This window comes from Cupressus sempervirens, chromosome 1, assembly GCF_028749045.1.
Source record: "Cupressus sempervirens isolate cs-2001-9-10 chromosome 1, ASM2874904v1, whole genome shotgun sequence".
NCBI classification, from domain to species: domain Eukaryota; kingdom Viridiplantae; phylum Streptophyta; class Pinopsida; order Cupressales; family Cupressaceae; genus Cupressus; species Cupressus sempervirens.
This window is the reverse complement of record NC_143118.1, coordinates 266,311,192-266,599,549: the sequence shown is the minus strand read 5'-3', so window position 1 is coordinate 266,599,549 and position 288,358 is coordinate 266,311,192.

Here is a 288,358-nt window from a genome sequence, read left to right as displayed (position 1 = left end):
CAAGAATCCCGAGGAGAAAAAGTAGATTGAAGACATTCTCTTGTTAAAGTTGGGTAAGTGGATGTACTCACTTGATGAGCTTACACAATAAGTTCTTGATGCTCTTTTGGATGCAATAAAACCCAAGTGGGATGGAGTAATGAAAAATTGCAAAAGACATCAGTAAACAAAATTTGAGACAAATTATGCCAAGTCTCAGTGAGAAAGAGGTGAAAGAAGTATTGAAAAAGAATAATAAGAAGCTTACACCCAAATTTAATACATGTATGATATTGATGAAATACATTGAATCTATAGTGAAGTCAGCTACTGCCGCCTAGAAAAAACTATTTCAACTACACAAGCCCAATGACTTTGTCATACAAGTTGAAGACACAGGTGATGAAGAAGAGGTAGAAATAAAGGATGATGTCAATCTTGATGATGAAGAGGAAGAATAGTAAGCCACTAGAGGAAGCCTTCTAGAAATATAGAGTGTATAGGAAATAGATGCAAAGAAAATTGTAGAAAAAGTTATGACTTCATTTCCTCACTCTCTACGCAAAGCCTTAGTGCAATTAGGCTTAGAAAGAGCTTCGACCAAGTTGGTTGTGGTCACCACTAAATCACCAAGCACCCAAACAATATCTAGATCCATACTATCATGTATTTCATTGACTAAAGTGCCCAAAACTTTATCTGCCATGCAGTTAGTTCTTCCAATATCAGGCTTGACCAAGCAACATCAAGGTATTCCTACTATTAGTACTATTTCTACTATTTGTGCATTTAATGGTGTTCCTATTTTCTCCACTATTATCTCACCATAGCTAGTACAATTATAGTTGAGACTCAGTCTCAACCAAGTGCTAAAGTTTTAAATAAAGGTAAACAAATTGTTTCATCAATTATTTCATCAGAAAAGGGTAATGAGGAAGAAATCAATCTAGATGGGGATATTGTTATTCCAAATTGTGATATCTCTAACCTCACTCCTCATCAAATGAACACCCTAGGTGAACTTCTGAAGAAAAGGGCTAAGAAACAAAAGCTTAAAGAAGAGCTGAAAAAGAATAAACAAGTTCTTAAGGACATAAAGAGCATATTTCTTGATTCTATGTATTAGATACAATTGTTCAATTGTGTGTTTTCTTTGATGTTACACAAATTTCATATCAGTTATCAAACAAAGTATACCAAGCTCAGTTGGTTAGCAATGCAAAACATAGAGTCTACAGAGCTCAGATGGTCAACAAAGTGAATTATAGAGTCTACTGAGCATTTTTGGAAATTACATTATGGAGACAATTTCTACCGAGCTCACTTAGGCATTGAAGGTTTTTTATAGAAGAAGTTAGTTTCTACCAAGCTCACAAGGTTAGTGAAGGAATGTTAGTTTTTATTGAGTTCACTTGGTCTCCAAAGGATTTTGTAGAGATTGTAGTGTTTACCAAGCTTTAGTTGGTTAACACTGGAAATCATTTCTGGAGTAGTGTTTACTAAGCAAGGTCAGCCGATGAAGGATTTCATTATTTTGGGAAATAAAGTTTAATTATTTCATGTAAAGTTTGTAGCTGACTTATGTAATGATTATTGGTGATTGTAACTTGTAAATGAGCTGACTAGATAATTTGTATGGTATAAATAAAAGGTCAAGCTGAAAATTCTAATGTATGTTGAATGGATGATGAATGAGCTAGCATGCAAATGAGTTGATTGTGTGAAGAGGAAAGTGTGAGCAAATTTTGAAGAAGGATTAGATATCCTTGAGGAGTAGCAAAGGTGTACTCAATCAGAGAGGATCTAGTGAAGTAGAACAGAGATATGTAACAACAAAGATCAGTTGCATATCATATAGGTCACTTCATTGTTATTTTTTCATCATTGTAGTAGCGATTCCTAAATCTCTTAATAGAGTTGGTTTAACAACCATTTTTAGTAAATCATCTAACAAGGTGGACAGTGCTATTGAATTGTTCTTAAGTCCTCTAGCAAGGCCACTCCTAGCAGGGTGATTAAATCCTTCAACAAGGTCACACCTCACCATGTGTTTTGTAACCTTTAACAAGGTTGGCTCCTAACAAGGCTTACTTGAGAAGAGTGAAAATTGGTAGGTAATTACTTGGTGATTTTTTCCATATTGGGTTTCCACGTTAAATCTTGTGTCTCTTGTGTTGATTTTATTTTATTTTATGCATGCATGCTAAATCTTTATGAAAGCTTAATAAGTTAACATACATCTACTAAGTTACAACATATTTTTGTGTGGCTACCAAGTGATAGCAATTTATAAGACATTTAAGGAATCTATGGATTTGTTTTTGTGGTAACTGATTCACCCCCCCCTCTTAGTTACTCCATCTATATTTCTAACAATTGGTATCAGAGCTTTTGGTGTTTGCAGGAAGGATTTCAAGGATCTAAGCTAAAGATTAGGATGTCTTACAAGACGAAAATTCTAAGGCTTAACATGGATAAATTTTTAGCATGGCAAGGTGTCATGAGACTCCATTTGGCTTCCATTGGAGATACAAGATTGAAATATCTTGATGAAGAATATGTGACTCCTTCTGGTACACTATCTGTTAATGACAATGCTAAGAAGAAGAATCAGAACACCATGATGATACACATTGCATCTGCCCTAAGGTATGAAGAATTTGATGATGTCAAGAACTAAAAATTGCGTTTGAAATGTGGAACAAGCTAAAAGATATCTATGGAGGTGATGATAATGTGAGGAGAGCCAAAGCAGAAAGTCTAAGAGGATAATTTGATTAGATGAGGATGAGAGAGGATGAAAACATTGCCAAATATGTTGAAAGAGTCATAGTAGTCATCAGTGCAATCAAGGCTTCTAGAGGAGACATTGAGGAGGAAACAGTTGTAAGTAAAGTTCTTAGAACATTACTTACCATTTATGCAATTAGAGTTTCTGTAATTCAAGAAATAAGATGTGAAGCAAATCATAAGATAAATTTAGAAGCAATAGTAGGAAGATTGACTGCATTTGAGCTAGATAACTATGAAAACTATGTTCTAACTTTCAAGAACATTGAATCAGCATTTGAAGCCAAGCTTTCACTCAAAGAGGTATCCCTAGTATAAAAAAACCTAATGTTGGTCTATGCACAAATTTTCAAATTGGTAAGATGGGAAAGACTAGCTTTAAAAGTAAGAACTATCAGTTTGAAGAAGTTTTGGAAATTGTGCATACTAATTTGTGTGGACCTATTGGAATTGAAAGCTATACTAGAGAAAAGTTTTTCATTCTTTTTGTTGATGACTATCATGTATTTGAGAGAGGAATCAAAAGTATTTGAGAAGTTCAAATGGTATTTGGCTAGAGTAGAGAAGAAAACAGGGAAAAGACTAAAATGCTTGAGGTCAGACAAAGGTGGTGAATTCATTTCCTATGAGTTCAATAACTTTTGCATTGAAAGAGGAATCAAAAGATAGGTATCAGCACCTAGAACTCCTAAGAAAAATGGAATATCTAAAAGGAGGAATAGATCTATCATGGACTATGCAAGAACTTTAATGATTGAAAAGAAAATTGCTATCAAATACTAGAAGGAAGCTATCAACAATGCAGTTCATACCTTGAACCGAGTACAGCTGAAGGACTCATTCAAAACCCCCTATTAGTTATGGTATGGCTATAAACATAATGTAAGTTATCTATAAGTATTTGGAAGTAAATGTTATATTTTGAAAGAATCTAAAAAAGGTAAATTTGATGTGAAGGGTGATGAAAGAATATTTTTGGGTTATTCTTGCAAGAGTAAGGCATATAGATTTTTGAATTTGTCTACTCATAAAGTCGTAGGAAGTGCACATGTGGAAGTTGATGAGTTTTCAAAAAGGACTAAAGAAGAAAGCAAAAAGGAATCAAAAGATTACAAGAGATTTGTTTTCATTGAACCTGATATAGTGCCAGATACATCTGTCAATCAGGAAACTTTTACTCCCAAGTCTTTAGTCATCGAGTTACAAGAAGTTCAAACTATGCTACAGGAACCCGAGTCACATTCAGATGCTACCAAGCCAATGCCTACCAAGTCTAAAGGAACTGAGAAATAGTTAGATCAGCCAAAACCTGAAGTTGAAATACAAGAGGATGACAATGCAGTTCGTTCAAAAGGCAATGAACCTAGATTAACCAAGTATGTCAGGAGACATCATGCACCAGATCAGATCATTGGAGACAAATATGAAGGTACTATGGAAAGAAGTAATGTAAAAGGTACTTGTTTACTTGTTGATTTTGAACCTAGAAATGTCAAAGATGCATTAGAAATTGAAAGTTGGATTACAGCTATGAATGAAGAAATAGAGAAAATAGAGAAAAAAAAACATGGACTCTTGTACCTAGGCCTAAAGATAAAAATGTGATTGGAACTAAGTGGGTATTCAAAAATAAGTTGAATGAAGATGGTAATGTATCAAGAAACAAAGCTAGACTGGTATGCAAATGATACTCTCAAGAAGAAGGAATAGACTATGGAGAGACTTTTTCTCCTATTGCAAGATTGGAAGGTGTCAGGACCCTACTTGCATATGTTACACACAAATGATTTAAGGTTTATCAAATGGATGTCAAATCTACATTTTTCAAAGGAATACTGGATGAAGAAGTATACATTAAACAACCTAAAGGTTTTGTTGATCCAAACAAGAAGGACATGGTATGTAAATTACACAAAGCATTGTATGGTTTGAAACAAGCCCCTAGAGCATGGCATGAAATATTTTATAACTATCTTATTCATATTGGTTTTCAAAGAACTAATGATAATAGTAGCTTGAATATCAAGGAAGGACCAAATAACAAGATTATTTTGGTAGAAATATTTGTGGATGACACTTTGTTTACAGGGAATGTTGATTTATGCAAAGAATTTTTAGAGCAAATGAACAAGGAATTTGAGATGTCAATGTTTGGTGAGATTAAATTCTTTATTGGTCTTCAAATTAAGTAGAGTAAGAATGGTATCTACATCACTCAGTCTAAATACATTAAGGAGATACTAAAAAAGTTTGGCATGGAGGATTGTAAACCAGTTGGAACTCCTATGTGCACTGGACTAAAGCTTACCAAGGATGATGAATCAAAGGAGGTAGATCAGACATTATATAGATCAATGATTGAAAAGTTGTAGTATGTAGTTCATACAAGGGTATATATTACTCTTGCCGTTGGTATTGTAACAAGATTTTCAGCAAAATCAAGAGAAAATAACATGATGGCAATCAAAAGGATCATGAGATACTTGAAAGGCACTGAAGATTATGGATTATGGTATAAATTTGGAGGTATTCTAGATTTGAAAGCATTTACTAATGTAGATTGGGCAGGAAACATTGATGATAGAAAGAGTACAAGTGGAGGAGTTTTCTTTCTTGGAAAGAGGTTGGTTTTTTGGACAAGTAAAAAGAAAAATTGCACATCTCAATCTATAGAAGAAGTAGAGTATGTTGCAGTGGTACTAAACTGTTCTAATATTGTTTGGTTCAAACAATTATTGGAAGGCATGAAGATGGAAATCAAAGAACCAGTTGTTATGTTCTGTGACAATACAAGTGCAATCAACATATCTAAAAATCCAGCAATGCATTCAACAACCAAGCAGATTGCAATAAAGTATCACTTTGTCAGAGAATTGGTGCAGGATAATGAGATTAGATTGGAATATGTCCATACAAAAGAACAAATTGCTGACATATTCACCAAGCCATTACCTAAGGATGCATTCTTGTATTTGAGAGGTAAGTTAGGGATCATTCCCCTATCTGAAGCTCACTAAAATGAAGTTTTAGAGATGCATCAACAGTTACCAAGTTGAAGATCTATCAATTGATGCAACATAATCAAGGGAACATTACATATGAATTACTACTCAAGGTACATTGTTACTCATTTGGCTTATGTTTTCTTTGGCATGTGTTGTCAAAGAGGGAGAGTATACTGTCATATCCTTCTAAAATTTGAATTGATTGTGGAGAATTTGCTATTTGATAAGAAGCTTTATAATTCCTTCATAGAGGGAGATTACTATATTTGAGAAGTTTATAGAATAAAATCTAAGAGGGAGAAGTATTCTGTCAGAAAAATATTTCTTCTCAAATTTCATTCTGCTATGACATGTTGTGTTCCCATCAATGCCAAAGAGGGATATTGTTGGATACAACTATTCAATTATGTGTTGTTTTTGATGTTACACAAGTTTTATATCAGTTATTAGACAGAGTCTACCAAGCTCAGTTGGTCAGCAAAGCAAAAGATAGAGTCTACCAAGCTCAGATGGTCAAAAAAGTGAATTACAGAGCCTACAAAGTGTTTTTGGAAGTTACACTATGGAGGCAATTTCTACCAAGCTCACTCGGGCGTTGAAGTTTTTTATAGCAGAAGTCAGTTTCTTCCAAATTCACAAGGTCAGGAAAGGAAAGTTAGTGTTTACTGAGTTCACTCGGTCTCCAAAGGATTTTGCAAAGTTCACAGTGTTTACTAAGCTTCAGTTGGTTAACACTGGAAATCATTTCTAGAGCAGTATTTACTGAGCAAGGTCGGCCAATGAAGGATTTCATTATTTTGGGAAATAGAGTTTAATTGTTTCATGTAAAATTTGTAGCTGACTGATGTAATGATTATTGGTAATTGTAACTTGTAAATGAGCCGACTAAATAATTTGTATGGTATAAATAAAAGATCAAGTTGAAAATTCTAATGTATGTATGAATAGATGATGAATGAACCAACATGCAAGTGAGTTGATTGTGTGCAGAGGAAAGTGTGAGAAAATTTTGAAGAAGGATCAGATATCCTTGAGGAGCAGCAAAGGTGTACTCGATTAGAAAGGATCTAGGGAAGCAAAATAGAGATTTGTAATAGCAAAGATCAGTTGCATCTCATTCAAGTTACTTCATTGTTACTTTTTCATCATTATAGCTATGATTCCTAAATCTCTTAACAGAGTTGGTTTAACAACTATTTTTTGTAAATTCTCTAACAAGTGGACAGTTCTATTGGATTGTTCTTACATCCTCTAGCAAGGCCACTCCTAGTAGGGTGATTAAATCTTTTAACAAGGTCACACCTCATAGTGTGTTTTGTAACCTTTAACAAGGTTGGCTCCTAATAGGGCTCACTTTAGAAGAGTGAAAATTGATAGCTAGTTACTTGGTAGTTTTTCCCATATTGGGGTTCCATGTTAAATTTGGTGTCTCTTGTGTTGATATTATTTTCTTTTATGCATGTATGCTAAATCTTTGTGAATGCTTAATAAGTTAACATACATCTACTAAGTTACACCATATTTCTATGTGGCTACCGAGTGATAGTAGTTTATAAGACATTTAAGGGATCTATGGATTTGTTTTTTATGGTAATTGATTCACCCCCCCCCCCCGCTCTCAGTTACTCATTCTATATTTCCAATAGCTCTGAGTATTGAGGTTGATGAGAGACAACCCATTCTGGATCAATTAGCTAAGATTGTCCACAAGTGCAATGATAAATTGAATGGACAAGAGAAACTATTGTTAAGAGCTGAAAGGAAATTTGAGATTATAATGTTGGAGCAGGTTGCACAAAAAATTTCTATAGATCAAGTATAACTATCTAATATTCTTGCTACACTAGAAACATCTGCCAATAATGTTGTTTCTCTATTTGTCAAACTAAGTGACACATCTATCTTCTCAAATAAAATCAAGGATAAATTATCCAAGATAGATGAGGATATAAAGGGAAGTGCACACTAGCTATCATTTGATCCAAGTTATAGTTCTGCACATTTCACAAAGATTAGATATTTGACAAATCTACAGGAAGAATTATTAAAGGAAGAAGCTATAATTAGGACCACACTCATAGAAATACAGGGCATGATTCTTGCAAATAAAGATGCACTAAAAAAACACATTGCACATGGAAAAACTCTTATCCATGATAACAACTTCTATATAGCTAACCACATGATGGAATCATCAGTAGAAGTATAGATAGCCTTGCATGCAAGTAAGGTATTGCAAGAGAATTGGGACAAGACAATGACACTAATTTTGAAGGTACATTCTAATTACTTGTCACATATTGGTATTAACTTGTAGATATCATACACCTTTGAAATTAATGTCAAAAAGGGGGAGAAGTAAATATGTTAGGAGAATACTTTTGGCAAAGGGAGAGAAGTGTATATAGATTTACAGAGAAGATTATCTTTATAGAATGCTATTGATAAAGGGGAGAAGATCACTATACTCTAGATGTATGTATATAGGAGAGATATATGTATGGGGGATTAGTGTAGTACATAGACAGACACATTTACAAATAAATAGAAAACATCTTTACAAAAGAAATTTTGAAGAATAAAAAAAACAAAGTATTTTATAGATCTATAGCATTAGGAAGTAAAAACTGAGTCAAAGACTTGAAATGGTGATAAAGGAATTTTTTGACTTATCAATTTGAGTATTCAGATTTTTTGGTATGATACTTGTTTTTGTCACTAATGCCAAAGGGAGAGATTATTGATATTAAGGTCAATTTATTTATCAACAACTCAACACTTAGTCAATTGGTTACATTGCTAACGAGCTCTACAGTTGCTACTGAGTTTATCATTCACTTAGTAGTGTTAACCAAGTGTTTTAGTTCCCCTTGAGCCATGTAGTCAGAATGTAGTTCATGTCGAGATTCACAGTGTCTACCGAGCATCTAAGACAATTTACAATAAATGCCAAGTTCCACATTGTTTACCAAGTTTTAGAGGCAATGCACAATGTAAACTAAGTGTTGCAGTAGCTACCGAGCTATCCAAAAAAAGTGATGAAGATTCTAGTGTTAACCAAGCTCTGTAGTGTTAACCAAGTTCTATAGTGTCTATCGAGCTTGCAATGTTAACGATGTGAATCTAGTGTTGACTGAGTCATGCAGTGTCAATCGAGTGATTCAGAGTTTCTCAGTGTTCATCAAGTCACACAATACTAACCTAGTTTGAGCTACTTGAAGTGATTAGTATGGGTTGAGCCTCAATGTCAATTGAGTACTAGATTTTTCTGAGCATTGATAATGGATGCTGAGTGTTAGAACATCACCAAGTTTTTCTTCAGAACCTGAGTTACAATAGTTGGGTTTACTTTGTGAATTATGATTAATTTGGTATTGTAGCTGACTCCAGTGATGAGTTAATAGGATTGATATATATGTAATGTATTGTATCACATCCAAAAGAAGAAGATGAGAAATGATAAGAAGTGTATGAGTGTGAATTGAAGGTCACAAGAAATATATGGTACAACAAATATTTATCTATCACAACAAGGTGATCATTGCAATTCAAAGAATCTCAATTAGAAAATCAAAGTTACAGATCAGAGATCAACCATTGATTCATCCTAACAGGTGTATCAGTCAAATACTTTAATAGGGTAGTCTTAATAGTATTTTACTAAATCTCTTAACTGAGTGCATACTTAATTGTATGTTTGTAAATTCTTTAACAAGGTGGACCTCACAGTCCTTATTGATCCTAATAGGGTAGATCAACAAAAGTGGTCAATTGTAAGCCTTAATAGGTTAACTTTATACTATAGTATTAAAGTTTGTGGGTATCATCCCCACCCCTAGTTTTACTTTCTAATTGGGAGGTTTTTGGGTTGCCATATCTTGTGTCAAAGTGTTATGAATGTTTTATTTCTTTCATGCATGCAATTAGATCATAATAGTATATGAAGGATTAATTAGTGAATTAAGTTAAAGTTTTATAGTTCTTGATCCACCCCTCCCCTCTTAGTAACCTAGCCTACCTTATATTTCCAACAATGTGATCACATGTTTGTTTGGTGAGGCATCTGAGGAGATTACCTAGACTTCTATTAACAACTTTAGTCTGTCCATTTGTTTGTGGGTGATAAGCAAACCCAAAATACAACTTAATACCCAACTTCTACCAGAGTGTCTTCCAAAAATGACTCATGAATTTAGAGTCTCTATCTAAAATAATACTAATAGGTAGTCCATGAATCCTCACCACCTCTTTTAAGAAAAGATTTTCTATTTGGCAAGTATCATGTGTTGATTTACATGGGACAAAGTGTGCCATTTTACTAAATCTATCCACTATGATAACGATGCTATCAAATCATCATTTTTTTTTGGGGAACCCTACTACAAAATCCACACTTAAACATTCCCAAGGCCTATTAGGAATTGGTAGAGGTTGATACAAACCAACACTAGAAGAGGTACCCTTATCTTTTTGACAAATAATATATGTCTCAACATACCTTTTCACATCTTCTAGCATAGTAGGCCAATAGAAGAATCTCTGCACCTAATCTAATATCTTGTGAATGAAAAAATGTCTACTTGATGCTCCATTATATTTTTATAGAATAAGGTTCTCTCTCATTGAACCCCTTGGAACACAGAGTTGTCCTCTTCTAAACAATAAACCTTCTTGTAGAGTGTAGTCATCATATTCATGATTGAAATGACTTGACACCTCTAAACATACCTTGTATGGTGCTCCAAAATCTTCATCATCTACATACAAGTATTTAAAAATGTCAATGTCAATGCTTTTAAGCCAAATCTCTTGTGTTGTTAGGAGTCTTCTACTTAGGACATATACAACTTTATTTTGACGTCCTTTCTTGTGCTTGATGGTGAAAGTATATGATTGGATATACTCCACCCATTTCATATGCTTATGAATCAAATTTTCCTATGAACTCAAAAAACTCAAAGCTTGATTGTTAGTATAAACTACAAATTCTTTAAGAAATAAGTAATGCCTCCACTTTCTTAAGGCTTGAACAAGGACATAGAGTTCAAGGTCATATGAGGAGTACTACTTTTTAGCCTCATTTAATTTCTCACTATGAAAAGCTACTAGTCTTCCCTCCTAAATAAGTATTGCTCCTATGGCTACATTGCTAGCATCACACTCTACTGTGAACAATTTTTCAAAACTAGGAAAAACAAGGATAGGTTGAGTAGCTAAATTTTCCTTGAGGGTTTCAAAACCTTTATTGGCCTAGTCATTCCACTTGAACTTTTTTTTTCAAGCCACCCTTAATGTTGTCTAACAAAGGTGTACAAATGTCACTAAATTGTCTTATGAATTTCCTATAGAACTAAGCTAGACCATGAAAAGTCCTCACCTCAATGAAAAATGTAGGATTTTGCCACTTCAAAATAACCTCTACTTTTCTAGGATCCATTCTTAAGTTTCCTTGTGAGATGGAAAATCCCAAGTACACCAGTTCCTCTTTCATCAAGTCACATTTTTCAATTTTGATGGTTAACTTCTCATCATGTAGTCTTTACAAAACCAATTATAGGTCTTTAAGGTGTTCCTCCTTGGTTTTACTAAAAATTAAGATATCATCAAGATAAACCACAAAAAACTTACCCATAAAATCGTGTAGGATCTCATCATCAATCTCTTGAATGTGGAGAGTGCATTGGTTAAGAAAAATGACATGACAAGCCATTCATGTAGGCCCTCAATGGTTTTGAAAGTTGTCTTCTTCTCATATTCCTCCTTTATCATGATTTGGTGGTATCCTCTCTTAAGATCAATTTTAATGAAATGCCTTGCTCCCCCTAAGCAATCCATTAGGTTTTCAATTCTAGGCATAGGGAACATGTTCCTACTAGTGATCTTATTTATTGCTCTAAAGTCTATACATAACCTCCATGTACCTCCCTTCTTTGAAACCAAGAATGTTAGGACTGCATAGGGACTCAAACTCTTATCAAACCATGACCAAGCAATTCTTAGACTTGTTTAGCAATTTCTTCATTCTTTTGTGGACTCATTTTTTATGCTTCCTTGTTTGGTAGAGAAGCTCAAGGGACAAAGTCAATTTGATGACTTATAGCTCTCTTGGGTGGTAAAGTAGCCAGTTGACCATCACTAATAATGTCCTTAAACTGATCCAAAATATTATGTATCTCCTTTGGAAAGAGAACTTTCTTATCTATCTTTTCTTCCATAGGTTTGACTACTATGAAATATCCTATCCTATCTCCTTCTTGCAAGGTGTTTAGAAACTCCTTTTCTCCTACCAATAACACATTTGGTCCTGCACTTTATTCCTCTTCCTCGCTCAACAAGGACCAAATCTTGTAAGTGATACCATCCTTCTTGAAAGTGTAAGAGTTATTCTTACCATCATGAAATGCCTCTATCAAATTGCCAAGGTCTTCCAAAAAGGATATGGCATGTATCCATATGTAGCACATCACATAACACCTTGTATTTTCCTATATTAAACTCCACTAATACTTGGTTACTCACAAATACATGATGAACTTTCTTTAATTAGGTCCTCTATAAATTAAAATTTTTTACTACTTCATCAGAAATGATATTATCAGTGGAGCAAAAATCTATAATTACCTTACATACCTTATTTTGAATCTTGCATTTGACTCTAGATAGAGTTCTCCTTTGACTAGTTGCCTCCTTTACATGTTTTTTGATCAATGTTCTCCTAAGCATCATATTTTCAACCATCTATAAATCCAATGGCACTTCACCTTTTTTGCTAGTACTTGTTTCCCCTTGTGAGCTTGATCCTTTTTCAGGACACCTATAGGTTGGATGCCCATATTGGTTGCATGTGTAATACTTCATAGTAGAAAAGTAAGATGGACCCCTTCCTTGGCTATTTGGCCTGCCTCTTGAATTGTAAGTTCATCCTCTACCCCTTCCATAGCCTCCTCTCTAATTAGACTTTCCACTTTTAGTGTGTTTAGTTTCCCCTTGTGGTCTTTATTCCACATTTGTACCTCTGAAATTGCCTCTATGTCCTCTACCATCTCTCCCTCTACCTCTACCTCTTGAATAAGATTCACTCTTCCTCCTAAGCTTATCTTTAATCTTCAAGGCCATCTAGTAACACTTCTAAAAATTTTTGGGGCTCCATAAGTTAAACTCTTCTTGTATGCTTCACTTCAGCCATTCAAGTACCTAGCCTTTTTTACACTCTCCTTCTCTTGCACTTTAGACCTCGAGAAAAGTCTTTGAAATTCTTCAGTATAAGAAGTCACATCTCCATATTTTTTCCTTAAACTATGTCTCTTTTTATGGAATTGGATTTCATAATCTTCAAGAAGGTAGGTCTCCTTAACTTTGGATACTCCTCCATTCCAAGTAGCTATTGGGCTCTTCCTTTCTTTCTCTCTCAACTTGGAAACATTTCCACTAGGTCAATGCTAGTCCTCTCATTCTTGCCATTGCAAACTTTACTCTTTGTGATTCTATGATACCTTCACATTCAAAATGGGTTTCCATGGCTTCAATCCACTCTCATTTGTTCAAATTCCATCTTTCCAAGAAATAATGGCAGTCCTAGTGCCTTACCACTCAGTGCCTTGATAACCTTGAGGAAAGTTTCCTCATGTATCTTAGGATCAAATTCTGATACCTCATCTTCCAAAGATTCCTTCTTGATATTTTCTTGCTCCTCCTTTTTCTTGATGACCTTACTAGCCACCTCTCCTAGCTTAGCTTCTTACTCTACAAGCTTATCTCTCAACTGTTAGTTCTCATCCTCCTAGTCATGCACCTTTTTAGCTAACTCTGCATTAATCACCATATTGGTCTCTCCAATATACTCAATTTATAACATTCACTCCCACACCATGTGACATAAGGAGAAATATGAAAAGCTAGGGCTAGAGGCACACCTAACTATCCAAACACCTTGTTGAGTAAAAATAATGGAAGTAAAGACACAAACACACACATAGAACAACACCAAGAAGGGAGAGAGAGAGAGAGGGAGGGAGAGAGAGAGAGAGAGAGAGAGAGAGAGAGAGAGAGAGAGAGAGAGAGAGAGAGAGAGAGAGAGAGAGAGAGAGAGAGAGAGAGAACTTTTATTAATTCATCCAATTATCAACATATGTGCCCAACTATAAGGCCTTCTAGGTTACTACTAGATACAAATACAACTTCAAGTTCCATAGTCTAGCTTTAGATCTCTATTTGAGGAACATATGCTCTCAACTCTCTAAGTGAATATTAGCCTAAACCTAAACACCCCTATTTATACTTGCCAAAAATGGCTTATAGAAGACTCTATATCATTACATAATAGAAAGGCCAACCTAAAATGGTATACACACATCCCAAGACAAGATCCTAACATTAAATTTTTGATCCAAATTAAATACATAAGTTGGGTCAAACTAAGAACTAATCATAGACAAACTTTTTCAAAGAAGGAATTGAGCATCAAAAAAATCAAGCTCACTCGGCAAAAGAAGGAACACTCGACCATTTGACCAATATTGGGCATCTCGATCAACATTGGATAACTCAGTTAGCACTAAAGATTAGTCAACACTATAGCCTAGTTAACACTAGGCCTTGGTCAACACTAGAACTTGGTAGTAACTAGTAGAATGAACCAAAAAGAGAAGGATAACAAGGTAATCCAAGATGCTCTTGCATCACCATGCACTATCCCAAATCTTTAGGCTCTAATAACACTATGATGGAAAAAACTCCTTGTTTCAAGGCAAGATTCTTTTAAAACACTCAACTAGAGTGTAGGAATAACCTTATTACGCCTTTCTAAATGCTCTAACACCATCTATAATCTTTCTTGTGACAAACTAAATCGCAACATTTACTATATTGTATTTCCATGCAAAATAAAACCTTTAACAAACTCCACACTAGAGTGATTCTTGATCCACCTCTAGACTTGGAATCTCCAAGCCTCAATTTTGTACTCAAGTAGGTTCAATAGGTTTTTTAGATCACCTCCTATGCTTCCCTTCTTTAGTAGTTTCAATATACTTCACAAAACTCCTAGTAGTCCTATGAACCCCAAATTAGGCCTAGAATTTTTTTAGGGCCTTTTCTCCGAATACTTGCAAATGACCTCCCAAAAAAATCCCATATCCTGATACCTTTTTGGAATTACTAAAGGGTTTTTGAGGTTTCATCTTCTAGAATTATTTGTACAATACCTTTCTTATATCATAGGGTTTGTGAGGGTTTTAAGGGCTTAAAGACTAGTTTGTGTTGTAGGATTTCTTTTCTCCACCAAATGAATTGGTGAGAACTCCATATTACTCTAAGGGATTCTCCTCTAAGTCTCCTTTCTTCCTCTATGAGATTTCCTAAATCTACCAATCCTGTTTTCTAGCCTTTTTTCAATTCTTATGCTTTGTAACCTAAACAAGTTGAGCCTGAACTTGCCTAGGGCTGTATAGAAAAAATAGTAAACTTGCATATCCAAAATCAAACCTTTTGCATGATATATCACAAATATTAAAGCTTCATTCCCCCAAGTTTCATAGAATCTCAACCATGGGAATGAAAGCTAGACTCCATTCTTGGGTCTCTATTTGGTATGGGATAGTAACTGGCAGAGTCACAAGGAATTTTATTTCTACCTACAAGACTTAATAAAAAATGCTCAAATGAAAAAAGAAAAAGAAAAAAAACTCCATTTAACTAAGAAACCCAAAACAATGCCTATTCAATCCAATTTAATTATGTTAACTCTACTGGTAAGGCTCTATGATGTTTTTCTCATTAAACCAAACTACAATGCTTATTAGATCCGTCTACCAATCATGGCATGGTCATGCTTTGACCTTAAAAATACCATTTCTAACTTCCCTAACTATTTCCAAATTGGGACCAACCATTAGGAGGTTTTTTGCAGGCGTAGGCAAAAGGTTGCTAAAATGCTGCAACAATTACAAAGTTGTCAAAGTGACAACTTTGGCAACTTTTTGCATCTTGAGCAATTTTTTCTCTCATTGATTTCAATTAACTCTAAATGAGTCCAATATGTTAACTAAGGAAATTTGAAGCCTCTTTAAACTCATTTTTGGATTCTACCTCATATTTTGACTTTTGGTCAACTCTTGGTTGACTTGACCAGCTTTGGCTTATACATGACAAAACTTAACAAACCACACCTCTTAAGTGGAAAAACTTGGAAACTAACTTCAAAAAGATACTAAGCACAATAAATTGACTCTTAAACACAATAATTTTACTCTCTCCTAGATCCACACATCAAAATTTGGATTTCTCATCAAAATTTGACTTGTCTTTGGGGTGCTTCTGCACTAGATGGTTGTTTATCCAAGACCAAATTTTTAAAAATTGATTTCCATCCATCTTGGAAAACTAAATTTTGAGTTGATCCCACCCTCACATAGAGGTGGTCACATGCCTAAGAATGTCCCTTATCCATAGGTATATCATATACCCTAATTCAAATCAACATTCCACCAGTTCAATTCAATTCTATATTTTCCAATATACAACATACAATATAAAAGATTCACATTAACACCCATCATGAAATTCTCCTTTCAACCAAATCAATCATAATAAAATTACTAATAGTACCATCATGATGTAAGCATCAAAACATAGGGTAAATATCCATAACATCCAATATGTCAGCCAATCAGGATGCTTGGATAATAATGTTATCCTAAGTGAAACAACCAATCATGATGTAAAATAATTACATCCTATGATATCAATTCATGTCATTATAGTCCAATTACTCAACCTAATATATTAAGAAAATAGATCTAATATGAAAATGTGTCACATGCTATAATGGGCTCAAGGTGGGGCCTCACACCACATAACAACCTTTCAGACTAATTAGCCATTATGAAATCACTTAAAATATTCAATCATCATTAAGAGGTAAATAATAATAGAATTGGGTGCATAATTCATAGAAATAATTAAGTTACCTAGTCAAAATGCATACACAATGATGTCAATATAAGTTTGATAATCAACCATTGGGTGAAAATACTACATCCAGTGTTTCCAATATAGTCTGAATCATAAACTCTGGTGTTTGATTACCATATCTATATCAATGATTCATAACTCCTACAAAGAACTAAATTAATATCTTCCTAAGGAACTTAGACATGGACTTACATGTACATAAAAATAACTTTTGAGCATCTAAAATCTAATTTACATTATTGTAATAATCACATAAATTAACAAATCACCATGTAGGTGATAGAGTATTATAACATCATCATCATAAGTACATGAATTCACATAACCACAATATCAATTCCTTGGCATAAAGAGTCTAAACATATTGATTTAATACTATCCAAATGGTAGAGTTAATAATCGAAATAAATGAACAATTATATCATTCTCAATTAGGTCCTAACAAATTTCTAATCGATGGGGAGAATAACATACAAGAATTCTAGAAAATGACATCCTTATGAAAATTTACCACCTAAAGGACAATATATAATTCATCACAATATTCTAAAGAAAAGCCTTCACTTATCTCTTATATGAAGCATCTCATCTCACAATCCCTCCATCAAGGATACATAAAAAAATTAAGGCTTTATTAAGTGCATATGAGGAGGTGTCTTAAATTGAAAAACCACCCTGCCTATTTTGGCTTGGCAACATGACATCCTCTATAAGCAAAACCTATTTCCTCACAAAACAAAATATGTTATGTGAATCTTCCAAAATAGATTGTATGTTAGATTTACCCACAAGATAAAATGAGCTATCCCTAACAAAAACTTAGATCAAACCAAAATATTTGTCATGCCCAAAATACAAGGGCAAAAACACACACACAATTTTTTTTCCTAAATTAAGTTCACCAAGTTTGATAAGTTCATTTACACAAGTTAAGATACATGAATAAGGTAAGATAGAACATGCTCTACTATGGATAACTTTACATTCCATTACAAGTTTAAAGTCAATGTAAGAGTAGACCGATAAATTTGAACATTCATTATTAGATTGATTTTGATGTTAGCTTTATTACTACCATATTTTGAGTCAACATTTTTTGCCCTTAAAGCAGACTAATTAATTCTAGTCTATACTTAACATTTAAAGTTTACTCCAATAGACTATCTCAATTTGAAACTTGTACTAATCGAAGACATAATAACCCTATCTTTCAATTTAAGAACGATATAACTACTACATTAAAATAGCCAAATTAACTAACCTCTACAATTAACTTTACTTAGTGCTGAAATTCAACTTAACATCCACTAATTACTAACACAATGGTTATAAGTTAATTCTTTAAATGAATCAAATAATTCAACTAACTTAATTTAAACAACATACATACTCGTAATGGAAACTAACTCTTCTAATTTCTATCCAATATTAAAATTGATTCTAACATTAAATTATTCAATCATTAAAGCAATTATAAGTCAATTACTTTCCTAATTAACACTTAAAAATAATTTCTAATATTAACTAATATTAATGACCACTTAATTAGAAGCTAACACTATACAACAACTATATTTAATTAAAACCAACTATAATTGCCAATAAGAAAAAATATAATTAACTAAAATTTAAAATACTATTACCAAAATCTGATAAAACAATTACTAAATCACAATCTTAATAGTAACTTTCTAACCTAAACATAACACTCACTTCATACAGATTCAACCCAATTGAGATCGTACATCCTTAGAACAAAGTAACATGAAATGCTAGACAACTATCAAGTTATGAATTCAATACTTTAAGTTAAACCTAATGGTCAAACTCTACCTATAACCTACATTACTCCAAGTCAAATTTAAGATACAATAATGCTATCTATAATTAAAGACAATATGATCACTAATATTAAAAAGAACTAATTTACAAATCTACTATTCAACTTTAATTTACACTAAATTTCATCTTAACAGACACTAATAATTATCTCTTTAAGAAAATTAAATAAATTGACTAACCTTAGACAATATGTTAAACTAATAATTAAAAAATTGACTTTCTCTGATTATAAGTCAATAGCAAAAGATACCAACAACCATATACTAACTTAATAACATAATAACTAAAACTATATCTATTCAATCGCTAATTAGAGTGATAACTAAATCAAATTACACTAATTGAAACACAACTTAAAACTAATAAGTTATTCTCATTATTAAAGTATTCAAACAAAATATTTTAACTTAACTACTTATCTATCCACAATTACTAATATTTAAAAACATTACAAATACAAACATAAAACTAATTAACTTTAAAACTTTAATAATATAAAACAACTAGAATCTAAGTAACCAATTAAAATTTCTAAACATTAGAATATTAAATAACCAATATTCAAACAACATATACTACACATTATTAACACATAAACTTAACTATATTTAAAACTAACCTAACATTTAACAATTAACATTATCATTAATACTACTATTACTAACTTACTTTTCCTAACATCTAATTCATATCTAACATTTAAAATACACAAATTAATTAACTTTATTACAACCTTATTAAACTAAACCTAAATTAACAAATGCTAACACTACTTACTCTCTTACTGACTTAAACAACTAAACACTAATTTAAAACTTTTAACTATACCATCCTTCCTACTGCCCAAAGGGGCCATGCGCATTCCAAGGATAGTGAAAACTACCCGAGTACTGACCACGTAGACCCAAGGAATGCTGACCCTCTCCAGCTTACGCACGCCTACCAAGTAGTGCAAGGAAAAAAAAGGTACTCGCCTGATTAAAAAGAAAAGGTAGCCAATGAACACGCTAGACACTTGCCCTAAGACATACATTTACTCCAACTTCTTCCAAGGCATCAGGTGTACTCTAGGAGTAGAAAAGTTGGAGGAGAATTTCACGTGATCCCAAATATTTAATCTTAGTGTATTGGGAGGTGAGCAAAGGCATGGAAAGGGGAGGTAAGAAAATTGAATGATAACCCTATTTGGCTCACAGAAGAGAGAAATCATCCATGGGATAGAATATCCGAAGATGCTAAAGGCTGCAATCATTTTGGGGAAGAATTGTGTGGCACATTTGATCTAATAATCTGTAATGGTTTGGCTAGATGGGCTAAGTCGGGCAATTTCACTTGCAACACATACAACGGGGCAAGTGTGGTAGACTATGTAATTTGTTCGCAGCATTTGTATAACAATATTGAAGAAGTTGAAATTGGAGAGCACATTTGGGATCTCAAATCAGATCATAGACCACTGTACGTAAATTTGTATTGGGCAAAGGATAGACGGATTGGGGCAAAAATCCAAGGCCCTCAACACCCACCTTCTCAGGGCAGAATTTTGTTAACTTCAGAAAATAGTAACACTTTCAGGGCTGCTCTTGAGGAACTTTGTATGGGACACCCTATGTATAAGCATGGTGTTAATAGTCATGATTTATCAAATCTGATTCACAAGGCTCTTTCAAAATGCAAGAGAGCAAAAAATAGAAAATTTGAAACTAATTGTTTTCCAGCCAATGCATGGTTTGATAAGGAATGCAAGAGGGCTAGGAGAAATCTAAGGGAGTCAAATAAAACTAACCTTGACATTAAGACCTACAAACAGATCCTAAAGAAGAAAAAAATCGATTTTATGTCCACAAGGAGAGAGGAGCTAATTTTCTTGGGCAGAAATAACCCCAAACGTTTTTGGAAAGAACTCCAACCAAGGAGGAAGCAAACTGAAAATAATATTACTGCCACCCAATAGTTTGATTATGCTAAGAAACTTTATGAACAAGAGGGTGGAGTGGGACAGCCACCTTTGGTCAATGATACCACAAATATTTTTACTGTGCAAGAGATAGAGACAGGGATTAAGAAGTTGGGTGGAGGCAAAGCAAAAGACCTTGTTGCGCTTCAAGCTGAATATTTGAAGTGGGGTATGAAAACTCTTGCACCGCACATCACTGAAATCTTCAACAAAATCTGCCAGGAAGGGTTTCCGAAAGATTGGACAATCAGCCTTGCAATACCACTTTTTAAGAGTGGTGATGTTAACAATCCCTCCAACTACAGGACTATAATGATCAATCCCCTCTTTGCTAAACTTTTTGGCAGTATGATAGAAACTAGGATCAGCAAATGGGCAGAAGAAAATCATAAACGTGCTAAAGGGCAAGCTGGTTTTAGGCCAAAGCACTCGACAGTGGATCACTGTGTCACTCTGAGACACATTATTGAAAAAGAGTGGGAGAAAAAAGAAGAGGTTTTTTGTTGCTTTGTTGACTTCAAAAAGGCTTTTGATACCGTTCCGAGAGACAAGCTTTGGTTGAGGATGGAAGAATTGGGGATTCCTAGGCATCTCAGAGCTGCTGCTCATAGAATGTACGAAGAGGTGAAAGTCAAAATCAGAACTTCAGATGGCATTTCAGAATGTTTTAGGAGCGATATCGGGGTCAAACAGGGCTGCCCTTTATCCCCTACTTTATTTGGTTTATATATTGACAAACTGGAAGAGTGGTTAAACACGCAAGAGCGTGAAGGCATTCAACTAGGAGAATTTGTTATAAAGCTACTCCTATATGCGGACGACCTCATTTTAATTGCCAAATCTACTTGTGGTTTGCAAGACCATCTATCTTCTCTTGAGCGCTTTTGTAGAATGGTGGGGATGCAAGTCAATATCAGCAAAACCAAGGTTATGATTTTCTCTAATAATAAAAAATAGCATCAACATGAATTTTATTACAATGGAAGTGTTCTCGAAGAATTTGCGGAATATAAATACCTTGGCATCGATTTCAACAAAAAACTAAGCTGGTCTAGCTGCAGGTATAAAAGGACATTAGGTGGATGGAAGGCTTTCTATGCTCTTCAGAATAGGTGCCGTGAAGCGGAGTTGTGGGATTGGAAAACTATTCAAACCTTGTTTGGTCTTCTTGTGCTGCCAGTTTTTCTTTATGGGTGTGAATTATGGGCCAGCAGCACTACTATAGCACAATGGAAACAAATCGAAGGAATCCAAAAGCGCTTGATTACAAGCAAGTTTAAAATTAAAAGCACTGTTCCATATGACATCATGCTAAGTGAAATGGGGGCTGCGCCTATTGAGGCACTTGCTATGGTTCGCCTTTTAAGCTATCTAAAAAGAACTGAAAAAATGGAAGAGGATAGATGGCCGAAAGTTGTCTTTAGTGACACACTATGTAAGCGAAAAAGGACATGGATGCAACAAAACATCAAGTGGATGAGTAAATGGAATATTCATTTCAATATGTGCCCCACAAGTAATAAATAAATAAAGGTCTTTGTTATGGAGAAATTCTACAAGAGAAATTGGGGAAGCGAGATTGGGAGGAAGAAACTATATTATATAAATGAGTTCAACCCCACTTGTGATCAACTCGAAAAAGTGTACATAGGAGCCAACATTTCTTGGAGAGCTAAAATTCTTATTGCTCAGCTGAGAACCAACTCTCACCAACTTCGTTGTGAGATCGGGCGTTGGAAGAGGCCAAAGGAGGCTTGGGAAGAGAGAATTTGCAGATTTTGCAATTCTGGGAAAGTGGAAACTGAACAACACTTTATTCTAGAATGTGAGGCCTACAAGGATAGCAGGGATAAGTTTGCGGATACTATATGTGACAGCTCTTGGCATAACCTATTCAACGAAGAGTACATTGAGCAATTGGGGGGGCTCATCATTAGTCTACACAAGAGGCGAACAACGCTACTTAAGTCTGCTTGAGTTGTCTTGCTGTCCCATAGGCTATTTTTGGCCTCGTGGACGTTAAAATTTTATCTATCTATCTATCTATCAAGGGACTGCGCCTAGGGAGAAATAGAGGCTAAGGGAAGCCTTTACAATGATATTTTGTCTAGACATCATCATCAACCCACCCCCCCCCCCCACCATCATAAATTTTCATGTTGGTCCTTTTTTTTGGATTTTATCTTTTTCCCTCCAAACATACTGCGCAAGGAAGGTGACATTAAGGAGGAATTAAGTTTAAAAGTTCAGTTGTTGGATAGGGAGATATTAGTACGAGGTATTGATTATATATTTATTTAAAATTTAACTTTCATTATATTCATTTATTTCAATAAAGTTTATTTAAGAGAATATAGAAGAATATTCTTTGTTAGCATAAGTGAAATATTTCATTGGCCCATACAAAAGAGCCATTTTTTCGCTGTAGGATGCCATTTTTATTTTTATTTTCTTCTCATGGCCATATTTATCTAAGTATGAATTTTTGAATAAAGTTTATGTTTTCAAGTTTAGAAAAATGATAATTCTTTCTACTAGGTGATGAATTCCTAATCACATATCTCTCTAACCAAGGGAGAATATAATTTTACTCTCTAATGTTTGATTATAACATCAAATTTGGACTTTTTTTTAACCATAAATGTAAGATTGTTATAACACTTAATAATTAGGAACATAAATTGAGAGCTCCAAATCACAACAATAGACTCTCTTCAATCCTATTTTGAATCTCAACTTGCATGATTGTTTATCAGCATCTTATCTAATTAATCCAAATTGAATGAATGTGATTACGAATCATAGGAATGCCACAGAAAGAGTGAACAACATTACATCTGACTGAGGAGTAATCATATAAATAAAATTGAAAAAGCTATAAGACTCACATGCAAGAATGCTACTATATCTTTTCTCTTCTATTAATCAACCTGGTTCAAGGCTCCATCAAGAAAGAACCAGTAAGAAAACTCGACGTCTTTTCCAAATACATCATAATTTAAAATACATCTTTACAAAATGTTACAATTCAAATGAAATCTCTTCTAGGTCCTTCACAAGAGGTCTTTTTCCAATATCTTCAATGCACCAAGGAAACCATGGAGAGACAAGAACCAACATGGAGGTAAAACAACATAATATGATGAACAATTCAAGCATGCATTTCCAACTTGGTTTTGCACAATCGGTTCAACATTGAACCAAAATAGGGGAGAGGTGGATTTTCTCAATAGGAGATGTCAATCACCATACCATAACATAGCCCTTTCGGGGCCACATTCAAGAACTTCTATTCTTCTACAAATGCCCTTTTGGGGCCAATATAACAAGGGTATTCATTCCTTCCCTTCTTCAAGAATTAAAATTTTCATACAAGGTATGGGATGACAAGTAGGGGCCCATACACCCTACCCTCTTTCCCTCCTCTCACCATGAGAGGAGACTCTACACTATTGAGGTCTAACTAAGGCCCTTCTCCCATACATGGCCACTTCTTCCCTATCCAAGGGTGAGTGATGCTAAAAAAATCCCCATGAAATTCCCTCAAAACAAAACATCAAGGCAAGCATGAGAATAATATCAAAAGAAAAACAAGTCAAGATCCCTCCAAATCAACCCCAACACACAAACAAGCAATACAAAAAACAACACAATGCCTTATGCATGATTTAAGCAAGATTCAAGCATGAACTACATGAAGAAACAATTCAAAAAGAGTGAAGAACTCCTACCTTCACAAAAAGTTATGGCAAAAATGGTGGGTTGAGAAGAGCTTTTCCTTTCCTTCATTCAATCTTCAAACTTTCTCCAAAACTAGAGGTTGGGTAACCCCCCAAAACTTCTCCAAAATGCAACTAAATATGACCCTAACTCAACTAGACTTTAGGTAACCCCAAGGTGGAGTTCGAGTCACCAACTCATGAAGGAGACAATTTAATTTTCCCAATCAACCAAAAGTAGGATTTTTTGAGTGACTCTAAAAGTCAACCAAAGAGGCTAAGGGGGTGGAAAGTACTCCAAACCCATACCCTTACCCCTAGGATACTTAAATTTAATGTTTTTAGGCCTTAAAGACTTAATAGAACTCAAACAAAAGCTAGGAGAATTTTAAGACTATATAACAACCTTCAAAGAAAGATATTGCAAAAAAAGCACAAATTAACAAGGGGTTCCATCTCATTTTCACATTAGATTTCTCAGCTAAATACCCTGCACACTAATTGCACACATCAGTAGTTCAAGAAATCACATGCATATATGTAAATTACATATCAGGTAAATCATCTAAATTTAAAAAATCCATCTTTCTAATAAGCAATTGGTTATCTCATTCTACTTATATTTTGACCATTAAAATTGCATAATCAAAGTGTTAGTTCTACATTCATTCAAAACTTATCTTTATAGTTACATAAATCAAAACATGAATCTTTCATATAATTAACTGTTTAATTCATTTCTTCTCACATTTAATCATCAGTAAACACAAAATTAATATAACATAATTAATTTAGATTAACATACTAGAATAATCATTATTAGGCATGCATATACCTAACATCCTAACATCACCAATTAAGGAATACTGAACTATTTGAAGCATACAACTTAATCATGGGGGTACCAAAATCAATGCCCTTATCATTAGGTGAAAAATGCATTGTATCTTCACTAGAAAAATCTTAATATTTAAATAGTCGAGATAAAGTAGTGGTTCTCGAATCACTGAGCATTTAAAACTTGGATGGATTAACTGATCTCAATCACATTAGGGCATTTTCCCATTTAAATCTCTTATAACAGTTTTAACAAAGCATTTGTATTTAATGATTACATACAAGGAGGGGCCTCACAATATTGTAGGCCAAATTGTTCTTGTTGTTCTTAAAACTACAAAATATGGTTGGATATAATTGATCTTACATGTTCTTATAACTACAAAATGTGCTTGGATATATTTTAATGACAAACTATACAATTCAATTGTAGAAGGTGGGTGAATTCCAAGGAAACTATGTAAAACCAAATGAAATTACACATTTTTTTTTGAAGGAAAATTATTTATTTTGTCTTGTACCTACTTTCATCTAAATACACATATGCATTAGATTCAAATGATAACAAAGGCTCTAAAGAAGCCTTGTTCCGTATCATAAATTGAAAATGAAAAACTCCAATTTAGCATTTATCATCTTGTAATTGTCTATGAAAAATATATACATCATTGATATCCCAAATGGTCCCAATAATTGACACACAAAAGACATGTGATGCACCAAGAAATGGCCATGTTCAAAAAGATATGCATCTACACTTTGTCCAACTAGATTGCCACATGAAGACAAGTTATCAATTTTGTTGTGGTTCCACAACACACACCCCATTGTTTACTTTGGAAATGGGGACCCCATATTTTTTGGCTCATAGAAGCTCATTCATTAGAATAGGGTATCTTCCAAGGTGCCTCAAGGAGTGAAACTTTTTAGTTTGGGTTTAAAAGTCTGGTCAGTTAGCATCTGTTAGAGTAAAGAGTTAATCTAATTTAATTTATTAAATTACCTCTACTCCCTTCTTAAGATTTCTCTTTATGCACTTAAATTTCAATTTAATAATTAATTAGTAATTATTAAATGTCATTTACCTCTTAGGGTTTCTATTTTAGGTTTTACAATCTCCTATAAGGATTGATCAATTGTAAATTTCATTCATCTTTTCAGTCATATAATATAATTTTTCATATTTTCAAAGAAAAACCCTTGCCTCTTCTTTGTCTTTTCTTCTCTGTAATAGGTTCTTGCATGTGTTGGGTAAAACTGATGTTTAATTGGATGGCCTTTATACAGATATAGTTGAATTAAAATTACCCTAAGAATGTTAATCCAGGAATAGTAGACTTGCGAGAGATATCATGACTGTTTGCTCAAGGGATGAAGATAATGAATCAAGAGATTTATGAATGTAAATTACTACTTGCTAATAAATTGAACTTGTCTAAATTACCACACATCTAGGATTATTTCTCCAAATGAATTGTAATCTAAATTTCACAACCTTACACAATACATTTATGAATGCTATGAATTCTATTAACACACCTTTAAACAATTGATCACGCTCTTCTAAACAATTAATCTCAATGAATTCTTATTGCAAAGTTTTTGTCTAATGTAATCTACTTAGACTGCACAGGAAGTTGTTTTCAATAGGCTAGTTCAAAATACAAGATGCGGCAGGAAGTATGATAAGGGGTGACAAGGATAATTATAGATGGTGACAAAAAGTTGTGAGTATGGGGAGTATTATGACTCAATGATTGAAAGGATACGGTAGGAGGAATACAAAAAATGATATTATGAGTACCAAGACTGAATGAAGGCAGTAATGGACAATATTATGTAACAAATTTATGTATTAACAAAATAATGATGTATATCAAGAAATTCTTTTATAAGACTATCACAACCGATGATTCCATTAAATAATTGAATTCATGATCAATTAACAAGCTCCGTATGGATTCGATTAGCCAACATATACATATAGAAAAATTCTTATAAATGCACACAATCAAATCTGAAAGGAACACATGAAATCAATAATGCTAAAATAATTACAAAGCAAACTACAGTAATCTCACCAAGTTTCTCGAGAGGGGGCTCTCCTCTAGTCTACTAGGTGAGAGATATTCTAAAAACTAGTTGCTACTGAAAAATTGTGCTTTAAGACTTCAGAGATAATATAGAATAGAGTATTTTCATATATTATACATATTGATAACTAACTAGAATGGTCATTGGTCTATTTCCTGAACATGGATAATAGTTTGTTTTGGCCACTGGCCATACATAACAATTTACAAAATAGTCTAGCTAAAATAACATATGGCCAAAATTGAGCCATTCAAAACTATTTTCTTAATGTAACAAAATGACAACTTCAAAACTGTTCTTCCAACTAAATAGCTAACTCCGTATTCTCGCACTTTTAGTTCCTGTAGCAAAATAGATCACAATATATTAATATTTATGCATTAAACATCCACTCTTTCAAGAAATATTTCAAACCTTAAGACTTTATTAAATGCATTATATTCCTTAATAATTAATGGCATAATAGGGGTTTAGATAGGCTTAAGACAAGGAAAAAGTTATAAAGAATATACAAAAGCAAAAGCAATTTGTACACCCATCAACGTGTAGGTATTCTTTGAGTTTTGTGGATTTGTAAAATTTTCAAATCCTTCATGGTATCAAAGCTTGACTTGTTGTAGCTTGTTCTTATTTGGAGAAAAAGAAGAACGAGGATTTGACATAATTGATCTGACTGTTTTTGGGTATTTTTCTTGAAAATAGGGGGTCTCTAATTTTTGGAGCACTTTGAGGCCAAACAGACCTCACGTGGGCTTAAGAAGACATTAAAACCCCTATTTTAATATAAAATTTAATAGTTTTGGACACTAGGAAAATCTAAGGCAAATATTTTCTGCCTACTAGGGCCGTATGACCCTTGACATGCATTCTAAGGTGGAAAATATATATATTTTTAAAGAATTTATAAAAAATGCATTGCCAAGCGGCTGCCCCTACAACACCCTCTGCATTGCCCTATGGCCACCACTGCTGGTGATCTCCATTCGCATGCCATTGTGCCTGCCTCTATCCACACACTACTCTAGTGCTGCTAGCTCACCACCACCATCGGTTGCACACTGTATGAGCCCTGCCTGACCTCCATTTCCTAGCTTGCAGTCACATGGGGGGCCAAGGGTTAATCTTTTAGCACTTTTTCAATTCTTGTGGGTGTTTGAATTTTTTTTGCTATATAGAGGCCCTAGCAATTTTTTGGCTCTAACTTGAGTATACAGAGGTATTTTTTTGGATCCAAAAAAATTGTCGAAAAGATGATTCCAAGATAGACATGACGATGAAGGTATTTTTTGGAGTTTTTTATAGTTTGGTACCTAATTTTTTCTCAAATTTAGGTGATGCTTTCTATCTTTTGTGAGCATAACTTCCTCATTTTAGCTATGCTTTCTAATCTAAAAGAAGCATTGAAAAGATCTTCTTGATTACTATCCAAATTCTCTGTTATATTCATTAATATTTTACAAAGGTACTTGTGATTCTAAAACTAAATATTTTTGTTCTTTTCTTGTATATGCATTCCTTCTAGCATCTGGGGTTTGGTTTTTGCAATGTGAGGGGTGTTTTATATTATTGTTTTTGTTATTTACATCAGTAAACTAGAACATTTTCAAAAAAAATCCAACACCTTCTAAAATAATGGCCAAGACCTCTCCTTTTCTAGAACTCTAACCCCTCATAACTATCACACATGGATGTTCCTAATGACATGTCTTCTCCAGTAAAAAGGTTTGTGGTCTTGTTTATATGAAATGTAGCCAATTTTATAGAGGCCTTTTCAGGTCATGCATTAGAGGAAGAAAATGGATGAGGTAATGGGGATGATTTCTTTATAGATATCTGATAGTCTACAATTTCATCTTGATGGGTGCAATACCCCTTTAGCTATGTGGACCAAGCTTGATGGCTTGTTTGGTATAGTGAATGAGTTCAGGGCACTTCAGATTGAAGCAGATCTTACGTCTCTTGACCAAATTATTTTCCTTCCATTGAGGACTTCTTGATGAAGTTCAAATAATAGAGATCTTTATTGGAGGTTGTGGGAAAACCAAGAATGACACTAAGTGCATTTATTTAATTCTTTATAAGCTTCATGGAATCTTTTAGATTTTTGCTTCTACCTTCCATTCTACCATGGATGCTTTGGGTACTAGATTTACCATGCCATCCTTTGAGTTTTTTTATCATCATTTGACTTGAGATAAAGCTAAGATATCTTAGTTGGATTCTCTCATAGACTCACAAACTCATGCATTGGTAGCTCAAACATCTTTTCGAAAGAAGGAGAAGAAATGAAAGTCACATCCTATAGAGTCTCAGATTGATTCTAGCCCTCACATCACATCAAGCTCACCTCCTCCTAAGGGGGATAAACCAAAGCCATATAGACCAAAGTGTGCTTATTGTAATAAGCCCAATCATGATGAGTCACATTGATATGAGAATAAGTTAGATGGAAATGCCAAACATGTTTTAGATTTGATAGCTCTCCTTTAGAAGAGAAACATTGATATTCCTTCTACTTCTCACAAACCTTATTCTTCATCATCATTTTAGTCAAATGGTAAATACATAAGTAAGGGTCATGCACTATGTGCAATGAATACTTCACATTCTTCTACATGGTTACTAGATTCAAGTGCTTCACACCATATGGTATCTTTTTAGGATTTGCACTCTTCTTTTGAGGCTTCTCCTACTCCAAACATTTTGCTAGGGAATAAAACTATTATGACTGTATGTGGGAAAGTTTCTATTGACATTGATGATGGTACATTTCATGATGTAATGTATGTTCCACATTTTTACTATAGCATTCTCTCTATTTATCAGATTACACATAGTGGGACATGGAAGACAATTAAGTTTGCACAAGATTCAATGCATATCAGAGATAGTGAGACAAACAATATTTTTCTATAGGGATTGTTGATCATTCTTCCCACTTATAATTTTTCTCTCATCTTGGTCCACCATCTCTGCTATCAAAGACTTGCCCCCTTTCTTCATGAGAGACTACTGAGGTGAGGTTGAGTCACTTAAACTTATGTGTTCCTCTTGAGACCATTTTTGTGACTTTTACACCTCCACCTCCTATTCAGATTATATCTATTGCACATGATTGCTCTTTAGAATTGCCTGCCATTGCAACTCTAATAATCAATCCACCTAGTGTAGTTATTAAGGATATATCAGAGGACACATATCTCCTCTTAGATAATAGATTCAATAGACCTATTATCCCACCTCCATTGGAGATAACATTTCAAGATTCTTATGCATTCTCTTTGAGCATCAACTTACATTTAGGGATTTCATCCTCCTTGTTCACTACCTTTGTTGCTTCCAAATACATTAGTCTATTCATCAACATAAGGGTCCTACCATTCCAGGGGGGCTATGGAGTCTCAAGCCTCTATCATGGAGGGTTTCATTGTACTTATGGTTTTTAAAGAGTCTCTTGAGACATATCATTTGTACTATTTCTTTCTATCTCTTTTTGGAGTAGAATCTTTTCCACATGGTTTTCCCTATTTCTTTTTTTCATAAAGATTTGGTTGTGATTGGGTACCTTATTAGACCTAATTGGTGGGACCCAAGTTTGCTTTTAGCATTATACTTTCCTTTCTTTTTCATGCATTGTTTATAGCTGCATTTTTTCTCATCTTAAAGGGGGGTTCTTGAGTAAAGGGTTAATTTAATTTAATTTATTAAATTATTTTACCCACTTCTTAAGATTTTCCTTTATGCACTTTCATTTCCATTTAATAATTAATTAGTAATTATTAAATGCCATTTACCTCTTAGGGTTTCCCTTTTAGGTTTTACAGTTTCCTTCTATAAAGATTGATCAATTGTAAATTCCATTCATCTTTTTAGTCCAATAATATAATTTTCCATATTTTCAAAGAAAAACCCTTGCCTCTTCTTTGTCTTTTCTTCTATGTGATAGATTCTTGCATGCATGTGTTCTTCGAGTTTTGTGGATTTATATTGCTCAAATCCTTCAGCATCATTTTTACCCCTAACACCAATGTACTAATGTTTTTTTTTTGTGTAGGTCATCATGACATCCTCATCATCCATAGCACAAAAAATTACCATGGTATTGTATGTGCATATTCAACATAAGTGCCTTGGGATTTTAGATAGAAGAAGCAAGAGTTTAAGTCTATGACAATGTTGGACTATAAAGACAACATAAATCATTAAAAAGATCATGAATAAGTACACTAGAGTGCTCCTAGGCCCTATTTGAGAAAACCCTAAAAACTATTTTCAAAATTGGGAACTTTAATTTTTGGGTGAATTGAGCACCTCACACTTTTCTCTTAAGGTGGACTTTTTCTCAAGATGAACTTTTCGTAAGGTGTATTTTTCTTGAAGTTCAATTTTTATAAGGTGCACAAGTGCGCATTGGAATTTTGAATATGCATAAGTTGTAGGACTTTAGAAGGTGTGCATGTGCAAAGGTGTACAATTCTAAAGTATTGAAGATGCCTAAGGTCCAAAAGATGCTAAGGTGTGTAGGTGTGTAACTTTAGAAGTTTTGAAGAACAAAGTGGATAAGTGCACAAATAGGCCTAAGTCATCAAAAAGAGAAAAATAAGAACACAAGAATGGTCCTAGACCTCATTTGAGAAAAACCTAGAAATCATTTTCAAAATTGAGAAATTTTATTTTTGGTTGAATTGAGCACATTGTGCACTTCCTTGAAGGTGCAGAAGTGTGAAGGTGCGTAGGTGTGTAATTTGAAGGTTTGGTGGATGAATTGTCTAGATAAAGGTGCATGGTGTGAATATCTAAAACATCTAGAGGCCCCTGAGGTGCCCAACATTACCATGGTTTCATTGTCTTCTGCATTAGCTAAGATCATACTCAAACCCATGAGTTTCAAGTTCCAAGGAATGTTCAAGAAGTCACACTTCATGATTTCCACAAGGAAGTGAGGGTAAAGAATAAAGCTTCAAACTTGTTAGCTCCTCAAGAAATCACCTCCATCATCCAAAATTTCAATGTGGAATGTCCACACATCAATTTGGTTGAAGGTCAACAAGACCCAAATAATGGAAATTGAAAATTGTGGAGTTAGAAAAATTCTACTTTTGAAAAATTGTAGAGATAGAAAAATTCTCACTTTGGAAAATTGTGGAGTTAGAAAAAATTCTCACCTTGAAAAATTGTGGAGTTAGAGAAATTCTCACCTTGGAAAATTGTGGAGTTATAAAAATTCTCACTTTGAAAAATTGTGGAGTTAGAAAAATTCTCACTCTTGGAAAATTGTGGAGTTAGAAAAATTCTCACTTCAAAAAATTATGGAGTTAGAAAATTTCTTACTTTGAAAAATTGTGGTGTTAGAAAAATTCTCACCTTGGAAAATTGTGAAGTTAGAAAAAATTTCACCAAGTTAGAAAAAAATTCACATTGGAAAATTGTTGAGTTAGAAAAGTTCTCACTTTCTGTCAATTGTGGTCCTATCATCAAGGTGCACTTTTCAGAGGTGCACTTTTCAAAGGTCCATTTTTTCAAAGATGAATCAAATCAAGAGGTGCACTAATAATTTTGAAGAAGTATTGCACTGATAGTTAACTACTAGTTGTTATTTTTGAGCATTCCATGTACTAGAAAAATGTTTTGATGATAGTTCAACTCCCATAAACACCTAGAGAAGGCCAAGCTTGCATTTTTAGAAGTCCTAGTGACTCCCAAATCATCTCATGGCTTCTCTCTTCTTGTTTTCTTCTTCTTTTATTGCTTTAAGTCATGTAAAGGCTCATGCACCCATTAATTGATATAAACAAGGGTAGAGACCTACACAACACCATTTAGAGAGTCAATTTGTATGTAATTAATTTTATTTTGCTAGTTTTTAAGCATGATCAAGTTTGCGATAGAAGAGCTCTCACTCCTAATAGAAAAGGAGGAGCGAATTTCTTTTAAATACATGGATGTAAAATTTACTCCAAACCAATATTTTGATGCAATAATAAATGGTATCGGTGCTCTCATTTTGAGTGTAGTAAATCTTGTCCAAATGTGTTATTTTGTGAATGAATGCTCGTGAATAATAATTAAGCTAATGATTTTATTGCATTGTTGTAATTTTGTTATCTTTAATTCTAGTGTTTGCCTTATATTAAAAAAAATTGTTGTTGGGACAAATTGGACAAAGTATCACTATAATTATTACATAGCATTTTTTCTCATGTGAGTGCACTTTTTGTGGCCTCATGATTTGATGAAATGTGAAACATCTTTCAGTTTTTATTGAAGTTCTCATCGACAATTGCATCACTAGAGTTGAGGAAGAATTGCTCCTAATTTCGTTGGTTTCCTAATAGATCCTTTTGATAATTTAATTCACAGACGTTTTGTTACTTTGGCTTATGTCTATTAGGAATTTCCCTTTTAGTAATTTGTTTTAATATCTTGTTACTATATCTTTGTTATTTTCTTTTCAAAATGTGGTTAAAATAGGAATTCATATAGTTGGATTGATAAATTACATTCATCATAAAATACAAAATACAAAAATATATCATTTTATGCTTAGATTTCAGAAAAATTGTGCATAATTGGTAGGTACCAGCAAAGGTCCTTTTTGAACATTCACATTCATCTTCAATTGAGTTACCCAACAAGTTGAAAGATAGCCATCTAGAACTTGGAGTTGGTCATTGATCAAAATTTCAAGAGAGATATTTGGAAGGATTTCTATTGTTAAACATCATCCAAAATAACAACTCAACAAGTTTCTATCTAATATTGAACACAATAAGGAAATAAATCCCCTTTACTCATCAAAATAAGCATATCTTAACAACTCTAGTGAATAGAGAGGAAATTGTGACTCATTTTAGGTCAGCAACAATTGCATGAAATAGTAGTTTTCCCTTTATCTTACACAAAATGACCTATAAATAAAAAAAGTGTAGGGATTCTTTTTCATAAAGGAAAAAAGTGAGGGGTTGTGGATACCTTCTTTAAACATTCCACAAGAAAATTTATAAGCCTATAGCCCCCCCTTCAACAATAGAGAGGTAAAGAAGAGATTGTTTGAGTTGAAGTGAATGCATGTCTTTGTAGTGAGCCTTTTTGCACAATTTTCAAAATTTCACATGTAGATAATTATATTTTACTATTAATAAATGGCCCTCGGTCATATGCTATCCTAAAACTATGCACAAAATAATTTTATAGTTCTCTATGGAATGGGAAATATGTTGTTTGAAAATTCATCCTTTCATAATAAGTTGTTTATGGAAGAAATATAAAATAGATGTGCTTCTAGCCCAACGAAATTGATGTTTTGCAAAATTTGAACAATAAAAAACTATATTGTAGTAATATATTACACCTACATTGCCAATTAAAGGGAAGCTATTTCCATCCCATACCACAAGGGCTTGGTAATTTCTCATAACTAGCAAGGAACTCACTACTACTCTTGTAGCTTATTTTGTATAGACCTTTGCCCACATATGGGTAGATCACATTAAAGCGTGATGATATCTTCAAGAATAGCCTTGGATAATTTGTTATGGATAGAATTCTAAGGTCATCCCTCAGGATCAATAGTAGTAGCTTATATGATCTACACAAGAAAAATAAAATAAAAATACTCCAACTCCTACCTCTTGAACAAGAAAAGTAGTTATATACTTGCACATAGAAAAGCTAGTTGTTAAAGGTGATTTGTGTATTGTTCTTCTCCAAATCAAAACAAAAGACTATGAAAATATCAAAACAAATTGGGAATTACAGGATATCATTAAAAAACTAATAAATTGGCTTCCCTTACTTTTTGCAATGCATTTACAAAGAATTATACAATAACATATTTTTTGAGCACCTATTCTTCAATTAAAAAGAGGAGTTCACACTGTAATTGTCAATTAGCGTAAAAATTGGAGATTGAACATTTAGACCAAAAATAGGGAAAATGTTTTCTTGGCATAAACGTATTTATCAATTTTGAATACCCGGTCACTGAATAATGCCCCCAGAAAATATGGGCATCATCTGAATAACATATCTAGCATTCATATTATAGATGATGGATTGCTTAATGTGATCCTTAATGTTAATTAAAAACTATGCACAATTGATTCTACCATTGATTTTCCACTGGAAATTTCTTCTATCACTAAATACACCCAAATATATTATTTTTCAAAAATCTTGCATTAAATTCATGTTTTTAGAATATCCCAAAAAAATTGGTTTAAATCTTTTTATCAAAGGCAAGCCACTATCTCATGTCTCCTCAATTAGCCCCTTCCACAACCAAAAAAAATTGTGGAATACAAAGCTTATATATAAATTATAATTGAAATTTTTTTATATTTCATAAATAATAACTATCACTACCATACTTTTAACATTAAAGAACAAGAGGGCAAGAACCTACAACACAATGGTAAATTGTGAGCCTCTTATCTGAGAGGTCCTTGGTTCCAATCCACTTAAGTTTAAATAATGATTATAATTAATCACAAAAAGTAATGATAATTAACCATAGCGTTGGTCTATTACCAATCAATTTATAATAAAAATGAATAAAAAAAAATTCAAGAAAAAGACACAAATAAAATTTTCAAAGCTTTTTGATAGGCATAATATGTAATGTTCCAACTTTAACTAAGATCAAGATATGTAGCCTTCCCACATCCTTTATGCTATTTCATCTCGAAAAATCCTCCAATTATCTCTACTTTACTTAGTCATCCCATATGTATTAAGTATTCATACATTTATCTTGTCATGATCATTATCCTCTTCAATTTCAACTTTAAGTGCAACATTGTCCTCTATCATAATGAAGTTTTGCAATATGCAACATCCTAAAACATTTTTTTTGTGTCATGATTTCATAAGATGTTGCATGCCTCAACATAGAAAAATGTTGCTTCAAAATCCCAAATGTAATCTCTATTGCATTCCTAAGTGAGGAGTGTTAGTTTTATATAAATCTTGTGGAGGTTTATCAAATTAATTGTTGAAAACTCCTTTAGGTAGTAACATGTACACCAAAAAGTGACGAGAAATCCTAGTACATTTGGATATCCAACATCAACTAAATAATATTTTTCTACATAAGCACCCAAAAAGTATATTGTTATAACCTTGACACATTTCTCATAAACTTCACTATATAATCATTTACAAGATGATTTGACATACTAAGGGGAACTATCAATGGATCTAATCTTGAGAGTGAGTGTAGAAGAAAGAAAATGATTATCAATAGAAGAGCCTTTCCAACTAGCAAGAAAGTTTTGGAACTTATATTCAAATTAACACACACCCATAACATTATGCAATAAGTTGTCTTTTCTATCGCGAAATTTATCTTCTATGTCTACATCGATTGCAACTAGTATATGAGATCCATCAATTAATCTAATATGATAATGTAGAAAATGAATTTCTAACCAAATGTGCCCTACTAGGATTTATAATAAACAAACAAATATTTTCCACTAGGAGAGTTACCTTTAAGTACGGATCAAAATAATCCTTCCCAATAATTTTAGGAGTGCTTACAATATAAAGTATAAAATAATCAACATGGATTGCTAAGATAGCTCTCACGACCTTGTGGACATATTGGCTTACTATCTCTCCTTAGTGACCAAAGTTATCATAAATCTTATGATTCCTCAAACTGTGCCCAAGGGTATGGAGCAACATCACTAGTAGTTCTTCTAACATTATGTTTTTTGTATGTTCAATGCTTCCTTTTTGCCTAAGAATATTAGCTACATAAAAGAAAACTCTTCTACTCATGCTTATTTGGCCATGAAAATTTATCTCATTTGAGTGGATAAAAATGCTTATGAAATGGAATTTCATCTCTTTTTGTGCTTACATCTCTCTCTTCTAGCTTCTTGTGTAGATGTTACAATGGATATCATATGGGTGACAGGAGCAAGAATGACCGGCCTTCCTAGAAATGAGTCTTTGAATGTTTATATCATTAGCAAGATACATCAATGACCTAAAACTACATCATAGACACATATTTCAAAATGTATATGATACAAAATTGCAAAACACTCTAAATATCACAATATAGAAAATTTAAAATATATTCTACTTATCAAAGTGTATATGATACAAAATTGCAAAAATGATCACAAATTTTTTAGGTAGTTGCAAGTCCCTGAGTAAATTTAAGGGACAAACTTCTCAAAGGGAGAAAAATAGCATCACAATGAATGGTTAGCATTTGCATCCCCATTGTCTGCTCCATCTGTTGTTGTTGTGCTCCAGATTACTTTATTGGGTCTATGCTATTGTTTATTTCCACTAACAAAGTTACTTAATATAAGCTTTCAATTAAACTATCATGAAGGGCATGCATTTTTTCATAACTGACTTATATAATGGATGATATTACTCACAATAGAAAAGATTGATTTCTAAAATGCTAATTCAAATTGTAGAATAACTACCTAAGAAAATAATTTTGTTCTTTTATGAATTTGTACCTCCTTTGGGAGAAAAAAATGGAAGTTTAAAAGTGGTTATATTACTTTGTTAATACAAGAAACAATATTGAGAACAACTATAAAGAATATGATTTTTATGGATTATCCACATCAAATACACTTGACTCATATGAAACTCAATTATTTGTGTGTTTGAGAGGCACAACATGGTCACCATAACCATAAATAGTAGCAATTCAAGTGGTGGTATTAGTAATACATTCACCCTAATTCATTAAAATTTGGTCCACCCTTAAACATCACTCTAAAAAAAAAATTAAGCTTGAAAAAAATAAAGTAATACATTCACCCTAATACACTAAAATTTGGTCCACCCTTAAACATTACTCTAAGGAAAAAAATAAGCTTGAAAAAAAGTCAACTTTGACTATTTGACACTTTTAGCCTAGAAATGAAGGTTTAATGTATGATGTTTAAGTCATTCATACAATTAGATCACTTTCTCTCTTCAAGGAAAAATTCCTTGGTATTTTGAAATCACACTTTGTAGTCTAGCCCCATAGAAAAAAATTGAGGGCAACAATATTTTGTATAAGCAATGGATGGTCTGATTATAACTGACGAGATTTAATTTTGAAAAAAAGAGAGGCAACTAACAAACCCTTACAAAGATTATCCAATAGAGAGCAAGGACATGAATTGTGAAACTAGTAAGAAAGTAGGCAAATAAAATTGATATTAATATTGATCTATAGCATCACCCAACAAATGAACCCATACATCCTATGACTTTGATAAAAGAGCTAACCCAACACATATTCAAATCCACAGCGCAAGTGCCAAAATGGATGATCTCACATATGAATTTACCCTATGGCCATTTTGACTGGGGGAAACCAACAATGGCATTCAAATCTTTCTAACACAAAGGCAACAGGATGAAAATCCTTGGGAAAATTGATAGAAGACATACACCAGAGTAGCATATGAATCCTAATGACATATATCAAATAATAAAGTTTGATAAAATATCAATCTGTAGATGCAAACTAACCGAAAAACCTAGATGCTCAATCTGTGGTGACTATGATAGATAATAAAATCCCATACTAGAGTCTTATGCCTCACCACAATGTTGTGATTTGATAAAAAACTAATTTACAAGACTGCAACTGACTAAACCAAAAGTATAAGAAAATCAAACAACTAAACAACCTTTTTTTGTAAATGATTATGTTTTAGGTAGGGCTACTAAAATTGTTTTTTATTTATTCACAAAAACATGTTATTAGGTAATGGTTTTTTTGCATTTTCAACTCATATCCATCCAAATTCTTAAGACACAAAGAATTTGAGCTAACATACAAGGTGGGTTTTCCCCCAAATAGTCTAATAGTTTGATAATAACAATAAGATTACTTCAAGAGGACCCATTAAAAAGGAATGAAAATTCTATGGCATACATCTAAGATTCTAATGGATGATCTTCTACCTAAAGGCCTACAATAACTCATTGTCAACCTTGTGGGTGGAATGTTGGTTGAACCCATGGCTTTTAATCGATGGTTTAAAGGCACTCAAAATTGTCCTACTCAAAAATCAATTTCTTTTTACAAATTGAAGTCTTCAATGTTTTTTTCATATTATAATTGATTGTTTAAGTTCCTAGAACTTTGATAGAACATGTACCAGGCAGTAGTAACATCTAAACAAGAGAAGAAGAGTTGGATATGAGATTCCAATCACAAAAATGCAAAAAACAATATGGAGGAAAAGTATATGCTCGTTAAGGTAAGAACAAGATCCAATCCCTCAAAAAAGTAGAGGGGTAGCATTAATGACATCTCTTAAAATGTCCATATTAGCATGAGCACCCTTAAACATCACATAGCAAGGGAAAATTTAAGCTTTGACTATTTAGCACTTTTATTTTAGGAATCAAGCCTTAGTGTGTGATGTTTAAGTAGTTTGAATCAACACTAAATAAAAAGGTTACATCCATGTTTGGAACATATGCATATAGAATTACTTGAGATAACGACAAAAAAAAGATGAACAATATGGTGATAGTTGACAATGTACCTTTAAAAACAAATTGAAAAGGATTTTTCTCTTGGCTTCTACTCAATAGATGGGTTTTTCTCTTGGCTTATGCTCGAATAATGTGTTTCCAATTAAAAATGTTTTTTCTTCAGATGAAAAATAAGGATAACATGACAAACTGGACTTGATAATTGATAAAATTTTGTTTAGGAAAAGGTGGAAAACCTTTTGACATGGAAGATTTGTATGCCCATTTTGGGCTAAAATTAGAATTTGTAGATATTGATACTATTTTTATTTTTTGCAAACAAACTTCAAATTTTGGAATTTGGGTATTTACATTTTCCAATTCCACCTTGATTCCTACTATCTAATGGGCCCTGGAGGTATTAAGAATAATGGTTGAGTTTAGTCTTCGTTATGGGACAACACCTTAAAATTGACAATTTATCAAGGTCGCCTTGCACTAAAAGTTTTCAAGCCTTAAGATATTATCATTGTGGATGTTAAGCCATATCACCAATGCTTGTTTTGGTTTGCATCATTTTTTTCCATATGGTCAACACACATTTTGTAAAATAATGTCTTGTAATAGATTAATCAAATCAATAAGGCATGTACATTTTAGATGGATGCATTGCCTCATATGGAAAACTAAGGTTTGCTTATTGTCAAAATCTTATAGAAGAGTCTAAATGACTATTTAGATGATAAGCTATCTACTGAATATTAAAAATTTGGTTTATCCTTTGTAGAAAGTCATGTTGTACTTGTTTACCCATGATCCAAATGATGTTGTCAATCTAGATAATTATGGGATTAGCATTGCAGATCCTATGATACATGGAGACTGAGCATCTATGTTTTTTTTAGGCAAATTGCTACCATGGGGTTAGCACCCTTTTTGTTAATAAATAATATCAATGTTGAATTAATGTGAGAGGTACCAAAGAGGCCAAAAGACCAAAAAGATCACAATACCTAACCCTAACACATGGGAAGAAGGAGCCAGTTAAGCCCTCACCTTGCCCACAAATTCATCTAGGTGTAGCCATTGGTAAGGGTCACAGTTGTGCCCTTGGACCTTGTGAGATATGACTTAATAGAGATAATCTCCACTTCATGTACAAATTCTTCTCACTTCTGCTTGTTTGATTTTGTTGATGTTATTAATTCTAACTCAATGTTTTAAGCAGTGAGCTCTAGTTTGAACGGTGATAGTCTTCTTGGCATGTTTAAACTCAAAGACAACTGGGTTAATTTTATCATAATTGCTCCTTCAAATAGTTGAGCGCTAGTTTCAGATTCCTAAGTTCATGCATTGATTTGTTATATAAAACATGCAATAGTGTAATGATTTTTTATGGAGAATATAATGTAATCAATACTTTTTTAAATTCTTGGTAGCTTTGTATTTCTTCAGTAATTTTTTCCTGCATGTTTGTTTGAATTCCTAACTAGATCTATAGTAGAAATTTTACATGGTATCAAAGCTAAGGCTACTAGGAAAAGAAATGTATTTTTTTGTTTGTAAGTATTCAAGATCAAGTTTTCCAAGATGAAATTTTTAGCGTCTGTTTTTATTATGTCATTCAATTATTTTGAGCAGATGCCACCAATTCTACCTAGGCCCACAAGTAGAGGCTTACATCAAAATGTTACAACACCAAAGGTTGGACCTGATTCAGAGATAGATCAAGGTCATGCTCTCTTTGCATGGATCTTGCCATTATTTTCTTTCTAGTGATGCACTATTTTTGTGGATCTATCATGCCTCTTGGTGTGAATTCTTCCTTTACTTCCATAGTTGATTAGATTTATAAACAATTGACACCAATGTTTTCAATCAACAACTTGTTCATGCATGATTGAGTAGTATCATTAGGGTCACTCGTATAGACTCATGTGTTAGCTGCATAATTGAATGGTAGATTTTTTGTCTATGTTTTCCATCTATCCATTGTTTGGGGAGCTATGCAAATTATTTCTACTATAGCTTCAATTTGATTAACAAATGTTTTTCCTTTATTTTCCATCTATTCATTGTTCGAGTATTGTTGTTGGGGGCACTCATGTAGATTGATCTTGATCTTGATCTTTGTTTTAAAGGAGGTGCTTCATTCAACACTTTTCCTATTATGATTTGATAGATATCCATAATATTTTTCATGTCACAGAAGAATTTCCTTCTATAAATTTTAAAGGGGGGTTTGTAGATTTTCCCTCTTATCTCATTTCTTTCAATTTTCATCTATATTCTTTAGTTAGAATTAAGGGAGGCTATTGATGTTATTAATCCTAGCTCAATGTTTTAAGCGGTGAGCTCTAGTTTGAACAGTGATACCATCGCATCCAGTCTTCTTTGCATGTTTAAACTCAAAGACAACTGGGTTAATTTTATCATAATTTTTCCTTCAAATAGTTGAGTGCTAGTTTCAGATTCCTAAGTTCATGCATTGATTTTTTATATAAATAATGCAATAGTGTAATGATTTTTAATGGAGAATACAATGTAATCAATACATTTTTTAATTCTTGGTAGCTCTGTATTTCTTCAGTATCTTTTCCCTGCATGTTTATTTCAATTCATAACTAGATCTATAGCAAAAAAATTATAGATTTATACCCAATTTTCTTCTTGGGGGGTTTTGACTTGATCACCATGGCAGCCAATTATGAAATTAATTTGGGCTCAACAATCATCATCATCATAAGCAGTTGACTAAGTGGTCAATCTAGGTTTGACAATGCCTAGTTCATCATGAATTTGATAGGGATCAACATCTGGGCTGTTGTGGACAATGAATTCATCATTAGTAGTTTGGTTGATAATGGCATGAGATGGGTTATCCACCAATGAGCCATTGTTGGTGTCATCACCATCTACCTGTGAACCTTTTTTGATGTTATCAGCATCTACCTGTAAGCCATATTTAATGTCACCAACATCCTCCTATAAACAAAGTTTATGTCCACCAAAGCCTAACATGGGGTAATGGTCTTATCGATCACATTTAGTTTAGTCCTAGGGTTATTATCTGCTAGAGGAATCTGAGGCAACTATGTTTTCACTATTTTATTTTAGTTCATTGTGTATCACATAAGTCTTAATCTTGATTACAGATTACTCTTATTTTTAAAATAGATTGTAGTTCACCTAAGTTTTTCATACAATAGACTTCATATCTAAAATCTTCATCTTTAGATTTATTTTAACTCATTGATGGATCTTATTAATGATATAAATATTTAAATAAATATTATTAGGAAGATCAAAGTCATTCGTGTTCTTGTAATTACTCTTGTCATCATTTCAATGATCATAGCAAGTTTTGTACAAGAAGGTAAAAAAAATGTATAAGTGCAAAAGAAATGAAATTCCTTTTTATAGGCATTTTATCCATTTCAATAATACATATTTTCATGGCTAAAATTTTATTAGTAAAGGAGTTTTCTTTCATCTAGCTAATTTTTAAAAGCAAAAAGGAAACTTACAAATATGATACGCATAAATTTAGAAGAATAATTAGTTGTGTTCCTTCATATCCTTGGCCATAATTTGAGGAATCATAATATTTTCCATAACTTTGGTCACTTAGAAGGGAGAGTAAGTCGATAATTCCACAAATTTTTGACAATTATCTTAGTGCTCCATGTAGATTATTTTTTACCTCTAGTCCAAACACTCATCCCAAAAATTAGTGGAAAGGATTGTTTCAATGCTTAACTTAAGGTAAATATCCTAGTGGTACAATTTTGTTTGCTTGATTCCTAATCATGTATTTATTTGATTATAAATTTTTTTACTATAGGATTATGTTGGAACAATTTATGGATCTTATTTATCAATCGTTATTGATATTGACATACAAGCTAAATATCAAAATAGAAAAGACAACTTGTCATAGAATGTTATGGGCATGTGCTCATTTGATTATAAGTTTCAATACATTGTTGCTAGTTAAGAAGGGTCTATTGTAGATAGTTGAGTTTAATCTTTGGCCCTCTCGATATTAGGTCCACAACTAGCTCTGGTTGATATGTTAATTAACTATGCAGATGATTATATAGTGAAGCATAGGATAAATGTTATATAATGAAGCATATAATAAATGTTACATGTTATATTATCATATTTTTTAATGTAGGAACCTATTATTTACGTGACATTAGATATCCAAATGTACTATGATTTCTCACCCCTATTGGTGTGCACATTACCACTTAAAGAATTTTTCAAGAGAAAATTTGATAAACACTCTACACATGTTGTTGAAACACCAACACTATTTTTCTCATGAATGCAACAAAATGTACATTTGGAATTTTGAAGTAGTATTTTCCTATCATGAGGCATGCAACTTTGTACCTAATCATGAACAAACAAATATTGTTTTAACATGTTGTATAGTACACAAGTTCATTGGACAACATTCCAATCAATGTAGGAATTGAAGAGGAAGATGATTGTGATGGGGTAAATTTATTAGTACTTGAGTCATATAGGTTGAGTCAACATGATATAGATGATTAGGGGAAGTTTCAAGATGAAATAGAAAGAAGGAGGTAAGAATGCTAAAGATGTCCAACTTAATTGTACTTGAAGTTTTGTATTTATAGTATCCACTTGTGTGTATTTCAACATATTATGACTCCTTTGTATTTATAGTTTCATCATGATGTTTTTTTAAATAAAATTTTAGCTTCTTGGAAACATAGTGATCTAAACCATTATGTTCTTCTTAGAAATTGTTATGTTAGTTTGCATCATTAATTTTCCATGTACTTAGATGGAAATATCTCTTGTTGGCTAGTATGCTTTGGCCATATTTGATTTCTTTTTGCTATATATAAGAACTTATATAATTTTCCTATTGATCTCATTGTGCTTTCACTATGTTGTAACAAAATTATCCTTGAGCTTCTTATTAGACTATCTTATCATTGTTGCTACATATTTGATCACTAATTGATCTTTATCAGTGGATAACAAATTGAATGATGACATTTTGTAATATAAATAATTCTACTACCTTGTGGTAGTGTGTTATGATATTCTTGATCAATTTTATGGTTGTTCACAATATGATATTTCTTTTCATTCTTAGTATTGTTGCTCTCAGTTTAAGGATAAGTTTTCATATTAACGCCCATGGTCCTTTTTTTTTTTAGGATAGTGTACAATTGTGTTATATACCTTGTATTAATGCACAATGAAGATCTTTCTCTTTGAATCATAACAATTGAATTAGACCATTGTCATAGTGGTGTAGGGGCACCTTGAAACATAAGGCCCTCACCATTTCAATTTTGTTGTCTAGTTCTCTAAGAGATATTTTTTAAGTATTAATAAGGGTCATTGGGCCTAGGTGTGATAGCTAAGGTGTAGGAAGTCAAAATGTCATAGGAAGAGTCATAAATGGCCTAAAAATCAAGATATACCTTACCATAGGGTAATGAGCAACCTAAGGAATAAGCCACTAGCTTAGGGAAGGGTCCCTAGCATGGAATTTATAAGGGATGACCTAAGTAACAAGTTAGGAGTGTTAAAATTAACAAGCAAGCAAAATTAGAAAAGTTGTTATGTGGCAATTTTGCAATTTTTGCGAAAATGCTAATTTTGCAAGAAATTGTGGATTCTCCTTTTAAAACACTAAGGAGGCCAATGAAAACCCTAAGGATAGAGTAAAAATACCTAGAAGGGGATATAAAAGACCTCCCAAACCCTAAAATGGTAGAAGTTCATATTAGTTACATGGCTAGCATGTTGTAGCATGATATTTGAAGGCAAAAATACTAATTTTCTGAGTTTTAAGGCATTTTGACATTGTTTTTGAAGATTGTACTAGTTTACATGGTAGATTGGGTTGTTTAGAACAATTTTTATTTAGAAATTTTTCTTTGAGAGTGTTTTTTTTGTTATTTTTAAAAATCTTTTTGTTTTCAAGCAATTTGTTGTCCAATTTTTAGCAACTTGCATAAGAAATGAGATAAATCACTATCCCACTATAGGAATCATATGGCCTCTTGGGGATAGTTAGTACACTCAATGTACTATATTATGGCAAAAGGAGAGCCCTTCAAAATTCTAGCAAGCAATTTTAAGCTCTTTCCCTAGGTGAGCTAGAGCATGCCCGGGTAGGGAAGAAATACATAAAAAAGCTTGTCTTCTTGCAGGGTGATGGAGAACTCTTGAAAGTTTAATATGGAGATTATAAGAGAGTAATACAAGACCCCTTGGATGGAAGGGGAAGGTTCTGCCAATACATTAAGACACCCTAAAAGACCAAACAATAGGTCATCCTTGTAAACCCTCTAAAACCCTCAAAACCAGCACAAGGACTATACAACCTTTCTAGAGCCTAAAACCTAGAAAATATGAAAGCCCTCACAAAATTAATAAATGTTGATGAAGACATATTGGAAGGTTTAGTGGAAGAAAAGTGAGAAAATCCCTATTTTTAAAGTGAAATAGTGCTAATTGGGGCTTTTCCTTGCAGCCTTGTTTTGAGGAAAAAGGGTGAAATTGGGTGGAAACTTAATCAAAGGAAGTTGTTTTGGCATAATAAAGAAATGAATTACAAGGTTTAATGAATTATCCATGATCCTATAAGTGGTTGTGAAGAAATGGTCAAGAAGACCTAGCTTAGTGGAAGATCTTGAATACTCTTCATTTAGAATGGTAGCATGGTAGACAACAAGAAGTGAAACCTTATCAAGGTAGTGGAGTAGGGTTTAGGATTTGGGGATATTTACATGAAAAAGGTCCTATATTTTCATGTGGTGATCTAGCAAGACACCCTAAGTCTTAGAGGTAGAGAAGAAGCATGAATTAATGATTGATTCATCCCTACTTCTCCCTATCAAGTGGTATTAGAGCCTACAAAAGGTGCAGGAAAAGAAATGTGAATATTATCACCTAGTGAATCTAATGGTTCTAGCACAATGGTGACCAATGCTGAATTGGCCAAGAAGGTAGAATAAAAAGAGAAGAAAGTAGAAGAGCAAGAGGAAGACAACATGTCTTTGAGAGAAATATTGGCACAACTTGAATAGTTGTTGAGTGAGGTCCAAGCCACAATAGATAAAGTCAAGGACAAGATAGATTAGAAACAAGAGAAAGAAGCCAAAGAGAAAGAGATTGACTTGGAAGAAGAAATTGCAACACTAGACCTTGTTCTACCAGAAGAGCCTTTCTTCAAGGCAATAAAGGCAATAAATAGTAAAGCCTTGGAAGGCATTCCTCTATTTAGTGGCAAGATGGATCCATACCTCATCATGGAATGGATTGAAGGAATGGAGAACCATTTTGAATGTGATGGTGCCTCTAATGCTTAAAAAGTCAAGGTGGAAAAATCAAGGTTAATAGGTACTACTCTAACCCAGTTGAAGTTTTTTCAAATAGATAGGGAAAAAGAAGGAAAAAGTCCCATTGTCACATGGAAAGGAATGGTGACTAAAATAAAAACAAGCTTACATTCCTAAGGATTATGAAATAAAACTACATAGGAGAAGATAAAATATGAGGCAAAAAGATATGGATGTGCACTCTTATACTAAAGAGTTTGAAAAGTTAAGCTTAAGGTCCAAGGTGGTAGAAGATGAAAACATCAGATTGGCAAGAAATTTGAATGGACTCAAGTGGTATATCCAAGAAGACATGAGCCTTGTCACTACTAAAATAGTCCATCAATGCTATCAAATGGCTTTAACAGTGGAAGAGAAATGGAAAAGAAAGCAAGATCATACCTCATAGAACATAGGAAGAGGTAGAGATGGAAGAGGACAAAGAGGAAGCTATGGAGGTAGGAGCAATGAAGGAAGATCCCAAGGTGAGTCCAAGCTGACTGAACAAAGTGGAGAAACCAATCAAAGAGGTGGTCCAAGTAGAGGTAGAGGCCAAGGTAGATCACCAAGAGGAAGGGGACCATCCTAATTTGCTACAATGAAGTGTTATCATTTTCAACAACATCAATATCCTACCTATAGGTGTCCTAAAAAGGGATCAATGTCACAAGGAGAAAAGAAGATAGTCTACATCCATGAAGATGCTTCAAGTGTGAAGTCACTTGCTGTCCAGTTGGATTCTAAAAGTCAGGATAACATGATGATAAAGAGGATCCTAATTAAAAAACCAGTCAAAGGAGAGCTAAAGCAAAGAAGATCACTCTTTAGAGTGAGATGCAAGATTATGGGAAAGGTATGCAAAGTTATCATAGAATCAAGGTCTACTAATACCATCATTTTAGAGGAAGACATAGCAAAACTCAAGATTCCAAAAATACCTTATAGCACTCCCTACGAGGTCACCTAGCTAAATAAGGAGTAGCATGTTTTGGTGAATGAGCAAGCATGGATTGATTTTTCCATAGGAGGATACAAGGGCAAGATCCTATATATGCAAAATTGAGGGACTCTAATCATCAAATACACTTCAACATGGTCATTACCTGTGAGATCATCACAAAATAAATATTGTATTGTTTATTCAAAAATTCTAACAGAGTGACCTATTGCCTTCTAACTAGAAGGATTATGCCTTTTCTCTCAGAATGAGAAGCGAACAACTAGCCCTCTAGAATGAAGGATTTATGTAGCTAAATGGAAGTGCAATTAATCTAGATGAGAGATGCAATTATTAATCTAAGAAATGAAGAAGCATAGTATGCTAAATGGATGCATATTTAAAATATAAATGATATTACAATGAAAAAAATAAAGCTATGCAAATGTGAGCAAAGTGAGTAAGAAATTCAGTATAAATTCGATGCAAATTCCAAAAATTCATCCTCTGCAATGACAAATGGAGAGCTTCTTTTATAGAATCCAAGAGGTGTTCAATGGTCGAGATTAACTAAAATAGATGATCAAGATCAAAGAGGATAACCAATCATAAAGGTAACTTCCTCATGAAAAGGGAGTTAGCTGGTTGACTTTGAGTGATAAAAGGAGTTAACTGGGTCCTTTTTGAGTGATAAAAGGAGTTAACTGGTTCCTTTTTTAGTGATAATTTGAGTTAATCCCTTTTCAAGAATATTTAATTTAATAAAATAGAAAGTGACCTCATAATTGAATAACTTTAATTAATTGAATAATTAAATTTGATAATTAAAAAGAGGAAGTATCTTATTAAATTAAATGTATTTAATTCCTTTGTACATTAGCTAAAGAGGTGATTTTAATTTAATTAAAGTAGAACACTTATAATGAAATTAAATTAAATCAATAGGTTTATGTAGCTAATTTGAGTTGATACTTAAGAATTAAATAAATAGTGTGATTAATGCAAATTATAGTTTTCTGCATTTGACACCTAGGTCAAGCAACAATTATTAGAATTAGAATTGCCTAGTAAAATAGGACTTAGGAATAGTTGAATAAACCAAAGTTGGTTATCATGGCAATGAGCCAATTTTGGGGTATTATAGATCCTATATGATGTTTTTCCCATGGATGCCTGTCACCAATATAACACCTTTTTGGTTGTAGGATTAGACATCCTTTACTACCAAAGTACTATGCTGATCTTCATTAAATATCAATCCAAGAGTGTAAACTTGAGATGGTGTCTGCAAAGTATATGCTCTATTTTTTGCTAAAAGTCACTACTACCTTGAATAAAATAACTATTAAGGAAATCTAGTTTATCAAAAGGAAAGAAAACTATTAAATGCTTGGAAGGAAATTCTTATTACTTAACCATACATATATGCACCTACGGATGCAGGAACAATAACTAGTTCTATTTCCAGTGGCTGCAAGAATAGCAATTCTAAACTTAACTTAGAAAATTGAGTCTAACTCCTAATTGCTAAAGTAAACTCCACCTTTTGCCTGGGCCCCCATGAAAGAATGAAGAAAAGATCAACTCAAACAGAAGTGTAGAAACTCAGCTAAGTCATGTATTCATTCAAATATGTAGTATTACATTTGCTTAGAAAACAAGATGTCTATCAACTCTACCAATCTGCTTACTACTCGACCTCATAGATATAGACAAGGTCTTATTTAAAAGGAAGGAAATAATAGAATCTTACAATTATGACTTCCTCATGAAGGGTAGTTTGTAATAGCTCAAGATTTATATAAGCATGCAATCATAAAAACATTAGTTATCTCCTTAAATTCCCATAAATATAGAGCATAGCGGATGCTAGATCTGCTCTATTATATGACTTAAACAACTTCTAGGAATCCCAATATCATGTAACAATTCCTTGCATGTTCAACTGATCGCATTGATGCTTGCTTTGCCACTCAGCCACTTTATCAAGTCCTGCTTATTATTTCATTAAAACAAGTCCCTTCAAGTTTTTTCACCCATAATATTTCTCTTTAATACCCATGATTCCTCAACACTAGTCCTTCACAATTGTTTGATTAATTCCAGCTTGACTTGGATACCTATGGAAATTAAATGCACACAAAACTTCCTACAAAAATTTATTTATATTTATTAATTTATAAAGAAAAAGCATTAATATTCAAGTAACAATGTTTGTAATCCCTTTGGCTATAGGAAGATCTACCCATGCCAAATATTCATGAAGAAATATTTTTACCAATAAAATGAACCCTTTTTAAACATAATTTCAATTATCATTATTATGCCATATATTCATACCTTATACATCAAAAGTACAAAATACTATACTTAAAGGATGATAAAGTTTAGTATGTTATAGACAAATGTTCACAAAAAGGGTCAAAAAGACATCTATTTCTTCATGCCATTATTTTTCCCCCCAACCATCCTAGTGTTGGTCCCTTCAACATTTATAAATTTTTGATCCTTATCCACAACCTAAGATCATTAGCAATCTTCTCACCTAATTCATGAGCTTGGTAGTCAAAATATCCATGATTTTGTTTTAACCTTTCCCATTTCTACTCTTCAATGGCCATTTTATATCCAACAAAGGAATCATACTTTCCAAGCATAGGATGCAAGAGTATTGGTGGTTGAAAATGAAGAGGAACCCAATAACTATTTTGATTTCTGCCTAGCATCATATACCTGGGCATCCTATTGATAGCCAACTCCAAATTTTGAGGAGTGAAATTCTCTTATTTTTAGATCTTTTGATAATCAGATCCATCTTTGAGTAAAGGCTCATATGGCATTAGGAGCAATTGTAGAACAATGTTGTTCCCAATCTAGAAATGTCTATTCTCGGACAGGGTGAATTTTAGTAGCACCACTTTTTTTTATTATTAACAGAGAGCCAATCAAAGAACACCCAGTGAGTATTTTATACCTCAGGCTGAATGTACAATGGTTCCAACATTTCTTTTTCTCTATGAGGAGTGGCTTGATCCTCTCAACTAATCTCATTTTGTATCCATAACATAATTTCTCTAAATTGTACACCTCCCACATATAATAGTGAATTCCAATCCCTATCATCTATAATAGCAAGGTTATGAACATATAACTCATAGAGGAGATTCTACAAAGCCATTGGAACTAATTTGAATGCTGCATAAAATTCCTGGGGAGTATGCAAAGAAGGGTTCAACCCCCAAGTAATTCGAGACAATTGAAAATTAATAATTTGCTCTTTTAGGAACAATGTATAAACTGGAGACAGTGACCTACAATTCACAAGCTCTGGAATGAGCTTTGTTACCTCCATGACACGTTGCTACAGGTCCATAATTTCACTATCTTTTTCTTTGATTTGCTATGCCTATTCCCTTATAGTTTTGAGCAATTATTTCCTCTCTAGGTCCTAGTTTACTTTTTCCCATTGAAACTATTGGTACAAACTAAAGTTGGCTATTAATGGAGTAGAAATGTCCGATGGTGTATGGTGATAGACAATAGGGCTATTATCTTCAAGGTGCTTAGGATGATGATGGGTAGCAGGGTTGATACTTGGACTAGTAGCAATGTTGTCATCCTTAGAATGGTGATGATCAACAAAGCCATCATTTTGACGAGCAACAATGCTATCATCTTCAGGAGGATGATGAGCAACAAGACTATCAACCTTCTCTAAAGACACAATAGTTGCAGGATAGGGCATAGTAGCCATATTAATTTGAAATGTTTCAACAATTTCCTAAATATTTCTTATGCAAATGATGTGTTGGTGTTTGAAAATGTTATTGGGTTTTCAATTATCCCCATGAGAATATGACATATCTAGGGGCATCTAACTCTCATTCTCAACGTATCATTTCAGACACTGGGCCAACTATAAGGCATGACCCTTCTTCTACTTCAGGCTTTTCTAAACCTAGGCCGGTAGACCTCAGATTCAAATGATATTGTACCAGTGCAAAAACATATCCTTGAATCTATTAAGTAGATGAAAACCCTTATTTCTCCTAATGACTCATGAAATGACATAGACCTACAGTAGCTAAATGCAAATTTATGAATCTCATAAGCTGAGTGAGGGTTAAACATTTAGGTCCTCCAACATGAAAGGGAAATAACATTTGATTAATAATGTTGAATTCAGAAAAACCTCAGATATGCAACAATAAGACCTAATGATCCTGTAAACTAATCAGTTCCTTATCCATTGGGAAAATCCATGAATCACAAACATACATATGAACATCTAAGACATATGTGTATCTTTAGATATCTGATCTATCTATTCAACTTGTAAATAGACATCTATGTTCAATTTAAATCTCATTATTACCTAATATCCTCCTCAATAAATCTGTAACCCTGTTGATTTCTATGAAGCATTTACACAATTCCTTGAATCATCAACAACAATGAAACAACATAGAGCCTTAAGGGACTACAACTATGACCTAGGCTTTTTGTTCAAAGGTCATAAAACATTACAACTCACTAAGAATGGAGACAAGATTCAACTGAAACTCAATCATCTGTTGCTCTTTGCATTTATTTCCTTGAAATTAATATAGTCATATGCATGAAAATCAAAACATGGAAATACCTAACAGATCTAAACTATCTATATTAACCTATTGATGTTCATACAAGAGAGAATATGCTAAAGAATGAGGGTGGAATCATAGTTCTAGATCCAAAGAAGTGGTATCATAAAATGACTAAGAATTTCCTACCAACAATGGTCTCACAGTGAAAAATTGGAACCCTTACAATCAGAAAAAATGAGAAAGATGTAGGTTGAAGGAATTCCCAGATTGAATCTACAATCGACAAGTGTCCCCTTAGAATTCTCCCTCAAGAAGTTGAAAATAATCTTTCTTCCTTCTCTCCTTAACTGCTAGAATCAAATCTCCATCATTTGGTTTCCAAAAGAAATAAATATCTGAGATATTTGATTCACTATTATAATTGATTTTGATGCCAAGTTGAATTCACGGTAAAAAGTGAAAAACAAGTTGAATATGGCCTTTAGAAACCAAGAAAACATCACAGAATTGATTTTATTCACTTTCACATCTTACCAAGCCTTAATATCTATCCTTTAACCAATTATGCTAATCAATGATGAGTTTTGCCTATTCTGCTGAGAATGCCCTAAATTTTAAAATTTGGCTTATAGCTCAAACTAGTGAGCACCTGTGCACACACTGACTTCAAAAATGGATAGTTCATTTATTGCTGATTCCAATGGTATATTGGAGTGCATATTTTGCCTATAGGAAACCCCCTAAAAGTCAATTTGAAAAATAGTCCCCTGCTATAACGATCAGGTCTGCAATATCTTTGATTTTAAATTTCAAAAAATTTAAAATGTCCCTAAAGTCAAAACTTTATAAAATGACCCCCTTTTTGGTTTAAAATGAAACTGAATGTGCATTTTTAGAAAATATATTAAAAAATTTATCTTTTAAAATACTTCATATTTTCCCTCTCCTTCAATCTAGGTCAACAAGCTTTGACTGACTTTTGTCACGTGGCAGCCTCTGATTGGTTGACCTACCACCTCATTGCCACATGGTGCACACCCACTTGCTCGCATTATTTAACAACCTTGCAGCTCTATTTTGTGGGCAAGCGCCAGCCATCGGATCTTGCCACATCGCAAGATCTAGCAGCTCTTGTCAATTCATTTTGGTTGTGCCATGTGGCACACTACCAATGGCTATCCAAACTACCACATCATCCACTGACAAGGTTGCCACCTCATCTCCTGACCCAGGCCCACTAGGCACCACCCGTGCTGCCATGTGGTAGCCCCTGATTGACTGGCCAATGCCACATATTCCACCGCATGGTCTCGCACATAACTATGCTTATTGAGCCCACTACCACGTGGTGCTTGGGAACATTCCTACATTACTTATCTGGGGTGCAACTTTGAAATGCAGGATTGCACTGACTATTTGATCTGGACACATGGCGCAATCTCGTGCATCTCACCACATCAGCTTGCATGAATCTTGGTTCAAAATTTGCCTTATGTCTCACGTTAGCTGCCATCAACTAGGTCGGAGATGGGGTCCTCATACGCGGAAAAACTTTCAAAAGGAACTTCTTCTTAGACATTAGTCATGTTGAGTCCATTAGTATTTAAAGATTTGAAAAGGCCTGCCCACGATGAATGTGGGATTAAACTACTTCATGGTTTTCCCTCTATCTGCATTCTTCCTCGCCTTTGCCTTTGGTGTGATCAATTATCACTAGTTTTTTTCTTTTCATTTGGAGGATCATTGGAATTAGAGCATTCATAGACTTTCTTCTTGATGGTTGGATGAGAATCTTCGCATTCCCCTTGACACTCACTCAATTGTAGTGAGCCTCTATTATGAACTTTGATGTCCCCTGCTGGTGCATTTCATAGGCCCCCTCCTTTCTTTTGAAAAAAATGTGGACCCCTATTCCTTTTTTAAAAAAAATTCTATGGTGATAGGCGACATTTCTTGTTTGGCTATGGTTTTTTATATGCCAACCTCATCCAAACAACTCCCTTTCTTTGATGTGAGGCTACGTTCTTTACCTATGCACCTAGTTTCTCTTTTAATATGCCAGCATGGGGATCTCTACTTTCACGCAAGGCTAGACCTACTATGAGTTTGTCTTCATGCATCTGTGAATCCTCTACATTGACCTCTATTCACTTAGCATGGGAAAATGCTCTGCTTTTATAAGTCACTTGCTCCCAAACACATGGCGTGAATGGCATCTTTTTGTGCTCTAACAACTCTCTATTGGTGGCTTTGATTGCATTTTCCAGACGTGTTCCATATGCAGGACTCCTTTGCTAATGGCGGTGGTCTCCTATATGTTTGTTGGCGTGAGTTCCTTTTAAAAGGTGCAGGCTTGCTTTTTTGGCATGGTGGATTTTAAGCTATTGGCTCCAAATACACTGTTGCCACCCCTTCCTTTGTGCAAATGCCTATTCATTTTTAACTGTGGATTCTCCCCCATTCACGCGCTGATTCCATTGTTCATATTGGGCGCCTTTACTTTGACTACGTGTGGGAGCTCTGTTTTTATCATGAGTTGTTTTCATTGTTTCCATGCTGACTATTTCCTAGTCCAGCTCACGCCTTTCTCTCCTTTGGTAGATATATTTACCTTTTAATATGTTAACTGCCTCGATGTGCATTCTTGTCTCCATAGCTAGAAAGAAGTGCAGCTAGAAAGAGTGCATTCACTATAGTTCAATGCCACTACCCATCTACTTGAGTTTGAACTCGAGTGTATAGGTACAACTATATACATGTATGCCCACTCTTAATGGTTTAGAACCATTTTCTCATAAAAACACCATCCCAGCCAAGTGGTACAATAGAAATGGCTATTTTTTAAAAGTTGTATCTTTATAATCACAAAAGATTTGTCAAATACATAAAACTTGCAAATCTGTTGATGGATGTCAAATATTACACTTCTTAATCACAATGCTGGAATGAAAACACCAAACCATTCATATACATACAATGATGAAATGTTAATATCCCACGAGCATATCCAACTATGATTAATTATTCGTCATGACATCTGAGATGAAAGTAGGGATTTTTCCAAGCCTCAACAACATTAAATAACAACACAGATCACAATGAATGTTTTGGAATATCATGTTAGTCCCTGAAGATCTTCAATTTGACATCTTATCAATTTTATCAATTTGGTATAATTAGTCAGGCCCCAAAGTGGGTCCGGCTAAAAAAAAATTTTGTTTCCAAACAATTGAACTGCAAAATTGACTCATTCACCCTCTGGCATTGATTTGAAGAAAATTTGACCACTGAAAACAAATTTGAAACTCATTTTACATCTTTTTACAAACTGTCACTTTTGCACCAGGAGGTCCGTTGACTGGCCTTAAAAACTGACCAAATCACCTGATCGTGCTCTGAAAAATGGCACATTAATTCTTTGCTCTGCACTCTTTCATCCTGTCAAAACTTGTCTCATGATGAATTTGATGTCAAAAGATATTTTTTGTCAAAATTGACCTCTCAGAACTACCTGCAACAAAACATGTGAGAAAACACTAAATTGGGTTCAGAATCGGCTTCAAAAATTGGGCAAACTAACACTTGGGAGAACAAAAATTGGGGCATAGTTTCTTATCATGAGGAAATTATAAATTTGTGATTTGGGCTCATGATGAATAACATGACACATTTGGCGAGTGGTCAAAGTGGGCTACTTGGATTTTGCAAACTGGAAACACTGACAAAAAGTGATTTTAGCAAATGGAATTGGCCTAGAAAAGTGTGCAGACGGATTCGTCATGATTTAAAAATTGGCACACTTAGAGTATTTTTAGAATACAAAATAGTGGTACAATCCATTTGATCTAACCTATCATGGATCAGGAGTTATAACATCACGAACAGGGGTCCTGACAAATCTGCAAATGCTGACACCAATAAAAAGATAAAAATTGTGTTTGGAATCGCATTTGAAAACTGATCAAACGGATTCATCATAAGTTGAAACTGTAAACATAATAAGTTTCTAACATCTGTAATGCAATACAAAAGGAAATTTAGCATTTTAGTCAACTAGGTCAAAGATATAACTCATCAAACAAGGCTTCCCAGAATTATGAATTAATGTGCATCAACATCAAAATAGCAAATGACCAACTTTGAGGGATTCAAAACCTAGTCAAATGAACTCAAAATGACTCAAAATTTAAAACATAGGTTCTTGGGTATGGACACTAGATAATCCCAAAGTGGCAGGTCATGACACATTTCTAGTTGCGAGATATTCTGGTGCAAACATAGCCTCCTGTCGCTTTTTGACATAGGTGAAAATGCAAATTTGACAAATGCTTAGAATAAGACCTCACGAGATGGCTCAGAATGATAATTTAACTTCATGGAACATGCAAATGCATTGAGTGAAAGGTGCTAGAAGCATTAAACACCTCTTAGGCCTCAAAAGTACAACCGGGTACAAACTCATCAAAAAGTGTTTATAGGGCTCAAATTCTCAAAATTACTCAAAATTCAGGCTACAATTTTGAGCGCCAACATGATGGATATTCCTCTGGCGGTAAATTATCAATTTCTTTCACTTATTGTTCAAACCCAAACACTATTTTCTTTGAGGAATCTGTGTCACTATCAATGTTAATAGGGCTATTTAGTTTTGGGGAATTTCCTCAAGATCACTTTCATGTTCAAGAGTATGGATTGTATGCTTTGGGGACTGCACAGGGATATCTACTGGAGCTTCTAAATCAATAGGTGGAATGGGAGGTTCAGTTTTCAAGTCCACCCTAGATAGTCTAGTAACTCTTCATGGGGTAGAGATTGTTTGCTTGCCCTTATCAACAAATTTTCCTTTATTAAGGTCGGGTGTAGCTTCTTGTGGCACTAGAGATACTTCTTCTGAACCTTCCTCTACAATAGTTGTGTGTGATTTTCTCTTTTTAGAGGTCGAGGATTCTAAGGGCAAAATTTTTCTTTTCACAATTTTGGGTGCGGACACAGAAGCCAAAGCTTCTTGAGCTATTTTATATACTACTTTCATTATTTCTACAATAGTTTTCTCCATTGTCCTCATTCCCTACCCTTTAGGTCCACCCCTTTGGGGTCCCACTGTTTTGAGTTTTACAAAATCCTCCCATGTCCCTAAGTGCTACCTAGTCAATTCCCTTTCAATTATGGCCTTGATTAGGCAATGGTGGGATACTGATTGGGTTTTTCCTTGCTATACATAGGTAGCTTTCCTTTTGATAATATTATAAAGGAAACTCAGAAGATTTATAGGACAATCATCATGCCACAAACCACTCAAAATTTTGAAATGAACAACATGCAAATAGGAATACCTCCCCTCATAGGTAAAATACCTTATGATAAATTTAGTAGGGTGGATAAATTGAAGGGGGAGAGATAACCATAATGTACCTTTCTTTTTGTTTTCCTCTAGTCGAGGATCTCCATGCATTAAAAATTACTCCTATGCTGCCCGTGCATCCATGTCTTCTATCCATCATTCCCCATTTGTAGGCAAACCAATAACTTCTACCTCCACCTCCTCTATAAACTCTATCTAGATACCTTTAACAGTTGCATATCCATCCCTTAGTGTATTATGAAATTGGAGTGCAATTTCTTGATCAAACTACTTCAGACTAAGATAGTAAGCCAACCAACCTCATTGTTGAAACAAGTTGCATGTTGCTAGGTTTGCCAGAAAGACTCTATGATCTATTGGTTCATGCCACTAAGGTTCTCCACCCATGTTCTCTTTTGCAAAAAAATACTATAACTAGTAAATTCACTGTAAGTGATTGAAAGTGTGGGTAGAGATGGCTATAGGGGTTTTAACAATGGCATTTGGGAAAAGAAACAAGAGTTTTCAGCACTTCCAAACATCACATCCTCTAGTACTTCATGACGGTATAATAAAAAAATATAGATCATGCTCAATCACCATATTAATGAGGATTTATGTACTTGTGAAATCATAGTTTAATGGTTGGCTTTTTTTAATTATTTCACACACACTTCAGAAGTACAAAGGGGTGCCAGCTCATTACTGAGATGACCCTACCCTGTACATCCTACATGCCAACTTAAGATTCACCTTGATTTTTATTTATAATTTCAATTTTCCCTCCCCAAACCTATCAGAAATTGGGTTCCACCAAACCTTAAAGATTGAAAATTCTAAAAATTGAAATAACATGCTTTTCTAAATAAATAATAAATTAAATAAATGTAGAGGGGCCAAGTGTAACTAACCTCAGACATGATAGGAAGGGTGCTCCAAGTAGTACTATACTATAGAAAGAAGATGAAATGGAGCCATGATGGAAAGACAAGAAGATGAGATGGAATGAGGTGGAAGAGAAATGAATTTCACATAAAATGAAAAAAAATTATTATGAAGGCCTTGAAATAAATTCAAGGTGTTGTAGGTGTCTAAGTGGAAGACTCAAATGGAGTGGGTGCAGGAAGAGATGCATCTGTTGTGTTGAACTGTTGAATAAATCCCTCTCGAGTTGCTAGTTTGTGATATAACTTTAGGTGATGTCCATTAACTAGGAGTTTGAATTTCACTAGATCAATTGTTGACAGTTGAACTATTCCATTGTTAAAAATTACAACAATTTCATATGGACCAAGCCATCTGGTCTAAAATTTTCCTTGGTGGTGTTGATATCGGGAGTCATACAGGACTGCCCAATCACCAAAAGAGAATTCTTTATCTTTAATGAATCTATCATGCCATTGCTTCCTCTGACTCTGAATTAATTTTGTGTTATGAAGAGTTGACTTCTATCATTTGTCCAACTCATTGAGATGTAAAATGCAGTCCTGTTGTGCTGTAGGAAGAGTAATATCAAGTTCCAAGGTTGTCTGTAGAGTCTTATGTTCAAATTCAATGGGCATGATAGTTGTCTTCCCATATAGGATCTCAAAAGGTGCAAACCTAGTAGTGGATTTCCATGTTGTTCTGTATGCCCATAAGGCTTTAGCAAGTTGAGCTGCCCAATCTTTTCTATGCAAGGACACTATTTTAGTGTGCATATTTTCCAACTCGCTATTTGTCACTTCAACCTATCCATTGGCCTATGGATGATATGGGGAAGATTTGCCATGCTGAATTTTGTATTCCTCCATGAGTGTAGCTATCAAATTAGATGTAAACTAAGGGCCTTGACTTGATTGTAATTCTCTTGGAATGTTGAACCTAGTAAAGATAAATTCATATAGAAACTTTGCAACATTATTATTACAAGGATGCTTCATTGGCTTTGCTTCTACCCATTTAGTATCATAATTAGTGCAAACTAGGATGTAACTCTTCCCTTCTAACGGTGCCTCTATAGGGCCAAAAAAATCAATCCCCCATTTATCAAATGGTTCTACTACTATCTATGGCTATAGGGGAATTTCATTTGTTTTTGTTGGTTGACCCATTCTCTAACATTTGTCACATTTTTTTGTATATTGAGTTGCATCCTTGTGAAGTGTGAGCCAATAATAACCTGTATTTAAAATCTTCAATGCAGTCCTTTTGTTAGCAAAGTGGCTACCATAAGGCTCATCATGACAAGCACGAAGAACATCATAAGTTTCATCCTCTCTGAGACATCTTCGTGTCACCTGATCTGGTCCAATATAAAACATGAACCCAAAGATCCATGAAAAGTTAAAATTCTTTTCTGCCAACAACCAATTTTCCCTTGTAGAGAAATCTGGAGGTGTTTTACTAGTGGTTAGGTAGTTGTTAATGTCAGCATACCAAGGGTTTTGTGCTAACAAAAGAAAGAGATTTTCATCGGGAAAGCTATCTTCTATGGCTACAGGATTGTCAAATGTTTGAAGATGAGACAAGAAATTAGCTACAACATTTTCCTTACCTGGTTTGTTGATAATGGTAATGTCAAATTCTTGCCATCGAGCCAATCGTCTAGAGATTGCTAGTTTGTTCATCAGATATTTGATAGTGGAATGGTCTATACATACAAATATTTGGTAACCTGTAATATAATGTCTAAATTTATTCAGAGCATAAATTATAGCAAGCAATTCTTTCTCCATTACAGTGTAGTTATACTCGGCTCCTTGAAGATTTTTGTTGATATAGTAAATTGCATGTTCTATTGAATCCATCTTTTGGCCAAGTACTGCTCCAATGGCATGGTCTGAGGCATCAGTATGTATGTGAAAAGGTAGTTCCCAATTTGGTCCTCAGAGAATTGGTGCTATTGAGAGGACTTCCTTAAGCTATAGGAAGGCCTTTGTACAATTAGAATCCCATACGAACTCTACATCTTTTCGAAGCAATTTATATAGAGGGACTGATATTTGACTTAAATCTTTAATAAAGCACTAATAGTACCCTACATGCCCTAGAAAAATCCTAACTTCTTTCAATTTAGTTGGTATAGACAATGTGCGTATAACCTCTATCTTTGCTGGATCTACTTCAATTCCTTTGGGGGAAATAAAGTGCCCCAACACCACTCCTTCTTGCATCATTATGAAACACTTTTAATTGTTTAAGGACAAGTTGTAGTCTTTTCATCTTTGAAAAACCTTGTCCAAGTTTTGTTTGGCTTCTTCAAACGTCTGCCCATATGTGGTGAAGTCATCCATATACATGTCCAAACAATCTGCAGATATGTTAGAAAAAATGCTAATAACAACTCTTTGGAAAGTTGCAGGTGCATTGCACAAACCAAATGGTAGGACATAATAAGAAAATATTTCCCATGGACATGTGAATGTAGTCTTGTCCTGATCCTCTAGTGCTATCTGGATTTGATTGCAGCTACTAAACCCATCCAAGAAGGAAAAGTACTTCTTTCCTACAAGATTGTCAAGAACTTGATTAACAAATGGCAGTGGAAAATGATTCCTTTTGGTAGCTAAGTTAAGTTCTCTATAATCTATGCAAAGTCACCATTTTCCCCCTTCTTTGGAAAAATAACCAGTGGTGAAACCAATTGACTATCTAAAATATGATATATAAAGCTAGCATTGAGTAACTTTTGTATTTCATTTTTGACAATATCCTGTAATGTTGGGTTTATCCTACGTTGAGGTTGTCTCACAGGTTTGCAATCAGGACTTATATAGATCCTATGAGTACAAAGTGTAAGGTCCAAACCTTTGATATCTATATACTCCCAAGAAAAAGCATCTTGGTACTTTTGTAATAGCTGTAGGATATCGTATTTTGTGCCTAAGATAAGTATTTTCTTAAGTTTAGTTCTCTCCCTGGAACAATTGCTGTTTTGACTACCTTTTTAGCCATTAAAATCTTAAGTATTTGTTGCTTACAAATACTTCTTTAATGCTTAAAAATTAATCCCTTGAGATCATCATCAATTTTCTAATAGAATCTATGTCCATGTCAAAATCACCCATATTTGGCTAGACAACTTGGTCATCCTGCAGCAAAGGCAGAGCAGGAGAATACAAGGTTAAGTTTTTAGTATTCATTCCATTTCAAATGGTCATTTTCCCTGATCAACATGGAATATAAGCACCTGTTGTTGCTAACCATGGTTTTCCTAGAATGATAGGGTACATCCTAGTACTTGTTTTTGGAGAGAGTACCACAAAGTCAACTGGATAATCCCATGAATGTAATGTGACAGTGACATCTTCTAACATACCATCAAGAATGATGGTAGAACTATCTGCCAATTGCAAAATTGTTGGTGTTTGTCTGAGACCAATGATGTTTAATTTGGACATTACTTCCTTGGTCATTACATTAATGGATGCTCCTAGGTCTATTAAGACATTCTGTACTTGTATTCCTTGAATGGCAAGAGTTACTAGTAGACTTCCAGGGTTTGCATACTTGGGTATCTTAAGGTTATCAAGCATAAGATCAGAAAGTTAACGAAGGACATGGATAGTCTTTGGGTCCTTCCTTTTCCTTCCTAAATTTTTAATACAAGCTTCTTTGATGGCTTTTGAATATATGGGTACTTCTTTTATTGCATCAAGAAAGGGTATTTTTATTGTCATTGGCTTGAGTTGTTCAAGCAAATCTAGTGCAGCTTGATTTTCATTTGGCATAATTTTTTTTGTTAACCTACTAGGAAATGGTGGTTTCTTGGCTACAAGAGAGATAGTGGTTGTAGGCTCTTGAACTAACTCAGTAGTTGTATCATCTACTTCTATTATAATGGGCTGCTAAGGTGATGCAAGTGTTGTTCCAGATCATAGATGAATATCATTCAAGGTGATGGAATAGCTTTATTGCTAGGTTGAAGGTTTTCCATTAGTGGAATTAGGTGTAAGTTGTGTAGGTAACTGTCACTATTTTGGAGGGGTTGTATTGGCTGCAGGAGGCATTAAGGCTTTTTGTTGAGGAGGTTGTGTCAAGGTTAGTTGATGTTGTTGTTGCTACCAATTCTAGGGTTGTTGCCATCTTTGATGAGGTTGCTACCAACCCTACTGGGGTTGCTTCCAACCTTGGTTAGGTTACTACCACCCTTGGTTAGGCTACTACTACCAACCTTGGTTAGGTTGTTGCCAATTATTGAAACTACCATGCTACTATTGCCATTGACTATTACCACCATAATTATGGAGTGGGTCTTGAGGAATACCTGATCTTGGAGCCCATGGCCTTCATTGAGCATTATAGAGGACTTCTCTGTCTTCATCAATTGCCTTGAATTTAGTAGGCACATGTTGTGATTACAAACTAGCAATAGGTTTGCATCAATAGTTGCATTTCTTCTCCCTGTAGTGAGGGAAATATTCTATTAAAATAATATCAACATCCTCTTTCTTCCTTCATGCTTGCATGGTATCTAATTGCATAATGACATCATTAATGATGTCTTTCTTGAAATCTGATAGGAGGTTTGACAGTTTTGTCTTAGATACTTGGGCACCAGGGGTTTTTTGGAGTAAGTGCCTCAAGCCTTGTCCTTTTTTATTGTTGCTCTAGAATAGTTCAAGCAGATGTTCAAGATTTCAGCCCATGTCTTCTATGTAATGTCACCTCTAGCCATTAAGTCTAAGGCTTCCATACTCCTGTCATGCACTCCTTGTACAAAGAGATGCTTTTGGGACTCCTCGTTTGACTAATGTTGTGTGTTGCACTGCAAGTTAAACATGAACCGAACAACATAGTCCTCCAAAGTCTCATCCTCCTTTTGTGAAATCTTAAAAATGTCATCTCCCTTTAAGTCATGGCCTCTATAATATTCCTTATAAACTATCTTAAGGAAACTTCTTTGAGAGTTGATGAAAACAATTTCAGTTTATGAGCATCTGTAGTGTAATCATAACTTTGACAAAGAATGTCAAACTCAAAGAGAAAGGTTTCTAGATCCTCAGTAATAAGGCCATAGAACTTTTGCAGGGTAGTAGAAGGTATATTTTTTAGATTTTGATTGCCCTACTAAGTAGGGATTGGAAAGGGAAAGGTTGGCTAAGCAACTGTCATTTGTGGATGTCCTGGTAGTGGTTGATAAATGACTAGAGCTAATGGATTATCTTGATATTCTAGCTCAGCAAAAAGATTATTCAAATGGAAGGATTCTTTAGATGTGGTTGGTGATTGTAGTTGATTAGGTACTTCTACAAACACATTCTCAAACAGTTCTTCTTCATGTTAGAATCACCCATATTTGGCTAGACAACTTGGTCATCCTATAGAAAAAGCTGAGCAGGAGAATACAAGGTTAAGTTTTTAGTATTCATTCCATTTGAAATGGTCATTTTCCCTAATTGGCATACAATATAAGCATCTATTGTTGCTAACCATGGTTGTCCTAGAATGATAGGATACCCTCCAGTACTTATTTTTGGATAGAGTACTACAAAGTCAACTAGATAATCCCATGAATGTAATGTGACAGTGACATCTTCTAACATAGAACTATCTGCTAATTACAAGATTTTTGGTGTTTGTATGAGACCAATGATGTTTAATTTGGACATTACTTGCTTAGTAATTACATTAATGGATGCTCCTAGGTCTATTAAGACATTCTACACTTGTATTCCTTGAATGACAAGGGTTACTACTAGACTTCCAGGGTCTACAGACTTGCGTATCTTAAGGTTATCAAGCATAAGATCAAAAAGCTAACCAAGGACATGGATAGTCTTTGGGTCCTTCTTTTTCCTTCTTGAATTTTTAATACAAGATTCTTTGATGGCTTTTGAATATATGGGTACTTCTTTTATTGCATCAAGCAAGGGAATTTTTATTGTCATTTGCTTGAGTTGTTCAAGAAAATCTAGTGCAGCTTGATTTTCATTTGGCATAATTTTCTTTGTTAACCTACTAGGAAATGGTAGTTTCTTGGCTACAGGAGAGACAGTGATTGTAGGCTCTTGAACTAACTTAGTAGTTTTATCATCTACTTTTGTTATAATGGGCTACTAAGGGGATGCAAGCATGGTTCCAAATCATACATGAATATCATTCAAGGTGATGGAATAGCTTTTTGGCTAGGTTGAAGGTTTTGCATTATTAGGATTAGGTGCAGGTTGTGTAGGTAACTATGGCTATTTTGGAGGGGTTGTATTGGCTACAGGAGGCATTAAGGCTTGTTGTTGAGGAGGTTGTGTCAAGGTTGGTTGATGTTGTTGCTACTGCTAATTTTGGGGTTGTTGCCATCCTTGGTGAGGTTTCTAGGTTGCTACCAACCCTACTAGGGTTGCTACCAACCTTGGTTAGGTTGCTTCCACCCTTGGTTAGGTTGCTACCAACCTTGGTTAGGTTGTTGCCAATTATTGAAACTACCATGTTGTTTCCATTGACTATTACCACCATAATTATGGAGAGGGTCTTGAGGAATACCTGATCTTGGAGCCCATAGCCTTCGTTGAGCAACATAGAGGACTTCTTTGTCTTCATCAATTGCCTTGAACTTAGTAGGCACATGCTATGATTCTAGACTAGCAATAGGTTTGCATCAGTAGTTGTGTTTCTTCTCTCTGTAATGAGGGCAATATTTTGCTAACATAATATCAACATCCTCCTTCTTCCTTCATGGTTGCATGGTGTCTAGTTGTGTAATGACATCATTAATAATGTCTTTCTTGAAATCTGACAGGAGGTTTGACAATTTTGTCTTAGATACTTCAGCACTAGGGGTTTTTCGGAGTAAGTCCCTCAAGCCTCATCCTTTTTTTATTGTTCCTCTAGAATAGTTCAAGTAGATGTTCAAGATTTCAGCCCATGTCTTTTATGTAATGTCACCTCTAGCCTTTAAGTCTAAGGCTTCCATACTCCTATCATGCACTCATTTTAGAAAGAGATGCTTTTGGGACTCCTCATTTGGCTAATGTTGTGTGTTGTACTACAAGTTAAACATGAACCGAACAACATAGTCCTCCAAAGTCTCATCCTCCTTTTGTGACATCTTCAAAATGTCATCTCCCTTTAAGTCACGGCCTTTGCAATATTCCTTATATTTATTAAGGAACAAGTTACTCATAGTTGGCCAATTTGTCACAACATTGGCACCTAGACTTATAAACCATCTTAAGGCAACTTCTTTGAGAGTTGATGGAAACAATTTCAATTTATGAGCATCTGTAGTTTAATCATAACTTTGACAAAGAATGTCAAACTTAAAGAGAAAGGTTTCTGGATCTTTAGTAATAAGGCCATAGAACTTTGGCAGGGTAGCATAGGGTATATTTTTCAAATTTTGATTACCCTACTGAGTACGAATTAGAATGGGAAAGGTAGGTTGAGTAGCTACCATTTGTGGATTTCCTAGTGGTGGTTGATAAATGACTACATCTAATGGATTATCTTGATATTCTAGCTCAACAAAAGATTATTCAAATGGAAAAATTCTTCAGATGTGGTTGGTGATTGTACTTGATCAAGTACTTCTACAAACATGTTCTTACATAGTTCTTTGTTTTCTTCTCTATCTTCTCTTTCTTCTTCTTCAAGGCTAGGATAAAAAGGATCTTCCTGATTAAAGTTGGGAAGAAATCTTTCAAGGTGGTCTCTTCTCCTATGCATGCAAAATACTAAAAATAAAACTAACTAGGTGACTCAATAGTGAATAGTTGATCGATTCCAGCTTGGCGTGGATACCTACAAACATTAAATGCACACAAAACTTCCTACAAACATTTATTTATATTTATTAATTTATAACAAAAAAGAATTAATATTCAACTAAGAGTTTTTGCAATCTCTTCAGTTGTAGGAAGATCTACCCATGCCAAACATTCATGAAGAAATATTTTTACCAAAAAAATGAACCCTTTTTAGACATAATTTTGATTATCATTCTTATGCCATATGTTCATACCTTATACATCAAAAGTACAAAATACTATACTTAAAGGATGATAAAGTTCAGTATGTTATAGACAAATGTTCACAAAAAGGGTAAAAAAGACATCTATTTCTTCATGTCATTAAGCATTAGCCCATGTGTTGTGCCTACTATTTTGGCACCTAATAAGCTAGGAACATGGATATCATGCATAGATTCTACAACCATAAACAATATCACAATCTGGTATAGGTTTCCCATACCTAGGATTGAAGACAATGGATTGCTTAGGAGGGGCTAAGTACTACACCAAAATAGACCTTAAGAGTGGTTATCATCAGATTAGAATAAACGAGGGGGATGAATGAAAGACAACCTTTAAAACCAATAAGGGACTATATGAATGGCTAGTTATGCTATTTGGCCTCTCAAATGCTCCAAGTACATTCATGAGGCTCATGAATGATGTGCTGAAAGACTTCATAGGTAAGTTTGTGGTAGTCCATATAGATGATATACTAATTTTCAGCATGAGTAAACAGGAAAACTTAGAACATATTAGAATTGTATTGTCTAAATTGAAAGTGGGACACTTAACCATCAATCTAGACAAGTGTGATTTCATGAAGTAGGAACTAGTCTATTTAGGCTTTGTTCTTTCACAAGGAGATTTGAAAATGGATGAAGAAAAATTTGCAGCAATATTGAGTTGGCAAACTCCTAAAAATGCCAGTGAAATGAGGAGTTTCCATGGCCTAACTCAGTACTATAGAAAGTTCATAAGGAAGTTCAATGGGATATGTGCCCCCATGATAGATACTATCAAGGGTGGAATAAAGAACAAGTTTATGTGGACATCAGCAAAAAACAAGGGATTTGAAACATTAAAAAAATAGGTAGCTACTAAGCCTATTCTAAAGTTGCCTACTTTTAATGAACCTTTTGTTGTAGAATGTGATGAAAGTATATAGTAGTGGGAGGAATCTTAAGCCAAAGCAATAGACTAATGGCTTTCTTTAATGAAAAGTTAAATGTAGCAAAACAAAAGTACTCTTCCTATGATTTGGAACTCTATGCACTTGTTCAATCCCTTAGGAAGTGGAAGCATTATCTCTTGCCCAAGGAGTTTGTAGTGTTCACTAATAACCAAGCTTTGAGTTTTCTTAACTCTCAAGACAAACTAAGCCATAGACATGTCAAGTGGGTGGAGTATTTATAGTCCTATACCTTCACCATAAAGCACAAGAAGTGGTAGCTCAATAAGGTAGTTGATGCTTTGAGCAGGAGGTTGCTTATAGTTCAAGAAATCCAAGTAAGGAGCATTGGTTTGGATAATTTTAAAGAACTCTACCAAACTGATGAAGATTTTGCAGCAATATACAAGGTGTGTCAAGAACACCTAAACCATTTTCATGGTGAGTTTTTAGACTTTACATTATAGAATGGATTACTCTTCAAAGGTGGGCAGCTATGTGTGCCAAAAGGTTCCATTAGGGAGAACCTTATTCAAGAAAAATACAATGGAAGTTTGAGTGGCCATTTTTGCTTAAATAAGACCTTGGAATTAGTTCAAAGGTACTACTATTGGCCTAAAATGCAAAGAGATGTCAGAACTTATGTTGAGCAATGCATCATATGTCAAAGAGCAAATGGGACTTCTACAAATGTAGAACTTTATTAGCCTCTCTCAATACTGTGGTTGGTTTACCTAGAACAAAAAGTGGTTTTGATAGCATCTATGTAGTAGCGGATAGATTTAGCAAAATGAGTCATTTTATTCCATGCAAGGTCTCTCATGATGCAAGTCATATTGCTACTTGTTTTCCAAGGAAGTTGTGAGGATTCATGGTTTGCCAACTAGCATTGTATCTAATAGAGATAGAAAATTTATGGGACATTTTTGGAGATCATTATGGAAAATTCTAGGTACCAATCTCTCTTTTAGTTCAACCTACCATCCTCAAACTGATGGTTAGGCTAAAGCGGTCAATAGAATACTTGGAAACTTGCTAAGATGCTTAACCAAGGAGTATGGTTTGACATGGGATTTGGTCCTTCATCAAGAAAATTTTTCTTATAATGATAGCATTAATAGAAATATGGGTAAGAGTCCCTTTGAGATTGTATATGGGATACATCCTAGGGGTATATGTAAATTGAGAAACCTAGATGGTCAAGTACATACCAATGGTTATGCTGAAGATTTCAATCAATCTATGAAGGAAGTGCATGCACAAGTAAAATAGTACCTTATTGATAACACCAAGAAGATCAAGGAAAATGCTAACCTCAAGAAGAGAGAAGTCTAGTTTGGTGTAGGGGACTTAGTCATGGTTCACCTTAACAAGGAAAGGATGGACAAGGGAACCTCCAAAAAGCTACAAATGAGAAGAATTAGCCAATATCCAATACTGGCCAAGTATGGACAGAATGCCTACAATATTGGATTACAAGATGATTTAGCTATCTCTCTCATCTTCAATGTGGTAGAATTAACTATGTATAAAGGCCATCTTACTGAGGTAGATCAACAAGTGGAGGAAGCTGAGAAGAATGCTCAAACAATAGCTTTACCTCCTAAGCCAAAGCTTCAAGCAGAGAGGATTTTGGATTCTTGAATTCATACAAAGACCAAACATGGCACATACAAACAACACCTTGTCCAATGGCATGGTAAACTAGACTCAGAGGCTACATGGATTCTTGAGAATTAGTTCAACCTTAAAGGCATAGATCTCCACCTTTTGTCTCCAAAGGGGACTTAGCTTCTTTGGTGGGGAGTACATTGCAAGGGCACCTTGGAACATAGGGGCCTCACCATTTCAATTTTTGTGTGTGGTTCTCCAAGAGAGCTTTTTAAAGTAGGAATAAGGGTCATTGGACCTAGGTGTGATAGCTAGGGTGTAGGAAGTCAAAATTTCCTAGGAAGAGTCATAAATAGCCTAAAAATCAAGATATACCATACCATAGGGTAATAAGCAACCTAAGGAATAAGTCACTAGCTTAGGTAAGGGTCCCTAGCATGGAATCACTAAGAAATGACCTAAATAACAAGTTAGGAGTGTTAAAATTAACAAGCAAGCAAAATTAGAAAAGTTGCTATGTGGCAATTTTGATTTTTTTGCAAAAATGTTAAGTATGCAAGAATGATAGTATTCAAGTTAGACATATAGCTTCTTTGTCAAAGAAAGTTGTATGGACAAGAGAAATGAAAAACAAGTTTCTTGACTTCCTTCACGAGCAAGTCCATTGTGGAAGAAAATATGAAGGAGGTGTAGTAGGGAGTTGAACCTAAATCTATCAAAGGATAACTTCAAGAACAAGTTGAAAACATGGAAGAAAGGTTATATAATTATGAGAGTTTTGAAAAACAAAAGTGATTTTGAATGGCATGAGAGTACTCAATCTATGGATGTTGATAAGAGGGTTTTGGATGAGCTTTCGAATGCAACATACTCTTGAAATTATTTTGTTTTAAGTTAAATTATATTATTAAGTTAGTAATCAAAGACAAAAAAGTAATCAATCATTATGCCAACATGCAAAAAAATAAAATCAAGAATATGTTTAAGAATTAATCATTCCAATACTACAATAATGTAGCCTTCATTATGGGCATGACATAGCTGAAGTTATCACAAGAGAAAAAATAAAGGACCCTATTAATGAAGCCCTTGATTTCAATAATGATGATGATATCTATACACCTATTAAGATTACTCCTAATTTGAATGATGAGGATATCACTACACCTGTATCCAATCAATCTAGTGGAGGTGATAGAGTAATTTTTTCAACATCATCATCATGGAGGCCAAAGAAGAAGAAAGAAAATATGACTAGTTTTTATTGATGTGATGTGTCAAACTATTAATAAGCTACATATGTAAGCCTCAAATTATCAAAGTGAATCAAGAATATTTAGATATTATATATGATACCTTAAAAGCCACATCTAAACTTAGTCAAGGTACTATGCGTGTCTCATATGACACCTTTTTCATTGAACCTATAAGAGCTAAAGGGATTTTGAGGATGACTCAAGAGGAGAAAGTCAAATATATTCAAATAAAGTTTGTCAAGTGCTAGTTCGTTTTTTTATTGAATTGAACATAATAAAGGAGAAGTTGTGGTCATGTTATGAAAGTTGTGACACATTATTATTAGCCCACTATTTATATAGTTTCTTAGTATTCTAGATATTTATTCAATTATTTATAGAATATTTCTTCATTTAATTGTGTTTTTAATGTCTTCTTGGATAAGAATTTCTTGTTTTAGTAATTAGATATTATCCTAATAACTTATTTATGAATTATTTTCTATAATGATGTACATTATAATTGTATGGCTATATATTTTCCTTTGTTTTTTTTAAATATTTGTGATCATCCTTATGAAAAATGCAAAGAGATTTATGAGTGTCATCCTTCTGACAATTGCAAAGAGCTTTATAAATTTTTGGATGGAGAAACATCTAATATGTTGTTCATATGTTTTTCTATTTGAAGTCTACTTATATGTATCCAACTTTTTAAAACATACCCTTTTCTCCATCTACACCTTTTCCTCTTAATATTTGTAATTTAGAGTCTATTGATTATAGTCTAGGCTTAAACTATCCTATGAAGCATGTTGTATAGAGAGATGTGGTGAACTTTGTTGTATAACTATCATAAAGAGTGAAGGAGTGAACCCTGTCCTATAATGTAAATAGGAGTAATTGTATTTTGGCCTAATATTATGTATTAGAGAAAATTTTAGTTAGAAAATTTGACTATTTAAACTTATTGATAGCTATAGCATAGTTAGGGTTCTCTTGAAAACATATGGGAATGCAATTTCATTGGGCTAATTTTTGGCATGAATTTGCTAATGTGGAATGTTCAAATTCCTAAACATGTGTGTTGTATGTGCCATAATCACAAGTTTATGGTGCTTTGGTGTGTTGGAGTCATCTCTATTGTATAATGGTATAAAGAGTATGGTATCCTATAATTGGGATTCTTATAGAGTTAACTTTTAATATGTTACAACTCATGGGATATGTTACTGGTTTCATTTTTTTGATCTGGGCATAGCATGTATAAGAACTATTATGCAAAACATTATGAATACAAAGAAAATGCACAATCATGGTGTAAAAGAGAGTATTTACATGTAACAATCAATATTCAATTACAATGCATGAAAATAAAGAACATGGAGTATTAAGTTACATAACATTAAAAAGACCAGTAAAAAAAACAATGCATGTGAAACACCATTTAATGGAAAATGATAGCCAATGTTGAGAACTATATATAGTCATGTGCATATAGTTACAAGGTAGGTGTGTTTAAATAGTCACACTAGTTCAAAATAGGTACAATACTAGTGATGTTTTAAGAATAACCTAGGATATACTTTAGATTGGAACATTGAGAACATCAAATTCATCACAAGATAAGGCATCAATAATATATGTAAACTCTTTTCATTATTGGATTAAAGAACATGATTAGAATAAATTCATCAACTAAGAGGATCAAAGAAAATACAAAAGTTGCAAACATAAAATTAACACCTAAAACATTATCTTTAGTGCATTTTGATGTTTATTCTTGTGAACATTGAAATTGATAAAGAGAGTTTGCAAACACAATTATTGTCTTTGGTTTTAAGTTTTTCTTGGAAGTAATGCTTGAAGCTTTGTAGATTTTTATATTATTTGTCTAGATCTTTGGAGAATGAGAAGAATTAGGTTAACTATTTTAAATCTATTTCTATGCAAAGAATTGGTGTTCCCATGGAATTTTAGAGCATAATTTTGAATAATTTACATTGAGTAGTATATTTCATACTTGCATCGATTGGTAAAGTTATCGAGTTGCATTAATTACAATGAAGTTTATTACATTTACAAGTTAGAAGATAGACACAGGTTTTATTATAATATTCATGTAACAAAAGTAGTTTTGATGTTACATTATTGAGATAGAGTTGATGAATTTAAGAGATGTGTTAATACATAATTGTTAATGTGGTGTTGTTCTATGCATGTTGAAAATTTTGCACACAAAAATTAATCCTGGGTCCCAGTTTTGGTGTTATCCAGATAGAAAAAAGATTGTTAATGCTAATATATCATATGTTTTAAAGTAATGATCTATAATATTTATAGTAAGAACTAACGTAGATTTGGTATTATAGGGGAATAATGGATGAAGATATTTTAGGTGGGTTAATGATGCCCAAACTAGATCTATATGTGATGAAGGAAATGATTGCAAGTTGTGTAAGGCTTGAGAGGTGGCTAGGGTTGTGATTTCTATTATTAACAAACTTTTTTGTTGAGACCATATGTGTAAATGTGCTTAAAAGAGAGCAAACTTTCATAATGAATTTGGTTTCTCTTTTATGAGTTAACCTTGAAGTTAACTTGTTAATGATTCTATATAGATATGTTGGACAAATTTATGGTATTTCCATGACTATTTTCAAATTAATTAGGTAGTTTTTGTGAATTATTTATTTTCTTCTCAAATATGGTGCATTCAATACAAAATTCAGATAAAGTCATTAAAAAATCACATTTAAATCACATAATAAAAACCACATTTAAATCACATAACAAAAATCACACAACAAAAAGCATATTAAATTTCATTTCATTTCATTCTTGTTAAAAGAGTTTTTAAAAAAATTAAAAGCCTTATTCGGGTGGTATTCCAACTCCAAGATTGTGGAATCAAACACAAAAAATGCATCTTCTCAATATGATTTCCAAGTGAACCAAATGGTTTCAACATATTCTTAAAATTATTTTCTAGATTTTTTAATTTTTTTAATTGTCAAATACTGAAATTTGAGATTTCTAAGATTATTTAATTCCATCAAACAAATGGACCCTAAGGGAATTCAATGAAAAGCTTAAAAAGAAGAATAGTGGATGCTTCTATCCTTGAAAAAATAATTTTTGAAAAGAATTTCATTCATAAAGAGAATTTGGAGCTAAAACAAAAAAATTTAGACATAAGAAGGTGAAAAACAAACAAATAAATGATACTAAGGCATCCACCTATATTGGATATATCACAAAGAGTTGTAATTAAAAATTAAAAATTTGAAAAAAGAGTTCCACAAAGTTGACTAGAGGGTGGAGATAGTGGCTCAAATTTTTGCTCTTATTTCTATGTGAAAACCTATACAATTACATGGTTTTTTGTAGGGAACAATTCTTCTCAAGGAAGAGAAACCAACTTTTTTTGAAAATAAAATTGGATTTGTTGTTTAGTGTGGAGCCTGATCAGTCCCCAAGTGGGAGATTGTTAGATTGTGGTGACTGATCAGGAAAGTACTGTACATACTTCATAATTTTTTTTTGGAAGTAGCCGACATCGACATGGTAGCCGACATATTATGGCTGACATATGGCCGACATGTTATAACCCTAAAGCGGTTTAATACTTGTATAAAAAGGGCTTAGGGTTGGGTATTTTTGATATGTGGTGATACGAAATTGGTTCTTGCGGCGGTATTGAGCTGTAAGGGATTACGGATTGTAATCAGGTTGTAATCACTGGATTGTAATAAGATCGGACTTGCTGTTTGGTGGACGTAGCCCAGGGATTGGGTGAACCACGTTAAATCTTGGTGCCTTGTGTTCATTTCTGTGTGTTCTATTATTTTCTGTTATTGGTTATATTTGCATGTAGTTTTTATTTCTGTCCGTGGTTTATCCTAACAAGTGGTATCAGAGCCTAGTTGTTTCTCAGTTATCCTCTGCAGGAAAGTCTCACGGTTAAGTGGGAGTCTCACGGTTGAGTGGGAGCAATGGCAGATGATGGTAAGCTGAGGGTTGATAGGTTTAATGGGCAGAACTTCCAGTTATGGAAGATGCAAATGGAAGACTATTTATATCAGAAGGATTTGTGGAAGCCGTTGGAAGGAAAAGCCAAGAATCAGGGAACTATGTCAGAGGCTGAATGGGATCTTTTGGACAGAAAGGCACTTGGAAGCATTCGGTTATGCTTGGCACCATCGGTGGCATTTAATATTACAAAAGCAAAGACGACAGAAGATTTGATGAAAACCCTAGCGACACTGTATGAAAAGCCCTCCGCTTCAAATAAGGTATTTCTCATGAAGCGTTTATTTAATATGAAAATGGCAGAAGGTGGATCTGTTGCAGATCATTTAAATGAGTTTAATACTATTACTAGTCAATTATCTTCTGTGGGTATCAATTTTGATGAAGAAATTAGGGCTCTCTTGATTTTGTGTTCTTTGCCTGAAAGCTGGAATGGCTTGGTAATGGCGGTGAGTAATTCTGTTCCTGGATCTAGTACCCTAAAATATGATGATGTGATTGGTGTTATTTTAAGTGAGGAAACTCGTAGAAAATCCTCAGGTGGATCTACATCAGGAAGTGCTTTAAATGCACAAAGCAGGGGCAGAACGACTGAAAGAGGAAGTAACTCTGGAAATCGTGGGAAATCAAGAGGAAAGTCAAAGGGGAGGAGGTCTCAATCGAGAGGACCAAATGATTGCTGGTACTGTGGGAAACCAGGGCACAAAAAGAAAGATTGCTGGACTCGAAAGAAAAATGAAGGAGATAAATCAGATGGAGACAAAGAGGCAAATGTGGTAAGTAACAAATCCGAAGAGGATGCTTTGCTTCTGTCTTTAGAGAGTGTTGATGATTCATGGGTTTTAGATTCTGGTGCTTCTTTTCATGCTACACCTCATAGAGGTTATTTCATTGATTATGTCCAAGGGGATTTTGGGCTTGTTTATTTGGGGGATAATGAACCCTGTCAGATTGTTGGAAAGGGAAAAATTAAGATTAAGTTGCAGAATGGGAATCATTGGCTACTACATGAGGTAAGACATGTTCCAAAACTAAGTAGAAATTTAATTTCAGTAGGGCAACTCGGTGATGAGGGTTGTGTAGTTACTTTTAATGATAAAAATTGGAAGGTTTCAAAAGGTTCCCTTGTAGTAGCAAAAGGTGTGAAAGTAGGCACCTTATATCTTTGTACAGGTCATATTGTTCCTTCTACTTTGATTGTTTCAGAGAAAAATGAATATTCAGGAACAATTACTGCAGATGAGCAGGGAGAACAAATAGCTGCTGTTGATTCTGATACAGCGCTGTGGCACAATAGACTTGGGCACATGAGTGAGAAAGGTATGAAAGTACTTCATTCAAGGAAAGTTTTACCAGGTCTAAAATGTGTGAATATGGATTTCTGTGAAAGTTGTGTGTATGGAAAACAAAAGAGAGTGAGTTTTGTAAAGACAGGGAAGGAAAACAAAAAGGAGAAATTAGAACTTGTGCATACAGATGTATGGGGACCGGCTCAGGTATCTTCCCTTGGTGGCTCTCATTATTATGTTACATTTATTGATGACGCAACTAGAAAAGTATGGGTTTATTTCCTTAAACAGAAATCTGATGTATTTCAAACTTTTAAGAAATGGAAATGCTTGGTTGAAAATGAGACTGGTAAGAAATTAAAATGTCTCAGATCTGATAATGGTGGTGAGTATTGCAGTCATGAATTTGAAGATTATTGCTCCACTAATGGTATTCGTAGACAAAAAACTGTTCCAAGGACTCCACAGGAAAATGGAGTGGCTGAACGCATGAACAGGACTATAATGGAGCGCGCAAGGAGCATGAGGTTGCATGCTGGGTTGCCCTTACACATGTGGGCGGAGGCTGTCAATACTGCAGTATATTTGATTAATAGAGGTCCCTCTACTCCTTTGGGCTGTGGTATTCCAGAGGAAGAATGGACTGGCAAGAAGGTGAGTTATTCTTTTCTCAAGACCTTCGGTTGTGAAGCTTTTGCTCATATAGACTCTGAAAATAGAACCAAGCTAGAAGCTAAATCAAAGAAATGTGTCTTTGTTGGATATGGCATTAATGAATTTGGTTATAGGCTTTGGGATTTTGAAAATCATAAAATTATAAGAAGCCGGGATGTCATATTCAATGAAAAAGTGTTGTACAAAGATCTGTTGCAGCAACATGAGAAGAAAGAAGATGATTATGTAGTGCTGGATGATACTCCAAAAGCTGATGTTCCAGCCATTCCTCATGATGTGCAACAACCGCAACAACGAATACCACATACACCAGTGAATGTTAGACGGTCAACAAGGCCAATTAGACCTCCACAAAGGTTTTCTCCCTCTTTGTATTCTATTTTACTTACTGATGCTGGTGAACCTGAAAGTTATGATGAAGCTGTGCAGGTGGATACTAAGATTCAGTGGGAGTCTGCAATGAAAGATGAAATGGACTCTTTGCTGAAAAATAAGACATGGGATTTGTGCAAGTTGCCTGCAGGTAAAAAGGTTTTACAGAATAAATGGGTTTACAGGTTGAAAGAAGAGGAAGGAGGTAAGAAAAGATTTAAGGCTAGGTTAGTTGTAAAAGGATTTGCACAGAAAAAAGGAATTGATTTTGATGAAATATTTTCTCCTGTTGTTAAAATGACTTCTATTCGTACTGTTTTAAGTCTTGTGGCTACTGAAGATTTGCATTTAGAGCAGATGGATGTTAAAACAGCCTTTCTTCATGGTGATTTGGATGAAGAAATATATATGGCTCAGCCACAGGGTTTTGAGGTCAAAGGTAAGGAGAACTTAGTGTGCAAATTGAAGAAAAGTTTATATGGCCTGAAGCAAGCACCTCGGCAATGGTATCTGAAATTTGACAGTTTTATGCATGAGCATGGATATAATAGGTGTCATTCAGATTACTGTGTTTATTTTAAGAGGTTGGATGATGACAGCTACATTATTTTATGTTTATATGTTGATGATATGCTTATAGCTGGGTCTAACATGGATCATATTAAGGGGCTGAAACGCCAATTAGCACATGCATTTGCTATGAAGGATTTGGGGGCAGCAAAACAAATTCTTGGTATGAAGATTTGCAGAGATAGGAAGAACAGAACATTGACGCTATCTCAAGCTGATTATGTTGAGAAGGTGTTGCAACGTTTCTCTATGGAGAATGCTAAAGCTGTCAGCACACCTTTACCTGGTCATTTGAAATTGACTAAGGAGATGTGTCCCAAGACACAGGAAGAGGAGGATAAGATGTCCAAGGTACCCTATGCTTCAGCTGTAGGAAGTTTGATGTATGCTATGGTATGCACTAGGCCAGATATTGCACATGCAGTGGGAGTCGTTAGCAGGTATATGAGTCATCCAGGTTTTGAGCATTGGAATGCTGTCAAGTGGATTCTCAGATATTTGAGAGGAACATCCAATAAGTGTTTACACTTTGGGGGCTCTACTACTGATTTACAGGGCTATGTTGACTCAGATTTGGCTGGGGATATTGATACCAGGCGGAGTACTACAGGTTATGTCTTTACTGTTGGTGGGGCAGCCGTGAGCTGGGTTTCTAGGCTACAAAAGATTAACGCTCTCTCCACTACAGAGGCAGAGTATGTTGCTGCTACAGAGGCCGCCAAAGAGATGATATGGCTTCAGTTCTTCTTAGAAGAATTGGGACATCCTCAGAAGGATAATTTTTTGTTCACAGATAGTCAGAGTGCCATTCATCTTGCTAAGAATTCAGCTCTGCATTCTAAGACCAAACACATACAGTTGCGGTACCATTTCATTCGGTCAGTTTTGGAGGATGGACAGTTAAAGCTGGAGAAGATACATACCAATGAAAATCCAGCAGATATGTTGACAAAGGTTGTCACAAGGGAGAAGCTGAACTCCTCTTCAGCTTCAGTTGGTCTTTTAGACTAAATGTGAATAAAAGAACAGCAGAGTCCAGGGTGGTTTGATCCAGTGGGAGCCCCATGCGGTAGTTGTATTGCTACAGGATCAGTCTCCAAGTGGGAGATTGTTGTTTAGTGTGGAGCCTGATCAGTCCCCAAGTGGGAGATTGTTAGATTGTGGTGACTGATCAGGAAAGTACTGTACATACTTCATAATTTTTTTTTGGAAGTAGCCGACATCGACATGGTAGCCGACATATTATGGCTGACATATGGCCGACATGTTATAACCCTAAAGCGGTTTAATACTTGTATAAAAAGGGCTTAGGGTTGGGTATTTTTGATATGTGGTGATACGAAATTGGTTCTTGCGGCGGTATTGAGCTGTAAGGGATTACGGATTGTAATCAGGTTGTAATCACTGGATTGTAATAAGATCGGACTTGCTGTTTGGTGGACGTAGCCCAGGGATTGGGTGAACCACGTTAAATCTTGGTGCCTTGTGTTCATTTCTGTGTGTTCTATTATTTTCTGTTATTGGTTATATTTGCATGTAGTTTTTATTTCTGTCCGTGGTTTATCCTAACAGGATTATGAGTGATGCGGAAGCATCTTGGGCTCTTGGGAAACCTTGCATCAAAAAAAAATATTTCCTTTATTTTTATACCAGTCTATTATTCGAGAGACAACCCTTGTTGTTTGTTTTCATTCTTTCTATGCAGTCGGTTCCATAACGTAGACCTATCATGAATCCTTGCTCAATGTTTGCATAGCTTAATTTTATCTCATTGAAAAGTTATCCTCCATCTTTTCTAGAGGCTTAGTCTTTGTTAACATATCAAGTAATGTATGGTAATTTTGTTTAGTGAGGTTCTTATGATTATGTGGCATCCTGTGGTTTTGGTGACATCTTCTTGGATCATGTTTGATTTGGAAAATTGGCTAGGTAGATAAGTGTGAGTTTTCATTTATGGAAATATATAATCAATGTTAAAATGAACAAAGTATAGAGATGAGGTTTTGATAGTTTGACTTAGAAATTTGTCTAAGTATCATGCGGTTGTCTGTTAGCACAATTAGAATTTTGATTGGTACAATTCATATAGTCATCATTGGCACATGCACAATTACCTAGTAATAGTAAAATATGTTAGCATATTACACCTAAGAGCACGAGGCAGTACAGACTGAGTTATTAAAAAAATTCCAATTATAGTGTTGAGTAAGCTGAAGAGGAAAAAGATAAGAAATTGAGTACTTTATGTTAATAAATTATTTTGTTTACCAAAATAATCACTTAACTAATTAGGGGTGACATCCTAGATGTTAAACCTAAGTGCGAAAAGTATAAGTTAATATTTTGGGACACATGTGAAGATAGGAAAGCTGACATGACATATTAATAGGGTATAAAGGAAAGTTTTTTGAATGTAAAGTTAAGTATGGTAATACTAATAAGAATGCAATTATTTTGTGATGTGAACTTTGATGGTAAATTGGTAAAATGGTAGAGTATGTGAAGTTGATTCACCAAGCTACAAAAGTCATATTAGATATTGATGATATCATTAGTTGTAAAGAGGTTTTTGTATCTACTCTTTTGTGTATTGTATATCCTTGTATATTGCATGTTTGGGTAGTGGACTCCAATTGCATACATTCTGTAATTGTAATAAAAATTCCTAATAGGGTTGAGGTTTCTAACAAGGCCTATTGTGATAAGAATTTAATTATTTTGTGATGTAAATTATGATGGTAAATTAGTAAAAGGGTAGAGTATGTGAAGTTGATACACCGAGCTACAAAGGTCATATCATATATTAAAGATACTGGTAGTTGTAAAGAGGTTTTTATATCTACTCTTTTGTATACTATATATCATTGTATATTGCATTTTTGGGCAATGAAATTAGCTTGCATACATTCTATAATTGTAATAACAATTCCTAATAGGGTTGAGGCTTCTAACAAGGCCTAGTCCTCTAACAAGGACCAAGACACTATAAAGATATAATAGACTCCTAATAGGGTCAATATCTTTCACAAGATACTTTATATTAGTGGATCATTTTGTGGGTACTGTTGTCACTTAGGTTTGCACCCTTGTCCAAAGCCTATGCATGAGGATAACCTAGTGAAACATGGAAACAACCTCCAAGCTATGGGACTTGAACTATGAGGTTGAGTCTCTAGAGAAGGCCGGCTTCCTCTTACTATCAGGATGCACCTAACTACTCTTCGAGAGGAAAAGGGAGAAGGAGAGCATGAAAGAAAATCTACCTAGTCTAATCTAAAGAGGTGATGCACCAAAATAGAGTGTTCAGACCAATCTCTACCCATGTATGCACTATTGAACCAGAATGAAACTAAGGATATACACATTTAGACTTGCTTTAATCTAATAATCACATGTAGATCAGAAGACCAAGATGAATGACACAAGGAAGAGAGATTCACTTATATTATCATTCATAAGCCAGGGAGATACAATCATGCAGATTACAGATTTCCACAAAACACTAGTGGAGGCAAAGAGTTCTTGCACTTCACACCAATGGCTAAAACAAATAAGATAGAAATCATACAGTTCAGAGGCAAAGGGGATTTTACACTAGATTTGCAGAGTAATAGCAGAGAACAATAGAGAATGATCAACCTTTACAAATTTTTCAAAATTCACCTTTATAGTTTCGGTATAACTGAGATTTTCCCTCCAAAACTATCCTGAAACCACCGCCATCAAGTCTTGCAGGGAGCAATCATGGGAAAACCTTATCTAGATGTAGATTCAGATGCAATGATTTTTTATCTTGGTTGGAACAAGTTCTTGAGAAGACAGAAACGACACCATTAAGCTATTATGACTAGGTAGATAGATATATCGGGGTGGTAGAGTGTTCTTCTTTGTTTCACATTCACTTCTGAACATTGGAAATGATCATGAAGATCAGATCGCACAAGAAACCCTCGACTTCCCTAATTCCTATCTCATGAATCAGCAAGTCAACCTAGTTGACCTATCTTTGGCACTAGGACAAGCCACTTGGGCCAACAGTCTTTTATCTTTTCGCCACCCTGCAAAATCTCCCTGAGTTGACCATGTCTTTCTCTAACTAACCATGCCATATTCCTAAACCCTAACCATGATGACTATAACATAACTACCACCCACTTAACTGTCAATCTTGGCCAGGCCTACAAGGACGTGTGTCACCTAGGCACTATGTTGCTATGGGTATCCTTCGAGAAATTTTCCATATTGAGATAGTGCCCACTATGGATCTTCCTTAATCTGATGATCGTGAAGACTTTCCATTTCCTATGCTTTGCCTTTAAACTTTTGGGCCCACAAAACACTGTTAGCACACCTAGCATTATTTGTATCATGCTTGGCAACACATGGCATCCAATTGGTGACCCACAGAGAAATTGTTCCCACAAAGACACGTGCCCTCCACCCACTTTTCCACATTTTTAAATTTCCTTGCATCTCCATAATGTGGGGAAGCGAGGACTGTAGATCAACCTGCATTAGATGGTGCTCAGAGATCTGTAGAACTGCATACTTGGTAAGCTAGATGGGCTAATGAGATGCCTTCATCGTACTCTGACTCACCTGACAATTGCCACCAAGGATGAGCCTTAATAACCCTTGGAGAAGGGAAGGCCCATTACATCATCTTGTGCTAGGAGTCACCAAACTGCTTCCCCACATTTTTTAATTTCCTCGCATCTTTATAATCCAAGAAAGCCTCAGTCCTTGATTCGTGAAGGTCTAAGGATGCTCATAACTTGTACTTTTTGTACCTTTGCAACCATCCACCATGACATCACCTAGGATATGCATCACCAAGGCATTATGTCGCTATCGATGAGGGGCATGGATTTTTGATAGCACCATGGCGCCCTCCAGGGACATATCAAAATTTGATGTTGAAAAATAATCAAGGAAGAAGGAGGGATCCATTGTATTTAGCTGAGTGCTATGTCGCTAATGGTGAGAAACAATTTCTCGATAGTGCCATAGCGCCCTCCAGTGCCATAACCTTGCCATAGAATCAAATTTCTAATTGTTTCGTGAAATGTGGGCCCATCTGCCATGCAGCCAAACGGGGCTTTCCCACATTATTTAAAGATCGTACAGTTGGAAAATGTGGGGAAATGGAGAACCATAGATCATGGAAGATCTAATGGCAAGGAAAGCTGCACACCGATAGTAATAGAACATAAGGTTTTTTCATTCATTTTTTGTGATATTTCTAGGCCATTAAAATAATATTAAATCTAGGAGGTGACCATTGGACAGACTAGGCATCTGAATTCAAATCTTTGGTGAGGGGGGGGAATGGGTAACATTTATGGTCACTCGTAGGGGATGCTAGCCTGCTATGCATATGACTAGTGGCCTTAAGCATCCATTGGGCTACAGAGTTGTAAAAAATATGTAGATTTTGAGCACTTGTAGAACTCTAACCCCGCCTCTAAGAGGAAAACCCTAAAACTTATGTCTCTGTAATTGGAACCAAAGATTAAAACCTCCTTCTACAACCTTCAAAACTTTGAGAAGACTGGCTATCTCACAAAGACAATCTTGTGCTTGTGCACTTCTTGGAAAAGTAGGGAACAAACTAGAAACAAAACTATGCTAACTATGTACATGGAATCTCAAACCCTTAGAAACATGGCTTGAGATAGATCCCATTGACTAGGATAGGCAGAATTTCACCACCAGGCCTGCTTAACTGAAAAGCATTGGCCTACTTACAACTTTCAATCAAATAGGGACCACTCCATAATGCATAAAACTTTGAGTGTCTTCCTAGTTTTGTCCTATCTGCATCCCATTTTAAAACCAAGTCCCCTTCTCTGAAAGTTCTGACCCTATCTTTCCTGTCAAAACTCTTTTTTACCTGCTGGTGGTGTGTCTCTAGGGTCTGCATGGCTTTACTTCTTTTCTCTTCCAGCTCCATCAACTCTGTTATTCTTACTGTCATGGCATCATCTTCAATCAACTCTAGCTGATGAGCTAGCTCTAGGGATAGGAACTCCAATGAAATTGGAAGCCTTGCTTCTCTACCATATACCAGTACAAATGATGAATTCCCTATTGATCTTTTAGGTGTTATCCTATCAGCCCATAATATTGTCCTCAGCTTTTTATGCCAACACCTCTGGTTATCTTCTATTTTCCTTTTCATGATCCTGATCAGGTTATTGTTGGAGGACTCAACCAAACCATTACCCTAAGGATAGTAATTTGAGGATGTGCTTAAATAGATATTATGATCCACTGTCCATGCACAAATATGAGCTCCAACAAAAGACTTTGCATTATTTGAAATAATAGTTGAAGGGGCACCAAACCTAGTCACAATTCCATCAGGGAACTCAACAACTGAAGATTCAGTGGCATCCTTCAATGCAACTGCCTCTATCCATCTGGTGAAGTAATCTATAGTAGCTAAAATCCATTTGTGACCATAACTAGAAGAAGGATTGATAAGGCCTATGAAATCCAATCCCCACTGAGAAAAAGGTCGATCCACCTGAATAGGATGAAGGAGAAGAGCTGCAAGCTTCTATTTGCTAGAGAAGAAGGCACATTTCTCACACTTCCTCACATACTTATGACAATCATGAAACAAGGATGGCCAAAAGTAACTAGCCCTCATGATCTTCATTGCAGTTGTCCTTGCTGAGAAATGACCGCCATCAAGACCATCATGAAGTTCTTTGATCATTCTTTCAGCCTGGTCTATATCAAGGCATCTTAATAGGGCTCCATTAAAATATTTTCTAAAAAGGATACCATCAACTATGACATAAGGAATTGACTGCAATCTATACTATCTCCTTTTAGTTCTATCTAATCCTTGGGGGTATCCATTGCCTAATAAGAAATTCTTCATGTCATCCATCCAACTCCTTGGGTAACCATTTCTTACCTCTTGTTCCTCTATCAGTATCATAGTAGCTTCCTCATTAGGTTACTAAGATGATAAAATCTATTTACACAACCCCCTCCTCCTTACCAGCTTGGTGATTTGGATGTCAACATCATATTCCATCACTTTAGTAATCCAACCAACTCTTTTCTCACCAATATCTTTGCTCAAAAGGAAATCCTTCACACTGGCATGGGGTACCAACAAATGGATCTTATTGTTGGATAGGAGGTGTCTAAATTTCTTTAAAGCTTTGATGACCACAAGGGCTTTCTTCTCTACATAGATGTATTTATATTCATATTCTTTAAGCCCTTCACTGAAGAAATCTATGGGCTGCTCGTCATTCTTGTCATTTGTTTGAGTCAAGATAGCAGAGATACTTGACTCACCACCTAAGGTATAAAGAATGAAATCCTTCTCAAAATTTGGATTCATGAGAGTAGGGGCTGAGGCTATGGCTGCCTTTATTTCTTGAGCATAGTTGTAAGAGGTTTTGCCATGGTAGCAATATTAGGGATAAATCTTCTCACAAAATTTATCCTACCAAGGAAAATTTGCAACCCTTTCTTACGTTTAGGAAGGGGGAGGGAAAGTATTGCTCTTGTTCTCTCTAGATCAATGGTTAAACCATCCTTAGATACAATGTGTCCTAATAATTTTCTTTGATTAGTAGCAAAGACATACTTGATTGGGTTAAGGGAAACCCCAAACTCTCTACACCTTAAGAATACTTGTCTGAGATGATCAAAATGATCATCTACATCCTTTGAATACACAGTGATATCATCAAGGTAGACTAATACAAACCTTTCAATCATATTCTTTAAAGCCATCTCCATTGCCTTTTGAAAGGTAGCACTTACATTAGTTAGTCCAAATGGCATCTCACAATAAGCATAGGTACCCCACTTGGTGGTAAATGCAGTCTTCTATCTATCAAACTCTTTAACTAGTACTTGATTGTAACTAGAGAATCCATCAAGAAATGAAAATCTCTTTGAACCACTAACTTTGGACAAAATTTGCTCCATAGAAGGGAGAGGATGGTGACCTTTAAGGGAAGCTTGGTTAAGGTCCCTAAAATCCACACACAATCTAATTTCTCCATTCTTCTTCCTAACAGGGACAAGGTTTGCTACCCATGATTAGTGCTTGATAGGGAAAATTATATTGACCTCAATCAATTTGGATAGCTCCTTTCTAATTAGGGGTTCAATCTTGGGATTCACTGGTCTCTATTTTTGTCTTACTGGCTTTACATTATCAACTAGATCTATACTATGCTGAAATAACCTTGGGTCAAAACCCTTTAAATCATCATATGTCCAAGCAAAAACATCATTAAATTCTTGACACAAATGAATAAAATTTTCTTGCTCAATTTCAAAACATACCTTCCCCATGTTTAAGGATTTTCCATCAGCAACCATGACTAGTGTGTAGTCATCTTCATCAATAGCTAGGCTCATGGCCCTACCCCTTGCTTGGTCATCAGGATTAAAAAGAATCTCTAGAGTAATGAGACCCTTAGGAAACTTGTTAGAGCTCAGATGAATGATCTGATCATCATACTAATCCTACAGTCTCAACTAGTTCCTACCTAAAAACTCTACCTCATTCTGCAAGAAGCTGACAATTTGCTCATCAGATTTAAACACTTGCCAATGGATGTTGTTATCAAGGATGGAAGGCCTTATTATCACTCTAATTTGTTGCTTCTTATCCTCCTCAAGATTCCCTGGCATATCATAAGATGCACCTATTGCTGCAAGTCTATCAACATGTCTATTTTCTTTTCTAGGGATTCTTTGAATACTAAATGCATTGAAACCTTCAAGAAAATCCCACACCCTATATCTATAAGACTTGAGCAAACCATTTTTGGTGATATTCTGATTTCTCACTTGATTAACCACCAAATCACTATCCCCATACACCCTTAAAGCTTGGATTCCTCTTTTTTGAGCAAGTAGGAGACCTTGAATCAAGGATTAATACTTGGCTACATTGTTAGTGCAACTGAATTGGAGCCTAAAGGAGAAGTAATATCTTACTTGTGCAGGAGAAACCAACATCACACTAGCTCCTAACCCATTTTTATTCCTTGATCCATCAAAGTACATACTCCATATCCCACTGATATCTTCTTTAGTACCCACAAGATTGGGAACTAGAGAATCTTTCTCCAATATACAATATGTACTGAGACCTATCTCAAGGGTTTTTGACATAGGGTCAAATTGATATGCATTAGCCCATTCATCCAAGAAAAAATTAGGTATCTCTCCTAGGGAAGTGGTGGGCTCATTCACTATGTCATTCCCATCCATCTCTAGGATAGGGCAATTCATGTTGATGGGGTTGGGGGTGTAAGATTTAGTATGATGGAGGGCTTGAGGCTCTACTCTAATTGAAGAATTGGCTCCATATCTCATCTTGAAGGACATATATGACCAATCAGAAGATATAAAACCACCTATTTGGGTAGTAAAGTATCTTGACAGACAGATGGCAAAATATGGCTTGACCTCAGCAATAGAGATATCTTGGGTTATAATACAACTAGGGCATGCATGTAAGGCCATCTCCACATTCCTAAGGATCCATAAAATCTTGATAGTACTACCATCCAACTGTAATGCATCCCTAACAATGGGCTCATATTTCATTCCCAAAGCATCAGCAACACTCCTAGGCATCATTAAACTGCTAGCCCCTGAATCAATCATGCAATTATGGAATAGCTTGCCCCCTATAATTAGAGAAACATAGAATGGAGGAGCTCTAACCTTTTTACTTGTTTCTACCTCCCCTTATGGTTGTACTAGGCTTGTGGCACTTTCCATGCTAGGTGTCTTATCTTTTGGTTCAATTCTTTCCAATTCTTGCTGTAGCAACCTCTTTTGCATGGGTATAGTAGCAACAACATCCCACATGGAGATATTCACATTTTTTTTCTTCATTTTCTCTACCACACTGAAAGGCATAGTAGGTGTCTTTAGAGACTTTGGGAGCTGCAATTGTATGAGGTTGAGATGGAATAGCCTGAGGATCACTTGTATCTTTTCTGCCATGGTTTTGCCTTTGTTGTTGAAAGGTACTTGATGGATTATTTTATGCTTGCTCATGAGATATTGCATTTGAAGTTGAGGCTTGATTGGGAGGAGGAGGGATAGCGTCTTCCATAGCTCTTCTCTTGCTCCTAGTGTTATGAGCAATGGAATCCTAGTTTACATTACAATGTTCCTCCATCTAATGATTCATAAAAGAGCAATCACCCTGTGCTTGCACATATGAGGCATCCTTAAATTTTTCCTCCTTATATGATTATTTTGATGTAGCTTCTTAGACTGTCAAGGCCATAAAAGATTCAACCTTCTAACACATGCAATAGGCATAGGAGTAATTGCAGGATGGACAAAAATCCTGATTTTGGGCCATGTCATTTTGAGGGACTATGGCCCTACTTTGATTTACATTTGAGGTTGAAGCATGGCCACCCTACCTATTCTTATCAAAATAATTGTTCCAATGATTAGGATTTGGAGGCCTACCACTATCGGGAGCTTGATATTACAATTGATGAGGCTTACTACCTTGAGTTTGCTGTCTTTCTAAAGTCACCACCTTGTTGCTCACTTTCTACATCATAGAGAAATTATCCTCTAGCCTCTTTCCTTGATCTTCTAACTTCTTCCCTTGATCTTGCAACTTCTTTCCTTGATCTTGCAAACTTTTCTCTAAATTCTTTTCTCTTTTACCCATGTTCTAGAGATTGCATCATCTCTTTGATTCATCTATCCCATTTGAAGATGTGGAAACTTGGGTGACTAGGACAAGAGATTAACATGTAGAAATTGTGGGAAGCGAAGCCATTGCTGGTTGATGATTTGGAACATCAAGAAAGAAGGGCATAGGAGGCCTTGGAGCTAACTTACCTCCTTGTATTAGGATGTTCTTTGATTTTATTGCTATGTCATAAGCATTAGGCAAGGTATCTCCTCCCATAGTTTGGATTGTAGTTGCAATATCACTGTTAAAATCTCTAAGGTAATGCAAAAAGGCATTATTAGGGGTAGGCTTCACTGAAGTAGGTATTCTATCCCATGTCTTTTGAAATCTATAATTAAAATCAGTCATACATTCACAGGGGGCTCTTTTTGTAGTAGTCAACTACTCTAAAAGTGACAAATAGTCACTTTTATCCTCAAAATGTTTACACAATCCTACTCCTAATCCATCCCAATCTGTTATAGAACCATGAGCCAAACCTCTATACCATTTTAGTCCTTTTCCTTTCAAAGATGAGGCTAGGAGCCTAACTGCAACATCAGCCTCTGTAATACCATGGATATTGCAGACATTTGTGACTTCTTGAATATGTTCTAAGGGGGAGATAGAAGTTGGTATACCTTTGAGTGTAGCTACTGGTATATCATATCTTTGGGCTAATAAGAGAGGGCTCCCACCATTAAAGGTGGCAAAAGTATGAGCTCTAAGCAACGACATATAGACAAGTGATCTATTGATATGTATTGATAGCAGTCTAGGCTAAGATCTAATAGCAAGAGGAGTAGAAATAGATCTTGTAGGGGTATTTGTTACTACTACACTCCTAACTGGTGATAAAGATATTCTAGTCTACCTTCTTCTAGGGTTTGAAAATGAAAGCTCTTGATACTGAAACTTACCTCTAGAAGATGCCCTTGTTTTAGCTTTTGACATGAATCACTGCAACTCTGGTCTGGAACCAAATATGTATTTGAAGCTTAGAGTCACCAAGTACTTTGAAGAATGAACCTCTTGAAGGCTTAAACACTAAAGCCAATACTATCTCCTTGGTTTTGATCTCAAAATCTTCCCTTTTGAAACTAGTAGGCTTGAAATTTTCTAAAAGTTTTTCCCACCGAGCATGCCAAAAATTGTTGTCACTTAGGTTTGCACCCTTGTCCAAAGCCTATGCATGAGGACAACCTAGTGAAACATGGAAACAACCTCCAAGCTGTGGGACTTGAACTGTGAGGTTGAGTCTCTAGAGAAGGTCGACTTCCTCTTACTATCATGATGCACCTAACTACTCTTCGAGAGGAAAAGGGAGAAGGAGAGCATGAAATAAAATCTACCTAGTCTAATCTAAAGAGGTGATGCACCAAAATAGAGTGTTTAGACCAATCTATGCCCATGTATGCACTATTGAACCAGAATGAAACTAAGGATATACACATTCAGAATTGCTTTAATCTAATAATCACATGCCGATCAGAAGACCAAGATGAATGACACAAGGAAGAAAGATTCACTTATATTATCATTCATAAGCTAGGGAGATATAGTCATGCAGATTATAGATTTCCACAAAACACTAGTGGAGTCAAAGAGTTCTTGCACTTCACACCAATGGCTGAAAGAGATAAGATAGAAATCATACAGTTCAGAGGCAAAGGGGATTTTACACTGGAATTGCAAAGCACCAATAGAGAACAACAGAGAATGATCGACCTTTACAAAATTTTCAAAATTTGCCTTTATAGTTCAGGCATAACTGAGATTTTCCCTCCAAAACTATCCTGCAACCATCGCCATCAAGTCCTGCAGGGAACAATCATGGGAAAACCTGATCTGGATGCAGATTTAGACACAATGACTTCTTATCTTGGTTGAAGTAGGGCCTTGAGAAGACAAAATGGTTCCATTAAGCTATTCTGACCAGGTAGATAGATAGATCGGGGTGGTAGAGTGTTCTTCTTTATTTCATATTCACTTCTTGTGGTTGGAAATGATCATGAAGATCAGATTGCACAAGAAACCCTCGACTTCCCTAATTCCTATCTCATGAATCAGAAAGGCAACCTAGTTGACCTATCTTTGGCACTAGGATGAGCCACATGAGCCAACAGTCTTTTATCTTTTCACCACCCTGCAAAGTCTCCCCGAGTTGACCATGTCTTTCTCTAACTAACCATGCCATCTTCCTAAACCCTAACCATGATGGCTACAACATAACCACCACTCCCTTAACTATCAATCTTGGCTAGGCTCACAAGGACATGTGTCACCTAGGCACTATGTTGCTATGGGTATCCTTCGAGCAATTTTCCATAGCGAGATAGCGCCCACCGTGGATCCTCCTTAATCTGATGATCGTGAAGACTCATTATTTCCTATGCTTTGCCTTTAAACTTCTGGGCCCATGAAACATCATCAACACACCTGGCATTATCTGTATCACATCTGGCAACACATGGTGTCCAACTAGTGACCCACAGAGAAACTGGTCTTGCAAAGACACGTGCCCTCCACCCACTTTCTCTCATTTTTTAATTCCTTGCATCTCCATAATGCAAGGAAGCGGGGATTGTAGATTAGCCTGCATCAGATAGTGCTCATAGATCTATAGAACTGCATACCTAGTAAGTTAGATGGGCCAATGAGATGCCTTAGTCATACTCTGACTCACCTGACAACTGCCACCGAGGATGAGCTGTAATAACACTTGGAGAAGGGTGGGCCCATTACGTCATCTTGTGCCAAGTGTCACCAAACCACTTCCCTGCATTTTTTAATTTCCTCACATCTTGATAATTCAGGAAAGCCTCAATCCTTGATTCGTGAAGATTTGACGGTGCTCATAACTTGTACTTTTTGGACCTCTGCAACCATCCGCTATGATATCACCTAGGACACACGTCACCAAGGTGTTATGTTGCTATCGATGAGGGACATGGATTTATGATAGCACTATGGTGCCCTCCAGGGACTTATCAAAATTTGGTGCCGAAAAATAATCAAGGATGAAGGAGGGACCCACTGTATTCAGCCGGGCGCTATGTCGCTAGCGGTGAGAAGAACCAATTTCTCGATAGCGCCATAGTGCCCTTTAGTGTCATAACCTTGCCATAGAATCAACTTTTTTACTGTCTCATGAAATGTGGGCCCATCTGCCATGTGGCCAAAATATTATAACTTGCAGTAATAAAACATAAGGTTTTTTCATTCATTTTTTGTGATATTTCCAGACCATTAAAATAATATTAAATATGGGAGGTGATCGTTGGATAGGTTGCGCATCTAAATTCAAATCTTTGGCGGGGGAAAAAAATGGGTAATAGGTACCATCCCCACTAGTTTTTTACCTAATTAACAAAATATGGTTTTATGTGTTACATTTATTTATGGTTATATTTACTATTTAGCTTAATTAGTTTATTCATTTATGCAAGTTATAATATTTTTAATGATATCCATAATTGGAAAAGAGTTTGTGAAATAGTGATTCACCCTCCCTTCCTTATAGTGTTTCCTATTTCTAACAATTGGTATTAGAGTACAATATTTCCTATTTCTAACAATTGGTACTAGGTCTAAAAAAATGTGAAAAGAGATGATCAAGGACTGCAATGAATTTTCAAGGATTGAGAAATAAAATGAGATTCTAAAGCATGAGCTAAAGATTACAAATATGAGCTTGAGTGTAAAGGATGATGAAAAGGAAACTAAATCATTTATGAGATCATATAATGCATATTTAAAAAATTAAAACTTGCAGAGGTTCCATCTGAACTTGAATCATTGAAGTGCAGTATATAAAGCTTCAAAAGTATAATGTGATTGTGAAAAGAGAACTTAAATAGTCTAAGCAATGTCTTGAGAAGTTGGATTCAACTAGTGAAAAAATTGATGGGAAGATTTATATGCAGAGACCTTATAATAAGATTAGTCTTGGATATTTTGAAGGAGAATCATCTAAGAAACATGAGGTTACAAAGGAATCTGATATTGTGATCCAACAACCTGAGCAAGAAAAAGAAGATCTAAAAAAAAATGAGACAAGTCAATATGAAGATGTACCTAAGAAAAATTAATCACATAAAGAAATAAGGAACCAATTTAAAGGAAGATTTTATGCATGAAATTAATTTGGTCACATGAAGAAGGATTGTACATGTGAGTTATTTAAACCTATCTCTTGTTATTTTTATAATTTTCATGGTTTTGGTCATAAAGCTATTTAATGTAAGAAACCTAAACATAATAATGATAATCATAGAATATATAGAGGTACTAACTATATAGATAATAGACCTATTAGAGGAACCAATTTTGTAAGGAATGGTATCATGTGTTATAAGTGCAATAACTTTGGACATATTACTAGAGATTGTAGATTATAGATCAATCAGTCAAGAGCTAGATATAGAGACAATGCTATAGTTTGTCAGATTTGTAACAACAGGGGAAATACAACAATATTTGTAAAATGGACAATATAATAATGCCAAACAATATGAGAAACCAAAACTTTAGAAGGAATGTGAAAAATGTTAGAAGAAATGAAAATAACAAAAATCAAAAAGAAAATGTGAAAGAGCATGTAAGAAACCTTGATGAATCATTTTTTAGAGCTAAGGATCCAACAATCTCACATATTATGTCATAAAATCAATAAATTGAAGCACCTAGGAATATATTAAAGTTAGTGATAGTTACCAACCAATCCTAGTCAAATTAAGTAGTTCATTTAATTAATTAATATAAGGAGATTAGCATTAGAATATTGTTGAAACCCTTAGAGACATAACTAGGAGTTGTACAATTAATAGGAATTATAAAGTGATGTAATGAAGTTGTGGTTTAGTGTGCATGAGTTTTGGAGTTCATATGTGAGTGCACAAAGAGAAAGAAATTCTCTAGTAGATAGAAACAACTTTTTGATGCCTACATACTTGTACAATTAATACAAAAGTCAATTCAAAAGGAAATAAGGATCAAAATTGGATGTATGAGTACCATTTGATCAAGTCAAGGAATATTTAAAGAAAAAATTAAGATTGAATTGAAGTGGTTTGAAGAAAATTTTAAGTTTGTGCAACAACAAACCCTTGTTCTACATCATTTGAGGTATTTTATGATCTTGTAAAGGCTAAAATTGTAAAATTGTGTTCAATAACTTATCAGTTGAGATGGATATATATATGATTCACAATGTGGAAGATATCCCTAGACCTAAGGTGAAGTTTAACCCTATCTCACCTTTGGAAGATAACCCTTCAACCGTGTGTTCCCAAATTCTAGAAGATGTGTTATACATGGAAGACATTGGTAGTTACATAATGAGAGAATTTGAGACTATAAGAGAAGAAAATATATCAAAAGAATTTGACAATGTTTATAACCAAGAAATTTCATTTAAAGTAGGTTATGAGCACCTAGGGAAGAATGACTAAGTTAGATACCTATTTTAACATGAGTTTGATGAGGAAGAACAAACTAAGATCATCTTAAGGAGAAGTCATGATGAAATTTTTTGGATCGGTAACAATGCAGTTTATATATCAACTAACCTTATTCATGAAGTTATTGGTTTGAGTAATGAAAGTGTCATCTCACTAATGAGAAAAATGTAAAGAAAACAATAATGAGAAAAATGTAAAGAAAACAATACTTGAGAACACAAAATCTAAGTATAATGGAAAAGTAATTATTTCAATTAAGATAAAATATAATTATGTAAGGTTTGTGAGCATAATTATGGCTACAAAGGCTTTTTCCACTTCTAGAGAGGATGACATGGAAGCCATATTTGTCCATGAAGTGTAAAAACTTTGTGTTGAGAAATCCAAAGTTAATTTGTGTGAAATCTTGAGACTGTAGTTGATAGAAAACTTGGAAAGAAACAAGAAAGTTAGAAATGGACAATTGCGATTACAAACTTTAATTACCTATATGTTTTTCCACTTGATGAAAAGATTTCCCTTTATGTTAGTTACTAAATTGACTAACAAAGATAAATGTGCAATGGAGAAAATTACTGATTTGTATAAGAGACATCCAATTGATATGATTGAGAGCACTGCAAAGTTGATTATCAAAACATTTCAAACTAAGATAAAAAAGAGATTCAAGATTATACCCTCTATAGTGAGAAAGTATAAGAAAGACATTTTTTTATCAGTTGACACAAATTGTACATATGTTGAGTTAATTGAACCTAGGATGTTATATTTTGATCCCCTTGGATATGATACTACTGAAGATGAAATTGAAGGATATGTGAAATAAATCCTTAATTCTAAACTAGATGAAGAATTTGGTAGATTTGGTTGTTATGAAAATATAATGCAAATGACTTATCCAGTGAAACTTGAGAAGTCTACTAAGAGGAAACTGGAAAGAATGATGAAGAAGATCATGGAGAAAGTACATATTGTAGACACCTAAATTTGATTACATCACTAGGTAGTCATATTTAGTCTTCTCCTAGGACATTATTGATTAAATATTTGCTATTTAATTAATTAATCGTCATCCCCTAGTTAATTAATTAATTTAATTAACTATAGTCCAATTGATAAAATCAAATGATCACCCAAAATTAATTTATCAATTAAATCCCTATTCCTCTATTAAATTAAATGAATTCTCAAATCTATTTAATTTAATCCCATTTCCCCATTTTATTAAATAAATCATTTAATAAAATATCTAAAACTCTAAAACATCCCTAAACCCAACCTTTACCCCTAATCCAACCCATTCACCCATACTAACCTCACTTACCCCCTAACCCCCTTTCTAAGCTAATCCTAATCCCCCTCCTAAACATGTGCACAACTTTAAGCAAGGGTTAAGACTTGCTAACCCAAGCCAAAGCCAAAAAACTCAACCACACCTCTCACATCCTCAAAATATCTCTTCCACCTCACTTGATGACTCTTACATCCCTCTTACAAGTGTCACCTCCCTTTTGATGCTAAACAAACACAATTCATGTGCTTTCTTTTGAGTGCATCTTGACCCTCCCTCACCATCTTATCATCCTTGCATCTTGACCATCCATCTCTCTACCCCTAGGCCTATAAATGAAACCCTCCCTCTTCACAAATATCATCCACTATTCATGCAATGTTATAATGCTATTTTGAGAGCTTGAAGACTACCAAAATACCATCATAATGCTGAAATCCCTCCATACCTCCATTGTTTGAAACCTTCATCCATACACATATTTGGTAAAACCCCCCATCCTTTGGAAGCTTCATTGCAACATGAGCAAACATCCCCTCTTATCAAGGACAAATCCACTTCATCAAGGGTTATGACATGAGGAGACTACCATTCTTGGTTTGCTTCCTTTCTTGGTGATAACCTTCGTGCTATCATAAGTGTTGGCTTGTTTATTATTGTTAATGCTTTCATTTAATAGTTAGTATTCATGTTGCACTACTAAATTAGGCAATACACATATGACTCCAAAAGAATCTACTTCAATAAGGTAGATAATTTCTAGTATGAAGAAATTTAGACAATAAAATATCATGTTTGTGCCACCACTAGTAGGAACACAACCCTCACATTTGTTCCATCATTAGTATAAGTCACCATTTCTACACTAACAACAACAAAACCATCTACACCATATGCATCAGTTGCATCAATGCAACCACATACTAATAGAGATGAAGGAGAAGAAGTAATAATTACTGAATTCAAGACATCTAAAGGAACAAGGAAATTTGTGAGGTTAACAAAAGTCAAACATGAAGCAGTTGAAGCTACCAAGCACAAAAGACTAAAGAATATTTCCACTGGACCACAAAAAAATGAAAATATAGAGGATGAGAGAACAAGTAGTAGAGTCAAAATTTGAGTTGGAGGAATTAAAGGAAGAGGAAGTAGAAGCAGTAGAGGTAGAGAGAGTAAAATAAATAGAAAAAGAAAAGGGAAAAGTAGAATCAACCAGAAAACAAAGGAAACAATGGATGCCTAAGTCTGATAAGATAAGTTGTGCAATCACTGATGATGGAAATTTTTCCTAGTTGAACAAATGCTATGACTTGTTTAATAATTTTGATAGATTTTAGTTAGAAAATATAGTAATTAGGCATATGATCCTAAATAACAAGAAGTTCAATGACATTTATTCCTAAAGACTTGTATGAAAGACTTGTGAATAGGAATATAAGAGTGCAGGAAGAAGTCAAGAAAATAAAAGAAAACATGATAAGGAAATTGTGTGAGGTAAATAATGAAGAGCACCTAGAATGTTTGATGATAATTCTTGAACCTTACTTAAGGAACAAGACAAGAGCTATTTTTATTATGGGAGGAAACTAAAAGGAAATAAATAAAGAAATTGAGATAGCCATAGCAAAGACAATTATATAAATTAAGCCATCAACTCCCCAAAAAATAGAAACTATAGAGAAAAGTATGAAGCTAGGGGGGTAGTCCCTACTCTTGTCACAATTGCATTACATATAGAATAGAAGGATGAAGTAATTCCTTCACTACCAATGGTAGTTGCTATAGAGGACACAAATATGATAGAGGCCAAAGCACTAGTTTCAAATGCCCCTCAAATCATAGTTGGTATAGATAACATGAACGTTAATAGCACAAGTATCATAGTGGATATAGGAAAAAATATTTTAAAGAATTTTGGCCCTATTGTTGACAATTTGGTAGGTTATATGAGCTCAAAAGATGAAGAAAATAAGAATGGAGATGAGGAGAAGAAAAGGGAAGAAGAAAATAAGGATGAAGAGAAAATGAATAATGATATGGCTACTTTAGTAGATGAACTTATAAGAATTGAGGAGAATTTGCAAGGAAATTGGAAGGTGATTACGAAAAAAACATCTTTGAGTGTACCCTAGTTTAAACACACTAAGACTAAGGTTGACAAAGTTATTTTCTATCATGAGGGTGATAGTTTACTAGTAACTCCTATCAAAAGTACAAGAAAAGAAACACCAATTTCTTCAAGATTACCATTGGAATAATTTTTAGCAACATTTTCTGGAGATGATGATGATCAAATTGGCTTGATATCATCTTTGAGAAAAAATATTGAAAAGAACGAAAGAGTGAAAAGTCTACAAGGAACATTAGTGGAAGTGACAAAAAAGTTGGAAAGTACTATATTAAAAACAGTCACTGAATCAAAGCCACAGATGAAGGAAAAAGAAGTAATCAAAGCATTTGATAATGAGGTCACTCAGTCATCAAAAGTTGTAGCTACAAAGGCACAAACCCTTCATGATGTTGAATTATTTAGAAAGGCCTGTGGAAACAATAGAGAATAATTGAAAGTCTTGATACAAGTATTAAGGAGCCAAGGAGATGCTTGATAGAAGGAAAAACACTATATGAAAAATGTTGTTTTCCACATGATTTCACTAAGGACATCTCAGATGAGCTAAAGATCAAACTAGAAGAATTGAAAACCCTTATAAATGAGCTACAAAGTCCTAATGTACAAATTATTAATTTAAAAAGAAGAATTAGAGAAATCCATGATGATGTTGGACTATTCAAGCTAAAGAAAGAAAGGATATTGAAAAGGTTTTTATTATTGAGAGAGCACCTTACCTTGAAGATAGATCATGTACATAGACTATTGGATGAATTCCTCTTAGCGAAGGCATCATATGATAAATTTTCATAGAAATACTTGAATGCAAAAGAGACTTCATCATATAGATTATGCACACTAGTAAACATATTGGATGCCATCAAGGATAAATGGGACACAAAGTTCACTATTTTGAAGAGAAACTTTGTTGATTGCATCTCATAGATATGCACTCAAGAACCATAAAGGAAGAACTTCAAATTTTGATTTTTATATATAGAGCTTTGACTCACCTTTATCATTGATATCCAATGGGGATATGTATATGTATGGGAGAGTATAGTATGCAATAGAATATAATCAAAAGGGGAGTAAGATGGTATAAATAGAAATGATCCACATTTTTATATTTTTCTCAAAATAATTTAACAATGTTTATAATCAAGACATGAAATTTAAAGTAGGTTATGATCACCTAGGGAATAATGACAAGGTTAGATACCTATTTCAATATGAGTTTAATAAGGAAGAGTTGACTAAGATCATCTTAAGAAAAAATCATGATGGAAAATTCTAGATGAGTAACAATCTAGTTGAGATATTAGGTAACCTTATTCATGAAGTCAATGGTTTGAGTAATGAAAGCATAATCTCACTATTGATAAAAATTTAAAGAGACCAATACTTGAGAATACCAAATCTGATGCAGTGCAAGGTAGGTGAATCCCCAAAGGAGATGCCCTAGTCCCCAACAAATAACCACACAAAAAAAAGATAAATAACAATGCAAGATTTGAAGCCAAATTACAACTCTTTATTCATAGGTATAACTAATTACACACAATATGCCCAGTTGTAAGGCCTTCCAAGTTAGGGCCAAATGCAAACAAAAATTACAAAGTCAGTTCTACAAGATCCAACAAGATCCACTTACAAATCCAATCCTAGGTAGTCCAGATACATAACTAGATAAGAAAACCAAGAAGAATCCACACTTGTACCCTTAGGTCCATCAAGAAATCCTCTAGTTTCTAAGTCATAGCCCTAGCTCTTCAAAATTTGCATCTACACTTCATCCCTTCTCAAAGCTAGAATGATCATCCCTCCTAAAGACTCTACAAAACCCCTTACTATACCCAACTAAGCCACAAATCAGCCCAACTCATTACAAACTACATTAAATTCCTTACATTAAATATATATTGAGCTACAAGTTAGTCATAACACAAATTAAACACTAGTACATAAATTAAATGCCAAATTTAGCTCACAAACAACTCAACATGAATCAAACCAAAACTAATACTGGCACATAACATATACATGAACACTCAATACCAACAAGTTCACTCAGTACATGTAGGAACACTCGGTCAACACAAGATTGCTATGGTAACTTGGCATCTACTAGGAGCTATAGTAACTTGGCATCCACTAGAGCTACAATAACTCGACATCCATTAGAGCTATACTAACTTGGCATCCACTAGATCTAGAGTAACTCAACATCCACTAGAGCTATGGTAACTTGAAATCCACTAGAGCTATGGTAAATAAACATCCATTAGAGCTGCAGTAAATTAGCATCCACTAAAGCTGTAGTAACTTGGCATACACTAATTAGCTTAGTAGCAATAGAAAATTGGAAACCATTGGCACTTGGCTCCAACATGCAGGATTACAAGAAAGCCTAGGATGCTCCTACATGAGACACCCTGAGTTTCAAAAGATGTTCTAGTAATTGGAAAAACATCTTTTGGGATTCAACACATAAATCCCAAACTAGTTCTTCACATACATATCCTCCAATTCAACTTGTACATTGTTTACTTTGTTCTTCTTCTATTGCTTCACATCCATCTTAGGTGTGCTATAGGTTTTCTTTCCACACTGATCTCTAACCTTCTTAGAATTTGCCAACTCAACTCGGCTACCAATACTCAAGTTCCTCCTACTGAGCTCTTCATTCTACAAGGGAATCAAGGAAAACTTTCTACCACCTTTCTCAATAGTAAACACATTATTGATACAATCATGCACAACCCTACAATCATATAGCTAAGGTCTATTAAGCAACACATGATAGTTCTGTTCATGTCCACAATATCACACAACACTTGATCTTTATACTACCCAATCTAGAAATCAACAAGGCATTGCTCCCTCACTTTCAAAGAATGCTCACCTTGTAACAAGCCAATCTTATAAGGATAAGGATGTCTCAATCTCTTCAAACCAAGTTTCTAAACCATTTCCTTAGTAACAAGGTTATCAATACTACCACCATCCACAATCACCTTGTAGACTTTACCACTAAACTTACAAGCCCTAAACAAACTAGTCCTCTGACAAGGATCCAATGTCCTTTCATCAACCAACACTCACTGAGCCAACAAACTTTCTCCTTGCTTAGGATGAATATCTTGAATCACAACCTCATTCACAATAATAGGTGTCCTGCTAAGTGGATACTCAAAAAATATATTCTCTTCTTTCCCATCTAAAACAATTACCTCTGAATCCACCTCCACCTATCCTCCTTTTCTGATCAATAGGTTTTGGTTCACTTTCAACACTCAGTTTAGCTTGTGCCAAGCTATCCTACTTCTCCTTCCCTCTAGCATTACCTTGAATTTTCATTTTCAACTTATCTTCTACCTTCAAGGAATATTAGTAAGCATCCTCAATTGAAGAAATATTTAGCATACCGACCTCTTCCTGAATATTGAATCTTAAACCATTAATGTACTGAGCTACCTTTTCCTTTGAAAATTCTCTATGACTAGACCAAATATTCAAGTTGTAGAACTCCTCAATATAATCTTTCATATTCATATCTTTCTATTTTAGATTTTGTAACTTTTTAAATTACTCAAGTTCATAATCAATAGGAATGAACTTACCCTTTAACTTATTCACTTTCCTCTTCTCTGTCTCTTTGTAATTCTTTCCACTAGAAAGCAAAAAGTCCTTTCAACTTAGTTTCTACCAACTACTCACTCTAAGTGGATCCTCAATATCCTCAAGCTCAAAGTAGTCTTCCAATTCACTAATCTAATTAATTAGGTCTTTAGGACTCAAAATACCTAAGAATTTAGAAACCTCCATCTTATGCTTAGCTTTAGCTAGGATCTAGGTTTAGCAAACTAACCAGCCCTAGTTCCAATAGGTCCCTCCACATGATAAATTTTGTCCTCATCACTAATTCTAGTAGCTTCAAATTCTTCAACAACTTCCTCATAACTACCATCAATACCCACATGCCTAGGTACACTACTTAAAGAAATTACAATTTCAGTGATCATGTCAGTCTTCATCAATGTAATCTCAGATCTGAACTCTACTCTAATCTTCTCTAAGATCCTTTCTTCCATAGTATTACTAAGATCTTGGAGGAATTTTCTAAAAATTTAGCAAACCTAAGTAATAGATCCACAAATCCAGAAGATCAATCAACCACAAGATCAACGTTCTCCAACCCAAGATCCTAATGTAAATTGCCACAACTTCTATGATCTTCCTACACACACAAGAATAACCTTCAATTTGATACCACTTAACATAATGTAAGGTAGGATAATCCCCAAAGGAGATGTCCTAGCCCCTAAGAAATAACCACCCAATGGAAGATAAACAACAATGCAAGATTTGAAGCCACATCACAACTCTTTATTCATAGATATAACTGATTACATGCAATATGCCTAGCTATAAGGCCTTCTAGGTTAGGGCCAAATAAAAACAACAATTACAAAATAAATTTTACAAGATCCAACAAGATTCAAATACAAATTCAATCCCAGCTAGTCTAGATACACAACTAGATAAGAACACCAAGAAGAATCCACACTTGTACCCTCAAGTCCACCAAGCAATCCTCTAGTTTATAAGCCTAGCCATACCTCTTCAAAATTTGCATCTACAATTCATCCCTTCCCAAATTTGGAATGTTCACCCCTCCTAAAGACTCCACAAAACCCCTTACTTATACCCAACTAAGCCACAAGTCAGCCGAACTCATTATAAACTAAATTAAATCCCTTACATTAAATAAATGTTGAGCCACAACAAAAATTAAATACCCATACATAAAGTATATGCCAAAGGTCAGGTCATAGACAACTTAGCATAAATAGAACCAAAACTAATACTAGAACATGACATATACATGAACACTCGACACATGAAGGAACACTTAGTCAACACAAGATTTCTATAGTAACTTGGCATCCACTAGGAGCTATAGTATCTCAACATCCACTAGAGCTACGGTAACTCGACATCCATTAGAGATGTAGTAACTCAACATCCACTAGAGCTATAGTAACTCGAAATCCACTTGAGCTATAATAACTCAACATCAACTAGAGCTATAGTAACTTAGCATTCATTAGAGCTATAGTAACTCAACATCCACTAGAGCTATAGTAACTCAACATACACTAACCAACTTGGCAGCAACAAAAAATTGGAAACCACTACCACTTGGCTTCAACATTTAGGATTGCAAGAAAGCCTAGGATGCTCCTACTTCAAAATCTAAGTATAATGACAAAGGAATAGTTTGAAGTAAGATCAAATAGAATGATGTAAAGTTTGTGAGAAGAATTATGGCTACAAAGGTTCATTCTACTTCTAGAGAGGATGACATGGTAGCTAGATTTTCCCATGCAGTGTACAAACTTTGTGTTAAGAAGTCCAAAATTAATTTGTGTAAAATCTTGAGAGTTTTGTTGATAGAAAACTAAAAAAGAATCAAGAAAGTAGGAAATGGACTATTGAGGTTTTAGTCTTTGATTACCTATATTTTTTTCCACTTGATGAAAATATTTCCCTTTATGTTAGTGCTATTGAATCGACTAACAGTAATAAATTCACAATGGAGAAAACTATTTATTTGTATAAAAGACATCCAATTGATAATATTGAGAGAAGTACAAAGTTGATTATCAAAACATTTCAAACTCATCTAAAATAGAGATTCAAGATTCCACCCTCTATAGTGAGCAAGTATAAGAAAGAAATTTGTTTATTGGTTGACATAAATTTTACATATGTTGAGGTAGCTATGTTGGAAATATAAGAGTAACTATGAGGGGAGGGGTAAATCATTTACCATAAAAATAAATCCAAGATTCCTTAAGATGTTAATAAATTTCAAAACCAATACTCTACTAAAATTGAAATGTTGTTGTAACTTGGTTAACACAGGAACACTCAATTAACACTAAAATAATTTCTTCTTAAGACATTTAATGTGATTAACCTTAATTAACTTAGTTGTAGAATCATAAAGAAAATAATATGAACACAAGGGACACTGAGATTTAATGTAGAAACCTAATTTGGAAAAAACCACCAATTGCAACTAGTTACTATTTTTCACTCTTATGAAGTGAGCCCTGTTAGGAGCCAACCTAGTTAAAGGTTACAAAACACACTATTAGGTGTGACCCTATTAAATAATTTAGTTCACCCTATTAGGAGTGGCCTTGTTAGAGGTCTATAGGCACTTTAATCTACAAATTCCACCTTGTTAGAGGATTTGGAAAATAGTTGTTAAGCTAACTCTGTTAGGAGATTTGACTCACTACTACAATTATTAGAGAGTAATAATGATATGACCTAATTGTTGATGCAACTATCTTTTCTGATTTTAGATCTCTATTCTAGATTTGATACTTGATCCTCCTTGATTAGAATATTCTTTGCAACTTGGTCAACTTGGATACTCTAATATCCTTCTAATTCACTTCCTTGATATATCTTTTCAATCCCATGCTTGTTCTCCAATTAAATCCTTGACTTGACCTTATATTTATATGTAATACCTTGTCAAGTTAGCTTGAATATACTTTCAAATAGATGAAATTCATGCCATGAGTTAGTTAGAGATAAACAACAAAACTATCAAATCAAATATACTGATATGGGAAAACCCTTCCTTAGCTAACCAAACTCGATCAACACTAACTGAAAAATGATTTTCCTTCAGACTTCCTTTTGTAGATAAGTGAGCTTAGTTAACACTCATTCCATGACAACTTTTCTTTGGTAACCAAGTGAACTCAGTTAACATTATTTCCATAAAGACTTTCTTTAAGTGATTGAGTGAGCTTGATAGATTACTAACTCTGAACTTGGTTAACATTGAAACACTCTTCATACACTATAACTTCCTTTGACTCCTAAGTGAGCTTGACATGCATGGATTGCTTGATTTTTAATTGAAATTTATGTAACATCAAAGATAACATACAATTGAATGATTGTATCCAACAAGTTGAACCTAGGATGTTATATGTTGATCCCCTTGGATGTGAGACTACTAAAGATGAAATTGAAGGATATGTGAACAAAATCCTTAAGTCTAAACTAGAGAAAGAATTTGATAGGTTTCACTGTTATTAAAAAATAATGCATATGACTTATCAAATGAAACTTGAGAAGTCAACTAAGAAGAAAGTGGAAAGAATAATGAAGAATATCAGGGAGCAAGTACAAATGACTCAAAAAGAATCTACTACAGTAAGAAAAACAATGTCTAGTATGATAAAAATTATACAGGAAAATATCATGTTTGTGTTACCACTAGCAACAACATGGCCCTCACCATCAGTTCCATCATAGTAGGAGCTACAGTAGTTGAACCAACAATAAAAGCATCATCTACATCATATGCAGCAATTTCATCAATGCAACTACAATCCATGCAACCAATCCAAACCAACAAAGATGAAGAAGAAGAGGTAAGAATTACTAAAGTCAAGAAATATAAAGCAACAAGGAATTTTGTGATGTTCGAAAAAGTCAAACAAGAAGCAGTTGAAGCTACCAAGCACAAAAGAGTAAAAAAAATTTCCACTCGACCTAGCAAAAGACCCAAAAATATAATTAAAATATAGAGAAAAATAGAACAAGTAGTAGTGTCTAATCTAAGTCAAAGGAATCAAAGGAGGAGGAAGTAGAAGCACTAGAGGTAGAGAGTAAAAGAGATAGAAAAAGAGAAGGAAAAAGAAGAATTAGTTAGCAAACAAAGGAAGCCTAAGACTGAAAAGATAAGTTGTACAATAATTGATAATGGAAATTTTTCATAGTTGAACAATTTCTATGACTGGTATAATAATTTTGACATATTTCAATTGAAAAATGCAGTAATTAGGTATATGATCCTAAATAACAAGAAGTTCAATGGCATACAAGGAATTATTCCTAAATACTTTTATAAAATACTTCTGAATAGGAATATAAGAGTGAAAGAAGAAGACAAGAAAGTTAGAGAAAACTTGACAAGGAAATTGTGTGAGGTAAATAATGAAGAGCATCTAGAAAGTTTGATGAAAACTCTTGAACCTTACTTGAGGAACAAGACAAGAGCTATTTTCATTATGGGAGGAAACTATGAGGAAGTAAATAAAGAAATTGAGGCAGCCATAGTAAAGATAATGATAGAAATTAAGCCATCAAGTCCCCAAAAAATAGCAACTATAGAGAAAAGTATGAAGCTAGGGGGAGTAGTCCCTACTCTTGTCACAACTACAAATAATTCCTTCACTAGCACTAGCAGTAGCACTAGTGTCATAGGCCGCTTAGATCATAGTTGGTACAGATACCATGAACATTGATGGAACAAGCATCATAGTGGATATTGGAGAAGACTTTTTAAAGGGTTTTGGCGCCATTTTTGAAAATTTGGTAGGTTATATGAGCTTAGAAGATGTAGATAAGAAGGATGGAATTGAGGAGAAGAAAAATGAAGAAGAAAAGAAGGATGAAGAGAAAATGAATAATGATCTAGCTACTTTAGTAGATGAACTTATAAAATTTAATGAGAATTTGCAAGGAAATTGGAAGGTGATTACACAAGCGACATCTTTGAGTGTACCCTAGTTGAAAAATACTAAGATTAAGGTTTAAAAAGTTGTTTTCTAGCATGATGGTGATAGTTTACTATTCACTCTTATCAAATGTAGAATCAGTTTTAACAACATTATCTAGAGATGATGATGATGATCAAGTTGTCTTGATATCATCTTTGAGAAAAAGAAATATTGAAAAAAAGAGTGAAAAGTCTATAAGGCACATTAGTGAAGTAACAGAAAAGGTTGAAAGTACTATATAAGTAAGATTCACTTAATCAAATCTACATGTGAAGGAAAAAGAAGTAATCTAAGTATTTGATAATGAGTTCACTCAATCATTAGAAATAGTAGTTACAAAGGCACAAACCCTTCATGATGTTGAATTGTTTAGAAAGGTTTATGGAAACATTAGAGAAGAATTGAAAGTATTGATACAAGTATTAAGGAGACAAGGAGATTTTTTATAGAAGGAAAAATACTATATGGAAAATGTGCTTTGCCACATGATTTCAATAAGAATATCTTAGATGATCTAAAGGTCAAACTAGAATAATTGAAGACCCTTGTAAATGAGCTAAAAAGTCCTAATGTAGAGATTATTGATTTGGAAAGTAGAATTAACAAAGTCCATGATGATGTTGAACTATTAGAGCTAAATAAAGAAAGGATGTTGAAAAAATTTTCATTATTGAGAAAGCACCTTACCTTGAAGATAGATCATGTACAAAGATAATTGGATGAATTCCTTTCAACCAAGGCATTATATGAAAAATTTTCTTAAAAATACTTGAATGTAGTACAAATTGCATCATATGGATTATGCACACTAATTTTTTTAATATAATATATTAATTGTGTATTATCTTTGATGTTACACAAATTGTCATATCATTGCTAGTCAGTATATGTCGAGCTCACTTAAGCATCAAAGAAAGTTTTTTGTATTTGCCAAGCATTCCAAAGTTTGTTGTGTTTAGAAGATAGTGTGTACCAAGTTCACTCGGGTTTCAAAGAAAAGTTTACAAAAGTTGAGTGTTAACTAAGCTCACCCAGTTAATGAAGGAAATGTTGGATGGAATCAGTATTAATCGAGCTCACTTAGTTACGAAAGGAACTTTGTGAATATGTAGTGTTGACCAAGTTCACTTAGTTAACATAGAAAAATCATTTTTGAGTTAGTGTCTACCAAGCAGGGTTGGCTAATGAAGGATTTTCTTATTTTGGCATACTGAGTTCAACTAAATTGTCTGTTGGTTCTAGCTGACTGAGAAGATGAATATTAATTATTCTAAGTTATATTCAAGTTGACTTGACAATATGAAAGATATAAATATAAGGTCAAGTTGAGGATTAGAAAGTAGGATAGTGGAACATAATTGAAGATTTGATAATGCCAAGAGGAAGTGAATTGGAAGTATAAGCAAAATATACTTGTTGAGATGCAAAAATATATTCAATCAAGAAGGATCAAGTGTACAAGCTAGAATTGAGAATTGTAATCAATAATTCAATTGCATCATGAATCAAGTCATCTCACTATTACTCTCTAACCATTGTATCAATTATCTAAATCTCTTAACAAAGTTGGCTTAACAACTATTTGTAAATTTTCTAACAAGGTGGCATTTCTATTGAATTGTCTAAATACCTCCAAAAAGGCCACTCCTAAAAAGGTGATTAAATCTATTGGATACAATTGATTAATTGTGTGTTATTTTTGATGTTACACAAATGTGAATATCAATTGACAGATAGTGCTTTCTAAGCTTATTTGGTTAGTGAAGATAGTTTTCCTTGTCTGTCGAGCGTTCACAAGTTTACGCTTAATAGATGATAGTGTCTACTGAGCTCACTTGGGCATTCAAGGAATTTAGGCAAAAAAGAGTGTTAACAGAACTCACTTGATTAACAGAAGGAAAGTTGGATAGAGTTAGTATTCATCGAGTTCACTCGGTTGCCAAAATATTTCTACACATTTATAGTGTTAATCGAGCTTCTGAGGGTTAACACAGAAAATCATTCCAACGTTAGTTTCTATCGAGTAGGGTCAGCTTACGAAGGATTTTTCTAATTTTGGCATATGAAGCTTAATTACTTCATGTATTGATTCTAGCTGACTATGATGATGAATATTGGTTGTTGTAATTTGAATTTGGGTTGACTTGATAATCTGGAAGATATAAATAAAGGTCAAGTTGATATTTCTAATGTGAGTGCAAGTGTGTTGATTGAATTAATAAGAAAAGAGAGGGATCAAACCTGAAGGATCAATAGGTATCCTTGTGGAGTAGAAAAGTAATATTCAATCAAGAAGGATCAAGTTTAAGTAGAAAAGAGATCTGGGTTTAAAAATTTAGTTGCATCACAATTAGGTCATTTCATTGTTACTCTCTAACCATTATAGCACTGATCTAAAATCTCTTAATAGAGTTAGTTTAACAACCATTTGTAAATCCTCTAAAAAGGTGGAAATTCCATTGAAATTTTTTAAGACCTCTTGCAAGGCCACTCTTAGCAGGGCGATTAAATCCTCTAACAGGGTCACATCTAACAATGTGTTTTGTAACCTTTAACAAGGTTGGCTCCTAATAGGGCTCACTTCAAAAGAGTAAAAAATAGTAACTAGTTACATTAGTAGTTTTTCCCAAATTGGGTTTCCATGTTAAATCCTAGTGTCTTATGTGTTCATGTTATTTATCTTATGCTTGCAAGTTAATTACTAATAATGCTTTAAGATCTGCTAAAATTAAATCACTCTGCATTTATCGAGTTACAACAATTTATGTTTGTTTACCAAGCATCTGTAGCAATCAGTTTTCTCAGTCTAAATTTTATTATTGACATCTAAGGGATTTGGGATTTATTTTAGTGGTAACTAATTTCACTACCCCCCTTAGTTACTCTTTCTATATTTCCAACAATTGGTATTAGAGCTTTTGGTTCTTGTAGGAAAGGTTTCAAGGACCTAAGCTAAAGATCAAGATGTCTTACAAGAGAGAGATTCCAAAGCTAAATAGAGAAAACTTTTCAGCATGGTAGGGACTCATGAGACTTCATCTAGCCACCATTAGTGATTCAAGCTACAAATACCTTGATGAAGAATAAAAAACTCCTACTAGTACATTATCTATTGGAGATCTTACTGAGGAAAAGAACCATAACATCATGATAATTGATATTGCATCTACTCTCAACTATGATGAATTTGATGAGATAAAAGACTATAAAATTTTTATTGATATGTGGGACAAGCTAAAGGATATCTATGATGGTGATGACAATGTAAGGAGAGCCAAAGAAGAAATCCTTAGAGGATAGTTTGATCGGATGAGAAAGAGAGAAGATGAAAATGTTGCCAAATATGTGGAAAGAATCAAAGCTAGTGTCAGTGCAATCAGAGCTTTTGGAAGAGAAATCAAGGAAGAAACTATTGTAAGTAAATTTCTCAAAACTTTGCTTCACATCTATGCAATTAGAGTGTCTACTATTCAAGAAAATGGATGTGATTCAAATAGCAAGCTAGGATTGGATGCCTTAGTAGGAAGATTGACTACTTTTGAGCTAGACAACTTTGACAATTATCTTCCAACTTCCAAAAATGTTGAGTCTACATTTGAAGCTAAAATTTCACTCAAGGAAAAAGGCAAGAAAACAAAGGACAATCAATCAGAAAGTGAAGAGGAAATAAAGGAAAGTTCTATAGTGATCTTGAAGTTGTTGAAGCTTTACTTGCAAAGAAATATTCTAGAGGTAGAGGAAAGTACAAAGGTAAAGTTCCTTTAATCTATTTTTCATGTGAAGAGATTGGTCATATTGCTGCTAGGTGTCCAAACAAAGAAAGAAAGGATGAGAAGAAGATAAGGTGAAACTTATCTCTCATGTTAGTAAAAATGATACATGGATCATAGATAGTGGATGTTCACATCATATGACTGGAGACAAAACAAAATTTGAACACTTTGAACTCTATGATGGAGGTAGTGTGAGGTTTGGAAATAATGAACCTTGTTGCATAAAAGGGAAAGGTTGCATATTATTAACCAATGAACTTGTATGTGACAATCCTATTGGGTTGAAGGACTAAAACATAACCTACTAAGTGTGGTATAGCTAATCAACATTGGATTCAGGGTAGAATTCATGCATGGAAAGGCAAGACTATTGGCTAATAAAGGGAATCTGATTGGATGAGGAAAACAAAGAAAAGGTAACCTATTTTATCTTGATCTTGGTGATTGCTCATGTTTTATTGCTCAAATGGAAGAAAGTTGGTTATGGAACAGAAGAATATATCATGTAAACTTTGATAATATGGTCAAAATAAGAAAATTTAGAAAAGTAAGAGGTATCCCTAGTTTGAAGAAACCAAATGTTGGTTTATGAAAAAATTGTCAGATTGGCAAAATGGGAAAGACTGGTTTTAAGAGCAAAAACTATCAATCTGAAGATGTCTTGGAAATTGTGTATACTGACTTATGTGGACCTATTGGAGTAGAAATTTATAGTGGAGAATAATTATTTATTCTTTTTGTTGATGAATACTCTAGAATGATGACTGTTATGTATCGTAGAGAAAAGTTAGAAGCATTTAAGACATTCAAATGGTATCTGGCAAGAGTAGAAAAAGAAATAAGAAAAGAATTGAAATGCTTAAGATCAGACAAATTTGGTAAATTCATCTCCAATGAATTCAATAATTTTTGCATTGAAAGAGGAATCAAAAGGCAAGTATCATCCCCTGGTACTCTTGAGTAGAATAGAATAGTTGAAAGAAGAAATAGATCCATCATGGATTGTGTAAGGACTCTAATGATTGAAAAGAATGTTGTTAATAAATATTGGAAGAAATCCATTAACACTGTAGTTCATACTTTGAAATGAGTACAGTTGAAGGACTCAGATAAAACTCCCTATGAATTATGGTATGGCTACAAACCTAATGTAAGTTAACTGAAAGTATTTGGCAGTAAATGTTATATCTTGAAAGAGTCTAGAAAAGGAAAGTTTGATGTGAAAGGTGATGAAGGTATATTCTTAGGGTATTCTTGCAAAAGTAAGGCATATAAATGTTTGAATTTGTTACTCATAAAACCATAGAAAGTGCACATGTGAGAATTAATGATTTTTTAGAAAAGACTAAAGAAGAAAGCAAAAAGGAACTAGAAGATTACAAAAGATTTGTTAACTTCAAACCTGATACATTGCCAGGCATATCTAATAATAAGGAGACTTCACCTCCCAAGTCTTCCATAGTTATTGAGTTACAAGAAGTACAAACTGAGTCACAACAACCTAAGTCACATTCTAAAGCTACTGAGTCAATGCCTACCGAGTTTGAATGATTTGAGCCTGAAGTTGAAATTCAAAATGAAGATAGTGCAATTCATTCAAAAGGAAAAGAACCTGTATTGGCCAAGTGTGTTAGAAGGCATCAGGCACTTGATCAAATGATTGGAGATAAATTAGAAGATACTATGACAAGAAGCAAATTAAAAGGTACAATTTTACTTGACTATGACAAGAAGCAAATTAAAAGGTACAATTTTACTTGCTGATTTTGAACCTAGAAATATTAAGGATGCTCTAGAAAATGAAAGTTGGATTGAGGTAATGAACGAAGAAATAGAATAGATAGAAAAGAACAAAACTTGGACTCTTGTTCCTAGGCCTAAAGATAAAAATATGATTGGAACAAAATGGGTATTTAGAAATAAGCTAAATGAAGATGGACAAGTATCAAGAAAAAAAGCTAGATTAGTGTGTAAAGGCTATTCTCAAGAAGAAGGAATTGATTATGGTGAGATTTTTGCCCCTGTTGCAAGATTAGAAGGTGTTAAGACCCTACTTGCATATGCAGCTCACACAAGATTCAAAGTATATCAAATGGATGTCAAATCTACATTCCTAAATAGAATCCTTGATGAAGAGGTCTACATTAAACAACCAAAAGGTTTTGTTGATCCTGACAAAAGGGACATGGTCTATAAATTACACAAAGCACTGTATGGTCTCAAACAATCTCCTAGAACCTGGTATGAAAGACTATATAACTACTTGATACAGATTGGTTTTTAGAAAATAAATGATAACAATAGTTTGTACATCGAGGAAGGATTAGATAATAAAAAAAATTTGGTAGAGATATTTGTGGATGATACTCTATTTATAGGAAATGATGAAATATGTAAAGCATTTTTAGAACAAATAAACAAAGAGTTTGAGATGTCCATGTTTGGTGAAATAAAATTCATTGGTGTATTGTAGATACATGATGGAGACACAACCAAAGACCAAAATGAACACATAAAAAAAGGGAAATATTATTATCAATGAAAATTTCCCTATGGGCTTACAGTAGTATGATTCTAGAGAAAGAAATCCTCCACACAATACCTTCTCTCTAACTCCACTAAGAATTGCCTTTACAATGCTAGAAATGTTTTTAAATAGACACTAATTTGTTTAGGGTTAGGAATACATTCTAGAATATGCTAGTTGGCATCCACTACCAAAATAGAAGGTTCCAAAAGTCACGTTAGAAGTCGGTGTAAGATTATAAGAATCTAGAAATTGTAGTCCAACTTTTGGTAGGCATAACTTTTGAACTGAGACTCCGATTGACGAACTGTTTACATTTTCAAAAAGCTCTCAAAGCACTCTATAGTCCTTTGGAAAATCTCATTCCCCATTTTTTGGCCTTGTATAAGGCTATTTAGTGCCCCATAACTAACTTGGAAGCACTCTTAGGAGGCCTCCAAGAAAATTAAAATTGCAACAACTTTCTAACTGTAAAGCCTTTTCACCTAATTCTTTTTCTGGAGGGCTTTAAATTAAAAGTATAATCATCCCTCAAAATTACACCCTCTAACTCATCATAATTTTGGCTCTATTATAAAATAACCCATTTTTTTCATTTTACTTATCCCAAGGTGCTTAAAAAATCTAATCCAGAAAACTAATAGTGGAACTATGAGAGTTGGAACCTTTATTTGACCCAAATGGGTATCTAGAAATAAAAACACATTAAATAGAAATTATCTCAAAGCATATTTTTGGGTGATATAGGATTGCCCTTACACCACTAGATGCTCCTACATCAAACACCTAGGGTAGATTGAAAAGTGACCCTATCACTTTATGGTAGAGGAAAACCCAAATGGGCAACCTCTGCTGCTGATATCCAAGTTGAGTCCTCTATTGGTCATCCTTTCCACTTCACTAGGTACCCTTCATATAGCCTATTTCTGGTACTCCTACCCACACGACTATCTAGAATCTCTTCTATCTCCTCCTTCTTAGAAGTAGGAATTGGACATGGCTCCAGCATCAACCCCTCATCTGCACCATCATCATGATATTCTATTAAGTCTGCAATGTTGAAGATAGGAGAAATATGAATCCCATCTAGCAACTCCACCTCATATGCATTTCTCGAGTCATGCTTCTTCAGAATTTTACAACGGCCAAATTTCTTCATCTTTAGCTTGTTGTAAGTACCCACTAGAAATTTTTCCTTTCATAAGTGTACCATAACCAGATCCCCTACTTGGAACTCCTTATGTCTCATCCTTTGATTTGTCCTGGCTTTATACTATTGATTCATCTTGGTGATGTGTGCATGGACCTCCTCATGTAGAATCTTGATATTTTTAGCAAATTCTTCTTCCTTGGCACTTATCCTCTCCCCTTGCTCCATCTTCCTCAATTCTAGTGCAGTCCTTGGACTACTTCCATACACAATTTGGAATGATGATCTACTAGTACTCCTATTTACAAAATTATTATAAGAAAATTCTACTTGTGGTAGAATCAAATCCCATCCCTTGGGCTTATCTCCCATTAAACACCTCAGTAATTACCCAAACTTCTATTTAGCACTTTGATCTATCCATCAGACTATGGATGATTTGTAGAACTAAACCTCAATTCTATCCTCAACTTCTTCCATAAAGTCCTCTAGAAATACCCCACAAATTTAGTATCTCTATCGAAAACAATGGTCTTTGGGAGACCATGTAGTCTCACCACCTCTCTGAAATTTTTTTTTGCAATATGTATAGCATCATGAGTCTTGTGGCATGGGATGAAATGTGCCATCTTGAAGAACCCATCAACCACCACAAATTCTGAGTCATTACCCCTTTGCATTCTCGACAATCCAAGAACAAAATCCATACTTATGTCCTCCCAAGGCCTTGATGGAAAAGGAAATGGCTAATAAAGTCTAGTATTGTGACTAAATCCTTTGGCTACTTGACATACTTGACAATTTTGCACAAATTTCTTCACATCTTGTGACATATGAGGCCAAAAATAATGTTCTTTAAGAATGGCAATGGTCTTATCTATACCAAAGTGTCTTACCATTCTCCTACTTTATTTCTCTTTGATCAAGTTTTCCCTCATGGAACTCCTACAACATAGCATCTTGAATCAAATAATCTAGCCACCTGGTTCTATCTACAGTAACAGGTTCTTTGCAAGCCTTCCACGCTTTGACAAAATTAGGATCCTCTGGGTACAGATTCTTGAGTTTATTAAACCCAACCACTTCAACCTGCATTATTGTAAGCAACAACTATCTCCTACTCAATGCATCTACAACCTTATTAGAACTTCCACTTCTATGTTTCAACACAAATGTATAGCTCTACATGAACTCTACCTACTTCATATGTCTCTGGTTTAATTTACCTTGGCTATTTAGGTACTACAATGCCTAGTGATCAGCATACAAGACAAATTCTTTTGGAAATAAATAATGCCTCCATTTCTTTAAGGCTTGAACGATTGCATAGAACTCCTAATGATAAACATAATACTTCTTCTTTCATCATTCAATTTTTCACTAAAATATGCAATAGGCTTACCTTCTTGGCTCAATACCGCCCCAATAACACTACGACTAGCATCACAATCTACCTAGAACACTTTACTAAAATTTGGAAGTGCCAACACAAGTTGCTCTATCACCTTCTTCTTTAACAATTCAAAACTCCTTGCAGCTGATGTAGTCCACTTGAACTCTTTCATATCTTCCCTTATTGTTTTAGTTAGGGGTGCACATATGCCACTAAAATTTTTAATGAACTTCCTGTAAAAACTAACTAGACCATCAAATGATCTCACCTCAGCAGTAAACCTTGGAGTAGCACATTCCAAGATGGCCTTTACTTTCTCTGGATCCATTTTGAGACCTTCAGATGATACAAAAAAACCCCAAGTAGACTAACTCTTTTTTTACAAAGCTACATTTCTTCGAATTAATCAACATTTTCTCTTCCATCAATCTTTCAAGGACACTACAAATGTGCAATAAGTGTTCATCCAAACTCTTATTGAAAATTAAACTATCATCCAAATAGACAATAACATATTTTTCCAAGAATTTCTTTAGTACCTCATTCATAAGTCGCATGAAGGTGCTTGGTGCATTGGTTAGTCCAAAGGGCATGACTAACCACTCATATAGACCCTCCTTGGTCTTGAATGTAGTCTTCCACTCATCTCCCTCTTGTATCTATTAGTAAATAGTTTTTCCCTTCAATAAGAATTATAAAACATGACTCAATACACCCAACAAGAAGGACAAAATACACTACCAGTTGGATCAATTATCATTGATTGATAACTATCCTCTGAATTTATAGGTACATCTCCCTCATAAAAGATATAAAATGAATACAATAAAATAATTATGTCTTTGACATGAAAATATGAAAGCTTTTTTTACATTCATCCATCAATATGGAATGAATCTGATTATCAGATTAATAAGTTGGAAATGAATGAAAAACTAGCAAACAACCATAGGACTATCTACTATGTCTTTCATATTATAGAGGAAATTGAGAGAGAGAGAGAGAGAGAAAGTTGTAAATATCTTTATGCAAAAGTGTGAATACATAACAAAAAGATTACATATATCACATTCAACATGGTAATAAAGGACTACATCTAAAATAGAAATAAAAGGACTCAAATCCTTCCATATCAGAAACACAAATGCATCTGACTACAAAATCAAACAAAATTATATCCCTCTTTATTTCAAAACATGATAAAACAATAATAGTACTGTTCAATCCCCTTATTACAATCAATTTGCATAAAGAAAAACTACTTTCCCTATTACAAAATCAAAAATATCTTCTTCTGGTAGCAACCGCTATAGAACTGCTACCCCCAGAAAAGAATAACCCTGCTCAATATTTTTTGGACTATTTATCTTCTCCTTCTGTCATTTATTTTTCAGTTTGAACAATTGTTTCTTGAAACTGCTCACATTCCCAATATTATTTTGTCCTCATATGATCTTTAAATAACATTATGTATGTTGGGATTTTAAAACTACTGAACAACAAAATGCTCAATACCAAAATGATATTACTCACACAACCTAAGGATTAGCCAATTCCTATTCACAATTATATCTGTAACCCATTTGGACCCAACTTCAACAAAACCAAGGGTGGTTTTCTACTCTTTAGGCTCTACAAAACTAGGGTGGGTATACCCAGGGATGATTCAAGACTAGAAAATGCTGTGTGAGAATTGCTTTAGTTTCATTCTGATTCTCATCTCAAATCCTCAAATATATGTATACTTCTGACATTTGATAAACACATCCCATATAAAAAATTTGGCCAAAATTCTTCTATAGATTTGCACATGTTCTCAGCAATAATGGCTAATTGAAGCTAAAAAATTCCATGCAAACAAGTATCGACCAACTTTGAAGATCTTTAGGAAATAAAAGTAAATTTGATTATAATTCTACATTTGAAAATAATTTATGGCATACTTCTCTTTCAGCCGAATCAACTAGACCAGTGCCTAATCCATTAGGGTTCAGAGTCTACTACAAATCCATAGATGTAATTTGTTTCCTTACAACAAACATTATCAGCAATTCTTATCAGAATTTATCATTCTAAGAATCCTTCCTATTACTACAACAACCTTATCAAATTCATCAAAGCTTTTACTTAATCCATTTCATTAATAGCAGTGATGAATAGATATACAACCTAAATGGGATGCATTCAATTGCATAAGCTTTTACTCATTCAATATCAAGATAACCAAGTAAACAAAAGGAGACAAAATTTAGAAAGAACTGATATGGGGACATCTCATAATTTGTATTCATTTTCTTTGAAAATTATATACACTTGCAGTAAGCTCAAAATGACCTTAGGAAGAAAACATAGAGACCATTCTATATTAATGTATTATTAGGGACTAACAAAGAAAATACATCATTAACTTGCTCAAAAAATTGGACTGAAAACAAACTATGAATATCACCTAGAGCATTAGAAATCAAACCATTCTCTAGCCCTAGAATCTCACTTATATAATGTGAGATGCAACAAGCTTCAGGCTAAGAGAAAATGATAAATGTTCTTTACAAGAGATAATTACATACACCTATCACAAAATCACAAAAATGTGGGTAACAGAAGATGTCTAGATCAAAACATTCCTTTTGGTGGGTCTACTATTGTCACATCTTATATTGTTGTTGATTTGGCTACTATTCTAATTTCTCTGTGTATGCAACTACCAAGCTAGCCAATGATGAAGTTTGTTCTGATGATTGCAAGTTAGTCTCCACCTATGGGTCTTCACCATCTTTATTTTGTATGGTGAGAATAACTTCTATTTTTCCTTCTTCTTTGGTGGTGTCAATGTGTTGTGGGCCTAGGCCTGCAACTAAAAGTGACTGATCATTCTTGTCTTCTTCTTCCTTTTGGCTTTTTTTAGTGATGGTGTCAATGATTTGGATCTCATCTCCCTGCATCTCATCACTGTCAGTTTCTATTTCCTCAAACTGTTCCTCATGAGCTATTTCTACCACCCACTTGTCAAACAGTGTATCATCTGGCTATTTGAATTTCAAAATATCACTCTACCTCTTGAGAACATACTCAACCTCATTATTAATAGTAACAAAATTTTGTTTCAAAGAATCAAAGAATATTTGGGCTTTCACCATTTCTTCAGTTGTTGTGGCCCACCATGCATGCCCTATTTCATTGATAAATTTATTCATTCTTAAACAAAATAAATCATCCAGCTCCTTAGCCCATTCATCTTTACTTTTCAAATTATCCTTCTTATCTAGGGCACAAGGAAACAAACTAAACTTTTTGTTCTTGTACTTATCTAAGTAGCCAACTATTATTCTTTGCAAATGAATTCTCTTATTGTCAAAGTTAGCAAGATCAAAAACAATGTCAAAAGTTTTCTTAATTTGATCATAGGGGGTTTTTATAATAGAATAACATAAAAATGTCACTTCTTTCCTCCTTCTTACCCACTTATTTACAATAGGCTTCAAGGCCTCATCACTAGCTTTCATTTCATCGCAGATATTGATCACCTTGGCCAATTGATCATAGACTAGTGGCTATTCAATTTTGTCCCCAAAATATGTGAGAGCCTTTCTTAATTTATCTTCATATTTCAAATTCAACTCCAAATGTAAGGTCCATAGTTTATTCTTTTCTTCTTCAAAATCCTCAATAGTGTAATACTCTGGCCTTTGGGGTGTATTTGGTACTTCTATGAGGGGGGTGAATTTAAAAAGTTCAATTAGGGGGTGAGGGTATGTTATTCTTGGATTAGTGGACCTCCCCATTAGTTTATTCTCTAGCTCAATTCTCTTTTTTACCTCTTGATTGTATGCATCCACCACTGCCTCATACTTGCTCTACAACTCAATCATTTCTTTTTCCTCCCTTTCTGTAGTAGCCAAGGCAAATTGAGAGTAATCTACATTCATATGGGCTACCTGTACATGTGAGGTATCTGCAACTCTCCTTATAATGATATTCCTTGTTAGTCTTGAATCATCGGGCTGTGATGGAATAGCCCTAGATCCTCTTCTCAATGACCACATGACAAGAACAACTTGTTCATTACTAAATGCAGTTCCCAAGAACTCTTTTTTATTTGGATCGTTTAGTCCCAAATTATTTGACACAGAATTGAAAATCAAGGCGTCAGCAATGTCCCAATTGGGAAATAATAAAATATTTGCAGCTTCCCTCCCTTCTTCAGGGGTGTTATTTTGGAACTCTTGAATCATTTTTTCCTTTATTTGATTTTGAATGGAGGTTTCATCCATTTCTAGATGCTTTTCTTTCACATTCCTACATCATTTCTCAAAATTGTTCATGTTTGCCCTCTGAGCAAATTGATGGAAAGCCCTAGACTTTACAAAATTATCATCAGACAAAATTGCTGACTGGCTTGTTCCAAAATAGGATCCAATTCCCTTCCCTTGAAAAATGCTACAGTCAACTCAAAACTTGGCACAGGAGGCTCCTAGGGTTCCCTTCATCAATCTTTGCTTGGGTAACAAAAACTCCCCCTTGTGATCCAATTTGTTGAATTTTCTCATTAGTGAGCTACTCCTCAATTCTCATGGGGGTTTGGAAAGGTGAGTAACTCTCATCATGAGGTTCCTCTTCCCTTATTATTTTTCTCCTCTTACGAGAAGGTTCAGGAAGCCTCTCTTCAAAAACAACACTAGTAGACTCAACTATTTGTTTTCCTTTATCCAAAATGGGCCTTTGATCCTAAATGATAGAATATCCTAGCTTCCTTTGAACCACTAATGGATTTGCCCCTATATTGGGAGTAAAGCCCAATCTCCTCATTATTTCCTTGGCCCTATCTGGAAAAGAATTAATGAAATATTGCTTCTTCTCATTCATTACCTCCATTATTTTAGGGAATGTATTCATAAGCTTATTAATTTTATCTACAGTAGTTACAACATTACTTAGAGGGTTGTAATCTTTATCAAAAAAATTTATAAAATTCAAAACTTTTGAATAGACTCTCCATTTTTCTTTTTTTGCCTCTTGTTCTTGCAGAGAGTACTCATTTCTTATTACATCTTTAAGGAAATAAAATTCGTGTTCAACTAAATGAAGCTTGATCCTATGCCTGAAATTTAAATTAAAGAAACTCTTTGCATCACAAAAATGAGGGTGGGATACAACCATCTTATACTGATCCAAAAATTGTAGAGGGAAACCCACCCTTCCTTGGTTATCACAAACTGGTGGGCCACTGTGCAAGAGGGAAAAAATGATCTCATCCCCCTTTTGTGCAAAAAGGCTTCTTCTACTCCTCCCAAGTATCACAAGAATTCAGCTACTCCTACCTTTAGGGGCACCTGGTAAGGTAGTACATGGGGTGTTCCTTTGAATCCATAAATTTTGATAATAGTTGAAACTAAATATGGGATAATGTCTCCCCAATTATGTGAAACTTTCAATTTGTGGGGTTTATCCATAGGCCTAATAAGGTGCATCAGTGCCTTAGGGATCTTGGGATTGTCCCTTAATATGAGGAATCTCAGTTTGAAGGTGAAGTACTTGTCAAATCTAACAAAACTAGCATTTTCTACTTTTCTAGTCATGTCTGCACTCCATAATTGAACTGGTAGTGCTTCCCCTTCTTGTTCTCTATTTAAAACCATTTCTTTACCAAAGTATGTAACCTCCTTAAAAAGAAAAATATGCATCAATAGAGAGTAATGAACCTAAACCTTCTCCACCTTGCACTCAATAATCCCAACCAATCCACTATGAATCTCATTGGTCAAGTAAGGAGCAAAATCAAAAATTATTTCCACACTGAAAGAAGAGATTTGAGTGATCATATACATGAAACTCATAGGGATAAATTCTTCTTCACCCTCCCCAAAAACTCAGCACAAGGTCCTGTATATCTCTACTACCCTAGCATTGAAGCATGTTTTCTTGAAAGGTTCTTTAGAGGATGATGTTATTGCTGGTAGGGCTCCAATTCTACAAATGTGGGCCTTCAGTGCACCTTGTCTAACTATATCCTTATTAGACATATATTCTATTTCTAAATCTTTCAAATTAATGGGCACATGATACCTAGCGAGAGGTCCCAAATGAAAAACTTCCCTAATCTCTTATGGACTGATGGTGATTAGAATTTCACCATCTGTTCTTCTCACTACCCTGGTGGCTTAATCATAGTTCTTTGCAGTAGCTTCAAGGAGATCATAATCCATAAAAACACTGGGGACCACTAGCTTTCCTAGGTCAAAATTCCATATATTGGCATGTGGAGAAAATAGTTTCCTTTCTATAAACCATTTCTTGAACAAGTTTAAACCAGTTTGAGAGGTATGAGCATCCTGGACCCAATTACCCTTATCAAATAATCCATCTGCTATCCTCAAATTAGGGTTTAATGAGATCAACTTCTTAATTTTTATTGTCTCAATAGTAGACTCAGGAAGCAACTCAAGAAAATCATCATGTACATTTCTATCCAAATAATTTCCCTGACCTAAAAATCTCTTCTTTGGAGGCATCTTCGATTATGCTTTGTAGAACTAAAAATACTTATAGGGATTGTAGTAAAAAATACTTACTTGAATTCCACTCTATTCCTCTCTATATTTTTTCAATTTCTACACGAACCAATTGCTTCACAATCTTGCCAAATTCAACATAGTCTTATTAGTAATTACTTCTTCTCAAAAAAGCTTGAAATATTTGTTCGCATAAGGTGGAAATGAGAAAATATCTTGTATTATACTCTATTTTTCCTCACATGTGAAGCTTTCATGTCCATTAAATACACAAAGTGGCACCACCTTCTACATTTAAATTTGTGTTGTCGATCTTTAAAAATCCTAAGATCAAGGGATGCAGAGAAAGACAACTTGGCGTTCCACTTGACAAGATGGCTAGCCAATCCAATAAAAGCTAACCACGTACATAGCTCCTTCCTTGATGGCATTTTCATCTGGACCCACTAGCAATTGAGGACATGTGTGGATAGGTCACTACTTTACTATACATAAAGAAAGAGCACCTTGCCATAGCGAAGCAGTGACAACCATTGATTCAATCTTGATCTTGTGGATGACACATTATTGCATTGCTTAGAACAATAATGGTGGACCCTAACTCACTATGTCACATAGAGTAAACAACTTGCAACTTTCCATAGCGAGATAGTGAGGATTGTTGATTCAAGTTTGATCTGACAATCGAAATCCCTTATATGCTTTATGAATGGGGTGTGGGTTTGGGGCACTGATGATGCAGGAAATTTTGCACTACTGGCAACAAGTAAAACCTTTCTTTAATCTTTGTCATTCTTCCACATTGCTTGAGGTCCCACCATGTGTTCATTTCATGGTGCCTCGCTACTTTGCTAACAGCGAGATGCCAAAAAAATTTGATAGCAAGATAACGAGCTCCGATGATTTTAACAAAACTTGGTGCCAGAAGAATAAAACCTAATAAAATCACCATCACCTTTATTAACTGATTTTGACAATAGTAGTTATTAATCACCATGCCACTTGGACAAATTACACTTATCGAGAAACTTGAAGGTCACCATGTTTTTTGACTTACTGATGCCTCACTACTTCGCTAATGGTGAAATGCTTTTTTTTTTATAGTGAGATAATGAGGCATCAAAAAAGACCATTATTTCGGCACCATTTCCTAGCTACTTTTTATTGAGTCCCTTTTCCTGCCTGATGGTACTAACATGGTGTACGTGACAAAAAATCTAGCCATAATGCAAATCCTTGACTGCCATCCCTTCATTTTATAGTCCTGTTCTTTTAAAAAAATCGGTGCTTGCTACTTCGCTATGTATAAAAAGTGCACATCTTTTTATAGCAAGATAGCGATAACTATAGATTTTTTCAAATTGGATAGTGAGCAATAATGAGAGAAAGACTATCTCAAAAGCACACAAAAATAGAATATTTCCCAAAGCTCCCCTTTTTTAAAAGGATTTCGCACCCTAAAGTTTTAAAAGGAATGAGACATAGGGTTTTAACAAGTACTTTCAAAAGCTAACAAATTTGGATGACCAAAGACAAGAAACCCTATTCACCATTAATGGATACAATCTAAATTTTTATACCTGGATGAAGGAAATTTTATCATACAAAAAATTAGATTAAAAACATATTCCGCTATCCATTATTAAGGAAAGGTAATTTATCAAAGATAAACATAATGTTTAAACATTATGATATTGCTTACATCCCTCCAAGTTCCACTTATGGACACCTGTCACTACTTCATTCTTGGGAATAATATTATTCTTATCACTTTAGAATATTTAATATTTCATCTATTTTAAAGTTTCATAGATTATAAAAAATATATTTACCAAAATTAAAATGAATCTCATGTGCATCTTGGACAGGTGGCATATGCTGGTAACAAATTGTTGTCATGATCTTGTAACTGTCATCGATATACTGCTGCACATAAAGCATTCATAACTTTTGATCCATTGTGACTTTTACAAAATGGCTTGGAGAGAATTTAGATAATTAGGTTTCCTCAAATATATCCAAAATTTAGCTCAATCCAATGGTCATATTAAAATATATGGACCCTGTAACATGAATTATTGTTTTTACTGCAGCACATTTATCTTTGCTGGTATGTTGACAAAGCGGCATACAATCCATTATAACTTTTGACTCTGGCTAGATTTTGAAGGTCACTTTAGTGAACATTTAGAAAACTTTATTTTGGGAAACATATCCAAAATTCAATCAAATCCAATAGTGGAGCTAAAAGTTATGCCCCCCACATTGTGACTGTTATTTTAATGCTGACAAAAATCTGTGGTTATAGGCTGTATAAAACTTATAACAATATATACACCAATACTTGCACATGAATCACTTATTGGAATTTATTTCTATACATCTCATTACCCACCACCCTCTTTTGGCCTTGGATCTTGGACTTGGAACATTAAAACAAGATTTCAGCTTGATTTTGAACTTGAGCCACAAATTCGAACTAATGAATCTGAACCTTTGATCTGTGAATTACATACTTGAAACTGTTCGCTTGCTTTGAACTTAAGAATGGTGAATTCTTTTTAGGCTTCACCATTTCAAATACAAGTTTGAAAATCCCAATCTTGATTGAATCATAATGATTCTTGAGCTTCTGATTGCCAGGCCTAAAATTGAAACTTTGAATCTACATCTTCAAACCTAAACTTATTGAAACTTTATATCTGAACCATTGAACTATACCTATAATCATTTCTTTGAACAAAACTCTAAATTAGAAGCCGAAATTTAGTTGAATTTGGACTCAAACTAGCACTTTAACCTTGCAGACTCCAACATGAACTTGAAGTTAAAGTTGAACTAACCAAAACTTCAACTTCAACTTCAACTTTCTCATATGTGAATAGGAATGCTGACGAATAGGAGAAGGACTGGCCTATATTTAACATTTTGTGCTAGAGACAAAACTTGAACTTGAACTTGAACTGGCTAAAGGTTCAACTTCAACTTCGACTCAGGCACTCCCATGACTTAAACAATTGACTTTAAGGCTGAAGAAAAATACAAGTGTAATGGTATCCATATTTGATGATAGGAACTCTTGAGATCTATCTTTTTGAAGTACTGAGCTCCACTCAAGCAGTCCTTAAGATCATCCATTCTTGGCAAAGGAAACTAATACTTGATAGTTATTCTATTTATAGCTCAAGAGTCTGTGCACATTCTCCACTCCCCATCCTTCTTTGGTGCTAGTACTGTAGGTACTACACATGGACTCAGGCTCTCTTGAATCAAACCCTTCCTCAATAACTCCTAAACTTGTTTGTTTAGTTCCTTAGTTTTAGTAGGAGTCATCCTATGCACAACCTTGCTAGGCAAACTATCTCCAAGGATCAAATCTATCTAATGACTGATCTACCTTACTATTGGCAACCCTTCTGGAACATTATCAGAGATGACATCTCCATACTCACTTAATAGGACTAAAATTTCAGGTGGAATTTCACTACTACCTTCCTTATCTCTTCTACGAATCAAAGCATAACACATATGCTAATGTTTCATAGCATCCAAAAAAATTCTTCCATCAACAAGACATATCCTAGCACTACTGCATACTTTTTCACCTTCTTTTATCAATGGCTTCAATTTATGGCAAACTCCATCCTTTGTTAGAGAGTATGTATTTTCATGACCATCATGTACAACATGTCTATCAAATTGCCATGGTCTTCCCAACAATAAATGGCAAACATCCATTGGAATAATGTCACAAAGAACTTCATCATGATAACTCCCAATCTTGAACTTCACCAAACACTGTTCACTGACTAGGACCTTATGATCATCCTTCACCCAAGCAATCTGATAGGGGTCAGGCTATTTCTCCCTCTTGAGCTTTAGCTTAGAGACCATCTCCTCAAACACAAAGTTGTTAGTGTTGCCACCATCAACAATCACATCACAACAATTATCCTCGCACTTGCACCTGGTATGAAACAAACTCTTCCTTTATCTAGGTTCAGTCTCATCACTTAGTAAGACCCTTTCATTTATGAGAACCTATTCTTTTTTTTCATCCATAGAATGTGATGACTATGTATCCTCATCCACATGAGAAACCCTTGCTTGACCATCAGCTCTCCTATCTGTCCTTCCTTGTCATTAAGGGAATTCAAATGCACTATGGCCTTCTTCATTATAATGAAAATAGGTACCATAGAACCCTCCTCTTCCTAATCCTTGTCCATGTCCTCTACCTCTTCCTCTCTAATCTCCAAAGTTTTGATCACAGGAGCGATTGAAACCCTAGTTCCTCTAGTTCCTACTAGTACCCACATCTTCATTTTTCTTTTGGGTCTCATTTTGGCCTCCAAATGACCTACCAACGCCCCTTCCTCCTTGACCGTGCCCTCTTTGCCTTCTATAAAAAATTTTGTTTAGCTTCTCTTCAACTCACGGGGAAAACTAATATGCTTCTTTAATGCTAGTCATTCTAACCAAACTGAACTTTTCATGAATGTTAGGTTGTAACCCATTGAGGTAACGGGCAACCTTCTCCTTATTAGCTTCTACATGCTTTGCCCTAATAAGAAGTCAATAAAATTCCTCTATATATTGCTGGATAGATTTTCCTGCTTGCTTTAACCCTTACATTTTCTTGAACAAATCAAGCTCGTAATCAATAGGGATGAATTACTTCTTTAGTTTATCTACCATGTGATCCCACCTTGTGATTTTCTCCTTTCCTCTTCTATTCCTTTCCAACTAAATCTCTTGCCACAAGATTTTGGCATGGCCTTTCACTTTGACCTTCATAAACTTAACTCTCTCTGGGTCCCTGATATTCTCATACTCAAAATACTCCTCTAGTTCATTGATCCAATCGATCAACTCATCTAGGTTTAGAGTTCCCAAAAACATACCCACGTCAATTTTAGGTCTTTTTCCAAGCTTAGAAATGGCCCTAAAAATCCTCTCCTCTACCTTATTTAAGACTTCCTCTTCACCTTTCCCTTCCTATCCAATATTTTCTTCTTCTTCATTTTCTTTCTCACTTTCATTGCCTACGGCAACATTCAGTCCTCTGTGGATCTCCTCCTATAATGCTTGAACTTGTCTCTAGAGGCTCTAACCTTAGGAGTAACAACTCTATCCCTTCCACCATGTTCCCTTTATGGAGGCATCTTCTTGTCTCAAACCCACAACCACACAATCTTGGTGCAAACTACCTCACAGTCGGTGCTCTATCTACACACTCAAGAAAAACCTTACTTTGATACCAATTGATGGAGACACAACCAAAGACCAAAATGAACACACAAGAAAAAGGAAATATTATTATCAATGAAAAATGCCCTATGGGCTTACAATAGTAGAATTCTAGAGAAAGAAGTCCTCCACACAGTACCTTCTCCCTAACTCCACTAAGAATTGTCTTTACAATGTTAGAAATGTTCTTAAATAGACACCAATTCATTTAGGGTTAGGAATACATTCTACAATATGACAGTTGGCATCCAAAGCAAAAACAAAAGGTTCCAAAAGTCACGTTAGAAGTCAGTGTAAAATTAGAAGAATCCAAAAACGGTAGTCCAACTTCCAGGAGGCATAACTTTTGAACCAGGACTCCGATTGATGAACTATTTACAATTCTGGAAAGCTATCGAAGTGCTCTAAAACCCTATGGAAATCTTTTCTTGTCTCATATTTTTTGGCTCTATATGAGGCCATTTAGTGCCCCATATCTAACTTTGAAGTGCTATTAGGAGGTCTCTAGGAACATTAAAATTGCAATAACTTTCTAACTGTAAAGCCTTTTGACCTTATTCTTTTTCTGGAGCACTTTAAATTACAATTGTAATCATCCCTCCAAATTAAACCCTCTAACTCATTATAATTTTGGCTCTATTACAAAATAACCCATTTTCTACATTTACATGTATCCCAAGGTGCTTAAACACTTTAATCCAGAAAACTAATAGAGAAACTCTAAGAGTTGGGACCTTTATTTGACCCAAATGGGTATCCAAGAATAAAAATAAATTAAACATAAATTATCTCAAAGCATATTTTTGGGTGATACAGGATTTCTCTTACACCATTGGATGCTCCTACATCAATACAACATAACAAAAATGGTATCTATATCACTCAATCCAAGTATATAAGAGAGATACTCAAGAAGTTTGGAATGGAAGATTCAAAATCAATTGGTACCCCTATGTGTACTGGACTCAAGCTTACCAAAGATGATGACTCCAAAGAAGTAGATCAGACTTTATATAGATCAATGATTGGAAAATTATAGTATGTAGTTCACACAAGGCCTAATATTGCCTTAGAAGTTGGGATAGTGGCAAGATTCTCAACTAAACCTAGAGAAAATCACATGATGGAAATCAAAAGAATCTTGAGATATCTGAAAGGTACTGAAGACTATGGTTTATGGTATAGACTTGGAGGAAACCTAGATCTAAAGGTATTTACTGATGTTGATTGGGAAGGAAATCTTGATGACAGAAAAAGCACTAGTGGTGGAGCTTTCTTTCTTAGTAAAAGGCTGGTATCTTGGACAAGAAAAAAGTAAAACTACACATCCCAATCCATAGTAGAAGAAAAGTATGTGACAACATCAGTAAATTTTTCTAACATTATTTGGTTCAAACAATTGCTGGAAGGAATGAGGGTTGAAATCAAAGATCCAGTAGTCATGTATTATGATAACACCAATGTAATTAACATATCAAAGAACCCAATGATGCATTCCAAAACAAAGCACATTGCTATAAAATATCACTTTGTCAGAGAATTAGTGTAGGACAAAGAAATTAGATTGGAATATGTCCATACAAAAGAAAAATTTGCAGACATATTCACCAAGCCATTACCGAAGGATGGATTCTTGTATCTAAAAAGTAAGCTAGGGGTCATTCCCTTATCTGAAGCTCACTAAATAAAGTTTAGTGATGCATCAAAAAGAACCAAGATAAAGATCAATTAGTTGATGCAGCATAATTAAGAGAATATTGCATATGAATTAATACTCAAGGTACATTGATACAAATTTGGCATGTGTTGTCTTTGGCATGTGTTGTCAAAGAGGGAGAAGTTTACTTTCATATCTTTATCTTTGTGAAATTTTATAGAGGGAGAATTTTGAAAAGAAGTTATACAAAGGGAAAATAATACATAAAGAAGAAGCTCTTGTGTTAAAGAAAAGAGGGATAAATTTTTTGTCAAAGGGAGTCTTATTCTCAAAATGTCATTATGCTATGACATGTTGTGTTGCCATCAAATGCCAAAGAGGGAGATTGTTGGATACAATTGATTAATTGTGTGTTGTCTTTGATGTTACAAAAATGTCATATCAATTGATAGACAATGCTTACTGAGCTCGTTTGGTCAGTGAAGATAGTTTTCCTTTTCTACCAAGTGTTCACAAGTTTACTCTGAATAGATGACAATGTCTACCAAGCTCACTTGGGCATCAAAGGAATTTAGGTAGAAATGAGTGTTAACCAAGCTCACTCAATTAATGGAGGGAAAGTTGGATAGAGTTAGTATTCACTGAGTTCACTCAGTTGCTAAAGGATTTCTACAAGTTCATAGTGTTAACCGAGCTTTTAATGGTTAACACAGGAAATTGTTCCAAAGTTAGTTTCTACTGAGCAAGGTCATCTTACAAAGGATTTTTCTTATTTTGGCATATGAAGCTTAATTACTTTATGTATTGATTCTAGCTGACTATGATGACGAATATTGGTTTCTGTAATTTGAATTTGGGCTGACTTGACAATCTGGAAGGTTTTATATAAGAGGTCAAGTTGAGATTTCTAGTGTGAGTGCAAGTGTGTTGATTGAATTAATAAGAAAAGAGAGGGAGCAAACTTGAAGGATCAAAATGTATCCTTGTGGAGCATAAAAGTAATATTCAATTAGGAAGGATCAAGTTTAAGCAGAAAAGCGATCTAGATTGAGCAATTTAGTTGCATCACAATCAGGTCATTTCATTGTTACTCTCTAACCATTATAGTAGTGATCTAAAATCTCTTAACAGAGTTAGTTTAACAACCATTCATAAATCCTCTAACAAGGTGGCAATTCTATTGAATTGTTTTAAGACCTCTTGCAAGGCCACTCCTAGTAGGGTGATTAAATCCTCTAACAGGGTCATACCTAATAGTGTGCTTTGTAACCTTTACTAGGGTTGGCTCCTAATAGGGCTCATTTCAAAAGAGAGAAAAATAGTAACTAGTTACATTGGTGGTTTTTCCCAAATTGGGTTTCTAAATTAAATTGTAGTGTCTTATGTGCTCATGTTATTTCTCTTATGCTTGCAAGCTAATTAATGATAATGTTTTAAGATCTGTTAAAAGTAATTCACTCTACATTTACTGAGTTATAGGAATTTCTATTTGTTTACTAAGCATCTGTAGCAATCAATTTTCTCAGTCTAAATTTTATTGTTGACATCTAAGGGATCTAGGATTTATTTTAGTGGTAACTGATTGAACCCCCCCCCCCCACCCCCCACCCCCCAGTTACTCCTTCTATATTTCCAAAAAAATCATCTAACAAGGTCATACCTAAGAGTGTGTTTTGTAACCTTTAACAAGGTTGGCTCCTAACAGGACTCACTTCAAAAGAGTAAAAAATAGTAACTAGTTGAAATTAGTGGTTTTTCCTAAATTGGGTTTCCAAAATTTAAATCTTGGTGTCAAATGTGTTCATGTTATTTCTCTTATGTGCATGCAACTAAGATAAAGTAATATTAATCACAGATAATATCTTAATATTTTCATGTTAAGAATTTATTGATCTATTTTATTATTTACCGAGTTACAACATTTTGTTTGTATGTTTGCTGAGCTTCAATAGAGTTGAAATTTCATAGAGTTTGTTTTGTACTAACATCTAAGGGATCTAGGAATAATTTTTGTGGTAACTAGTTCACCCCTCCCCTCTCAATTACTTCTCCTATGTTTCCAACAATTGGTATTGGAACTTTTGGTGCTTGTAGAGAAGGTTTTAAGGACCAAAGCTAAAGATCAAGATGTCTTATAGAAGAGAGATTCACAACTTGAACTAAGACAACTTTGCAACATGGTAAGGAATTATGAGGTTACATTTGGAAACTATCAGTGATTTAGGTTGTAAGTATCTTCATAATGAATATAAGACTCCTACTGGAACATTATCAGTTGAAGATATTGCTGAAAAGAAAAATCATGACTTCATGATGATTGACATTGTTTCTACTCTTAACTATGTTGAATTTGATGAAGTCAAAATTTGTACTACAGCATATGATATGTGGATTAAACTAAAAGACATCTATGGAGGAGATGATAATGTAAGAAGAGATAAAGTTGAAAGTCTCAGAGGAAAATTTGATTAGATGAAGATGAGAGAAGATGAAAACATTGCAAAATATGTTAAAAGAATCAAAGCTAGTGTGAGCACAATCAAAGCATCTAGAGGAGACATTGATGAAAAAATAGTTGTAAGGAAGGTACTTAGAACTCTTCTTATATATGCAATTAGAGTGTCTACTATTCAAGAGATGAGATGTGATCCAAATAGAAAAATAACTTTGGATGCTCTAATCAGAAGATTGACAGCTTTTGAGTTGGATAACTATGATAAGTATGTTCCTAATTACAAAGGTATTGAGTTTGCATTTGAAGCCAAACTTTCACTCAATAAAAGGAGTAAGAAATCAAAGGAAAATTAATCAAGAAGTGAAGAAAAAGAAGAAGAAACTTCAAACAATGATCTTGAAGTTGTTGAATCTATACTTGCAAGAAAATATTTCAAAGGTGGAGAAAAGTACAAAGGTAAGATTCCTCTAATCTATTTTTCTTGTGAAGAAGTTGGTCACATTGTTGCAAGGTGCCCAAATAGAGAAGACAAGTATGAAAAGAAAAGCAATAAGTACAAAGGCAAGAAAGAATTCAAAAAATATACAAGGACTACAAGGACAAAGGTAAGAAATCTTGTTTTATGGCTAAAGATTTTGATAACAATAAAGATGAAATAGTATGTAAAAGATGAATCTAATGATGAAGGGGATAAAATAGCACTTATCTCTCATGTTAGAAAAAATGGCATATGGATAATTGATAGTGGCTTCTCACATCGTATCATTGGAGACAAAACAAAGTTTGAGCACATGGAACATTATGATGGTGGTAGTGTGAGATTTGGAAATAATGAACCTTGTTGCATAAAAGGAAAAGGATGTATCTCATTAACCAATGAACTTATATGTGACAATGCTTATTGTGTTGAAGCAATAAAGCACAATCTATTGAGTGTGGCATAGTTGAATAAAATTGGATTCAAGGTGGAATTCATGAATGGGAAGGTCAAACTGCTGGATGGAAAAGGAAATCTAGTTGGATCTAGTGAACAAACAAAAGGTAATCTATACTACCTAGATCTCAATGAAAGCTAATGTTTTATTGCTCAAGTAGAAGAAAGTTGGTTATGGCACAAAATATTATGTAATGTGAACTTTGATAACATGGTTAAGATAAGTAAAAACAAAAGAGTAAGAGGTATTCCTAGCTTGAGGAAACCTAATATGGGTCTATGCAAAAATTGTCAAATTGGTAAGATGGGAAAGACTAGTTTCAAAAATAAGAACTATCATTCTGAAGAAGTTTTAGAGCTTGTTCATACAGAGTTATGCGGACCTATTGGAATAGAGAGTTACAATGGAGATAAGTTCTTCATTCTTTTTGTTGGTGACTATTCTAGAATGATGACTGTAATGTATCTAAAAGAAAAATCTGAAGCTTTTGAAAAATTCAAGTGGTATCTAGCAAGAGTAGAAAAGGAAACTAGAAAGAAGCTGAAATGTTTAAGATTAGATAGAGGTTGTGAATTCATTTCCAATGAATTCAATGAATTATACATTAAAAAAGGAATTAAGAGATAGGTATTGGCCCCTAGAACTCCTCAGCAGAATGGTATAGCTAAGAGAAGGAAGATATCCATCATGGATTGTGCAAGAAAAGAATGTTGCAATCAAATATTGGAAGGAAGCAATCAAATATTGGAAGGAAGCAATCAATACTACAATGCATACCTTGAATAGAGTAGAGTTGAAGGAAGACTCAAATCAAACTCCTTATGAACTATGATATGGCTACAAACCTAATGTAAGTTACTTGAAAGTATTTGGCAACAAATGTTATATCTTGAAAGAATCTAGGAAAGGTAAATTTGCTGTCAAAAGTGATGAAGGCATATTCCTAGGATACTTCTACAAAAGTAAAGAATACAAATGTTTGAATTTGTCTACTTATAATATCATAGAAAGTGCACATGTGAGAATTGATGAGTTTGTAGAAACAATTGAAGAAGAAAGCAACAAAGAGGCTGAGGATTATAGAAGATTTGTTTACTATGAAACTGATACTCTGCCAAATCTACTTGGAAGAAAGGAGGCCTCACCTCCCGAGTCCCCAAAATCTCCAAAAGCTATTGAGTTGCAATCAGTGTAACCCAAGTCATAGTTAGAAGCTACCAAGCTACTATTAGAGTAAACTGAGTTGGATGGACCCGAGTCATAAATAATGGGACCCAAGCTTATCACAAAAGATCATGAAGAAATCAATGAAACAAACTCCAAATCCAAAGTACCTGTGCTAGTAAGATATGTCAGAAGGCATCATGCACCTGACTAGATCATTGCAAAAAAATCAAATGGAATAATGAAAAGAAATAAATTGAAAGGTACATTATTTACTTTCTGAATTTGAACCTAGAAATATTAAAGATGCTTTGAATAATGAAAGTTGGATTGAAGCAATGAATGAAGAAATAAAATAGATAGAGGAGAAAAATACTTGGACTCTTGTTCTTAGACCCAAAGATGAAAATGTAAGTGGCACAAAGTGGGTATTCTCAAAGCATGCTCCAATAATAGTATAAAACAAAGGATCCTCCCTATGATAGGGGCAATAAAGTATTTTGGATGGTCTAGCTTCTTGTTGAGAGAATCTAGTAAGTTATAGACCCAATAATGCCCTATTCTCTCAATGGGAGTTTAATGATAGCCAATAGTAACATCTCTCTTCCTAAAGCCTTCATTGTCCTACCATTGTGGTCAGGGATGACTAAATGGGTGTTCAAAGCAAGTGATGCACCTATTAGGATGAACTAGTAGCTGATCTTTTCTCTGCAACTTCATTTGTTGAATGAGATTCCTTTGATGTAAAAATGATCACTTCAATGTGATGGATGAGACTCCATTTTTATATATACTACTTGTAGCCTTAAAACTTCCATGTTCTTCATATACCATACATTTTTATTCATACTTGGATATAACAAGATATCTCATGTTTATACCAATCCAAATAATTACCTTCTAAAGTTCGCTACAATATCATATTAAGCAATCTTCACCTAGTTGGCTTAGTACTGATGCTCTAGTTTAGAATTCCACTTGAGTGATATATTTATACTCGAAAACACAATAAACTTGGAAACCTCTAGCACTTGATTGACACTTGTGCTTAGTGCACATTGATCACTTAAGAGTTGGCATGAACTCGGTTAATAATAATGACTCAAAAAACATTGAGCTTCGTTGACACTACAACAACTCAGTTACTATTGTAGCTCATTCAACACTATTATCTACTCTACTTGGTTAACATGGCTAGCTACTCTACTCGGTTGACACTCCATGCTTAGTTGACACTGTCTACAAAGTTTACTAGGTGCTGCTCGGTGACAATATAACCAACCAAATGATTAAGTTTTTTGGCAATGATTGACAAATAGTTTGGCCATAAGGTCAACACACCAATGTTGGATATATGTAGCCTCATCAATATTTTCCATGCAAGAAAGTTCTCCTTGTTCAACTTTGGTACCTCACTTTTGTGAGTCATGATCCTTAGCTTTAAGTACCTTCAAATTTTTCTTTATAAGCACCAATGCTCTAATACCAATTATTAGAATATTTAAAATAACTGAGAAGAGGGTTTAATCAGTTACTCAAGGTCCATATGTACCAATTGAACAAAAAAAGCACTTAAACACTTTTATGTTATGCTTATCATGCAACTATGTCTCTATTGTAATCTTAAGAGCAATATTAAATAGTAGTTCACTATCCTAATATAGCAGACTTGAAGAATGTAAACATTAAAATGTAAAACACTATAATAAAATTCAACACAAGTTTGACACTAGGATTTAATGTAGAAACCCAATTTGTGAAAAAAATACCAGCAACATGTCACCACTTTTTTCACTCTTCTGAAATGAGCCTTGTTAGGAGCCAACCCTGTTAAAGGTTACAATACACGTTGTTAAATGTGACCTTGTTAAACAATTTAATCACCCTGTTAGGAGTGGCCTTGTTAGAGGGCTTTAGAATATTCTATTAGAATGTCACCTAGTTAAAAAATTTACACAAAAATGTAAGTCCTCAATGACTATTGGGTCAACCTTGACTGAAAGGATTTCAATACAAATTTATTACAATGATTAGAAAGAAAATAATAGGGTTTAATCTATATGATTACAACTCACTATTGTAGTTTCAAATCTCTATTCTTCTCCTCATACTGATTCATTTTCTAGCCTCCACTATCATCTCAATTTTAAATTTACTTAGGAAATCTTTAATCAATCACCCTACACTTCTTCTCAACATAATTAGGCCTTCTACTTAGATTCACTAGTCAACAACATCAGTAATAGCTCCAAATTTCTAGAACTCTTTAAAACATGCACAACTTTTGTTCTCCCTTCTCTTCTTTGCATTCCTTTTTTAAAAAAATCTTCTTTTCATCCTTAAATAGGCAATGTTGATCTTTTACCACTTAATCAACACCATAGATTTTAGGGTTTGTGATCTGATCCAACGTATTCATTGTATCTAATCACTATTTTGTTTATCTCTTTTTTTCTAGAAACTTCTCTTTGAATTTATCTCTTAGATCATTTATCTAATCCTCTCCTTGAATTAAATGATCCAACACATCAATCCTTATCTTCAACATGCCATATCCCAAGAAATCAGCTAAGTCAGGTGGAAATCATGATTTCTCATATGATTCAAAATGTTGTCACTCAGTCATCACTTGGTTTCTTGCACAACACTTATATGGTTTAATTAGTTGAAACTGATGCTTGCTTAACACTAAGTTTCACTCAACTTGTATTGGTGCTCGACTTTCTCTATGGTGATGCTTGGTTGACACTAGCATCCCTCAACATCAAATTCAAGTTCTTTAATACTTTATTTTATTCCTTGATCAAGATTAAGAAATATCTTAGTCTCTTCTCATGTCTTCATAATGTAAACAATCAAGTTATCTTGTCAAAGTCTAACTAATTGGTTTCTTGCTCAACACTTACACGGTTTAATCAGTTGAAATTGATGCTTGCTTAACACTAAGTTTCACTCGGCTTGTATTGGTGCTCGACCTTCTCTATGGTGATGCTCAGTTAACACTAGCATCCCTCAGCATGAAATTTAAGTTCTTTAATCCTTTCTTTTATTCCTTGATCAAGATTTAGGAATATGTTAGTCTCTTCTCATGTCTTCATAATGTAAACAATCAAGTTATCTTGTCAAAGTCTAACTAATCAAATGTCCATTGTAGCTTCCTTTTCATAACTCAACTTTTCCTCTAGGTGATTTTTTTATGAGAAACTTCTCAAATCCTCTTCATCAATCAAATAGAAATGATATTTAGATTGGATAGAAATATGTCTCATCAACAGATTTGACATTAATGACAATATAAAAATTGTTTCAATTGTATTTTCCAACAATATAAGGGTACTAATGACCCACTTTACATATTTTTAGGACCTTTATATCACTTGCAATGCTATCCTTGTAATGGATTCATGGTGTTTCCTTCATGTTCTTTAACCTCAATACTTTTCTAGGGTGTTGCTACATCACAAACTTCTTATTTTCAAAAGCACCCCACCAAAAGAAATTCCTAGGTTTTTCATCTTATAATTTGTTCTTGAAAGAACCATTGAGAGGTAGAATGGACATCTGATATGGTTGGAGAGCTGACAAGACATATTTGATCATTGTGATTCTACCAATGTTGGATAACCACCTTCCTTTCCATCCATCTACTTTATGATGAATTTTTGTGATAATATCACCCTAGAGTTTTTTTTCTTTGAGATTCTTTATGTAGATGAATACGTAGACATTTACATAGAAATGCACCTGATTTAAACCCCAAGATGTTACAAATGTCCAACTCAATTTAGGTATTGGTGTTTAAAAAGAACATTTATGATTTATTTTTCATTGACATTTTTACCAGACACCTCCATATAATTATTTAGAATATATTTAAATTGATTAGCTTCCTCACGGGTACTCTCACCTGAGAGAATGACATCATCTATGAATTGCAGGTATGTAGTATTATGAGTATTTTTAATAACTTGGACTCCTTAAATCATCCATTTTTTGTGGGCTTTCTTAATAGATTGACCTAAAGCTTTAGTCATAATGATGATGAGAAAGGTAGATAATGGATCTCCTCATTGGATACCATTAGAAATGCTTTAAAAAATTGTTGGACTCCCATTAACCAAAATAGAAAGTTTGGGGTAAGTGATATAATTGAAAATAAGATTAATCTAAGATTTAGAAAAACCAAAAGATTCAAAGCATCTACATAGGAATCTCCAGCTGAGCTTATCATAAGCTTTTTGAATATCAATTTTAATTATCAAACATGGATCCAAGTTTGTTTCAGTTGAATGTATGACTTCTTGGGCTATAATAATACCTTCAAGAATAGATCTATTATGAGTGAAACCTATTTGTCATTCTAAAATTATTTTAGAGGGAGTAACAATTTCCATCTATTGGCTAGAATGTTAGAAAAAATCTTATAGATTGTGTTGTAGAGTGAAATGGGTCTGAAATCACCTATGGATTCACACTAAAATTTCTTAGGTATATGGGTCACAAAGGTGTTATTAATTTCTACAAGGAGAGATCCTACATTCCTAGATGATTCAATGGATTTATGAAGATAATTTCTAATAATGTCCCAACATTTTTGGAAGAATTTAGAGTTAAATTCATGAGGTCCAAGAGCTTTAGCTGGGTTCATTTGAAAGATGGAAGATTTAGCCTCTTCAAGGGAAATGACCTTGTTTAATTTCTTTTCTTCTTCTTTTGTAATTATATGAGGAATGGAATATAACATTTTAGTTTGAGTTGAATTATTAGAGTGGTCCCTTTCATTGCATTTTTTTCGAAAAAGTTAACTATCTCCTTTGGATCTTCTAGGATTTTACCATTACCATATTTAATCGTGGAGATAGTAGTTCTTATAATTTTAGTGTTGTTATGAAAAAACTTAGTATTCCTATCTCCTTCAGAAAGCCACGACTTCCTAGATTTATGTTTCAAAAAAAAAATCCTCCTTCAAAAGAACTTCTTCCAATTTTGCAAGTAATAACTTTTCTTTTAAAAAGTTGTCATTATTTATGTCATTTTTATGATAATTTTATTAAGATATGCTAACTCTTTTTTGATAGCTAGTGTATCCTCAAAAAATATTTTTTAAGTGTTCTTTATTCCAAGAAATTAAATTTAACTTTACATAATTGAACTTAGAAATAAATTTGAACATATTGGAACCCTCCATTGAACATTCTTCCCTCCAATTTTTAATTAAATTATAGAAGTCCCTATGTTCAAACCACACATTTTCAAAAATAAATGGTTTGTTAGAGGATAATAGGGATTCTATGATGCTAAACCTAACTGGGAAATGGTTTGAGCTAGAATGATTAAGGATTTTTGCTTCAAAATGAAAATTAAAGGCGGAAAGGTCTCCTTTGAAAAGGAACCTATCTAATTTCTCAAAGATTCTATTAAAGTCCTTACATCTATTGATCCATGTGGATGTGTCATTTTTAGTGGATATTTTAGATAAATAATTATAAGAGACCCATAAACTAAAATCTTTTTTATTTTGTGAGATAAAGTTACTACCTCCTCTATTTTTGGAGGAATCAAGAATAGCATTAAGGTCTCCACCTAAAATAAAAGTCTCACCTGAGTCTTTATCTAGAAAATTGCTAAGTTGGATCCAAAACTTGATCTTGTCTTTTGTATTACTTTGTCCATATACATTAATTATAGTGAATGAAATATTGCTACGAACACTCTTTAATTTTTCACAAATCCAATTCCTTTTGGCACTAATATTAGTTAACTTGACCTCCTTAGGATTCCAAAAACAAGTTAAACCTCCTGAAGCCCTAGTGGATTCTACCCAGGTATTATTTTAGAGGTTGATCTTATTATTAAATTTTCTATATTCCTCTTTGTTTAATTTAGTTTCTTGAAGTAAGATAATATCTGAATCAAGAGTTTTCAAGATCCTTTTTAGGAGTCTTTTTTTTTAGGGGCATTTAATCCCCTAACATTTCATGTTCTTATCTTCATTTAGGGGTGGAAGGAACCTTCCACCTTCCAACTTGAAGTAATTTTTTTTATTTTTGATTGATTACCAAAAATTGTGTCTTTCTTCCTAAGTTCAGGAAGGGATTTTCCATCTTTCTTTTTTTCTATTCATTTTCTATCTTTGGATGATTAGACCCTCCATAATAGAATCTAAACCTAGTTTCTCTACATAGTTTAGTCTAGACCAGACTTAGTAGAAGGATAATCAAAATCAATTTATTTAGATAGTCTTTATCAGAATTTCCTCAAATTCCATAAATGTATCATTATCCTCACTATATTACTAGAGTCATCATTTACTTGCATATTTGGATTAGGAATGATGTTTTGAGGATTATTGTGGTAAACATCTTTAAGGAGATTTAGTCTGATAAGAGGATCCAAACCAAATTATTATGTACAATTATCAATTATATTTTGCAAAGTAATTTTGATTTCCTTAATGGTTCCCTTCCCTCCAGTTGAGAGTGAAAGAGTTTCCATGAGATAATTTGTTCACTAATTTCTACATGAGTATCCACAATATCTTGCATTACATTTTAAAATATTGCAACATTGTTCATTACATTTCTAATGGAGTTATCCACTTCTTCCAATCTTCTAAGCTTATTGTTAGAATTTATTTATTTATTATCTAATTTAAGACTATTAGCAATGTTCATATTATTCATCATTTATGGGAAACATCCTTCTAGGGACTCTAAAGATGTAAGGTAAAAAATCCAAACCCCCCTATTCTAAGAAATGAAAACGTATATCCAATCTTGAGTGGTGATGGTAAAGTTCATAGAATTTATTTGTTAAATCTATGTTTTTAAATACTATCATAGAGTTAATTTTTTCACTAAAAACTATTGGGGATAGATTATAAATATAATTATTGGTGATAATTTTGATTGGTATTAGGTTTTCTTTTGTAGGAAAATTCGCTAAGATCTTAACTAAATCAGAAGAACCTTTTAGGGATTCCTTTAAAACCTCCTAACATATTACCAATTTTTTCCATAATTGTTATATTCATCAATTCTAATGAAAATTTATGTAATTATATCCATCTATAGACATAAGGGATAGGTAAATTTGATGCATATGTCTTGGTGCTCCATTCAAGAAAAATTATTGGAAAACCTTTGAGCTCTAATGTTGTGTTCGCTCCTGATTTGATAGAATTTTAAATACCTTTTGAGAATGTATTAAATACCTAGGAATTAGCTAAATACCATTACATATATCCCCATGCAAGCTAATAGGACCACCTAACAAGACTTTACAATCTTTTTCCCTTTGAATTCTAGAGGATTCATGTGGGTATACCTTGGAATTTATTATTACTTCCCTTTATGAAAATATTCACCATAAATTCCTATGTAGCAGACGTTTGCCTTTGATTTTGATAATTTAGGTATGAAATGAAGGATGCAAAATAGATAATTCCCCATACCTTACATCTCTCTAAATCAAGCACAGACTAACTTTCCAAATCTACATATAAGACATAAGATATTAAAGATTTGATTTATAAATTTGAATATTATGTAACCTTGCAAACTATTCAACAAAAAAATTTGATCAATGCTTTATCCATTTGGGTCAATTACTCACTAAATATGACATGCTACAGTAGATTGATCTTCTCACTTTGTGGAAATAAAATCAATATTCAATTCAAAATCTCATTCTTATCAAAATCTTCCTATGATACCTTCAATCTCTTAAGTATTATCAAGCATTTATATAATCATTTTGATTAACAACAAAATATGAGACAAGATATATTTCAAAATGAATTACAAATAAAATTCAAAGTGCTTGTAATTGAATTTCATAAAATTTAAAGATAACACAAAAAGAGACAAGATCTAAATTGGGTAACCAATTTTTTCTTCATTTGTATCAATTTTCTTGAAACAATATAATCCAAGTGTCAAATTTGGTGATAATAAGTTGAATCCAAATAATAGTAACACACAACAACTCTTAAAATTTCATTCAAAATAAACCAGATCAAATGCACTATGCTAAATAATACTGGACTAGCCTAAAACATGAATATAACATTCATTTCATTTCAAAAAATTCAAACACATGTCAATTTTTCATTTGACACTTGTTGTATAAAAGAAAAAATAAGAAAAAGACAACAGATGGAAATAGTTTCAAAAGTGAATAGCTAGTAGCATGTATGTTCAAGATCAGCTCTTTGTTTACAATGTAGGTGTACTCATAGTAGGTGAACCATAAAAGTAAGGTAACCTATTTTGATGGTTATCTTCCCTCTATTTTATCTTCAATATTTTATTCCAACTCTATTCAATCACTATCTCCATTGGGCAATGCTTTAATCTCTACAACAACTTCCCAAATGGTAATATTGTTGTCAATGTTTGTCCATGTGGCATCTCTAACCATATTCAATTCATTTAGACTATTAACCCACCTTATATATATTATTACCCTCACATCCATAACTATTTTATAAATGTCCATCTCAATTTTTTATAAAATATCAACAATTTCAAAAAAATTGGACACATTAGCCTCACCGTTATAATAGGTTATAACTCTTTCATGATTAAAAATATCCTCAAATGGCATGATCCACTCCTATAATTCCTTAAAATTTACACCATTATCAATAATGGGGGTATTAAAACCATGTGCACCATTAGAAATATCTTTCATATTGTTTTGAACTAGTTGCATCTTTTTAGAGAAAAATCCATCAAGCTCTTTTACCTTGCCAATCATTTTCCTTGTAGGAATACTAATTTCTTTTCAAAATTCTTTCTTTTGGGTTAAAATTGGAATCAATTTCTCAAAGAATTGGGTATAAAGAACCCACTTTTTAAATAATGGAGATGATAATGAAAGTGCTTCAAAATATTGATGTTTTCTTCCTTGTAAAGAAATATACATACTATGAACATTTTGAGACATATTTTGCAACACATTTATTGTATGAGATAAGTTCCTTTCATTGCTATGGTCTCTATCTCCTTTTTTGTATCTTCTCTAACTATGTCCATAGTTGATCTACTTGTTCAATTGCCATAGTGGGTACTCACCCTTCCTCATCTATTTGAACTACTTTTTCACTAACCTGTGTGATAGGTCTAGTAGCACTTTACAATGTTCTAATTTCAGTCTCTAGTTCTCTGATCTTTTTCTCCATCACATATGCTTTCTTCATTTCTTCCTTGTACTATTTTCTAGTGGTAATATATCCTTTGAAAGTTTTATCTAATTGATCCTTAATTTGGATCATTTTATCAGAGCTCATTGATGACATTGTCTACAACAACCCAAACATATCCTTACTATGAGAAGAGTGCCCACTCCAAAAGATTTCATTTCCTTGAGGTGTGTCCTTTACCTCCATCAATTTTTATTTATTTGATTCTAGAGCTATACTCTAGACAACCATGGTTTGATCATCTATGTTGTACCCTGACCCTCTATGTAGAATAGGAATTTAAGTCCCAATTAGGCAATAGTCACATCCCACTTCTCTTCACCAAATCCATAGCCTCTTCAATAGTGAGGGTTTCAATGCTAGTATCATAGGCTTACAACTTTTTAACTAACTCAACAACTTTTCCATTTGAGTCTCCTATATGTAATGTTAGAGATAATTGGTTTTACTTCAATTTGAATAAGAAACTCTTAAATTCATCACTCCTCACAAATTCATCATCCTTCAAAAATTCTTGGTTAATAAGAAACTCTAAGGACCTTTTCACTTTCAGTTGCTTGGTTAATAAGAAACTCTATCTCATGTCAAAAAAATATTGACTTCCTCTGGCAAAATTTATAGGGCTTTTTCCCTCGCCTTTTGGGGAATATCAATCATTTTTTGCTTCTTCTTCCTCCCCTTTCCTAGGCTAAAGTTTTATATTATTATTCTTCTTCTTCCAACTCAAGCACAACATCAGGTTTAGGGGAATCTAGGTCCATCCATTCCTCTTATTGATCCTCTACTTTTGTTGGCATATGTCTTATTATTTCCTAATAATTATGGATAGATTTATCAATTCTATCAAAATACTTCTCTTCATGATAAAAGCCCTAGAAAGATGGGTTACTTCTTCTCATTTCCTCTTCTAACTTCATAATGTCTTTCCATCTCATATGCCTATATCTACAAACATCCTCATATAAACAATTTTGAATAACATCTTCCTCCCACAAGGGTTTACTAGGAGGTAAATTATACCCTCTATTATGTCTTAGTGTAGTCATGATCACACTATTTGGATCATATATTCTAATGAAAAAGGATGGTAGTTTATAATGCCTAAGGAAAACATCAATTAAATATTTTCCAAGATTAAAATGCCCAATTTTAAAGTTTATGCAAAGGAAAGCACCATTTCTTCTCACAGTGCCTAAGTATTCTATGTTCATCAAAATAAATTCTCAATCTCTTTGGAACAAACCTATGTAGTACATGTGGTGGTTGTGAGCATGCATAAATTCTCATAATAGTACAAAAGTTCTCAAATAAGAAAAGGTCTCCCCAATAATGTTCCATCTTATGGTCACCATCAAAACACCTAGATGGTTTAAGGAGTTTTCTTAAATTTCGTGGGACTCTTTCTAAATCATAACTTATCATATTCAAAATGGGGGAGATAAATTCATTGTAAAATGAAATAGAATTTGCATTGGGATAAAATCTATTCCATACCCTTGTCCATAGTTTAACTAGTAAAGTCTCTTCCATCTCCTCAGTTTTCTCAATAAAACATTGATTGATATGACCAATGTTCTTGTAATGGATCAAAGGCATTAACAGTGAGTAGTGATGGAACTTGAAATTTACCAATTCTCCTTGTTGTGTAAACATAATATCATTATGTATAATTGTAATTATATGTTTGACATAGTCATACCCAATATTCATGAATTGACCTTGAATGTTGATGTCCATCACATATGTCACACTAGTAGCATTCATGGTCCCATCCACTCCTAATACTAAGTCCAAACCAAAAATAGTGTTCTAGAAATACCTTCAAAAATATTCAAGAGGCATAAATTCTCCCACTTTCTTCAGAATTTCTCCCTTCTGCTTCTTCTCCATAGGGATATGATGCCTCATGACTCATCTAGTGAAAAAATTCTTTTGTGACTTGAAAGTATTTTTATGATTTTCTAACTCAATTTCTAAACTCATTGGTCCTTCTAGACCAAATGCCTCTAGGAATGATTATCTATCTACTAAAAAAAGCACACTCCTATCTTTCTTGTGAAATGAGTGAGTAGTTGTATTGTAAGTTTTGATCAAAGCTTTCACTAGGTCTATATCAACAAAGACTTCAGGCACAATTAGCTTACCTAAATTTCTGAACCAAGGGTTTGAAACTAGGGGATTCTTTAGCCTATTTTCATCAAAGAACTCGAAAAAATATATTCCATTAGTATCTAGCATAGCCACATCTCTATAGGAGTTGTAAAGATCCCTTACCACATGTAAATTAGCAACTTGTACATTTGAGGACCCAAGGAGAAAATATACCCTCTCATCTACATAAGGGCTCTAACTTTTGGCTTTACCCTATGCTAGACTTGATGAATTCTCCTCAGTTTCTACTAGTGAAATCAATGTACCTTCTTTTTCCTCCATTTTTGAGTGCAACTAATTAAAAAATGTTTGTGAGTTCCTTCTCTCTACAAATCTCAAGACTTTGGAAATGTAACAATGTCTCCTTTTGTGACAACTTTAAAATCTTTTGTGAGTTAGAGACAACATTAACTACGTTAAAAACTTTGCATGCATGAAATTTTTCAAATTCTTAGAAAACTCTTTATTTCATACTTTGCAGCATTTGTATTGACTGTCATCAATTTTCCTTGTTAATATTGTATTGTTTCCCCTTTTTTGCTTTAAAACTAGCTATCTTCATCATTGTTTCATTAAAATAGGAGGTTGTGATGTTGAAATTTACCTTCTATCAATCCTAGTCACATCCTCGCAACTATTATTTTTGAAAACCTTCTAACCTCTATGAAGTTGCATCTTACATTACTTCATATTTATCTCCACTTTGTAACTATATCTTACTCATATTCATTAATTGTCATGATGTTGCACTAGACCACTAGCTTTAACAATCTTGACTATTAGAGACTTTGCAACTCTTAGTGTTCATATCTCTTAGATCCTTGCAAAGTCACACTCCCAATTAAGCTCTTCTTCATTGTCATTAACTATAGACTGCAAGATGAGGTTGACATGGTGCACTTATCTATACATCCCTTATTTCATATCATCATAGCCCAATATCCTAACTGTTCAACTTAAGTTGTGAAGTCATGCCCAACCCTTCACTACTAGATCATAGCCTTATCTTATTATTTAAAATTTACACCTGTGAAACTAGGCATAGTCACTTGCAAGCTAGGATCATAGCATTGCAAGAGTTAAGGAGTTAGGATATTTAGATGGAGATACATTGTACTTAACACTTTCTCCTTCTCATCATAACATTTCAACTCTTACTTGAGGCTATGGAAGATAACCAGTGATGTCATGCTTCAAAACATTTAACTACTCCCTCACCACTTCACAACATGAAACCCTAATTGTATAAATAATATTGTAAAAATGTATGAAAACCATCTTAACTATTGAAATTTATTCCTTCATTTACCATATTTGATCCATATGAAAATGTGCATATGCACTAGTGTCCTAGCAAAGTTGTATGTAACTATTTTGTCACCAACTCACAACTTAAGATTTCTAGCTTGAAAATATAGCAAAGGTGTAGTGCTCAACTATTTTACAACCATCACAACTTGAAACTTTATAAAGTTATTAATAGGAGCAATGTTACACCTAACACTTTACCTTGCCCCTTCTCCATTTCATGGCCATCTTGCAACTGTTAGGCTTGACTGCAGATAGATTGCAACCTTAAAACATCACAATGGATCATGACATCAAGACCTTAATTGTAACTATCAAGAAAACTACAAAGATGTTGCACTTATGGTTAAAATATATTAGTTGCACCCTCACAAATTGAAAAGAAAATTGTTAATGGAGGTTAGAAATGTTGTGCTCAACTATCAATCACTACTTTGTGACTTAAGTTTTTTAGATACCATAATCTTACTACAAAGTTGTGTGATGCTTCACATCATTGGATCACTACCACAATCTTAGGCTTTGAAAAGAGATAGGAGAAGCTATGAAATTCCATACATCGCTACTTCACGGAACAAAAAAAAACCTTATATATTTTATAAATTTGTGAAATATTTAAGAAAAGGCTTAGAATATGGGTTGGGATCTTTCTAAAATGAGGATTAATTCAAAAAACCAAGAGACCTAGGTTTTTACAATAAAGGTAAAAATGTCAAAGTAAAACTAGTGCAAACCTTTTGTAAGATAAGAGGATGAATATTTCCATAAACATGGAAAAAATTTAAATCCTATCTAAAATAGGGCTAACATCAGCTCTTTCTAGGGATGGTGAATAACTCATGTTTATACAAGAATTTGGAATTTGTAGGAGAATTAGACTACACAACTAACTTGACAACATAGGCAACACTTAGAAAAACCTATACAATACGCCAGGTCAACCAAACTATATACAAGGATTAAAAAAAATAGGAAGAAGACACACATATTCAAAGAATATATAGACTATATACAACTATTCTATTATTCATGGAATAAAAAATGCCTCTTAGTAGAAATGTTTCTTCAATAACTATCCATGAATTGGAAGTTCAAGAAGATTACCATAGAGCTCCTTAACAAAATATGAGTCCTTACCCCACTTGTCATGTACTAAGTGCCTAACCATATAGGATCAAATTTCTTATGTTTTCCTTTATCTTCCAACCTTGGATTCCATAGCAGTCCTTGGTCCTATAGTTCAAATTTTCTACTAATGGATTTTTTGTCATATAAGTGATTCATCTGCAATTGCAATTTTTATTTTTTGTTAGTTGCCTCTCTTCTACTTTCATCCAATTCAATGAGATCATCTAGGCTATCTTTCATATCATCACCAATATCATCATCATCCTTTTGGATAAACCTAGACTTCCCAATCAAGTTATTTTGTGAAAATCTTGCTCTAATTCCATATACTAAATAAAAAAGTGTTGCTCCTATGGTCTTCTTTAGAATCACTCTATCATCCCATACTGCTAATGGTAGTTTAGAATCCCAAGCCTTCTTGTTTTCATCTAAGATACTCTTGATGATCTTTAGTACACTTTTGTTTGTGGACTCTTCCTATCCATTTCCCTAGGGGTGATATGGGGAAGAAGTTGATCTGGTTATGCCATATTCTCACAGAATTGAATATAGTCATCACATCTAAAATATATGGCATTGTTTGTTACAAATTTCTCTGGACAACCAAATCTAATAATGATATTATTTAAAAGAAAATTATTCACTTATTTTATAGTTGATCTCTTGGTTGGAATGGCCTCTACCCATTTTCTAAAATAATCATAGCAACAAGGATCAAGGAATGGCCACCATTTGATTTATTTACAATCTCACCTATGAAATCAATTATCCATTATTGGAAAGGAGCTTGCACTTTCACTGGTCTCAAAGGCATATTTTTAGAGAACTTTAACTTACCAACAAACATCTAACAAGGGTCACACTTTCTCATTAATTCATGAGCATCTTTGAATAAGGTTGGCCACCAAAAACTAGATCTTATCACCTTGTGAGTTGTAGTCTTTTTCATGTAGTGACCACCACATGCTCCATTATTCATCTCATTCAAAATCTTGACCAATTCATCCTTTTCAACACACTTCAACACTACCACTTCTAGGTTTGTCCACCATAGATTTCCACCAAAAATAATATACCCTAGAGTTTTAGTGATCTCTTCTCATTGTCACTCATTGTAGATGGAGTATACATGTGTTCAAAATAGTGGATGATATCCTTATACCAATTGCAATGATCCATATCACAAATATATGGGTGATGATCATCATCCACAATATTTATTTGATTTGCATCTAAGTTTGACTATGTCATCATCTTTTCTAATGTTGATCTCTCACCAACTTAGTGATGTTGATATCTATATTGAATTCTTGAATTCTATTTATCCATCTACACCTTATACCATACATTTCCTACTGAGAAAAAATATCTTTAACTGCAACATTTGGAACATAAGTTATGACTATGGCTCTTATTAAATAACACCTGAAAGTTTTAATTTCTTTCATCATAGCATAGGCCTAATTTTCATTTATATCATATTTGATTTTTGTAGCTTGGAGGGATGTACTAAAAAATGCAATTGGTTGTTCAAAACCATCTTCATTCTTATGGAGTAATACTATTGCAATTGTATGAAATGAGGTGAAGGAGAAAATATGCATGGGTCTATTATAATCAAGAATTCTTAACATTGGTGCATTTTTAATTACTTCCTTGATATTCTGGAATGCAACTATAGGCCCCCCCTTCCATTTGATCTCTATTCCTTTCTTGAGCATTTTGGAAATAGGCCTACTAGTTTCAGAAAAATTAGTCATGAATCTCCTCAAGAAATTTACATGTTCAAAAAATGAATAAATTCCTTATATATTTTTTGACCTAGGGACTTTTCCTATAGCACCCACTCTTTCAAGATCTATTTTGACCCCATCTTTTGATACAATGTGACCCAAAAGCTTGCCCTTAGTTACTCCAAATGTACACTTTTTAAGATTGAGAGCGACATTGTATTCCAAAGATTTTATAAAGATCTTTTATAGGTGTTTACAATGCTCCTTTTTATTATTAGAGTAAGTAGACAAATCATCCTGATATACCACCATAAGTTTGTCTATGAAATCAGCAAAGGCCACATCCATGGCTCTCTAGAAAGTTGCTCCAACATTGGTCAACCCAAAAGGCATTCTAACATACACATATGTACCCCAAGGTATTGTAGTGGCAGTCTTATATTTCTCAACTTCATCCACTAATACCTAGTTATAACTTGAGAAACTATCCATCATAGACATTAGTTCTAAACTAGTCACCTACTGCAACATAGCTTCCATGTTTGGCAATCCATAGTTGTCCTTCAAAGATGTAATATTTAAATTCCTAAAATCTACACACTGTTTGATGTCTCCATTTTTCTTTCTAAAAAACACCAAGTTTGAGATCCATGTGGAATGTCTAATGAGCTTTATAATCCCCTCATATCTAAGTTTCATCAATTCCTCTTGCATTTTTGGGGCAAATGGGGATTGAAAGGCCTCTATTTTTGTCTAAAAGGCTTAGAACTTTCCTTCCAATTCTTTGAAAATATCCTCTATGAGCTTTCAAGTCATCATATGACCAAGCAAAAACATTCTAAATTTTCTCAATAACTCAATTAAGGATCTTCTTATATCAGGGGGTAACTTCCTACCTATGTACACCTTTTTAGGGGATTCAGTAGTTACAAGATTTACCTCCTCTAGCTCCTCTAGTTTTCTATCTTTGACATCTAATTTAACTCTATCTTGGTTGTTAAAAAAACTCTCCAACATAACCAGTCCTTTTGGCACCTTTATTTTTAAGTTGTGGGATTTTCTCTCCAAAAATTGTATCCTTCCCATCTACAGTTTCAACAAAAGCACTACAATCTAATTCTTGCCCTTGATATTTGCCTTGAAAATTTAAAATCTTCAAAATTTATTAATCATCTTCAAAAACTTACTATTTTTCTATGTTATTAGGGATGGATGGCCTAACTTACACCTCAACTTTTGAAACTCCTACAAAAGTAATATCATTTGGCCTAATTGCTATATCTTCCAATAGATCTACCATCTTATTGTTAGTTCTATCCATCCACATTATTCCAAATGCATCAAAAGCTTTAATTTCATCCCAAATAGTGTTCCTATATTGCTTCAACCTATTATTCTTTGATGCATAAGATTGTTTAATTTGTGATACAACGAACTCTAAATGACCTGTCACATACAAATTCTTTATATTATGTTTGGTAGCCAATTTAAGACCCAAAATAAGTGATTCATATTTTGCAATTTTATTTGTACATGTGAAACTCAGAGTGAAGAAATACCTAAAAGTCTTATTTTCTAGTAAAATTAACACTATTCCAGCACTAGCTCCCTCTTTTAAACTAGCACCATAAAAATACATAGTTTATAGCTTAGCATCCTTTGAACACCTCTCAATTTCTTGTAAGATCATTGTAGGTGCCTTATCTTTCTCTGAAATAATCACCTCATCTCTAAAAGAATTTATGTCAGTATCCAAAAAACATGTAGCATCATTACCTATGTTTTATTTAATCATAAGAGTAGCCCTAGGCTCTTTGTTCACCTTAATATCCTTATCACTAATATGGAAAGTATCAAAGGATAAATCACACTACAAACTTCCACCGATGGTATCTAGCAATAGCAAGGTCAAGGAAGGGTCTGACATGTTAGTTCGAGCAGTTGAATGGAAAGCACCAAATTTTAAGCTTGCCCCTGCGATTGCTAAAACCCTAGACCCAAGCGGAGCTCAATCCAAAATCCCTCCCAAGGTACTTCTTGTTAAAAACATTTGTAATCATTTTAAATGTACTATTGAAGAAATTGGTACTTTGGAGATGGATGATACCCTAGGTTAGTTATATGTTGATGGAACCCTAAAACTCGAGCATCAACATTTGGAAGCAAAAGGATTAACACATATTCCCCATATGTCCCAAAAATTTCAAATTAAATGGATTAGGTTTATCCTTAGCCATGTGCATGGTGGATAGCTATGGTTAGAGAAACCAATTATAATAACAAAGAAGATGATTCATTGAATCACTGGCCTTCCCATGCTTGCCAAAGCCAAAACAACTAGAACTCTACGTCAAGCAGAGTTGGAGAAGAAAACCCTAGCTGAGTGGGATGGTAGAGGTATGACATTTGAAATTTGGAATTCATGTTATTGCTCATAAGATATATAGTTCAAGCTATCTTAACAGTGTGTCATGTGAAGCCATGGATTTGGCATATAAAGCGGTTTAAAACAACTTATCTTATGACCTTGCCGACCTATTGTTAAGGAAATTCAATAAAAAAATGGAAAGTATTAGAACATCAAAGAATAATCTATGCAAATTTGGTTCACTGTTAACCTATCTATTCTTTTATGTTCAGAAGTTCTTCCCTTCTAAAGGCACTATACTCTAGAGAAAAGATGTGTCTGTACTTTGCCAAATAAATGAATATATTGTAGAAATGGGTGAGAACTATGCCAGCATCATGGACAACTACTTTGATGTGTTCAAAGAGAAAATGAATAATAGGTCCAGAATTCCAAAGAAGTTAGTTGAAGACTACAAGGATGATGAATGCTTCATTGTAGGTTGTGACAAGGTATATATCTAGGAAGTTAAGCCTAAAATTTTGTGGGTCAAACCTCTTGGCTATGGGGTGAATATTGATGAGACCAAGGATATCATTGAAGCCCTTCTTAATGAACCTATTGATCCTAAGGCCCCTTATTTTGGAACTTATGAAGAAGCAAAGACCAAAATTGAGCTAGAGATAAAGCTCCCACAGGAAGTTAACAAAGGGAAGAGAAGGATAGCCAAACTAAAATATAGTGCACCTCTCTTTTTTACCAAGGGCAAAGGTGAGGATGAGGAATAATTTAAAGAAGAAAAATAACCTTTGAAGAAAAAGTGCAAGGTGATCATCACCAAGCCTACAAAGTCATCCATACAGTCTTCACAAGGAGGTAATGAAGGAAAGGAAGTGACATTGTATTCGGCAAACCTCCACCCACCTTCTAAGACAAGTTGAAGCAATTGGAAAAGGAGCAAGAATAAAAAAATTTTAATCTTGGAAATATGAAATTAGGATTGAGGCAGAGCAGAAGCAAGTTAAAGAACTGGTGCTAAGCAAACTGGGTAAATGGAAGTATTCACCAAACTAAATCACTTCTCAAGTCTCCACTAAATTGCTAGAAAAGATAAAGCCAAGATGGGATATTTTCTATGCAAACAGTCAAAGACATATATGCACAAATCTTGAGGTAGTTACTACCGAGCATTTTAGATGGTGCGGTGAAAGAGTCTTTAAAGAAAAATGAAGAAAAATTGACTCTAAGGTTTAATACTTGTTTGGTTTTGATCAAGGACATAGAGCATGTTGTTAGAAATACCACAAACACTTGGAAAAATATTTATCATCTTCATAAACCAAGTGAATTTCCAATTGAAGTAAAAGATGTTGATGAAGAAGATGATAAGGAGAAAGATGAGGAAGAAAATGTTGAAGAAGTGACACATTTTGATAATAAAGAAGATGAAGAGGATCGAGGTCCAGAAGCTACTGAGGAAGAAAAGCAAGATGATGAGGAGACTTACCTAGTCAAGATAGTTGTTGTAGTCATTGCCTCACTTCCTCACTTCCCAAGCAAACCATTGACTACATCAAGTATGGAGACAACTTCAATAAGTTTGGTTGTGACTACTACTAATACATCAAATGTCTAATCACTCTATTCCCCAACTTAGCTCAGCATATCATTGATAGAAGTAACTTCCACTTCATCAACTGAGCTGTAGACTCCTTCTTCATCTACTAAGTTGAGTTCATCAGTCTTCACTTCTCCAATTTTAACTTCTTTAGTTCTGAGTACACCCATGGTAAGCTCTCTAGTTTTTTCTACTTCAGTTTTGGATTCTACAATTTTGACTTCATCAATTTTGGATTCTTCAAGCATTTTTATAAGTATTACATTAGTCAATACTGTATCAATTTTAAATTCAATCCCAAGTATGTCTACTATTGTTTCCATTCTAGGTACAAAAGTAATAATTGCAAGGACAGTTGAGCCTAAGGCTCAACCAAGTACAATTTTTTTGGGAAAAGGAAAGGAGATAGAGGAAGATATAGATTTAGATGAGGAAATAGTAATTCCCAAATGGAATATCTACAATCTTTCTATAGACCAAATGCACATATTTGGTGAACTCCTCTAGAAAAAGGCCAAATAGCAAAGATTAAGAGAGGAAAGAGATAGAGAGTATAAGATAATAGATGATACCAAGAATATCTTGACTGAGGCAATAGGAATTGAGGTTGATTCTTCTCAACCTATTTTGTATCAGTTACGAGAGGCAGTCCAAAAATTTAATGAGGATACCAATGATCAAGAAAAGTTGGTTGAAAAGGATAAAAATAAATTCAACAATAAAGTGTTGGAGTACATTGCTCAACAAATAGCCATTTATCAAGTTGAGCTTTCAACAATTTTGGTCAGTCTTGAGGTGTCATGTTCAAATGTGTCATCACATTTTGGGAAACTATATGATGTCCTAGGGTATACAAAGGAAGTAAAGGACAAATTGTCCAAAATTGATATAGATCTTAAAGCAAGTGCTCAGCAGCTGCAACTTGACCCTAGTTCAAGCTCTGCACATTTCAAGAAGATCATATTTTTGTCAAAAATGCAAGTTGAATTTCTAAGAGGAGCAATGATCTACTCAACATTGATTGACATACAAAATATGATCCTTCCAATCATGGATTCTATGTAGAAACTTATTTTATATTCAAAAACTTTGATCCATGATAATAACTTCTCTATTGTGGACCACATGATTGAACTATTAGCAGAGGTGTAAATTGCAATTCATACATGCAAGGTCTTGCAAGAAAATTGGGATAAAACCTTGGCAATCACCCTCAAGGTACATTCTAAATTCTTATCTCATTTTGGTGTCTCTATGTAAATATGTTAGAATAAATCTTTGGCATTACTGTCGAAAAGGGGGAGATGAGATATGGGAGAAAAGTTACATTGCATAAATGTCATATGTATATAAGACAAAAGTGATATGTTATGAGGAAGAAAGACATGTACATAGAGGAACACATAGTATGGGGAAGAAATATGTTATGGTGGAAACTACTCTATATATAATTACAAAGATCAATTTTGAAAAATCTCAAAAATATACTGAGCTAGTATCACATGGTGATGAATACAAGGTATTCAGTTTTGGGCTAATAAGTGTTTTCATCACTAATGCCAAAGGGGGAGATTATTGACATATCAATCAAGTTTTTTTGTTAGTGACACACACTTATTCAAATTTTGTATAGCTATAGAGCTTATTGAATAGTTTATAGTGCTTCTCATGTAATTCAGTAGCCACTGAGCTTTACAGCTACTATCAAGTCTTTTGGACTAATCCCAGTGGTCATCAAGAAGATTCAATCAATGCAAAGTCCAGCAACTTAAACTATATATTTTAGTATTCATTGAGTTTATCAGTGGTTGCCAAGTATTGTAGTGTCTACTAAGTTTGTAGTTCATGTGATGTGAAGCCAATGTTAACCGAGCTACTTTATGCTAACCAAGTGATTCAGTGTTTTTTAAGTGCACAATATCTACCGAGTTACCAATGTAGACCAAGTTCAAGACTACTTGAAAGTGATTAGTATGGATCAAGCTTCTATGTCTACCAAATGCATGGCCATGTCAAGTATTGAAGTGGATGTTGAGCATCAGAATCTCACCGAGTTAGTCTTCAGAACCTAAGTATCTTCATATGAGCCAACTTTGTAATGTTTTTTTTAACTTATATCATGGTCAACTTTGTAGTTTTGTAATTTGGATTGGTATATATATGTAATGTATTGTATCATTTTTGGAATTTACAAGTGGAAAGTTTTACTTCTAGGAGGGGAGGTGAATTAGAAGTAAAAATATTTAACCTCTAAAACATTTTAGCTAAAATCATTCAAATGCATCTAATTCATCTAATAAACATGAAAGTAAAGACATGCATAAAAATAGGTAACACAAGATTTTGGTAACCCAGAAACCCTCCAAAATGAGAAGGTAAAACTGGGGTGGGGATGACACCCATAAAGTATCACTACAACAATATGTAACTGTTTAAGATTACAAATTTTGACCACTTCCAATGGTCTACCCTGTGAAAGGCATATCCTATTAAATACGTTACACCCTATTAAAAGTGACTTGGTTAAAGGATTTATAAACACTCACTTGGAATGTTACCCTGTTAAAGGATTCGGTACCTTTTTTAAAGGCTTACAACATGGTTGTTAGAGAAACCTATCATCATAAGATTTTTTATTCCTAATACAATGGCTAGAGAGTATTAGAAAGTCTTGACCTGATGACTTACAATCTTCAATTGTTGATTTTAGATCCTCATTCCGCTCTATCTATTTTGATCCTTCCTTGATCTGATATGTCTCTCCTCAAAATTTTGATACTTTATTCTTGATCAACTAAATTTTGCAATATTGTTCTACTTTTTCTAAGTCTTTACACCCCTCTATACTTTTCTAGCATGCTCCCATATGACTCTCGCACACACACAAATAATGGGGTTTTTTCCTCTTTTTAAAGGTTTCAAAGACTTAGGGCTAGGTATGAATCTACGATCAATATTCATTCTTCTATTCTTGCTCAATTCTTTCATTTTTCCTATTGGTTGCATGCTAATTACATAGGGAATGCAAAAGATTCAATCTTATCTCTAAAATCCTTCAAGATTCATCTTAAGTCATCTTCAAAAATGGTTTACATCTAAGTTTGTGAAGGCACAAACTCATATGTTTATTTTGTGATACTCAACAGTTACTAATTGCTAATGCTCGACACATATAGGAATTTTGTCTCACTCGGCTCCTATAGTAATTTTTTTCACTCAACATCTATACTTTCTTAGCACCTATAGTGACTCAGCATCACTTACCACTTGGCACTTGATATTTTCTTAGCACCTATTGAATTTATGGCTCAACACATACTATAGATCAGTATCTATATTATACTCGGCATCAACTTGAGGATTGTTTAAGTGTGTTGATACTCAATTGTCAAAAACAATTTGAGACCAATAATCTCGCCCTTTGACATGAGTGGCAAAAACACTTAACTAAGCATTATGAGTCTAGTTTCTATGAGTATACTACGCATTCTATTCGGCATATGTACAAAACTTCAAAAGTTTGTTCAAAAATTTGTAGAAGACTATATACCTCAAAAACTTGTAACTCCCCCTGAGCTGATGTGTCATTTCTATAACCAAAAATTCCCTTAAGCTTAATTAGTCTCATGTTGGTTCCATTATCTACCTTATCATTCCTTTGCCTCTATTTCTATGTGCCCTGTTTCTAATCTATTTGTACTTTGTATCTGTTCTATGTCTGCTCCCCCTTTCACACATCTCCTTGTATTTTTTGCATCCTTTTGGTTGTATCTCTTTATTACTTCCTCAAAATTTTGATTATCTCCCCCTTTAAGTATTTCTCCTCTAGGTCTCATTTATTATCTACCCCAAATTATCATATCTCCCCAAAATCCTTTGGATAATTCTCCCTTTATTTGCACATCCATTATTAATATCTCCTATCTTTATTATATCTCCCCCTTACATGAATATCTCCCCCTTTTTGACACTTATGTCAAAGGTTCCTAAGAATGAATGGAATATTTAGCCAAAAATGTTTTATTTACCTCCATTATTATCTTTAGAGAAGCACCACAGTTGTCTAATGTTGTTTCTAGTGCTTTGATCTTGATGGTTGTCTTTGTTGCAAGATGTACAAGGCCTTCTAATGTAGAAAGATTTGGATCTTTATTTAAAACATTTTCTACATAGACCACTTCTTTATGTAATACTTCCAGATGTGGGGTGATAGTAGACTATATTTGTATCAATTTGGCCTTGACATTAGCCTCTTCTGCTATTAATACAACTAACTCTTTCTGAGTGTGAAGCATTATGGCAAAAAATTTCTCACTTTGAGTTGGATCCTTATGTATTTGTGTGCTAGATATCTTAAGGTTCCTCTCCAAGCTCAGTATTCTCTGGTTAGTTTCTTGAGTGAAATATGATGAATCTCATAGTTTGGAGCACAATGAGAATATGTTCTCAAGTACTATTTTAATTTTCTCAACCTTTTTCGCCAGTTCAACTTGTGATAGTGCTATCTCACTAGATATCTTCTCATTATATTTCATTTGAAATTTATTTTCAAACCATTCTAATAATTTGACATTAGTATCAAGGTCTTCATTTTGTACTTGGTCCACTATGTTGGACAATTGCTCCATGATGGGCTCTGCTTCATCAAGTACTAGAAAGCTAAATGCATCAAGGAGGAATATGTCTTTGATTTCTATTAATGCTTGCTTTTGTCTATACTCATTTATGAGTATCTCCTACTTCTTCTTTCTCTCCAGTGCGTCTTGCACTTCATTTATTTTTTCTAGATTCATTGTTTTGTAGTCATAACTTGGTATGACTATTTCTTCATCAAGTGTAGGGTCTCCATAGTGAAGTACCCTTGCTGCCTTGGTAGAGCTTGAGCCTAGTGCTAAAACTTGCAGTGGTACTACATCAGTGCTTGGCTGCTTGGTAGGAGTCCCTAAGGTAGGAAAATTTACCAATGTTTGTATTGCCTCTTACTCTCTTTCCTTGGGGGTTTTCTCCTCTTCCTTATCTTCTTCACTCCTACCTTGATCAATTACAATGATTTGAGGAGGTGCACCTTGACTTTTTGTTGCAGGAACCTTTTGTCCTATTTGCTCCTTTGCTAACTCCTTGGCAGTTGTTGTTTCTATCACTATGGGATCAACCTCAGTAGTTGTGTCTTGTGTTGCTTGCTCTTTTGGTTGATCATCTGTAGTTGTGGGAGGTTGTGCAAGTGGTTCTTATGTGTTCACCTTATCCTTGGTAATTTCAACTACAACCTTTTGTAACTCCTCTACACTCACCAAAATAGGATTTGTGCACAACTATGATTGCAATGTTTTTTGGTGAAGGATCTTTTTGAGATCCTCTGTAGTTAGTGGATTGATGTTCTAACTTGAGGTGTCAGGAACATCTTTAACAATTATAGTTTCTATAGATATAGGTACTGTATATGGAGGACTTGGTGGTGGCAATTTAGTGTCTTGGACACTCTGTTCTTGTTGCTACTCCTAAGTTGTTGCCTCATCACCTTTATGTGTCTCTTTCTCCATAGTTACCTCTTCCTTCTATTTCTCTCCGTCTTCATCCTTTTCATTCTTCTCTTCTTCCTCATCATTTCTTCCCTCAAAGGTATCTTCTTGTTGTTCTTTGACTATTTGGAGTCCATATATAACTTTCCACATAAGAGTGGATTTCTTTACAACATCCTCAATTTTATTCTATAAAATACTAAAGGCTCTATATTTGGGTTCAAATTTTCTCCCATTTGTTCTATATATTCATTAACTTGGGCTACTATGGACCTATTGTTCTTCCAACTTACTTTACCAAGGGATGTAAATTCATTCTATACATAGAAGAATATACAAATCAAAATTGCACCAAACTTGCATTGTGCTCCCTTAGTTCTTCTTATTGCTGCTAAGTTCTCATTAATTTGTTGTAATTGCAATTCTGCAAGATCATAAGTATGATGTTTTTTCACTAGTTTGTAACCAACATCCACTGCAATACAAGGTACATTGTTAAGTCTACTAGATCGATAAAATGTATGTGAAATGACTCTAATAGAAAAATCAACAAGAGGGTCTTCAATAGTGTCTATTATCATTCCCCTCTTGTTCTATTTGGCACTAGTGTTCTTTTCAATTGCTTCCTTGGAATCACTTCCAAGGGTTTTTGGCCAATCTAGGGTTGGATACCTTATTAAACTATGTACAATCCTCTTTGTTATTTTAACTGGACCATCCTCCAACCATTAACTTCCATCATGAATCCTTCTAAGCACTATCCTGACACATTTAGTTTTGAAAATAGTGAGGAATTCTAAGGCACACGTCAAACCCTTCTTCTCAATGATTTGGTATTCATCTTTTAAGACTCTATTTTTACACAACTTTTCGTAGGCTTCCCTCATCTCCATATCTCCTATGGTTCCACTTTTGAAGTTGTAATGTCTTCTAACATCTTGAACCATAACTACTTTAGGGGGAATAACTAATAGGGCTTCGACTAGGTCATTTTTGTATGCCACTTCAGGGATTGGCTAGAAATTAGGTTGTTTTACTTCGTTAGAAACAAGTTGGACCTCAAACGACTCTTTCTCCTATGGTTTTCTAAAATTGGAGGCCATTTGTGTGATCTAGGGTTTGAACACAAAGAAAATGTGAAACTACATAGCTCAGCACTAGTATAGATACCTTGAATAGATGAAATTGTGTAGAATCACTATCAAAATTGGCTCAAACATTGGGTTCTCTACTTTGAAGTCATTTTGCACTCTTCTTTGTTTTTTCTCTTTGTTCACAATGAAGAAAAATGATTCAAAATTGTGATAATATACCCTCTTTTTGTAGCATTTAATGCTTAATGCATTTATAGCTATCCACTCAACTTCTTAAGCTTTTCTACATTACTCAGCTTCCATTGATTTTCAAATAGTTGGCATCCACTAAAGTTCCCCTCACTCAACTTCAATTGAAATTTCTCTTCACTCATCTTTCACTACCAACTCAGCTACAACTAACCATTCGACTTCTACTAAATTTGGAAATCAACTCGGCATGTACTAGGATTTCACTCGATATCTGAAGGAAACTTTTCTAACTCAGAAACACTAATGAAAACTTGAAGTTTTAACTTTACATCTCTATTCATGCTAGTCTTACCTTTTCAGTACTTGCTTGTTTAGGAATTGATGTATGATAAAGCATTGTAAATCAATCCCACATTCCTTCTCTTTACTTAGTTTGATGAAGTGTGACCACTTGACCTTTTAGGTGAAGTGATCCCTTCATTTGATGTGTTGCACCCATCTGTCTTCTTCCATTTTTTATTCATTTTTCCTCTGATGTGTTCAACATCTACTTTTCCTTTTCCTTTGTTGATCTCTAAGTTGGGTGCCTTTGACCTAGTTGGGTAGTTTTTGTTGATATGACCAGTCTTCAAACAAAAGAAGCATGTAGTCTAGTTGAGCCATCTATTGTAGTCTCCATTGAAATGTGTTCTTGTACAATTTTCAAGGATGTGTCCATATTCCTTACAGTAATGGAAGCTATACCTGGTGTAGTAGTCCCAATTGTAATGATTTCCATGATTATTTCCCCTTGTTGGTTGATTAGGTGTCCACATAGGCTTTGATCTACACTCAAAAGCTCTATGTCCATACTTCTTACAATTATAGTAGTGACCTTCAAATCTTGGTGTTCTAATAGTCCTAGTCCTGTAGTCATGTTTTTGATGTCCATGCTTGTTGTACTTATGACAATGATCCACATTCTTAGGTTTGTCATGCTGATGTGGGTTCCTACTCCTACACACATTAAAGGTATGTCCTTTTTTACCACAAAAATGACAAGAAGGTTTAGTTTTCTTACCTTTTTCACTTCTTTCTTTTGTAGTCTTAGATGTCTCTCCTTTTTCACTACTAGTGTATACTAATCCTAAAGTATCATTGCTAGCCCTTGGTGATTTTAGTAGCTACTCAAAGTTCTCAATGGCCTCATTTGGTTTGTTGAAGCTCTCTACAATCTCCTTCTCCCTTTTTAGGTCATTTTGAAATTGTTCATTTTACATCTTTAGTGTAGAGATCTCAATATCCTTGACATTTAGTTCATGATGTGCATTTATCATCTAGCTTAGGGTATCTAGTTGCATGTTTGAAATTCTTGCAAGCTCAATTGACTTTTCTTCTAGTCTATTGAGTTAGAGTAAATAATTAAATTATTTATTTATTATTTATTCTATTTACTTAAGCTTACATAGGTTAATGCATTTATTGCATGTAGTGATGAGTTGTTGACAACACGGGAGTTTGTTCCCTTCTAGCATATTCCACCTTTTTTGTGGAAGTGTGCTTAGTTGTCAACCTTATCTTCTACCACCTTCTAGATTGTTCTACAAGTTTCCTTGAGGCCTTTATAAATAGTCTCTCTCTCATTGTAGACACATTTTGCATATTGTAAATACATATTTTCTTGTGTTGCAATATCTTCTTGTCTCGCATGTTCATTTAGGATTTTTCCCTAGCTCCACGCTCTTCCTTCCTTGGCTTCCCTTTGACAAGTTATTTGCATGTAGGTGATCTTACATGTCTTTAGAGTTGGATTTTATCAACTCCAACATGGCATTAGAGCCTCCCTGTTGCTTGTTTTTTTGAAGGTTTTTCAAAGCCATGATTTAGAGACACAAACCCTAGTTTATTTTTGCATTTTTCTTCAATTTGGGGGAAGAGCATTTTTTTGGAGCACTTTGGACCCAAACAGATTCTACCATTGGATCCAAAAGGTCTTTTGTAGTCAAGATTCATATAAAACTTTTTTATTTTGGAGACAGGGCTCTGGGAGGCAAAAAAAATTTAGTTCAGGGCACCGTACAGACTGTACGGACACGTAGGGCCAAAAAAAATTTTAAATTTTAAAAGGTGCCACTACCACCATCGTGCCATTGCCACTTATCCTATGGGTCGTCATAGCTAGCTATGCAGCCACACCACTACCGTGGCTTGGCCACCACTCGTTGCTGTCGGCGCCCCCACTTTCTACCACCAATGCTCTACTCAACTCTAGTTGCCACCTATGTTTGTAACCCATGCTCCACCTGTACAGTCACTCTCCACTTGTGACCTATCAACACTAACAATGGTACAGTCACCAGCCCTGGCAGATTTTGCAGTGAACTAGCCTGTGACATGTGGAAGGACTGGCCTTGCCACGTCAACTTGCATGCCATGTGGCACTCCCACATGGCTTCTTTTTTGCATTGATGGGCCAAAGGCTATCAAATTAATCTAGCTATTTGCTAATATCAGCATGACATCACCTGCATCATCCCCTTGCACCTCTTTGAGTCATTTTGGATCTACTCTTAGTTTTTTGGCCATAACTTGAGCATACAAAGGTATTTTTCTAATTTGAAAGAAGCACCAGAAAGCTAGTTCCAAGATGAAGACATTAGTGTAGGTATTTTTAGGTTTTGATGCAATTTTTTTGCCTATTTTTTTAGTTGAAGTCCAAAGTTGTGTTTTTTACTCTAGCTTGCATATCTTTTATGTCCCATGTCAATTTTTTGAAAATGTTATATTTTTGGAAAGCTGGTTTTCTCACCTTTTCAGAAATGTGTATCTTTTTCCTAAGATTCTAGCCCATGCTCTTTCTATCATATTTTTGGCATTTTTTCTCTATGGTGGATATCTTGGGTGTTTTAGATCTAAGGATCATTTTCTTGGCATGGTTTCTTTTGTTTTAGGCTGTACTTTCTTTTGTGTTAGCTTTTTCCTATTCTAATCATTGTAGACATCATCTGTACACTCCTTTATATATGCATTGAGATAAAGTATCAGTTTTGCATTTCAAGTTCATGAATATTATTTTTGAGTAAGCACTATTTTTATAAAGTACCATGGGGGGATAGTTGTTTATTCTTTTAGGCCTTCTCCTTTTGTCAAGTGAGTGTCCCTTCCATGACATTAGCCCCATGTAGTGTCATTGTGACCGTGTCTTTATACGTGTTTGTACCTCTTCCTCTCTCATCTTTCTTGGTTCGTCTACAGGAGATTTTTGGCCCACCTTCTCAGTTGTTTGTCATCTCACTCCATCTACATTAAGGGGGCGTTAGGCTATTGTTCTAATGCATCTATGGTTCGATGGTTCAATAGTCTGAACTATGTATTCAGTGGTTGATCCTATATACGAGGCGATTACAGTGGCTAGCTACCTATGCATTTCGGTAAGATGGATCATCTACCATATAGACATGCTCAGTTTGTGCCTTCTTCTTCCATGGAGGTTATTTAGACCAGCAGTTTTCTTTCTAATGGTAGACTTTGTGGCTTCTTTATGCTTCAGTGATGCTCTTCATGATCACTTTTTGTTCCTATTTTAGGGGACATTCCCCTAGTTGGAGGCTTCTTCAGTTCTTCACTAGGTTCTTACCTCTTTTTGGGGGAGGGTTTTTCCCACATGGTTTTCTCTCTTTTCCCATTTTCAGAGGTTGAATCTCTTTGCATTGTACATGGGTACCTAACATGGCCTTTTTGTCAGGACCCATTCTGCATTTTCATCTTAGTTTTGTGAGCTTAAGGCATTCCCCTAAGTTGCACTTAAGGGGGGGTGTTAGAGTAAATAATTAATTAATTATTAATTATTTATTCTATTTACTTAAGCTTAATTAGGTTAATGCATTTATTGCATGTAGTGATGAGTTGTTGAAAATACGGGAGTTTGTTCCCTTCTAGCATATTCCACTTTTTTTGTGGAAGTGTGCTTAGTTGTCAACCTTATCTTCTACCAACTTCTAGCTTGTTCTACAAGCTTCCTTGAGGCCTTTATAAGCAGTCTCTCTCTCATTGTAAACACATTTTTGCATATTGTAAATAGATATTTTCTTGTGTTGCAATATCTTCTTATCTCTCATGTCCATTTAGGGTTTTTTCCTAGCTCCACACTCTTCCTTCCTTGGCTTCCCTTTGACAAGTTATTTACATGCAGGTGATCCTAGGCATCTTTGAAGTTGGATTTCATCAACTCCAACATGTTGGCAAGGTTTATCTTGTCTTCTTCTAGCATAACCTTATCTTCAATGACTCTTTTCTTCTATTTTGTCACCTCACAAAGCATCATAGCTTGTGATTCTTGTTCGATCTTAAGTGTTCTAATTTCTTCTACTTGGGCTCTATTCTTCTCCATCAGGTCTACTATTGCTACATCAAACTCTTTGGAATCTCTATTTGAAAACAACTTTCAGGTGTCAATCTCCTTGTATTGTGTATCATTCTTAGCTATTGCAATCTCTCTTCTTCTCTTTAAGGATTTTCTCAGTTCTTCTCTAGCTTCTTCCAAAGTATGTAAAGCAAGTTGTATATCAATCACCTGGTTTTCTATGACCTACCCAAGTTTTTAGACTTCCATTTCCAAATCTTTTCTCCAAGCTATAAAGCTCCTTCTTGTGAGAACTTAGCTTTGATACCAATTGTTGAAATTTACAAGTGGAAATATTTACTACTAAGAGGGGGGTGAATTAGAAGTAAAAATATTTAACCTCTAAAACCTTTTAGCTAAAATCATTCACATGCATCTAATTCATCTAATAAACATGAAAGTAAAGACATGCATAAAAATAGATAACACAAGATTTTGGTAACCCAAAAACCCTCCAAAATGAGAACATAAAACTTTGTGGGGGGGGGGTGGAATGACACCCACAAAGTATCACTACAACAATATGTAACTATTTAAGGTTACAAAGTTTGACCACTTCCAACGGTCTGCCCTGTGAAAGGCCTGTCCTATTAAAGACTTTACACCCTATTAAAAGTGACCTGGTTAAAGGATTTATAAACACTCACTTGGAATGTTACCTTGTTAAAGGATTTAGTACCTTGTTTAAAGGCTTACAACATGGCTATTAGAGCATCCTATCATCATAGGATTTTTTATTCCTAATACAATGGCTAGAGAGTATTAGAAAGTCTTGACATGATGACTTGCAATCTTTAATTGTTGATTCCAAATCCACGTTCTACTCTGTCTATTATGATCCTTCCTTGATCTAATATGTCTCTCCTCAAAATTTTGATACTTTGTTCTTGATCAACTAAATTTTGCAATATTGTTCTACTTTGTCTAAGTCTTTACACCCCTATGTACTTTTCTATCATTCTCCCATATAACTCTCACGCACACATGAATAATGGGGTTTTGTCCTCCTTTGAAAGGCTTTGAAGACTTAGGGTTAGGTATGGAGCTATGATCAATATTCATTCTTCTTTTCCCACTCAATTCTTTCAATTTTCCTATTGGTTGCATATTGATTACATAGGGAATGCAAAATATTCAATCTTATCTTTAAGATCCTTCAAGATTCATCTTAAGTTGGCTTCAAAAATGGTTTATATCTAAGTTTTTGAAGGCACAAACTCATATTTTGATTCTATGTTACTCGAAAGTTACTAATTATTGATGCTCGGCACATATAGGAATTCTATCTCACTCATCTCCTATAGTAATTTTGTTTCGCTCAGCATCTATACTTTTCTCGGCACCTATAGTGACTCAGCATCACTTATCACTAGACAGTTGATACTTGCTCGACACCTAGAGTTCACTCAGCACCTATTGAATTTCTAGCTCAGCACATACTATAGCTCTACATCTATATTATACTTGACATCAACTTGAGAATTGGTTAAGTGTGTTGACACTCAATTGTCAAAACCAATCTGAGACCAACAATCATATCTAATAAGAGAAGGAATGTGAGTTTAATAACCATATGTATTGTAATTTGGATGTGAAAAGTTCAAGTTATGAATATAATAGATAAAGAGTGAATTGTGAAGGCCATGTCAGTATAAGGAGAAACAAAGACATATCTATCATAGAAAGGTGATTAGTATACTAAGGAATCTCTCTCAACAAACTTAGTTGCAATTCAAAAATCTACTGCTTCAAAATCCTTTAACAAGGTAGACCTAACAGTCTTTTATAAATCTCTTTACTGAGTACATACTTCATTGTATGTTTGCAAATCCTCTCACAAGGTGGTCCTAGTAGTCCTAATTACTCCTAACAAGGTAGATCATCAAAAGTGATCAATGTAATCCTTAACAAGCCAACTTTATACTACAATACTAAAGTTTGTGGGTATCATCGCCACCCCAATTTTAATTTCTATTTGGAAGGTTTTTGGGTCACCAAATCTATGTGTTCAAGTGTTATGGATGATTTCATGTTTTCAATTTCTCATGCATGCAAGTAGATTAGATGTGATGAATTAAGTGCTAATTTATTTATTATATTAAGAATTGAAATTGGTAAAGTTTTAGAAGTTACTAATTCACCCCTCCCCTCTTAGTAACTTAGCATAGTCTTGAATATTTTCAACAATTGGTATCAAAGATTTGTGGTTCTTAGGAGAAATTTTAATACTTGAAAAAACACCCAGGATATGGAGTAACAAAAAGTTGGATCTAGAAATGGCCATTGCCCAACTCAAGAAAGCTAAGGAGAAACTTTCCCAATCCTTGAAAAGAAGAAAGGAACTTGCAAATCAAATGAATGATCATCTCTACATTGAAGAAAGAATTGAAGATTTTCACCCTTCAAGCAGCTTAGATAAAGAAAATGATGCAATCAAAGAACTCCTAGAGAAAAATGGTTTCATGCAAGAAGAAGTAAGAAAGCTAAAAAAAGAACAAAAAACTCAGTCGATAAGGTAATGTGAAGTATTGGAATAGAGAAACAAGATAAAAGAAGAGATGGATGGAAGGAACAATGAAATCTAGAACCAATCCCTTCAGCAAGAAGACCTTATTGATCAGCTCTCCAATGCAACAAGGAAATCATGAGCCTAAGATTTGAAGTGAAATAATAAGGAATGATCTAAATTCTAAAAGGAAAATCAATGAAATAATAAAAAATCATTTGAATTCTAAAAAACAAATCAATGAAAGATTGAGAAATGACCTAAACACTAAGAAGCAAATCAATGAAAGAATGATGAAATCTCAAGTAGACATGGATGAACTAAATGAGAAAAACCTCTATATAAAAAAAGGAAAAGAAAGAATTAGATAGAAAAGAGAAGGTGAATCCTCCAAAAAAGGTGCTCAAAAGAATCAAAGACCTACTTTCAATCACTGTGGTAAGATAGGTCATACATCAAATAAGTATTGCAGTAATGGAAAAGAAAAATTCAATGGAAAGTGCTACAATTGCAATCATCATGGTCATAGGGCTAATGAATGCAAAGAGAAACCAAGATTTGAAGGTAATTATCATAAATGTAAGAAACATGGACACAAGGCATCTGAATGCAAAACAAAGACATTGAATCCTACAAAACAAATCGTGAAAGCAATATTTGGTTGGGACTATAATACCTGGTGTAGATGTCATTACTATGGATAATTTGGACACATTGGTATGAATTGTGTTAAACATCATATAGAAAAAGAGATACTACTAAAAGATGTTTTATGTGTACAGAACTTGGTCATCTTGCCAAGAATTGTATGAATGCTGGTAGAATTGAAGAAGAGAAGAAAGCAAAGGTTGATAACATCTAAAAGTAGATGAGACAATAATGGATTCCTAAGTCTACTAAGGATACTGGTCTAAGCAATGATGGTCAAGTCACTCAAGAATTGGGTGACTCTACCATTTCTAATTAAGTTCTCAAGGAAGAATTGGAACCAAGCTATCAAAGAAGACATCTGAATCAGTTCCAATTGAAAGGTGACAAGATCCAAATCTATATACAAGATATAATGGGATCATTGAGCAAGATCAGTATTAGTTATTAAAAAAGTTATCTTCTCTATCGAGTAAGGTCGGGTCATAGACTCTACTGAGCAAGGTTGGTAGTAACAAAGGCATTTATGGTTACTGAATCATGAAGATGTCATTGGGTAATCAATATTTTATCATGGATGATAGTCTATCAACTTATCTACCTCTGTATCGAGCATTAATGGAAAAGTTTTAACAAAAGGCATGGAATTGAATTCATTTCTTACCGTGAATTTTTGAGTGCTATTGTGAAGAGCTATTTTCAATGTGATCAAAGTGACTTGAGTGAATTTCTTGCAAAATTTTTTGGAAGTTCTCTCAAGCTACCAAGTGAAAATGGCATCTAGTAGTAGCAAAGTCAAGAAAGGGTTTGACATGTTGGCTCAAGGAGTTGAATGGAAAGTGCTAAATTTCAAGCTTGCACCTACAGTTGCTAAAACCCTAGACCCAAGCAGAGATCAATCCTAAATCCCTCCCAAGGTACTTATTGTAAATGATATTTTTACTCATTTTAAATGTGATATTCAAGAAATTGGTACTCTGGAAATGAATGATGCCCTAGGTTAGTTATGTATTGATGGAACCCTAAAACTCGAGCATCAGTATTTGGAAGCAAAAGGATCAACACATATTCCCCATACACCCCAAGAATATCAAATTAAATGGATTAGGTTTATCCATAGTTGGGTGCATAATGGATAGCTATGGCTAGAGCAGCCAATTCTAATAACAAAGAAGATGATTCATCAAATCACTAGCCTTCCCATGCTTGCCAGAGCCAAAACAATTAAAACCCTAGGTTAGAAATATTCAGAGAAGAAAACCCTAGCTGAGTGGGATGGAAAACTTATGAAAATCAGCAATGTCACAGATGTAGAGTTGAAATTTGGAATTCATGTTATTGCTCATTGTTAGGATAAACCACAGACAGAAATAAAAACTACATGCAAATATAACCAATAACAGAAAATAATAGATCACACAGAAATGAACACAAGGCACCAAGATTTAACGTGGTTCACCCAATCCCTGGGCTACGTCCACCAAATAGCAAGTTTGATCTTATTACAATCCAGTGATTACAACTTGATTACAATCTGTAATCCCTTACAGCTCAATACCGCCGCAAGAACCAATTTCGCATCACAACATAAATGAAAAATACCTAACCCTAAACCTTTTTATACAAGTATTTTATTCATTTTAGGGTTAGAACATGTTGGCCATATGTCGACCATAATATGTCGGCTACCATGTCAGCCACGGCCCAAAAAAAATTTGGGGGCGATGCCCCGAACCCCACTATTTATGAAGTATGTATAGTACTTCCCTGATCAGTCACCATAATCTAACACTCATAAGATATAAAAGTCAAGCCATCTTAACAACATGTCATGTAAAACCATGGATTTGGCATATAAAGTGGTTAAAAACAACTTATAATATGACCTTGCTGACCTATTATTCAGGAAATTCAATAAAAAAATGGAAAGTATTAGAACATCAAAGAATAACCCATGTAAATTTGGTTCACTATTAACTTATCTATTCTTTTATGTTCAAAAGTTCTTCCCTTCTAAAGGCACTGTGGCCTATAGAAAAGATGTGCCTGTACTTTACCAAATAAATGAATATATTGTAGAAATGGGTGAGAACTATGCCAACATCATGGACAACTACTTTGATGTGTTCAAAGAGAAAATGAACAATAGGTTCAAAATTCTAAAGAAGTTACTTGAAGACTACAAGGATGATGTATGCTTCATGGTAGACTGTAACAAGGTATATATCAAAGTAGTTAAGCCTAGAATTATGTGGGTCAAACCTCTTGGCTGTGATGTGAATATTGATGAGACCAAGGATATCATTGAAGCCTTTGTCAATGAATGTATTGATCCCAAGGTCCCTTATTTTGGAACTTACAAAGAAGCTAAGGCCGAAATTGAGCTAGAGATAAAGCTCCCATAGGTGGTTAACAAAGGGAAGAGAAGGATAGCCAAACTGAAATCTAGTGCACCTCTATTGTTAACTAAGGGAAAAGGTGAAGATAAGAAATAGGTAGAGGATGAGGGAAAATCTAAAAAAGAAGAAGAATCTTTGAAGAAAAAGGACAATGTGATCATCACCAAGTCTACAAATTCATCCACTACAGTCTTCACAAGGAGGTCACGAAAGAAAGGAAGTGACATTGTATTCAGAAAACCTCCACCCACCTTCTAGACAAGTTGAAGAAATTGGAAGAAGGAGCAGGAATATAAAAATTTAAATCTTTGAAATATGAAATCAGGATTAAGGTAGAGAAAAATTAGGTTGAAGAACTGGTGCTGAGAAAAATGGGCAAGTGGAAATACTCACCAGACCAAATCACTTCTCAAGTCTCTAGTGAATTGCTAGAGAAGATAAAGCCAACATGGGATTTTTCTACGCAAACAATCAAAGACATATATGCACAAACCATGAGGTAGTTACTACCAAGCATATCAGATGTCAAGGTGAAAGATTCTCTAAAGAAAAATGAAGAAAAACTAACTCTAAGATTTAATACTTGTTTGGTTTTGATTAAGGACATAGGGCATGTTGTTAGAAATGCCACAACCACTTGGAAAAATATTTATCATCTTCATAAACCAAGTGAATTTCTGATTGAAGTAAAGGATTTTGATGAAGAAGAAGATAAGGAGAAAGATGAAGAAGAAAATGTTGAAGAAGTGACACATTTTGATAATAAAGAAGATGAAGAGGATCAAGGTCCAGCAAGCTACTGAGGAAGAAAAGCAAGATGATGAGGAGATTGACCTAGTCAAGATAGTTGTTGTAGTCATTACATTACTTCCTCACTCCCTGAGCAAACCATTGACTACATTAAGTATGGAGATAGCTTAAGAAAGTTTGGTTGTGACTACTACTGATACATAAAATGTCCAATCACTCTTTTCCCCAACTTAGCTCAGCATATCATTGATAGAAGTGACTTCCACTTCATCAACTAAGCTGTAGACTCCTTCATCTATCGAGTTGAGTTCTTCAGTCTTCACTTCTTCAATTTTGACTTCTTTAGTTCTAAGTATATTTGTGGTAAGCTCTCCAATTTTGTCTACTTCAGTTTTAGATTCTACAATTTTGACTTCATTAGTTTTGGATTCTTCAAGAATTTATGTAAGTATTCCATCAGTCAGTATTGTATCAATTTTTACTGCAAGCCCACGTATGTCTATTATTGTTTCCATTCTGGGTACAAAAGTAATAAGTGCAAGGATAGTTGAGCCTGTAGTGCCTCTCCCGTTTGACTTATGTAAGTCATCCTGATGGATGCAACCTTGTTGATCTTTTTTTGTGATGGATCATGATTGTGACCATGAGTGGTCTACACCGTTGAGGTGTTTGGATTTATATTTTTGTATCAGTTGCTTTGACTAATTTTTGAGATTATGATGTGATTTATGGTTCACTAAGGTTTGTGCTAGTGGTTACCAGGATCGATGTGGTATCATGAGGTTGTTCCATGATTACCTTGAGATGTGTGCAGAGATTGCACTGTGTACTTTTACCATGCTACACTAGGCTAGATTCATATAGCAGTGGTTAGTCATGTTTATGACTATGGTTGTTTATGTGTTTTAAATGCCTTTTTAATGCAGAGTAATCAATCATTAATAAATGTTTAAGTAATTAGAATGGATTGTTCATGTTGGATTATTTGGTTATGTGTTGCGGACATTTATCTTGGTATATTTTGATCTGGGAGATATATGTTCTTATGTGATGCTTTACATTTGAGATGACCTGAGGGTCATATGTTTTACTTTGATTTCAGTATCATAGATATTAGACTACTATGTTGTTCAGTTGATCATATTTCATGATGATTCCATTTTGAGATGACTATGTGTTTTTATGATGATAGTTGGTTATCTGGTATTTGGACATACCTCTGATTATGTTATGTGATGGATTTTATGCTATGGTTATTTACTTCATTCTTGCATTGTTATGCTTTATGCAAACGTGAGTGATGTAAATAGATTATTTTAATATAATTAAATAAACACTTAAATTAGGTGATTTAATGTATTTATTTCTTTGGCTATGTTATTATATGCAATTGCACTTGATCGTGTTGTTTAGTGTACAGGATTTATATCCCTGGCAGTGGTACATGGAGTTAGTGATTTAGCCATTCATATTTTACCCATGTCATCCTTGTATGGTCAACTTATCCTTAATTAAATGTTTAAATTAAACCTTTTAGTGATTATTAAATCTGAACTCATTTGCATTATGTGATTAGACTAGTAAGCGTGTTTGTGCATTTAGAGGTTCGCCTCGCCGCGAAAGTTGTTTAGGAGATTTATGTGTTTTGGGGTTTTCGAGCTTTTTAATTGATTTATTTTAATTTCTGGTAACTTTTCCATAAATGAATTCCTATTTATAGGAATATCCTATTTTTGTTTGGGTCAATTCAGGGTTTAACTAGGTTGGTTGGTTATTTGCCCTAATTGATTATTCACTCAAAAAGTGAATAAGTATCCAAAAAGGAATTTAATTCCTCACTTCTCACTTTTGAATTAGAAAGTTGGAGAGTAAAACCCAAAATCCTCTTCATGGGGATTTATTGATTTATTCATTGTGGGATCTATGGGTGTGGGATCGTCATGAGGTTGGGCTCGTTGGATCCAGCTCAGGAAAACCTTGGATCGTCGCAATTTTCAGCTACTTCTGCAGGATATTTATTTTATGGTTCAAATTTTTGTTTTGCCCTTTTGGCTGTGAGGTAGGGCTTTCCTGTTTTATTATTTCTGCTTTGTTTCTACTTCTATTTTTGGCAGCCGTTTGTTTGGAGGCTGAGAACTAGTGTTCCCCTCCGTTTTTGTATGTTAGTTCTACCCAGTTGGGCAGATACAAACATTTTCCTATCTTTCGGGATGAGGGTTTAAGTTTTTGGGCCGTTATGTTGGCCATTCTTGCATACGGTGTCCAATTCCTTTTATTTTTAGATTTTTTGGGTTTTTGAACACAAAGGCCAAATGGGTTTTAATTTTGTAGTTTTCCAAATTTTGGGATTTTCACCTCATTTTGCGTACTACCCTATTTTCTCGATTTTTCTTGACACAATGTGGGTCGTGGACTTGGATGATTCGTTTGGATATTAGTCAAACCACTTCTACACTTTTATGTTGCATTGGGATGCATGTTGCATTGGGATGCATGTTGCATCTGTACTCCTGACGTTGTGTTCAGTTGAGTGATTTTATACCCATTGTTATTGCTTATTTTAGACCTTTGCTTTTGTTTCATGAACACTAGGATTCATGTAGAATCCATACTCTTGGATTGAGGCCGATTGAGTAAGTTCATGACTTTTGGTCTTGTTACATCATTGAGATTCGTGTAGAATCCATACTCTTGGATTGAGGCTGATTGAGTGATTTTATGATGTATGGTTTTATTAGCTGTGGGATTCGTGTAGAATCCATCCTTCTTGTGTTGCTTTTAGTTAGGTGTTTTCTTTGAATTATGTTCTCATTCATGTCCTTGTGTTATGATCTTTGTGATGGTGGTGTGCCACACACAAGTATGTGCACGTACATTTGTTGGGTGACTTGCGAGGCTCGATCTTTCGTGGATTTGCCGAAAGTTATGATCATTAGGGTTGGGATGGGAGTATGCATGCCCACAGGCACTTGTCATAGGATGAGCATGGGTAGGGTAGGGTAGCATATGGAGGGGGCTTCTACCTCGCAGCCTGGTGACCTTAGTACCATAGGGTTGGTGGAGGATAGGAAGCTTTAAATAAGTGATAGCTAAATAAAATGTATGACTGGTAATAAAACTTAAGATAATAAAATGTGTGTGCAGGGCCCTTTCTTGAGGAGTTGAAATGCACGATCCGAGCTTGGGCTTGTCGATGCCAAGTGACTCTCCATGATGCCAGCCCCTACTTAGTAGCCTTTTGAGTGTCTGACCAAGACCTGTACTCCTTGCATTCTCTTAGTTTTTGGTTACAGCCATCATACTGTCTGGCATGAGTGTTAGCCATGAATATTATTTTTGTGTGTTTGTGGTTGGATCTCTATCTCCATCAGCATGGTGGGTGTGGACCTATAGGTGCCACATGGTTGGGAGGCGTAGCTACCTTTACCACTGCTAGGGACCGATGTATAGAGATGGTCTTTTGACCTAGTGTGACCGTTGCTAGATGTTTTCACTTGATGCTTCAAGTTTTGGAGTATGCTTTCTTGTGATTTATGCTTTCATTGGAATGCTTGGATATCATGTTTAGATGATGTTAGTTTATTTGACGCATATCCTTATTATGATGTTTAGCATATGATTAGATGCTATGAATTCTTGTATTAGCATATATGTTTCTTATTGTTGTTTAGCATGTGATAGGTGATGTTATCTACTGTAGGATTATCTTATGCTTTTCTACTAGCATGTTAGATTTCCTTATGCTTATATTGTTGCATGTTTTACTAGTGACATCCCTATTATGACAGTACTGACAATCTGGTTGATGGCTTGGGATGTTACATGCAGGGGATGGCTAGGATCCATGATGGTCTTATGATGCTATTGACGATTGGGAGGAACTGCATACTTAGTTGCTTGTTTTGTCATTGCGATGTTGTTTTTGTTTACTGTGATTTTTTTTTAGTATGTTCATTAATTCTTTGGTTTAGATGGATAGATGTTCCTCTTTCCTTTCTATTGTTGCTCTTGAGTGTTCGCTCCTCGATCTATGTGGTTCTGGTACTCCTTGGTGTGGAGGTTCTAGCTCTGTTTGGCTTAACATTCTTCCTTTGTAGTCTTCTTATCTTTTTCTAGGTGACCATGTAGCAGCATGGTGCAATACAATAAAGTGTCGCATGCCCATTTGATCTCTGTCATGCACACCCTGAATGTGTCGCATGCCTCTTGGAGTTTTGTCGTGTGATACTTCACAGTATCGCACTACCTTAGAAGAAATTTTATACGATACACTTCCAGTATCACACACCCTTTGGAGAAGTATCACCCAACCCCTAATTGTGTCACCCTCCTTCTGGAGAAATGTCACATGACACTGGTAAAGTACTGCACAGTGCTGATAAAGTGTCACAGTTTTTATGAAACCTATGTAGGTGGGCAATAGGAACTTTTCGGTCCGATCTAAAATTTTTAGGGATGCTTCGAGGTACCGTCTTAGATGTTCTTCAATCCCTTGTTGCTTTTTCATTTTCTTTGTGTGTGGTTCTATAGTCAGTCTCTTGGGGTTTAAAATATATCGTTTAAGTATGAGTTGACGTATATTTAATTTCTTATAATTAAGATGTATTTTAATATATGCGACGAATCTTTTGAGTTAGGTTTTAGACCTCTCAAAGATAAGTTAAACATTCTAGGAAATTTTAGGGCTTCAAAAATCTAGACTTAGCCAATTTTTAGGGCTTCAAGATTTCAGGCTTAGCCAAATTTTAGGATTTTGCATTTTACCCCAGCTTGGTGTTTTGTTGATGAGTGGTCATTTCTTGAACCCTCATCTTGGTGGTGGTGGTTGTTGGCTTTTTTTCACTTGTGTCAGTTTGGTAGTGGCATTCGAAGATCTATTGGTTGCCGAGATTGTGGAGAAGTCTGCAGTTGTGATCTTTGTGATCTTTGTATGATGTTGTCATGTGCATTCATATTTGTAAAAAAAAATTCTAGCTTGTATTTCATCCTTGTTTCCAAGGATCTCCGGGCAGGGCATTACAGAGCCTAAGGCTCAACCAAGTACAAATTTTTTGGGGAAACGGAAGGAGATAGAGGAAGATATAGATTTAGATGAGGAAATAGTAATTCCCAAATGGGATATCTACAATCTTTCTACAAACCAAATGCACATATTTGGTGAACTCCTTCGAAAAAAGACCAAACTATTGGCATTAAGTTATTATTGCCATTAGTGATTACAATTATCTTTATCAGTGTAGCCACCAAGCTTAGCACTTAGTTTCCTACACTCACTAAGCATTCTAGCGTTAATCAAGCTTCAAAGTGTTCAATAGTTTACACCAAGTAGAATAGTGGCTACCAAGTGAATATAGGCAATGTGAAGACCAGTAATGTCTACCGAGCTTCACAGTGTCTACTAAGTAGTAAGTTTGTGTCAGGGAAATTCAGTGTAAACTGAGCATTGGAAGAAGTAGTGTTTACTGAGTGAAGCAAGGTAAACTCAGCGTGCAATATCTACCGAGTGATACTACATCTACTAAATCACCAATGGTCACTAAGTTCATAACTACATTGAGTGATCAATATGGACCAAGCCTTCACTTCTACCAAGTGCATGATGATTCCATGTAATACAGTGGACATCGAGTATTAGAAGGTCACCAAGTCAATTCAGTAAACTCGAGTTATTTACTGTTGGGCCAACTTTGTAATGTGTTATTCACTTGTATTTTGGCTGACCTTGTAGTTATGTAAATCAAAAAGGTATATATGTAAGATGCATTGTAAGATATCATTCTATTGAAGTACTCTGAAGTATTTTTGAGAAGTTATTACAAAGGATTATCAACAGCAGTTTAAGGAATGCAACAAGTCACTACAAGAGCAAAAAAGTCATATATATCACATAAGGTGATCAATGCATAAAGGATCTTATCAACAATCAGTTGTATGTAGATCCACTACTTCATCCTAATAGGTGAATCAGTTTCTAAATCCTTTAATAAGGTAGACTTAACAGTCTTCGTATAAATCTCTTAATAGAGTCCATACTTCATTGTATGTTTGCAAATCCTCTAACAAGGTGGACCTAGCAATCCTTTGTGCTCCTAATAGGGCAGATCACTAGAAGTGGTCAATGTAAGCCTTAATAGGCAAACTTTGTGCTGTAGTAGTGAAGTTTTGTGGGTACCATCTCCACCACAGTTTTACTTTCTATTTGGAAGGTTTCTATGTAACCGAAACATTGTGTTCTTCTGTTTAATGAATGTTTTATCTTTCAGTACTAATGTATGCAGTAGTATAGATGGATTTGTGGTGAATTTAAAGAAAAATTTTGAAGTTACTAAGTCACCCCTCCCCTCTTAGTAACTTATCAAATCTTGGATATTTCCAAAAATTGGTATCAGAGCATTGTGGTTCTCAGGATAAAGTTTAACAGCTTGAGCAAAGATCTAAGGACAAAGGGAGATATTCAGACTTGACAAGCCAATTGAAAATGAAAAGCTAGATCTAGAGATGGCCATAGTTCAACTCAAGGAAGCAAAGGAACATCCTTCCCAATCCCTAAAAAGAAAAAAGGAACTTGCAAATCAGATGAATGACATCAAGTGTGTTGAAGAAAAGATTGAAGATTTTTTTCCTTCAAGTAGCTTAGATGAAGCAAACAATGCAATCAAAGAACTCCTAGAAAAGTATGGATCTCTACAAGAGGAAGTAAGGAAACTCAAAAGAGAACAAGAAATTCAATCAATCAGGCTATGTGAAATTTTGGAACAAAGGAATAAGGAAAAAGAAGACTTGGAGGCAAGAAACAATTAAGAACAAAATCAATCCAATTAGCATGAAGACCTTATTGATCAAATCACTGACGCAAATGAAGAAATCAGGATTCTCTAAGCACAGAATGAAAGAATAAGAAATTATCTAAATTATAAAAGAGAAATTAATGAAAGAACAATGAGAGAACTGAGATCTGAAAAGAAAATCATTGAAAAATTGAAGAATGATTTAAATACTAAAAAATAGATCAATGAGAGAATGATGAAATCTCAAGAAGACATGAATCAATTGAATCAGCAAAATGAGCAGAATCTTCATAAGCAAAAAGGTAAAGGAGGACTTGGATACAATGAAAAAGAAGGTGAGTCTTCCAAGAAAGGTGCAAAAAGGAATCAAAAACCATCATGTAATCATTGTGGGAAAATTGGTCATACATCAAAAAAATGTTGGAGCAATAGAAAAGCAAGATTCAATGGAAAGTGCTACAACTATAATCAGCATGGTCACAAAGCTAATGAATGCAAGGAGAAACCAAGATTTGAAGGTAAATTCCAGAAATGCAAAAAGAATGGTCACAAGGCATCTCAATGAAGATCCAAATCATTTAATCGAGCTAAACAACTTGTAAATGCAATATTTGGATGGGACTACAATACCTAGTGCAGATGTCATTATTGTGGAGAATATGGACACACTGGCATAAATTGCGCAAGGCATCACCTAAGAAAGAAGGATACTACTATAAGGTGTTACACATGCACTAAACTCAGTCATATAGCTAGCTACATGAATATAAGAAAAGTTGAAGATGAAAAGAAAGCAAGGGCTAACAACATAAGGAAACAAATGAAGTAGTAATAGATTCCTAAATCTACTAAGGATACAAGCTACAATCATGGAAGTGAAGTCACTCAAGAAGTGGGTGACTCCATCCTCTCAAACTAAATTCATAAGAATGTGTTGGAGCTATCCTTAGTAAGAAAATCATAAGTAGTTCCAACAAATATGAAGAATGCAAATGATCCAATCAGTATTCTAGATACATAAGGATCACAGATAGGTTATCTTTTGTTGAGTTGCATCAGACTCTACCGAGGAAAGTTGGTTGAAGACCTTACCAAGCGAGGTCAAGAGTAAAGGAAATTTGGTTTGTTTGTCAAGTTGATACTCTTGCCAAGTTAGGTCAGTTGATGATAGTCTATCACACATTGTGTCATCATGGTGCCGAGCATTTATGAAAATTTCTCAACAAAAGGGGCAATTTCGACTTCATTTTTTTCATTGCATTTACAGCATTTGAAGAGTAGAGTGATTTGAAAGAGCATTATAGTGTTTTCAAGAAATTTAGCAGTGAGATCTTCATGAATTCTATCATCTACCAAGTAGTGATGGCATCTACCAATGGAAGTAGCACTAAACCAAAGAAGGGTTCCAAAATGCTGGTTAAGGGCATCAAATGGAAAGCACCAAACTTCAAGCTCGTTCTGGCCATTGCTAAATCGCTTGATCCTTATGGTGCTTAGTCACAAATCCTATCAAACGTACTCCTAATTAATGACATAAGAACTCATTTTAAATTTATTGTTCAAGAATCAAGGACATTATAAATGGATAATTCCCTAGCTAAAATGTGTGTTAATGGATTTTTGAAACCTAAGCATAAGCATTTGGAAATGAAAGGATTAACTCATATCCCTCACTTGCTACAGAATTTCCAAGTAAAATGGATAAGGTACATATTGAGTCAGTTCCATAATGGACAATCATGATTGAAGCAACCCATTTTGATTAAAAAAAAGATGATACACAAGGTTACAGGTCTACCAATGCTAAGCAAAGCTAAGACAACCAAAACCCTGGGTCGGGAGGAACTAGAAAAGAAAACCCTAGCCAAGTGGGACAGTAGAGTTTTGAAAATAAACAATGTCACTAACATAGAGCTTAGGTTTGGCATCCACATCATTGCACACAAGATATATAGCTCAAGTTAGTTGAACAATGTTCCTTGTGAGGCAGTTGACCTAGCATACAAGGTTGTAAACAAGTACCTTGAATGATCTGTTAGATGTGTTACTGAAGCAATTGAACAAAAACATTGATAGTGTGAAGACTTCCAAGAACAATCCCTTCAAGTTTAGTTCATTGCTTATTTTCTTATTCTTTTATGTTCAAAAATTCTTTCCATCTAAGTGCACTATCATGTGGAGGAAAGACACCCCTATTCTTTATTAGATAAATGAATTTATTGAAGAAATGGGTGAAAATTTTGAAAGGGTGTTGGATAACAATTTTGAGGTGTTCGAGGAGAAAATGAATAACAGATTTTGAATCCCACCCAAGCTTTTAGAAGACTACAAGGATGATATATATTTCATGGTGGACTGTGATAAAGTGTACATTCAAGTAGTCATACCAAGAGTGGCATGGGTAAAACCATTGCCTTATGAAACTAACATTAATGAAGTTGGAGACATCATTGAGGCATTAGTAAATGAGCTAGTGAATCCTAATCTTCCTATATTTTGCACATATGAGGAAGCCAAGAAGAGGATAGAGCTTAGTATTAAGATTCCTCAAGCTCTAAGCAGAGGCAAGGAGAGAGTTACTAAATTAAAGACATTTGAATGTCCTCTAATGCTTACTGAGGGTTGTAATACCCCAAAATTGGCTCATTTCCATTATACAAATTCTAGTCTATTTTGACCAATTCTAAGACCTATTCTATTAGGCAATTCTTATTCTACTATTCACTACTTGGCTTAATTGTCAAATGCAGAAAACCCTAAATCTGCATTCATTAGACTCTTTATTTAATTCCTAAAACGTATTGACTCATATTAGTCACATTAAAATCTATTGATTAATATTTTATTTTATTTAAAGTATTTATACTTTAATTAAATTAAATTATATCTAAGGCTAATGTACTAAGGAATTAAATTTATTCAATTTAATAAATATGCCTATTCTAATTAATTGAATGAAATTATTTAACTAAATAGAAAAGGTATTTATGAGGTCATATCTCATTTTATTAAATTAAATATCTTTCCTAATTCTACTCTTCAGTTCTAAATGGAAACTCAGAGTGAACTATCTCTCAAATTGGAATCAATCCAGTTAACTTGATCTCACACCCATGGCAAGTTCAGTTAACTGCTCATCACACTCAGATCAGAAACAATTCACTTCACCTACACAAGGAAGTTTCCATCTTAACTAAATCTTTGCTTTAATCCTAACTGTCAATCCAAGTTTATCTCACCTGTTGATGGATTCCAAAAATTCTATTTAAGGGACTCATAATTCCTCATTAAGGAGGTTGAATTGAATTGATATCGAATTGTTGTTGAAATTCATACTCACTTAGCTCATATATTTGCACACATTTACGTTCCTAGCTTAAGCTCATTTAGTTTAAATATGCATATTCTTAATCTAGTTTCTTTTACATGTTTTTAGATTAAGTGCATATATCATTTTAGATTACATTGCATTTTCACATAGATTAGTTATATATCAAATCCTTCATTCTTAGAGGGCCTGGCTGCCTAAGCCTCATCTCTAAGGATATTAAATAGGAAAAATCCCTTTAGATAGGAGGCAATGAGTCGCATTGTTGAGCATTTTGTATGAACAATTCAATGTTCATTTCAAGATAACTTCGCAAGTAATGACCATGTTGAAGTGTGTGTGTGAGGTTCAGAGGCTTGCATTTCATACATACATTTTTGGTACCCACCATGGGGCCGAAGAAATCAATTTTTTTGGCCTCATCTACATTTTTTTATGTTGTTTTAGTGTTATGTCCATACTATTTTGTACCAGTACACGAATCTTCACTTGAGACATTCCATTTTTGTGCAAGGATTTGAAGGTTCTTGCATGAAGTTTTATACTGCATCATGCAAAAAAGTGCCCCATTGCACAAGTCTTCACACGGCACATCATTTTCTTGTGTGATTCAGAGAAATATTTTGTGTGACCCTGTGCAAGATCTCACGTGAAATTTTGCAACAGCAAGTTCAATTTCAGCATTTTTTACCATTTTGTTCATTTAATTTTGCTAACGTGTTTTTATTGGAATTTGTGTTGTTATTTTTCTCTCTTAACTATTGTCTACAGGACATTTCGATGAAGATTCCTTATAAAACCCACTCAAATAGAAACTGGCCCTTGTTTGTAGGACAATTGCCAAAGATACATTTGACAAAGACCACTTTTAAAACCCACAAAATAGCGTGTCTTATTTATTTCTTTCAAATCATAGATTAATTAGGGCTTGTGAACTTCTTAGGGTGCAAGATGGAAGAATAGGGGATTATGCTCTTCACCACTTGGAGGTCATGACCAAGGGTGAATTAGAAACCAAGATGCTTCCAAAAGATGGCATTCTAAGGGAGGCAAGTGACTTAGTGATTCTTCAGTGCTTGTTCTTTTCTATGACGAGATGATGGTTTCCTTTTTAAGGGAATCAAAACCTTTAGAAAGAATGAGTCTAGATTGATTAAGCTAAGTGGGTAATTAACCTATTTTGTGAGTTTGGGTAAGAAAGTAAGGTAGAGGAGTATGCTCTTTCCCCTTGAGGAAAATTAGAAACTTTGACCCTTGTGATCGAACTAGTAGTCAAAGTTAATCCTTTAGAGGGCCTACTGAAGTGATCCAACCTCCGAGAATGACCCAAGTGAGCACACTCCATTCACCGAAGATTCCAACTCACTATAATCAAGATGCTTTGTAGAGTGAAAGACTCCAAAGCCAGATTAATTTCTTTCCCTTGATTCTTGATATCACATATCAAGGGGAAGCTCTGTCTGTCTACTAGTCAGTGCCGGCCCCTGGCTTGCTAAGAAAGTAGTGTGCACTTTTAGATGCTGGTGTAGGCTGCTCATCTCAACTCTACTTGTGGAGCCATTGGGAATTAATATGAATGGAAGCCAAGTAAAAACCTTGTAGTTAGAAGCCACCTAGTTCACCTCTAAAAGGAGGCATAATCTTTGTGCAAGGAGGGGGAAGAATCTCTCCTATAGAATTCACCATAGGCATGCTACTAGACATTTGAAGGTGGTATACATGCTCGTCCCCTACCATAAGGGTGTTTTTTTAGCATATACTATTGAGTCCTTTGAATATAACAAAAACATGCGTGCCCTCTAAGGGGTGACATGACTGTGTGAGGTACACACATGCACATAAAATGTGGGACAAAGGTTTTTCTTTCTCTAACATTTTTTGGTTCTAGGGATAAAGTGTGTTTGTTATCAAGTCTTCAACATGTTCAAATTTCCTCAAACAGACTAAGAGTCAAGACTCCCTTGTCCCTCTAAGTTGCTTTATCCTCAATTGGATTGTATTCGACTACTATTTGTTTCCCACTGTCTTGTTTAAACACTTTGTTTTGGTTGAAACTCAAACATCTATCCAAATAACTTTCATAGTTAACCTTGTTGTCTATTCAACAAATCAGTCCAACTAGCCTATCAATTTTTCCAAATAGTTAAGAAATCTCTTCAAAATCCAACGTTGTTGTCAATTTGGTCCAAATTTTTGCGCACAAACTTTTATTTTCTTCCACAAGAATTCTTTTTTTTGCGCGATCCTATCCAAGTTTTCATGTGAAATATTTCATATACCCGCGCGAGATCTTGCCAACTATCTTTGTTGTCCTATCACTTCTTTGCGTGAGTCAAAGAAAGTCTTCATGCAAATTTAAATCATTGTTTTGAGTCTTGACACGATTTGGTATACTTTCTCACGTAGCTCATAGAGAATCTTCATGTGAGACCTTGCTCTAAGATTGTTAAATCAACTTATTCGACCAATCTGCAACCTATATTCAATCTATTTCTTGCATTAAGTTATCTATCGTCTATCTAAAAATAGTCCCAAATAGCAGCACTTTTCTCAGTTGAAGACTTGTGTCTTGTTCTTTGACTAGTCTCATCTCTTAAGTTGTCTTCACCCTCATTCTTTAGTGCTCATCATGCTTTGAGCTACATTGGTCATAACCTTTGGCTATTCTAGCCTCTAAATTAGACTATTTGTGCCTTATCATACAACATTCTTACTTTTTTCCTTTTTTTTGGAGGCATGCTCCTAGTACAGTGCTTGTCCAAGTGTTTCTGCTCTTTTCCCTTGTCTATGACTGCTACAACAAGGAGTGGCAACATGTTTTATCCTCTTAGACTTACGTGAGGTTGTGCTAGAGATCATAATCACAAAAGAGGTTACTTACCTTTTTTTACATAGTTTGCATACAATTCATCTAGTGAGGCATCTTCATGATCTCCCTCACCTGTCAGGTCACCTCGAGTTCAGCAAACATTTTCCATAAACCTGCAACAAACTAGGAATCCTTTGTATCAAGAGGATATTGAGACAGGTGGAGGTCTTGTATCTCCAAACATGATGTCTGACTTCTTTTTAAAGGACCTTTCAAAACACAACATACTAAAACTAAACATGTTCCTATAATGACTAATTGTGAACTTGAACATGGTAGTCACAGTAGACATCAAGAACCACCTAGGAATGACAAAGAGAAAGAGAAAGACCATGACACTGATGAGGAATAGGAAGAGGTGGAAATACTCCCTGAACACATAGCAAAATGTCAAAGAGACAAAAACTTTCACAAGGTCATGGGAATCCTACTCAACGAAGAGAAAGAAAAGTACTTTCTTAAACTTTCCCAAGAGGGAGCTAAGTTGCCCCTCATTTCAATGTGGAAACTATTATCATGCCTGAAGAAGAAATTTAGACTTCCAAACTCCAATAGCAATTAAAAATTATGCAAGACCACCTAGCTCAAATGATGCATGAGAAAGAGAAACCCACAAAAACATACACATTAGATACTATTTGTCCATTTCCATTTGACAAGAGTGTAAACATGCCTCTTTTCCCACGAGCGTAGAGCTACCTAAGTATGAAAAGTACTTTGGCACCACTGATTCCCAAGATCACTTGCGGGATTTTGGCGCCTTGTCTATGGAGTTTATACATGATCAGACATACCTCATGTGTTTATTCCCTAGGAGCCTAGGTGGTCAAGCTTTGGAGTGGTTCTCACATTTACCTCCCAATATTAAGATGCTTGATGAAATTGCCAACTTATTTGTCTAGTAGTATTCTCATAACATACAACACCCTATCAACATTTGAGATCTATGCAACCTTAAGCAAAAAGTCAAAGAACCTTTTCTCACATTCCTCCAACGGTGGAGACAACTTTACACTAAGTATTCATGCAAAATTTTGAAAACGGAAAAGCTTGACATCTTCATTGATAATCTTCTACCTAATTTTGGATATAGAGTCCAACTTAAAGGTCCACGTACCTTTGAAGACATGATTACACAGGCTATCTACATTGAGGAATTTATGGTCAAGAAAGGTGAACTCACTCTTTAGAAGGACACAAAACAAGGTTCTACTTCCAATAGGGATAAAACTAAACATGTCAACAAGAATTGAGAAATCGTACATGATGGAGTTGTTGACAATGTCACCCCCAAACTTGCTAAGGTGGAATTTAATCTCATAGATGGCCTCAAAGCAACCAAAAATATTGAGAAACCTCCTCTTGACAACAAGACATCTAGGAACAAACCAATAAACTCATGGTCCACATGCCCTAAGTAAGAATATACACCCTTGGGTGAACCTTTGGATGTGGTTTACAAAACATTGCTACAACACAAGCTTATTTCACCAATGGAAAATCCTCATCCCTATGATCCACAACTATGTCCACCATGGTGGAATGAAACCTCATTCTATGCATATCACCAAAATAAGGGACACAAAACTAGCAACTACATAAACTTGTGCCATAAAGTCTAGGACATGATTGATGTTGGTGAACTTGTGGTAGATGGACATAACAAAAACTTGGATCACAAGGCATTCAAAGAGCCTTTCCTAGCTTATGAAAAAGGAGAGACTTCGAAACCACAATCCAATAACAAGGTCAACTATGCATATTCCAATGATGACAACATGATCAACATGGTTGAACCTATGGAATCTGAATACTGCAATGCCATTACCATTAAGGGAAAACAAGATAATGATAAACCCAAGACACCATTTATTTTGAGGAGCCCTATTTCCAACATAATGGATAACACACCCTCACAACACTGTGCTAATGTTGTTACTCACTCTCGTGCCAAGTTGGTGCTCAAAGGCTCTACGCCTTCTACTTTCAATCTCAAACAACACAAAGACAAAGCCCTTGCCGGTCCATCTAGAAAAGGTGAAAATCCCACAATGAACTCAATGGAAACTAGTTATAGTGTTATCGATCAACTAAAATGAACTAATGCTTAGATTTCCATCTTTGAGATACTTAAAATCTCGCCTGCTCATAGGGAAATTCTAGAAAAATCCCTCATTGAGGCAAATGTTCCTCAAGATCTTGATCTTGAGTGGTTTCAATCCATGGTAGGTCACCTAACCTCAATTACCTTATGACTTCTCTAAGGAGGATGATAAATCGCTGAGTCACCCACACAATCAACCTTTGCACATCGAGGTTATGATCCATCAGACACATGTTCATCGGGTACTCATCCATAACTATGCTGGCCTAAATATTGCCTCTGTTGCTCTACTTAGGAAATTGAATTATTCTGAGGACTCTATTGATCCTTGATGTAAGATCACCATCAAAGCATATGATTAAGTGGAATGAAAGTCTCTAGATCTTGTGGTCTTACCCATTCATGTCGATCCTGTAGAAAGAGATGTCACCTGTCAGGTGCTTGACATTCCCTTGGCTTACAACATTCTGTTAGGACAGCCATGGATACATAAGATGCACATTGTTCCATCCACATATCACCAATGCATAAAGTTTCGATTTCATGGATCCAAAGTTACTATTCCTGCCACTACTAGCTATACCTACAATATGCTCAAATCTACTGAAACTTTTGTCCCTGCTAACCGTGAATCCAGTGATTATCATGACAATAAGCTGAAATAAATCGAGTAGTCATTCAAACTAAAAGAAACTAGCATGGAAGAGTATCATATTGAATCAATGTTATCATTAACATCTCTCCCAGAGTCTCCTTGGCATTATGGGAGACCCTCATAGGCAAAGAAGTCATTCGTCCTGACACCTCAAACCAAGTATAATGGCACTTAAGTCAAGGCTATAGTTCCCTTAGAGGATGAAAGTGAAAATAAAGCCATTGTTGCATGGCTTTACAAAGTAGCAGCTCCAATAGAATTAACAAAGAAAGCTCGAGAAATCACTCCTGAGAAATATTGGCCTAGTCTTAGGCTTATGAAGCATTTTGGTTACAAGGGAATTGGCCCTATAGGATGCAATAATAATGGCTTAATTGATCCTATCAAAGAAATAGCTTGAAGCAACAATGATACAACTGGCCTAGAATTTAAGAAGGTTCCTTTTCATTTGGGACCTAATAAATTCATACCAAAACCTAAGAGTTCATCTAGAAACAAGTCACAAGCTGAGTCAGATACTCAAGAAGAACAATCTAATGATGAGGATTCCTATCCTCATCCTATTCCTCATGATCTCACTAAATTCTTCATTGAGCCAAATGACTTTGTGCCATGTGTTAGCACTATGGATGATACCAGTGATTCTTCTAAGGACAATACTAAGCAACTCAAGTATCATTCAAAAAAGGGAGAATCTAGTCAGTCATTGCATATTGAGTATCTATGTAAGAACCTAGACAATGAAGGCGAGTATGTCCCTATCACTGTTGGGGAGTTCTATAGTCTCTTTCCATGTAGCACTAATTCTAAGGAGTATGAGTTTGACTCTCTTTCAGAAGTGACTACTAATAAAGACATTGACCAAGTGCATGTCTATGAAAACCAAATAAAAGTAGGTGAAACATCTAGGGTTAGGTCGGATGGGTCTGATCCAACTAGTGTCGTAGAATCATCAATTGTTGACATTTGTACTCTTAGGTGTTTGAACACATCTGTGGAGGAAGTTGCCATAGGTCTTGAATTGCTAGTCCAAGCACTTAATGACTATATTGTGAATGCAATTGAACAAGCCACCACTCTCTCACTCACACATCCTGAGCTTATAGACTAGAACCCTAATGCCTCTAGCGAAGTCCCCCTATTCTAGAATGACTATGCTCTCGCCTGCTACCTAAATGCTATCAAACCTTTAACTTCTTCCACCAATGAGAAGAGTGTCAACATGACTAAGGTTGACATCAAATATCTCAGTCATACAATCAAAAAGAAAAAATGCAAAAGGTTCAATGGTGAAAACCACATTGTGGCAGTGTCAAAATGTAAAAAAGTAAAAATAAAAGACGTATCCAAGGGTGAAAACCTTTTTGAGCTACCAACAGATGAGATATTTGATGCACTTCCAAGTCACTTTTAGGGGAGATTATCAGTGTTGATAGAGCCAACACAACCAATTAATCTGTGCACAGAAGAACGTCCTCATATGATACATCTGGCACAATCACTGTCACCTGAAGAAAAGGAAGAATTCATTACCTTTTTCAAAGAAAAGAAGATAAATTTTTCTTGGACATACTCTAACATGCCAGGACTAGATCATGATCTTGTCATGCATCACTTTTCCATAGCACCAAACATCAAACCAATTAAGCAGAAACTTCAAAAAAAGCATCCTCACATTGCATTGCTCATCAAAATGGAACTAGAGAAACTTCTAAAAGCTTGTTTCATCCGCACAATTGATTATTCTGAATGGATATCCAATAATTTTCCAGTCTCCAAGCATGATAAATCTATCAGGGTTTATACTGACTTTCGTGATCTTAACTTGGCATGTCCTAAAGATGACTTTACACTTTGTAATATCGATATGATAGTGGACATGACAACCGGCTATGAGATGTACTCACTTATGGATGGGTTTTCTGGATACAATCAAATAAAAATTATGCTAGAAGACCAAGAGAAAAAAGGCTTTCACATGTGCATGGGGAACCTTTTGCAGGAATGTAATGCCATTTGGCTTGAAGAACACTGGTGCTACATATCAGAGGTTTGTTACTAAATTTTTCCATGATATGATACATAAGACCATGGAGGACTATGTTGATGATACCTTGGTCAAAAGTGCTAAATGCAATACTATTCTACAAGATTTGGGACCCATCCTAGATCGTATGGAAAAATTTAGTCTTCGGCTCAATCCTAAGAAATGCACATTTGGTGTCACATCAAGAAATTTGTTGGGATACATCATCTCTGCAAAAGGAATTGAGGTGGATCCAAAGAAAGTACAAGTAATAATGGACATGCCACCACCTTGAAACATCAGTTAGATTAGAGAACTACAAGGAAGGCTCCAATCTATTAGCAAGTTTATCTCATAGATGGTGAGTAGATCACAACCCTTCACAAAGACCTTACATAAGGGTGTGAAATTCAATTGGAGCCAAGATTGTGAGCAAAGCTTAACACAAATCAAATAATATCTTGTCAATATTCTAATCCTAATGCCTCCTATCCATGGGAAGCCTTTTCTTTTATACATTTTAGCAACTAAAACATCTCTAGGAATCCTATTGGCTCAGGAAGACGACAAAAAAGAAAGGGCTATTTACTACTTGAGCCAGACACTAATCTCTTATGAGAAGAACTACATCATTATTGAGAGAGCTTTCTTGGCAATTGTCTTTGCTTCCCAAAAGTTGAGATACTACATGCTTTTCCACACTATGTGGCTCATGGCTAAAATAGATTCACTAAAGTACTTGCTTAGTAAGGCAGCTCTCATAGGAAGATTAGCTAAATGGGTTATGATACTCGATGAGTTTGACATCCAATACATTGAATGCAAGGCTATCAAGGGACAGGAAATTATGGATCAGCAAGCTGATACACCCATGTAGAGTCTCCTAGCAATGAACATTGATTTTCCAAATGAGTCAATTTTGACACTCATGCACCAAACATGGATCATGTTCTTTGATGGTTCCTTCACACAACAAGGATCAGGTGTTGGATTACTCTTCATTACACCACAGAGATATTCATTACCCAAAGCATACAAGATTTTGTTTCCTTGTCCAAACAATATTTCTGAATATGAGGCTTTGATTAATGGCATGAAAATTGCAGCCAAATGGAGAGTGGATTAGTTAGACATCTATGGTGACTCTCAACTTGTCATCAATCAGGTTAATGATGTGTATCAAACAAAGGATGATAAACTAATTCCTTACAAGTGCATGGTTGATGACTTGAAGAAGTATTTTGTGCACATTACCTTCCAGCAAGTTCCACGAGTAGCTAATAAAGTGGCTAATGCCATGGCTACTTTGGCCTCTCTACTAAAAAGGCCTAAAAATGACCTCCGATATGAGTTCTTGGTGGAAGTGTTACACTACCCAGCCTATGACACCCCTAATTCTAGGATGATCTGTTCTATTGTAGGACAAGAATCATCTTGCTACCATCACATTTATTCTTATCCCCATAATCAAACCATTCTAGAAGGTCTGACCTGGAATGAGAAACATTACCTAATCCATAATGCTTCACATTATGTCATTGTTGGTAATGATTAGTATACGAGAGGTCTTGATGGAACACACCTTAGGTGTTTAGAACTCGAAGAGTCCAAACACACACTAATTGATGTTCATGAGGGCATTTGTGAATCTCACTCAAATGGCCTAACACTAGCTCACAAACTCCTTAGAGCTGGTTACTATTGGCCTAAAATAGAGCAAGAAGCTATTAAGTATGCTAGATCCTGCAAGCAGTGTTAGCTACATGGGAATCTGATCCATGCTCCAGCCAGAGAGTTGATTCCCTCTACTGCAAAATGGCCATTTCAATAATGGGCCTTTGATTTGGTGGGCCAAATCCACCCAACCTCTTCTAATGGACATAAGTTCATTATCATGGCTACAAATTACTTCACAAAGTGGGTAGAGGTAGTACCTCTCATAGTTATCAATGACAAAACTGTAGCACTTTTTATCACAAACTACATCATCTGCAAATATGGTGCATCGTCCTCAATCATTATTGACAATGGAGGAAAATTCAAGAACAAAAACCTCAAGGAACTATGCAAGAAATTCAAAATCACACAACATTGGTCTTCTATTTATTACTCCCATGGTAATGGCCAAGCTGAGGCATCCAATAAGGGGATCCTCAAAATTCTTCATCGCATAGTCAGCAAATCAGGAAGAGACTGGCATCTCCAAATTAATCTAGCCCTATGGGTATATAGGACAAGCATCAGAACTCCAACGGGCACGACTCCCTTTTCTTTGGTGTATGAGGTGGATGTTGTGCTTCCAATAGAGGTTGAGATTCCTACCTTGAGAATATTTATGAAGGGTCTTATTACTGATGATGACTACAAGATAGCTCAGCTTTAAGAGCTAGTCTTACTAGATGAATGTCAACAAGTGGCATGTGATCATATGCGAGCATATCCGCAATGAATGTCAAGAAGCTACAATCAGAGGGTCAAGCCATGTGACTTCTAGCTAGGTGATCTCATCCTGAGAGAAAACCCTAAGAATCAATAACAATGAGTCCAAAAAGGGAATTTTGAACCAAACTGGCTTGGTCCTTACATCATTACTGTAGTATATGGATTTGACACCTGCCAGCTTTCCACAATTGAAGGAGAAGTGCTCAAAGAACCTGTTAACACTCTCCACCTGAAGCGGTTTTATAGTTGATCTATTATCAGTAGCTCTTTGTAAATATCTATATATCTTGAAAAAAATCATAAAATTTTGAAAAAGTCTTGAAAAAAATTGTTACCCTAGTGAAAACCTAGCAATAGGCACCTTGGTAACACCAAAAAAAAGTGAAAAATCTCAAAAATACAAAAAAAATCAAAAAGAAGAAAAATACAAAAAAAATTGAAAAAAAACAAGAAAAGTATCATTGGTGAAAACCTGGAAACAAGCATCATATTAGAAAAAAAATGAAAGCTCTTCCAAGAAGGTGAAAACCTAGTAAACAGGTGCCTCTTGCTCCCAATGCACCATCTAGCAGCACATCTTCTAGCTCTCTATACAATTACTTTACTACTTTTTTTTCTTTCCGCTCATGTATCCCTAGATTGAGTCTTGTTATAGCTTGGGGGCATTCCCCTTTAGTGTCACTCTTTTCAAGATTCTCCTCATAGAATCTCTTTTGTGAAAATCACCAGTCATTTTGGTTGTGTCTGCCTACTGTCGCTAGTGTCCCTCTTTTCAAGATTCTCCTCATAGAATCTCTTTCGCAATAGTCACTAGTTGTTTCAACTATGTCTACCTACTATTGCTTGGGTAATGTTTTTGGATTTCTTTATGGAAGATCTCTCTTGCATCTGTCACTCGTTGTTCTAGCTGTGTATGTCTACTGTCACTCAGTCCTCTTTAGGTTCTTCATCGTGAAGATTCCTCTTTGACCTCAGTCACCAGTAGTTCTAATTGCATTTGCCTACTATTTTCACCCTACTGAAAAGATTTCTTTCAAACATAATCTGGACTCTGATACTTGACATCAATTCTATAACATAGAAATGAACTCAAAATGACATACTTGTTTTGATATGCTGAGCTTTTTCTTTTCTTTTTTGGTTTTCACTTTATCATGTCTCCTCGAGCAACTCAATGATGTCATTTCTGACTAGAGAAGTGATGACTAGGGGCATGATCTTTTCTTTATTTTTTGTTTGTGGTTTAGTTCCAAAACATTTGAAACATTCATGAAAGAGGAGTGTCCACTATAAGAGCCTCCATCTCATGTTGGATGGCCATGCGTACCTCAACTCCTCTTAATTGGACAATTAGTAAGATTGGTACTTTTCCTTGTTTGTTGAAGTGAATTCTTCATGCTTCAGTAATATCTAATACTCGTCCTGCTAAGTATATGTATGAGTCACTGTGAGTACCAATTGTGAATGTTGTCCTAGGATACAAATGCAAAGGTCATTGCAAACATACTATTTATTGATTTCTTAGCATAAGAAGGATCTTCCATGTGTTTGGTGTGTCTGCATGCAAGAAACATTATGGTCATCCTAGGTTTATGCTCTGATGCTTATGTTAACTTGTTACATTAAAAGGGACAAATGTTCTAGTCATTTTGGCTTCTTGTGCCTCAAATGCTTACATTTAATCCTGACAAACCTATGACATATGTCCTATTCATATTTCCATGATTGAAAAGTTAGTGGCAATTGTGGGACATATAAGCTTTGTTTAAGTCTAGTGATGATAAAATATTGAGGCTTGGTAACCAGACCTAGGGTTGCAATTAATATAATCTTGCATTACATACTACACTTGCATAAGCATGCTATTAAACTGTCATTCTATTTCTATCCTTCATGTTGGGGGATTCGGGGTATCTTCAAACATATTAAGATTCTCTACTACTGCACAAGTGTTTGCTTTGTCGATTCAAACTCCTCGATGGAAGACCTATCATTGTCAAGAAAAAACATGCAACACTACATGAGATGTCAGTTCATTTCCATATGCATTGTGTTGGTGTTTGAAAATTCTAGAGGGTTTTCAATTATCCCACTGAGAAACTAACATATCTAGGGGTAGCTAACTCTAATTTTTAACATGTCATTTCTAACAATAGGCCAACTATAAGGCATGATCCTTCTTCTACTTTAGGCTCTACTAAACCTAGGTGGGTGGACCTGAGATTCAATTGATACCGTACTAGTGCAAAAACATATCCTTGAATCTATTAAGCAGATGAAAACCCTTATATCTCCTAATAACTCATGAAATGACATAGATCTACAGTAGCAAATTGCAAATCTAGAATATTCACAAGCTGAGTGAGGGTATAACATTTAGGTTCTTTAACATAAAATGTAAAGATGATTTTGATTTTGATTTTATGTGGGTGGGGGAAAGCGGATGAAAACCATGCATGGACAACAACTTAATGATCCAGTATCTGATCAGTGCATGATCCATTGGGCAAATTCATGAATCTCCTTCATGCATTTTGATATCTAATACTTATTCATATATTTAGATATATGATCTATCCATTCACCTTGCAAATAGACATCAATGTTCATTTCAAATCTCATTCTTACTTGATATCCTTCTCAATAAACCTACAACCCTGTTGAATCTCTAAAGCATTTACACAATTCCTTGAATCATCAGCAATAATGAAACAACATACAACCTTAAGGGACTGCAAAAATGACCTAGGCTCTTTGTTCAAAGATCATAAAACATCACATCTCAACTGAGAATGGAGACAAGATTTAAATTGAAACTAAACCCTTGGTGTTCTTTGTATTTATTTCCTTGAAATAATACATAAAAATGCATGAAATTAACTCACAAATCACCTAATCAACCAGATTATATAATAACATATGTTGTCATACAAGAGAGAAAATGGCAGGAATGAGAAAATGATGGGATGGGAAGGGGGTATCATAGCCAAAGCAAAGCTTCATGGTTTGGAACCAGCACATCCCAGATCTTCCATTCAGAATTCATCAATTCCAAGGCCAGTTCTACTAACTATCTTCATTCCAGAGAAAGATTTCCAAAATTCCAATAATGAATTTCTTCATAGACTCCCCAGTAGAGTCACCATTTTGTTGGTGACTCGGATGGGCCAAACCCAACTGAGAGTAGGACTGAAATATTCAACTTATATACCAGAGATTCTTGTCCTTTTAATAGTGATTTACTTTACTATCATTCCCCAGTAGAGTCACCATTTTTTTGGTGTTTGAAAATGCTGGAGGGTTTTCAATTATTCCATTGAGAAACCAGTTGGTTCCAATCTTTGGAGAAAAACTAGTCACTACTGAGATACCAGGTTCTAGATCCAGTTTTGATGTGTTCCCATACTGTGATACCACATATTTTTTAGCAGATTTCTCTTGTATGAACAGCTGTAGAAGGTTAATATAGATAGTTCAGATCTATTAGGTTGATCCATGTTTTCATTCCATGCATATGATTGTATAATTTCAAGGAAATAATACAAAGAGCAGCAAATGATTGAGTTTCAGTTGAATCTCGTCTCCATTCTCAATGAGTTGTAATGTTTTATGACCTTTGAAAAAAGAGCCTAGGTCATAGTTGTAGTCCCTTAAGGTTGTATGTTGTTTCATCATTGCTAATAATTCAAGGAATTGTGTAAATGTTTCATTGATTCAATAGGGTTTCGGATTTATTGAGAAGGATATCAGGTAAGAATGAGATTTAAACTAAACATAGATGTCTATTTACAAGCTGAATAGATAGATCAGATATCTAAAGATACAAATATGTCTCAGATATTCATATGTATGTTATTGATTCATAGATTTGCCCAATGGTTAAGGCACTGATCAGTTTAGAGGATCATTAGGTCTTATTGCTGCATATCTAAGGGTTTGTTGAATTCAACATTATTAATCAAACATTTTTTACCCTTTCATGTTGAAGGATCTAAATGTAATACCCTCACTCAGCTTGTGAATATTCTAGACTTGCATTTAGCTACTACAGATCTATGTCATTTCATGAGTTACTAGGAGATATAAGGGTTTCATCTACTTAATAGATTTAGGGATATGTTTTTTGCACTGGTGTGGTATCAATTGAATCTCAAGTCCACCCGCCTAGGTTTAGTAGAGCCTAAAGTAGAAGAAGGGTCATGCCTTATAGTTGGCCTATTGTCAGAAATGGCATGTTGAAAATGGTAGTTAGCTGCCCCTAGATGTGTCACTTTCTCAGTGGGATAATTGAATACCCTCCAACATTTTCAAACACCAACACATTACATCCATATACTCATATCATCTACTCTACATAATCATAATCACATCACATCAAAGTGAGCATGCATCCATCACATAACACATTCATCTCATTGATATCTCATGTACATCAAAGTAAAATAGAAAAAGAAAATAACATGCATATAGTGATACTCGACTCAAAATCTCATTAATATATATAATAGATCAATACAAAAAATGGGTGCTACTCGAGCACTGTCGATCAAAATGATACAAAATGGTGCTGGCACACCAATCAATACATAGCCAGATAAAAAAATCAAGAACCAAGAACACAACATCTAGCTCTATCCTATACCCTCATCTGTGGGAGGAGTAGGAGCAATAGGTGGAGGAGGAGGCAATGGCATGTCAGGTCTGGCAGGAGGCCACGCACCCCCAGACTCACGAGCATACTGTGAGAATCACTAAACCTACTAAGCCTCATCAGGCACCATTGTTGAGTATGCTGCAAAATAATAGGCCACTAGGGCTTCCTATAATTGAACCTCATCCTATAACATCTCTGCCCTCTACTTGACAGTCTGTACTCTCTCTCTCTCAATCGGCCAATCTCTCGATCTTGTTCTACCAGTTGTGCATCTCTAACAATTACCTGAATCTGCAAATCTCTCAACTATCGGGAGGCCTAACAAATCTGCTCTTGGTAGTGTCAAACTATGTCTTGTGTCCCAACAGTAGGTTGATCAGGCATCTCCTCATCCAATAACTCAAGGGCTTGCTACTCCAAGGCCTGTTGATGAGGTTCATGCTCCTTAATCCTCAGCCTCCATTGTCAACCATGCTCTTTCCTGCTACCTCCTGCACCTATTTCAAATCCCATTTGTCATGGGGGGCTCTGCACCTATTGAGTCCTATGTTGGACCTCTTCCTATGGCTACTACTACTACTATAGCTGAGGTGCCTCCTATTTTATGGGGCCTATCACTCTGGAGCCTGTGGAGCCTATGGATCTATAAACTATGGGAATGGATGGCTAACCAAATGAACCTAGTATGTAGGTGTCACCCTCACATCTACCACATCTAGGAGATAGTACCACTTTGTCACAACCAAGTTATACACATCTATCATCGATCACCCTGGGTCTAGTCGTGGTGCCCACCCTCGCTCTATGTCCTTTGCCAATCTAGTGTAGGCACAGTAGTCCTATGTTATAACTTGTTGTCAACCATACTGTCGCCACACATGTGAAATCACAAATCACTCAATGATCTATATCATCTTGCCCTAGCTCCCTAGGGGCATCATCCCAATCCTCTGTCTCTCACTAGGGTCACCATATGACGAAGACCAAGTCATCAAGATGGGTCCTCCAATTTTTAGTCTTACCCAGGGAAACCTAGATAATGTTTCCTCGATATCGGCAAATGTATGGCTCCATCAGCTCACAGGCCTCCTCATGGATGCGCTGACATACTGGTAGATGCTCCCATGCCTAGATCTATAGCACATACACCCCAACAGCCATAGTCTTCTTCTCATGGAAGACTATCTCATGCATCTCATGGAACATGTGTGCCAACATACACTAGCCCCACCCAAATATCTATGGGGCCTCTATCATCTAACGTAGCATAACCCCCCAACTACACTCCAAGCCATGTTGTCCCCTATCCGGCATTAGAAAATAGCTTAGAAAGATTGCTAACACTACTAATAATCTATGTGTCTTCCCATAGGCCTGTAAAGCTCATCCCACGTGATGGCTAGTCCACTAGTCAACTGCCTCCCAAACATGATAGATAGAGCCTCTATACCTACCCGGAGCACTACATCATACATCACTCTTGATCCATGAAATGGGATCTACAATATCCTCTAGATGTCCTTTGGGGTGATCAAAATCTCCCCCATTGGTAGATGAAAGGTGTTCATCTCTAAATGGAAATGCTCTACCAAGGCTGTGAGCAGGCCGTGATTCACTAGCACTACTAGGATCTAGCAAAGAGAAGATAGAACCAATCGCTTGATATGTGCCATGTCAATAGCATCGAGACTCTAAATCAGAGCTCCATAGGGCAGGCGGGGTGATCAACATCTCTCCCATTGGTAGATGAAAGTTGTTCATCTCTAAATGGAAATGCTCTACCAAGGTTGTGAGCAGGCCGTGATTCACCAGCACTACTAGGATCTGGCAAAGAGAAGATAGACCCAATCGCTTGATATGTGCCATGTCAATAGCATCAAGACTCTGAATCAGAGCTCCATAGGCCTAAATGACACATCATCAAAGACCTCTTACATACACAACCAACAATGACAAGAAAACAATCAGTACTCGATTAATACAGCTGAACGATGAAGAAAAAATGCAAATTCTACGTTAAAATGCAAAAAAATTAAAATTAAAATTTGCACTTTGTTGTCACTAGATTTCGCATGAAATCTCAAAATCTCACACGAGATTTCATCTCTTCGTGCAACATTTCACCTCTTCGTGCAAGAAATTAGATTCTTGCATGAGAAACGATATCTCATGTGCAAAGATCGAGAGAAATTTCTTTTTCTTCGTGTGAGAAGTGGGTATCTCCCGCACGAGAACCTCCACCTAAATGCGCAAGAAAACAATGATCTTTGTTTTTTTGAACAAGAAGAGAATGTCTTCGTGCGAGAAAGGATAGTCTCATGTTAAGACCGATTGACCCTATTAAAAATATGTCTAAAAATGCAATAAATGACATCATAAAGTGTGAAAATGAAAGTACAAAGTTGGGAAATTGATGACTCACCGGAGGTCCATAGTCTGTCGGCTGACTGTGTCGTCAAGACTGTTCAAAATGATAATCTCGCATGTTCACTGCCATATCCCTCTTAGAGCTCAATTCATTAAAAGACAAAATGCACAAATGAATTGAAATTTACCCCTTGGGCCCTTATATAGGGGTTGACCTAATTTTTTTAAGTGCTCTGATTTGCACAAAAATCACCCTCCTAGCTAATTTGACCATTCTGAATCCATTTTTGGGATTGAATTCAAAATTTGACACACCTAAGTGCCTCAAAAACATGTTTTAAAATTTTGGGGACAGACACGATCGAATGCTTGTGCAATCTAAATTTTTTTGATATTTTGGGATTCCTAGAATTCTTTCAACTCAAAATTCTTCATATTTTTAAAATCCATTTTGGAAATAGTCAACTCAAGTCAACCATGGCCAATTATGCTCAACTTTTGGTCAAATTTGGTCTTTTGGACCTCAAAATCATGCCAAATTAACTCTGAATTTTCTTCTGATTGTTCTGATTTCTTCTACATTCTATTGAATCTCAAATTTTTTCTACATATCTTTATCTACTACTTTATGTCACATTTCTGGTGTGTCATCTTTCGAGTTTTCTCTCGAGGGGCCAGGATGATTACATCATTGAATCCTTATTGCTCAAGGCATCTTGTTCCCATCTTATGTCCTCATCATTCGGGGTATCTCACCACTAGGGGCATCTTGTTTCCCTCTTTTTGGCATCTTTTTCATCTATTTCATCTTGTCATCAGTTGATTATAGGTATTGGGACAATCTAAACCTCGACTCCTCAGGATTGAGCCTCGTTCTAGGGATGATTCTATGACTTATAATTTGATCTTGCTATCTTTTACCAATCCCAAGTATCTAAGTGTTCTATCTGGATACTTAAAGATTATGCTTCATTTTGGAGATAGTCTTTTAAATGCTATCAATCTCAGGTATCTAGGTGTTCTATCTAGATCCTTAAAGATTAAGCTCCGTTCTAGGGATAATCTTTTAAATTCTTATCAATCTTAGGTATCTGGGTGTTTTATCTGGATCCTTAAAGGTTAAACTTTGTTCTGAAGGAAACCTTTAAAATGCTTATTAATCTCGGGTATCTAGGTTTCTATCTGGATCCTTAAAGATTAAGCTCTGTTCTAGGGATAATCTCTTAAATATTTATCAATCTCAGGCATTTGGGTGTTTTATCCATATCCTTAAAGGTTAAACTTTGTTCTAAAGGAAACCTTTAAAATTCTTATCAATCTTAGGTATCTAAGTGTTATGCTTGGATTCCTTAGGATCAAGCTCCGTTCTAGAGATGGTTCTTAAAAACTTATCAATTGGTCTCTGTATCATCAACTTCAGAACAAATCTCATCTTTCCATCATGCTTTCTAATTTTCTTTGAATTAAACATGTTGCCCACACATTCATTCAAAGAGGAGCAAAATGTAATACCCCAAAATTGGCTCATTGTCATTATACCAATTCTGGTCTATTCTGACCAATCCTAAGACCTATTCTAGTAGGCAATTCTTATTCTACTATTAGCTACTTGGCTTAATTGTCAAATGCAGAAAACCCTAAATCTGCATTCACTAGACTCTTTATTTAATTCCTAAAAAGTATTGACTCGTATTAGCCACATTAAAACCTATTGATTAATATTTATTTTAATTTAAAGTATTTATACTTTAATTAAATTAAATTATATCCTAAGGCTAATGTACTAAGGAATTAAATTTATTCAATTTAATAAATATACCTATTCTAATTAATTGAATGAAATTATTTAATTAAATAGAAAAGGTATTTATGAGGTCATATCTCATTCTATTAAATTAAATATCTTTCTTAATTCTACTCTTTAGTTCTAAATAGAAACTCTGAGTGAACTATCTCTCGAATTAGAATCAATCTAGTTAACTTGATCTCACACCCATGGCAAGTTCAGTTAACTGCTCATCACACTCAGATCAAAAATAGTTCACTTCACTTGCACAAGGAAGTTTCCATCTTAACTGAATCTTTTCTTTAATCCTAACCATCGATCCGAGTTGATCGCACTCGTTGATGGATTCTAGGAATTCTATTTAAGGGACTCATAATTCCTCATTAAGGAGGTTGAATTGAATTGATATTGAATTTCTATTGAAATTCATACTCACTTAGCTCATATAGTTGCACACATTTACGTTCCTAGCTTAAGCTCATTTAGTTTAAATATGCATATGCTTAATCTAGTTTCTTTTACATATTTTTAGATTAAGTGCATATATCATTTTAGATTACATTGCATTCTCACATAGATTAGTTGTATATCAAATCCTTCATTCTTAGAGGGTTTGGTTGCCTAAGCCTCATCTCTAAGGATATTAAATAGGCAAAATCCCTTTAGATAGGAGGCAACTAGTTGCATTGTTGAGCGGTCTATATAAATAATTCAATGTTCATTTCAGGATGGCTTCACAGGTAATGACCACATTGAAGTGTGTGTGAGGTTTAGAGGCTCACATTTCATACATACAAGGGCAAGAGTGAGGATGAAGAGAAGGAATCTGAAGAAGAAGAGGAAGAATCAGAGAAAGACGAACCAGCAAGGAAGAAAGGTAAAGTGTTTATCACCAAACCTCAAAAGCAACCAACTACAGTGTTCACCAGGAGAACTAGGAAAGGTAAAAGTGAACCATTATTTATCCACCCTACACCTACATTTGAGGAAAGAATGAAATAGCTAAGAGTTGGAGTAGGAATTTGCAACTTCAAAGTTCTCAAATATGAGACTTGGTCTCCAACTAAGCAAAAAGAGATTGAGGACTTAGTTATGGAAAAGACAGGTATTTGGAAATACTCCCCTGCACAAATGCAACCTCAAATCCATATAGATATTTTTTCTAAAATCAAATTCAAATGGGAGAGCACAGTGCATACTGTAAAGGGCCTCTTTGAACAATAACTGAGACAATTGGTACCAAATATGACTAATGCAGAAGTGAAGAAGATAATAAAAGAGCATGAAGATAGAATGATTCTAAAGCTAACACATGCTTCATATTAATGAAGAATATAGAATTAGTGGTTAAGCATGCCTCATATGTTTGGAGAGATATATATCATCTCAACAAGCCATTAGAAGAAACTATTGAAATTAAAGATGATGACAGCAATGACAATGATGATGATGACAATACTCCTTCAATCATAGTTACAGCAGGAGAATTGCATGCTCTAATGGAGGAGAAGGAAGAAGAAGAAAAGAAGGAAGAAGCAGAAGAGGAAGAAAAGGATGAAGATGATCTGGTCAAAATAGCAGCTGAAGCAATTGCATCTCTTCCTCACACTCCACCAAATATTGTCACATTTGTGGAGACAACTTCTACTAGTGATATTGTGAGTACAATAGTAACATCAATTGCTCAATTTTCACCAGCCACCTCCCAACTCCAGGTATCTGCAATGGAAGTGTCAAGAACTTCATCTATCGAGTTGAATTTTACTTCTTCAGCTACTAAGTTAGCTCCCTCTACTCCTACATAATCAAGAAGTGCAATAGTGACTTCTACAATTTTGTCTTCATTGATTCTAGTTAGCCCTACAATTTTGTTTTCATCAGCATAATCTGTTTCCACTACGATTCCAATTAGCTTAGATATTTCTATGGGTATTCTATAGAGTGTGGCACCATTTTTGGGAAGTATTTTAGTTTTTTATTTTGTTAGTACTCCTATTGGTATTCAATCCTTAACTCCTATCCCATTTTTCACTGCTAGCCCTTCTATCTCCACTATTGTGTCTATTCAAAAGGTCAAACTAGTAATCATAGAAGTAGAACAAAGGCAAATATTGAAACTTCTGATCACTGGAAAGGAAATTGAAGAAGACATTGACTTAGAGATAGAGATAGAAATACCTAAGATTGACTTTGACACTGCTACTATTGAAGAGATGAGGTTAGCAAGTCAACTCATAGAGAAGAAAGCTAGGTAGAAGCAGTTAAGGTCTGAAAGGGATAATGAGTATAGAATAATTGAGAATTCCAAGAATATAATTACAGAAGCTATAGGTGTTGAAGTGGATTCCACTCAACACATTTTGATTTTGTTAGAAGAGGTTATATAGATATATAGTGAGGACTCTTTCGGACAAGAGAAACTAATTGAAAAGGCTGAAAGGAAGTTTGATGACAAGTGCTAGAGCATATTGCTTAGCAGATTGCAATCAAACAAGTTGAGTTGTCAACATTTTTGGGTAATTTAAAAATTCTTTTAATAGTGCAGCATCACTTTTTGCCAAACTTTGTGATGTCTCTAGGTTTACTAAATAAATAAAGAGAAGATAAATAAGATTGATGTTGATATGCAATCAAGTGAATCAAAGTTGCAGATTGACCTCTCCTCCAGCTACTCTCATCACACCAAGGTGAAATATTTGGCAGACTTGCAGATAAAAATTCTAAGAGAAGAAGCAAGAATAAGAGCAAACTTGATTGATATTTAGAACATGGTCTTGCCAATAATGGATACAATGCAGAAACATATTGCTCATTGCAAAACATTGGTCCAGGATCAGAACTTCTCAGTGGCTGATCACATGATCAAATTATCAGTAGAAGTTCAAATTGCCCTCTCCACCTACCAAATTTTGCAAGAGAGTTGGGATAACTCATTCGCTCTCATTCTAAAGGTACATCAATAATTTCTATCTCATTTTGGTGTAACTATATAAATAGTATATGTAGCCCTTTGGCATTACTATCAAAAAGGGGGAGAGATATCATTATATGCAAAAAAGGGGAAATACTATATATAAGGAGAGACGTCAGTATAAGAAAAAAGGGGAAAACATTGTTTATAAGGAGAGATATCAGTCTAAGTGAAAGGGGTAGATAGCACTCAATAGATTCAGCATGTATATGTGTATAGCTATGTACATAAGTATCTTTGTATATACATTATGTGTCATCAAGGAGATATATGTAGGAATGTATATGTAGTAGCTTTACAAAGATCAATTTTGGAAAACCAAAATTCAATGAGTCAGATTATGTACATATGTTTTGGCTTATAAGTGTTTTGCCACTAATGCCAAAGGGGGAGATTGTTAGCATTAAATTATTATTTCCATTAGTGACAACACTTATCTATATCAGTGTAGCTACCAAGATCAACACTTAGTTTCCTATACTCACCGAGCATTCTAGTGTTAACCAAGATTCAAAGTGCTTAGCAGTTTACATTAAGAAAAATAGTGGCTACTCAGTGAATACAAGTAATGTGAAGACCAGTAGTGTCTACCAAGCTTCATAGTGTCTACCAAGAAATAAGTTTTTGTCATGGAAATTCAATATAAACTGAGCATTGGAAGAAGTAGTGTTTATCGAGTGAAGTAAGGTAAAATTAGCATGCAGTATCTACTAAGTGACACTACATCTACCAAGTCACCAGTGGTCACCGAGTTTAGAACTACATCAAGTGATTAGTATGGACCAAGCCTTCACTTCTATTGAGTGCATGATGATTTTGTTTAATGCAGTGGACGTTGAGTATCAAAAGGTCACCAAGTCAGTTTAGTGAACTCGAGTTATTTACTATTGGGCCGACTTTGTAATGTGTCATTCACTTGTATTTTGGCCAACCTTGTAGTTTTGTAAATTGGAAAGGTATATATGTAAGATGCATTGCAAGATATCATTGTATTGAAGTACTATGAAGTATTTTTGAGAAGTGCATGCAAAGGATTATCAGCAATAATTTAAGAAATGCAGCAAGGTCAATACAGGACCAAAAAAGTCATATCTATCACATAAGGTGATCAATGCATAAAGGATCTTATTAGGAATTAGTTGTAAGTAGATCCACTACTTCATCCTAATAGGTGAATCAATTTCTAAATCCTTTAACAAGGTATACTTAACAATCTTTGTATAAATCTCTTAACCGAGTGCATACTTCATTGTATGTTTGTAAATCCTCTAACAAGGTGGACCTAGCAGTCATTTGTGCTTCTAATAGGGCTGATCACTAGAAGTGGTCAACATAAGCCTTAACAGGCCAACTTTGTGCTGAAATAGTGAAGTTTTGTGGGTACCATCCCCACCCTAGTTTTAATTTCTATTTGGAAGGTTTCTGGGTCACCAAAATATTGTGTTCTTTTGTGTGATGAATGTTTTATCTTTCAATACTAATGTATGCAATAGTATAGATGGATTTGTGGTGAATTTAAAGAAAAGTTTTAAAGTTACTAAGTCACCCCTCCCCTCTTAGTAAATTATCAAATCTTGAATATTTCTAACACAGACAACAAAGATTAAGAGAGGAAAGAGATAGAGAGTATAAGATAATAGATGATACCAAGAATATCTTGACCGAGGCAATAGGAATTGAGGTTTATTCTTCTCAACCTATTTTGTATCAGTTAGGAGAGGCAGTCAAAAAATTTGATGAGGATACTGATGGTCAAGAAAAGCTAATTAAAAAGGCTTAAAATAAATTCAACAATAAAGTGTTGGAGCACATTGCTCAAATAGCCATTTATCAAGTTGAGCTTTTAATGATTTTGGTCAATCTTGAGGCATCCTGTTCAAATGTGTCATCACTTTTTGCGAAACTATGTGATGTCCCAGAGTATACAAAGGAAGTAAAGGATAAATTTTCCAAAATTGATATAGATCTTAAAGCAAGTGCTCAGCAGCTACAACTTGACCCTACTTTAAGCTCTGCACATTTCAAGAAGATCAATTTTTTGTTAGAAATGCAAGTTGAATTTCTAGGAGAAGAAGCAAGTTTCCACTCAACATTAATTGACATTCAAAATATGATCCTTCTAGTCATGGATTCTATGCAAAAACATATTGTATATTCAAAAACTCTAATCCATGATAATAACTTCTCTATTGCGGACCACATGATTGAACTATTAGTAGAGGTGTAAAAGTCAATTCATACATGCAAGGTCTACCAAGAAAATTGGGATAAAACCTTGGCAATCACTCTCAAGGTACATTCTAAATTCTTATCTCATTTTGGTTTCTCCATGTAAATATGTTACAATAAATCTTTGGCATTACTATCAAAAATGGGGAGATGAGATATGGGAGAAAAGTTACATTGGACAAATGTCATATGTATAGAAGAGAAAAGTTATATGTTATGAGGAAGCAAGACATGTACATAGAGGAACACATAGTATGGGGGAGAAATATGCTATGGTGGAAAACTATTCTATATATACTTACAAAGATCAATTTTGAAAAATCTCAATAATATACTGAGCTAGTATCACATGGTGATGAATACAAGGTATTCAATTTTGGGCTAATAAGTGTTTTTGTCACTAATGCCAAAGGGGGAGATTTTTGACATATTAGTTAAGTTTTTTATTAGTGACATACACTTATTCAAATTCTGTATTGCTACCAAGCTCATTGAACAGTTTATAGTGCTTCTCATGTAATTCAGTAGCCACCAAGCTTTACAGTTGCTACCAAGTCTTTTGGACTAATGCCAATGGTTACCAAGCAGATTCAGTCAGTGTGAAGTCTAGCAGTTCAAACTGTGTATTTTAGTATTCACAAAGTTTATCAATGGCTACAGAGCATTGCAATAACTACCAAGTTTTTAGTTCATGTAATGTGAAGCTAGTGTTAACTGAGCTACTTTATGCTAACCAAGTGATTCAATGTTTGTTGAGTTGGACAATATCTACTGAGTCACCAATTCAAATAGAGTCTAAGACTACTTGAAAGTGATTAGTATGGACCAAACTTCTATGTCTATAGAATGCGTGATGATACCAAGTATTAACAGTGGATGTCAAGTATCAGAACCTCATTGAGTTAGTCTTTAGAACCCAAGTATCTTCATGTGAGCCGACTCTGTAATATTTGTGTTAACTTGTATCATGGTTGACTTTGTAATTTTATAATTTGGATTGATATATATATATATATATATATATGTAATTTATTGTATCATTTCCAATAAGAGAAAGAATGTGAATTGTGTAAGCATATGTATTGTAATGTGGATGTGAAAAGTTCAAGTTATGAATATAGCAGATAAAGAATGAATTGTGAAGGCCATGTTAGTATAAGGAGTAGAAAAGACATATCTATCATAGAAAGGTGATCAATACACTAAGGAATCTCTATCAGCAAACTTAGTTGCAAGTCAGAGATCTACTAATTCATCCTAACAAATGAACTATTCAAAATCATTTAACAAGGTAGACCTAACAGTCTTTTATAAATCTCTTTACCAAGTACATACTTCATTGTATGTTTGAAAATCTTCTCACAAGGTGGACCTAGTAGTCCTAATTGCTCCTAGCAGGATAGACCATCAGAAGTGATCAATGTAAGCCTTAACAGGCCAACTTTATATTGTATTACTAAAGTTTGTGGGTATCATCCCCACCCCTATTTTACTTTCTATTTGGAAGGTTTCTGGGTCACCAAATCTATGTGTTCAAGTGCTATGGATACTTTCATGTTTTTAGTTTCTCATGCATACAATTAGATCGGATGTGATGAATTAAGTGATAATTGAATTATTGGATTAAGAATTGAAATTGGTAAATTTTTAAAAGTTACTGATTCATCCCTCCCCTCTTAGTAACTTAGCATAGTCTTGAATATTTCCAAAATTAGGATCCTTAGCCCTTAGTATAGAGTCCATTTTAATGTCAAAAGAATTAAAATAAGTATTCAAACATACATTCTCATCCAATCTCATAATCTAAAATAACTTGTAAATCCTCTTTTGAAACCTAACATTAAAATCAAATGTTGATTCATTCAGGTTTTTCTTGATGTTGTTAATTTCATTCAACACAAAACCAACATTAGTGTTGTCTCCATATTTCTCTTTGAAACACTTTTCAAGATCATACCATGAACCAATATCATCATTAGGAATTCTTCATAACCAATCCCTAGCATCCTCAGTAAAAGAGTGCACAAACAACTTAATGACCACATCTTCATATTCAACTTCATAATCTTTTAGCATATAAAATTTTGAGATGTTTTTCCCCACTAACTGCATTATTTCCAATGAACTTAGTGACCCTATCTCTTAGCTCATTTAAAAAGGTTAGGATGGTCAAGGATTCCTATGAAAGATATTTGTTTATATCTTTCCATATAAGAAGGCCTTTTTTGAAACCTTAAGGCACTAGTAGAGCTAGGTCCAACATTCTTAGCAGGTGCACTAATATTTCCTTTATGCCCTATAATTTTCTAACTTATTGTAGTAGAAGAAGAAGCTAAACCTGATTGAGAAATCCCCACTTTACTTACTAGGGAACCACAAGCAACGCTAGAGGGCATCCCTTGTGACTATTGAGCTATCTCAAGAATTGAATTTTCTTCTTCATTTCAATAGCTTGAGCTTCATTTTCAACCTTCTCCAACTCTTTGGAAAGGTTCTCACATTCCTTCCTAGTCTTTCCCAACTTTATATCAATTTGTGACATGACAGGAACATCTTTTGGAGTTATAATGGGTTTGTTTATATGAACACCAATCATCTTCTCTTTGCCCTTATCTAGAATCTTAGTTGTGGGTTTAAATGCATTCACTATGTCTTTGTCCTTCTCAATGGGATCATACTAACAAATCTAATTGATAATTGGCCCCTCTTTCATAGACTCAAAGTTATTATGTAGAGCTTATTCGTATGTCATACATTCAAACCTCAAGTTTCCTAAATCTCCAAATACACCTACATGTAGAGATGTAGGTTGTTTCTTTAATCTCTTGTTTTGTTCTTTCAACAAAGATATTTTAAAAAGTAGTTTTATCCATTTTGATGAGGGTGTTCATTACTTCTATTTATTTGTATTTTTCCAAGCATTTGTGCCTGGCATCCTCTTCAACAACTTGTCTGCTAAGGACCTATAACTCTACATAAAGATTAGTGGTATTAATATTAGTAGCCTCTAACTATGTATTCTCACTTAGATCAATGATATTTCTCTCAATGAAAGGGATGTGTTCTAGGTTTGATTCACCTAGCTGGGAGTTTATTGAGATTTCATGCCTACCATATTTCTTGAACCAACTATGTTAGATCTAACATACCCAATAGATAAGACTACTTTATCTTCATATATTTCTTCTCCATGAAAATGAGTGTTGAAAACATTAGGATACCAGTACTATCAAAGTCATAACTCTTAGAGGAGAAACCCTTCTTTGTTGTGATGTGGAGCCTAATAAGACTCGAAGGTTTATTCAACATAGTTTTCTCCTCATATTATTTCTAAGGGGATTTGGGGGCAACACCCTTGCGAGGGCCTAGGGCAACACCCCAAGCATGCCCCCATAGGGGTTTTTGAGGGTAGCACCCTTGAAGCCAAAAATGCCCTTATATTGTAAAAGGTGTCGACTATTATTTTTCCTATTGGATGACTTAGCAGTATTGAGTTGTAAGGGATTGCAAATTGTAATCACTAGATAATAATAATATTGGACATGTTGTTGGTGGACATAGCCCAAGGATTGAGTGAACCACGTTAAATTTTGGTGTCTTATGTTCTCTTATGTATGCTTTATTATTTTTTTGATATTGGCTATATTTGAATGTAACTATTATTTATGTCTGAGGTTAATCCTAACAAGTGTTATCAAAGCCAGATAGTTGTCATTTTTTAGCTAGACAGTCGTCATTTTTTTTAGTTTTTTTTAGCGATCCTTTGTGGGAAGGTCTCACAGTTGAGTGGGAGCAATGGCAGATGAGGGTAAGATGAAGGTGTAGAATTTTAATGGGAAGAACTTTTAGTTACGAAAGATACAAATGGAGGACTATCTTTATCAAAAGGACTTATGGATGCATTTGGAACAAAAAATCCAAGAAATAGGGAACTATGATAGATAAGGACTAGGAGATTTTAGATAGAAAGGTACCTGCAAGCATTTGATTATGCTTGGCATCATCAATGACATTTAATGTTACAAAAGAAAAGACGATAGAAGAGTTGATGTAAACCCTAGCAAAACTATATGAAAAGCCCTTCACTTCAAACAAGGTATTTCTTATGAAGCATTTATTTAATATGTAGATGACCAAAGGTGGATCAGTTGTAGATCATTTAAATGAGTTTAATATTGTTACTAATCAATTATCTTCTATGGGTATTAATTTTGATGAAGAAATTGGGCTCTCTTGATTTTGTACTCTTTTCCTTAAAGGTAGACTAACTTGGTAATGGTTGTAAGTAATTATATTTCTAGATCTAATACCCTAAAAATTGATGATGTAATCAGTGTTATTTTGAGTGAGGAAACTCGTAGGAAAACCTCAAGTGGATATACATCAAGAAGTGCTTTGAATGAACAAAGTAGATGCAAAATGACTGAGAGAGGAAATAATTCTACAAATCATCAAAAATTAAGAGGAAAGTCAAAGGGGAAGACGTCTAAATCTAGAGGACTGAGAGATTGTTGGTATTGTGGTAAACCAAGGCATAAGAAGAAAGATTATTGGACTCAAAAGAACAATGAAGGAGATAAACCAAAAGGTAACAAGGAGGCAAATGTGGTAAGTAAAAAACCCAAAGAGGATGCTTTGCTTGTGTCTTTAAAAAGTGTTGATGATTCATGGATTTTAGATTCTGATGCTTCATTTTATGCTACACCTCATAGGGGTTATTTTATTGATTATGTCCAAGGGGATTTTGGCCTTGTTTATTTAGGGGATAATGAACCCTGTCAGATTGTTGGAAAGGGAAAAGTTAAGATTAAGTTGTAGAATGGGAATCATTGGCTACTATATGAGGTAAGACATGTTCCAAGGTTGAGTAAGAATTTAGTTTCAACAGGGCAACTTGGTGATGAGGATTGTGTAGTTACTTTTAATGATAAAAATTGGAAGGTTTCAAAAGGTTCCCTTGTAGTAGAAAAAGGTGTGAAACTAGGCACCTTATATAATTGTATAGGTCATATTATGTTCAGGAACAATTGCTATAGTTGAGCAAGGAGAAAAAACTATTATTGTAGATTATGATACAACACTATGGCACCACAGACTTGGGCACATGAGTGAGAAAGGTATGAAATTACTTCATTCAAAGAAAGTTTTACTAGGTATGAAATGTGTTAATATGGATTTCTATGAAAGTTGTGTGTATGGAAAACAAAAGAGAGTGAGTTTTGTGAAGACTTGGAAGGAAAAGAAAAGTGAGAGATTAGAGCTTGTGCATACAAATGTATGGGGACCAGCTTAGGTATCTTCCCTTGGTAGCTCTCATTATTATTTACATTTATTGATTATGCAACTAGGAAAGTATGAGTTTATTTCCTTAGAGATAAATCTGATGTATTTCAAACTTTTAAGAAATGGAAATGCTTGGTTGAAAAATGAGACTAGTAAGAAATTAAAATGTCTCAGATTTGATAATGGTGGTGAGTATTGCAAACATGAATTTGAAGATTATTTCTCCACTAATGGTATTCATAGATAGAAAAATATTCCAAGGAATCCATAGGAAAATGGAGTAGCTGAATGCATGAACATGACTACAATGGAGCGTACAAGGAGCGTGATGTTACATGTAGGGTTTCCCTTATGTGGGTGGGGGCTATCAATAATGCTATATATTTGATTAATAAAGGTCCCTCTACTCCTTTGGGTTGTGGTATTCCAAAGGAAGCATGGAATGGTAAGAAGGTGAGTAATTATTTTCTAAAAACCTTTAGTTGTGAAGCAATTGTTAATATAGATTTTGAAAATAGAACCAAGCAAGAAGATAAGTCAAAGAAATATGTATTTTTTGGATATGGCATTGATGAATTTGGTTATAGGCTTTGGAATTTTTAAAATCATAAAATTGTAAGAAGCAGGGATGTCATATTCAATGAGAAATTGTTGTACAAAGATCTATTGCAGCAACATGAGAAGAAAGAAGATGATAATGTACTATTGGATGATACTCCAAAAGTTGGTGTTCCAACAATTCCTAATGATTTGCAACAACTACAACAACAAATACCACACACCCCAGTGAATGTTAGATGGTCAACAAGGCTAAATAGACCTCCAGAAAGATTTCTCCTTCTTTGTATTCTATTTCACTTACTGATGCTAGTGAACCTGAATGTTATGATGAAGTTGTGCAAGTGGATAGTAAGATTTAGTAAGATTCTTCAATGAAATATGAAATGGACTCCTTGCTAAAAAATAAGACTTGAGATTTATATAAGTTGCCTGCAAGTAAAAGGGCTTTACAAAATAAATGGTTTTACAAGTTGAAAGAAGAGGATGGAGGTAAGAAATGATTTAAAACTAGGTTAGTGGTAAAAGGATTTTCATAGAAAAAAGGCATTGATTTTGATGAGATATTCTCTCCTATTGTAAAAGTGACTTCTACTCACATTTTTTTAAGTATTGTGGCTACTAAAGACTTGCTTTGGAGAAACTTGATTTTAAAACAACCTTCCTTCATGGTGATTTGGATGAAGAGATATATATGGAATAGTCATAGGGATTTGAGTTCAAGGTAAGGAGAACCTAGTGTGCGAACTAAAGAAAAGTTTATATGGCTTGAAGCAAGCACCTCGGCAATAGTATCTAAAATTTCACAAGTTTATGCATGAGCATGGATATAGTAGGTGTCATTTAGATCATTGTGTTTATTTTAAGAGGTTGGATGATGACAGCTACATTAGTTTACATTTATATATTGATGATATGCTTGTAGTTCGGTCTAACATGGATCACATTAAGGAGTTAAAGGGATAGTTAGCACATTCATTTGCTATGAAGGATTTGGGGATAGAAAAATAAATCCTTCGTATGAAGATTTGTAGAGATAGGAAGCACAGGAAATTGACATTATCTCAGGCTGATAATATTGTGAAGGTATTGCAACATTTATCTATGGAGAATGATAAATTTTTCAGCACACCTTTACCTGGTCATTTGAAGTTGGCTAAGGAGATGTGTCCCAAGACACAAGAAGAGGAGGATAAGATGTCTAAGGTAACTTATGTTTCAACTATAGGAAACTTGATGTATGCTATGGTACAGACAAGGCCAGATATTGCACATACAGTGGGAGTCATTAGCAGGTATATGAGTCATCTAGGAATTGAGCATTGGAATGTAGTTAAATGGATTCTTAGATATTTGAGAGGAACATCTAGTAAGTGTCTACATTTTGGGGGCTCTACTACTAATTTATAGGGCTATGTTGACTTAGATTTGGTAGGTGATATTGATACCAGGCAGAGTACTATAGATTATGTATTTACTGTTGGTGGGGTAGCAGTAAGTTGGGTTTTTTGATTAAAGAAGGTTAATGCTTTATCCACTATAGAGGTAGATTATGTTGCTGCTATAGAGGTAGACAAGGAGATGATATGGCTTCAGTTCTTCACGGAAGAGTTGGGACATCCATAGAGGGATAACTATTTGTTCATAGATAGCTAAAGTGTTATTCATCTTGCAGAGAATTCAACTCTGAATTCAAAGACAAAACACATACAATTGTGGTACCATTTCATTTAGTCAGTTTTGGATGATGGACAGTTAAAGTTGGAGAAGATACATACAGATGATAATCCATCAGATATGTTTACCAATGTAGTAATAAGGGAGAAGTTGAACTCTTCAGCTTTGATTGGTCTTCTTGACTGAACAAAATAAAAGAACAACAGAGTCCAAGGTGGTTTGATAAATTCCAGTGTGAGCTATAGGTTAGTAATGCTATGATCAGTCTGCAAGTGGGAGGTTATTATTGTGGAGTATGGTCAATCTCCAAGTGGGAGATTGTTATGATGTGTAGCCTAATCAGACTTAAAGGTTTATTCGGTGCAGTTTTCTCCCCATATTACTTCTACGGGGGTTTGGGGGTAGTGCCCCTGAAGCCAAAAATGCCCTTGTATTGTAAAAGGCATCAACTGTTATTTTCCCTATTAGATGACTTAGTGATATTGAGTTGTAAGGGATTGAAAATTGTAGTCAGTGGGTAATAATAATATTGGACTTGTTGTTGGTGGACATAGCCCAAGGATTGGGTGAACCACGTTAAATCTTGGTGTCTTGTGTTCTCTTATGTGCACTCTATTATTTTCTAATATTGGTTATATTTGCATATAACTATTATTTTAGTCTAAGGTTAATCCTAAAATTCTCTTCTATAATTTGAGGTTGCAATTTTGCTTCTATATTACTTATAGGCTTCCAAGAATGACTAGACTCTCCACTTCTTTTAGGCCATGTCTTTCTATTACCCTTCGGTAAATCAGTTTGTATGGGGACATAAAGGTGTGCCTTAATGTAGGCTATCATGTTTTTTTCTCTTGTTAGCCATTAAGATGTTGAAAAGATGAAAATTTTAGAACATTAGTTATGAAATCTTGACCAAATCATCACCCATCTAGGGGAAATGAAACTTTCTTAATGACAAACCTTGAGAATCTACAAGAGGTTGAACCAATCAGAGCAAGGTGTATAACCTAGTCACATAAAAAGACATGCATGACTCACCCACTTGCTACATATAGTAAGGTATACTTTTTTGGGGGAAGTGTTCAAGATATTAGCTCAACACAAACTCTTCTAGTGCAGATATATCCAACTCTATACATAGGAAAGGACATTGTTCTGACATATGCAATACTTTTCACGTATAACACACATCATATCTCCCCAGTAGAGTGGCCATTTTTTTTCACTATTGATTTGACATAATTTTAAATATTGTTTGAGAATATAGTAAATCCCTATGAATTAGCCAAAAACCATGACAGATATCCCCATGCAAGACAATAGGACCAACTAACAAGATTTTACAATCTTCATCCCTTTAAATTCTGCAGGGTTCGGGAGGGTTCAGGTGGGTATACCTTAGAATTTATTATTCCTTCCCTTTATGAAAATATTATCTATAAATTCCTATATAGCAAAAATTTTCCTTTTATTCTTCTAATTTAGGTAACAAATGAAGGATGCAAAATAGTTAATTCCCCATACCTTACACCTCTCTAAATCAAGCACATGTTGACTTTCCAGATCTACAAATATGACATAAGATACTAAAGATTTGATTTATAAATTTGAATTTATGTAACCTTACAAAATATTCAACATTAATTTATGACCAGTGTTTTATCCATTTTGACCAATTACTCACAAAATGTGACACAGTACAATAGATATATCTTCTCACTTTATGAAAATGAAATCAATACTTAATTTAGAATCTCATACTTATTAGAATCTTCCTATGATACCTTCAATTCTCTTAAGTCATTTAAAGAATTTACATAATCATTTTTATTAATATAAAAATATTAGACAAGATATAATTCATAATGAAATACAAACAAAATTCAAAGTTCTTGTCATTGAATTTCATAAAATTGAAAGATGACACAAAAAAGAGACAAGATTTAAATTGGGTAACCAAGTTTTTCTTCATTTGTATCAATTTTCTTGAAATACAATCCAAGTATCAAATTTGGTGAAAATAAGTTGACTCCAAATAATAAGAACACACTGAAACTCTTAAACTTTCATTCAAAATGAACTTAGATCAAATGTACTCTGCTACGTAATACTAGACTGACCTAAAACATGAATATAACATACATTCCTTTTCAAAAGATTCAGACCCTTTCTCTAGCCTTGGGAACTCATTTATATAGATGATTTGTAATAAGCTTCAAGTGTAGAGAGAAAAGAAAAATTCCATTTTTTCATTTGACGCTTACAATTTGTTACATAAAAGACAAAATGAGAAAAAGACAACAAGTGGAGATAGTTCCAAAATTGAACAACCAGTAACATGTGTGCTCAAGATCAACTCTCTACTTGTAATGTAGGTGTACACAAAGAAGATGAACCACAAAAGTAGGTACCATATTCTGATGACTATCTTCCATCTTATTGCTCTTCAAGATTTTATTCTAGCTTTGTTTAATCACTATCTCTATTGTGAAATGCTTTGATCTCTGCAACAAGTTCCTAGATGGAAATATCAGTGTCAATGTTTGTCCATGCGGCATCTCTAACTATATTGAGCTCATTTAGACTATTGAACCACCTTTCATCTATTATCACCCTCAACTCTATAATTACTTTATTCATGTCCATCTCAATTTTGTATAAAAATCAACAATTTCATTAAAAAAAATGGCCACATCAACCTCATTGCTACAATAGGTTGTGACTCTTACATGATTCAAAATATCCTCAAATTATGTGGCCCACTCTTTCCATTCCTTAAAATTTCCATCATTATCAATAATGGGGGTGGTAAAACCATGCGCACCATCATAAATAGCTTTCATCTTATTTTGAACTAGTTGCATCATTCCATAAAAAAATCAATCAAACTCTTTTGCCTTGCCAATCATTTTCCTTGTATGAACAGAAATTTCCTTTGGAAATTCTTTCTTTTGGTTTAAAACTAGAATTAGTTTTTCAAAGAATTAGATATAAGGACCCTACTTTTCAAACAATGGAGACGATAATGAAAATGCTTTCGAATATTGATGTTTTGTTCCTTGCAAAGAAATATACATACTATGAACATTTTGAGACATATTTTGCAACACATTTATCCTCTGAGATAACATTCCTTTCATTTCTTTGGTCTCTATCTCCTTTTCTATATCTCCTCCATCTATATCCATAGTTTATGCTTGCGTAGTTGTCACAGTGGGTACTCACCCTTCCTCATATGTTTGAACTTCTTTGTCACTGACCTCTATGATAGGTTTGGTAGTACTTTTGAATGTTCTTATTTTAGTCTCTAGCATTGTGATCTTTTTCTCCATCACATATGTTTCTTCATTTCTTCCTCATACTATTTTCTAGTTGCAACATAGTTTTTGAAAGTTTGATCTAATTGATCCTTAATTTGGATCATTTTTTCAGAGCTCATTGCTAACATTTCCTGTAACAATCCAAACATATCCTTACCATGAGTAGATTGCACACTCTGGAAAATTATATTTCCTTGGGGTGTGTCATTTACCTCCATCAATTTTGGTTTGTTTTATTCTATAACTGTACTCTAGACAACCATGGTTTGAGCATCTATTTTCTACCATGACCCCTTGTGTAAACCACCTAGACCCAAAGCTTCAACCAGAATGGTCTTTTATTGCCTTCTTATCTAATCTAACATAAAAGAGGAACTTAATTCGTATCCATGCAATAGTAACATCCCACTTCTCTTCACCAAATCCCTAGCCTCTTCAATAGTGAGGGTTTCACTATTGGTATCATAGGCTTGCAACTTTACAACTAACTTAGAAAAAAAAAATTCTGAATCTCTAAGCTATAATGTTAGAGACAATTGATTTTGCTTCAATTTGAATAAGAAACTATTAAATTAATCACTCCTAAAAAAAATCAACATCTTTCAAAAAATTGGGATTGGATGATTCTATCATCCAACCTCCTTGGTGCAAGCTCCATTTCACTCTGGTCCTTTCCACTTTCAATTGCTTGGTTAGTAAGAAAACTCTACATCATGTCAAAAAAATATTCACTTCTTCCTGGCAAAATTTGCAAGGATTTTTCCCTCACCTTTTGGGAAATATCAATCAATTTTTTCTTCTTTCATACCCCTTTCCCAAGCTAAAGTTTTAGGTTGTTATTCTTCTTTATCAAACTTTAGCACAACATCAATTTCATGGGAATGTGGGTTCACCCTTTCCTCTTCTTGATCTCCTACTTTACTTGTCATATGTGCAATTATTTCTTGATAATATTGGATACATTTATCAATTCTATCAAAATACTTCACTTCATGACAAAATCCCTAGAAAGAGGGGCCACTTCTTCTCATTTCCTCTTCTACCCTCATAATGTATTTATATTTCATTTGCCTATCTCTACAGACATCCTCATATAAACAGTTTTGTATAGCATCCTCCTCCCACAAGGGTTTACTAGCAGGTAACTTATACTCTCTCATCTATCTTAGTGTAGTCTCTGCCACATCATTTATATCATATATTCTAGTGATTGAGGATGGTAGTTTATAATGCCTAAGAAAAGCACCAATTAAATCTATTGCATCTTTTCCAACATTAAAATCCCCAATTTTAAGTTTTTGCTAAGGAAATTACCCTTTCTCCTTGCAATGCCTAAGTATTCTCTGCTCATTAAAATCAACTGCCAAAAGAATTTCATGATTTCCAATCTCTCTAGAAAAAACCTAGGTAGTACATGTGGTGGTTGTGGACATGTGTAAATTCTCATAATAGTACAATTTGCTCAAGCAAGAAAAGGTCTCCCCACTCATGTTCCATCTTACAGTCATCATCAAAACACCTAGATGGTTTTAAGGATTTTTCTTACATTTCATGGGACTCTTTCTAAATAATCACTTATCATATTAAAAATGTGGAAAAAAAGTCAATGTAAAATGAAATAGAATTTTCATAGGGATAAAATGTATTCCATACCATTATCCATAGTTTTGCTGGTGAAGTCTCTACCATCTCCTTGGTCTTCTCAATAAAACTTTGGCATATATGACTAGTGCTCTTGTAAAGGATAAAATGCATTAGCAATGAGTAATGATGGAACTTGAAATTCCCCAATTCTCTTGGTTGTGCAAACACAATCTCATTATGTATAAATGTAATTATATGTTTGATAGTCATACCCAATAATAGTGAATTGATCCTAAATATTGATGGCCATCACATATGTCACACTAGTAGCATTCACATTTCCATCCACTCCTAATACTAAGTCCAAACCAAAAATAGTATTCTAGAAATACTTTCAAAAATATTCAAGAGGCATAAATTATCCCACTTTCTTCATAATTTCTCCCTTCTGCTTCTTTTCCATAGGGATGTGATGCCTCATGACTCATCCAGTGAAAAAATTCTTTTGTGACTTGAAAGTATTTTTAAGCTTTTCTAACTCAATTTCTAAATCCATTAGTTCTTCTAGACCAATTGCCTCTATGAATGATTCTCTATCGAATGACCAAAGAACACTCATGTCTTTCTTGTGAAATATGTGAGTGGATGGATTGTAAGCTTTGATCAAAGCTTTCACTAGGTCTATATCAACAAGGACTTTAGGCATAATTAGCTTATCTAAATTTTTGTACCAAGGGTTTGAAGTTGGGGGATTCTTTAGCCTATTTTCATAATAGAACCAGAAAATCTATGTTCCATTGGTATCTAGCATAGACACATCTCTACAAGAGCTATAATGATCTCTTACCACTTGTGAATTAGCACCTTGTGCATTTGAGGACTTGGGGAGAAAATATACTAACTCATCTATGTAAGGGCTCTAACTTTTGGCTTTACCTTGTGCTAGACTTGATGGATTTTCCTTGATTTCTACTTGGAAATCAATGTACCTTCTTCTTCTTCCATTTATCAGTGCAATTAATCAAAAAATCTCTTTGAATTCCTTCTCTTTGTAAATCTCAAAACTCTAGAAATGTAACAATGCCTCCTTCTATGGTAGCTTTAAAAGATTTTGTGAGTTACAAATGACATTAACTACATTTAAAACTTCGCATTCACAAAATATTTCAAATTCTCATAAAAATCTTTAATTCATACTTTGCAAAATTTGTATTTTCATGTCATCAATTTTCCTTGTTTTTGAAATTAAAAGCAACCAAAACAAGGGGGTCAGACCATACAAGCAAAAAGCTGGTAACTAGCACATTACTAGTAGAAACCACCAGTAGACAAAAGACTAACTAAACATCAACATAGTTCCAAATGTCTACAAAAACCAATAGATTATAAGAGCAACTGAGCTAAAACCAAACAAAAATAACTAGCAAACCACGAAAGTTCAACATAACCAAAATTGGCATAATAGGCCAACCTGAGTCTTAATTATAACTATATACCAGCAAAACCTTAATCAACAATAAAACATAAAAAGTCTTAGATCCAACGATCCTAGTAAACTAAAAAACTTAATTTTCTTTTTTCCCCTTCCCCTTCACATCTAGCAATATCTGGGCCTAGTCATCAACAAGGAACTTGAAGAGCAACTTGTGGTCCTCCATATCCATACGTGTGTCCTCCTTTTCCTGTGCCAGCAACTAAAGGGTGGTGGCTATAGCATGTGTGACTTTTAGGTCAAATTTGGAGAAGGTAAAAAACCCTTCCTCCAAATTTTTAACCCTCCTTTCCAATTTAGCATACTATTCTTCTAGCACCTCGGTCCCTTCCTTAGTCTCTGCTTCCACCTTTAATGCTTCCTCCTTAGCTTTTTGCACCTAGATATCATCCTACAAAACCCTTGGGTTAGAAGAAATCTTAGAATTATCCTTAATCAGGGATGAAATAGTTATGGGGGAAGTGCCCATCTTGTTGCTCTCTTCACAAAAAGTAATGGGTTTGAGGGAAAAGCTGGCAGACACATGGGTGATCTCCATATTCACAGCATTACCAACAGATGCCTAGGTTTAAGCATTATCCATTGAGTTACCCCTCGAGTTAAAATTTTTATCCACCTCCTCCTTTCCATCATCCTTCTTGGAATTGGAATTATCTTCCTCCTCCCTTCCTTCATTATTGTTTTCTAAACTATCTTCCTCAACCTCCTCAACCAGATATCTAATGGATTTCTATTTGCACCTAGACTGAGATTGTGCAAGCCTACCAAATCTCCTCCTAGCCTTACCCCCAGTCTCCTCCTCTGAATCCTCTCCATTAATGTCAACTAATTTTTCAATTTTTATCTTCTTGTTTCCCTTTTGTTCCACTATTATATCAGGTTTTTTATTTTTCTTGTTTTCCCTACTAGGGGAGTGTTGGGAGGTGTGAACTTTAGTGCCTGTACTAGAGCTTGGGGGTAAATTTTGGTGGTGGTGCTAGTTATCCACCACCACCACCCTAGGGGGGCATAGGGCAAGGTGAAATTGATAGAGGTGGAAGATTAAACCTTGATGAATTATGGTAAAATTTAAACCTTTACTCCTTTTTTCTCTAACATCAGCAACCATATCCTCTGTTGTTATATCTTATTGGAAAGAATGCTTCTAAGAGGGGGGGGTGAATCAGAAGTATTAGCTTTTGACCTATTTTAAATTCTTAATAATATATCTTTGAAATGAACATGCATGCATATAAACATTAAGCAATCATGAGAAACAAATATGTATCACCACATAACACTTGAGATTTTGGTAACCCAGAAACCGTCCAGGAATAAGAAGGAAAAATTGGGGTGGGGATGATACCCACAAAAATTACTGCAGCAATAATGTTTAACCAATTTTGATGGTCTACCCTGTTAAAGGCCTGCCTTGTTAAAGGCCTATCACTATATCAATAGTGATCTAGTTAGAGGATTTACAAACACTTTACATGAAGTACTACCCTATCAAAGGATTTAATCACATGTTTAAAGGATCTACAAAATAGCTATTAAGCTAACCTATCATCATAGGATTTCCTTTCTAATATAATGGCTAAAGAGTATTAGGTATAATAAACCTGATAGCTTACAATCCTTGATTGCTGAATATAGGCACTTGATCTACTTTCTTCTGATCTTGATCCTCTAAGATCTGATATTCGTTTGTATCCCCTATTTTTGTTTTGATTAACTGAATATTTTTCTGTTGATCTCTTCCTCTAAGTCTTTTTATACTTCACTATGAAAATAGTTTCCCTTCCATATCTTTGTCCCTCTTCATACAATGAGACTTATTCTTCCTTATAAAGACATTCAAAGACTTAAGGTTAGATGTGGATCTATGATCCATATTGAATCTCTATTTTTGCTCATTCCTTATACTTCTATCATTGGTTGCATGCCTTCTCCATTTTTCTTATTGGTTGCATGTAGATTGCATAGGAAATTTAAATGATTTGATCTTATCATTTAAATCCTTTGAGATTCATCATATGTCGGCCATGAAAATGGTTTACATCTAAGTTTGTGAAGTTACAAACTCATATGTTGATTCTGAGTTACTCAACACTTACTGCTTCCTAATGCTCGACACCTTCTGTAACTTGGCTCTTGTATCATTTCTATCTTGCTTGGTATTGTTTATGACTCGGCACCTAAATATTGCTCGACACTTATATCATACTCAGCACCGGTAGTCACTCGGTGCTTGATCTTCACTTGGCACCTGAAGGCTGCTCAGCATCTGAAGATCACTCAGCACCTGATGGTTTTCCTAACTCAGCACAACCTATGGCTTGGCATACATAGCGTACTTGAATTTAATGTAGAAAGTGGTTAAGTGTGTTGGCACTCAAGTGTCAAAACCATTCTTAGTCTAACAATGTCTCCCTTTGACATGAGTGTCAAAAACACTTAACTAAGCATTATTTATCTGATCTTATGCGTGCGTTCACTGATCTTCTTGTTATATGTACAGAGGTTTAAAAAACTTTGATCAAAATTTTGTAACTTACAATACATGCCTCAAAAATTATTATAACTCCCCCTGAGTTGATCATGCCTTGTCATGTAAATTCTGATGTCTTGTGTCATTATGCCTAATGTTCTCTTCAATATATCTTCACAATATTATCTTCCCCTTAGAATATTATCTCCCCTTTTTTATACGGATGTCAAAGGGTCCTAAATAGTAATTTCATGCTTGGCCAAAAATTTCTTATTGACCTCAAGGAGTATTTGGAGAGCTGCATCCCAGTTATTTAAAGCAATGTCCAATGACTTTTGTTGGATTGCAAGCTCTGTTGCTAGATCAACAAGTCCTTCATGTGTAGAAATGTTTGGATCCTTCTTCAGAACTATTTCTGCACACATTTTCTCCTTGTGTAATACTTCCAAGTGAGGAGTGATGGAGGCTTAGATTTGCATCAGATTTTCTTTGATAGTGGCCTCTTCTGCTGATAATGCAGCTAATTCCCTCTGAGTGTGAAGTGTTTGAGAAAATTGCTTTTCACTCTATGCAGGATCTAAGGGTAGTTGCATGCTAGAGAGCTTTAATTTACTCTCAAGATTCCAAATTTTTGGATTTATTTCTTGTGTGAACATAGAAAAATCACACAATTTTCTATAAAGGGAAAATATGTTCCCTAATACACTCTTTACATTTTCCAATTTCTTAGCTAAGTCAACCTGTCCCAAATTTATGTTATTAGCTATTTTTTGGTTGACTTTGCCTAAAAACTTCTTTTCTGACCATTCCATTAGTTTAACATTAGTATCATGGTCTTCATTATTCACTTGGTCAACTATATCAGATAGTTTCTCAAGTATTGGCCTATTTGTATCTAGAGGTTGAAGACTAAAAGCATCCATGAATATATCTTTTATCTTATTCATTACCTACTTGTATTTTTAGTCTTTTCTCATTGCCTCTTGCCTCCTTCTCTTATCCAATACACTCTATATTTCATTCATCTTTTCCTCATTTAGAGTGTTTGAATCATAATAGGGTATTTTAATTTCTTCATCAAGCTCAGGAATACCATAATGAATGGTCCTGGCTACCCTAGTAGAACTTGAACTTGGTGTACTGACATGTAAGATCATTGTTTCAGTACTCAACTTATGACTAGGTTTGGTGGGAGTTCTTGTTTTTGGTAATTCAATCAAAGTTTGTATTGCAGACTCCTCTTTATCTTATGTTTCTTCTTTGTCCTCTTCTTCTTGCTTGGATTCTTCTTGTGTTATTGTTGTTGGAGGTGTACTCATTGTCTGAACTGTTATCCCTATGACTACCTCTATTTTTGCACTCAGCTCCTGATGAGCTTGAGTGGCTATTCTTGGTGGTAATGGAGGTGGTAGAAATGTAAGCCCAATAGTTTGAATGGTTTGAGGTGGTTCTTGTGGTGTCACCTTGGCTTCTTTGAGTTTTTCTACTAACTTTTGAAGATTATCCACACTGACCAATATAGGACTTGTACACAATTATGCTTGTAGAGTTGTTTGGTCAAGGGTCTTAGTAAGATCCTTTATAGTTAATGGATTGATGTTTTGACATGTGGTGTCAACAACATCCTTAATCTTTATGATCTCTGCAGGTGTGATAGTAGAGTGAGGCGGGCTAGGAGGTGAAAGTTGTGTGTCTTGCACACTTTGTTGTTCATTAGTACCTTTATCTTCATCTTTTCCTTCCTCCTCTCTTTCTTTCTTGTTTTCCTCTTCTTCAACCTTGTTCTCTTCTTCTGTCTTCTCTTCTCTCCTCTTCCTTCTTTCTTCAGGTTTGGCAGCAGCTTCCTCTTTGTATACCTCTTCAAGGACATCTTTAGTTGTCTTGTACAAGTTTTTCCAAACTCTTGTAGTTCTCTGTACAACTTCTTCAATTTTGTTTTGCAGGATGGAGAATGCCCTATATTTAGGTGTAAACCTTTTACTATGCCTTTTGACTGCTTGAGTTACTTGTTCCTTTGTTAAATTAGGTAGTAGGTTTGCTAGGGTTGATTCCCTCATTTATTTCTCCATCATTAGATAGAAATGCCATATGTCTTCTATAGTTTTAGAAAATTCCTTTGGTAATTGTCCATCTAGTTCAAGAGGTGTATACTTGAATTGTGCCATTAATGCATAGACTGATTCTTCTATGCTATTTTGTTCCTCTTTACTGAACTTATTGAAATCAATCTTTTTCATTTCACTTAAATCTCCATTCCTAATCTTCTCACATAATATATCAACTAAAGATTTAGGAGGATGACTTACCCTTTTAGTCTGATCTTCTTCATCAGTATCAAGTTGGGCCACATATTTTTTCCTTTACTTTGGCTCTTCATGTTCCTTTGTGTTCTTCTTCTTTGTGGCTTCCTCTTTAGCCTTTTGGGTAGAGGCCTTAGTTGTAGCTTTGGTTGTTGGCTTCTTGGGCATTAGCACGGTAGCTTTCTTTGGTGAAGGCTGAGAAGTAGGAGGTGTCTTTGTCTTTCTTTTGATGACTCTGCCTTTGATGGGTGCCTTCTTGGTTTCTATTTCCTTGGCACTCTCATTTTTCTCTTCAAGTGGCTCTTGTTCTAGCTCACCTTCTTCTTCTCCTTCACTAATCTCTTATGCTTCACCTACTGCACTAGATTCTTCAACACCAAATTTCTTCTTTATCTGTTTTACCAGCTTGTCTTTCTTCTTGACTACAGTAGCTGTCTTGAGTTCTGTAACAACTCTTGATTTGACAGTGTCAAATATTTCAAATGCCTTGGCAGATTTGTCCATTTCCTCTACAAGTAATGTTGTGATGGCTATACAAGCTTGGTCAACATCAAGCTCATATCCCAATGTTCTAAGCCATCTTATTCTTGGAAGGACTGCTTTAATGTAAGTATAATCAATATCAACAAGAAAACATATGTCATTTACATGCTTCTCTACCAGTGAAACTGGTATTCTCATTCTTTTCTTCATTGCATTTTTTAAATCCTCAAAATAGATAGACATTTGATCATCAAAGCTATCTCCCATTTGTGTAATGAAATCATTAATTTGATCAACAATGGTTCTATTCTAACTCTAGTTAATTTTGCCAAATGAAGGGAATTCCTTCATTGCATAGAAGAACATACAAACCAACACTAAACCAAATTTGCACTGTGTTCCCTTGGACTTTCTAATAGCTCCAAGGTTTTCATTGATTTTTTGCAACAAGAGCTCTGCAAGGTCATAGGTGTGGTCTTTCTTTACAAGCTTATATGCCACATCCATTGCTATGCAGTGTACACTATTTAACCTGTTGGATTGGTAAAACTTATGTGATATGATATTTACAGCAAAGTCTAGAAGGGGATAAGTTATGATGTCTATAGTCATGCCTCTATTGTTCCACTTTGTGCCTGTGTTCTTCTCAATTGTCTCCTTTTCACTTCTTAATGTCTTCGGCCAATCTAGGGTTGGAAAACCTGTAGCCCTATGAACCATTTTCATAGTAATTTTGACTGGTCCTTGTTCTGACCAGAATGCTCCATCATGGATTCTATTGAGTATTATGCGTATCCAATCATTTTTTAATACGATTGGGAAAACTAGGGCTTTGGTTAAACTCTTGTTTTCTATAACAAAAAACTCATCTTTCAGGATAGCATTTTCATAGAGTTTGTCATAGGCATTAAAGATTTTCAAATCTCCTATGGCTCCTATTTTATAATTATAGCACTTTCGCACATCCTGAACCATAACGACTTTTTTAGGGATGGTGGATAGGTGATGCATGATGGAGATTACATTTGAAGAACTTACAACTCAAGAACTTTTATTTCTCGAACTTCCATTAGAAGAGCTTCCATTTCTCAAACTTCTACTTCTCAAGCTTTCTTACAAGAGATTACATTTGAAGAGCTTCTATTTCCGAACTTGATTACAAATGATAATAAGCCTTGCTTAAATAGGCACTTCTAACCCAAGACATTACAAACACAACCAATGTGGGATAAAAGGTAAATACAACTACCTTTAAATAAATATTAAATTCCCACCCCAAATACAACTAAGCACCCAAAAAATATTAAATACATGAAATTGTGGAGGAGAGAGAAAGTGATGAAAATGGAAGGAAAATAATAAAAAATAGAAAAATAAGAAAAATGGAGAAAAGAGGAATTTCTATTTTCAAGGTGCATGGGTGGAATAAATAGAAAATAATAAAAATAGTTGTCATTCCATTAATCGAGGTGTGTAGGTGGCATTTTAGAAGTTTTTGAAAAGATCCTTAAATTATGCATTTAATATTTGTTGGTGCTTAGTTGTATTTGGGTGGGAATTTAATATTTATTTAAAGGTAGTTGTATTTACCTTTTATCCCATATTGGTTGTGTTTGTAATGTCTTGGGTTAGAAGTGCCTATTTAAGCAAGGCTTATTATCATTTGTAATCAAGTTGGAGAAATAGAAGCTCTTCAAGTGAAGCTCTTCAAATGTAATCTCTTCTAATGGATTTCAAGTATTAATGGATGCTTTATGAAGCATTTTTGTCATCTCTCTATCTCCATATTGTTGCATTTTTGGTTGTGAGTTGGTACGGGTGGTGTGGCCCTCATCAGTGGTATCAGAGCTTACCTTTTTCAGTGGTAACAGAGTTGTACTTCATCAGTGGTATCAGAGCATGAGTTCCTCAGTGTACAAGTAGATCGCCGAAGTGTGAGGCAATTTGTACCAAGACCTTGGTTGGGTGAAGTTTATCAGAGCAGGAGTTCTTGAGTGTACAAGCAGATCACCGACTGTGAAGCAGTTTGTACCAGGACCTTGGTTGGGTGAAGTTTATCAGAGCGGGAGTTCCTAAGCATGTGAACAAATTGCCAAAAGTGAGGCAATTTGTACCAGGACCTTGAGTTGGGTGAAGTTTGTGAAGAAGTTCTTGATTGTGTAGATAGAGCGCCGACTGTGAGGCAGTTTGCACAAGGTTGTTGTTTTGGACGAGATTTGTCTTCTGAAGACTTGATTATGGAGAAGAGAAAGAAGAAGATGACTTTTGTGATTGGATGGATTCTGAGGATTCCTCGAATTGAGAAATTTAGAGCAAGAAATCAACAATCATTGCTAGTTGATTTACAAAAGCAAGTGAATGAATTAGAAGCTGAGTTGCGAAAACAAAGAGCATGTCACCAAAAAAGAGATGTTGATAATTCCTTGGATGTGGAAAAGGAAGTTGATCCAGTGGAAGAGCAAGCAGATGAAGAGAAAATTATTTGTGAACCAGAAGTTGAAGAAGATGAAAGAGAAGAGGAAGAGCATGAAGATAACCAAATTTGTATGCCAAAAGTAGATGAAGGTAATTGGAAGACTAAAACAATGGAGGAAGAGTATAGTAACTTAGTTGGAGATCAAGCAAGTGGAGTAGTTACATGCATTGTTGATGACATAAAAGAGGCAAGCGAAGATGAAGATGTCAAACAGGTAATTTTTTATGAATCATGGGATGTTGTCTTTGATATGAGTTTAAAGGATATTGATGATGGTTTGCATGAGGATCTTGTTAATGATGTGTGGTATGCAAAGGAAGATTGGTATGGTGTTGTTGGGTTTATTACAGGTGTGATTAATTCAACAAGATTGAATGAGGATGAGAGTTTTACTTGGATAGAGTTCATTGCAGATGAGAGATTTCAACAACAGACACTTGTTTTGACTAGGTGTTGGAAAAGAAGAAAGAAGGAAATATATCGGCACCGAATATTTGTTCCAGCTATGTGTTGGAGGAAGAGAAGAAAAAAAAAAAAAATGTCAACAGTGGCTACTTCATTTTGTGAATCCATTTTCACAAAATTTTTCCTACCATGGGAGTCGGATGCAGGAGCATCATGCATCAGCAAAAAAAAAATGTGGAAGATTTGCATGTTGGTTTTCTTGTCCTTATTGAGGTGGAAGCTTGTGGTGAAGATGAAGATGATTGTATATCTTTCTTTTGGCGTCAAAGTGTGGGACACACTTTTCTATCTACCAAGGGAGTCTGATGCAGGAGCATCTTGCAAAACTTTATTATTAAAAAAAAAAAAAAAAAAATTGTGGAGGAGAGAGAAAGTGACAAAAATGGAAGGAAAATAATAAAAAATAGAAAAATAAGAAAAATGGAGAAAAGAGGAATTTCTATTTTCAAGGTGCATGGGTGGCATAAATAGAAAATAATAAAAATAGTTGTCATTCCATTAATCGTGGTGTGTAGGTGGCATTTTAGAAGTTTGTGGAAAGATCCTTAAATCATGTATTTAATATTTGTTGGGTGCTTAGTTGTATTTGGGTGGGAATTTAATATTTATTTAAAGGTAGTTGTATTTAACTTTTATCCCACATTGGTTGTGTTTGTAATGTCTTGGGTTAGAAGTGCCTATTTAAGCAAGGCTTATTATCATTTGTAATCAAGTTGGTGTTGAGATAATGGGTGTTGCACACATTGCATAATATTGTTATTTTATTATTTTATTTTATTATGTAATGTTGTACCTAGATGGACGTGCAACATGTAAAGATTCCCATGGAATATTCTTGATGAGTTGTATTGTAACATTGTGAAAATATTTCATGTAATTATTTAATATTGGGGGAAAAGAATTAAATGCCCAATATTAAATGTGGGGTCAGTGGGTTAGGTAGCACATGGTTTATGTAATACCACTTGGTGGTTTTGTGGGACTTGCTACTATATAAGCAGCCACAAGGGTAGTTGTTGTAGTGAGAGAAAGAGTGACAAGGAGAAGACAAAAGGCAAGAGTCGAGCGGGACAAGGCTTGACAGGTTAGCCAAGGGAGCATTTGTGAAGGTTGGAAGCATGGCATGGGATGTGTGGATTCATGCTTGTTCACATAGTTTGCTCGGTTGTGGCTATGGCCATGAAGGCTTCCATGGTTGTATGGCAATGGTATTTTTGTTGAATAATACATGGTGATGGATGCTTTTGGAGGCTGGGTTTTTCCCTCAATGAGGGTTTCCCAGGGTATATCTTGTGTCACATTTGGTGGGTATGTTGTCTATTCTCTTGCATGTGGATTTTAATTCCATGTTTATTTCAGATCTATTATGGGTTATGTGGAAATGGTTATATTCTTTGTTGCCAAGTTTCCTTACAGTTGGAGAAATAGAAGCTCTTCAAGTGAAGCTCTTCAAATGTAATCTCTTCTAATGGATTTCAAGTATTAATGGATGCTTTATGAAGCATTTTTGTCATCTCTCTATCTCCATATTATTGCATTTTTGGTTGTGAGTTGGTACGGGTGGTGTGGCCCTCATCAATAGGGCACTAGTGGGATTGTTTTTGTATGCAACTTCTAGTATAGGTCTCAAATCAAGTTGCTTAACATCGTTGCTGACAAGTTGAATCTCATGGCTCAATATCCCTTGGGTCATCTTAGAACTAGATGCCATTTATATCTAAACTAGGGTTTAACAATTAAAGAAAACTTTACAAACTATAAAACTTGGCACCTGAGGAAAATACCTGGATAAATGCTCAGGTCACTTGAGTAGATGCTAAATTGCTGGTTGAAAGCTTGAAAATCACTCAGTTGTGCTCAAGGTAATTGCTCTTCATTTGAATGTCTCAAAAATGAATTGATTTTTACTTTTAAGTGACAGAAGAAACTTTGCATTTAATGCATTTTAGTACCTGCACCTATCACTCAGCTTCCAAATGTTTTTCAACTCGACATCCACTCGGCAGCTATACTTACTTGGCATCTACTTACTTTGTTAATAACTCAGCATCCAAAGCAATTTCACTCGGCATCCAAAGACAACTCGGCATCATCTTTCAAGTTTAGTCTTAGCATCTTTTCTCATGCAAATTTATACTTTGTAGTGCTTTTTTATGGTTTAAGGTTGATGTTTGACACTTGCTTATGTATTAGCCCTATAGGCTTATCTTGTGATTAGTTAGATGAGAAATGATCACTTGACCTCATGGGTGAAGTGACCCTTTCATAGGATGTACTTGATCCATCCTTTTTCTGCCATGTCTTCTTCATGTTTGTTCTTATGTGTTCCACATCAATCTTTTCTTTGCCCTTATTTACTTCCATCTTGGGTGCCTTGGCCTTTGTTGGACAATTTCTGTTGACATGTCCAATTTTCAAGCAACTGAAGCAAGTAGTCTGGTTCAACCATATTTTATAGTTCCCCTTGAAATGTGTTCTTATGCAATTCTGGGGTATATGTCCATACTCTTGACAATAGTGACAACTGTACTGGTGTTATAATCCCAATGATAGTGACCTTCATTCTCTTTTGCTGGTTGATTTTCTATCCACATAGGCTTTGATCTACATTCAAATTCTCTATGTCCATATTTCTTGCAATTATGACAATGTCCATTAAATCTTTGTGTCTTTGGGACTTTGGATCTGCAATCTTGTGTCATATGTCCTTGCATGCTGCATTTGTGACAGTAACTCTTGCTTTTGGGTGTGTTTTTATGATTGAATCTTCTACTCCTACAAATATTAGCAGTATGTCCCCTTTTATTACAGTAATGACAAATGGATTTAGAATCCTTACCTTTGTCACTTCTTTGCTCAACACTCTTTGATGATTCACCAACTTCAGTGCTATTGTATCCAAGTTCTGATGTATCATGGGTGGATCTTGGGGATTTTAGCAACTGTTCAAAGTACCTTATGGCTTCACTTGACTTGTTTAGATTCTCTACTACCTCTTTTTCTCTACTCAATTCATTCACCATTTGTTCATTTTGCATCTTTAGAGTAGAGATCTCAATATCTTTCATATTGAGTTCATGATGAAGGTTCATCATTTGGGCAAGTGTATCCATCTGCATATTTAACATCCTTGTTAATTCAGTACATTTTTCTTCCAGTCTATTTGCAAGATTCCTTTTGTCATCTTCCATCATGACTCTATCCTCAACTACTCTTTTCTTTTGTTCAATGATTTCACATAACATTATGGCCTGTGATTCATGTTCCATCTTGAGAGATCTTATCTCTTCTGCTTGAACTTTGTTTTTCTCCACCAGTTCTACTATTGCTGCATCAAATTCTTTAGTGTCTCCATTGGCAAACACTTGTGTGGTATCAATCTCCTTGTAGTGTATATCATTTTCAGCTATGGCTATCTCCTTTCTCCTTTTCAAAGATTTTCTTAATTCCACTCTAGCTTCCTCCACTTTTTGTAGAGCAAGATGCACATCTATCACCTGGTTCTCAATGATCTTTCCAAGTTTGAAAACTTCCATCTTTAGATCTTTTCTTCCAAGCTATTAGGCTCCTTCTTGAGAGAACTATTGCTCTAATACCAATTGTTGTTATATCTTATTGGAAAGAATTCTTCGGGGGGGGGGGGGGGGGGGGGGGGGGGGGGGTGAATCAGAATTATTGGAAAGAATGCTTCTAAGAGGGGGGGGTGAATCAGAAGTATTAGCTTTTGACCTATTTTAAATTCTTAATAACATATCTTTGAAATGAACATGCATGCATACAAAAGTTAAGCAATCATGAGAAACAAATATGTATCACCACATAACACTTGAGATTTTGGTAACCTAGAAACCCTCCAAGAATAGGCAGGTAAAACTGGGGTTGGGATGATACCCACAAAAATTACTGCAGTAATAATGTTTAACCACTTTTGATGGTCTGCCCTATTAAAGGCTTTACACTGTATCAATAGTGACCTAGTTAGAGGATTTACAAACACTTTACATGAAGTGCTACCCTGTCAAAGGATTTAATCACCTATTTAAAGGATCTATAAAATAGTTGTTAAGCTAACCTATCATCATAGGATTTCCTTTCTAATACAATGGCTAGAGAGTATTAGGTATAATAAACTTGATAGCTTACAATCCTTGATTTCTGAATACAGGCACTTGATCTGCTTTCTTCTAATCTTGATCCTCTAAGATCTGATATTCATTTGTATCCCCTATTTTTTTACGGATTAACTGAATATTTTTTTGCTGATCTGTTCCTCTAAGTCTTTTTATACTTCACTCTAAAAATAGTTTCCCTTCCATATCTTTGTCCCTCTTCATACAATGAGACTTAGTCTTCCTTATAAAGACATTCAAAGACTTAGATTTAGATGTGGATCTACGATCCATATTGAATCTCTTTTTTTGCTCATTCCTTATACTTCTATCATTGGTTGCATGCCTTCTCCATTTTTCTTATTGGCTACATGTAGGTTGAGTAGGAAATTTAAATGATTCGTTCTTATCACTTAAATCTTTCGAGATTTGTCATATGTCGGCCATGAAAATGGTTTACATCTGAGTTTGTGAAGTTACAAACTCATATGTTGATTCTAAGTTACTCGACACTTACTACTTCCTAATGCTCGGCACCTTCTATAACTCGGCTCCTATATCATTTCTATCTTGCTCGGCATTGTTTATGACTCAAAACCTAAATATTGCTCGGCACTTGTATCATACTCAGCACCAGTAGTCACTCGGCGCTTGATCTTCACTCGGCACCTGAAGGCTGCTCGACATCTGAAGATCACTCAGCACTTGATGGTTTTCCTGACTCAACACAACCTATGACTTGGCATACGTAGTGTACTTGGCTTTAATGTAGAAAGTGGTTAAGTGTGTTGGCACTCAAGTGTCAAAACCATTCTTAGTCTAACAATCCTCAAGAGAATGCATAAGATAAAAAGGGATAGAAATGAAATCCCTATTCCTAAAATGATTTAACAAAGGGAAATGATAGTATTAGCAAACACCAAACCTTCCCTCTAGCATCAAATACCTCATAAGTACTAGGCACACATCATCCCAAGGGGTGGGTAGCTTCTCTCTTTTAAACCCTCCTCTGTAACAAATTGGCTCCTCATCTTCCGTGAAGAAGCTATTCATACTAGCCTCATCAATAATTTTGGTAACCTTTATCCATTTTTTCCCTTTCATTGAGAGGCCAGTCGCCATGGCAATCACTTCCTCGGTGACTTGGAAAGTGATTCCATTAATGGTGACCTTTCTATCATTCCATCCATTAACAAACTGGAGCATGCAATTCTCGTTGTACCCTGCCATCAACTACATGTAGCACAAAACACCCCCTTCCTTCAGAAGAAACCAGGTGGCCATCCTATCTTTAAAATTCTCAATATTTGTGGGTTCCAACCTATTCAAGTCCCCACCCATCTCTATTTCACCAATTTTTGGCTCCCCTTCTTTAGTAATACACATCTGAACTTTCTCAACTACAATCTCCCTTCAACTACTCTCTGCCTTAAACCCTTTAACAACAAGAAAATAAAAATTGTAGACCCATTCTTGATGAGCTCCAAAATCCTATGCTATATTATTATGGGATTCGTGAATGTATAAAATCATAATTTTCACACCTCAAGTTTTCTAACAGCTTGATTAATGATATCTTTCGTACTTCCAATTGGGAAGTAATTTGAAACTCGCAATGGGTTACCATAATTATGAAATGACACCTCTCTTAATTCATAATCACTCTAATAACCATTTGTACAGCCATGTCTTCCCTTTATTTCCAAAAATCCATTGTTAAATTTAGCGAACAATATCACCATGTTGCCAAATTTGGTCCTACTTTTAAAATTTATAGTCATTATCATATATTATTCCCGCCTCTTTCCTTGATTATCAATGACTTAATATCTTTGTTAAGATCAACCCAATTCTTCGAGCACGTGATTTCCATTGCATTAAACCCCATAGTAGCTACCACATCGACCACCTTATTACCTTCCTTGTAGATGTGCTACAGGTGGACACTTTCCATTCCATTCAAGACTTGCTTGATATCCATAATGGTGTTTCGAATATTCCAACCCAGTCTAACCACTCCCTTAACCAAGTCAATGATTAATTTGGAGTCCCCCTCAATTGTTAACTCCTTAATTTTCATTTCCCTAGTCAGCTAAAGGCCACATAACAGCATCATGGCCTCAACCAAGTTATTGCTTCCATTTCCCACCTTTCCTACATACACCAATAGCACATCACCATTCCTGTCCCGTAGTACTCCTTCTGTCACTCTTATTCCTCCATTTGCAGCACCATCAAAGTTCAATTTATACTACATTAGGGTGGGGGGTCTCCATCTCAAGTATTGTCTCATCATCATTTTTTATTTATAAAAGAGGAAAAAATCCTCATGACAACCCCATCTTTCTGCAACTAGGCCTTCATGTCTAACTAGTTCCTCCTTTGGCATTTTACATTTAGGCACTCTTAAATTTTCCTTCAACAATTTGTCCATTATTCCAAAAACCACCTCCTCTGGTGTACTCTCCTCCCTAAATAATTTGTTATTTATTTCTTTCCATATGTGCCAACAAACATATGGTGGAACAAATTTCCATAGAAAAACTAATCTAGGATGATAAAAGGGACAGCACCAATTCTCCACAAACTATCCCAGATTATCTTTCATAACCTAGTCCAAGCCAAATCTTTCCCAGACCTTAGTCCAAATCCCTAAAGCATACTAGAATTCTAAGAAAAGGTGGGAAATACTTTCTTCCTTTTCTTTACAAAGATAGCAACAATTTTTTATATAAAAACCCTTTCTTTTCAAGTTGTCCAAAGTTAAGATTTTACCATGCTGAGCCGTCCACAAAAGAAATTAATTTTAGGAATAAGGTCAGTAATCCATACCTTATGCCATAATGTTGGGCAAGGGTCCTTACTAAACATGAATGTGTATGCTGATTTGATAGTGAAATTACCACTTGGAGTTAAGTCCCAAGCCATAGTGTCCTCTTGAGGTAGTAAGGGGAGTCTTTGTTCCTTTATTAACTCTTCCAATTCCTTAAGGAGAAGAATATCCTCTTAAGAGTAATCTTCCTTATAAAGCTTCTTCCACCTCCTCCCCTGATCAATATAGTCTCCAACTTTTCCCCCCACATCTTCTTTAAGTAATTCCATTAATCTTCTGAATTTACTAAAGACTAGCAGTTTCCCACCCATCCACCTGTCTTCCCAAAATTTGATATTAAAACCATTCTCCACAATCCACCTCAAACCTTCTCTTAATAAACCTCTATTTCTAACAATATTATTCCAAATTTTTGAACCTCCTAGAAGGTCATTACTAAATAGATTCCACTTAAAGGAGGTATTAGACAAATATTTAGCTTTCATGATATTGCCCCAATCAGTATTTTCTTCAGCCAGTCTCCAACCAATTTTCATAAGGAGAGCATTGTTAAGGTCTTGAAGCCTTCTTACACCCAACCCCCCCCCCCCTTTAATCTTTGGTTTATACACCTCCTCCCAATTAACTAAACTCAATTTATTTTTCTCCTATGTCCCTGACCAAAGGAAATTCCTTTGTAGTCTCTCAATTTTCTTTGCCATGTTTTGATTAATTTTAAAAATGTATAAGAAGTAAATAGGGATTCACTAAAGAGCAGTAGAGAGCAGTTGTAATTTTCTAGCATTGCTTAATATCTTCCCTTTCCACCCTACAAGCTTCCTCTAAATTCTCTCCACTATCATATTCCATAAGTCATTAGTCACTTCCTTGGTAGTAAGTGATAATCCAAGATAAGTATCCAGGAGGCTAGCAGATTAGCATTCTAGAATGTTTGTTATCCTCCTTTATAGTGAGGCTTTAGTATTAAAGAAATAAATCTTACTCTTATGGTAATTCACACGCTGCCCTGAACTTTCTTCATAATTATGTAATATCATCTTCCAAGCTTCTGCCTCCATTACCAAAGATTCTCCAAATAGGAAAGTGTCATCAACAAACTACTGAATGACCTCAGTTTCAGTAGTAGTAGTAGTAGGTTTAACCCCTTTAACATAGCCCGTACTCACTAATTTATAGAATGACCTGCCTAAGACTTCAACAACCATAATAAAGAGGTAGGGAGAGAGTGGATCACCCTATCTTAGACCTTTCTCCATAGCAAAGTCACCCCAGGGGGAACCATTAAGCAAGATAGAATATTGCACTAAGCCAACCATCATCATGATCAAGTTTATAATCTTATTGTTAAATCCCACTTTTTCCAGCACATCCTGAAGGAAGTCCCAATTGACCTTATCATAAGCTTTGGAAATATCCAATTTGAATGCCATCCCTGATTTTCTATTTTTCTCCATAGAATGAATAACCTCATGTGTGGTTATAGCTACATCCAATATCTGTCTTCCTGGATCAAATCCTTTCTATGGGCTACCAATTATTCTTTCCAAGAAAGGCTTAATTCTGTTCACCAAAACTTTGGCAAAGATCTTGTAAATAGTATTATATAAGCTTATAGGTCTAAAGTCAAGCAGGCTCAAAGGAGTAGGGAATTTAGGAACTAAAGCAATAAAGGTCTTGTTAATCCTCCTTAGCAGCTTACCGATTCTGAAAAAATCCCTAGTGGCCCAAATCACTCCCAGTTTAACCACCTCCCAGAAATGCTAGAAAAATGTTGGAGTAAACCCATCCAGGCCCGAAGCCTTATAAGCTTTCATGGAAAACACTACACTTTTCACCTCCTCCTCAGTGATATTGCCAAGTATCTAGTTATTCTCCTCCACACCAAGTATCTGTGGGACTGAATTAATCAAGCTTCTTCTGATTACCAAGTTCCCTACAAAATTGTCCGTAACAAAAGCTTTACTAAAGTGTTCCACTACCCATCTCCTCCTCCTCTTTTAAGACCCTTCTCCTTCATCATTTAGCCTGTTGATTGTGTTTCTTCTTTTATGGTTAGAGGTTAACCTGTGAAAGAAAGTAGCGTTCTTATCCCCTTCCTTAAGCCATTGAATTATTGATCTTTGTTTCCAAAAAATTTCCTCCCTCAATAGGATATCCTTCCACTTTTTTTTTATACTCCTCTTCTTGAGTTGCACCTTCTAGGTTGGTCCCTCTTGCAATTTATCCTTGGATTTTTTTCTTGTTAGTAATGTACTATTCTTTCTTTTCTCACTTTAAAAATGCCTATCTTCATCACTACTGCATTAAAAAAAGAGGTCATGATATTGCAACCGACCTTCTATTAATCCTAGTTGCATCCTTGCAACTATTATTTTTGAAAACCTTCTAACCTCCACAAAGTTGTGTCTTACATTACTTCACATTTATCTCTATTTCGCAACAATATCTTGCTCATACTCATTAATTGTCATGATATTGCACTAGATTGCTAGCCTTAACAATCTTGACTATTCAAGACTTCATGATCCTTAATGTTCGTGCCTTTTAGATCCTTGCAAAGTCATGCTCCCAGTTAATCTCTTCTTCAGCATCATTAACTATAGACCACTATATCAGGCTAAGATGGTGCACTTAGCTATACACTCCTTATTTCATAGCATCGTAGCCCAATATCCTAACTGTTCAAATTAAGTTGTGAAATCATACCCAACCCTTCATTGCCAAATAGTGGCCTTATTTTACTATTTAAAACTCACACTTGCGAAGTAATGCACATTCACTTGCAAGATAGGATTGTAGCATCACATGAGTCAAGGGGTAAGGGTAATTAGATGGAGAGACATTGCACTTAACACTTTATCCTTCTCACCATAGCATCACAACTCTTAATTGAGGCTATGGAAGATAACGAACAATGTCATGCTTCAAAAAATTTGAATACTCATTTTCCACTTCACAACATGAAACCCTAACTATATACATAATGTTGCAAGCATGCATGAAAACCATCTTAACCATTGATCTTTCTATTGAAGTTGATGAAAGATCAACCCCACAGCTCTCAAGAATCACTTGTATGCAAAAACTTGTTACAGAAGAGAGAAGTTGTAGTGCCCACCTATAGTTTTCTTTTCCATTGTATTTACCAAACTCTTTCATGTCTATTTCATGGATGTGTTAGTTTCAAGGATATTATTTCTTAACTTGGACTAGGGATATATCATCGATGATTACTTAGTTGAATATATTTTACGTGTTGTTTAATGATTATGGTTAATAAATGTGATTTTTTTCATAGCTAATAAATGTGATTTCTTTCTTGGCAATGTTAGATGATGTTTTAATGATGATTACTTCATATTCGTAATGATGCATTATTTTATCTAAACATTTGATGTTTGACTTATAACTATTATGGTACTTACCCCATACTTGCATGTGTATGGTGTGTGTGTCTGTTTTACTTTTTGTTTGTCATGTTTGATGTAGTTAAGGGAGGGAATCATAGTCACCTACTAATCAGAATCTACATGATGTACCACTCCCTATCATTGATTGTTTAGTTTAGATATGTACATGCTCGTCTTTTATGCAGAATGTAGGTATCAAGCATCGACTTCCCTGAATTGCCAAGATGAGTGTGCCCTATCACAATAACTCAATGGTAAGAATGGGGAGATAATTTTCAAGTCCAATCCCAGCCATAGCCTAATTACTTGTCCTAAGAAGGAGGACATATATGTGACTTTCCACCCTTTTTAAACCTATGAGTTTATCTCTATATTTGTTGTTTGATTATGAGTTTTGGTATGTTTTGGTAATGTTGCTTTTATGTAGATTTTGCTATGTGATTTATTTGGTAAATAATTTAATTATAATATTTGGGTTAATCATATAATTAAATATTATTTGATTAAAAAGAAAATATTAAAGTATGAGGATATTTAATTGATTAAAGAACTAATTAAATATGTGCTTTAACTTAAAAGTCTAAATTTAAAAAATTGGTTAAAGAGAAATTAGAATATGATGATATTTAATTAATTATTACTTAATTAAATATGTACTTCAGTTTAAAAGATTTAATTTAAAAGTCTAATTTAAGAAATTGGACAAAAAGAGAATTAAAATATTAAAGATTTAATATTGCTTTATTATAATTATTTATTTAATAATAATTAAATTAGAGTTTCATTTAAATAATGAGCTTTGATTATTATTATTAATTTAAATAATAAACTATGCTTTAATTGATGCTTGCACTAACTAATAAATTGGAGGAAAATAAAATATAAAAGAATGAAATTTAAAGATAAATTATAGTTCTAATTATGGCGTAGTTATACTTATTTAATTTAATGATAATTATTTAAGAATTTTATTTTAATAATAAACTCTAAATAATGTTATTAATCAAATTAATAAATATATTATTAAAAATGCTTCAAAAATTAATTAAAAAGAGAAAGTTAATATTTAAATTAAGATATTTTGTAATTAAATATCTAAAAGAGTTGTGCATGAAAAGGTAAAAGGTAATAAAGTAATAAATAGTAATTGCTCAGTGAGTTTCCTCTTGTGATTACACAATTAGAGCCCCAATTTAGGGGAGAACTCTTTATCAGAGATTTAGAGCTCATTTTGCAATTACACAGGTTTTGAGAAGTAAAATTTAGAATTGGATCAAAAGAATTGTTGAAAGTTTCGGAAGATTTGAATTTGCATGCATTCACATATTGTCTCAAATTTTAGTTGTGGTTTTGAGGTAGAGTTTGAAAACCCATTGTAGAATTTTATTAAAAGATCTATCTACTTCGTGACTTCCTAGGTGTTTTCATATTACTTATTAATTTACTGTGTTGATTGTTGAATAAAAATTATGTTGCAAATTTTGAAAAAGAAAAATTTATTAATCAAGAAAATTTGACTGAGGAAAATTATAAAAAAACTATAAAAAATTATTATGATTGTATTCTTATAAATCCCTTTCTAATATAACAAAAAATTGATCATTGAAAATTGGAAGAAAACAATAAATTGAACTGTTAGGGTTTCACCTTTAAATTTGTCATTAAAACTATGTGATTATCATAAATTTTCTAAATATAAAAATATTATTCTTACGTCTAAAATAATTTAATTGCAATATTTATTTAGAAAGCAAAAGATTAATTGAGAGGAAAGCATGTTTTAACTAAACATATACATGCATGTGAAAACAAATATGCTAAAAATAGAGAACCAAGTATAGTGTGGTTACATGCATGTGAAATAAATAAGTTAAAAATAGAAAACCAAGTATAGTATGGTTACATGCATGTGAAAACAAATATGCTAAAAATAGAAAGCTAAGTATAGTATGGTTACATGCATGTGAAAACAAATATGTTAAAAATAGAGTATAGTATGGTTACATGCATGTGAAAACAAATATGTTAAAAATAGAAAGCTAAGTATGGTATGGTTACATGCATTTGAAAACAAATATGCTAAAAATAGAAAGCTTAGTATGGTTACATGCATTTGAAAACAATTATGCTAAAAATAGAAAAACTAAGTATTAAAATTAGAAAACTAAGTATAGTTATTCATGTTCTTCATGTTCTCTTGCATCCTAATGATGGATCCTAATGATGCATCGAAACATTGATGGTAAAAAAACTCTACACAATCAAAATTCAGAAAGCAAAAAGCTCATTTTTATGAATTGCAGAAATCTAATAGATCTAAACTAAGTATAGTATGGTTGCATGATTTGAGAGATCAAATACATGCAAAAATACTAATTGCATGTATATTTTTATTTTATATAATTTAGTTTTTGAATTTATTTATTTACAATAATAATAATAATTTATTAATTTCTAAAATGAAATAAATATTATCCATTTAGTTATAAAGTGAATGTTAGTATTAGTGATTATTTAAGTTTAATTAAACTCTTAGTTGCATATAAATGATTTTATAATTATTAATGCAAAAGGGAAATTAATAAATAAATATTTAGAATAATATTATATTTTAAGAGAAGTTGTGGTAGAGTTCACTTTTTTATAACTATTTGACTTTATGAGAGAAATTATAAAAAATTAAATTAAATTTATATTTTCGTCTCTAGTTGCATTATGAATTAAAGAAAAAATAAATGTTAATATTGGACTTAAACAGAAGTCAAATTAATATTTTAGAAATAAAATTGATATTAATATTTAATCTAATAGTATATATTTATGTTATTGATTAAATCATTTATGATTTAAGATAATTTAAATTTATAACATGATAATATTGCATGATATTTTATATGCACAAAAAGATTGGATATTTAAATACTTATTGTGTTAAATAAGTATATTAGGATAACAATTTATATTAACATGTATATTCTTACTTTATTTCTAAACAAATCCTTATGACCCAAACTAAACAAGAGAAATTGGTGGAATTAAATCATGTGGTTGAAAACTATGTATTTTATAATATTCTATTTATAGTCTTGTGATGTTTATTTTCTTGATAGTTTTTCTTTGTGGGTTGTTTAGTTGGCTAAATTAGGATGTGTACTAGAGGCATTTTTTAGATTTCTTTTATGATTATTTGATTGAATGTCATGATGAAATTTATGATTTGAATTGAGATTTACATTTTGTGAGTTTTATACTATTGAGCATTTATGAAAACTTGGATTTCGAGAATCAATGTTATTTTTTGAGTTGCATGTTAAGGAACAAAATTCGATCAATATTACTCTTATGGTATGGTACACTATTGTGGTTTGTAATTTTTGGGAAGGTAGTCTAGGTGCATGTCTATGAGAGTGGCTTGCAACGCGGTCAGGGCCCAAAGTGGTTGCCAAGGTAACTTATTGTAATTTGTGTAACAAGTAATAACATTGTAATTAAAATATCTTGCCTAACCCTTTTCCTTGAGATACATTAAAAAGATAAGTTAGAAAAATTTTTTCGTCCATGCCTTGAGTGTTTGTATAGACTAAAAATGTGATGGAGATGACACCTTGAGAGGTATGACTAGTTTCCTTGTCTTCATGAGAGGGTTTCCTAGCTCCACATAGAGTCACTAGGGGGCTAGGATCTTAATAGACTACCAAGGTAACCTTAGAGTTGGCTCATGTGATGACACTCCATAGTATGTAGCCTGAGTCTCCTTCATGGTTTTTTTTATATATTTGCCTCTAGTGGTGTACTTGTTGAATATTACTTTTGATGGTGCATTTATTGTGAGTTGTTACTCATTGATTAGATGTCCTTTATTGTTGACAATTGACTTTTATTAATGAATGATCAGTTATTCATTGGTGCTATTTTTATTGTTGGACTTAGTGATTGGTAGTTTACTTTTATTAAAGATAGTTATTATCCGATGGTCATTGTGCTTGTGACACTTGACAATGATTTTGAGGTGGTTTTATATTTTTGGTCTTGGTATTTGTATGTTGACTTGGTATGAGATGTTAGTATTGGAATAAGTATCCTTTCAATTTTGATTCTCTTCTTCTTGAGTAGCTTGTGTTACCCTTGAGGTAGTTTTGGTAATTAGAATTCCTTGTCTAGGATTATTTTATGATTTGATTATTTTATGATTTGATTATTTATGTGTGGATCGTACATTATCTCTCCTACACGGTGGGAGTGGGAGCCTGATTAGGTGACCACGTGGTCAAGAGGTAGTGTATTTATACCATTTGGGTCCCCCTCAGATTGACAAATGTTGGATTTTCCTTGATACAATGGTACCATTATCATTCTTCATCATATCTTGAAGACTTCTATTCATTTGATGTATCTATGTATCATGTGTTTTGAGATCCTATGAAATATTTTATTGTATATTGATGTACTTGTATCTATTTTCACATACCCTATGACATGTGTAGTGGATTTTATTCATTAGAAGTTCTTTTATATTATTAGTTGTACTTATGCATTTACTTATATGACTATGATGTCTTTATTCATTTTATGATTATGGATATTATAACTAAGACTTAAACTTATTAATAAAACTTTATTAAATGTGACTCAACGAGAAGGAACCCTTAAGGAATTGAAATTGTATTTGTAATTGATTATATGTTCTTGATGTGTATGTATATATTGATTCTGCATTATTGTTACTTTGATGTTGTTTAAACTTTTTTTTTTAATAGTTCAGTAAACTTTTTAACATATTAGGTTTATTTCTTTTGGGTTCTCGAGCAAGGCGTTACGATGAAAAAAAAATTATGGGGCCTAGAATTCTCAGATCCACAGATGAGACATTCTTGATGAGCAAAAAGATAAATTATAATTATTAAAAGTGAATTAATGTTTACAATGAGATTATCTTTATAAAGGAGATTAAAATTCTAAAAAAGGTCTAACCTAGGTTGCATTATAATAATTAATAAATAATTAATTATTAGATATTAGATGCCTAAAGTTTTAATTAAGAAAACTAGTTTTAATTAGGAGTATCTAATTACTCTAACACTTTCTTCCTTCATTTTCCAAATTTGATCCATGTGGAAACATGTATGTGCACTATTGTCCCAACAAAGTTGCACATAACCATTTTTTCGCTAGCTCTGAAGATTTCTAGCCTTAAAATATAATAAAGATGTAGTGCTCAATCATTTTACAACCATCACAACATCGCAACATGAAAATTTATAAAGGTTGATAGGAGCAATGTTGTGTCTAACACTTTAGTTTACCCCTTTGTCATTTTGCGAGTATCTTGCAATTATCAGGCATGACTGCAAAGAGGGTGTGACCTTAAAACATCACAATAGATCACAAAATCAAGACCTTAATTGTAACTGTCAAGAAAACTATGAAGATTTTCCACTTTATGGTTAAAATTTGTTAGTCGCACCCTCAAAACTTGAAAAGTTAATTATCAATGGAGGCCAAAGATGTTTTTCTCAACTATCGATTGCCACTTTGTGACTTAAGTTTTCTTGATACCATACTTGTATTGAGAAGTCATGTGATCCTTCACATTGTAGAATCATCACCATAATATTAGGCTTTGAAAAGAGACAAGAGAAGCTATGACATTCCATACATCACTTCTTCACGACTTTAAAAAAAAAAACCTTATACCTTTTGTGAATTTATGAAATATTTAAGAAAAGGGCTTATAACATGGGTTGGGATCTTTATAAGACAAGGATTAATTCAAAAAATAAAGAGGCATGGTGTTTTACAATTAAGGTTAAAATGTCAATAATAAAAACAATGCAATAGAAACATGGCAAAATTTTATAGCCTATCTAAAATAGGGCTATCATGTTGGGTCAAAGATAAGTTTATATTTTGTAACCTAATTTAAACATTCAAAAAAAAAATCTTAAGTTTAGTTATACATACCTCTCTTGTGAATTTGGAACCAAGTCATTTTGCATAATCAAAGTTAGAAATTATACTGCCTGCTCTGAAAGATATGAGACCTAGTTTATGGAATTCTTCCCACAATATTTCATTTATTGGGTTCTTTATTATCAGATACTTTGTTTCTTCCTTCTTTTTCTTATTCCTAAGAATTATTTGGTATTTCTTTTGCACTTTGATCAAATTATTGTTGATTGCAGATTTTGCCAAAGCTCTTTCTACAGGGAACGGTGTAAGAATTTTGTTCAAAGCTCCTTGATACCTGAATTTTGAAAGTGGCTACAACATTTGATTTTTTAATTGAAGGATATATTTTACTTCTATCATCTAGATCTTTAGGGGAACTCATTGCATGTACGGCATATTTGTGTCCCAAAAAATTGCTACGATCTTTTTGCCCTTCACCGATTCGTAATTGTTATGCTTTGAATCAGGTCTTTGTCACATGTCTTCTTATCTTCATGATTACTTAATTTATATTAATTAATTAATTATTTTTCTATATTGATTTTTTTTAAAATTCTTATTGTATATATGATTTTTAAATTCAAGATAACTTCCCCCTAATTGTGCTTCCAATTTGTGATTTCTTATGCCTCTCTCTATTTTTTTTCTCAACTAACTTAGCATCCAATTTTCCTATAAATTTTCCACCACATTTCCCCTTCCATATTTCTACTAATTAAATATTGATTTGTATATTTATATTTCCATAATTATGGCAATCTTTCACTTGCACATTCATGCTTTCAAATTTGCATTTTGTTATCTAATTCTTAAAAATTAAGATCAAATATTTTATTCAAAACTAACCATCACCTTTTGAATTTTTTCATGGTTATTATAGCCATGATATCAATATTTATTTCATTGTGTCATAATGGGAGTTATATCTATTTAGTTGGAGAAGCCAAAAAGGACAGAGTTGTCAAATTGAGGGATTTTGTGTGTTTGCATTTATTTAATCTCTATTTCTCTTGTGTTAAGATTAAAATTTATTATGCATAATTTTAAATTTTGTAAATTTCTCTTGTGTGCACATTTTCCTCATTTTATAGTCCTAGATTGGTGAAATTTATGTGAAATCATGCACATCTGACTAACTTTGGTGTTCTATGTGTTTTTACAGGTTCAAGTGAGAGTTGTGTAGCTGGTTAGGTTATGTGCACTTAGGACCTAGAGGTGCACACTTGGTCATCTACCTGTGTAGTCAGTCATGATTTGTGAACAGTTGATGAGGAATGTACATGCTTGGCTGATCTGAATCACTTTCTAGCTAAATTTTGGTAACTTTTACTCTTTATTTGTATTTTCAAGTTCCCAATTGCACAATTGTGAGATCCAACTATGTATATGCATAGTTGGTCTTGATTTTTGTGCACTTGGTAGCATAAGTGACATGTTTAGGTTTTAAGGCTGCACTTTACCATTTTTTGTTCTTTGTCTACATATTTAGGAACCTAGCTATAAAATTGTGAATACCAACTACTTAATTATGAGGACCAACTACATATTGTGCTCACTTGGTCATATTTGTTGCATACTTGTGTTGTTTGTAGGTGCTTTGCACACTTGGTAGCTAATTTTGTATAGTTGATTAAGATATCTAGCATCATAATGCAATTTTCTCTTCCTATTTCTAATTTTTGTATTTGCACTTAGGATGGATGGTTTTTGGTGTTATTGATGATTTGTTACAACTTGCAGCACTTGTGTGATGAAGAAAATTTTATAAACTACTAATGGATGTGATCAAGACATTTGAGGAAGACATTACATGTTTGTCAAAAAAATTACATGTCTTTTTAGTAGTTTAAAAAATACTTTAATTTGGTTCTTAAAAATAAAAATGTGCTTACATGCTTGAGTGTTCTTTAGATTTTAAATCCCAAATAATTTTACAAATGAATCATTTCCACTCACCTTCATGGATCTTGGATGAAGTAAAATTCGTACAATTATTTTAGAGGACCTGCCTCCTAAGAATTTAGAAAAGCCAATAAAAAGGAATGATCCAAGTATTAACATGCCAAAGTCAGGTATCTATCCTAACTATTATATACACATTTGATTATGATGAAAAGTCTAATATACAGTATTAGTAGATCTCTTTCAGTATCCTTGAGGTGCATCAAACCTTGGTTCTCAAGGTTGGGAGACCTCTTGTGAAAGTATATCACTCACCTACCAAATTGAAGGTCTCTGATTAAAAACTATCTTCTAATGGGAAAAAACCTTCTATCCATTAGCTCAAAGGGTCACCCATGCTTGTGAAGATATTTCACGCATTCACGGTTCTTAGTAGAGGCAATGGTCATTTGGGAAGTAATGCCCCTTAAGATTCAAAGCTTGGTATTTCAAGTGGAAATACTTGAAATGGTCCTTTTCATCTAGGTTGTAGTGTACTTTTTATATTGTTTACAATAACCATTTTGTCTATCATGTTTTGCATGAGTGCTCACATTAATTAAAGATAATTCAAAACATTCAAAATATTCACAAACACGCTAAAAAATTTTGAGACATTTTCAAAAATACTTTCAAAGTATTAACCTTGTCATTAAAATTTAATAATATGGATCCTCAAATTGTTAGCCTTAATATCTTTTGTCATAAACCTTAGGCCTCATTTTTCACATCATTACATCCTTGTGGTCTTCCAATGTTTGCATTATCATACTTCATTCATCCATTTGTAAGCCCTTGCATGTATTGCATTAGTCCACTTTTCATAATCCTCATAATATTCCCTTTGCATAGCCCTTATTTTGTGTTTACATCCCTTGAATTTTGCTAAAACCCAAGAAAAATCCAAGTCTAAGAGTCTCTTGTTATGTTGATGAGTAAAGGATCTTGAATTTTTGATCTTTTTTTAAACAATCTTTAGTTATTGTGAAGCCAAATTCTATACATGTCTTATAGATTTGACTCAATCCTTTTTATCAATTTGATCTCTTCTCTTTTTAATTAAAAGTCAAGATCTAATATTCAACTTACTAAGGTTAAAATCCTAGATTTGTATTTTCTAGAGATTTTTCCCAAAATTCAAAATTCAAAACCAAGTTGCATAAACCTTAGTTTACAATATTAATTTGCATTATCTTTCTAGTTTGCATATTGCAACCAAAAGGTCCCAAAAATAATTGCATTTTCATATTATACCCCTTACTTTATTACATGTATTTCAATCATAAAGTTCATAAAAATCCCTAATGTCCACGTTCATTTCAAACCAAGATGAAAAAAAATTCAAGTCTAAAAATATTTTTGATCATTTCCAAACCAAAGTTCAAACTCATTTTCATAATCCCAACTTTCATTTTTCAAAGCCCTAAGTTGCACTTTGTATATCCCTAGTTGTGATTTCACAAAACCTTACACATGTTCCATACATTATCAACACCCTTAAAATCAAAAAATTCTCCAAAAAAATACTTTGCACTTTGTTGCATATCATATGAACTTCCACTCTTTGCATAATAATATCATAAGTCCAAAAATTCTAATTTTTCATACCTTAGATTTCATTTTCAAGTCACAAGTTCAAAAAAAAAAATCTTGCATTTTCATACCTTGAATTGTATCCTAATTCCCAAATCCCAAAAAATTATTGCATTTACATGCATTAAGTTGCATTTTTATATCCTAAGTTTTAAAATCCAAAAGAAGTCAAGCCATTTACATATATTAGGTTGCATTTGCATATCCTAAATTTCAAAATCTATTTTTTTTTACATTTACATTGCAATTTCTTTTTCTTTTTTGTATCTTAATTTAAAAAATCCAAAAACATTTGCATTTACCTTTACACTGCATTTTCATATCCTAATGTTAAAATTCTAAAAACATTTACATTTCCATACCCTAAGTTGCATTTTTTTAATGTAAAATTTAAAATCTAATTTTTTGGCACTTTACATACCCTAGATTTCATTTTATATCCCAAGTTCAAAATCCAAAAAAAAATCTTGCATCCCTTAGATTTAATTTTCATCCCATTATTTTTTAAAATTTCAAAAACAAAGTGTTTTTTTGCATACATCCCTCATACTTAATTGCATATAGTCACAATGGCAAGCTCTCAAGCCTCCACAAGGAAAGATTCATACCAACCCATGTACATTTCAAAGGAAGAGAATAGACAAACATTCTTTGACCTAAGACAAGGCATACCTTCGCAACAACAAGGTTTTGACTCAAACATATCACATTTTGAAGCAAGACAAATGAAATTCTCACATTAAAAATAATGAATAAAATAAATCTCAAAAACATATAACACTAAAGTTGGTAGATTAGTTGGCAAAAGAAGTGAAAATGGTGGAAAAACAAATAGAAACTATTGAAAAGAATTAGACATACATGCCCAAACTTGTTAAATGTCTAGGAGAAAGGTTTGCTGAAATCAACACTAAATTTCTTATTTCAAACTCAAATTCAAAAAGAGTATAAAAAATGTGTCCAATGAAGTAACTTGCCATGAACCAATTTATTTTTTGACTCCTTGAAGAACCCCTTTAAATGTTGTAGACTTGTTCTCAAAAAAAACTTTTGATCAACCAAAAACAAATGGAATTCTTTGAAGGTATTAACCATAACAAGAATTTCTTTATATATACAACAGTAATTCAATTCACTTCCCTTCAATGATTCAAAAACATATCTAACAATATCTTCTTTTATTGTGGAAGTTATTTCTTTTAAGACACCTCCCCAAGAGGAATCACTTGCATCAATTTGAACAATTTTTGGGCCTAATGTTAGCCCCAAATGATGATGTACTGATAATGTTGTAAAACATTCATACCATTTATTATACTGTCATTGATGTCAAGCCTTAGTTGGTTAGACATTATGTTAATTCTGTATACACTAAGTACATTTGGGGGTCATTTTCGACCAAAATATTCGACAACAGGCCAATTTGGCTTGTCAATTTCATTTTTTTTTAAATATGATCCCAATAACGTAGAAATTTTGACAACAGTTAAGTTTAGCGTCAAAAAAATTAAGTTTAGCATCAAAATTTTGATGTTGTCAGAGATATAAAAAAGAAAAAGAAAAAAGAAAACTAAAACATCATTTATTCATGCAACAAAGTGCAAGCGTGTAGGAGGGAGGCTTCACAAAGATTTTTACAAAGCCATTAGAGGTCAGGGTTTTCAGAAAATAATCTACTTAAGTGCATTCATCATTTTATCTAGGAGGAAATTCGTATTTCATGATTCATGTTATTTGTAATCCCAAATGGAAGGTCAAGACCATAACCAAGAATGAATGATCCACTAAAAAATGAGATAAGTTGAACAACTCAAGATGTATAAAGTTCCTTCCCCTCTATTCATCAAAATTCTATTAATTTTGATATATTAGAATGCCTTTCAATAAATAGTAGGGATATTATTTGACTTGATCGACTAGCCATGGATATATAAGGGTTCAACTGATACCACTTCAATTCAATAGGTTATACTTATTGCTTTGCTCCATAATATGTCAGATCTTTCATGGAACAATGGGATTTGGATATGGACCCCAGCAAAGAAGGAATGCCACAGACCCCATGGATATAGGGCACTATTGGTGATGCAAGTAGGGAGGTGTTCACCATGATCTTACAAAATTTTCCAATCCTACCAAACTGACCTAATGAGGGCTCTTCCTTGTAGCCCTATTTTGGGGTTTTAGGCAAGAAATCACAATCTTTCAAAACAACTACCAAAACTAGAGGAGGATTCAGATAACCAATGTTGAGTAAATTGTGAGCATCTCATCTACAATGTCTTCGGATCAAGTCTACTTGACCTTAACACACAATAATTAATCTCAACAAATAATACTAATAATAAAATATTCTAAACTTAGACTCATTACCTCTAAAAAACAAAGAATGGATTTGAGAGTTAAGTTACATGCTCTTATTAAATGGTGCCTTATTGTAAAAATCATGTTTTATTGGATTATTTATATTTTTTTGGAATATTTAAGTTCTATTTTCTAATTTTCTAAAGAAATATAAATTGAATCCTTCAATTTATTTTTATTTATTTATGTATTTATCTTTTTAATAAATAGTTAAGTATATTTCATTAAAAAAAAATCATTATGACTCTCAAATATAAACTTCAAGATATCTAAACTGTAGAGTTGGAAAAAGTATTTGCTTATAAATAAATCTTTATCTTATTGTAACAAAACTATAGTAATTTTATTTAGATCATTGCATCAATTTTCTTTTGGCAAGTATAAAATTGCATTTTATTTGTATATCTATAAAAAAAAATATAAACTTTATACACTATACTAATAATAAGTTTATCACTCATCATGACTAGGGATCATTGAATTTGATCCAAAAAGTTGATACAAAAAGGCTTGAATAGTTTGTACATTAATTAAAAAGGTAAGATTAATGAAGCTTTTATGATGTACATGGAAAATCCAGGATGGCAAAAACCATGGTGTGGAATGCCACTAGAATCTAATGTCCTAATCCAACCTCACAAATAAAAATGTGTACAACATTTTAAGGGCACAAACCCTATGGAATCACCAAGATCATTTGCAGATGTAATACAAAACATTTCTCTGAACAACATGAATGATAGGAATCAAGCAAAATAGACTCACCTTCAAGATTGATAATGATATTCTCAGATTTCAAAAATCACTCATTACAACTCTCAGATTTTACAATACAAACCAACTATAAATAATACTTCACATCTATAATCTCTGATGCATCTACAAACTTACTATAACACCTTGCCTAGCAATAAGCCCCTTTTGTTTTATCTCTTATCAATGACACCCATAGACTTGCATTTAAATCAATTCTGATTCTCTAAAGTACTATACTCCTGATATCTAAAGTTTGAACTTAATGCTTCTTTGGAAAGATTTTACAATATAAACACAATCAACTCACATATTCTTTTCAAATACAAGTACAATTTGAAAAGAAAAGAAAAATATCATTGTTATCATATATCTCAGTTTAAACTTTTCTCATTTACAAAGATACATAACATAAATATAGTAACTGTCTTCCAAACTCCTGTACCTTGCCTATTCTACTCTTCCAAATGGTTATTTAGCATCCCATGAATGACTACAACCCTCCAAACACCATGCAAATTATACTCAAGCTTCTATCACATTTCTTAGATGTTGATTCACTATATTTGCATGCAATAACAAATGCTCATTAATTCTTGGTCCATTCCTTATAGGAATCAGGGTTATGGTATAGACCCATGAGAGGGAAATTTCACACAACAATAAAAACCTTTGAACCTTCCCTAATATCTACACAAATAAAGCATGTAGTCACTATGGCACTTTTATCTGAAAGTGTGCAAACTTTACTGTTTACATAATGAGTATTGAGATCGACCTTGGTAATAACCCCATTGATACTAGGTATCCATTTAACATTAGAATTAGTTCTACCCTCCATTTCCCTATATATGAAGCTTAAGAATCATCACAACCACGAGATACGGGAGAAGATATAAGGTTTGCAATTAAATACCAATATACAAGTAGATTTTCAAAAAAAAAAAAAAACTTTTATTATACAAAACCACAACACACCATACCCTTCACCTTTCTTCTCTATATCTCATTCTTTATTTTCTTGATGAGATTCATTGCTTATGTAGTAGAAGACCTTTCAAATCCCCAAATATTTTGTCCAAGATGGTTGACCTTCCATCTTCTACAAAATTGTCATTTTGAAAAAAATGTTGACAGCAACATTTTTTTGACAACTTTACATTTTTTACACATTTTTGACAATTTGCCTCTTTTGCTAACTCATGCCTCTTACAATTTACATGTTTAATTCATTTTTACCTTGCATGATATTTTAATACCCCTTGGGTACTTTGACCAACTTTGACTGATCCTTGACCACCTTCCATCAAAATTGTGATTGTAGAACATATTATCATTAAGACCTTGTCTAGTAAAATAGGAATTTGGATTTTAGTTAATAGGAGGAAGAGCAGGATTCACATCCTTAAGTATATTTAATTCATTATTTCTCAAGTAGTTTCTAACTTCAATCTCTAGTAAATTCTTGCATTTTTTTGCATACTAGAAGAAGATAAGATCTTCAAAAATCAAATTATCCATAATCCAACTGTCATCCCTAAACTTGATCCTCCTTCCATTATCAAGATTCCATCTTTTTCCTTTCTTAACATGTTCTTATCTTTATGGATACTATTCTAGATCTGATAATCATTAATCCAAACATCTAAATAGAGGTAATGCTTAAGGTTAGGAGCTGCAAAGGCATACTTTTTTCTTAATTAGAGAGTTCCATTATTTTTCCTCTTCAAATATTCTCTAAATTTGTTCAAAGAGAAGAAATTTGTTAATCATTCTGATAGTGTTGATGCCAATACATCCCTTCTTAATTGGTTTGCAAGTATTTTCCTAAGACACTAACAAAAATGAACCTTCTCCTTCGTGTCCAACCAAAGAAACTTCCCCTAGATTTTACAATTATATTAGCATACTTAGCAAGAATAGAGAAAAGGCTTAATGCATACACATGCATATTTTGGTGAATAGACTTGAAAGTTTGGATTTTCCCATCTTGACTTAAAAGGGCTCCTTTCTAACCAGTTGAAATGCTATTAATTTTCCCATAGAAATAAGTATAGGAAGAAAGAGAAACCTTAACTTTTTTTGCCTCTTTGACAAAATCCATTCGCATTACGATAGTGTCATCAAAAAATTGCTTGCAGGAGTAAGGAGAAAAATTAGAAAAATGTTGGAGACCCTAATTACTATTGATCTTCCATTTTGAGAAGGTTACTTCCTTAATTATTGTTGATCTTCTATTTTGAGAAGGTTTCTTCCTTAATTATTCTTGATCTTCCATTTTTGCAAGAAAAGTTGCATGACATTTTTTTTTTGCAATTTTTGAAATTTTCCAATATTTCAAAATAAATGACTTTAAATGCCTACCAAACCTTAAAAAATCATGCAAGAATACTAAAAAACATGAAAATGAAGTTTTTGGTCAACTTATAGTGTTGACCAACATTGACCAACCTTTGACTTGCCTATATGCCTTATTACAACATACAAGAGATTTGTCTAAATGCATTCTAGGGATGCTTTGAGATTGCCTAAATGTCTTGTGTCATCTTGGGCACTTATTAACCTCCTATTCTATCCAACATTGGTGTTTTACCACCTTATTTAGGACCTTGGGCCCCTGCACCAACTTTGGACATTTTGCAGAATATGGGCCCACTTTTACACTATAGGGGTTCCAATATTACATGTTTTCATTTCATGTTTTAAGATTTTTGTGTAATATTTGAGAAGAGTTTAGAGACATCATAAATTATGATTTTCTTCACATATTTTACTATTTGGCATGCAAAGAAACCTTGCATACATATTCAATTTTTCTTATTCCCAACATTAAGAGGAACATTGTTTAACATTCTTGATTTTCATCATTGTTTGTTGAACATCTAACATTGAATTATTCAATTATATATTGTGGGTCTACATACCTTCTCTTGTTCTCTCCAATGGGTGGGAACAATGACTGTACATTTGTGATGGAAGTTTCTTGTGGGTTCCTCCTTCCTTTTTCACTTGTACATTTTTTCATCATCTTCTGTCTCTTTTGGAGGGGCTTTTTTCCCATGGGTTTTTCTCCTTTATGATGTTTGTGAAAGATTCCATTATACATAGGTACCTCACATGGTCTTGTAGCAATGAACTATCTTTGCATGTTCTTTCATTCTGCCTTAAGTTACACTCAAAATGATCATAGGCTAAAGTTACTCTAGGAAGAAACTTAAAATATCTAACCCCATTCTCAGAAACAATCTTAATAGCCTTAATGAATAGAAGTTAATTGACATGACATGGTCTGAGGAGGGTAGATCTTACCTCATAAAAACTCATGGCTTGCATGAAAGGGCCATGGTAGTAATCAAGATGCTCAATTTTCTTAAACTCCATTCACTAGTACAAAAACAACAATATATTACTAAATAAACTACTAAAAATTGAAGATATGTGACTAATTTTGATCACATGACCGATGGTAGTTTATTCTCAAACATTTATCTCCCAACCAAATTTATGACTAAACTATTTTAACCATTGATTAGGTCATTGGTTTAGTCATTTATTGTTGTTACTTGGTAGTTTGCATGGTAGTTTATTTGGTAATTTTGGTAGTATATATAGTAGTTTTTTGGTTGGTAAATATGGTAGTCTATTTGGTAGTTGATTTGGTAGTGTATTTGGTAGTTTATTTGGTAGTTTATTTGGCAGTATATTTGGTAGTATCTATGGTAGTATATTTGGTAATATATTTGGTAGTTTATTTGGCAGCTTAATCATTAATTTAGTCATATTACGGCACGATATTGGACCACCATCCTCTTGCTTATAAAGCAGATGCTCTTCCATTGAGCTAGTACCCATCAAAGAATAATGCGAAGAATTTGACAAAGTTGTCTTCCCAACATTAGATCTACCATGATCATGGTCATGGTAACATAATATACTCTACTCAAATAACACAAATTTTAGTTATTATGAAAAACAATAATCTAAATCTTTATCAATAACAATTCAACAATTTTAAATTCTTTTGTTCAAGCATTTTAAAATTATTTTTCATGTCAATTACACTTCTCTAAATTATTGCAATGATAGACTCTTATAAAATATAACTTGGAGCATTGTGGCCACACTTGTTTCTTGTGCTAACTTCCCATAAAAAGATACAAATGATTATGCAATTTATGTCAAGAAAATAGACCTTTGCATTAAATAAAAACATCAAACCCCATTAAAATATCACATCTATTAAAAACTATGAAACACAATCAAAATAAGGCACTTGAAAAGAAAGTATTTATCAATGATCTATAATTAAGTTATTCCTAGTAATAGGGAAAGTGGTGTCAATTCATAAATGTAACAACAAACTAAATAATATGTTTATGATAAATTGCTTAAAAAAATATATAACAAAAAGAAATAATGGACTAGAAAAGTCTGGTAAGTAATGGCTATGCTTCACCTGTTGATAATCCCAATTATAGAATAAGCCCTAGAACCATACATTGATGGATCCTTAGATGGTTATAATAACCATAAACTTAATATCCTTGACCATAATGTAATGTCCCCTTTTCAGAGCTACATTTTAATGATAATAGAGCCTAAATACAAAGTTAAACAAATAATTTAATTAAATATTATTATAATCATAATAATAATCATGTTAATCAAATAAATAATAATACACTATGAAATATTTTTATTCAAATTATTATAATAAAGAAGGAAAATATTGTTAATAATATTACATAATATAATTTATTATTACAAATATGATTAAGAAGTAACATATAACATAACATTATGAATCATCTATTTTAAGATGATGAATAGAATTAAAATAAAATATTATGATTATAATCTTATCCCAAGTTGATATTTTAATATTATAGATATAACAATAAATATAAAAAATATAACATAACATTATAAATAAAATAATGACAAACATCAAATACGATAAAGCTACATTTACTTAGTCATGACACTTTAGAGGGATATATATAGAAGAGTCTAAGTGTAAGATATCATTGTTATCATTGTTATCATAAAGAAAGTGTCTAAGTGTGAAATATCATTGTTATCTCCAATTCAATATTTTGGTTTAAAGCTTTCAGGCCACTATGGCTACTAATTTTATCATTATAACTTGTGCAAGCAATGTTATCTTGTATCAACCCATATGATAGTGTTATATCATTGTTGACATGTTTATATTGAAATTACATAGTCACAATATTAAAAAAAATATAAGGGTAATTTTCAAAATGGAATCAGAGTGGCTGATATTGCCAGCCTATTGAGAAGCTACCCTTGCATATTCTTTAGTTACACTATGTTGTTTCAGCAATTGTGTGATATCCCCTCTCTAAAAGAAGATTTGATCAACCAATGATATTATAAATAGATAAATAATACTCTAAAAAAAATACTAAATATAAATAATCCAAATGAGAATAAATATATTATTTATATAATCATAATATAACAATATATGATATAATTAATGTAAACAATATGGATTGGAACATTGTTGATCATAGGATGCTTCCCCCTGATTTATCTCATAAGTTGGCTCAACTTATTAACCAGAATAAACCTCTTTAGTGCTCTTTATTTCCTCAATTGTTCTATTCTCTTTGGTATTCAATAGAAATTTTACCCCTCTTTTAGTTAATGTAAAAAAAATGATTAATATGGTTTTCTACATATATATATATATGATAGGGGGCCCAATAGCCCAACAGTAGGGTACGAACTCCTATCCATTTGGGAATGGCTTGGATTTCGAGCCCTTATAGCCCTCGCCTCTTCAATCAATCAGTGGGAATACAGGGGTCCTGGGGATACAAATGTTCTAGTGGCTTGAAGGGATTCATTTTGGTAGAATATATATATATAGTCAATCTGCTATATAAATTATTATACATAAGTAATAATAACAAAAAAGTCATAACAATGAAACTTAATGTAGCAACCAAAAATGCATAGGTCACAACTCTCTCCAGATCTTATGCAATATAAAGTGGAGATTACTTGATAGGTTAAGGGGAATCAACACTCCTAGAAATAGGAGGAAAGGATGACAATCCCTATCAACAATCAAAACAAAATAGTTAGCTTATATGGTGGAATCAACAATGAAACACCATAAGCATTAGCCAGGGACCAAGTCAAAAAATAGAAGACTAGTCAACATGGACAAAAGGAATGATCGGGAGATAAGAAGGAAATGAGGATTTTGCTAGGACATTGAACCAAGACAAGAAAAACAAAAACCAATATCCAATCAGTAATCAAACACTAAGAGCACTACACTCAAGGATAAAGTCAGAAAAGTCTAGTAGCAGACAATTGTATTCAATGGTGATTGATACTTAGTATCTTATCTATGTCTAGACAGCAGTAACAACTCTCATTCTAGTAGAAAAAGACACTGTATCCAGTCAACTTTAGGAATGAATATAAAATGAATGAATAGGGTGGGTTTGCAAGGATTCTTGGATTGAAATTATTAAAGTTGTGGAAGATTATTTTTTCCATTAATATTTCCATTTTGGATATATGCCTCAAAGCATTAAGCCCTATGCATTGAACCTGTGACTTTGACAAGAAAATAGTACAGAGAAAGAAAATCTTTGACTCTCTTGAAAGTTAGAAAGAAAATCTATTCTTTTCTATGTTATGGGAATTGGTTAATGTTCTGATTAAATTGCTCTTGTTTTAGTGTAACTAATGAAGGTGAAATTTTAGAATTACTGTTAACAATAACACCAGTTGGTGAATTGATATTGCAATATTCTTGTTGCAGATTTTTATAGTTAAATACTGTGAAGATAGTTTTGCAAGGACTATTCTAGTCCATGGTGCTTCTATTTAGAAAGGCCCTATGTTGCAGTGGTATATGTAAATGTTTTTTTCCCTATTTTATTTTTAGTTTTGTGCATTTTTAGGATTCTTTAAAAAAAATTACATACAAATAGAAATAAAACCAAATGCATAACTAGTTATGACATCATTAAAAGAAAACTAGAGAATAATATATTGGTATTTAAAAGCAGTTGATAATGTATGGTCTATGAGATGGGAAACTAGCTATGACTTTATCCTTCAACAAACAATTTAAAGGCACAACCAAATCTGTTCCTCTACCACAGTTACAATGACTTTCTAATACAAAAATTTCAATGCTAAAAATTTGAAAAGAATAGACTTTTGATTAGGCTTTCTACTAGGTACGCTTTCAAAGACTAGTCAAATGTTTCTTTCCTCTCATTTCCTATTTTGAATTCTACCAAATAACAATAGTAATCTCATTTCCTGAACATCAACAAGATAATAAATGTTAACAGCCATGAACCCCCATGGTCAAATACTTGATATTAATTATACAAAATTTAAAATGACCAAAAGAGATATGTAAGGCCCACACTAACACCCTAGTCTAGATCCTGATGAAATAAATATGGTTGGAAGATAATTGAGTTATGATTGACATTTTGTTTTTACTAATACTTATTTAAGGGATCCTATAGGAGGCTAATGTATATTTTGATACTCTATCCAATAACATTAGGTCGATAAGATAAGACCACATGGAAATGAGATTTGAAATGTTCAAGACAAGAACTTGACCCTGAGACATTATGGATGATCTACTAGGTTGTTAGGAAGGATAAGATAACATGCAACCTATTAAGAACAAATATAAACATAGGTTATGATGATAATTAAATATATGGATATGTTTGAAATGGTTTCTAAATTATTACAACATAAAGATTGAAACATTCTGACAGTCTGTGGAGTTAAACTAGGAAAATCACACAAACCCCTCATAATGTGATAAAGAGATATTGCTAGGAACATCACTATGTTTAACTCGACCTAAAGCTACTAGTTAACCGATCCGCATATTAGTGATTTTCACTTAGGACATATATGTTAAGATCCATTTTATATTTTTTTTTATGATTCACTAAAGATGACTTAGACTTTCATTGTTATGTGAGAAAGAGTTGTGATGATACTCTGATTGAAAATGATTTATAGTAAGAAGGATTACTGTTGATACACATATTCGATATTTCAATGTTTTAAATATTTTATGAGAAGTGATAATGCAATGTTTTTAATATGCACTTAGATGAAAGTTAAATGGAATATGATATTGCAATGTTTTACTGATAGTACTTAGAACGGAAATGATTAGATGATAATTAACTATTTATGTTAATGAGAAGTATGAGGTATTGGATCAATGTTGTACGTGTTTGTATGTATCCTATATCATTTTATTGGGTTACTGATGTTTAAGTTGAGTGTGAAAGAAAGTTGAACCATGGAAACTTAACGGGGAAACAAGGTATAGACACATGTTTAATGACTCTGTCAAGGTGAATCTTTGTAAGATTCATAAACCTCATTGTGACGTGCTTAATTTGTGAACTGTGATGCATGTGTATGGTATGTTTCTCACGTGTAGCTTTGGAATGTGTTATGGGTGGTGTTTTAGTGCATTTTGTGTGTGTCACTTGACAATCGTGCTTGTTATGGAAAATGACATGTTATTCGTCAATGGATCATGTGACCACCTTGCTCCATGTTATACACCTCCATTGAGAAATTTGATTACCACCTTAGTTAGAAGGGGACAAGGTTATCACCTTTGGAAAAGAAATTTGAAATTTGAATTACCTAGCTTTAGGAGGGTCATAAAGTAACTTTAAGGCCAATTGTGATTAAAATTAACCTTACCCATGTTAGTACTATAGGTTAGGGGGTTATTAATGACCTCCATGGTGTCTAGTGGACTTAGGAGACCCCATGAAAATGACATTCTTCATTGAATCCGAAAATAAGAGGGTTATAAATAGAGGCATGGCTAAACATTAAAACTTGCTTGGCAACGCTCTACTTTTAGAGACTAATAAGGTTGAAGAAAGAGAAGGGAGCTCTACTACAAGTATTCATTGCCTTGCTTGGAGGAAGGTGGTTAACATGATCCATGAAGTCTCTTCATTTTTGCATGTAGGTTAGAATGGTGTTTTCATTGCATGATGGGATTGTGGTGTCTTGTGGTGTATTTGTGAATAGATCCTGTTGTATGTTGCATGTGGGTAGTGTTGTGGGAGTCTTTCTTGAATTTGTTGTTTCATGTTATATGTCTTGTGAATTGGGTGTGAGGCATCACTCACCCTTGGGAGGAAAGAGATGCCTGGGGTGAAGGGGTTAGTTGGGCTCACACATGGAGTTGAGGAGTTCTCCCTTGTGTGGAGATGGTTGTATATGGTTTATGGAATGCAAATTATCTTGCTCACTTGCATCTTGGGAGGTATAAGGAGGTATGTAGAAGGGAAGATACTCATTGCCCCGAAAGGGCATTTTGATATTGAAAAGATGTGTATTTTGTGAATGAAGGCTATGCAATCCTCCTCATGATGAGAGCCCACCTTCACCCGATTCTTGATTCATTTGTTGAATCTTTGTGCAAAGCCTTGGGATGGGGTGTGTTCAAAGTATATTATGTAATCTTGTCAATTTATTGTGAATATGCATGACATGTGAATGTGAAGCATGAAACTGTTTATACCTTGTTTCCTCGAGCTCGGTGGGTGGCCTCCTTGAGGCCTAGGTTGGGAGGTGAGCCTCCATGGTTCCCAATTTGTCTTTCTTTTTTAGGAAGAGTTTGGAAATTTGATGGTCAAGAAGTTCATTATTGCATGGAGAAAGACACTTTTCTAGTTAGTGTTGAAATGGAGGGATGAACTCTTTCCAATGATGAGCATTCTTTGTGTAGCAACGTGTTGTCAGTGGTCTCTTGTAGAGAGATTTTGAGGTATCTTGTTGTATAATTCTCAATTGTATATTGTGAGTAAGGTCTCCATCACCTTGTGGTTATTTGGGGTTGTGTTGATGTTGTTATCATTGCTTAAATTGGTATGTGTTGGGGAAGGAATTTGAATCATGATATGTCTTGAATGATGCACTACACCTTATCACTTGATATCTCCATCTTTTCCAATTTTATGTAAGGAGAACATTGTATGAGATGCTTAAATTATAATATTTGAATATTAACATATTAAATAGAAGGATCAAGTTCCCTTGTAGACATTAACATGATGTAATATACTATCTATTATTGTTGATGATCTCCATGTTATTAGATTGGTTAGAGAGCTTGTGATCAATTCAAATTCTTACCTACTGTAGAACAAATGCATTGACAGATAGAGACGTCGTATGAGCTTCCTCCATAGCATGGAAAGGATTCATTTTGTCTTTGAATACTAGTTGTTTAAAAAGATGCACACAGAAGTTTATACCTCTTTGTGATGATCATGGAAAATAATCTTGTCATTAACTTAGAACATTAAGGAAACTCAATGAACACAATCCTTTAGTATTACTTATTAGATCATATATTAGCTTGCATGTACTTGATCAAATATCACCTTTCCACTTTAGAACCATTCAAAGGAAGTATGAGAACAATATAGCCAACAAGATCACCTATTTACCTAAGACCTAGAAGTGCAAATTAGCTTGCTGGAAAATGTATGGGAAGAAGGAAAAACCACCCCACTCTTATTATAGTCCATTAAAATATCCAGTCTGATTAAAATAATAATATTTTATTTGTCAAATAAAAGTAAATTAATTCAAAAAAAAACCTCCAATGTAATAAAATTCAAACTTAGCCTATACTAGATGTGACTCTATATTTAATATAAATAAAATGATCAAAATATTAATCATAATTTATAACCCAAAGCCCTGACACAATAAATGTGGAGAAAAAAATAAATATATTGTTTATGTGATTCCTTATCTCAACTTAGAGTAATACTAATAAAAAACACTTTTCCTTAAAATCAAAGGGAGACACTTGCAATGCCCACCTACCTAGCTAGCCACCCCTCCAACCACATCCAATCTAGTATTAATTCTGACAAGTGTAAATGTTAGTATTTTCTCCTAGGCGACTCATGCTTTGGAAAAAGCTTATGAGGAAATTTCGTTAATTCCTTAAGTCCTTGTCATGGATTTGACAAGTGTCACATCCCTTACCTTGACCTAGGCACCTAGAGGCTTGTTGCTAAACTTAAACACTTTAAATAAATTTTGCATTCTCTATGCAGCATGTTATAGGAAGTACCTTCTAGACTGCCATCAATAATGATGAAGTGGAACTCAACCTGAATGGGAAATGATGGAGTCAAGTTAAAGCTTAAACTATCCTTGACTTAAACAAAAAAATGTGAGCTTGGAAATTCGACCCCACATGCATTGAAATCAACACCTCCTCCATGAACACTAAGACCAATTCGCCTACTTAGGAATTAGTGATGGTTTGGAGTTAAGAAAGTTATGGAACTAATTAAGTATAGGTTAAGAAATCTAAGTTAATTAGCATAGGTAGGTTTCTCGGATGAGAAAAAATTGATTTATTAGTTCTAATATAATTTTTTCTTATTAAGATATTTATATCTAGGGTTAGCTTATGTAGATTCTAGGATGTAACATAGGTGACAACTTAAAGTAATAACTAGATATAGGTAAATATAATTAACTATATGGCACCCTCACTACATTATAGTAAAGGTAAAGTATATATAAATATATGTATTAGTGATATACCATTATCTTAAAATTAATTACTAAAGGAATATAGGCAGAGTTAAGATGATGTTATTTGAATTGAAGGTTAGCCGAATATTAAATGAAAAGTAATAATTTTAGTCCATTCTATTAGAGGGTAATGCATACTCAAGTAGGGAGCATAGGTGTATTCCCACTTATAACAAAATGAAATATTAAGATCAAGGAAATTATTTGAACTTAGGTAAACTCAATTTTAAGAAAATTAAATGGATGAATGGGGAGGAAGTTCCTTGTGTTGTAATTCCTTAATCCTCCCATTGCTCTAACAAGCCGAGTTATACCCACTTGACAAAATTTCATCTCTTGAGGGCTCATATTCATAAGCATTTTAAATAGTTTGCATTTGTAGTTAGCAACTATGGGTCTTTACATGGAAAACCTAAAAACTAGGTTTTTCTAGTAGGATTACCTTGCTCTGTTATCTTACAACTTCGTTCTGAGTTAACAGATGTTGAGCCTCTTTCCTTACCTTCAATTTAGAAATACAACAAGAATATAATAGAAACAAAACAAAAAAATTGTGTTGTGTTTTATAATATCCTTTCAAAGTTATGGTGTGACAAGATATATCTAGTAAATTTACATTTTATAGTAAAAACTAGTGGATTCACATTCTGATCACTGCCCTTGGTTTCCTTCTGCCTAATTGAAGACATTATCCTCCATGACACTCGCCTATCCATACAAGAAAATTCAAAATTTTAGATCTATTAAAAATTGTGTCCCTCCAAAAATTCACATCTATAAATTGCAAAAAATAATCCATGAGGATACCAGAAAAGAGACACTATAAAAAAGAGAGTTTATCTTCTAATAGAAAAAACAAGATGGTATTTATCTATATACCAGCCTTCATTACTATAGATCTACCTAAATTTCTATGACCTACCTAGAACTTCATTAATATCATATGAAATATCTATGACCTATCTAAAACTTCACGGCTATCACTCTAAAAAATTTGAACTAAGCCAAACATAATGGGTATCAAAATTATGATTTGAAGAAATTGAAATTAATGTGTGACAAGGAATCTATTGTTATTGAAGGTGAAATTATACCAATGGAAATAGATGAAGTAGATTGTTTAAAACATGGTACTTATATGACACCGTGCTCTACACCAAGTAACCAGGAGGCTTTGAGCCTCTTCATATTCTTAAGGATGTTGACAGTATTTGGAGTCAACCCACAAAGAAGTATGTGGCTAAGGAAATAGTTATTCCTTTACACACAACAAAAGGTAATTTTGTGGCAACAATTTGTGAGAGGTCTATAGTAGAAGCTGAAAAGGCAGAAGAAGTCAGGCATAGAGTGGGGAAAATTGCATTAGAGAGGGTCGTTATTGAGTCTTGAGAACGAGCTGTCATGAAAGTTGTTGTAATTAGAGATCAAATGAAGAGGGCTCCTACAGGAGCATAGGAAAGGCCATAGAGAAGTGAGAAGACTATCAAAAAATATTTTGAATTAACTCTAATAGGTCTTGATGCCACTAAGGATGAGATGTTTAGAGAGAGAGAAAAATCCACCCAAAAAGTGGAAGAAAACCTATTTAGAGAAAATATGTCTCACAATGATTATGTTCGCATCTGTGAGGATTATCCAGATAAGCATTTTGTTTCTACAGTGAAAAGGAAGCCTTCAGAACATTGATTGATAGAATTTAAACTAAAGAATTTTGTTGTTATAGAAACAGAGGTGTAGGAAGAGTTGACAACATAGACCCATGTTAAATGTGTTATTGAGCTAGTAGAAATAAAGACAAGCATGACTTGTATGGGAAAGAAGGTGCCTAAAGAGGGAAAGGAGGTGACAAGTGGCATAGAACCTGGTAACACAAGAAAAATTTTGGAAGTTGTGTAGAAAACTTTATTGGACCAAGAAAAGGAATAGGGCAGTGGTACCCCTATCATCAATAAAGAACTAAGCATCACTGAAGAGAACTTAAACAGATTTGGGGCTTCAATAATAGAGAGAGACATGAGAGGGACTTTCTAGTAGCAATTTTCCATTGATTTGAATGGAAGGAGCACTAGCAAGGTCGTTGTTGGTGAAGATGAGGTCAACACTACCCCTCTACTAAGGAAGGTTCTTGGATGAGTTCTCCATATAATTGGAGAGCAAATGCAAGAAGAGGAATCCCTTTTGCACTTGAAGTGTGCAAGACTCTTTAAAGTTGACACCATGAGGGATATGGGCACAACTGGCTCCATGTTGGGCGATCAAATCAATAGACACAACATATTGTATAGTCATGAAAGTGGTAGAGATTTTATAAATTGGAGGCTAAATAAAATTCTCTTGCTCTATACAAATGATGCATTTGTCATCTTAGCTTAGCAAGAATTTGGGCCAATTGAAAAAGGGCTTATAGTGGTCATATATACTTTCTTGCATTCTATGTTAGCATTTAAAGATAAGATTGAAGAAATTGCCTCTTGGCTAGAAACCAATGAGCATAAATTCATTTGCTCGCTGAAATCAAGGGAAAACCCAGATTACGATCTGCTGAAGATGTTGATTTGGGAAGAAGCTCTATTACAATAATAGATAAGTCATCTATTATTAGTTAATGGTTCTCTTGTAAATGTCTTAATCTTTAGTTTGCTTTCATTTTTTTCTTTCTCTAGAATAGAATGTTTCTATTCTTTACAATTGTTTCCTAAGGAAACATCGTCTCATTCTTTTGTATAAATTGACCTCTCGGTCTCTGTTAATAACAAGCAAGTATTTACCAATTACCTCATAATATGGTATCAGAGATAATACTTAATTTTTTTGAAAAAAATTATTACTTCTTTGTGAAATTATTTGTTTAAATTTTTTTCAAATTTTTTCAGTCGATTTTCTCTAAAACTTGCCTAAGGTTTTTTGCTTGAGAAATCTCGAGCTAGGGTTTATCAAACATCTAAAAAATTGTGGCCATTTTTTTAAATAATGGATTTCCTTGGCAAAGAAGCACAATTTTTTTTGTATCAGGTTTAGGAGATCTACCTGCGACCTACAAACCCTAAGTTTTTTTTACAAACTCAAACTCCCATGCTACCCAAACTTGGATAAACTCATGATCAAATAAGCTCATGACCAAATAAATCTACCACTATTTTTGGAAGGTCACCTCTATCTTTTTGGCATCGTCTCAGCCTGTAGTCACACTCTAGGCAACAAATCAAACATTTTTTCAACCAAATCTGCCATTTTTTTATCTCCAATCTAACGTCTAGGAGTTTGCCTAAAACACTAATTTTTGGGGTCAACAAAAAATTTTGATTATAGATTCTTGGTGGGTTTTTTGAGAGCTCAACTAGGTTGTCATCCATTTTTTCTAGGTGCCTCAATTTTTGAGCCAGTGGATCCAGAAAAGAACAGCATATTCCTTCTGGGTTTTTTGAGCTCTCTTCTAGATCACTCTCTGATTCTTCTAAGTCTTCCGTATTTTTGCCTCGAAGAATGTGCCTTCACATATTTTCATAGTTTTTCAATAAAAAAATGTGCCATGGCATCTCTAACAAATATTTTTCTCAATCATAACTCCAAATTCAATGGTTGATAATATGGAACCTGGAAGTAGTGCATCATCACAATCTTTGAATATCGAAACACCGATCAACTTGTTCTAGGTGTTACGAAGCATCTGACTTCTCCAAGTCTTGATCAAGATACATGGGATCTAAATAATCAAGAGGCAAGATAGCTATTAAAATCTGGACACACCTCAAAGGTCTTCATGAGACTTTCGACAAGAGGAGAGCCTTCTTTCTGAAAAACACTCTATTTTCTATTGTCATAGATGAGCACACCATGCTTCAGGCACACCTGAATTAGATTTGAGAAATCTGTGATTAGCTAATTTCCATCAGTCGCAAGATGGAGGAAGAGGATATTGTGATAATCACTCTTTGAAGTTTACCAAAATCCTATGAGCATTTTATCGAGACTCTTAACATCACATCTACTAGTGTTGATTTGAAGTTCACTACTCTCTGTACCCTATTACTTCAGCAAGATTGGTGGAAAAAACAATTCGGTAGCAGCTCTAGTTCCACCTCCACTGAGCAAGACTTTGCTACAAAATCCTTTCAGAAGGATAAGGACAAGTTTCAACAACCATCTCAGCAGAAGTCTTTTGTTCCAACATCCAATGGTACCAAAATGAAGAATATTCAATGTAACTACTACCACAAGTTTGCTTACATGAAGGTTGAATGTCAAAAATGCGTAGTTGCCTAGTCTAAGCAATCTGGTTCACAACCCAAAGCAAATAGTGTGGAGCAAACTAAGTAGGTAGAATTTGCCTTTTACACTTTTATGGCTAAAAGACCTACAGATCATGTGAAGTCATCTTCTTGGTACATTGATTTAGGTGCCTCTCGACATTTACAGAGACAGATTACTGACTACCAGCCTTATTCAGATTCTATTATTTCTGGTGGTGGAGAAGAGTACACAGTTTTCGGTAAAGGAAACATTCATATTTAGTCTATTGGGAGGAATGTCATATTCCTTGATGTGTACTACATTCTAGGGATGGAACTAAATCTACTCTCAATCAGTTAGTTGTTGTGACATTCTCCACACTTGGTAGCCAACTTTAGTTCACATCAGTGCACCATCACTGATTGGGTGACTAAGTCTACTATTGCAGTAGGTCTTGAGGATCATGGTCTTTTTAGACTTATTGATTCTGGTGATTCTTAGGACTTACCTAAGGCTACTCGATGATCTTCTGTCAGCACACTTTGGCATCAGTGATATGGGCACTTAAATGTGCATTAGCTCTCATAACTTGCTTGGGATGAGCTTGTTCTTGGTTTTCCAAAGATTTAGACTCAACACCTTAGAGTTTTTGATGCATGTTAGGCTGGGAAGCAACATCGCACACCTTTCACCAGTGGCAATTCTTGGTGAGCTTCTTAGGTACTTCAACTTGTTCATGTTGATATCTGTGACCCTATGGCCACTCCTATTCTTGGGTCCAAGTATTTTTTGTTTTTTGTAGATGATTTTAGTAAAAAAATGTGGGTATATTTCCTTAAAAAGAAATCAAATGCATTTACTATATTTCAGAAGTTTAAACCCTTGGTTGAAAAAGGGTCTAGGAAATCTATTATTACTCTTAGAACAAAAAATGCGGGGAATTTTGTTCTAATGCTTTCTCTAGCTTCTTGGATACACATGGCATCAAACATTAGTTAACCACACCCCACACACCACAACAAAATAGTTTAGTTGAACGTCGAAACAAGACAATCATCGAGATGGCTCATTCCATGCTTGAACACAAACATATTTCAAAGTAGTTTTGGGCAGAAGTAGTTAACACTACAGTTTATCTGTTGAACTGGTCACCCACAGTGGTAGTCAAAGGTAAAACTTTGGAAGAGGCTTGGTCAGGTTGCAAGCCCAGAATTAGTCACCTAAAGGTTTTTGGCTCTCTTTCTTTTGTTTGGATCCTTGATGCTTCATGCACCAAGTTGGATGCCAAGAGTCAGAAATTGATGCTTGCTGGATATAGCAATCTTCACAAAGCCTATACCTGATTGATGTTGAGACATCTCATCTCATATACAGCCATGATGTAGTCTTCGATGAGTAGCAAGGACCATTCATGTCTATTTCTTTTGTTCCTAATCTAGCAGACCAACCTATGCAAGCTCATGATTTGGGAGTTTAGCTTCCATTAGGTCCACCTTATGGGGGGGCTCCAGTAGCTCTTGCAGCTCTAGTTCTTCCAGTAATACCTATATAGACTCCTCTGGCTTCTCCTATAGGATCACCTCACTTTGTAAATGCTTCACCTAAATTTGATCTAGCTTCTTCTGATGAGGATCCTGTTGATCAAGCATCTCCTCATACTATTGTTGGTCATTCTCCTATTCAACCTAAGTGATGGGCTAAGACACTTATTGATCTTCATGATGATGAGCTCATTAATGGAGAATTGCTCAAAAAAATAGAAAAATTGTAGATTCTATTAACTTTGCTCTTATGGCCAACACTCACAGCATGTTTGAACTTCAAACATATTTCAAGGTTAAAGGAATTCCAGAGTGGGAACAGGCCATGACATCTGAACACCAAAGCCTACTGAAGAACAACACTTGGGTCCTTTCTGATCTTCCCCTAGGGAAGAAACCCATTGGCTACAAATGGGTCTACAAAATCAAATACAAATTAGATGGTACTTTGGATAAGTACAAAGCTCATTTAGTGGCAAAGGGTTTTTCTTAGTGTCAGGGCATTGATTATGAGGAGACCTTTGTTCCTACTGCAAATATGAGCACCGTCAGATTAGTCCTAGCCATGGCAGTACAGTTTGGCTAGAAGGTCCATCAGATGGACGTCAAGAGTGCTTTCCTGAATGGTGATCTCCATGAAGAGGTCTACATGATACAACCTCCTAGTTTCAAGGTTGCTGGTAAAGACCATTAGGTTCTCAGATTGGTAAAACCTCTCTATGGCTTGAATTAGGCCCCTCAAGCATGGTACAACAAGATTGATAAGTACCTCAGTGATCAAGGCTTCAAGAGGAGTTCTTCAAACTCAAATCTATACATCAAGACTACTGATAGTGACATCATCCATCTGGTTATCTATGTGGATGATTTGATCATCACTGGCAGTTAGGCATCTTTGATTCAAGGAATCAAACAGAACTTATGCCAATATTTTGATATGACTGACCTTGGACTCATGCATTATTGCTTAGGTGTTGAAGTTTGGCAACAGTCCTCTTGTATGCTTGGGCCCTGTTAGAGAAATTTTGAATGCAAGATTGCAAGTCTGCATCTACACCTATGGAGAAAGGTATCAAGTTATCAGCAAATTCTGATTCTCCTGCCGTTGATAATACTACATATAGGCAACTAGTCAGCAGCCTCATCTACCTCTGCTACTAGGCCTGATATCAACTTTGTAGTCAACTATATTTCACACTTTATGATAGCTCCTAAGGCTAATATTGGATCATAGCAAAGCATGTGCTTTGTTATGTGAAGGGCACTTCAAATTATGGACTTATGTACTCTCAGAGTTCTAATCCTAAATTTAGTGGGTTCACAGATTCAAATTGGGTAGACTCTATTGATGATAAAAAGTCAACATTTGGATATGTGTTTAGTTTGGGATCTAGTGGAGTCACATGGACCAGCAAGAAGTAGCAAGAAATTTCTCTCTCTTCTATAGAGGTTGAATACAGAGGGATTGTTAAGGCAAGATGTGAAGTTGTTGGCTTTGTCAGATGCTTGGGGATATGCAGATGTCACTAGTAGGACCAACTACTCTATTTGTTGATAACGAAGGTGTTATCAAGTTAGCATGGAATCCAGTCTTCCATGAAAGAACCAAGCATGTGGATGTTCATTTTCATTACATATGATAGCTAGTTGAAGACAAGACTATAGATCTATAGTATGTTCCTACCACAGATCAGACTACAGACATTCTCACCAAGTCTCCTAGTCCTGATAAGTTTGTCAAATTCAGAGGACAGCTTGGTATGTTCGATAGATTAACCATTAAGGGAGGGTATTAAAATAATAGATAAGTTGTCTATTATTAGTTAATGGTTATCTTGTAAATATCTTAAGCTTTAGTTTGCTTTCATTTTTTGCTTTCTCTAGAATAGAATGTTTCTATTCTTTACAATCATTTCCTAAGGAAACATCATCTCATTCTTTTGTATAAATTTACCTCTCGATCTCTATTAATAACAAGCAAGTATTTAGCAATTACCTCATAATAACCTCAAGTTTACTATCATTTTGAATTACTTCTATATGGAGAAGCATTTTTGGAACCCGTACATGGTACTGTTCCTGATCATAGATTTTTGGGCAAGCTCACACCTTTAAAGGTTGTAAGAGAAGATGTTTGATTGTTTAATTGTATTCAACCAGATAAAAATAGGAGTAGATTAATTCATAGTGTTCACAAATAGAATTTAGCACAATTAAAGTCTTCTTAGAGTTTAGTTTCAATATAATATTAATGGTGAAAAAGTAGGGATGTTATTGATCATGGTTGTACCAGTTGAACTTCAAGTGGGAGATTGTTGGGTATGTGAAGCCCAATAGTCATGACCATTCACCTTCTCCATTCTCTTACTTGGTAATTGTATATGGTTCTATAAATGGCTATGTATATGCCATGAATTATGTTGTATTGGTTAAAACCTTAATAAGGGATTTCCCTACTTCATGAGTGGATGTAGGCATGTTTTGAATATAATGGCCTCTAAACCTGGTTTGAATATAAAAACACACAACAATTTTTTTCTTTTAGGCTCTCTTTCTAATCTAAACTAGTAATGAACTGTATAGGAGAATTATGTGATTGCTGGAGTCAAATTTCTTTGTATGAGTAAAAGAAAATGGATTAAAAACTTATTACTCTAACACGGTGCCTCAAAGAAACACCCATCCATGATTACCATTTTTTAAAAGAAGAAGACTATGTAATGAGGGTTGCCTACCTCGAATGCTATTGAGTAATATTTGATAATATCTTATACTCCAATAATGGCTTTAGTAATGAACTAGAGAATTGTTATTAGGGAGAACAAAAAAATTACTTTAGCAACTCCATATTTTGAAGAAGAAACAAAAGAAGAAGAATGGAGGCTAACACAACTAGAACAACACAAGTCTAGAACAAAATCAGCATTTCTAGTTCAATGCCTAATAGGATAGCCACCCGATGTAACAACCCAATTCTATGAATTACCCAATTGAGACTATGTCTCTTTTCACTCTACTACTCTTCTAATATTTGCAATTAACCATCTATAACTTGAACAACCATCCCACTATGACTCAATTCTCAAGCACATATCAATTTGGACTAATGTATATATGTTGTAACAAGTAATGAGAATTTACTTACTTTAGGGCTCAGAGCTTCCCATTACATCCCTTCAACATTCCCATCACTATCAATATGCTTCAATCTCTGTGACAATCAACTTGATTTTTTTGGGTACATGAATTCTTTCCAAGATATTTGATTCCTACTAATACCTCCTATATGCTTCTTGTTCTTGCACAATGCTTCCCATCTTGAATCATATGGGATAAGCTGATGTACATAACTTGATGTCATTGATTACATTATTCTTTGGGTTTGGATTGTCTGATGTCCAATAAAACTCATAGTGCTCTCTTTTCCAAAGCTCACGACATCTATAATGCCTTGCATAGTCTGACATGAGCAACAACCAAATGATTTGGTATCTCTATGCTATTATCTAAGAGGAGGCTCACTATCCCTTCTTGTTACACCAATGCCATGTTTATGAACACTTACTCACTATGTTATACAAACCCTATTCATCCATTGGCTTTTGATCTTAAGAAATATAGCACTACATTTAGACCAATTTGGCAATTCATTCATCTACAGGTAGAATCTTATAGGTTGCTATATCTCTTCTTTATCAAGACAAAGAGGAATTGTATTCCCCTTCTTATTTTCTAGTCATGCCAATCTTGTCATATAACCGGACAAATCTGCATCAATTCCACTCATGGTTGACTGACAGTTTCCTAGCTACACCACCTGACACCTTAAGAATGCCCTCCCTGTAGGTTCCCAGTCAGTGTTCCATACACCATTCTCATCTCAGACATCAAACCCTCTTTTTCCCATGTAATTACATTTAATTATGCCTTGAAGGCTCTAAGAATAGAACTATATGCCTCTTGTTCAAGCTAGTGAATATGAGGCTCTATATCATTCTGAATTCCAGCATATGACATTGGACCTGTAGAAGGTCTTCCATTCCTAGAAATCTAACCACCAACCCTTACTGGTCAATTTTGATGAGGAGGAAGATTGTCATTTATTCCATTCTTGTCTAATTAACTAAATTCCATAATTTTTGAACCTTCGCTTTTAATTTAGGCAATTCCCCCAAAACCTTTGTTGAGAATGATTGATATCCAAGACTATAAGCTCCAAAATTACTTAATATTCACCAATTAGAAGCTTAATTGAAGCCATCCACATGAAACTATGAACTAACATGTCTCACTTGCATTTAGTTGGCCCTAGCACTTTCCAATGCTTCTTTTTTATGTAGCTAGTTGCCTTGGCCAGACCAATTACTATTCATTATTTGGAAAAATCTAATAATTTCTACCTGAACACTCAAAATTGGCCTTTGACAACATATCTCTAACTTATGAGGTTAAATTTAAGTCAAATGCATCGCAAGGATATTATAGTGGTATTAAAGAATCAAACCTACCAACATGTGCAACATGATCAAAGGTTTATCAACAATGGAAAAAATGCCTAGTCTGAAAAAGGTCATGAAGAATCTCAGTCAAGCACAACAATAACTAGCTATGAATATGTAACAAGAAAAAATATGTGAAATATTTCATTTATTTGACGAATATAATATTCTTCCTACATTTATTAAGAAAGATCTACCTTTCTTGGATTATGTGGATTGGCATTCAAGGCTGCACTACAAGAGTGACTTAGCAAAACAATAATGTCTCAAGACAACCCAGAATATCTTAGCACAAGGGGATTACAAAGATCTAAACAAAGGAACAACTATGGAAAAAGTAGAACATCAAGATGAATCCTTAGTTAATGTGCCACTTTTATAAATGAAGATGCCTATAGTGAAACTAAAAAATGAAATGTGGATGAAATTATGGACAAGCAGATGCTATTATAAGTCATGAACATGATGGACTAGAGTTTCACCTAATTAGCCAGAGTGACAGAGCCCTTCTTGAAAGGTATGACACCAGATATGATTTTATTATTTACCCTAGTATGGGTCCTCTTGATTTTCTTGAACCTAGCTGAAAGAGTCAATTCAAGGAACCTAGCTGAAAGAGTCAATTCAAGGTGTTCTTTAATAGTAATTTTTTTGTGAGGAGTGATGAAAATTCATATAATAATTGTCACTTTGAGTTAGGTGATGGGACTGTGGTCAATGAATGCATTACACTTGGTTGAAAAAGCAAGGTATTGGACCCTAAAATTGAATTAAAGATTGATTGCTATCTTGATATTGGTCTCAGATGACATCAAGAGGTGGAGTATGGTGATGAGAAAGTTGCTTCTCCTCAAGTACACAATATTGCAAGTGTTGTTGGGAACTTGCTAACGACACTCATACTTCAAGAATTTATTTCAAACATGACAACTATCCTAGTGGCTGATGAAATGAGTATGAAAATATATAATTCTTATTGTAATGGTTTGCCTAAATTTGTTAATATGTTATGATAACAGCGATACATATCCCATCATTACCTAGGAAATCTATTTTTTGGTAGAAGGTTTCTCTAAGAAAAGTGAATTCTCATGCTATTGTTACAACTATATTTAAATTTTAAGTTAATCCTCAAATAGATATAATCTTAATCTCTCCAACCACTATTCCCACAACGAGTGTATCTAGCAAAAAAGATGTTTAGAAGAAAATCCTAGCAAGATCCCTAGGTTTTGGAAGAATGTTTATTGCCTTTACAAATAGAACTGATGCCTGGTCCTTGTCTTGGATGTTCAAAGTATTAATCCATATTTATGGTCTCTTTATGGCCCATAAAGTTTCTACTTGTCTGAGTTCATTCAGCAACTAAGAAGGAAATCCAACAAATCTCCTCAAGATACATTAGTTTCAATTAGAGGAACCTATTAGAGTATTCAGTGTCACAAACACTCTCAAAATGATCTTCTCAAACACAGATTATTGGGGAAGTAGAGTACTTAGATGAGTTCAAAATTGGAGATGGATCACATGCAGTTCTTGTTCTTTTAACAATAGAGAATGAAACTATAAAGAGTGTTGATGATTTATAGTGTCAATTGAATAAAAATCATATGTGATTGATTCAAACCATTCCTAGATATGTATATGTATATAGTGTTGCAAAGGAATTTATGTACTCTAATTTTAAATAGGCTCAAAAGCATTAAAATGGTGTTGCAAAGGATAATATGTTACAAACATGGAATATGAAAAACTCCTGCCATTGAAGTATCTATAGCCTTCATTCACCAAACCTGTACCATTGAAGGAATTGATTCTAATGAAAAACGTCTCCACATGAGGTACTATCCTAAAAAGAGTTGTAGGGAAGTGTAGTTCCTACCAAGTACAAGCAGGGTGGTTTTGGGCTAGAAGAAAAAATTGTAGAACTTGATGAAACTAAATGAAGCTTAAAGAAGAGTGGGCTAAACAAAAGCCTTTTATTGATATCTATGACTTGCCAATTCCAATTATGGATGATAAAGCATTACAATTGTGGCTTATAATTTTATAAGCTCTCTCAAATATTGAAATAGTTCTTACAAAGATAGATTGCCAACGATGACCTGTCGATCCCAAATAGAATAGCTTGAGTGTCCATGTTTTATTATATTAGGGGCACAGTGGAAGTGCCAAGTTTGCAAGTGTTGCAAAACATTTGAACCTTATGGCCTAAAATAAGGTTGTAAAGTTCCAAACATATTAGACTAGTGGCCTTAGTTGTTGTTCTAGCTATAGCTATTGCAGGTATAATCCTCAATAAATTTTGTAGTGAGATTTATTATCTAATACTAGACCCTGTAAATTAGCTTTTGTAACATTACTTAAACAACTAAAATATATTTATGTTCTGAGATTACTTGTGAGAAGAGCATCATACGTGAATTTCTACCAATATCCATGAAAGCGAAAATAAAACTGAGAAACATCTGTTTGAAATTACTGAATATTGGCCAAAGTCCATTTAGGTATTATGATCCAATAAATAGAGTAGCACGAGATCACACAATTAAATATAAAAAGAAGATGACCACAATGGTTTATTGTTTGTTAAAAATTAAAGTATTTCTATTTAATCAAGCCATTTCTTCTTTAAGAATGTAAACTACAGGACAAACTGATTTCAGTTGAAGCAATGTGTTCAAAGCCGTAAATTAATATTTAAACAAGTGATGTGTTCAAAGCCGTAAATTAATATTTTTGCAAGTCTTTTAGATAAGGCAGATGAAAATTTGCAAGTCTTTTAGATAAGATAGATGAAAATTTGCAAGTCTTTTAGATAAGGTAGATGAAAATTATAGATGCATTTAGTAATTGTTGTTTCTGATATATGTTTATGGAATTTGAATCTTTTGATTTTCTAAGGGTTCTATTGAAGACTTACATTTTCTAATCACGTAGCTTTTTTTGCAGTCAATAGTTTTTTCATCTCTCCCAGAATAGGGGCTAGAAACTGTTGGAATATTTAATAGGGTGGTTGTCTTGCCCCTGGAGCCAAATGCCCACCTACCACCTGACGACCAGCAAAACAGATAGAAAACATGAATGCGGTAGGTGAGATTTTTGAATTTGGAAATGAGAGGGGAAAATGTTTTAGGTCAAAAGACAAAAGGAATGTTTATTCATTCATTCAAAGAGTTTTTGCAGATCAAGCAGATCAGAGAGAAGTTGCAGAGCTAAGCGGGGAAGGAAGAAGGAAAGAAGTTTGTGTCTGCAGTTGCCCGTGCTTCCCTTGTTCACTCTGTAAGTTTCTCATTGTTAGATTCATCCTGTTGAAGCAGTGATTGCTCCAGGCACCATTGTATGCAGTCATTAGAGCTGCAAGTTTAAGGTTTAAAGTTTAAAGTTTATTGAAAGTTTGAAGTTTTAACTTTTTAGGGTTTTCTAGTTGAAGCCGAATGCTCCCAGATTTTGTAATAGTTTAAATCTCAGTTGAATAGAAAAGAAAGTAGGCATACTTGAATATATTGATCTTCCCTTGTATGTTGCATTTGAGAAATTTGTTTGAAAGCTTAAAGCTTTGGCGCTCTGGTTTTAATGGTGAATGCATTCACATTGGAATTTTCTAAGTTATAAACTTTAGTTGGAGCCAAGCTCACTCGGGATCTATTGTTACCGAGCATTTCTTTTGGAGCCGAGCATACTCGACATCTATTGCTACCGAGCTCCTCTTTGTGCCGAGTTCACTCGGCACCTGTTGCCTGTCACTCGGCACCATCAAGTGCCAAGCAAGTGCCAAGTAAAGTTGGCACTCGACACCTTATTGTGTTGAGCACTTTTCTTCAAGTGTCGAGCAACCTGCCACTCAGCACCATCAAGTGCCAAGTAAAATTGGCACTCGACACCTTCATGTGTCGAGAAACTTTTAAGTGCCGAGCAAAGTTTTTAGGGTTAGGGTTGTGAGTTTAAGTTTTTTTTTTTTAATATAATTTCTCACAAAAACTATTTGCTAACAGATTTTGTAGGTTGCGTGAGATGATTTCGATTGGGGGTTACCCATGGAAAAATCTATGGGCTAAAAAATTTTGGACATACTTTTATTTGTGATAGAAACTGAGAATAAAATAAAAGAGAATAATTTTAATTTTGACAATGATCTTTTGTATTTTGAAATTTATATTTTCCACAAATTGTTTGGGCATGATTTCATTATAATTGTTATACTAGTTAGTGGACTTATAATAAAGTTTTCTTGCAAATAAGCTTCAATCTAAGTATTTCTTATACATCAAAAATATATTCAGCACTTAAAACTCAAAAATAAAAATATATAATAACAAGTATTTTTTTTATTATAATTATTTTCTAATTCTAAGCAACGCAACAAATCCAAACACATTGAAAATCCAAGCAATGACTCTAAAAAGGAAACTACCTTTCATCATTGTACAAAACTTTATCTTCAATTATTAACATAATAGAACACAAATTTCGCATATGTTTCTTTCAGGTAAAGAGACTTCAACATACCTTTCAATGCATAAGAACAGAGATTTCTATTAAAACTTCCACATATAGTTGTTGGATTTTGTCCATATTGTTGGTTACACACAAAAAAAATTATCTTGTCAGAAACAATATTATTAACAGAAAAGCAATTAAGAAGAAATTGCAAAACGAAAATACATGCATGCTTGAACGTACCCACCTCTTCTTAACTCTCATATTTGCTCTGACCATATACTATACATAGAATTTGTGAGCAGGATAACCTATTCCTCCATTTTTAGAAAAAGGCTAATAATATTTATAGAAACATTCCTCTCAAGGAAGTCACGGGTAGTAAAACAATCTATGATATCCGCAAACCTATAGCCATGAGAATGACAAAATGCCAAGGACTGAAGAAAACAATCTAATAATTATCAGAGTGGAGAAACAATTTCTTTTCAATGCAGATTTTAGACACCATGTCTGCATGTAGGACTTAATATATTTTTAACCCAACCAACAACTGTCCTTATACGTGGAGGTTCACAGATAAATTGGAGCACATAATCATCCACAATCTGAAATGAAATTGTTACCTTTAAAATTTAATTCAGCTTTGATGAAACATGTCATCCACAATAGGTTGCATTGGGAATGCAAGAATGTCTTGGTTTAAAATAAAAAATCATTTTTTCAAGCGCTTTGATTCATATGAAATGAGTGTATTTTCTGTAAAGCACATAAGCTATGGGGAACGTCCCAACAGTTTTGCAATTACTTCGAATCCCATGTCGTCTGAATTGGAAACAGTGACCTTCTAGCACCCTCCCTCTATATCTACGCCTTCTCTTGTATATGAATTCACAAACCCCCAATTTAACTAATCAAAATTTCCCTGCGTTCATATTTTATAGTGAACCGTTATCTATCAATCATATATCTTTCGCAAACAATGAAGAAAAATCTAACAATAAGAAAAGAAACAATGTTTATGGGTTGAAGAGGAAAATTTTAATTAGTATTTAACATTTAGCCTTAGCAATAGCTCTCTGCCTTGGCAGGAACTAACAAAGAAGGTGGAGTTAGAAGAGCCAAGGATTTTCAAAAACAAGGCAACAAAGAATGTAAATCTTATATAGCTTCGACTAAACCCTATTGATTGCTACATTGGGATTTTAAATTTCCTTGATTTTTCTACACACAGTTTAGCCTATTTAAATGGAAAATGTGTATAAGATTAATCCTCATTAACAAGGCTAGGTTATAAAGTGACACACCCTATCAATACCAGTAAAAAATTAAAATAGAGAATCCTGAAAAGTGAATTGACAAACAAAATTATCAAGAAATTAGAATGATGGCCGATAATATTTCATTTGTAATTTATGTTGGAATGTCATATTGAAGGGAGAAAGGATATTTGTCCTTTGTGTTGGAATTACAATAGGAAAGGTAAATTCTGAGAGGGGGGGTGAATTAGTGCTTCAAACCTTCACCCATAAAACATTCCCCATACATCCATCTCACAATTCAACAAGTAAACTAAAATACCATATAATGCATATACATCTAAAGTATGTGAACAAGTAATCATTCACACAAGTATGACATAAGATATGATTACCCAAAAAGCCTCCAATGAGAAGGTAAAATTGGGGTGGGGATGATACCCACAAATCTTCACTACTATAGTAATAAAGTGTATCCAATGAAGGTTACAATGTTTGATCATGAAACATAATCTGTCCTATGAAAGGTTTGCCTTGTTAAAAGTTTACAAAGACTGTTAGGTCTTACCCTGCTAAAGGATTTCAACACCCTGTTAGAAGTGTGCTTGATTAAAGGACTTTAACTCATACTTAAATAGGCACTTTGTTAGAGGATTTCAATACAGCCTGTTAGGACTACTCTGTTAAGAGATTTAACTAATTCACCTATTAGAATGTCTCAGCAATGATGTTACAATTAGCACTTTGTTGTTTGATGTTAGATAACCTCTATACTTATGTGTACTTGATTCTTTCTGATCAGATGCCTCTCTACTATCCATCGTTTCTTTTCCTTTGTTCTCTTTTAACTAATTCTACAATGAAACTCAAATCATAATACCTTGGTTACCATAAATGTCCTATTTGTGCATACAAACGCTCATTCTCTACACTTAGAACATCTAGGGTTTGTCCTCCTGAAGAAGACCTAGGTGACTTAGGATTAGGTATGAATCAATGGCTGTGATTCACCCATATTATCGCTTAAACCTTCCCTTTTACTAATTTGATGCATGTAATACATAGGGATTCACACATAAGATTTTTCCTTATCAACAAAATATTGTAAATCAATCCTTAAGTTGGCTTTAAAATGGTTTACATAGTAGTTTGTGTCAATACAAAAAACTATGTCAAAACTATGTTACTCAGCATATGAAGTCCTCGGTGCTTGGTACTAACAGTAATTTCAATGTTGTCACTTGGCATCTGAATGACTCGACATGCACTGCTTGTGTAGTGCCTGCCCCTAGTCTACATTTTCGAGCTACATTTCTGATATCATTGCCAAACTCTTTTAGGCCAATTTATGTTTGATGATTAGTATTATTATTTTAGAGATTATCAGATGATGTTTACACTCAGTTTATTATATGATGAGATTACTTGGTACTTTATATTTCATGCATGTATGATGATTATTCAATGGTTTCAGTTATCAATGATGATTAGTTAGATGATTTATTATTCCATGTGCTTCTTATGGATACTTACCCCATACTGCATGTGTATGGTGTGCGTGTTGTTTTATTTATGTATGGTGTTTCTGATATGGTTAAGGAAGGGAGTCATAGTCACCTGCTAGTCGGGATCTACACGATGCACCACTTCCTGCCATTGTCTGTTTAGCTTAGAATATTGTGTTTGTACATGCGTGAATTTTATGCAGGTTGCAGGTACTGGGTATCGACTTCCCTGAATTGTCAGGATGAGCGTACCCTATGGCACTGTCTCAATGGTAAGAGAGGGGGGATAAACTCTTAAGTCCAAATCCTAAACCCTTTAGCCAATTGTCCTAATCGATAATTAGGACAAGTATCTGAGTTAAGTACCCTCCGAATACATCAAATGATGTAATTTCGTGATTATAACCCTTTTGTTTGATTTGGTATGTATTTTTCTATGATGGGTTTTCATATGTTGCTTTATGAGTCCTTGGTGTATTTTCTATTAATTAAGTCTAATTAAAAAGATTAATTAATGATTTAATTTAATAGAGAATTATTATGATATCTTTATATTTAATTAATTAATTAATTAATTAAAGAATTAAATTTGGAGATTAAAGTTCAAAGATAAATTTAGAACAGGATAATATTTATTTAATTTAATAATAATATATTTGGAGTTCATTTTTAAATAAATGCTAAACATTATTGTTATTTAAATTAATTAAATATGTTATCAATTAAGTTCTAAAATAAATTAAAAGTTGAAAGATATTAAATTATTAAGAATTCTAGATCGCATGATCTAAACATGAGTTTAAATATGAGAATTAAATTAAAAGATTAAATTATAGAAATTAATAATGTTATTTTAATTTCTTAAAAGTGCACATAAGATTTAAGTAATAAGTTAATTAAGAATAGAAGTCAAGTGGAATATTAAATAAAGTTATTTAATAATTCAACTTAATGTGCATGAAAGTTGAATGCAAAAGAATAAGAAAAGATAATGAAGGTTAATTTGGAGTTAACTGAGTTGTGCAAGGAGTCTTCTCGGGTAAACGCACAATTAGTGCCCCGAATTGAGGAGAAATTGCTTATCACAACTTTGGGGGTTCATTTTTGGAATATACAAAGTTGGATGGGAATTTTTGGGAGACAACTTTTGGAAGCGAATTTCAGAAGGCTGATATCAAGAAAGTTTTCCAGAAGAGGGTTACTGAGAGGAGCGAATTCTCTTACTATTCCTAGAGATTTCATATTAGCATCAGGACTAGGTAGGGTCTTGTGCTTTGACCACTCGTAAAATTATGCAATTTGAGATTTTTGTCTTCTTCGTGAGTGTTAAAATCAAGTCTATGGGTTTCATTGCATGAATCTCTTGTTCCTTGGTTTTGTATCTACGATAGGGTATTGTTAAATTATGTTTAGAAGTAAAATAAAATTTAATTAGGAATCCTCATCTTCTAGCTTAAAGAAGACATGACTGAATTGGGAAGGGTTCGAATTTAGGAACGAAATTCTAAATTGAAAATTTGGATAGTTGGAATAGTTCTTCTATCAAGGTAATGGGGAGATTAAATTATATATATAGTTTAAATGAATTATAAATTCTTAACAATTTCAAAATAAATAAATTTATATTTAAAGAAAGAAATTGTTTTAAAAAAAAATCAAATTCGTTATTTTTTTTGAAAAAAAATAATATATAAAAAAAAAATTTAATGTAATGGTGTGGGGGGGAGGGATTTACCCCATGCCCACCCCACTGTCGGCGTACCGACAGTACCTGGGTCACAGGTACTGCGACAGCAGGTACAACGTACCTGCTGCCGCAGGCCCTGCGTCTGCAGGACTGCAAGGCCGTCGGCTTATATAAGCCGACAGTTATATATTCCTGATTTTATTTTTTTTTTATATTTTTTTTGTTAATTCATTTTTTTAAAAAATATATATATATATTATTTACAAAACAAATTTTATTATTATTTAGAATTTTAAATTAATAAAATTATAATATATTTTAATTAATAATAGTTTTAGCTTTATTAATATTTAATAAATAAATATTAAATGCATTTAACATAGTTTATAAATAATAATTTATTAATAATTTTGGATAGATTTCGATAAGCAATTAGAACAAGTAATTATTGATTAATCTAATTCAAATTAGTTTTAATTAAAGTTAATTGATAATGAATATCAAATGATTAAATGGCAGATTTGGAATATTGACTTAATGGAAGTTAATTATAGAAATGGGTTAATCGTAAGGGGAGTTATGAAAACTTAGTTACTTGAAATTCGAAATTAAACTGAAACATAAACCCTACTTTAGCTCAATAATATACTTTCAAATCCTATCTCTGAGACTTTGATGTTGTCTTTGTACTTTGAATGTTTTGGGGTTGGTTTAGCGTTGACTAGTTTAGGTTGTTACCAGAGGCTCGAGGTTGTGAATGTGATGTCATGATGAATTGGTCTCGATCTTTCTTAACCCGACCATGGTAATGTGATGAAGTGCTCTATGACATGATTGTGTTTACTGTTTGTTATTGCTTTCCAGTTTCCTTGTGTGAAGCTGAGGTGTATGTATTTGAGATACTTAACTTAACCATTTTTGAGTCTCGATCAGTTATATTTGATAACCATTTCTGAGTCTCGATCAGTTATACTAGTATTACTTTCTGGTTGCTCATTGGAGAACCATTGGATTTTGTGACTTATCATTGATGCCTTCAGTTGCTGATAGAGAACTGTCGTGATTACATGATTACAATTTGATATTATCTGTTGCTCATGAAGAACTGATGTAATTTTGTGGATTATCTTTTTATGTTGTTTTTCAGTTGCTTGTATAGGACTGAGGTGGTTTTATTATGATTCTTTGATTTACGAGTTCATGAGCTAGGGTAGGTTATCTATGTGTAGAGTCGGGAAGTGGCTTGCAATGGAGGTCGGAGCCCTAAGAGGCTGCCTTGAGAAACCCATTGTAATTCGTTTTTAATAAGTGAAAACATTTACACTAAATGAGAGAAAATGAACCTAACAAGATAATTGTATGTTCTCTCCCATGCCTTGAGTGCTAATACAGACTAGGATGGGGTAGAGAGAACACTTGGTTATGACCTTGCATTCCATAGTAGGCCTCGTCAGTACGAGAGGATACTAGTGGCCGCAGGATTAGTAGGGACTCGAGATTCCTAAGGGATTGCTCGAGTAACTTCTACATGACTTTTGCGATGACACTTTCCCGCTTGCATATTAGGTTTCCTACGTGTCTTGTGGTACCTCTGGGATTTAGATGTCGATCTTTTTAGGAACCCTTGAGTTAGCATACTTATAGGATTTCCTGGACTTAGAGAGTACTTATGATTATAGGTTTTGTTATCCTATTTGGGACTTGAGACTATCTCCTCAGCGCGGTGGGAGTGGACCATTTAGGTTCCATGCGGTCGGGTGGTAGTGCTTTTACTCTTACCATTGAGATCTGTTCTGTGATCACCGTGGCTGGAGTTTTCGTGATTGGCATTTACCTTCACTATGTTCTTGGATTATTATGATGGATGGTTAGATTTTATGATAGATGTTTTATCATTATGGATGTATGGATGTATCATGTATGGTGAATAGTTTCATATATTTTTACTGTACTTTGTATCATGGATTTGAGGATGTTGTATCTTGATCTTTACATATGTATATTCTTTTAAGCCTTTCATACCCTGTGACTTGTACAGTGGATGATTGAGCATTCTGAATTAATTTGCCGAGAGGCATTCGGAACAAATGTATATTATGGACATGAGACTTTCTGATTATTCTTCATATGTATGTGATAGTTGTTAGACTTAGATTTAATTAAATTTAAACGTGACTCAACGTCTTGGGATCTTTAAGAAATGTAACTTGCAATGTATGTTTGTCGATGATTACATGTTATTGCTTCCGCTACTATGTGTTTGATGTGTATGTTATACTTTCTTACTTAAAAAAAAAAAAAAAATGTTTAGCAAACTTAGTGAAACTTTAGGTTAATTCTTTTGGATCCCTTGGCGGGGCGTTACAGCTTGCTTGGCACCTGAATCACTCAGCAAATACTATCTACTCAACATCTAAGTGACTTGGCACTTGAGTGGCTCAGCACTAACTATGTACTTAGCATGCTCTAACTTATACATTGTGCTCAGCATATATTTCTTGTTTGGCATGAACTAAGTAAATGACTTAAGTGTATAGACACTCATTTGTCAAAACCAATCTAAGATTAACAATCTCCCCCTTTGACATGAATGTCAAAAACACTTGGTCATGCATTAATGACCTTATCCTTCGAGCATAACATAGATATCTATTTGGCTTCTATACAAAATATCAAAATATCAAAATTTTGCAATACATGACTTATCAGTCATACCTCAAAATTTCATAACTCCCCCTGAGTTGATTGTTATGTTCTGTACTCTTTCATTATTTTTGTCTAAGCTAATATTGTTTAATTTTGTTTCTCTATTCACTTACTCCCCCTTGGGTTTTTCTCCCTCTTTGCTATGCTTGCTTTCTTTGCTTGCTCCTCCATTATGCTTACTCCCCTTTTTGACACTTATGTTAATGGGTTATACACTAATAGTGTATTTGTCCAAAAATGATTTATGGACCTCAAGTATGATCTAAGTGACTTGGCACTTGAGTGGCTCAGCACTAACTATGTACTTAGCATGCTCTAACTTATACGTTGTGCTCAGCATATATTTCTTGTTTGGCATGAACTAAGTAAATGACTTAAGTGTATAGACACTCATTTGTCAAAACCAATCTAAGATTAACAATCTCCCCCTTTGACATGAATGTCAAAAACACTTGGTCATGCATTAATGACCTTATCCTTACGAGCATAACATAGATATCTATTTGGCTTCTATACAAAATATCAAAATATCAAAATTTTGAAATACATGACTTATCAGTCATACCTCAAAATTTCATAACTCCCCCTGAGTTGATTGTTATGTTCTGTACTCTTTCATTGTTTTTGTCTAAGCTAATATTTTTTAATTTTGTTTCTCTATCCACTTACTCCCCCTTGCGTTTTTCTCCCTCTTTGCTATGCTTGCTTTCTTTGCTTGCTCCTCCATTATGCTTACTCCCCTTTTTGACACTTATGTTAATGGGTTATAAACTAATAGTGTATTTGTCCAAAAATGATTTATGGACCTCAAGTATGATCTTTAGAGTTGCATCCCAATTATCAAAGCTACCTCCAAGGACTTGACTTGGATGGCCAGCTTAGTAGCAAGGTGGACTAAGCCTTCCAGTGTAGAAAGATGAGGATCTTTCTTCATAAGAGTTTCAATGTAGCCTAGTTTCTTGTGTAAGATCTCCATGTGTGGAGTCAATGTTAACTAGATGTTGATCATTTTAGCCCTGATTTTGAATTCATCTACTTGTAAAGATTCTAACTAACTCTAGGATTACAAGAGAGACCTAAAGTGTTTCTCACTTTGAGTTGGAGACTTGGGCAAAGTAGTGCCAAATGACTATATATGGCTCTCCAAACTTAGGATGTGATTCCTTATTTCTTATGTGAAGAGTGTAGGATTACAAAATTTGGTGTACAAAGAGAAAATATTCTCTAGTACCTTCTTCACACTCTCTATTTTGGTTGCTAGCTCGACCAGTGTTAGTGCAATAGCACTTGATATTTTCTCATTTATCTTATGTTAGAACTTCTTTTTAGACCATTCAAGTAGTTTTACATTTGTATCCAAGTTTGTGTCATTAACCTTTCCACTATATTGGTTAATTGTTCAATGATTGGCTTGTTTTCATCTGGAGTTGGCAGACTGAATGCATCTAGGAAAATATCTTTGATGTCAATCAAAGCTTACTTCTACCTATACTCCTTGCTAAGCAGTTCTTGATTTTTCTTTTTTGCTAGGGCCTCTTGTAATAAACCCATCAGCTCGATTGTGATTGTTGCCAAATCAAATTTAGGCAATACAATCTCTTCATCTAGGCTAACATCACCATATGTAGTTACCTCTTCTGCCTGAGATGACCTAGGACTCAGCCTTGAAAATTGCAATGGTGTAGCACCTATGCTCTGCCTCTGAAGAGCTCAACTAGAAGGAGTAGCAAATTCTGATAATGGCACCAATGTTTGAATTTCTAGTTGCTCCTTTGGCTTGGATGTCAAACTTAACTCTTCAGTCTTGTCCTTCTCTTCCTTTGTAGTTGCAGTTGCACCTTGATCTTTTGTTGGAGGTGAAGATGTATCTACCTGACATGTTTGTCCTTGAGTGCCTTCATTCTCTTATGTCTCTACCTTATCTTCTCCAACTGTCTCATCCTTATCATTTTTAGTTTCTTGCATATTCACTAAGACTGGAGTGTCTGGCATAATTGTGCTGACAATGGAACTTGATGTCTCCTTCCTTTGATATACCACTATAGGTAGTGAAGGTTGTACACCTATGACTTGAGGAGTGATTATAGGTGTGTCTGGTATTTTTCACTTTCTCCCTTGTAGTTATTGTATTTGTCTTCTGAATTTCATCTATACTCACTAGTACAGGGTTATCACATAACTTGGCCTAGATAGGGGTTTTAACAATTATCTTTTTCAAATCATCCTCTATGAGGGGATTGATGTTCTGAGCAATAGTCTCTGAGACATCCTTAACTTTGATCATTTCAATGTTTGCACTTGTCTCCTATGGAGGGCTAGCAATCAACACTTGTGTATCTTGTACACTCTGTTCTATTTGCTACTCTTCTTCAGTTGGTGCCTGGGTATCAATGCTCATATCTATGCCTCCCTCAACTATTCCTTGTTCAGTGTCATCTTCTTCATCCTCACTACCTCAATAGGTGTCTATCCAGTTTCCCCAAATGTTGATAGTCCATATGTTATTTTCCACATTTTCTTGGACTTTTGTACAACATCCTCAATGTTGTTATGCAGTATGTTGAATGCCCTATATTTTGACACAAATCTTGTGGCATGCTTCTTAATGACTTTAGTCATGTCAGCCTTACTAAGTTCTGGCATAATTTAGGCAAGAGCTATCTCCCTAATTTGTTTCTCAATATCTAAACAATAATGCCACTTTTTCTCAACTCTATCATACAAGCTTTTAGGTACGAAGTTGGCAAGTTCTAGAGGAGTCTTTTTGAATATTGCCATCCTGGCATATACTACCTCTTTGACTTGGTTCTTTTCAATCTTCCCAAGATTTTCAAACTCAATATGAGAGAATCCTGATAAATAAGCATTGTTCCTAATATTCTCACATAGATTGTCTAAATCTGAAGAGGGACTATAACTTACCACTTGAAATTGGTTTTTGTCATTAGATTCAACTTGAGCAACATATTTCCTCTTTGGTTTCTTCTGATCTTCAATTTTCCTCTCCTTAGGCTTGGCTACTTCTTTAGCTTTTTGTATACTGACTCTAGTGCTAGTCCTTGTGGTGGGTGTTGTAGGCTTAGGCTGAGTAGGTTTAGCAACCTTATTTGGTTTGTTTACTGCTTATGTCTTTGCTTTTCTCTTTTTGTTCTTAGTAGTTGCAGGTGCTTGACTTGCTTCTTCTTCCTCGTCACCTTCTATAATTTCCACTTCTTCTTCTTATTGGTTTTCTCTCTGACCTTGTGTTAATGCTAATGGTGCTTGAGTTTGTGTTTCCTCTTCTTCTTCATCATCTTTCTCTTCCTCTTCATCTGCTTCCTCACCAAATCTTTCTTTCAGCTTCTTAATTACTTTATTCTTCTTCTTAATCATTGAGTCGGTCTTCAATTCCATTGTAATCTTTGATTTGGCCATGTCATAATTTCCAAATGTTGTGGCTTCTTTGTCCACTTCTTTTGCAAGTAATGTTGTGATTGTTATAAAGGCCTCATCAACATTTATTTCATATTCTAATGGCCTTAGCCATCTCACTCTGGGAATTATTGCCTGGACATATGTGAAGTCGGTGTCAACTAGGAAGCAAACATCATCAAAATGTTTCTCCACTAGTGAGACTATTATCCTCAGTCTATTCTTCATTGATTTTTTAAATTCTTCAAAATAACTTGTCATTATAGATTCGAAGTTATCACCTAGTTGCTCAATAAATTCACGTATTTAAACTACAATAGGTTTGTTTACTTTCCATGCAACTTTACCAAATGTGGGTAATGTATTCTATACATAAAAGAAAATGCATACAGGAATAGATCCAAAATTATATTGTGCACTTTTGGTTTTCCTTATAGCTCCCAAACTCTCAATTCAATTGTTGCAACTGCAACTCAGCAAGATCATAAGTATGATCCTTCTTCACTATTTTGTAACCCACATCAACTGCAATGCAAGGTACATTATTTAATTTGTTGGATTGATAGAAATTATGTGTTATAATCTTTACTCAAAATCTATTAGGGGATCTGTGATTGTGTCAATTGTCACCCCTCGTTTATTCCACACAACCCCTGTGTTTCTTCCAATTATTTCCTTAGCTTCACTTCTCATTGTCTTGGGCTGATCTAGGGTTGGATACCTTGTGACTCTATGTACAATCTTCTTGGTGATTATCCCTAAAGGTAGGTTGTTTAATTTCATTGCTTATCAATTGCACATTTAAAACCTATTTTCCCTCTACAACCTTGGTTGCTGAAGAACTAAACACCGTTAAATGAAACTATGGTTTGTCAAAAATTTAACTGCATAGCTTGGCACACGATAAATACCTTGGGAATCCTACCAAAATTCTATCAAATGGACTTTTAAATCTCTTTCAAATGCTCAGATCAATTTCTCCAGATCACCTTTATCTATTCATGCTCTACTTCAATTTTGAATGATGTCAAATGAGCAAAAATTGATCAAATAGCCCTTAAAATTTTGCATTTAATGCTAAGTGATTACACAGCTATAAGCTCAACTTCAATTGAATTTCTAGCTCACTTAGTATCCATGTGTTTTTCCATACACTTGGAAACTACTACGAGCTTGGCCTTCATGTAGTGCCTGCCCCTAGTTCACATTTTGTTTTAATTGCCAAACTCTTTTAGGCCAGTTTTATACTTGATGTTTAGTAGCATCACATTCAGATTATCAGATATTGTTTTACATTCAGTTTATTATATAATGAGATTACTTGGTACTCTGTATTTCATGCATGTATGATGATTATTCAGTGTTTTCAGTTATCGATGATGATTAGTTAGATGGTTTATTATCACATGTGCTTTCTTATGGATACTTACCCCATACTGCATGTGTATGGTATGCGTGTTTGTTTTCTTTATGTATGGTGTTTCTGATGTGGTTAAGGAAGGGAGTCGTAGTCACCTGCTAGTCGGGATCTACACGATGCACCACTTCCTGCCATTGTCTGTTTAGCTTAGAATATTGTGTTTGTACATGCATAGATTTTATGCAGGTTGCAAGTACCGGGTATCGACTTCCCTGAATTGTCCGGATGAGCGTACCCTATCGCATTATCTCGATGGTAAGAGAGGGGAGATAAATTCTTAAGTCCAAATCCCATACCTTTAAACCATTTGTCCTAATTGAAAATTAGGAGAAGTATCTGAGTCAGTACCCTTTGAATGTGTCGAATGACATTAATTCATGATTATAACCTTTTTGTTTGATTTGGTATGTGTTTTTCTATGATGGATTTTCATATGTTGTTTTATGAGTCTTTGAGGTATTTTCTAATAATTAAGTCTAATTAAAAGATTAAATTAATGATTTAATTTAATGAGAATTATTATGACACTTTAATATTTAATGGCATTTAATTAATTGAGAAATTAATTAAATAAAAAGGAATTAAATTTGGAGATAAAAGCTTTAAGTCTAAATTTAGAACGTGTTAATATTTAGTTAATTTAATAATAATATATATTTAGAGTTCATTTTTAAATAAATGCTAAATATTATTATTATTTGAGTTGATAAATATTTTATCAATTAAGTTTCTAAAATAATTTAAAAAGTGAAAATATAATTATTTAATAAAAGATTCTAGTTCGCATGACTTATGCATAAGATTAAATAAAAGAAATTTATTAAAAGATAAAATAAGTGAAAATAATAATGTTACTTTAATTTCATAAAGTGCGCATGGGATTAAAAGTAATAAAGATTAAAAATAGAAGTCAAGAGGAAAATTAAATAAAGTTATTTATTAATTCATTTAACATGCATTAAAAGATAAAACAAAGATTAATAAAAAGTTAATACGGGGTTAAGGGTTGTAAGCACAGAGTTCTCCTAGGGTGAATGTAAGTTAGTTCCTCGATCCAAGGAGAGAGAACCCTTTATTATCAATGGAAGGTTCATTTTGAGGGGGGATTTTCAAGAGAGGAATTTGGATAGGAATTTGGGGACAGATTTTGGAGACAAAATTTTGAGAACGAATTTTGGAGAGACGAATTGGACTCAAATTTTGGAAGTGAATCTTCTCACAATTCTCGGTT